We start from the raw sequence: 288,358 nt of genomic DNA on the forward strand, positions 1-288,358 counted from the left end.
TCAGACCGAAATTAAGAACATCGACCGGAGCTTCTCCTCTCGATGGCTGCGAGATCCTAATTTTACATGATTTATTTTTTATTTAAGGGAGAGATAATGCATCATAAACATGGAATAAAGCACGGAGCAGGCTTACGATAAAACACAATTTGCATCTCTTTCTCCTTCCCCCCTTCCCCCCCAGCCCCCCTTATTTTTTAAAGGGAGGGCTGCCAATAATGTTCAATTTTTCTCCCCGCCCCGTTGCTGAATAAATACATGGAGAGCAAAAAAAAAATCGATAAGATTTCTGCTAACAGTCTCTCCCCTCTCTCTCCCTCTGTGTCTCTGCCTCCTTTTCTTTTTTCTTTTTTTCTTTCTTTCTTTCTTTTTTTTTTTTTTTTTTAAGGCATTTCTCATAAACTGGAGAAACTCCGAAGGTTGCTTTGTATGCAAATGAACGCTGCGCTGTATTTCTGGCTGCAGAAATGGAAAAGGAGGGGGGGGCGTGCGGGGCATTCACCTGAAATTATTGATATTCCCGTGCCTGAGGAGGGGAAGATGTGTTGATATTTTGCTGGATTTGAATGGATTCGTTTGAGTCCTGGAAGGGAAGCAGCGGCCGAGCTCTCCCTCCTCACCTGCCCAGGAAAAAAAAAAAAAGCATTTCAAACAGTTCCTGTGGCAAATAACCCTCTTTATTCCACTCTAAGGGATGGGGGGGAAGGGGTGGGGAGGGGGAGAGAGATTCCTATAGCAATAACAACCGAGCCCAGAAGTTCATCTCGATTGAACCACAGCGTGGGTTAAATCCTGTAATGGCTTAAGCCATCCCGCAAAAACCTGGACAAGGGGCTGGGAGATGCTCCTGCCCCGTGTTTGACTATCCCTCCACTTCATGTCTTGGACAGCACCGGAGAGAAACCGGTGCCTAAACCCCTCGTCGTGGCCAATTTGCTGCGTCTAGTTTGCTGGGTGTTTTCAGGGTCTTTTTAAAAATTACTATTATTATTCAAATTTCCCCCCTCAGCCTTTTTTTTTTTTTCTTAATTTCTTTTTGCAAAGGCATTCCTGCCCCTAACATTTCTGGGTACGGGTACTGGCAGCCGTGTTCTCTCTTGGTTTAAGTTTCCCTGGCTCCCTCACATCCTTTCTTGGTTCTCACAACACAGGGACGGTGTTTAATCATTAACCAGGTCTAGCACGGTCCTTTTTTTCCAGGAAGCGGGAGACGCTGCTGAAAAGAGGTTGAAAAATAACTTGTTCTTTCCCCTTTGCCTAAAGGGAAAGGCTTCTACCTGGGGTCCTGGATGGGGGTTATCTTCCCCCACAACTGCCCACCCGTGTGCATGTTGCAAATGCCCGTCTTCTTGATTTGGGTTCATCATTTTATGTGCAGTGGTTTATAAATCCCATCCAAACGGTAATCTCGGCTTCCTTATTCTTCCTCCACCCTATATTCCGTGCAATATTTGTCAAGGAATTTCAAGTATCAATTATAACCGCGATTTTTGATCCCCTCAATTTGAAGTGTAGATGATTTGATAGGAATATGCATGTATATATATATAGTACTGCTTCTCCCTCAGATGAATTTATTGGACCACGTCCCACCCTCAGCTGAACATTCAATATTCCAGCATTATCTCCGCACTTAAACTCTCTTTCTCCATTTCTGTGCCAAGATAAATTTGCATAATATTTGCAGTTGTAATTAGCTGATGAACATCTCCCAGCCTTCCCCTTTGTTTTCCGCGCGTTTGGTCTTCAATTGATGCCACTTTTGATCTTTAATATTACAGTATCCCGATGGAGTATTTTATATCTTATCTGCAGCGCATGAAAGTCATACAGAAAGGGAGCGGGGGGGGGGGGCGGAGGGGGGGAAACAACAAAAATAGGGAGAAAGGAGACGGAGGAAAAGGCTCCGAACAGAGCTGAACTAATCAGAGTTTCCAAAGGTTGCTTCAGATGCCTGAATCTGCAGTTACGGGGCAAACGAATAGGAATTAAAGCCATTTAAAAGAATAAGGGGCTTGCTCAGGTGAGGTACCGCCAGCATCTCTGCAGCATCCGACAAGGGTAGTGGGGTCTCCGGGGCTGGGGACAAGGGATACCCGGGAGTGTGTCCTCCATCTCCGAGCTTGGGGACCTCGCGGGGAGGCACGGACTTTTAGGGATTAGAACACCAAAGTTAGTTGGATTTTGTTTGTTTGTTTATGGAGTTTGATTTGTTTGGTGTTTGTTTTGTTTTGTTTTTCCAAGATGCTTTTCTTGAGTCAGGAGCAGCCCGTTCTGGCTGCCCGGTGCACCCAAGCCCCCCCCCCCCCCCCCCATCCTGGAGCATCTCGAATGAGCAGCCCACTTCCCCTCTCCTCCCCCCCCCCCAGGGTCACCTCCGCTCGCAGAGCCAGGAGTAAAGGATGTTATCACGTCGGGAGGGTTATTAAACCGCTAATGAATGAGTGTCTGTGAGACTCTGGACGGGCTGGAGAGACTGTGGGAGGGGGGCCTGGGGGGAGAGGAGGCAGAAAGGCTCGATCTTCATGCCAATCTCTGGAACAAATAGCTAACATTTAACGTTTACACCCTGCTTGGCGACGAACTGGCGCTCCACGGACCCCTGATCCAGGCTAAAATGTCCAGAAAGCCTTTGGAGAGAACAAGTTCCTAGCTATCAGGTTCTTCTGATCTCTCTCCTCCTTTCATAGGGCTTTGGTTTCAGGCTGGACTTGTCCAATGTCTGCTTTACCGCTGTGCGCTCCTAAATGAGTGTCAAGGAGGAGAATATCAAATAGCAGAGAGGTCAAGGCGATTTGGTTAACCGTTGGCTGGGCTGATGGCTTTAAACTTGTGTGGGAGGCTGGGGACATGGCAGGGGGGAGGGAAGGAAAAAGGGGAAGGAGTGGCAGTGGAGGGGAAATAAACTTGAGAGAAAGGAAATCAAGGAGGGGGAGGAAGGAAGAGGATAGGGGTATGGAGATGGTGAGCCCCAAAAAGCAAGGTAAAGGGTTTCATGATGATGGAGGGCTATGGAAATCTTCAATGAAGGGTTTACTCATGGATAGGCTGGGGGTGTCCCTGTCCACCGTGGGTGGGGAGAATTTGGGCAATGTGTGTATTTTGGTGGCATCTATGTTTGCTTACTCCTGGGTGCTTTAGCTGGGAAGCTTCAGGGTGAGGGCGGGTGCAGCCCCAGGGTTTTGAAGACACAAGGGGGGGATTTTGTTGCATGTGGGTGGAAGGGCCCCATGGTGTTTGTGTGCAGGGAAAACCCCAAAATGCATCTGAGAAGGTGTGTTTGTGCAAAGGGAGCACGAGGGCAGGGCTGAGGAGATGAGCTCCTGAATATCTGTGGTCCTGGGGGTGATGCAGGGCATGGGTGTGTTGTCACAAGGGCTGTAAGGGTGGTTAGGGAGAGGCTATATGTATGGGTCTGTGCATTAGGATGAGAGAAGGATGTATGGGAGTGTTTCCCTGTGGTGATGGAGAAATGTCAGGATGAGGGCAGGTGAAGAGCCTGTGCATGTATGGAACGTATAAGTGGGGTTGTAAAGCAACTGTAGCTGTAGGTGAAGTGTGAGATGTTAATCCAGTGTGGGTGCAGGATGAGCTATGCAGGGCTATTTTACTGTGAGTGTAAGGGGCTTGTGCTGTGGCAAGGAGCAGGTGGGAGTTGGATGTGCTGGGTGCTGAACACAGGGAGGAACGTTGGGCTGTGGAGAGATGGTTGATCCAGTAATGCTTTGGGGGGCAAATCCCATCTTCAAGTGCTCTTGCACTTCCTGGAATGAGGTGGGCTGGGTGGCTCAGCAGGCAGCAAAGAAACCAGAAAGACATTTTACTTCCCCTGTAATAATCATCTGCTTTAAAGAAAAAAAATAAAAAAAAAGAGAGAGAATTTCCTGGAAGAGAAAGTTTTCTATTACTGAAGTGGCCAATGAACAGAACAAATACTCGAGGCCTTTGCCAGCCACACTCCTCAGCTCCAAAACTGCACAAGCCCTCCTTTCCCAGCAATCGCTTTTTGCTCCTGACATTAGCAGAAAACTCACTCTAGTCCCAGGTAATGTAAAGCTCCTCAGCTGAATCAAGGCAAACAATTGCCATAGGAAATGTGTGCACAGCTACACACGGCTGAGCAGCACTGGGGGCTGTAACTACCAGGGAGTTTGCAATAGCTAAAACCAAGAGGGAGTTAATTGTGATTTTAGTTCCCATACCCTTGACCTACAAGTTGCAGAGCTGAGAAGTGCAACGTTGACAGGAGCTATTCAGGTGAAGCCACTGAAGCCCTCATTCTAAAGCTATAGTGTCCATATTGCCCTGGCTTTTGGGGGAGTCATTTCCTTCTGCTCTCCATTTTGGAGGTGCATGAAGGACTTCAGGGGGTTCACCCACTAGGCAGTCTTGAAGGAAGAAGGGATGCCATCGGGGAGAGCTAAATAAAGCCTGGTGAGGATGAGAGAGAGGACAAGCAAATTTCAGGATCAAATATGCATTTTTTGATTATTTTGAGATTTTTCTTTTTATTCATATGGGTTTCATTTGCTTGGCTGGTTGGGGCAGCATGGAGCCCAGTGAGCATGTGGCCATGAATCATATGGGCATCACAGAGGTGTGTCCCCATGGAGAGGTGCCTCCTGTGTGTGTTTGGACCTGAACATAGATGTTGTGTGTGTGCAGGGGGTGCCTGCACATGTCCGCACTAGTTCTCACAGATATCTTGCACTATATATATATATAAAAATATATATATTCTATATGCTGTTTATATATATATATATATATATATATTCCATATAAGGCTCAAAGCTATACATCTCTCCATCACGCCTGCATACATCCACATACATACACCCACTGAGGTTGCGTTTCCGGAGACATTCTCAAATAGAGCAGTGTAATTTCTCCGCTGATTTTGATTGACATGCTGTCCCTGGGATCATGTGTTAATCCCTTCTTCACTCAAGCCTTTTCATAACTCATTTCTCTCTGCTAGATGGAGACTCTGATGGTTACCGAGGCAACGATGATAGCACTAAGCCATTTCCCTCTCTGCACGGAGACCATTATTCCGCATGCATAGGCCATTTGCAACAAAGGTCGCCACAAAGTCATCCACAACACAGCACACGTTTATTAAACTTTTATTCTTTTTTTTTCCCCCTCCCCCTAACAGAGAAACTAGCTGGCACGTGTGCAATCTCTCCCCCCATCCCCTTTTCTTTTTTTCTCTGAGATCTTTGTAATATAGGTAATAATAACCATAGCAGATATTATTGTACCCAAACTGTATATCACACAGATCTGTGGCTTAGAGTTCCTAGTCCAAAAAGATCATGCTTAGATGGTCAGGTTTTGCACCAATGATTTCTACTTGTCTTTTGTTCTCCTATCAAATAGTAACTTTAATAGCAGTTGCAGGAAAAAAACAGCCAACAGCAACCATATGAGAGCGATGTGAGGTGAATGGCCCACATAGAGATTTGCTTTGCAAGACCAAGCACCTCCCCAAACCCAATAAGTAAATAACCATCGGCAGTGACCACCCCCTCCCCAGAGTGATTTTAAATTCAGTTCAGTTTCTACCTGGTTCCTTACCTGGGCTTCCTGGCTCTGGATGTAAGGGGCTCGTTCTTGTGGTGTTAGGAGCTGGCTCAAGGGTGTTAAAAGCTCCAGTTGTAAGAGGACAAAGGGTTAATGCAATACTGGCAAGGGTCTCACAAACCTGAGGTGCTCATTCCCCACCAGCCAGTCTTTGCCCATATGGGGCCACGCTGCTGGATTTGATTTCAGCCCCATCCTTTGCCTCTGGAGACCAAATGTGATGCGCCGCTATGGGATGGCTTTTAGCAAGCAGCCCTTTCCCACCGTATGTCTTTTTGTGGATTTGTGAATTTAGCACTGAAGCCAACCTCAACAAATGTATGCATTCGGTATCTGCTGGCCACCAGCCCCACAACCACTCAGTGCCTGGGATCGTGAGTCCTTGGCCTGAAGATTTTTATCACCTCTTTCTGGCTCTGTTTTAATCCAGCTAAACATCTCTGGAGGTCTACATTTCCAACTGTGTCAGGACAGAGACCCCCACCTTGGTGCAATGGGTTTTGCAGCTGTGATGTCTGATGGCAGCAGAGTTGGGTGAGGGCTGGGTGGCTGGTCGGACAGTCCTGCGGCACCAGGGTTGCTGCAGATGTGAAAGAAGAGGAGAAGATGGCCCACAGTGATAAGCTCCCAGGAAATTTCTATGGTGCCTCCTACTCTTCTCTGTCCAGACAGCTCCAGCACTGCTCTAGGATCTTATCTCTCTCTATTGCATCCCTCCTACAGTGTCCTGCTCAGCTTGGTGCAAAACATGCTCCTAATTGTACTGGCCTGGCCCAAAGCTCTGATCCCATCTGCGCTCTCCAACTCCCATCACTGGCTTCACTGGTTTTATCACCTATATTGTTTAAATGCTTGATGTTGTCTCTTCAAAACCAGGCAGAGGTCAGACCAGCCCTACCTCCTTTGCTGTTTCTCCCTTTATTGTATTTTGGGAATTAAAAAATAAAATAATTGACAACCTGTAAACATTCAGCTTCTTCTCTTGGGTACACAAAGCCACTGAAATGACTGGGAAGTCCATGTGAGTCCAGCCTCTGAAAGTGCATGATGGAAGTCTTGAGCTTGAAGATCCACCTAGAGGAAAACATCTCCCAAGAGCAAGCCATCACTTGGAGACAGCCGCAATGGTTTCCAAACCAGGCTGTGTGCTTGTTTACAAAGTTTCTGTTTTGCAAGATATTAAAATAATTGGAGGCAAACAGGAATTGGGGTTAAACCTCCCAATCTGCCACTTATCAGAAGAATCACTTTCTCACTGCAATGCAACCACTGTGGAGGAGGGTGAAACACCCTCTGTCCACCTGACACATAGGAGCATGGTTTATCGTGCTGATTTGGCAGAGGTGTTTGAAGAAAGTACTTGCCCTGCATCTTTGGTGCTTGTTGTCCAAGACCTGTCACATCCACCCTTTTGAACTGATGGAGAGCAAGAGTGAGGCATGCTCTGCTACTGTGACAATACAGCAGGGGAACCCAAGGGGAACTGAATCTGCAGGCAAGGTCTTGCTGTCAGGAGGAGGCAATGTCTCATGGCACTTTTCATTCTATTCCCAAACCACATCCAGTCTTTCCCAATAAAACCCCATTTCCTTTTCCCCCATTGCCTGTACCATCCAGCCCCCTGGCTGCTCTTGCACTGCTCCTTCTGTGGAAAGTCTCCAGCCTGACTGGTTTGAGATTAAAAAAAAAAAAAAAGAAGAGTGGGAAAAGGTGTCTATCATTATTTCTGCTCATAACAAGCTCCTTCAGCTCTTGCAGGGATGCGTGAGGCTGGGAAACCTACAGGGATATTTACTTGTGATGCAGCCCTGGGATGGTGCAGGGACTTTTGAGTGAAGTGTGGCAGGTATTTCCAAGCCCCCTGCACTAATTGATGGGCTCTCTATATACCATGCCAGATAAAGGGCTCTTGTGCAGTAAATGCTGATGTTTAGAACATCCTGATAGTGTTTTGTTAACAAGAAGATAACGGGAGAGCAAGATACGTTTGTTTAGCTGCCTATAGATAAACCCAATACAGTCTTTGTTAAGTTTTCATGACTGATGGCAGGTTCTAAATGCGATAAATAATACCCCAGGTCCTGATTTGAGCTACTGTAGCACAAATTATAACCCACAGCACTGACCTGTGAGGGTGATGGAGGGGTCAAAGGCTACAGGAGTGAAGATCTGGGATTATTTGGGGGCAATGATCCCTTGTTTCTTAACCAAAAGGAGTCTGCTAAGGCTTTCCCAATATTGCTGCAAAGTTGTACCCATCAGAAAAGCAAGGGATGAAAAAGATGTTGTCAATAAGGATTTTGTGGCAGCAGAAAGACAAAGAGGCTGCAAAAATTCATGGGGAGAGGGTGGCAGCCCAGTCTAAAATCAGCAGTGACCTTTTCTCTAGGGCTCTTCACCAGAATGGAGTGCCTCATACAACGCTACAGGCTTGACGAGGAGTGGCTGGAAAGCAGCCTGATGGAAAAGAACCTTGGGATACTGGCTGATAGTCATCTGAATATGAGCCAGCCTATGCCCAGGTGGCCAAGAAAGCCAACAGCATCCTGGCCTGTATCAACAACAGTGTGGCCAGCAGGACTAGAGAAGTGATTGTCCCCCTGTACTTGAAACTAGTGAGGCTATGCCTTGAGTACCATGTTCACTTTTTGGCTCCTCACTACAAGAAGGACATTGAGGTGTGGGAGAACTTCCAAGAAGAGAAATAAAGCTGGTGAAGGGTCTGGAAAACAAGTGTTATGAGTCTCACAAAAGGGAACTGGGATTGTTTAACCTAGAGAAAAGGAGGCTCAGGGAAGATCTTGCTCTCTACAGCTACCTGAAAGGAAGCTATAGTGAGGTGGGAGTTGGTCTCTTCTCCTTGGTAGCAAGTGACAGGACAAGAGAAAATGGCCTCAACTTGCACCAGGGAAGGCTTAGGCTGGACATTAGGAAAGATTTCTTCCACCAAAGGGCTGTCAAGCCCTGGAACAGGCTCCCCAGGGAAGTGGTGGAGTCACTGTTCCAGAAGGGATTTAAAAGACATATAGATGTAGTGATGAGGAACATGATTTATTAGTGGACCTGGCAGTGCTGGGTTAATGCCTGGATTTGATGATCTTCCAAGATGTCTTCCAACCTACAAAGATTCTATGATTCTGAGAGTCTTTGGAAATGGAGAGTGAGCAAGGCTCCATCGTAAAATCAATGTCTTGCAAATCTCGAGCATCCTTCTTCCCTCCACCCTAGGAAGACGTTGAGTCAAGGCAGCATCCTGCTCCCTCCCAGGTTTGCTTTCTTCAAGGTGCTTATTAACATCTCTTCCCAAACAACCTGCTAATTGCAAGGTGAGTTACTGTCAGCCCTCTTACAAAAGCACAGAATTGTTATTGAGAGGTGATGTGGTGGCCCTGGCCCTGAGTCATGGAAGGAGAAGTGGGTCCGTGAGGTCTGGCCACGATGCTTTCTGGTGATGTCCCAAGGGTGTCCCCACAGATGTGCCAGCCTGTGAGGCCTGGGTTTATGTTAGGCTGCTAACAAATTAGCAGCAGGGGTAGAGTTGCTCAGCAGAGGCTCTCCAAAACTTACAGCTGCTATACCTGTCATGCTTTAGAAGTTAGGCCATGAAACAATCCAACTTCTCTCAGTTGCTGAAAAGAATTATAATTACATGATCTTCAGCACCATCTTCCCTGAAAAGGCACTAATTTTCTCCCACTTTTTCTGTTCTCAAGTCACTTTTTACTTGATTCTTTTGGGAGAGGAGGCTGCAGGAGCAGCACTAGTATCCATGACCTTTCAGTGACTTCTTGGTGTGTCTCACCAAGCAAGGGGATGAAGAGCTTGGCTTGGTTCTCTGGTCTAAAGCCTCTGGGATGCTGGGAGTCTCAGATCCTTTTCTGATGGAGGTGAAACCATAAAGCAGCCATGGCACCCATAAACTGGTGCTGGATTTTTGCATGAGAGCCTGATGCCTGGCTCAACATTAAGTTTTGGCTCCCTAGGAACTAGAAATGAGGAGCAGCTGAATCCAAGTCCTGGTTCCCATTTAAGAAAATTGTCACTGAGAGATGAAATAGGTCATTGGAGAGGTTGTGCAGGTTGTTTTTGGTTTTGGTTTTTTCCTATCCCAACTCTTCATATGTGCATTTATTTGAGGAGATTTTTAATACTTTCAAGGAGATACAAAAGGCTGGAAAAGAAAGCACTGATCTGGGGTAGTGTAATGTCAAAAATTATTTACCTTAACACCTGCAATGGTTCCACTTCTGCCCAAGTTGATATCAAGAACTCCTTATTTCTACTCCCACTTCATGCACATCCCCAATCCAGAGTTGGGGACATGCCAAACCCCCCAAGCAAGAATGATCTAATATTCACCCAGCATTTTGCATCCCAAGGGTTCCTCACAAACACTGCACATGGGGACTCCCACATGGAGGACAAATAGTGTTGATGCAATGCTGCTCTGGTTGAGCAATCCAGCCTGCAGGAGATGACCAGGCTGGAAACAATGTTGGAAGAAAGAAGTGGGTGATTAAGCAAATTTTGGAGTTTTTCCCCCCTCTTTAGTTTTTCTGGTCATCAATATCAATAGCTAGACCATATCCATTCCCATCCTCTGACCATATCCATTTCAGCAAGGGCAGAAGTAGGATTTCACTGTAGGTCATGCAACCATGGAATGGTTTGGAGTGGAAGGGATTGTCTAGTCCAACCCCCTTGCAATGAGCAGGGACATTGTCAACCGCATCAGGTTGCTCAGAGCTTCATTCAAACTAACCTTGAATGTTTCCATGTATGGAGCATTTGCCACATTTCTGGGTATCCTGTACTTGTGTCTCACCAGTTTCACTGAAAAAATTTCTTCCTTAGATTTCATCTAAATCTCCCCTCTTTTAGTTTAAAACCATCACCCTTTGTTCTGTTGCAAGAGGCCCTGCTAAAAAGATTGTCCCCATCATCCCTGTACACCCCTTTAAGCAGTTGGCAGCAAAAGGTCTAGTCAGAGCCTCTTCTCCAGGCTGAACAACCACAAGTCTCTCAGTCCTTCCACATAGGAGAGATGCCCCAGCTCCCTGGAACTCCTGGAGCATATGCTCTTAAACCAGATTAATTTCTAGCTATTGGTCCTCCCCAAACAGAAAAACTGAAAGAGGAGGGAGGCTTTGTACCCAAGGCTGGACTCTACACACTTAAACACTCAAAGCTTGAAAATTTATGAGTGGGGCAGCAACTCTTTTCAATAATTATGTGGGAAGATCCCAAATCTCCATTTCACAGCCATCTGCATTGCAGGACTTACACTGGGCTCCTGAGGGAGCACTTGGTCCCAACCTCAGAGCTGGCTAAGAGCGGTGAAGAGTTATGAATGCAAAACTAGTGGGTCTTCCTGAGAAAACTTTGGACAGGCATCCAAAAATTGAATGTGTTCTTTTCTAATTAGGAGTGTTTGTTATATCTCATGCTGATCTACAAAACAAGCCACATGCCAGTTATTGTTGGTACAAGCACAACAATTCTGTCTGTGGAAAAAAAAAAAAGTATTTCCAGGCATGTAGGACACAAAAAGTACTAAAGGCATTTTAATGACACTTTATTAATCTCTAGGCATAGGTTAAACACAGAATATCTAAAAAGGTGTGTATGTGTGTAGGGGGGTGGTGGTGGTGGTAATAACAAAAGTTAGGACTCAAATCAAAAGGTGCTTCAGTACCTTGCAAAAGCTATTAAACATAATTATATTAAAATATCGCTACACACCAAAAAATGGCAAAACAGGGACAAAGGTTGTGAGCAATTCTCAGTAAATCAAGGCTTACAAAAAAGTATATCAAAATAATGAGCAAAACCAAATCCAAATAAATTCATAGTTAAGGTAAGACTTAGACAAAGAAATCCAAAGAAGCTGGGTGTGGAAAATTGTGGTGGAGGCAGCTGAACCACCTCCACTTGAAGGTGTCATGCAATAACCTAAAGAAAAAAACAAGTGAAGATTTAGAAACACGTTATCCTGACCTGGGACCACAGAAATGGAAATGCTTAGCTCAGATGTCTCTTGGCTTACAGAGCTATCACAACCAGTTAGGAGACTCATTTCCAGTTTGCTTACCAGACTACAGTCCTGCCTATGTGTACACCTGTGACAGAGCAACTGGGCTTTCTGGAGAGAAGTGTGTTTTGGTTCAAGAAGAAATGAACCTGATTTTATGCACTTTCTGCCAATTCTTCTAAGTGCTTTGTTGAAGTTACCTTGGTTTGTACACCAGTTGTGGCTAGGAGGTGCATCAAACAGTCTTGAGGGGACCACACATAGACATCTCACCATGCCTTTGGTTTGGAAGGACCGTGCAGAGGGATGCATTCTTCTGCATGTCTATTACATGAAGATCTTGGCAGCTGAGGTCCACTTTCAGAATAAAACCTCACTATAAGCTGGTGTCTCCAGTGATAGGTTCATATAAAGGTGCCTGGAAAAGTACCTGGAGAGGTCTCAAGGATAAAGGAGACTCAAAGGTGTATTTTGCAACAAATGTCTCTATTAGAGCAAAGATTAGCTGTTCGAGGAGACCTCTAGCCTGGTAAGCAGAAGAAAGTTTCCCTTGTATTGTCAGGAAATTTTTTTCTGCAGATAGTGACTCTCTTGGTCTCAGGTGGCTCCACACCAGCCTCTTCATCTTGGAGGCAAGGGGAGCTGGGAGCTCAGCAGTGCCCATTCGCATCTTGGCTTTGCCCCTGACGTGCTCTGTGACCTGGCACAAATCGCTTCACCGCCCTGCTTCGGTTTCGCTGTTTGTAATGCCAACAGAAAACAGACCAGTCCTTGTTCACAGAAAGTGAGTGACGTTAGCCTGGCCCCATGATTTCTCCAAGCACATCTGATGGGAACTGCCACAGCTTTTGAGTCCTTAAGCCAATAAACTAATGCCCACATTGAATAGTGATCTGGTTTTGCTACCCTCTCCCAAGAGATTGTTGAGGACATCTACTCACCTTGCCCAAACTCATACAAGTGTAGGAATGGCATGGTGGGATGTGTTATATCATGATGGCAAAATCTGAGTAGATGTCTCAGGAGGTCCCATTAAACTCACATAAATATTGATCAATAGTGTTCCCTATCTGTGGAGTCTGTTGCCAGTAGAGAAGAGGCAGGTTGTTGTCTGCAGAAGCTTCTATGTTCCTGGATATCAGAAGTGTGGAAAGTGTTTCTCCAGGAGATGATAAGAGGCTTGGTCTTGCACAAAGAGGAAACATGCAGTGTCAGCCAAGTAAAAGTGAGGGACCATTGCAAGCAGCAGGCCACTTCTGTTTGAGATAAGAGTTACTCAAAAAGGTGATAAACAGTTAAATTCCTAAGTCATTGCAGAAAACTGGAGTAACTTGGAGGAGGCAATGCCAAGAGCACACTCAGCTCTGAAACTATTTTGCAATGTCTGCATCCAAGGCTGGATTCATACCAGAATTCTCAGTAATATTATTTGGTAAGTGTTAACTCCATGACCAACAGACGTGGTCTAGAGGAGAGAAGAAAAACAAAGATATGATGCAGCTCTGCAGCCATTTAAGCTTGGCTTTGGTAAACAGAGCTGGTATAATACTCACTAGAGCCTCAGGCACAGGCTAAGGCACTACCTCCTCCCTCCACCCACCTGCACACTGGATGACTGGTACAGCTTGGCCTAGTGGGAGCCTGGCAATTAATCTGGTTCCCCTTGTGTCTGCCCATGACCTTCCTTCCCCAACACCAAACCAGTATGCTTGGTTTTGCTCATAAGCACAACCGGACCATCAACCCAGGCCAACTGAAATGAGGATTTGGGTGGGAATCTTCAGATCTGTAGCCTGTTAAAAAGCCCAGGGAACATTTTCCAGCAAGCTGGTGGAGAGTAGCTTTGCCAACATAGGCACCTGGGTGTGGGAAGAATGCTGGCAGGGCGATGAACTCATTAAGGTGGAGCTCTGTCACCACCTCTTGAAGGAATCTGAGATGAGTCCATCATACCACTGTACCCTTGTGCAAGCGAGTGTAGGAAGGATCAGTCACTGGAGCTCCACACTCGCCTGCTCTACACACTGAAGTCAATGCCACCTGGAGAAATAGGAGCCCTTTCCATGTAAGCAAACTGATCCTGCTGCTATCAGGTGACTCATTAGCACCTTACAAAACTTAAGTAGACCATAGTGTTGCTCTCTAGTAGTGGGAGATTCTTGGCTTGAAAGGAGGATTTGATACCTGCCAAAAGCTCACCTTGAACCTCACCATCATTAGGAATAGCAGATCTGTCCAAGAAGCTGCAAAGTTATATCCTTGAAGAATTATGTTTTCCAAAGGCCCTGGGCACACAGTTGAGCTGGACCTGCACTGGGTAAATGGCAAACTCCAAAGCCTGCATGGCAGATGATGAGGAGAAAAGGTAGAATCAAGTTGTTCTTGTAATGGGCAAATGTAGCTGCTAAAACTGTATGTGTTCTTAGTAGTTTGTAACTTTCCACCCTCATCCCTTTCCCATAAAAGCCCATCAGAAGAATGAAAATATCCCATGATGACTAAATTCATTAGAGAAGAATAAATCTCATTTTCTATATTCACAGAAGCCATGCTAAGGAAAATGAGTCCTTGCCCATAGTGCTATGGAAGAATCTGTGTTTGGCTGGACATGGAGAAGAGACTCAAACCACTGGAGAGATTACTGCCATGTATACAGAGGTCAGCTGAAACTTTTCCAACAGCAATAAGGACCATGTAGGAAATACCTGTTTCTCCTGAACTTTTATTACCACAATAATGAAGAGGAAAAGGCACCATGAGGTCCTGAGTGTTGGTTTCATCCTGCAGCCACTGTGTGCTGTGGGTGGAAGAACCAAATGCACTTCACATTTACTCCTTTCAAGGCATATATGTTTTAGCAGCTGCTAATCTAGAGGCTACACAGAAAGGACAAATTTGACATCACTTGCCTTCAGTGTGCTGCTCCTGATTATATTTCTGTTGACTGTGGCCCAGGTGCATTATTGCTTGAAGGAGAAGGCACATACGTTGTCTTCAAAATAGCTACATAGCCATTTTAAACACATCTGAATTGGAATCACTGTAACTTGGGAGCACAGGGCAAAAATTGTCCATCCTTCTAGCCCTCATGGGCCACATAGACAGACACAGAGAGCCAAATGGAGCAGGATCAGCCTCCAAAGGAGTTGGTAGGCAGGACATATTTTTCTGAACTCTAAGGGACACAAGGGTTTTGCAAAGTAGAGATCCCTTGTGGTCTGAGTAAAATCAGTAAAAAGATTGTGCATAAAGGTCAAGCAGAGGTACTACAATGGTTGCTTGAACTCATGGCTTTGCCGTGTTTGCTATGAAAGCCCCAGGAAGTCTTACAACCCACCACAGACAGGACATATGTATGACACCTGAAGTTCAGGTTCACTCAGTCTGAAAGACATTTCTCCATTGTAAGCTATCCACCAAGCCAGAGCATCTTCAAGGGACTGCTGCTGACTCAGCTCAATATTTTGTCATGGTTATCTTTCCTAAGCATCACCTCGTGTTAGATAGCTATGACACCTTCAGAAGGATTCTCAGAGCATCCTTGTTCTGGGAATTTTTATTTTTTTTTGGCCAGGCCAAAGCAATCCTGAAACCAAACAAATGAAGCATTTAACCAGTGGCAACTGAGAGAGCTGAAAGGAAGTGCTCCCTCCCAAGAACTGCAAATCCAGCTTTTTAGAAAGTAGGTGGCACAAAAAGTCAATGGTTGGGCTGGGTTATTAGATACTGAGGCCAAGCCTGGATTTTGGGCTTGACTGAGCATCTGTCTTAGCTGAAAGCACAGAGAGCAACTGCATCACTTCATCCTCAGCATCTCAACGCATGCAAGCTCCAAGCACTACCTTGGATATTTCACACCCCACAAAGCCCAGAGAAGGTAGCTATTGTACAAATTCTGAGAGGCAAATTTTGATGTCCCTGAAGTAATATTAAGTAAGAAGCTGTTTCTCAGACACACCTCACCAATTATCACTGGAAGCATAAAAGTTCTAGTAGCAAAATAAGGTCTCAGTGTCAGCCCAGATAGGCTCCTTCCACAGAAAAACTCAAAATCAGCCAGTGAAATTCATGAAATCCAACACAGATTTGTGTTGGCAAACTTATTGGAAGAGAGTCAACTAAAATCTGCATAGCTAAAAGGTCTGCTTGATTCAAAAGTGCAGTAAATGGTTCCCAGCTCCTAATATGAGAACACAAGTGCAGAAGTGTAGAGAAATGTTCATTTGAGGAGCAGGTTCAAGGACAGCCCCAGCACCAGGGAAGCCTCTCATGGCTCTGCAGTTTTATCCACCTCATTTGAAGGGTATTGTTCAAGTTATTGAACTTGTGGGAAGGGCTGGGCTTTACAAGCTTCACATCACCTGAGTCGGAGGCTGAAGCAGAGCTGCCGGGGCAGGAAATGTTATCCTCCCTCCTGCTAATGGAAACTGGGACACGGACGAGTCCTGCCCCCAAATGCACCAGTAAAGCCACCACAGAACTGAGAGCTATGGCCAGCTTTCCCGATAACACAATGGTTTTTCTCCCTTTGAATGCATGCAATGGTTACTATGTGGATGGCAGGATTAACCAACTGCACACTATTCCTCTAATTGCACACTCTGATTCCTAATTTGTTTCTGTATAAGAGGAAAAACAACCCAATCCAAAACAAAAACCAAGCAACCACAAAAAAGTGTCATTAGTAAAATTTGAATGCCAAATTAAAAGGAAAAAAAAAAATCCACAGCAAATAGTGCCCAGCTCCACACTTGGGGAGGAATCAGCTTGAAGGAAGATGACTGAAGGTCTCCTGCACATAGCTGAGCAGCAGCAGCACTGGAGGCCCCAGGTGACACCAGCGTGTTGGGCTGGTGACACTCCATCACACTTGTCATTAGTCCCACAGTAAGCAAATGACAGGCACAGTAAGTTGTCAAACTCACACTGGCTTAGGGAGGAACTGACAGGCAAGACTTTCTAATTTATAACCCAAATTCCCACAGCTGACAGGTGATGAAACCTACATTTTTGGAAATGTGTTTAAGTCTTACTCTCCCTCACTCTCTTCTTTTAGGCACTAAAATCATCTGATTATTTTCTGTTTACTTTTACAAATCTGTTTCAAAGCCTTTATGGGAATGCTCGCATTAAGAGGACTTTTTCTTCATGTTGCAAAAAATGCATGGAAGATCTTCCACCTATCTTGGGTTTACTGCAGTTTGCTTTTCAAAAATATTGGCCTCTGTGATCATAGCTCCAGGCAGCAACATTCCACCAAATCTCAGCTATCTGCACATGCTTAGTGCTACCATGTTTGAAAGCCAGTCTCCATCTGTGCAAGGCAGCCAATAGCTGCTGAGCTGCTGTGGTTTCAGAACTGACAGCTAGAAGCCAGAGTTAGTGGTCAGGGAACAAACGAGAACTGGAAGGAAACTTATGGGGAGAATGTCCTGGGGGAGCAGGCAAAGTGGGCATGGCAGTCCTATAGACTCTAGGTCTCTATTCTCTCCCTTTGGAGAACATCAAAGGATTTAATCAAAAGGACACTCCGTAAGATTGAAGGGCTGTTGGAATGGACCTTTAAAGATCATTTAGCCTAATCCACCTGCAGCCAGAGGGGACATCAACTTTATCAGGTTGCTCAGATCCCGACCTGAAATGTTTCCAGGGATGGGGCTTCTACCACCTCTCTGGGAAACCTGTGCAGTGTTTCATCATAGAATCACAGAATCACAGAATGTTAGGGGCTGGAAGGGACCTTGAGAGATTTAGTCCAACCCCCGCCTAGTGTAAAAACATATCTTCCTTAGCTTGAATCTAAATACCCTCTCAGTTTGAAACCATCAACCCTTGTTCTGTTGCAATGGGCCCTACTTTATAGGACAAGAGGAAATAGCTTTGAATCATACTAGGGGAGGTTTAGGTTGGACACTGTAAAAAATTTCTTCTGTGAAAGCGTTGTGAAGCCCTGGAACAGGTTGCCCAGGGAAGTGGTGGAGTCCCCATCCCTGGGGGGGACATGTAGAAGTAGTGCTGAGAGACATTTCAGTGGTGGACTTGGCAGTGCCAGATTAATGGTTGGATTCAATGATCTTACTGTTTTTTTTTCCAACCTAAACAATTGAGATTCTATACAAAATCTATCCTCCCATCACCCAATACAAATCTTACTGAGGTTGAAACATCACACAGTGCCATCAGCTGCCATAGCTCATGTTTAAAGGCTTCTGCTCACATCAGCCAGGTATGAGCTGTTTGCTGGCCATAAATCTCTCGTTACAGCCTCCTCTGCCATACAGCACACACAGATTAATAGTAGCTTTCTACTTTTTAGGTTACAGCTGATCCAAAAGTCCCCAGAAGAAAGGGAGTTTCCTAAGTAGCATGACTGACAAGTCTGCAAAGAGGGAGTTTATTCAGAGCATTATCTAATTCATTCCCCAGCAAAGGAAACTCATCTACTTTTGAGACTTAAAACTTCTAAAGAAAACTGCTATGATCTAAAGAGATTGGCCATAAAACTATTTGTATTGAAAACTTAGCCAGCATGCCTTTAGTGAACTTCATTCATTAACATTCTTCCTGGCAAGGTTTCCATATCTCAGCATTCATTTTATACTTTAATTTGGTTAGTAGGTCTTTGTTTAATCGTCCTATTGAAAGGAGAACAAAGAAGGTTTAGGTGATACAGTGAAGTAATACACTATATTTTATCTCTGGAAAGCCCAGACAAAGTCAGCAGGCTCTGATACCCTCCGATTCAGGGTTTTTTTTTCTTATTCCCTTTCTCTTCCAGGACATTTGGAATCACAAATCAGTTGCAGAGCATAAAGATCTTCACTGTATTTAACTGCGGACACCTTCAGCAGAGAAACACCTTGTCAAGCAGAGAAATGATGCTTTGAGCATGACATACAGCCCCAAAGGAAGATTATCTCAGGAAAAGTGCATCCTCATTACTCCAGGGATGGATGCTCTGCATTTATATCTCTGCCCTCTACCAAAAACCAGTAGCCAAGATAGTTTTTTCTAGTTCTGAGCTTTCTGCTTACCACCTCACTATTAACATTATAGATTTTTCTGGGTGCAAAACTCATTAACAAGTTGTAACTTTGCCTAATAACTAGCATGAGTGCAGTGAGCACCCAGCACTGTCAATTTGTCCAGCAACCTGCAGGCACAGGCTGCCCTGGAGGAGGAATTACAAGATGAAACAGATGAAAAAACCCTCCTTGTTTCACAATAAATGAGCTGCTCCCCAGCTCCAATGTTGGCCACGCAAGTGGGCAGCTCCTGGGCTGGTGTAAATTGACACAGCTCCAACTGACTCCCAACTGACTCCAGATAATCATCTGGTCCCAGAGTAAAGTCAGGATTCAACAAGCTTTTCTCACGGAATAGCTTTTAAGCTTTTTTCTTGAATACTTGCTACCAATACTGGCTGCACTGCTTAGATCCACTGCATGCGGTGCATCAGTGAAGGGGGGAAATTGTATCTGTCTTCTCTTTATACCATGGGTGGATGGCAAGGTGACTTCTCCTCAGGGAAAAATCTTTATTTCTTTACTTTCTAAACTTTTAACCAGTTCTACTCAAACAACCCATGGAAATAGATGTTTTCCAGAGGTAGTGCCCACCACTGACTTTATTCTTGGATGGTGCTGCCCTCTGAGGTAGGAAAACCATTCAGAGATATCGATGCCCAACAAGCCAACCAACCTGCAACCCACCCTCCACGCCCTCTTCCCCTGTCCAAACCCCAAACCTTAGAATTTAGAATAAACCAGGTTGGAAGAGACCTTCAAGATCATCGCGTCCAACCTATCAACCGGTCCAACCCACCTAAACACCTTAAATCCACCTTAAATGGATTCAGAGGAATACAAATGCCCAACCATAAAAATGAGCAGTGAATCAAGGGTACAGCCCTAACTCTGTCAGAGTTTATGGAGAAGAAACACAACCTATGAAGCTGGGTTGCAAAAACAAACATCTGGGGAAGCAGCTGGGCTTGCTCAGCATTGGGTGGTACAAGGAAGGTCCACGCTGTTAGTGGGGTAACTATTTTTGGAAGCCAATTATTCTTTTATACCCAATTCCTGATACACAGCAGCATCACTGATTCTGATACACGGCAGCATAAGTGAAAGGGGGGTCAGGCTCTGCACGGCTACAGACCAAGGCTGGCTTCAAACCGATGACCTGGAGGTGAAGGGCCCCTTCTCCCGTTACTAATCCCGTCAGCCACACAAGCCTCCTGAAAATGATGCTTTGGTTTTACTGCCACAGGGGTCATTTATAAAATCATAAAACCCAGGCTAGGAAACCAACCCGGCAGCAGCCAGGCACAAGCATGCATAGAAATAGCTGAGCAGCCATCGAAATGGCAAAGTTCAGCCCTCCCCATGGCATCTTGAATAATTTAGTTGATTAAATGTGAGAAGTTCTGATTAAGGGAGGGGATGAGGAAATGGATAAACAACTTACCAAAAGCTATTTCTTTATTATTGCAACCAGAAATGACCAAAGACTCTGTAGTTTGCATGTCTGCACATTACACGTGGAGGAAAAAACAAGAATCAGATTTGCAACATCCAACAATTTCAAATAAAACTAAACAAACAAAAAAAAAAGACCAGACCCGAGAACTTTCCCAACTGGCAATTAGCAGGGACAGAATATAAATGAGGTGGCATTGAACAAAGAAGGTAACAGTGCAGTTTTAATAAACCAATTTCATCCATATCTCCACTGATTTGCAATTTAACAGTTCTATCAGCAAAGCTTCACTTCCCTAACGAGACTGGCGCTTTTAAAAACATGACTAATTAATTCTCATTAATATCAATTTGGATGCATTTGAGAAATAATTCTTAATATCTGTGCAACAGGTGAAAGGGCCATATCCTCCAACACCAGATGTTTCCTACTGTACGGTTTAAAATAGAAATATCCCCAAATTAGCCATCGAAGTCTAAATCTGTTTTGGAAACAAAAGGTGTCAATTATTTTCCAGATTTATTCTTGTATTTTCTTTAGCTCTGAGACCCATTGCACTACAATATCTAACACTGACTTGCTTGGGTTTATTTATTCTACAATTTCCCTCCTCATTTTCAACAGGGAATACAACTTGCATGCACTTTATTGGTCGTTCCAAGAGGGATACACAAAGCTGAGTAATGCATCTTCTGGCCTCAATGCCATTCTGCATCTCCTCCATCGAAATGTGAGCCCTATGGATTTGGCAAACTCACCACCACTTCTAAAAAAAAAATGGAAAAAAGAAAAGAAGAAAAAAAATTTAAAAAGCTCATTTCCAGCTACAGATTAACACACTGTAGCTGCCATTAAAATTGCAGAGCCCCCCTGGCCTAAGCTCTCAATTCATAAGGCATTTAAGCACATGTATAACAAAGTGTGGGAACAGGCTCCTTGAAGGCAATAGGATTACTCACTTCTTAAGAAGTTACCACGTTTAAGTATCTGAATCGAGGCCTAATTATGGTGCTGGCCAACTTCTCGTGCATGCACCAGTGGGGCAGATCTCACCAATCCCTTAAAGCCATAGGGGACAGGCGTATGTCGTGTGTGGGCTTCTTAGTAGCTGCTAGGTTTATATTCTCAGGCTAACAAAAATAAAAAGCCTCGAGCCCTAAAGAAAAAAAACAAAACCAAAACACAACCAGTAAAAAACAAAAAAAAAAAAGAAAGAAAAAAAGAAAAGGTACTTTATAAATATCAGGTATTTACATGTGTGAAAATTGTTTAATGGGAAGTGTTTTTACACACTAATGAAATGTACAAGCAATGAAAAGGTACATTGACAAAGACTAAAAAAAAAAAAAAAACCCAAACCAACAACAACAACAAAAAAACAAAACCAAAAAACACCAAAGTATAAAATATATTACAGGTCCACCGAAATAAATTCACACGGAAGAAAAAAATCGACACAATAGAAACCTTTTTGTTTTGTTTTGTTTAAAAATAGAAGATATATCACAAAAGCTTGAACGTGTTTATTTTATGTTAGTACTAAAAATCAAGGAAAAAAGCTTCATATATTCTCGTCACAAAAATATTTACCAGCCACTTTTTTATTTCCACGTTATGATTATCTGGCTCAGCAGGAGTAGAGGCTGAACTGCATCCAGACTAGAGAAATCGTTCCAGAAGGTCTCCTCAGTTTACAACTTACTGCAATTTACATTTTGCCCTCCTCCTTGCACCTTACTGCAAAGGTTCGAGAGGGATTAATAATAAATTGAGAAAGAATAGGACAGGTATCTGTATTTACAACATTCATCTTAGTTGCTGCCAAGTCAGAGGAGTGGGAGCGGTACCACAAACTACCGAAGTCTTCATACCGCTCTGTGCAAATTTCCCTCAGTAGGTAAAAGACAGCATTCAGCATGTACCAAAATCCACCCCCCTGTGCTCAGATGGTCTGTAGAACGCAACAGCCCCTGACAGAGAGCATTTTCTTGCCCCTGTTTCACTCCAGAGCCAAAACCCCAACAGCCGGTGACGGAGGGTGCGACGTGAGCAGGCTGGATCTCCCCTGCGACCGAGTCAGGGCAGAAAGTGCCACGGCAGCTGCACGACTTCAGTCTGCTGCAAAGCCCTCAGTGTGCCCTGTGCTTCCTCTTCTTGTGTTTTTTATCCTTCTTTTTGTTGGCACACTTGGAGCAGAACCACTGTATTTCTTCAGGTGGTGCAGTCGTAATCCCAACGCAAGGCCTGTGAAGGACAGGAAAATATCATTGGCATCTCAGTGGAGTCACTTTTGTTTCTTACCCGACAAAATGAAACTTTTCAGTGGGAGAAAGGATCTGGCTTTCATATTAATACAGCAATTATCTTAATAAATATGGTAATCAAACAGAAATCTACAAAAAACTTTGAATAAAAAAAAAATTATCAGACACTCAGATAAGAACTGTTATTTGAATAGAAAATACCAGTGCACTTTCAGGTATAAAGAGCCAGATTCAAAATGGTTTCAAACACTTCTTCGGCACATCTACATAACCCGCCCCCCCCAACTGAAAAACAAAAGACCTTCCGATTTTAAGTAGTTGTTTTCTAAAACAACTAAAAAGTGATTAATTCCCTCCAGCCCTTTTACAAGAGCTGACATTTATATTACAGTTCACACAATGCTTCATAATTTGAACTGTCAGTCTGTGTACACTATGCTCATAATCCTGTAGTTCTCACAAAGTTACCGGCGTCAGCAATATTTCCCAGCAGTTTCAAAAACAACTCTTATCACCAGTGCCCATTAATTAAAAAGTAACTCTCCCTCACAGCTTAAAATCTGCTTTTTCAAATTCCAGGGAAACAGATAAAAATATCTTCCAGATCATTAAATTTGGCAGAGAAAGCTATTCCAATATTCCCAGCATCACGAGCCATAAACAAATAAGAAAGGTTTTAATTATAGAGCCCAAATCTTCCAGGGAAGGACAGAATGGGATGGATGAGAGCAACTTACCAGTGATACCAATCATCGCAGTCATCACAACCTATCATTGGACTGCCATCATCTGGCTTGTTACAGCCAGGACAGATCCAGATCTGGTTACCCCACTCGTCTCGGATCTGGTGCAAAGAAAAAAGGGAAGTTAGCTGGTTTTCAGTGCTAAGCAGGAAGCAAAACTGACAGTTAAAAAGTTTCTTGCTTATCCAACAAAGCTATTTGGTGGTCATGGTGGTTATTTAGGGATTCTCTGATGAGAAGATCTTGGTGTTATGTCTTCATTGACTGCCCTACTCTGTACATGATGACAAAAGCATGCATTTTTCTGTATTGTCCTGTAAACCAGTACAGCCAGTTACACCACCTGACCCAAGTGCAGGCATTCACATATAGAAGCCAGGGCTTAAGGACACAATTCCTTCTCTGTCTGCACTATCACAGCTTTTTAAATCCTACCCTGTTAATAGCAAGAAGGAACAGCAGCAGCCTCCTGTGTATGATAACAGCCTTATATGTATGTAAAATATACAGGGCCGTATGTGTATACGTTGCTGTATTACTTATTAGCCAAAGTCTTCAACTTCAACAAGCTGATAAGATCAGGATATAAAAAAAGTTGTTACTCAGTAACTTTCCATTCCCCTTATGACATTTCTGTCACAGTACCATTTACTAAAGGGTAAAGGAAAACAAGAGAGGCAGTTCATTTAGAGTGCTAGGCAGCTGCTTACTGCATTTATAATATTCAGAGCTTTATGAATTTCTTTTTTCTGTTTATATCATGCTGGACCCATTATTTATATTTTAAAATCTCAAGTGGTTTCTTCAACAGTTCTTTGGTAAAAACATACAAGCAAAATGTGACCAAATCCACCCGAAGAAGGGCAGCTAACAACGGAGAGTACAAATTGTCCAGCGTATTACCCTGATTTCATCATTCCTGTATGAAAACTTGCACATTATCGCAGACCCTCAAAAACATCAACTGGTTTGTTCTCAACTGGGTTGTTCTCAGCTTTTGGGCATTTCCACATACCTACGGCAGTAACTTTTTGCTATCTGTACAGCTTACAAACATGATATTAAAAAAGTAGATGAAAACCCCCCAAATGCTCTTAGGTAAAAAAAAACCCAAAACCAACAAACAAAACAAACACTACATGGTGGTCTGTACATCTCTCACCACTTTCTGAGAAATCAATAGGAATGTACCAGAGCTGCAACCAACACATCATTCTTGACTGAGTCCTCTTAAAGCCCTGATTTTTTTTTTTTTCACATTTTTTTGTGTGGCTTAAAACTAGAAAATAGAAAAACCAGGAATAGTAAAGTGGGAACAACTCCCTCCCCAGTGATATGGAGTAGTCAACATCATACAATGAATGTGATTTTAAAGCTGAATGATTGCAATAATCATTTCTACCTATACATCTAATCTTGCATCTGGAGAGCCATTTTAAGTTGGTAGAGAAGCATCTGGTCCACAGGTGCCTAGTGTGAAAAGGGCTGCTGCAATTCCTGTGGGGTAATGGAGATGCTGTGCCACGGCGCTGCAGAGAAGCGATGCTGCAGGCTATTGCACTGACAGCTATAGCCCTTTACAACTTGTTTGAGCAACGTGGCTGCACTCAGACCATCCTGCAGCACAGCCCTGGCACTTGGCAGGCACCCCAGGCACTCTAACTAGGCTGCTGCCTGCTTTAGGCAGTGCCAGGTGTAGGTAGCACTGCCTCATGTTGTCCCATTAGAAGATAAAGACCCTAACTCTTCCAAACCCTAAGTTTTCAGGGGGTGTCTATCTGCAGCATACCTGTCTTAGGCTTTCTGGGGCTTGGAGAGGGTGGTCTGTATGCACTGAAACCTCTGCCTGCTTGTTAAACAAGAGCTTGGGCTGCTGAATGAGAAAGTTAAAAATATTGCATAACTCCTCATTCCTTAATGAGCCAAGGGTCGTGGAAGCAGGGACAGCATGTGATTACTGGATGCTATTTTTGTACAGACCTGCGGGAGTTAATGATCGGAGCACGCTCAGTGATGTGAGATGCTATCCTACAGGGAGACCCCACACTGTATCTTTTATTCTTAAACTAGAACGTCCTTCTGTCCTCCTCTGCAGATGGGAGTTGACCACCTCTGCCACACTGGCTCCAATCTTATCTCCAGAAGAGCTTTCCCGTGCGACTCGGGGAAAGCCATTTCATCACTGTGTCCTGGATTCCCTTCATGCAAGAGGATAATAATTATTCCCTTCCTCCTTAACCGCTCTCTCAGTTTTTTTGATTTATAAATGTCTCCCTCCCTGTTGGATCTTAGTGCAGTAAAGTTCTGGTTTCAACTACAATGTTGTAAAGAAAGAAATAACCTGAAGCCTACATGTCCTCTGAATTAGGTGCTAAGAGTCTTACCACTAGAAGTATCTGGGCAAAGTCCTGGGTCTTCCTTCTTTAAATGAACAAAATCTCTAAATTATCTGCTTTTAATGCTAACTGAAGAAAATGGGATGTAGTACAGTATTTTGGAAATGTTTTTCTCTTAGACTGAATTTCCAAGCTTCTGGACACTGATATGCAGGAATGACTCTGCATTTACACCTGCAACACAGAAGGTGAGGATGTGCATCCTGCACCCCAAAGATATGCAGAGCTCGGTGAGGTTGTCTGGTGCTGTCACTAACTCAGGAGTGAAATGCAGCAGCTGTTTAAATAGAGACCAGTAACATGATCCAACAGTTTAGGTCCAGCAGGGAAGAGCATCTTTTCCATTAGAAACAGCAGGGTAGATTTACATGAGGAATCATGATAAAAACAGGAATTAAAAAAAAAAGGAGGAAAATCATGCAAACATTGCAATTAAAGCAGGAAACTCTGCAATAAAAGCAAGCTTTAGGTGTTTAAAATGGATTTTTGAACTGCTATCCACTATAGATAAGCAAGGCGTCACCAACCAAACTGGAATTCAGCCAGGACAGGGAAGGAAACAACATTGCTGCCATTGTTAATGGTATCTGCTGCTTGCTCTTCAACGAGAAACTGAAATTAACCAGAAATGGTCAGGAGTTCCATTTTACATTGCATCTAAAGCAGAAATTTCCAGTAGCACAGCAATCCTACCCTCAGGTATGTCCCAGTTTTTCAGATGGGAGACTTTTCTAATAGAAGGAAGATAGGACAAGAGGCAATGGATTTAAAATCAAAGCAGGTAAATTTAGATTACATAGAGGGAAGAAGTTCTTTGCTGTGAGGGTGGTGAGACACTGGCACAGACTACCCAGAGATGTTGTGGATGCTCCATCCCTGAAAGTGTTCTAGGCCAGTCTGGATGGGTCTTTAAGCAACCTGGTCTGGGGGAAGGTGCCCTTGCTTGTGCTAGGGACGTTGGAACTAGAGGATCTTTAAGACCCCTTCCAACCCAACCTATTCTATGATTCTAAGTCTTAATGTTACCAGACAAAGGCCAAGTTCAGGGCACGTGTCAAACAGACAAACGAACCGAAGACTTAGTGAACTATTTATGCACTTTCTGAGATGCAGTAACATTTGCCATTTCTGTATGCTGAGGAACTCAGAAAAGAGATTAGTGGCCTCTACACATTTCAAATGAGGGCTAAGTCAAATTCTTGATGTTGTATGAGGGTTTTGTACTTTACCTGAGTGACAGCAAAATCTATGGTGAGTTTGACATTTGAGGTTTCAATTCAGATGCTTAAGAAAGCATCTATAAAAACATTTTCACCTCCAAAAATAAATGCTCTTGTTCAGTTAGCAGAAAACACCAACTGGGATATAGCAGGACTTGATAGATGAAACTTCAACATTTAATTGGGAACAAAGAAAATATTCAAAGTAGTATAATGATCTGATTAAATTATTAACCCCCTCAAAACATGTGCGTGGAAACAAGGGCTGGATAAAGTCACTTAATAGAGAGCAGCATCACGAGGGCAGGTACCATTACTTTGAGATGAGGAGCCACCCAGGGGCTTGACGATCCAACAGATGAATGTCACTGGCACTGGGACAAAACAGCAGTGTGTGACTTACCACGTAAGTACTGACGGTCTCGGTCACCACGCTCCTCACTGGAGCTTTGGAGCCTCCTGCTGCAGAGACAGCTGGAGAGGGTGGTGGGATCAGGACTGGTGAGACGGTAGCCTGTGGAGGAGGAGGAGCTGGAGCTGGAGGAGGGGTGACATGAACAGGAGCTGGTACTGGTGATGGTACAGGAGGAGGTGTTTTGGGCCGGCTCACAGGAGTAGCAGGTTTGGCCTCTGGAGCTGGCACCACTTTGCTGATGACTCTGTAGGACCAAAAATAAGGATCATCAGAGGTGATGGGAAAGAAAGCAACGATCAGTCATTGACTAGACACAAAGAAAATACAGTGCAGCTAATTCACCTCACCTTTGAGTCAGCAAAGGGGCTGTTTCAACCCCACACAAGGACTGTTGTCATTGCTACACCCATCCACTGGGCAGGATAAAGCAGAGAGCCATTACAAAGTGAACACTGGGACAGCCTGAACTGCTCTATAGCTCGCTGTCATGTAAATATTCTCTGTGGCTTTACTAAACCTTGTTTCATTAAGTTTTATTACATTAACTCAATTTGTGGGTAATATTAGAAAGGAAAGTTAATCAGCTGTGAACAGCACTGATTTTAATCTTCAAGCCGAGAAACGATATCATCCTCTTAAGATCCTGCATTAGGGGGTTCTCCAAATATTTGCTAGTTTGGTATTTCTTTCCCCAAATGTTTATGAAATCAGCAGTGGATCTAGTCAGGACAAATAAATGACTCAGACTATATACTCAGCAGTTAAAACATTGCTACTTACTCGAGTAGCTGAAGTAGACAGGATGTAGCTCTAGTAAATACACAGTATAGAATAATCTTGCCCAGGAAGGGGTATACATAGAGGACCCAACGTTTACTAAGGAATGTTGACACACAGTGTTATTGATGTGCATGCAATTTAACAGACAAGGCAGAAAAAACCCTTACTGTAAGGCTCTGGATTAGAAACAGAGAGAGAAGGAAAAGGATGTTTTAGAAAACAAAATGAAAACCCCTCAAACAAAACACAGGCTAGGTCTATTTGTTTTACCACATTTTGGTAAATCATTTAACTAACTTATTTATGTTTGAACGGTAACTGTGGGAGTGCAGTTGATTTGTGATGGGGCTGTAGGAAGAAGGTGTTTTAAAGAAAGGTTAGACATTCCAGAGAGGAAGATATCTTAAGAAAAGTGAAAAATGGAAACATAAATAAGAAAACCAGGAAGGAAACCAAATTCCAACAATTCCTGAGAACCAGGTAAGCCTGGCTCTACCATCAAAGTGAATTTTACACTCAACTTTAGAGTTTACAGCAATTCTATTATGGTATTCAAAAGGCAGTACCACTATGATAGGAGACATTATCTGCCATAGGTTTGCTATTCCTGCCTAACCTGCCAACTGCAGTGCCACACCTACCTTCTACTGTGAGAGACTAGGGGATGAGCAGAGCAGGATCTAGAAGGTGTTAGATGACTTTCCATAAGACATTTCACATCACTTGATGTCCTAGTGATTGCTTCAGGTACCTAATCTGGTTGCTCAGGCTTTGTATGTGTGTCAGAAAGGTGCTAGACTGTAAGTCAAAGTACAGGACTCCTGATTTGTGCTGTCTATAACTTGTTGAAAGAAGGAAGTCCTATTATCAGGCTATCCTGGGAGCAAAACACACATCATCACATCCCCCCTTCTTTCTCCTATTACTCAGCTATAACCAAAAACCTCACTAAGAAAGTTTTCTCTTTGGCTCTGGAATGTCTATGATGTGTTTCTGGTTCAACAAAAGTCTTAGCTTGTGGCTCCCTGGGGCTTGTGGCTCTTCCCAGGCTGGCCACCCCAGCTCAGGTGCTCCATCTCTGTATTCCTCCTTTCACTTCTCTCACAGAGAGCCCTGGCTCCCAGTGCTTGATGCCAAAGTCCTTGGCTGGTGACAACAGTTCCATGGTTTGCACAGTCACTCTCATAACTTGAGAGACATTTCTCAACAAGAAAAATCTTTGCAAGAATAAAATCTGAGCCGCAATAAACATGAGGAGAGTAACAAACAGCAAAATATTTGGCACAGCAAAAGTGATTTGGGTGGTTTAAAACATCATTACCCCTTCCCTCTTCTGTCCCCTGCAAGTAAATGAAGTCCTGCTATGAGTTCTTCAGTGAGTCAGCCCTCCCCTAGTGCAGACTAGGAAATTTAACAGCAAATAGGATTTTAAACACAACTCTGCACATAGTATAAACAGTTTTGAAGAAGTATTAGCTAGTACAATGTGAATAAGACTGATCATGCTCAGCTAACATATGACATTAAAACACAATTTCTTGGTCTAGATAAAGTCAGCTTCTCCTCCTTGAATAGGGTCTTCAAGCCACTCTTGCTAATAACTGAAGAAGCTATGTGGAACATCACATACAAAATCTTCCAAAACTACAAATATGCATTAGCAGGCAACACACACTCATTGATTGGCTGGTTTGCTCCAAGTGTGCAATTAGGACATGTTCAGTATATAGGGCAGGTTGTTTATCTTGATTTTAAAGCTCAGTTATCAAAGCAGGAGATCAGCATTTCAGAGCACGCTTGGGCCTACCACTCCCTTGGGCTAATAAAGTTCAGAGACTTTAGACTCCAGAGTGGAGAAATGTATGGCTTTGTGCTACACCATTAGAGGTGATGGAGTAATCTCAGCGAGGGTGGTTTAGCCTGTCCTCTGTACCGAAGAAGGGGCTGCATACATGGCAATATGGAGGTGGGGAGATATCAAAGAGAACCAGCAGTCCCACGACTAATAATTAATGTTACTTCAGACTTGGAGAGAAGCCTCATATCAAAACACTATGTAAATGATGCCAAGATTTATGAGCTATGTTTTATAGACAGCGAGGCACAGAGCACACTGCAAGTAGGCTGTACTCACCATAGCAAAGCTTCCACCCTCCTGGTACCTAGGTCCCTGCTAGGATGTAAACTCTACATTGGAAATTTCATTTCTTCTCCACCCCAATCCAAAAACACTACAGTTGAGGATGGATTGATATTTTCTGAAGTGATCAAACACAAATGAACATCAACCACCACAAACAGACTCAGAGTCCTGAGACAAGAATGACATTTCTCTGCAGACTACTTGCCTGGCAACTTATCACAAAACACACTCTACACTGAAAGGTAAAAAAGCCAGTTAAAAGTTGTTTTTGAATCAAAATCATTCCTCCAGAATGAAGTGGTGTGAGGAAACCCCAGGAATAGATGCTGTATTAAGAGCTTCCATAAATCATAACTAAAGGTTACCACTCCCTTTAAAACAAAACAGAATTAATGTATACACTTTGGATTTAATTGTGTCCAACCTAAATTCTCTTTGCATTTCTTTTTAAATGATAGCAGGAATTGCATTTATCACAAAATCTTGGTGCATTTATAATTGAATGCATGTATTGATGCAACTCTTTATAGGTAGAATAAATGAAGTCCCATTTTCATCATGACACCAGGGCAAACACCTTGTTCACACCTACAGATCCAAACCCAAAGAGGATGAAAATGAAGTGTCATCTTGCAGGCAAAGTGCAAATTCTACCAAGATTTTAAGTGTCATGGCAGGTCACTTGGTTTATAATTGGCTCTACATGGTGTGAGCTACATGCTACATCTGGAGCAAAATGAGGCTCCAAGGTGTGAAATGGCTTCCTATCTTTGGAACTAATTCATTTGATTTCATTCTGATGCTTGTGGCTGAAAACCCCATTGACTGGTTCATATAAACACAGGGAAAAGACAAGTGCATTGAAAGGAAATGGCTTTCAAAAATAGGATATGAGCTACAGGGCTGAATGATTACTACAGCTGACGAACTCCAAAAAAATGCTGTATCGGTACTTTGAAAGGCCTAGTAAAAAAATCACAGCAATCTGTGTTTCGCAGAGGCAGAGCTCCCATGAAGTAGTTTCTCTGCCCAAAGGAAAAACATTTGAAAAGTTCTACATCTTTTCTGAACCCATGACCCATTTTTTAAGCAAGGAACAGGAGCTAAAGGGCTCTTTGTAGGTAGGAAAATGACACCATCAACTTCACTGACATACTTAAAACTAGTGCAACTCACAAGGATTATTAGAGTGATATATTTTATCTATTAGTATTGATATTCTGTTCTTATATAGGCTACTCAATGCTAGAAAATTAGGCGGTGTAACTGTTTTATTACAGAAAAATCTCACACCTGGAACTGAGAATCATGCATCAAAGAACCCCCACCCAAAACAGTATAGTCTAGGGTCTATGGGTATGAGCATCAAAAACACCTAGGGGAATTAGGCAGATTTTCACATGGTTTAGATTCTTCACAGATTAGAGGTGATTCTGAACATTTTATTCCATCCCTGGAGGAGAATCAGTGAAGTTTAAGCTCCATAATGTAGGTTAATTCCCATATTGCTTTTAGAAAGGGAAATTTAGTTTTTATCTTTTATGCCCTGATGAATATTTTATTCTGCGCAAACAAATCACATTGGCAACACAAGCTCCACAAATACCTGCTAAAACCAATTTGTGTGTTTACAGAGTACCAAAATGTATCAAACCTCCAGTGGAGCTCCCAGTCATTTTGCAAGACTTCAGAACTTAAACTTGAAATTAAAATATAGAAACATTTTCACAGGATAAATTGTCTGCAAGGTAGTAAGTCTTCTCTATCAAGGGAAATTATCTCTGAACACCTATTGCAAGAGATTGTCCATTTTTGTGGACAATACAAATGGCACAATCACCATGGAAGTCTGTTGATTTTCAATGGTGCACATAAAATCATAGAATCACAGAATTGTTTTGGTTGGAAAAGACCTCCAAGATCATTGAGTCAACCGTCAGCATAAGACCACCATGGCCATTAGACCATGTTCCGAACTGCCATGTCCACATGTTTCTTGAACACCTGCAGGGATGGTGGCTCCACCGCTTCCCTGTGCAGTCTATTCCAGTGCCTGACCAATCTTTCAGAAAAGAAAACTTTCCTAGTATCAAATCGAAACCTCCCCTGGCACAACTTCAGGCCATTTCCTCTAGCTCTATAATTCTGTGATCAACTACTGATTCATTACCCACTCAATGAACCTACTATACTGATACCTACCCTACTGATACACCTAAGATCAGCTCTATAGTTCTGGCTGAAGTTTCTATTGATACACTTCAAATGCAAATCTTTAACTGCAGTTTTTCATTTACTGAATTAAATACTATTTCCCCCTTCCACTCAAGGGTATCCAGCTCTTTCCAGACAATCATCAGATCCTTATTTGTACTGACTTCAACCTTACTGCCAAGAAAAGACATCCATGTTCTACTTCCTTCTGTGACAAAATTTTATATAAAATTATTAAATCAAACCAGTCCTGAAATAGATCCTTGAGTATGTTCACTAATAAGCTCCTCCCTGGTTAGATCAGCTCTCACACAACTCTCAGTTGCTATCTTTCTCTGAACTAGATCCTTAATGCTGAGCATCTCCTCTGCTATCCTCACCTTTGTCAGCTTCCCTATGAATGTCCTGTGCGATTGTATTAAACATAAAAACTACTTTAACTGAGTCTTGCAAATTCAGGACCCAATTCTTCTAGACCTTTGAAGGAAGATTATTCCACCTTTGACTTGAGAGTGTAGAGGCCTCTGTATTTTGCATCCCAATTCATTATGGTGATTTCCACTGCCATCAACCTGCTGCTGTTATCTATCTTGTTCTCAGGAAAGGAGAGAATGAACATAGGACTAGAAGGAAGGTATTCTTTGTTCTTGGCTCATACCTACATTATGTTTCAGCTTCTCCTTGTCTCAATTTCCATGGTCCTCCTTTTTCACTTATTTTTCTATTTGCTCAGTATCCTTCACAACATTTAATACAGTTCGACTTCTGCCGAGCCTGACTTTACCTCCACAGTCTTTTCCCTTGAAGATGCAACTTTTTGGCTAACAGCCCTTTTCTGATCGAGATGATGCCTATTCTCAAGGTCCTTCTGGAAGGACTTATTCATACAAGGTACTCTGTAGTAATTTTGCTACAAATGCCCCTTTCCCACAGGCAGAAATCATAATTTTTGAATCCACCACTTTTGGTCTTCAGTCCAGATGACATTTCTAGATAACTCCTTTGGTTTACAGACATTTGCACTCTTGAATTTCAATTAGAGGCTTTCTACTGTTTATTTCTTCATTATTTGAAATGAAACAGATTCTGCCCTTGGAATTCTCCCTCTGTATCTGCTACACTAGGGGATTTCTCCCAACAGCCACAAACACCTTTCTGCTGACGATTCCTGAATCTCCCTCTCATTCTTTCTCACCATTCTGACTTACATCTCTGCATGGCTCATCACCAGTCTGACAAAACAGGACTGAGCTGGAAGAGTGGCGTCGTGGTATCCTTCATCTTATTTTCTCTTTTATCATCAATAACAAGCTGTTCAGAGCTTCAATGTAAAAACCATCTGGCATTATCCCCTTTCTGCTGAGCTCTAAACAGCAAACCCAAAAGCTGGTGAAACATGTTTATGCCAATGAACTCTTTGCAAAGTTTCTCTTATGTGTTCCTTGTTTTGGGAAACATTATGGGATGCATGATCTAGAACCTTGACCATAAACCAGTCCTACATCTGTCCTCCTGAATTTTGTTAACTGCCAGAAAATTATGCCAGTATGGGTTTGAAAACCTCAACAGCTGTATTTTCCAGCTTGTTACTGAGACATGCTTTTGAAAGAACCAAGTGAGCTTGTCAGTCCTGAACTTGGAGGCTCCGTATAGACAATGATCACTTGCTCACAGGACAACTTTACTTTAGGACCATCTTATTCTTTTGTGCCTATGGATGGCTACTTCTCTACAGCCCTCTTGTCTACATCCAGCTCCTTGGGTCTACAGATTTAGACCGGATGTTAGGAAAAAGTTTTTTTACCATGAGGGTGGTGGAACACTGGAACAGGTTGCCCACAGAGGTAGTTGAGGCCCCACCCCTGGAGATATTCAAGGTCAGACTCAACAAGGCTCTGGATAACTTGATCTAGTGAAGGATGTCCCTGCTGACTGCAGGGAGGTTGGACTATATGACCTTTGGAGGTCCCTTCTAAAACAAACTCTTCTATGATTCTATATAGTCTCCTCACTTTTGTTTAGAAGCTTCAATAAAAGACTGAATAAAAAAGAAGCACCTCTGTCAAAGACCAGAACAAATCAGCACCTTTCTCTTGCAGTCATCTTCTGCAGAGACAAAGTCTATTTTTCAAACAAATATCCACCTGCCTTTCCAATCTTTCACACATATTTGATCAGTTTCTGTTGTGCTTCATAAGGGCAGCTGCTCATGTTCATTTAAACAAGCAATTCACTTATGTGTCTACCTGCCTGGAGTATTTATTTATTTTTTTTTTACTGTGGTATGCAGTATATGACTTTTTAGTTTGTTTTTTTTTTTTTTTTTACTCTTGAGCAATAAGCAGCAAAATCAAAGAATCTCGCAGCAAGCTGTTTTGTTTTCTAATGACTCAAGCCTTTTTATGGATTCACTTTTGGAGTCATCATCCAATGTGCCCAGCAGCAAAATGAAAATAGTTTGCCACAGCCTACCACCTACCATAAACAGGATGAATAATTAATCAGAGTGGATTCAGTAATAACAAAAAAAAAAAAAAGGAAGAAGGAAACAAGCTAAGGACCATACAGGGAAATACAACTCATGCTCAAGGAACTAAAAATTCTTCTAAATTACCTCTAGAAATATAAACAAAAATTATCATTTACTTGTTTTGGTAAAAGAGATATGGTATTCTTCACTTTTTTCTTGTTTTTTTTTTCATGTAAAACCCACTATCCTGCAGCAAGGGAGAGGCTCGGGAACCTCCAATGAAGTGAACAAGACTCTTGGATGGATGCAAGACCACACATGGGGATTTTACTGCAGGATCACGGCCAATATGTTCCATTTAAAAGGAACAATCGGGAAAGGGATATGAATCATACCTGAGACAATATCTTCATTAAAATACATTCAACATTTAAAAAGACATTGAAAATCAGTCCTCCAGCTCTTTAATTAAAAAAGCCCTACAGAACAGAAAAATGCAGGTAGGTAAATACACACACACACACAAAGATTTATGAAAGCTGTAAAGATCACTGGAATTCCTTAAGCACACCTCTGCAGCCTTGGAGAGGAGCAAGATCATTTTTCATTACTCTGCTTGCTCACTTAGGTGGTCCTATTGATCATATAAAAAATGATTTCACCATTACATGCTCTTTTCCACCTTACAGCAAAAGCTGGATTGACACCTAGAGCATTCATTCTGTTCACGCACAGTTAGCGCTGTCTTGCTCTGCTAAGTGCTACACTGGAAAATAATTGGGATACCCATTAGTCCTGCAATAAACACAGACTTTCACTGCCTGGACTCTATTGTTTAATTCTCCCAAGCAGTGGTTTGCCCATCTACATTTTTCTCCCTGAAGTATCACTTTTTCTCTCCTCTTCAATTCCACCAGAAGTTCTCCTCCAGAGCTTTCTGTTGAATAAGCAACGTCTCACAGGGTAACCCACACCGCCCACAGCTGTGTCCCACAATAGCCCCATGCTACTTGCATTACGTCTTTTGGAGGATTTGGTCACGGTGCCTTAACTGCTCCAAACACTGCTCTTATTCATAAAAACAGAAGGAGGGGCTTCCAGAAGGATTCCTTTACCTGTTTCCCCACCACAAAACAGTGAAATAAATGGAACGGGTCAGGAGCTACTTGGCTGGCAATGCAAACCTATGGCTTGACAAGTCAATAAAAAGCCCATCCTTTCCTCCCCAGCCACATGGAGGAAGCCAAGGCTAGAGGCTCATGAAGAGCTCATGATGAGCCTGGAGCACATGATCTACAAGGAGCGTCTCAGGGAGCAGAGGTTGTTCAGTCTGAAGAACAGGAGGCCGAGGGGAGCCCTCATTGCTCTCTACAACTACTTGAAGGGAGGTTGGACCAAGGAGGGAGCCAGCCTCTTCTTGATGACAAACAACAGGACTAGAGAATATTGTTTCAAGCAGTGCTAGGGAAAGTTTAGGAAATATTTCTTCACAGAAAGGGTTATCAAACATTGGAATGGTCTGCTCAGGGCAGCAGTGGAGTCACTGTCCCTGGAGGTGTTTAAGCGGTATGTGGACCTGGTGCTTAGGGACATGGTTTAGTGTTGACCCCTCAGGTTTGGATTGAGGATTGGGCTGGATGATCTTTGAGGTCTCATCCAACCAGCTATATTCCATGATTCTATGATCTGGATATGCCTATACAGGAGGTTAATGAACCTTATTATTCAGCTACTGTGGGCAAACACTACATAATCTAAATTATCAAAGTCTGAGTAGCACTCCACTAAATAGCACCCAAAGTTCAAAAGCTTCTTTATACTGTCTGATTTACCCATACAAGAACAATTATATTAAATACTAAAGCTATCACAGTCATAGAATGTTTTGGGTTGGAAGAAACCTTCAAAGGTCATTTAGTCCATCTCTTCTGCAGTCAGCAGGGACATCTTCAATTAGAATAGATTTCTCAGAGTCCAGTCCAACCTGGATGCCATTTAGGTATCTGGTTTTTGAAGAACGATACCCTATAATAAACTTGGCAGTATTCCACATGCAGCAGCTTAGATAAAGGTGGTACAGAACTTCAAAAATATGAATCACAGAATATTAGGGGTTGAAAGGGACCTCTAGAAACCATTTAGTCCACATCCCCTGACAAAGAAGGATCACACAGGGCAAGCCACACAGGAATGCATTCAGGTGGGTTTTGAATGTCTGCAGAGAAGACAACTCCACAACCTCTGTGGGCAGCCTGTTCCAGTGCTGCATCTCCCTTATAGTAAAGAAGTTTCTTTTCGTGTTGAGGTGGAATTTCCTGTGTTCCATCTTATACCTATTATTCCTTATCCTATTAATGGGCAGCTCCAAAAAGAGACTGTCACCTTCGTCTTGACACTCACCCCTCAGATATTTACAGACATTGGTAAGTTTCTCTCTCAGCCTTCTCAAGACTAAACAGCCCCCAGTTCTCTCAAGTCTTTCTTCGTAAGACAGATACTTGAGTAGTCCCTTAATCACCCTTGTAGATCTCTGTTGGACTCTCTCCAATTGGGGAGCTCAAAACTGGACACAGTATTCCAGGTGTGGTCTCACAAGGACAGAGAACCTCCCTAGACCTTCTGGACACACTTTTCTTGATGCACCCCAGGATATCATTGTCCCTCATGGCTACAAGGGCACATTGCTGTCCAGCGGATAACTTGCTGTCCACTAGGACTTCCATGCAGCTGCTTTCCAGCAGGACGACCCCTAGTCTGTACTGGTGCCTGGTGTTACTCCTCCCCAGATGCAGGACTCTACACCTGTCCTTCATGAGGATTGCCTTTGCCCAGCTCTTCAGCCTGTCCAGATCTCATTGGATGGCAACACAGCCTTCTGGTGTACTAGCCACCCCTCCCAGATGAGTAACAAACTGCTTTACTGAAATTCTGTTGCCCAACTGTGGTTGCAGTGAAAATGATGAATTCTTATGCAGGCAGCAGTGATGAGCTAAACCACGTAAATTTATGGAAAATAAACTTCTCATAGAGTCCAGCTGTGGTGGGGTCGTAGCTTCACAAAGGAGCTGCATTTCTTATGTGCTATGAACACTTTATTGTGATAGAAGTTCTTAGATGGAGGATGACAGTCAGTGTAATCATAGAATCATAGAATTGTTTAGGTTGAAAAAAACCTTTAAGGTCATAGAGTCCTCAGAATTAAACCAGAAAGTGACAGGACAGATTCCCCTGCGCTTTTAGTCTGAAAAGTATGCTTCTGGGTAACAAATATTACACAGAGAGGTCACATCTACTGGTCACAAATTAATTCTGTCTACATTACCACTTGGTTTTGGGATACTTGACAAAGGATGTCGGTTAGCTATGCTGGTGGCTTGTGTCATCACAGAACATCAGGGGTTGGAAGGCATCTTAAAGGGTCATCTAGTCCAACCCTCCTCCCAGAGCAGGATCACCTAGCATAGGTCACAAAGGAACATGTCAATGCAGGTTTTGAAAGTCTCCAAAGAAGGAGACCACACAACTTATCTGGGCAGCCCATTCCAGTGTTTTGTCACCCTCACAGTGGAAAAGTTTTTCCTTAGGTTCACATGGAACCTCCTTTGCACCAGCTTGCATCCACTGCCCCTTGTCCTAACACTGGACATCACTGAGAAGAGCCTGGCTCCATCTTCCTCGCTCTTCACATATTTATAAACATTAATGGGGTCACCCTGCAGTCTCTTCGAAGCTAAAGAGATCCAGCTCCCTCAGCCTTTCCTCATAAGGGAGATATTCCACTCCCTTCATCATCTCTGTAGCTCTGTGGATAACATGCAATTAAGTGAGCTTCCAAATGAATATAAGTTGGGTTTTGGACTAGTAACAACCTACCAAATGACAGAAATCTCAGTCAAATATCTGGGTAACAAATATATTTCTATCCCTTGATAGTTTGGGATTTCAACTTACAATTCACAGGGCCTTTGATATACATTGACTACAAACACACAGACATACATATCTGAGTGTGAGTGCAATTTGGTTTTGGATAAAGTCACCTATCTGCTCACTTAAAAAATATGTAAGACAAAGGGCAACATCATTAGAGTGGCAGCTCTACAAGTTAAACACCCTTAAAATACATTTCTTTCCCTTTCTCATGTCTGGTTTTCCAGGATCCCTGTTGATGGCAGAGCTATGATATGATGCAGTAGGAGTCTGGAGCAAACGCCTGAAATTTTAGGTAAATCTGGAGACCTGATTTCACAAAAACTATATATCCTGCTTCTAAGTCACAGGAGCACTGAAACAACAACCAGCAACTGGCTCTTTGCTTTGTGGTCTGGCACTAGTGTTAGAAGCCATGTGTTTTTCTCTTAAAAGAGATACTTAAATGTATGATACATTTCTCTGAAATATCAAAAATTACAGCACCTACCTTTGCTGAAGTTTATGTCAACTGTGGTGGTAGCTGAAAGGTCAACACCCCATCCAAAAATTTGCTTTTTAAAAATGTATGTGTATGAAAAACAATTGTGCTTAAGAAAATTAACTAGACAAAAAGAAACCATGATGCAGATGAATAGAAGTATTAAACCCTACTTATCATTTGCAGTTGATTTTAAATGTAGAAGTGTATACTAGCTGTGGGGTTTGTTTTGTTTTGTTTTGTTTTGTTTTGTTTTTACAAGAAGATAGCATCTCTAGTTCCTTCCTATACTAACTTAGTTAGCAATCTACCTTGATAACCCTGGAGTGGAAAAAGAACCCAGAGAAAAATCCTCCCAACATATCATTTGAATCATATCTAAAAAGGTGGTCATAAATATTTTAGAACCCAAGCAAACCAATAAGAGCTAGGCCCATTAAGGATAAGATCTTTTACAACAAATTAAATAAAACAATTTATTGAAGCATGGACTTGAGATAAACTAGATTTACTAGCTGACCTTTTATTCATTTAAAGAACAAAATTAGCTCTAATTGCATTAGAATGGAATCCAGTAAATTTCTTCTAATGTGGCATCTATGCAAGTATTGCTGTAATTGTTTACAACTAAGATGGAAATGCTTTGATTAGAATCTACTTTCTTCTTGTTTTACTGTGCAGTTAAAAGACTTGCAAAAAAAAAAAACCCAAAAACTGAAGTAAAGCAGTTTTGCCAACATTGATTTATCCATCCTTCAGTAACAGTACATTTTCATGTCCATTAACCTAAAATTATTAATAGGTGTCTCTTAGCTAAGTTTGTGGAGAATTGTGTTTTGTGAGACTCCAAGCTTCAGCAGGGGAAGAATGGGAGGAATCTTCCCCATGAAGAACAAGATGCAGCAGAAACAACATGTGATGAACTGACCACAACCTCCATTCTCTGTCCCCTTGTGCTGCTCATTGGGCAGGAGGTAGAGAATTTGGGAGTTGAGAATGGGAAGAAGAGAAGAGCAAAGGGAAGATGTTCTAACATTTAATGTTACTTCGCATTATGCTACTCTGATTTGATTTGCAATAAATTAAAACTAATTTCTCCAAGATGACTCTGTTTTACCCATGACAGTAATTGCTGAGTGATCTCTCCCTGTCCTTATCTTGACTCATGAGCCTTTCATTATTTTTTCTCTCCCCTGTCCAGCTGAGAAGGGGAGTGACAGAGCAGCTTTGGTGGACACCTGGCATATAGCCAGAGTCAACCCACCACAACTGGTGACGCATGACATTCTCAAACAATCCCATGTGAATAAACTCCAGAGACACGGTAATTGAGATGTATTATGTCTGTATGATAATTAGCAGATATCCAGAACTTCATTACCAACAAAATGAAATACAAATTTAACTTTCTCTTACCATAACACATCACAAAATCTTTTCTTTCTACTTGTTATGAGCTACTTAAAAGGTTGATGATATTACTACAGTCTTTTCAACTAATAGCTTTAAATGAAGACTCCGGAGGTCCAGGTCATGTACACAAGTATGAAATGCATTGCCTCAGAGCCACACCAGTCCTTTTCATAATGATCACAGCACGTGAAAATGAAACTATGCTCTGAGTTCAGGCTGAATATTAATTGTTGAGGAGGAATGCCAAAGTATTATTAGAGTAGGACAGCTCTAGTGCAAGTCCTGCTGCATTAGACTCTGGGTTGACACACAATACAGAACAGCTCCCAGAGTCATGTCGTTCAAATTTCCTCCTGGCCTATCCAAGGCAAAATTCTTCCTGGATTTTGCCTTGGAAAGCTATGAGAAATCCTAAAAGTTATTACAAAGCTCCCTAAACTCTTGTTTGCCATCATCCAGAAGGTGCAGCTGGGTGATGCAGCCATTACACTGGGGCAACTTTAGGGTGCAGATATGGTGGGCAATGAGAAGATGTTTAAGGTAGAAGAGAGAAACCAACAAGCAAACAGAGATGGAATGTTAATGATTCAAATCTTGTTTGGTTATGCATCCTAAAGCAATCTCAAGGATGAATGTCACTTGGAGGAGATGAAGTTCACTTCCTAGGCTCAGTACAGATGCTGCAGAGAGGTGCAACACAACCACCTTTTAGTATTTCCTAACAGCTGCCTCCAGAACTCTCCCACCCTTGAAGATCTCAATCTTGGTGTTTAATTCTATAATTTGTCTAGAAACTTTGAACTAAGTCAACTTTGAGTATCTCCCATCCTGGTGTTAGGGTTTAAACTCTAGGTTCTGCCCTCAGGTTCTCAGTTGGAGGTCAGGGTGCTACTAAAGATGCAGAAAGGAAACTGAGATAGAACTGCATTTCCCAAAAGCCTGTGAACCAAGATGACAGTATCTCTAACCCTCTATAAGCTGGCAGTGATGTATCCATATGATTTGCAAAAAGCAGTGAGACTCTGAAGTCCTTTCTCAAAATCTATGTGGGTATGGGAATGACTGTAGTGAGACAAGACTGAAAGCAAGGCCAACTCTTTGGTGACAAAATATGGCTTCAGAACTTTAATTTATAATTTCTGCCTTGAAAATATTACTTATTTTTTCTCCATATAAATACTTGTACTCTCCTTAAAAAAGAGGAATTTAAAAGTATCCTTAGCTCCTCAAGGAGAAAAATAGATTTGTGGGCTTTAAAAAGAGACAATCTGTCCACTTGTGCCCATTTAAATCTGCGCAGCAAGACAGAAAACTGTTCTGAGAAAGGTGGAGCACAGAAATTTTAGATCACCCTCAAATATTGTGAAAGGAAGAAAACAGAAATGGCTGAAGAGTGAGAAAGAGTCCTAATATTTCAGCAACTTCGAACCAGTAAATGTGACAGATACATACTGAGGAGTAGGACAGCACAGAAAAAGAGAATAATCATCAAAATGTCATTTAACTGAGAAAGGAGAAAACTTGGTAACTAGGAGGTTTAGTTCAGAATGGGTACAGAAGAGAAACAACAACATTGTTCTGTAGTTGTATTGCAACATTTAACATGATGAACAGAAAGAAAAAAATTCTGTCCTGGTGCTCGCGTTTACCACCAGACGTGGAAGTGTGTTCCGTGTCATCGATAGCATGATTAAAACCTGATTAAAAGAAATCCTTCACACACAACACAGGAGCAGCCTAAAAAGCCCAGTGACACATGGTTTCCCCAGCCTCTCCAGCCACCTGTTCATGCTGTGTGATCTCAGGATAGTGATCATCCTATTTATGTTCACACAGTACAAAGTAACTATTATTTGTACAGCAGCACCCAGTAATTAGAGAGCTAATGAACCAGCACTTAAAATGCGTTAGGTACACTCATGAATAATCATCAACAGTTATAATAAAAACAGATGTGTATAAAGGAATTTCAACTGTTATGCTTTAAAACACAAAACAACTGTCAGCTAGAGGGTGTTATGAAACTTAGCTGTAGGTTACACTAGGGATAACCATCCATTATGGAAACCTCACTAAATGTCACTGGAGGCATCACATGAGTCTAGACAGAGTCTTGTACTCCACACCTCTGAAAGGCATGGAATGAGAAACACAGTGGAATGGATAGAAGATGATAGGTCCCGCTTGGAAAGTAGAAGAAAAAGGACAAATGTCCAAAACATTTTTGCTACTAAATGTGCTGCTTGATTTTTCATTACAGTGGTCAGAAGGTGTCATAGCTGCATGGATGCCATTTGTCACTAATCTTTAAGCACTTCCCACCAAAAAAAAGAAAAAAAAAAGGAGCAATCACAAGCAACAGAGGATGAACTGTGGTCAGTATACACCTTACAGATGGATTTATTGGTACTTACATTTTGTCTTGGCCTGCGCCCACTCTTAATGTCAGCCGAGGAATAACCGGCGATGGAGCTGGAACAACTGGTTCTACCTTTATCTGCACAAGGGAACACAATCATCAGTCAAACAGTCTCCCAAAATATATTAATTACATGAAAGCATTAATGCAGTTAACCAAACAAAGTATATTGGCTTCATGACGTAGACCTATGACAGAGTGATCTCTGCTCTCTCACACTTTGTGTTGTGGTATGGACAGACAGAGTTTGCTGGGAGCTCCCAGATACAGCAACTCACAAAAATGTATTCTATACTAAGAAATCAAATTGAAATTTCATTGTATTTGTACTTGCTCATACACTTTGTTAACAAATCTTCCAGATTTAGTATGTTTCTCAGAGATACAAAACTCCCCAGTACGTTTCTGAGCAATGACATGAAATGCTCTGACTACAGTACTCAAACTTGATAGGTAACCATTGGTGTTTGTATTTTTTGTATTTTGTATATTTTGCATTTTAAATTCAATTATTTCCCAGATTCATCACATAAATGTACTGTGACCTTCTCAAATACAAATTAGACATAGAGGAAGCAAATAAACCCCAAGCACCACCACTGAATACTTTATGGAAGTGCTTATCCACACAGGTATAACAACCACTTTTTTTTAATGCAATTAGGCTGAGGTTTCTAAAGGCTATTTTTCAAATGGCCTAGTTTCCAACCTTAGTATCTGGTGGCATTTAGACCACGCTCTTTGAACTGATATCTGCTAGAACTACCAACACCTGCTGAGCTAATAATGCTTTGCAAGACTTGCACAGGATCATCTTGGATTTTATATAAGCCATTGTAATGAGTGTCCATACATCAAGTTACTCAACTTACATCCCTATATACCAGAACCGTATATACATTATATATATGTATATATGGAAAGAAAGAGATCGAGACGGATCTCGTTTTAAGAAAGTGCATCACCACATTTAATAAAACAACCACCTAGCTGAATCTGGTCCAGCAACTTGAAGAGACAAAAATGTGTACACTAAATGGAAACCTAAGCAACTCTCAGTGGGAGAAATCCATTTTAAAAAGCTTCCATGAATAAAGGGAGGGCAAACAATCAATTCAAAGCACAGAAAGCAGCTAAGGAGACAGCAGGCCAAAGTGGGAGGACTTACATTGAGGAATGGTAATGACAAAGTCCTGTGCCATGCACCTTGCCCAAAGAATGGAAGCTGCTCATTAGGAGATGTCTGCTCCAGAGACAGAAGGGCTGCAGCCTGAGGAGTATTTGTGTTTTGACACAGTTAACCATGCTTTTCACTAAAGCTCTCCATGGATATGTCTTAGCCTACTTCATAGGCCTCCCTCTAAGCTTTTGTTTATATAGCACAATTTTTATGTTGTGTCATTTCCCTGGAGTATTGCAAGAGCTTTTCTCCTCTGGAGCTCCTAATGACTGCAATGATTTCACTGTCACTTTCTACAGGTAAGTCTCTTAACTGCTTTCCTGGCTTCCTAACCTGTAGCATTGTGCACTAGATAGACACAGAATTGAACCCTGGGTGCAGGAAACTCAGTAACATGGCTTTGCACAGACTATTTTGCTTCTTTTCTTGATGGTTTCTCCTCCTTCCTAGTGCCTCTTTTGAATTCAAAGCCTCCCAGGACAAGCACTGCTACTTAGCTTCCAGCACACAGCACAGGAATACACCCATGTCATCTGTCCTTTGTATATAGGTTCTTTGTGCTATTATTTGTATAATACAAAGATGTTCCAAACAATGGTGGTGTAGGCTCACATGGTGGAACAAAAGCACATAAACCATTTCTTTACGCTCAGATATCAACATTGCAGTCTGCTGTGAGAGGAGAACTGGGCTCTGCAACAATCCTAAATCTTATCCCTTGGTACAGAGAAGTATCTTTCTATATTACGGGTTTGTATGTAGGGTTTGAATGACTGGAGCAGAAAGAAAATTAAGGAACATTCACAGTTATATCCTAGTCTTCCTCTGCATCGATGACAGGATTTTAGTTCATGAGTGAGAGCAGTTTACTTTGGGGCAGGTCTGGTAAGCCCTGCCCTGATGCGAGGATGGCTCCATTTCTCATGAAGCAGTTCCTCAACTACTTTAGTTTACAGCTCAGCGTATTAAGGTTAGCTGAAACTGGGTCAGCAGCTGCTCAGTGAGCTGCTCAGTCACTCCTCCAGCATGCCCAGTAATCTCCATAGTAGAGGTGGGGTGTAACTGCTTTAACGGTTTGCTTTTAATTAGGTACCGCATGCAAGGCAGCACCCCAGCTCACTGTCTCCCGTTCTGGCTCTGAAGGCAGCACCTCAACACTTACTTCAAAACACAGAGATACAGGCAAGCCATGTGAAAAAGCTTCTCATCCTCAGTGTCACCACTAAATGCAGCACACAGCCTTTAGCTTCTGCTTTCTGCCACTGATGCAGAGCACTGGTTGCTGTTCTGTGTTTTCTAGCTGAATGTTTTGGGTTGGAAGGGACCTTTAAAGGTCATCTAGTCCACTCCTGCCCCTGCAGTGAACAAGGACGTCTTTAACTACATCAGGTTGTTCAGATTATAGGGAAAACTTGATAAAAAGCTTCAACTCCCCAACACGATGGGATGCAAGCTTAGGTAATAACCAAACAATACTAAAACAATGGAAACATAAACAAAAGAGTGACTCAATGGTAAAATACAGCAGTACTAGAAATAGAAATCTGGTATTTTCTATGGGCATGAGAGGCTGAAACTGCATTCAGCCCACCAAGGCATCTTTCAGGTTGTGCTCATGCCTCTGAAGTGGCTGTGCTGCGGAAGGTTAAAGCATCCAAGCAGTAACTTGATCATTTGCTCTCAGAGCACAACTGCTGGCTAAATAAGTAATTGTGTGATCTAAAAGCTAAATTAAGGAAACATGTACTTTTAGGGGTTAAAATGAAAGAGCAGCATTCTGGAGTAATACTGGGAATTGGGGCCAGCAGAAGAGCATTTACAGTGGATTACTAAGCTTCCCAAATCACCAAAGAGGTAAAGTCCAGCAATATAAGACTCCTTTGTAGCTAACTAAAAATACATTGTCAGTGGATTTGTCCAGTTTTATGTATAAGCAATACTTCTTTCACCTGAACTAATACTAGTAGTCATATAAGCCCCTTATTGCCATGTGCTGCATTTTTTTTGCTAATCTTCAAGGATTTAGCTTCTTTGCCACATACCTCAGGGCACCAACTGATAAAGCTCTAACTCTCCATTTTTCCAGGACACCAGCAGTGCGGCCTTGCAAAAAATGAAAATCGCTCAAGAGATTTAAAGGAGAAATTTATTTTTAAAATCCTGACTTGCAGCAAAGAGGTGGATTTAAAAAAAGCTTATCTATCAGGAATCAGTTTAAATTTTAATTCTATCTGGGGACTCTTTCATGCATTCTAGCTTTAAAGTTTATCTTTTGACAGGGACTTTTTGCCAAGGTAATGGGCAGCTTTGTCAATTTAATTTGTCCCAAGTTTTTCTTACAGCTGAACTCCTTCTCCTAATGTATATGTTCAGTCTATACCAAAGCTTTACCAGTTGTATTTGTTTGTGCACCTGTTATATCTCTCTAGAGCAAACTATATAGACAGATTTGCAGAAGAAATGCAAAATCTGATGAAAAAAACCCACAAATAACTCATCTTTATTTTATGTTCATATGTATTTATCTTAAAAATAAATCCCTGTGGAAATGCTGACAACACATCTCAGTCATGAGGGGCAGACACAAAATGGGAAATCTATGAAAGTGTTGCTGCAGTTTAAAACCAGACTTTAATTTAACAGGGACAACTGGACCACTACCCTCCTGAACTCATCCACAGCAGATGAATGTTAGTTCTCCAGATCATCCTGATTCTGCACTGGAAACCACTACAGTATTACGGAATCATTCAGGTTGGAAAAGACCCTTGGGATCATCAAGTCCAACCATTAACCCTACTCTGCAAAGTTCACTCCTAAAACATATCCCCAAGCAGCATATATAAATGCCCTTAAAATACATCCAGGGTTGGTGACTTGACCACCTCCCTGGGTAGCCTGTTCCAATGTCTGACTACTCTTTCTGTGAAAAAAAATTTCCTAATGTCCAGTCTAAACCTACCCTGCTGCAGTTAAACATTTGTCAACTTAAAAAAAGCAATCAGCTTTTGAAATCAGCAGTTTGTCTCATGTCCAGCAGGTAGCACAACGGGGTACAGTAGAAAAAGGAAAGTGAGGAATGTCTCAAATCTGAGCTTGTATGAACTGCGTATTACACTCCAAGCAGGATGTAAAGAGCATCTTGGTAAAACCAGAATTTAGACAGTGCTTCCTAATGCTAAGGATAGAGATTTAGGAAATCCTGTATCCAAGGTTATCATACATGGAGACAATCTCTTTCTTTTCTTCTTTCCTCTTCCTTTTTTTTTTTTTTTTTTAATATTAACAATTTAATGCGTATTATAAGGTGAAGTGACAAAAAAAGAGAGCACGCCCTGAATTAGGGGAGCTGTTTCTAATGGGATTTCAAATCTGATAACATGCAAATATGCTGGTTTCATTTCTTAAATAGGAAATATATTCTCAAGATTAGGTGATATTGGAAAGAAGAAATTATCTTTGGCTGATGGAAATCACTATGAGCTGCAGGACTGGAAAGAGCTTGAACCCACTTGAAAACTAGCTCTTCTGCCTCTTGGGCATAGCACTCAAAAAGAAAGGTGACATTTGAACATTTAGACCATCATTTGAAAACCATTTTCTGACTTTAAACAAATTGTAACAAGACAGGGGTAGTTGTTCTAAGAGAACAGCTCTTCTGAACATCTGAGATAACTGGTGAGCCTGTTCATTTGAAGGCAGTCTGCTCCTCATTTCTGTCTGCTTGGTAATTTACAGGCTTCTACAGGGTTTGGAACAGCAGACTTTTAAAGATGAAATGTGAAGTTTTTATGAAAGGTATGGGTTTGCTGGCCCTACTAGTGGAAGTATACAGAACAAAATTGGTTCATTGCAATACTTCTTCTCTGGAGACTCAAAACCCACCTGGATGTGTTCCTGTGTGGCCTGCCCTAGGTGTTCCTGCTTCAGCAGCGGTTTGGGCTAGATAATCTCTAGAGATCCCTTCCAACCCCTAATACTCTATGATTCTAAGTATTTGCTCTGTGTGTGCTGTTGTTGACCCTGTGCCTCAGGTTTTCAAGTAAAAAGTGAGCTGAGGAATACCAAAAGGATGATTTCACATTTCAAATTCATAGAACTCAACTTCCATTGCCTTGTATTCCAAAGAGGTGGAACAACCCCTGAAACTCTTGGGGGGTATCCTCCTTGGAGCTATTATTGTTAAAAAACACGAGAATTCATGTTCATGTTTCAAGCAAGTATGCCACCTCAACACATCCAAACAGCCTACCTTCTCATGTTTGTGTTTCTCTTTTTCTTTCTCTTTCTTTTCTCTTTCTTTCCTCTCCTTTTCCTTCTCCTTCTTCTCCTTTTCTTTGTCCTTCTCCCTTTCTTTCTTTTTCTTCTTCTCTTTTTTGTCTTTCTTTTTCTCTTTTGGTTTCTCTTTGTCCTCAAACAGTTTTTCAGGAAGCATTGGAGACAAGGAAGGTAACATGCTGGGAAGCCTCATGGCAGCTGGTGTACTGAACAAGGGCAAAGGCATTTCTTTGGGAGGTAACACAAGAGGTGCTGATGGAGCCTTTATCTTATCTTCTTTACTCTTATCTTTAAGTTTCTCTTTGTCTTTCTTATCCTTGTCTTTTTTGCCTTTTTCTTTCTCTTTCTTTTTATCTTTATGTTTTTCTTTCTCTTTTTTGGTATTGCCATCTTTCAACTTAACTTTTGTGTCAGCATCCTCAAAGTCCTTTAGTTTGAATTTATAGGGATCGAGATCATCATCTTTGAGTAGTTCCTTCCACTGAAACTTTGCTTCCTTGTTCCCTTCCTTGTCTTTATCCTTCTCCTTGTTCTTTTCCTTCTCCTTATTCTTCTCTTTGTTTTTCTCTTTATCTTTTTCCTTTTGTTTTTCCTTCTTCTTCATTTTTGTCTTTAGCTCTTTTTTCAATTTCTTTTTCACATCTACCGATGAGGCCAACTTGGTTTTCTCCTCATAAACCTTGATAAGAGGTTCTGGAGTTGGTGGTGAAGCGGAAGGAGAGGAGAAATACGTGAAATTTGTGGGCGGATTGGAGGGTGTCCCCATGTTTGCCTTTCGAATTACCTCATCAATTGAGTCATCCATTGTCCATGAAATGTCTGAACTTGAAGTCCCACCTGAGGGAGGTATTGGAGTTGCTCCTGCCTTATTTGTATTATTGGCAGAAACAGAAGGTTTAGGAGTTGCAGTCTCTGAAATAGAAAGTCTTTTAGGACTGGTAAAAATTTCCCCTTCTGACTCAGAACCAGAGGAAAACTCAAAGGGATCTGGTTCTCGTTCTGCACATGCGCGAGCAATCACAGCATCGATTGAATCATCAATGGTCTTGTCCATTACTGGTACTTTCTTAGTCTGGTTTTCAATATTTGGCTTGGTGACAGGCTCAGGTGGCATCTGTCCTTGCTTTACTTGAATGTTTTCCTTTCCTATCTTGTCACTTAATGCAGCCAGAGGGGTTCTGCTTGGCATTTCAGGCTTGACAGGTGGTGGCTGTGGAACATGAACAGGAACCTTTGGACTTTTGGGACTTTTAGGGCTCTTGGCGCGACCTGGTGACTTTTTTTCTTTGGATCCAGTTTTTGGTGAACGTATGGGACTTCCAGTTACCACTGGTGAGGGTGCAGTTTTAGGTGATTTTGTCTTTTGTCCTGGAGAACTTGTTTTGGACTTTGTTTTAGGTACAAACGGCTTTGATTCTAAAGATTTGGGAGCTGGCACTTGCGATTTTGCAATGGGAGCCAACATTGGTGGTTCTGGTGAAGGAGGGGCTAAGTCTGTACTGTCCTGAACATGAACTGGAGAAAGCATTGGTGGGACTTTTTGAGTATTTATTGAGCTAAGAGGCTCACGTGGTTCCAAAGCTCCGTCCAAGGTGTCTCCTTTGGAAACACATAGTTTTGGCCGTTTCACAGGTGGAAATTCCTCAACATCAGGACTTTCTAATGGTCTCTTGCTCAAGTAGTTCTCATCGTTAATTGCCTCATCCTCTTCCATCTCTCCCTCTTCTTCCAGTGGCACTTGCATGGCCTCTGCAGATGTACCTCCATCAGTAGGCACCTGTTCCTCTTCCTCTTCTGTAACAAAGAATATTTTAAAAAAGCATTAGGATAATTAAAAATGTGTTTTACAGAAACAAACAAGCACCAGAGCAAATGTTCACACACATCTCAGGCCATCACTGACACCTGGCCTAACAGTAGACCAGACAACTGGCCTACTTGGAATGAAAGTGTGGCATCTCCTCTGTTACATATCAGCCAGCATTGCAACTTGCCACTGGCTGGTGCCCTCATTGCAGTGTAATCAAATCCATGAGCAAAGGTGCCAATGGTGGCAGACCTTGTGGAGCAGGTCCAAAGTGCCAGTTCTACCTAAAAAAATCTTGATCATTTCTTACTGTAGCTGTTGGGATTATGGTAACACAAACCAGCTTCATTCATTTTAAAAGGAGACAGGTTGAAGCATTTTTTGGCATAACAAAGTAGACTGCAAAGCATATGTGGAAGTAAAAGTCACTGGATTTAGGTGTCTTTCCTAAATATCACACATTTTTGACCGCAGTTTAACTAGTGGGAAACCGTCTTCTCAGACTTCGTTTGTTTTTCCTGAAGGAACACAGTCTGAAGGTTAAAGCAGAGGACTAAGCTCCATTCAACCTGCCAGGTTGTCTCTGATAGCATCTTAAGAGCTTGCTGCACATGGATGTTATCTGCTATGAATATATGGGAACACCCCAGCACTGTGTGTATGCATGTTGGTTTGGATCAGGAACATGCCTTTGAAATGTATCCCCCCACCATCCCCACTCACTGTTGTTTTATTTACATCACGAAAGAATCCTGTGCTGGCTTCCTGCTGTAGTGAAACCAAAACAGAAGATGTGTTGCCAGAGTACTACATCTAACATGCTACGCTGGTGAGTGGGCATTTGGGCTATGACCAACAAACAGCTTCTGAAAGTAAGATAAACCTTGAACACGCACAGTGTCAACATGAGGCACCAAGTGTTTCAAGCTAGAGTAGACACCACCTGTGTGATTGCTCCTTTTTTTTCATGTAATAGCAATTATTTCCTTTTTCCTACATATAATTTTCAGTCCTACACATGTAACATTACAATGCAGAGAAAGGAGAAAAATCACTTGAGATCTCCCAGCAAATCCACAGTAGGTTTGAGAAGAGAACCTCTGATTTCCCCAACCACAGCCAAGCACTTTATCCTCTTGGATACACTTCCTCACTTTCAAAATGGAATTATCCAAGCAGGAAAAAGGATTCTTAGACTGGAATAAGAACGTCCACAGCGGTGTTAACCTGACACATTTATATTTGCTGTAATTACATCATTACACCTCTGTCTGTTCACATTCCTGTGTAGACAACCCCATGTCTCTGTTTACCCACCTGCAAAAACGCATGACATTTTGTCTAGCAGGGTTTCTGTGGACAGATATCAAGTGCCCTCAGATTCTCACATGAAATATGTAGTAAAAAACATTTATTATGTCAGTGGATAAAACCCAACTTTTTAATGAGCAGGTGGCTTCAAAGAAGCAAGCACTGAGACTTAACACCGTTGCACCATTTTAAGCTTTGTAAGACAGCATTTTTCTGAAATACCTCTTTTTGAGGCGTTTATTTTCAGGTTTTCTGTGAGGGTGTTTCTCTACTGTAATGTGTCAATGCTCTGATTTAGGAGAGTTGAGTCAAGAGCCCTGGGCTGCAGCACAAATCTTGCCAGCATCACAAATTAAGTAAAATGAGCTAGCAACTCTGGCTTTTGCCAGGGCCCAGAGGATTTACAGCAGGCAGCCCAGAGAGGAGACTTTGCCTGAGGATAAAGTCTTAGCCTTCCGTGAAAAACAGAAATGTTAGGTTTTGCCTGGCTGGGCACTGACATTAAATTTTTTAAACTGCAAAGTTAGAGTATAACTGAGAAATCACTGTGGGCTGAGCCTGCACCTGCTACAGGGGAAAAAAAATCTGCTTCCAGATCATGGAAGTCATTTCAATCTCTCTTTAAGCTGCTGCAGCAATCAGCTGCCTTCATCTGCTCAAAACTGTTTTGGGGGTGAAGAATTAACATTCATCAGACGTCACACAGCACTGGTTGCTACTGAGCAATTCCTTCCCAGATCCCTTTAACCTAGTTTGCCACTGAGAATTTATTTTCATTTACAGTTTTAAAGATAACATTTAAAACAAACACCATACTTTAAAATCAGGATTTAGAGAAGTCTTCTGCTTCGGCTGTGAGAAGAAAAGTGTATCCAAATTCAAAGATGAGGACAGACAGGGTTTGACCATGCAGACTTTAGAGATGGCAACATAAACCATTTTAATACAAAAAAACATAGAGATAAAAAGAGTCAATAAAGCGGAAGAGAAACTACAGCAACAGTAAAAAAAAATACACAGAACAGTCATTTGCAAAAGATTTCTGCCCAGTGTCTACTTAAATAGCCTCCCTGTGATACTGTATCTCATGGAATAACACTGCAATATTTCATATTTTTGTAACTCCTTCCCATCCCAAGGTGCTTCTCATGTTTTACCTGCATGGGACTGCAGAATACCAGCAGCTGCTGGATCAAAGGCAAAAAAACAATTTCAGAAGAGGTTTGGAGAACAGGGGCTGGAGTTTTGTACACTAAAAAAAAGAGCAATGATTATTTTTTTTTTAATAAGGCCAAGCAAAGTTTGCAGCGGGTTCACAAAGTTTCTGTGATCTTGTGTGGAGATGCCTGGGAAGGGCAGAAAAGGTTAAAGTGCAGTTTGTAGAGGTGAGACTAGAAATCGGGGTGTCTTGGCTCCAGCTTTCATGCACATTCCTGCAAGCCACAAAGACAACTTAGTGGGGAAACAGAAGCATTACCTTCCCTTTTATATAGACTTGGATTCCCCAAAACATCTGGAAAAAATTGCCTGGGTCAGTCCTGAACAATCCAGGGCCTAAGGAAGTTCACGAACACTTAACTACTGACACACATTCACCACTTTTCAGACATGCTCAGATGACAATCTGGAATCCTATCGTGGTCAAATGAAACCCAAATTTCTCTTGGAAAAAGGCCATGGTCTGAGCCTTGGTGAGCACTGGTTTTCTGCCAGGCAGTGGCTTTCAAAACAGCCCCCACAGCTGTGGCCATGGTAGAAAATAATAAAGCACTTTTTTGTAGGGGTTTTAATTTAAGAAAGTGAAATCTCTGTCTTGCATTCAGGAGTTACAGGCTGGATTGCCTCCCAAAGGATTCATACCAGAGCAGATCAAAATATAGGAAAAAAAAAAAATCACATTTTAAGGGCTATCTTCTCAATTTTGCAATGAGCATTTAAAACCTTGTGGCCACTTTTTCACCTTTGTCCATCTCATTTGCTCCCTGGCACCTCTCGATGTGCAATACTTTGTGCTCACGATTGCTTTTTAACTCTCTTTACTGCCATCCCTCCCTATCTCCAGCCACCTTATTAATGATCCCACTCTTGAGTTAGCATCTATAGGTCAAATGGGTATCACCTCAGCCATCTGCCCTAATAACTCTCTCTTGCAATGAAAGGAGACAAAGCTGTTTAGGAGGTTGCTTAAGATAACCGATACATTTTTTGGGGGTGGTTGTTAAGAGAAGTCTGTGATGGATCAATATTAATGCTCACATTGCTAAAGCCATGCAGGGCAACTGTTTATTATGTCAGCCAGGCCCCATGTGCAGAGTCTAGGTTCAGATGATGCTCAGGTTACAGGAGGGACGAGCTCAGCTGCTGCAGCCCCAAAGGTGATTCTGTCCATGTCTGAAATAAATCCAGCTGATAGCTATTAGCATGCTGCTTATGAGAAAACTGTTGGTTAACACAGCTTTCCTCACAGGAGTGTTTTAGGATGTGTATGCCTACTTAACAAGGCAAGTTCTTTGCTTTCTTGAAAGGTTGATTTTGAAGTTAAGGAAGGAATCCACTTCTCTTTTGATGTGGGTCTGAAGTGTGATTTGGCGCAGGCCACACTGTGCTGTGTTGTGTGCATGGCCACAAAAATGGTGAGAGGGCTGGAACACCTCTCCTATAAAGATGGGCTAAGATAGATGGGTCTCTTCCACTTGAAGGAGAGAAGGCTCCAGGAAGACCTTATTGCAGTCTTTCAGTACTTAGACCTACAAGGGCAGTATGAGGGTAGTATTTCTAGAAAGGCCTGTTGCAACAGGATGAGGAGTGATGGCTTTGAACTGAAAGAGGAAAGTTTTGGACTAGATCTAGGGAAGAATTTTTTTTACCATACAGGTTGTGAAAAACTGGCACAGGTTGCCCAGAGAGGTGGTAGATGCCCCATCCCTGGAAACATTCAAGGTCAGGTTGGATGAGGCTCTGACCAATATGATCTAGTTGAAGATCTCTCTGCTAACTGCAGGAGGAGTGGACTAGATGACCTTTAAAGGTCCCTTCCAATCCAAAACATTCTGTGATTCCATAATTCCTTTCTGAAAAGTGATGATAATTTCATCCCACAGAGGTGCTGTAAAAGCTGCACTTGGTAAGTACAAGGATCCCTATGTAAGACCAGGCTGGATGAGGCTCTGGCCAGCCTGACCTAGTGTGGGGTGTCCCTGCCCATGGCAGGGGGGTTTGAACTAGCTGATCCTTGTGGTCCCTTCCAACCCTGACTGATACTATGATACTATGATACTCCTTAGGATCTCTGGAAAGAAAGCATCAGGAACCCAAACACGAGTGATGGGGATCTGTCACCACTTCAAATGCTGTATAATTTCTTAATCTGAACAGTTCAGGCAAGAAACTGAAACACCTACATCTTTTTAAGGAAAAACTATTAAAGAAGCACAAATTTTTTTTCTTGGTACATCATGCCCCTGTAGCACAGCAGAGACTCCAAACCAAAGGCTTATTGAACATATACCCTCTTAATTTGGCAACTGCTCAGTTTCAGGACAGCAGTACTCAACACTTCAGTTATGAACTTCCAAGTTCACAATGATTCAGGGACTATTTGTCCTTAAAACTGACACAGGGGTACAAAGGAACAGGAATCCTGCCTTTATTACAGAAAAAGAAGTGCAATCACCCGTACCATGCTACCATGCTCTCCTGGTTGCTTCATTAGAGAAGGCTGCACGCGTTGCTCCTTCAACAACAGGTCAGGTGAAAGTGAAGGCAAGAAAAAAAGAGAGGCTGAACTATTCTGACTGAAGTGAAAGACATCTATGTACAGGCATTCTTCGAGCAAGAGAGCCTGCAATTTTTTATATACATATATAAAAACACATACATAAAATTAAATTTGTCATCATCTTGGTCATTACCAGACTTTTTAATTGGTAGCTTCAGAGACAGATGATGTCCTAGACAACATGGCACAGATGAGTCAGACAAGATCTCTGTTCACCACCTGGGTCTGCCAAAAACTTACCCTCCCTGTTGGTTGGTATTTAATTTAAGCAAAGTTCCAATCTCTCCTCTGGACACTGGGCTAATATTCCCCTATGTCACAGGGTGGCAATAGGATAAAAAACATCTAAAGGCTATAGACCTGGAGATCTAAGAACAAGCCAGTATTTCTTAGGTACAAGACAAAGCAGAGTCAAAACACACTTGCCTAAAACTGGACACCACCTGCTGAAGAAAGTATAACATGATGCTCCCCAAGTAGAAACAATCACAAATTACTATCTGAGAGATCATGATATTTCTGTGAACTGTAATTGGAAAATGTCAACCTCAGTGGTACCCCAGAGATTTTCTTTCTCAACTGGAGAGAGGAGGGAAAGAGGGGAGACCCATGAGGGGCAAGGATATTCTTGCTGTGTAGAGAGTGGAGAGAAAGAGGGAGTAGAGAGGGACACATGGTGGCATATAAGGAAGACACAACAAAGAAACTTTTTGTGATGAGGGTGATGAAACACGAGCACAAGTTGCCCAGAGTTGTGGCAGAAGCCTCATCTCTGGAAATATTCAAGGTCAGGCTGCACAGGGCTCTGAGCAACCCCATCTAGCAAAACATGTCGCTACTCTCTGCAGGGTGGTTGTACTAAATGACTTTTAAGAGTCCCTTCTAACCCAAATGATTCTGATTCTATAATGTTAGTAATAGAAGCCTCTTACCTCCAGTTCAATGGCTAATGTATTAAATGCACAAAGCTCTGGGAGGAAACAGCTCCTGTGCAAGATTTTGGCATTTGGTATTTGACATTAACGTTAGAACAGCATATAAACAGTTACCAGCTATCAGAGCAAACCCATTAAAGACACAGTTCTGAATGAGTAGATGTTTCCATGAAACTTATACATGCCTATTTTTAACAATTAAATTTCCACAACCATTTTTAACCAGAATTTGAACTTTTTTTTGTTTTTTAGATGGAATTCAAAATGGCCAAATAAAGATCTATCAGTAGATCATGCATTTCTTTCATGCCCAGTTCCACTCATATCAGATCTTTCTGCACCTTTGCACTGTATGGTACCCAGCAATTAAATATGGAATTTGAAAGCATCAGGGATTTTAAAGAAAATTAGGCCTCATGAGAGGAAATAATGTGGCAGTGCCAGCACTGAAATCTTCAACACATCTTTCTTTCTAAGCATAAGCTCCTTGGGACCAAATTGATATTGAGCTGAAGGTTTTATACACAATGTCTCAAACACAAGAAAGGAAGCAATCCTTCCCACTCAACACAAGAAATCATTTAGTTAAAAACAAAGATACCAGAAAACTTCATGCAGACTTGCAGCATACTTTTTCTACTGTCTAGATAAAGCATGAGATTAAGACAAAGATGTATTTTGGGAAATGTTAGGTCACTATTTCAACAACTTAACTTCCCCATCATATCCTAATAAGTAGGGGCTTTTGACTTGTGTTAAAAGTGAAAAGATTTCTTCTTATGTCATGATAGGCTTTATGGCTTTACCTTGTAATAACATAACAAACAGAAAATGTTCTTGTAGTCCATAAAGGAAATTAGTGGAAGAGTGACAAAATTCAATCCTGATATCCAACAGGCCAATATGCTGGTAGTCTAATGCCAAATGAACATACTAAGGTACCTGGCAATACATTTTGAGCTTAAAATGCCAGATTTTATACAGATACATGTGTGTGCCCGTATGCTATATACATAATAATAAAGATTTCTTTGCCATATGAACACACTGATCACCAATGCAACTTGTTCACCAGACAGACAATACATCAACAGATTTCTCTTTCACTGTACTGAGGAGCTCAACCAGCCTATTACCAGACACTGACATCTTCCAACTGACACTTTCTATGGGAAGAAAGCTGGTAAGAGAGCACCATCAAGGAGCTCATCTTCCACAGGTCTCAAATTTTTCCACTGATGCTGCCAGCGAGTTCATTCCAGCACCTTCTCAGTTATGTTCTAAAATGCAGAAACCACAAACACGTTAAAAAACACACAACAACCAAAGAGCTTTCAGGTGTGGCCAGCAATTTTGCATAAATAACTGGAACTTTGTAAAGAGAATCATAAAGATGCCTGAAGTTAAGCATGCAGGCTCATTAGTCACATTGGAAAAATTTGGCCCAAACAGCTGGGTGGTGACTTTAACCATCAGTATTAGCAATGAATGAATTTAGAGGTGTTCATCAGGACTGAGAGACTTGGTGTACACATTTACCAGTCATTCCAGAACCAGTTATTAACCTAAAAGCTACAAGTCATTGGCACCCCTTCCCTCCATCCATTCATTTTGAAATAGGGAAGATAGCAATAATCTAGTTCAGGACTCACAAATTTCCAGACCAATTCAGTTACCTCTCCATTCTGCTACACACTTTCGATTAGGCATTTCTTGGTATGAAAGCAATGAAGAACATCTGAACACCAGTGTGAGAATAAGATATCAATAGTTTGCCAGAAACAAACCACAACTACTAAAGCTGCAGTTATACTGAACAGTGTTGCTTTAAAAAGAAACAGCCCCATCTTTACTTTTGTGTTGGTTCAAATATTTGTGCTGGAGAATGGGGAACTAATTGAGGCTAAAATAGGAAACAATATCTGTTAGTTTGAGCTCAATTCACCAGTCTGGTCTGTCATGATATGACAATCTTTTGGGATAGAACAAGCCAGAGCAAAGTCCTGCATCCCTTTCCTATATCATCACCTTGATCCTTCTCCACAGTCAAGTGACTTAACAGGTTAATTCAGATGGAAATACATCTGAGAGTAGAATTAAAAAAAAAAGAAAAAGAAAAAGAAAGTATTCTGTCCAGTTGGCAAAGTAAAAAGCTCACCTCAGGCTCATGCAAGCCTAAGAGTGTGGGGAAAAAATGAGGACAAGATGCATTACTCTCTGAGCAACAGATCTTGGCTGAGGGTATAATGCGCAACTTTGGCTTCCCATGCTTTTTTAGGATACTGGATTAACACTTTCAAATACTTACTAGTGGTGGTCCTCACTATGATACTTTTTAGCATATGCAATGTTTATGAAGCCCAGATACCTGGGATTCTTAAAATGACACACCCAGCTTCCTGCTGACAGAAAAACAGCATTGGGAGATTGTTATCAGCTACACTCACTACCTCTCTCTCTGACTTGACAAAATATCGGTCCTGCATTTGAGCTGTATACACCAAACAAAAGTCTGTTTCTGTCTAAATACAAAAAGGAAGACATTATCTTGGGTTTGACTTTTTAATAGTGGCTCAACAGTTTTTGCAGGAGACATAAATCCATGAATAAATGCATGTGCAGAGCGATTTGATGCTAATGTACCTGGAGCTGTTATGCAGACTGTGGATGGAGAGTAAAAACAACCACAGAAGCATTTTTAGGAAGTGATCAAGGAAGCAGGTGTGTGAGAACCAGACAACTTCATATGAGCAGGGCTGTCTTGGTTCACACACTTTGGTGTTGCTCTGAATTGTCTGTGATTGAGCCCCTTCCCTGAAACCTGCAGACCAGAGTGTGACATGAAAATCACCACCGTTTGATCAAAATGTACACCGAGGAACAGAAAACCTCCCTAACAAAATTTGGACAAACCTACCTTCTTTTTTTGTTTTCCTTTTTATTCCCTCTGGGTTGTACAGTCTGCAACAGAATTGGGAACTAGCCTCTAAGTATGTGCGCAAGTGAAGAGTTTTTCTCTTTAAAAGCACAATTTTTACTTCTAAAAAATGAAATTATTAGCAAAGACAAGGTAATTAGGCAGTGACAATTCATAGAGTACAACCAATCAATAACAGAGTACATTAGCAAGACTGACAGAGGTGTGAAGCTGATGGGTTATAAATGGCTCTATACTGACCTGTAAAAATGCAGCATTTCCCTAACATTCGGCACAATAAAAAACTAAAATGCTATATAAGCAAGCCAACCTGAAATGACACCTAGTATTATAAATGGCCTAATCTATATGTTAATACTGTTGTATCACATAACTGCAGCAAGACTAAGATAACAATATGACTTTGGGGTTTCTATGGCTACATCCTGGGCTAACGTGCCTGAAAGGGCTTGCTGCTGACACCACACAAGCTTTCTGAGTGCTTCTCTTTGGTTATTTATGATATGATTTATGATAACGACAACATCTCCTATTTTCTCCCCTCGTCAGATACAATAAATTGCCATCGTTAATCACCGTTCTTGCTTCAGCTATGATTACAGTAGTATAATAGGGCCTAGCTATGGTAATACTGTATTTTAAGGTGGTTTCCCCCACACACCTTTAAAGAAATATGCACAAGTAGATCTTTCTAGCTGATGTCAGTACCTGCAGTATTTTTAATAATCTTCCTGGGAATATTTCTGGATGAGAATTCCTGTTACAACTAAGATTTGGCACCGCTCCTCTTTGCACAGATCAAATTTACGGTCTAAAGACTTAAAATCCACACGGTATTAGCTGCATCGTACAATTCTCCAGTATTATATGAGGGGTTTCTATGTATTTTTCTTCACAAAAGGAAAGCAGTCTTTCCACCTCCATAGCTAATATTCTGGGCTGAGCTTTCCAAACCAAGAAATCACAAATCTTACTGAAAACAAAACCACCGAACCTATATAAACACTTGGAAGGGTTTTACAGTGCCTTTCCTTTTACATGCTACAGTCTTGTATAAGAAAATATACTGATGTACCTGCAATAAAATCCTGTGCTAGAAAACCCATACTTCTACAAACACTTTAGGAAGCAACAGTTTCAAGGTCCAGCCTGACAGCATGCTGGGTCATCTCATTTAAACAATATTCTTACCCTGAAAGGTTGGACTAGAGGATCCTTGAGGTCCCTTCCAATGAATCTCCTAGCAGAAGAACAAACACTGAGGTACCTGTAGTTCTGCCATACTAGTAACTTTTACCTGGCATTGCAGAATTTGAGTCCTTCACAGATTTGCAGCATATATGCATTTGGATATATGGATTCAGAAGTGAGAAAATACAGTGATTAATTAATATCTTATTTTGCAACTGAGCTCAAAACTCTCTGCAATATGTCACAATTGTCCCATAGACATCACATATTTCTTTTATTATGTTACTCCAGCCCTTGCCTTTTCTTCTTAAAAGTTCAAAATTTAAACTCCAAAAGCTTTGTTTTTGGTGTAATACACCCATGGCAGCAGCACTGTGGTTTAGGGCATTGGTACAAGATTTCAGAGTTGTATTTCTTCTCCTCAAGAGTCTGAGACAGCAGGTAAGAGCCAGACACGATGGCACAATGGGGTATTTTGAATTGTATTGGTAAGTGTGTTTCCATTTATTTTGTTGCTATAAATAAGAGAATATGCCCTTCAACCCAGTGATCATTTGTGACCTGACTCATTACTGGTTTTGTGGCAAACGTAGAAGAGATGGGAGGGGAAACGGAGGCACAGGGATGATGTTTGATGTGTAAGTGGTAGAAATGGGAACATTAAGACAGTGATCTCTTATCAAGTGATTAGCTCATCTCAAAGTTCAGAGGATAAACATAGACACTGCTCTACTAGGTGTGGTACAAAATCCACTTGGAGAGAGATCATCTCTACCAGACAAGGTCTGCAATCAGCCACAATTACCTGTGTCTGCCTGCAACTCGCTTTACTCTCTCAAAAGCAAACCTGTGCTATTTTGGGTGTTAATCTGTTATGTACATGCTCACATGATGGAGCTTCTGCAAAAATGCATTACCAGAAGGAAACTTTGGCTCAACACAACTTAAAGGCTGTCATCACAGGCTTTACAGTGGCCTTCCAGTACCTGAAAGGGTCCTACAAGAAAACTGGGGAGGGACTTCTTGCAAAGGCTTGTAGTAACAGCATATGAGGGAATGGCTTTAAGCTGGATGAAGGTAGATTTAGACTGGATATTAAGGACAGACTCTTTACAGTGAGTGAGGTGAGACACTGGAACAGGTTACCCAAGGAAGTTGCGGATGTTCCCTTCCTGAAGGTGTTCAGGGCTAGGTTGCACAGAGCCTTGAGCAACCTGATCTAGTGGAAAGTGTTCCTGCCCATGGCAGGGAAAAGGGGTTGGAACTAGATGACCTGTATGGTCTCTTCCAATCCAAACCATTCTATGATTACTCCTGCTATGTAGGACAAAGGTGCAACTCTGTCATTGTAAAAAGGCTGTGAGTGTTTATGCCACCTTCAAATAATTCCTGAATTCAACAGCTCATCTGGCCATTAAGTGCCTTTCCTCTTCTCTTCCTACTGCATGTTACTTGCGATTGCAAGGGCACATTCAAAACCAAATGATAAGCTGCTGAGGGCAAGAGCCCTATCTGTATTTTACAAAGTGCTTCGGTTACTTCTGGGCACTACAAAAAAAAGCAACGTTAGAGACTTTTCCACCCACTTGATTGTCTTCACTGGATAAGGAAGAGAAATGAAGTATTTTCTCTGCAATAAAAAATGTTTTTTATAGAAGTGAAAAACTTATTTTCAAGATGTGAATTGCAAAGTACAAAAATCCCAACCAGATCCTGTGCTCTAGAATAAATTGAGAAAATTCTGTCTATGCTGTTAGACAAACCCCTGATCTGTGCTATCATCCACATTGGCACAAATGAATTAATTAAATAATAATTTAAAAAAAAAAAAAACAAAAGTCCTGCCATTGACTGGAAACTCCCACTAATGAAAACTGAATTACTACATCTTCAAAGTGAAACCCCCCCGCCATGTGTTCACCCTCTCTCTTAATATATGTATACACACCATACCCAGAACAGTTTGCCAGCTATTCCAGCTGTTGGGACCAGGTATATCAGCTCAATTCTTTAAGGATACCTGCAGTAATAGGAATGCTTTTGCCATCCAGAGCAAACGATTGCTAACACAGAAACACAAGCACAGTTCCAGCTTAGGACTTTTGTCTGGACATCATCCAAAGCCCTCACAAATATGTGCTGACACGGCACACCCTGGGACTTCTGTGCTCTGTGTTGTCTTGGTACATACGTGAAACCCCACATTTGCTGGGAAGAATTCTGAGTTACAATATGAAACCCATAACAAATATAATCTTCTTGATCTAGCAGAGAAGGAAATCACTGATGATAAGGTTTTAATAAAGCTTGACAAGCCTCAAAATTAAATTTGCTGAGAAGGGTTCACCCCTGAAACAGATACTTTCCAGTGGTCTTCACAAAAAAAAAGGCCAAGGAAAGACTTAAAGAGAGGAAAATGTTGACTTTAAGAGGTTTGGTTTTTTTTTTCTTACAGCTACAAATCCAATTAGTGATTCTCTTTGTTTTTCAGCCTTTCTGCTTTATTTTGTACGGGAGCACATGCGTGTCCCTGGCTCTCACTGTAACCCTGCTCCACAAAAAGGTGCCCATAGGCAGAGAGAAACTAATCAGGGCAGTGATCACCTACACAGCAGCACTTTGCTCAGCAGCCACTTGAAACCGGATCGGACAGCCCCATGCTACGGTGGGTTTAAAATGCTGCTGTCAGCACTGCTGGAAAAAAAAGTGCTATGAGAGCAGAGGGTGACTGTGCTGAGTAATAATTCTGTGGGCAGCTTCCCACTCCTGCAAGGTGCCCAGCACAGGAGGCTGCAGGAAAATTTAAACCACATCCAATTTAGAACCTCTGCTTTTTTTTTTTTTCTTTTCTTTTTTTTTTTTTTTTTTTTTTTTCCCCAGCAACCTTATAATTTTTCAGGGACAGCTGCTAAAATCTATTGCTTCTTTTCATAGGACCTCGTAGATCACAGTAACATCTTCAAATAAATCTTACTTCCAAGGGAATTCAGAGGCTAAAAGCAGACCTAAAGGACTCTGTTAGATGCTCTCACCATACAAGAGCCTTTTTTTTTTTCCTTTGGGACAACTAGAAAGGCCTTTTTCAAAGCCATAGCCACAACACCAACTGTGCTTATGCAGTTGCTGCAAGCCCTGTAGGACGATTAAGCTAAGCAAAAAAACACAGAGAAAAATAATAAATGAGAGATTCAATATACTAGGGCCCTGCATAGACTAGGAAAGTCTGCATGGACATGTATGTCCTGCATGTACACTAGGAGAGCTGAGCATGAAGGTGAAATGTGCCTCTCACCACAAGAAGGACACTGAGGTGCTGAAGTGTGTTCAAAGAAGGGCAAGGAAGCTGGGTAAAGGTCTAGGGAACAAGCTTTGTGAGGAGCAGCTGAGGGAACTGAGATTGTGTAGCCTGGAAAAAAGGAGGCTTGGGGGAGACCTTCTGGTTCTCTACAACTACCTGAAAAGAAGTTGTACTGAGGTGGGGGTGGGTCTCTTCTCCCAAGTAACAAGTGTTAGAACAAGAATAAACAGCTCCAAGTTGTTCCAAGGGAGGGTGCCCAGGGAAACAGTAGAGTCACATCTCTGGAAGTATTTATAAAGATATATACATGTGGCACTTTTGGACATGGTTTAGCGGTGGACTTGGCAGTGCTAGATTAATGGCTGGACTTGATCTCAAAAGTCTTTTCCAACCTAAATGATTCTATAATTTGTGATACACTCCTTATGGTATCCCTTGCAACTGACAGAAAATAACAGAGGATGTTTTTGTGGGAATATTAGAGAGGTTGTCTCTGTTTAGAAACATTCCAACCCATTTTTCTAAATAAATATTTCAAGTCCACCAATGCCGTGCAATGCTGCACTTTACACTCAACTCATTCTTGAGTATGCAGCAGCCTTCATTTTGATGCAAGGTCTGCCCCAGTGCGCCCAATGACCTTGGCAGAATTCTTACAACACAACAAAAATGGAACCAAAACCATACAAAAACCCCCAGTCAGGACCTCAGGCTCTAAAGCTATTTTAGAATTAGCTTTGAATAATTGTCCCACAATAGGAGTTTTCTTGATTAATTGTTTCAGATAAGGCCTCCTTTTCCTTGCTGGCCTCCAGTGACTCCTTCTACTTCCCATAATGACTTTTGTCTCAGTCTCCTGTTCACTGGGAACTGCTGTGAGAAAAATCAGAGATACACCAACTCCGTTACCTGAGGATTAGCAGGGAGATAACCCTATGTATTCCACTGCTGACCATTATTTGAGTAATTATTCAATCAAGTTTAGGCCATGTGAAAGATGCACTAATTGTTTTGCAAAGCCTGCCCGAGCTGTGTATCTCAGGGATGCAACTCAAGTCCTTTAACAAACCAAAAACGCTGTGCTGATTGCAAAGGAAAATGAGAAGCGGGTTTGTATCGAACTCTGCTTTAAAAAGCAAAAAAAACCCCCAAACCTTAATTAGGCTTAACTAGGAGTTAAGGATCTATTTTGGTCAAGTTTTTGCACACGCTGGATTCTATCCATGCCTGATTACAGAAATATTGCAGGATATTGCTTTTCCATCTGAATTATTTTTAAAAATGGTGCTTGGCTGCTAGTTTTCTATCAGTTTGAGATAAGCATCCTGAATATAGGGAAAACAGGGATAGTGTAGAAACAAAGAGCCAGGAACCAGCAGACTTAATTTAAACAAGAAACTTGTGCACACACATCAGTCCTAGACTCAGAGGGCTTGATACTCTGATTTAAACTGAATTAATGTCTTTTAGCCAAGTAATATTTTTCTTGGGCACAAGGGAGTAATGAAAAAAACCTAAGAAAACAAATTTAGTGAAGGAATTGGCTTCAGCAGGCACTTTTACATAACATTAACTTTCCACTCTGACATTTTAAAAAAAACAAAAATCCTTCATTTTAGAGTTGTCAGATTCCCATGTAATCTCCATGTAGTTTTGTGGACTTGAGACTGGTAAACTACCAGGTGACTTCCTGCTGAGAGAGAACTGAAATTCTCAGGGACAACACTTGATGCTCTGCAAAGACCTCCAAAGAAGCTACAAACTAAAGGCAACTTCTTCATCTCCATGCATAAAGCATTTGCAGCTGATGCAAGACGAGCTATTTATTTCACAGAATCATAGAATCATTAACGTTGGAAAATACCTCTAAGATCATCAAGTCAAACCTCTACCCAACACCTCCATGACCTCTAACCATGTCCCAAAGTGCCACATCTACTCATTTTTTGAATGTCTCCAGGAATGGTGACTCCACCACCTCCCTTGATCTTCTTCTTGTTATGCTTTCTAAATTGGTGTCCTTGAAACAGCCAAGCAAAATCTACAGCCTTTTAAAGGCCCATTGAACTTTCAGCTCCAGTAGATCACAGAGATTATTTTCTAGATGTAGTTTCCTCACAATTCTAAGTGCCACTCTGGTAGATGGATATAACCAGCCTTCACTGGCATCTGGAGAGGTAGTTTGACAATTTTTAACCTAGGTGGTCTGATTGTCTTCCAGCTCTTGGTTAATGAAGATAAAGCTTCCACATGGCTTTCCATAAACTCAGACCCTTACCACCTCAGCCTTCATGAGTTTTGGGGGGGTGGAGGGGAGATTTATCTGTGGGAGTGCGCACAAACTGTTGGTGTTCTCAGGATTTAGGCAGAATGAAGTGTGCTCAGCTGTGGTGAGGGAGCTCCTTCCAAGCTAGGATTAAAGGCAGTGGTAGGAAAGCTTAGGTTTTAATGGATAAATAGTTGCAGAGTACGCTCAGCCAAACACCTTTGCTGATGAACAGGACTTGAAATTTGGTGAGGAGGGGATTATCTTCCTGCCATAGCATGTAATTTTTAAGAACACCTCCCTATTAATCTAGTTACGTGCCAAATAGAAATCATCAGTTTGACCCAAATCCTATTAGCAACAACAACCTGTCATTACCTCCTCTCCCCAAAACGAAATAAGCTCTGGGATGTGTTACAGAGAAACAAACTGAAATGTGGGAGGTTATTCTGCATTAATTTCTCCTACCTCCCAATTCAAATTGCAAATTCATGGGGCAGGGACCTGAATTCTGTTTGTAAAGCACTGCCTTCAAACACACTGCTGCACAAATAAATCAGGAACATACACAATACTGAAGATTTTCTTTCCCATTTCATTTTGTTCTTTTTATTCTAATTTGCTGTTTCCTCTCATCCTTGTACTTTCCTCCTATTGTTTGATCTTCACTGCCTGTCCCTTTCAAACCCAGAAAATGGTAGTTTTTCTGTATGACAGTTAGTCTACCTTTTCCTGTCTCTCAGTCTAAGCTTTCTGTTTTGGTAGCAGTTAACAAAAAGTTAAAAACTAGAAGAAGGAAGAACATATTTACTTTTCATGTCACTTGGGATATTTTAAAAGTAAGAACTGGAAGAGGGAAGTGCCCATTTTTCTTTTCATGTCCCTTGGGATATGTTCATGAAGGAGACTGGTGGCTAAAGACAAGACTGAATCAAAGGGTAAAGGACAAAAACTATCCAGGAAGTGCATGAAACATGAGACTGTAAGAAGCAGTAAGAAGGAGGAGATAGAGGAGTTACACTAAAAAAGCATTTCAGGGGAAATGTCAAAAAGGGATGTTTGGACACATAGTTAAAGTGGCTATGGAACAAGCCAGAATGTTGAATAGGCAGCAGTTGCTTGCTGGTTTGGTTTCTCCATCTGACAGCGCTACATCCTTCAAGTTTTGGTCCTCAAACACCTGTTTAGAGAGACTGTTGTCACTTTTGAGTTCCTCCATCTCACATCTGTCCCTGCAGATACTGTGGCTTGATTTCTTATGCACATCCAGAAAAAGAAAAAATGCCCAAGGATGCTCTCAGATAGGAAGCTCTTCAGATGTGATGTATGTCAGCAACTATTAAAAACAATTATGCCTCATATTCTCCTGAAGCATTCATTACTTTCAGAAGGGATTTAGATATTTAACTTCTAGATACATAACTTTTGTAGATCCTGCTTTATTATTCATGCTATAGTAGAAACTAGAAATAGCTGAAGAAAACCAGTGTGGTCACTATGTTATAGATTGTTTTGCTTGAAATGGTGAATTCACTGTCACCATGCCAAGCCACAAGAATACATCTGTCTAGCACACTATAACCAGGTTGATTTAACTTAGAATCTCTTGGGATTTTCTGATTTCTAGTACAATGCTCAAGAAGATGGCATAGCTTACAGTGATCAGGAGCTTGGGACATGGGGTACTGACACCATCTAATGCAGACTATTTTAGAGTGTGGTTGCATGTTACCCTTGCTTCAAGCACAGTCTTGCTCTGACATTTGTTCCACAGCATCCAGTGGCTGTGCAGCCTCGGGGTAGACCAGTTCAGTGAGCTGAAGAGAAAGCCAAATCCTCTTTTCCCTCCTCCCTGACAAGAGCAACTTTTAGCCTAACCAACTTGTTTATCTAACTCAAAGGAAAGGGGGAGAAATGACCAGCCAGAGATGAGAGCTCCTCTTGGCAGCCTCCCACAGCTACATCTGATAAACCTTCTACCCAGCACACAGTAGCATTATTTCTTTTTCCTCAATGGGATCTTGACTCAGCAGAGATCACTCCTTTATTTATCTTCTAAATTTTGTTTTGTTTCCCTCTCTTTATACCACATTGTTCTCCAATAAAGTGGAAGAAAGAGAACCCTTTCTCTTCCTCTCACCAAGAACTGTCACTGCTCTGAGCTGAAAGATAGCAGAAGAATATCCCATAGTCTCTAGAAGTCTCTCTCAAAGACGAAATACCAATGTAATATACAAAAAGGACCTGCCAACACTTTTTTTTTTTCTTTCAGGAAGCTAAAGAACCTTTAACAAAGAATTTCAGATCCACAAATACTAGAGTTTGTTTCAAGTGCTCCATAAGACCCTGGCAGACATCACACTCTTGTTTTATTTCTGAAATTCTCCCTCTCCTCCATAATTTCTGAACTAGAGATACAAACAAAAAATGCTGATGTACTTTGTGTACACCCGGGAACCCATTAGGTGCAGTCAGAATGACCTCCAGAACTGTGGGTGAAGTAACAAGAAAAATAAAGCTTTGGGATTTTTAATACAGTAACTACTCGCTTCCCTTTGCCATAAATTTTTTATGGGTCTCCAAGATTCATCTGCTGCTGTGGGATAAGTATCTTGTGCTCTGGCTGTTAAAGGTCTCCTACAAAAATCCAAGATTTACTCAGCTATCTGCACAGAAAGCTGTTTATAAAATCCAGGTGCCTTACACAGAGAAAGAAATCCAACCATAAAATTTGTGAGCAAGAACAAGGACACCTTCCTAATCCTCAGAGCAAGAAAGGTGTTGTTGAGACTTGCAGCTATACCTTCTGCAAATTAGAAAAAAAAAGGGGAGGGGGGAGGGGGGGGCAAAAAAAAATAAATCCAACCCCCCCCCCCCCAAAAAAAAGTCAGATATAGTCAAAATATAAGGAATGAGGAGGAGAAAAGTCAGCTAATAATTTTATTCAAGACACCTGAAAACACACTACACCACCATGAGACACTATTACCCTTATATATCCTAGCTGTACTGAATGACAAAGGGCCAAAAAAATACAATTTATCATAAGGTATATGATTAATAAGCTCTATGACTGCTCAAGAGTAGCAGATATTTAGAGACATAAGATACTTGATACAGGATAAGAGTCTAAATTAATTCTTGATCCGGAACAGTATTTTTGCCGAGCCACTGTTTTGGGAACTTTGTACTACTAAGACTAGGTATTTCAGGACAAGCTGCTCATGGGACAGACACAGAAATGTACAAATTTGTCATTCATAAATGGCAAAGAATTTGCACAGACAAACAAAATCCGGAGTCTCACTTTACAGAGGAAAAAAAAAGGGGGGGGGTGTGTGTTCAGAAAGGACAAACGATTTCTGCATGACCACTGGTGGCAGAGCTGGAAATCAGAAGTGTAGAATAAGCCTGGAAAACTAACACCTACCAGTTCACCTTCTGCTTAAGAGAAGGTGTAATCTGGCTAATCAGATATTTTTATACTGTCAGAAAGAAAAAGAATCTGTCACTCCTTGGATTAGGTGAGGTGTCTTAATAAAAAAGGAAGCGGTGTTTGTTTATCTGCAGTATGATCCTGTATCTCCTCCTGGGTAGGCGTGAGCTTCTGCTACTGAAACCATTACTAGTTTCTTCCGGCAGAAATAATACTTTAATTCTTTAAAATTAATTAGCTACTTTGGTCACTGGTTTGGGAATGACCATCCTGATATCCCTTTCAGAAAAGACAGTTCTTAATCTGAAAAGAAATCACAGAAGGGCTGTGAGATTTTAACATCCACTTTTGCTATCACATTCTTCTCTCTGCCTCCACCCCCTGCCCAGTGAGGATTAGGATGGGGAGAGGGTTGAATTATCTCTGGAGAACTATAAAAGATAGAATTGATTTTTGGTAAGAACTCCAAGGAAGTTCTTAATACCACCTTATCTTTGGGAGTAATACAGCAATGTTCCTCCGCTGAGTAAGCGTCTATCTTGGAAGCTATCCATGCCAATGTTATCTCTACAGAAAAGCAGCTCTGAAGGATAGAAAATAATGTATGTTCCCCATTGGCTGGAACAGAGTGGTGTCAAAACTTGTAATACAGAGTTTAAGCTCAACACTAGGTATTTCCATAACTTAAGGGAATTCAACAAGTTCACAGCTGTGACGCCAACGTGAGGCCAAGATAAGATTTGCCCATCTCGTGTAATGAAATATAGTAACTGTGATGCTCTTCAGAGCACCTGCACAAACCTGATGATGTAACAGCATCAGCCTTGCATGTTAATATTTTTCTTGCAGCGTGAATTTGTGAAGCTTCTTTAAATAAATTTTTAAAATCCATCATCTTTAAGTATTTGTTGATGAAAGGCAGCAAAGTCTAGGTCTAGAGTGCTGGTCGACAGCTGGTCAGACATGAGCCAGCAGTGTGCTCACGTGGCCAAGAAGGCCAAAAGCTTTCTAGAACAGTGTGCCAGAAAGAGTAAGGCAGTGACCATGCCCTTGTGAACCTGCACCCTGATTATTGGGTTCAGTTTTGGGCCCATCACTACAAGAATAACATTGAGGTGCTGGAGCATGTCCAGAGAAGGGCAACAAAGCTGGTGAAGGGCGTAGAGAATAAGTCTTATGAAGAGTAGCTGAAGAAGCTGGGATTGTTTAGTCTGAAGAAGAGGAGACGTCATTACTCTCTACAACTAAAAGGAGGATATAGTGAGGTGGGGGTCAGTCTCTTCACCCTAGTATCAAGTGAAAGAATGAGAGGAAATGGTCTCAAGTTACACCAGTGGAGGTTTAGATTGGATATTAGGAAAAATGTCTTTACTGAAAGAGTAGGTCAGGCATTGGAACAGGCCGCCAAGGAGGTGGTGAAGTCACTGTCTCTGGAGGTGTCTACAACACATGTAGACATGGCACTTTGGGACATGGTTTAATAGCCATGGTGGTGTTAGGTCAGGGGTTGAACTTAATGATCTTAAAGACCTTTTCCAACCAAAACAATATAAGGGGGAGTCATCTCTTATTAGACTAGTAAAAAGAGAAGGAAAAAGTAGATAGTTTTGGATGCATCAGCTATTTGTCAGAACAGAGGCTTGTGTGCTTCTAAGTTTTTTGGTCTAAAAGGGGATACTTCCTCCTACCAACCATCTGATCCTGGCAGCAACATTATCAACACAAATATTGGACGGTCCCACCCCTAATAACTTAGGTCAGTCCTCCTACCCAGCTTCTGAAGCTTGTGATTCAAAAGTTTGTGTTTCTAAGCCAGGCTTATTTAAATATGCAGGAATCTCTGAATGTTAATTTCTTGCTAGTCCAGGTTTATGCCTCTGTGTATATAATACTTTCCTCTTGATTTTCAGCCCTCGACAACTTGCAAGGAGAATACAGACAGAAAGCATCTTGCCGTTCCTCTAAAGACAATCCTCTACAGCAGCCGAGCAGTCTCTCCCAAGCAAAGGAAATTTTTGGTCATTTGCCGAAGCCAGTAATTCTGTTCCTTGGACTCCCAGGATTTCTGCTATCTGATGGAATATTTAAGCAGAGACTTCATTCTCCCGTCAGAGTGCCGACAGCTCAGCCACTCCACTCTGGTGTTCAATGAGCTCTTGTGTTCTATTACAGAAGAAATGCGATTTTCTGCCCAGCTGGAAAATGATACTTCTTCCTAGTGCAGAGATTTGTACCCCACTCTAACCCCTCTAAATAGGTCACAGTCACATTTTCATGATACTACCAATATATCCTTTCAGAAAATGCAAAAGCTCATTGCACCCAGGGCAAAGACTATCTAGTGCAGAATACTGCAGACTGTCTCCTTAGCAAGGGAAAATAAATAAATCAAACTAAGGAACACATTACATCTCTCTATAAAACCTCTTCCTCTGATCTGGTGTGTTGGAATAGCCCTCTTGTATCTCTTCCACTCATCAGCTTTCCTATTTCAAGCAGGTTTGAAGGCTCCGCTCTACCAGTGACCAGCTTGATGGTGCTTGACAAGACACAGCCCTGTGCCTTACTCCCATCCTCTATCAAATGAGGGATTATCGGTATTTTTCCTCAAGTGTTTTGAGCTCTCTGAGTGTACTGGGAAGCCTTATTTATTCCTTTGCCTGCCCCAAATGAAACAAGCTCTGTTGATCCCACTGGGCAGGATGTTTAAGTGTTGCTGTTCTATATGGTGCAAGCCTGCCCAAAAAGTGGAGATGTTCCAAAATATTAGGAGTTGAAGTCTAGTAAGAAGTCTTGAGGAAACAAAATGCATGATACGTTGTTTAATTTCTTCAGATGTCTTCTGTGCATGCATTTCTTACACCGTCAAATACAGTAATTAATCACTGGTTAAGGAGCCCTTCAAAAGCACATGCTGTTCCCAGCTACCCTGGTGTAAATCTGGACTAAGATTAAAAGAGCCATGACAGTTAAACCCTCCAAGTGAGCAGACTGAAACTTTCAGTGTCAAAATACATTTGAGGCAAAATGAATCAAAACGTGGAGAAAGGGGATGCTCAGAATTGATTTTTCCAACAAGGCATTTACAGGCACTCCAAACACGATCTCCACTTCAAACATAAAATAGTCATTGTGCTGATTTGTTACAGTACAACTTGCTAACGTATTTGATTCCACATTATCGCAAACCCCTACTTATCCGAGGTCTCATCTTCTTAATGGAAGGGAATGTACAAAAGCAGAGTACTCACTTTAACACACAATATATTATCTATACAAATTGGTACTCATTCAACAGACAAACTTAAAAACCAATTAAAAATAAATTATGGTTGACTATCAATTTGATACTCTGCAGCAGAAAACACCACTTAAAACCTGATAGCTTATAAAGCCTCTCAACAACATTTCTTGGCATTATAAAATACCAGAGCTTGACTACGTGCTAGAACTCAGTAGAAAGCTCCCACGAGAAGAAACTTTTTGCTAGTTGGTTGTGACAGCTGAGACCTTACCAAATGGAAAACAAATACAGTACTGTAGGCTAGGATATCAATATTATAAAAACGTTTCTTGGCATAGTACCCTGCTGCTGTGTCAAAAGTAGAGATTTCTGCTGAAGCAACATGCTGGGAATCTCAAAGTAAATGGTTTGGAAGCAAATTTCACAGGCAACCCTGCACTTAAGACACCAATCTGGCAGTCAGTGAGTTTCAACTTTTATCTTTGCTTCACCACAGCTGCCTATAAGCTAAGTTGCTCACAAAATAAATTCAGACCATTGCCTCAGTTTCCACAATTTTAGAGACTGCAGAATCTACCTGAGAAGAGTAAATAAAGTTCAATTACGAACAAAATTTGCCAAACACACATAGATGTGCAGAAGTGCAACAATGCAAAGGGCTTTTCCACTCTTAGGCTGTCTGCATTTAACACACATGCTAGAGGCATTTCTATTTATTTAGCTATTTCATGGAATCATAGAATTGTTTCAGTTGGAAAAGACCTCTGAGATGGTGCCTAACACCACCATAGCCATTAAACCATTTCTAGGTGGTAGGTGGTTATAAATAATACTTTCTAAAGCATGTGGGGTTTGCCTTCATAGTTTTAAAGTCAGGGTCATATTCTCAAGAGCACTTCAGTAATTTAAGAATCCCCATAGCCTTCAGCAGAAATAGTAATTTCTATTTCTCATCCATTCAGAAGAACCTATCTTAATTTGCCACGTCCTGTAATTAAAACCTATCAGGAGTTCTATCTTGCAATCAGAATTCTGCAACAAAATGGTAAACCCCACATCTCATTCTACAGCTTTTCATCAGGTTATTTGCCAGATCCTAGTCGTATAGCACCAGACATGCCATTAACAACACAGCACACAGAACAGTTTACTGAATAAAAATTCAGGTCCATGGTACAGTGACAGATACTTGGATACTACTGGGCAGTTCATTTTATAAACAGAGGCATTTCTCTTGAAAGTTCAATAAGGTTGAAAGCCAAAACAGTGATACGGCATCAGGGATTTATCATCTAATAATAAAAGAGTGTTTGTTCCTCTGGATCTGCTCCTAACAAGTGGAGTCTCATGCTGAAAGAGCAGGTTCAGTTGGCATGCAGCTTTTCAATTGTATGCTTTATATTAAAAGAAGCAATTTAACTTTTGAGGACAAGAAAATTATCTTGAAACTGAAGTCCTGCCTAAGCTCAAGGCCCAGCTAGAAAAGAACATATAAAATTATTAAAAGGCCTTCAATTATTACTATAGCTGCAACAGTCACAACAGCTTTAACTCAGGGTGCCTATACATTTTAATTACAACCTCCATTTTCAGCAGGTTATAGCCTTCCCTATCATGCCAAAATTTATCAGGTCTGGTCTTTCATAGCCTTTAAAAAAGTGTTTAGGACATATTGCTCCCTCCAGCTCAAATCATGGGAAAGAACAAAACGAAAGGCAACTGCTGTTCTGCTGCCCCATGGTTGACATGGAAGCCACTTGAGCAACCTCTCCAACCTCTGCTGGAGTTTTTTTGGAGTGAAAACTAGATATAATATCATTGAACTCAAAGTACAAAATAATGAAAGTAAGACTGTTCATGGCTGTAAAAGCATTATGAAACAGAGGGACATCATCCTCCAAGAGCTGCGTCATGCACACATGTAAATTAATTCGCCCTGCTTCCAAAACAACAAATGACATTTCCTTCTTAAACAAATCAAGGCTGTAAGATCTTTAAACAACTCCTTAGAAAGTAAAAGTGAACAGAACTGGATTCTGCAGAAATGGTCTAGGACAGCATTTTCTGAACCTCAATTTTCTACTCATGTACTTCCCCTACAGCTGCAAATCCCCTTCCACATACATGCAAGCTTTGATGCAAGGCACAACTCTGGCCATGTACAGAATAATCCATTATGATAGTCCGCAGCCAAAATTAATCTTATGTATGCATTTTGTTTCCCTTTTATATATCCAACAAATTTCACATAAATCCATCTTGAGACAATGACAGAGATGCCTGCTAACTCTCAAAAGACTGGAAGCACTTTGAGTCAAGTTATATATCTTTGGGTATGAGCCCAAGCTGATGATCTGTTGGTTGTGGATGCCCTTGCCAGAAGAGAAAAACTAATCTGTTGTCCACTGGTTTACAGCAGCATGCCTGGGGAACGCTTGGAAAATCAGAGCAGGCTGAATGACTTGATGATGGCCAAGGCATCTCACTCCCATTATTTTCTTTTCCTGGGTCTGCCCACAAACAAGCAGAGATATCCTCTGTACACAGGACAGGCTGCAAATGCATAGTCAGCTTTAAAGTGGAAAGCACTGGAAAACTGGGCACACTTGTACTGATTACTTGTACTGCTTCAGCAGTAGGTTCATTCACGTGACACACACTGACTAAATTATTTCTGTGCTTTTACAATGCTCCTCTGGACTCTGAAAGATTCAATGAAAATTAGTAAAATTAAAGGAGAAAGGAATCAATGTGAGGAGAACCTACAAAACTATGCGTTAGTGACTAAATTAGATAGTAGGTGGCTGGATGCAAATGTCAATTAAAATTTCTACCTTGTATTTTTGTAGATTTAGATTTGCCAAATCAAGCTCCAGCAAATCACTGCTCAGACAGCACAACCTCACAGGATCAAAGAACCACTTTTGGTTGGAACAGACTTCTAAGATCTTTTCCTGTTTACAGAATTCTGGTAAGTTAAATTTCAATGGTATTGTTCACTTGAAAAGTAAGCTGGGAGTGCAACATGCTCGTGCAATGGCATGTTAAGATTCCATGTCCGAGTTCATCATTGGTATTTCCTGATTTTTTGAACGTAACAAGTATAACCTCATACATCTCAATATTTAACATAAGAGCAGCTTTGAATTTATGATTGTTTTAATAACGAAACAGCCTGAAGACCCCAGATACCAACTGAACTGCATTGCGGTAGATGCTATCCAGACTTAACCTGGAAAGCCCTCAGTCAGAACAGTTTACAGATCAAATACGGAAGACATACCTAAGATGAAGGACAGGAAGTATTACTGTAATAACACTGATTTATGGAGGAAGTGACCTACCTAGGGTCATAAAGCAAGTTTGACCCTGATCTGCCCAATCCCACTCCACTGCACTAATTGCAAACGTGTTCTTTGCCTTTGTCCTGAGATGAGGAACTGGCACAAGCAGGGCTGATGCTGCACCACAAGAAATTAGGGTTGCAGTCAGGCAAGGCAACAAAATAGATTTACAGCTGTGGCCAACAATGATAATTTTAAGGATGGGAAAGAGAAAACTTTTGACTGCCTTCTCCCTTTGCCAATTTGCCTCAGTTTTTGTTGTTTTATTTGGAAAATATAGTTCCAATAGTCTGTGGGTGGGATCTCAAAGGGCTTTTGAAACGAAGCACAAGACTTTCCTTGGTTTTATTCTTATTCAGTACTCAAACCCCACAACTGTACTGTCCTTTCTACACCCTCTCTCCAAAAAATTTAGCATACAGCATTGTCCTACCACCCAGCTGCAAGTTCTGTACATGTAATACCCTATTTATTTGCAGGATATGCTGGTGTATAAAGTATGTTTTTTAAGCATTACATCACACCAAGCTGTTAAAACACCCATTTCACAGGTGAAAAAATGGGAGATTGAATGATAGAAGAAGCATGCTTGCTGGATCTGCTGAAGGCTTGACACAAATTCAAAAACTCTTGAAGTGAGACTCTTCATTCATGATAATGAACTTGCAAGATGTGCAGAGAAACCTCTTAAAAATGCTTTTAGGAGGATCCACAACACAGAAAACAGTCACTGCTAAGATAAGTGGTCCAAAAAGTGGCTGAAAAAGATGAAGCTGAAGAACAGCAAAATGGGTCACATTTAGGCTAGTGCAGAGGTAGCCATCCTTCCTTTAACTCTTACTTAACTCTCCTGGATGCTGATAGGGCATTTGTATTTAAAATGCTCAGTCCTAGGGAATTTAATACAGGCTTAGCTCTCATTTCATTGGGAAGACTGATATATTTACGCTGCTAATGTAAATTATCGTTATGATGATTAAACCGTAAGTGCCACAATGCCCTTTCAGCAGACACCCACAGTTTGGAAGCTGACAGGTGCCCTTGTTAGTTTATTTTTGTCTCCATCTCCCTGAAAGATAGCAAAAAGCTCTCACTTTGGGTCAGCACAGGATCAATTAAGAGCCTGTTTGAATTGAGTGGAAGCCAAGCTTTCCGCCAGAGTTACATGGGCTGTGTATTGGCCGATCAGACAAATTTCTCCCTTGTGTGACTCTTCAGGAAAGTTTCTCTATGTGTACACAGGAGCTGGAGAGACTCAGACCTCAAAGTTTAATTGCTGGGCCAAGTTTTTCTTTCAGGTCATTTTCAGGTACCTTTAAACCTTCAATTTAAAACACTAAAACCAAATAAGAGGTCAAGCCTTCAAATGCAGTACATGTTAAACAGGAGCATCTATAGGGTTAGAACTGCAAAACCCAAGCACATTTATATAGGGCTGCAAGAGAAAAGCAACTTGAGCTGAAAGAGGTGGGTAGGCTGAGAAGGGACCATAAAGGCAGTTTTTCGCATCACGCGCATATTGTGACTTCTGATTTTTCTGCCTATCAAATGGTAGCAGGCACAGACCTGACAAGTAAAGCTCATCAGGGATTGAAATCATCACAGAAAAACAAACCTGAAAATACAGGCTTTTTATTCTCTGTTGGAGTGGTGCAATTAGAAGCTGCTGGCATGGGGGAGAAGAAAGGCCCACTGAAAGGACCATGCTTAGGAGCTCAGGGCAAGCAATGCATCTCACTAAACCAGAAAAGCACCAGGACATCCTTCCCATTACCTGAACTAAACCCCATTTCATCCCGGGCTGTCGGAGAACAAAACAAGATTAAAAAAAAATAAATAAAATCACACAGTGCAAAATCCACAAAGTTTTGCTCTTCCTTTCCTCCTCTCCCACGCCTCTCCCTGCAGCCTGGTGCCAGGCTCTGCCCAGAGAACAAAACCCAGGTTCTAATGACTGGTATTTTCAGAGGTGGACCCAGCGAAGGCATGCAGCCACGAATACCTTCTGTTGCAAATCAAGAGCAGGTGGCTGCCATTATTGTTTTCACCCAGTTACATCCTCCAGCCTGTCATCAGCTATAGAAGAAGCCTTTATGCTGCAGTTGTACTGTCCCATTTCCTGGCTTCTGTCAAGCTTAACAAAACCCAAGTACTAAACACATTTTATGCCTTGGAGTATCAAATGTTCTTTGCTATCACTCGAAATGGAGCTCTGTTCGTTTTCATTATTGCTTCATATGAAAATGTTAGCTCTATTCATATTCCATATTCAAGATGTTTAACCTGGGTTCACTGTATGAAAAGTCAATCATGTGTGCATAAATTCAATATATTTTCCCCATTTATTGCAGCACAATGAATATCTCACAGGGAGCAATGTTTGTGTACTGATTCAAAAATATTATCGCTTTCTTTTGCCCAATTTATTTTGTATTTATTTGAGGTGAGGCAGGTATAGTTGGGTTAAATAAGCTTTATCATTGCTCTGGGTTTATTATGTTTAGCAGAAGAAAGAAAGGCAGCGTGAGCGAAGGAAATAAAAAAATCCATCTCCGAAATCATGCCAGCAAGTGGGAAGAAACACTTTTGCTGATAAACAGGAAATATTTTATTTCTAAAGTTAACATTCTTAAGTAAAAAAACAAACACTTCAGCTGAATTTGTGGGTTTTAAAACAAACTGTGGAAAACACTAAGGGAACTAAATAGAAACCATCTTTCAAGATGGTAAAACTAGGACAACTGCAGACACTAAGGTATTAAACAAGCCACGACAACCAACACACTCAACAGCCAATTTTAACACTAATTAAACATATCTGTGATCAACACATGAAAAAAAAAACAATAGTTTGAGAAATGTCAGTCAAATGATTGTGCAACACCATAAACCCTTTACATTACTATTTCTATTTCACAAAGTCACACATGCTCCAACTAGCGTCCAGTGTGCTCAAAGCATCCTACTACCTACTAAAAAGCTAAATAACAGGAATTCTTGCTCCAGAAAATGAGCAGCACAGTCAGTGACTAGAGAAAGCTGGGGTAGAAGGGCAGGAGAATGATTACTTGATGAAACTCATGTCAGAAATCCAGTAAATGTTGGTAACATCCTGCCTGGGTTCAGCCCTAACTCTGCAAATGCATCAGTTTTGTGCTGGTCATGGGAGTTTTGATTGAGACACTGGTGGGAGATACTGCTGATAATAAAATAAAAAAACATAATCAGAAAACATCAGTCTCTGGCCTTTTCCCCACCTCTCCTTTCTGCTAGTTTACTCACTAATTTAAATGAAAGCCCTAAAGGGAGTTTTCCATCTCTGCTACTCTATGCTGGAAGTGAAAACTGGGTTTCAGACACCTTTTAATATACAAATCGTAAGGTTTCCTTCTGAACAGAAAAAGCAATTTTCCTTTATTTTTTGCACCAAAAAAATTATAAACAACTACACATAGAGTTTCATTCCATCCATCTTGCCCATTTTATACTTTTTTTTCCACCTAAGGGATAAATTGAGCCCAAGTTTGGAAGTACATATTAACCTGCAACATGCAGGGACAGCAATCAACAGCCTGTAACAGGCGCAGGTTTCTTAAACATGCTTTCTTGTGCAAGTAAAATTAAGATTGTTATAGGCAGTGTAAAACAACACAGAGCATGTGCTAGGGTATAAAGAGCACAAGTGACTTTGAAGCTGAAAAGTAAGTGCTAGGTACTGTATCCCATTTCAGCATGTCATTTCAACAGCTGCTCAGCATAATGATAAACACAAAATACCTTGAAAAAGGGGCACACAGGTAAGGAAAAGTCAGATGTTCAGCCCCCAACTTCTACCTGCAAAACACTTGATGTGATCAGGCAACACATAGCCTTTGTAACCAATTCATATTGTAGGGAATGGCCACATGTCCTGGAAGTGCCAACAAACACTCAAAAAGCACAAAATTGTCCTTTAAAACACAGGGGTTGAGTCGGCAGTCACGCATTTTGCTTAAGTGTGGAGCATTAATGGAACTTAATATTCTTGCAAAGAGAGGTGATCTGGAGAAAGCTCTGCTCTAACTTTTCTCTTCTGTTTAGATTCTTACACCAACACCAAGATGCTGACTAAATCAACACAAACATTATGCCATCATACTATTTACCGATGGGAGGTGGGGACTGAATCTTAACGGGGTAAAAGCAAGTAAGGAAAACTCCACTTCAAAGCAAAAACTAATTATGTGTTTTACTAATTACATTTTAAAAAGATACACAGGGCATTACCAACGAACCCTGCAAAACTGAAAACACAACTGTGTCTCAGGCTGCCTTGGCCTGGAAAAGAGCTCCTGAGAATTACCAAGGGATTCCTGCTTCCCGCAAACACAGCACACTAATATTCTCCAGATTTGCTGGCCCTGCTACGAACCATCTCAAGAAAATGTTTACATTAAAGTCGGGTTCAGCTAGGAGGTCAGCTAACTTTAAGGCTTTAAGAAATCAGCAGCCGTCTTGTCTCCCTGGCAGTGCAGGGGGATGGGGAAAGGGTGGTTTGTTGTTTTTTATTTTAAAGAAAAAACCCCGAATCATTAACTTGCTACACAGACAAAAACTCAGTTTTTCACTGTTTCATTCACTGACAGTGATGTGAAACTTTTGGGGCTGATTTAGTGTTTCTTTTTTATCCCTGTTTTCAGGTACTCATCAATAAATTGTCAGCCCATTGCCAAAGTTGCTGCATTCTTCCAAGGTGCTTTTAGACTAAGACACGACGTCTCACATTTTAAACCTATAATGAAAATACCAGGCACTCTCTCACACAATTAGCTGTGATTTTTATCAGGTTTCTGAGTTTGGAACTGCGTGCATATATCAAGTAAACAAGATAAGGAATTTATATTGTACATATGGAGCCTTTACTTCTTAAAAATTGCTTCTATGAACGCTGAGTGGACACCGGATGATTTTCTGTTTCATTCTGTTCCACACAAGGATCAATACAATATGGTTTCATTCGAGCCAAGCTCCTAAGCTTACGTCTTATTTACATCTCGTAACTGATAAATGATAGCAATAAAAGTGTGGCATTCCACAGGAAGAAAGTGAGATTATACTTCACCTAATTGTTTAAAGTAGGAGAAACAGTATTCCCACTTGGAAATAAATGCCTTAAAGGTTTCCACTGGTATAATTGTATTGCAAAGGTCTAACAACTCTATGCTGAGCAAGAGCAGCTGCAAATACAATGATAAAAAGTCACCTTCTTACCTTCTTTCCTTTATTTGTTTTTTTTATAGCTATGTATACATGCAAACGTCAGAAAAACACAACCTTTGTTCAAAGTTTGTAGAAAGAACCTAAAAACTCCTATGGAAGTGTCTGTGTCAGATACTGGTCTTGTGGGCTCTCAATGAAATCAGATGCATGTCAGCAAAGAGCACGAAGGCAACTGTTAGTATTTGCTTCTACCACAAAATGCCTTCAGCAGATCCAGGGTTAGACACAGCGTACAACGTGAGATACAGGGTTGCATTGTGGCTGACTGAATTTTTATTATTGTTTTTTTAATATGCCAGAACCAGTTTCTAACAGCACACAAACTGAGGAAAAGGAAATACCTGTACCGTGTTCTCGTTCTGTCTCATTAACTTTAAGTTATCTCTGTGCTAAATGCAACTATTTTACCAAGGAAAAAAACAGGAGCACACATGCGTGAGCTACACGGGAGAAAAGAGAGGTAGAAACAGACAAGTGAAAGCCATCTTAGAAATAATTTGTGTACAGAAATAATCTGAGTAAGAGACTCATTAAGAGACTGAGGTAGCACAAGGAATGGATGCAAAAAACTTCTGGAAAGAAATTCTTACTATCCATTTATAACTACTCAAGTTAGCCCTTCTACAGGCTCTGACTCCTTCAAGCAGCTCCTTTTCCTGCTCACTGAATCCCAAAATGATTTCCCAAGCTTTCACTCACTTTGACACAAAGGATACAGGAGACTGTTTAGACTCCTAATAAGTCAGGAGCCATTAGAGCTGCACAGTATTCTTAAACACTGGATGGCGGCAGCCAAGAAAACAATTCCTTGGAGAGGAAAACAACCAGCATGTGCCCTTATGTAGGAATCACATACTAGAGGAAAAGAACTTTTATGGGCTGGTGTGTGACATGACTGTAAGATGCTCATTGTGCACAGAGGAGGTCCATTTCTCTGGAAAAGGGGCTTTTATTTCAGCCACCCAACCTCACCATCACCTGCTGAAGAACTCAGTGCTTGGCAAGTGCTGATATTGCTGTCAACTGGTGATGACTAAGAAATGTTAGTGACATGTTAACTTTGAATCATCTGAAAGTTATGCAGCGTTTTTTAAATTCCATTAGAAATGTTCCTTTTCTTTTCTCCCCCTTCTACCAGGAAAAGTTGGGCATCCCTTAGGAGTTCCTTAGATGAGCACTATTTTACATGCACCTCTAAAGTCCAGTAATCTATAACTATACAATAACAAGGGAGAGAGCACAGCACAGTAATTAACACATCACTACCATATTTCTTCCAATTCCGCAAATTTACAGCAGAAAACAATTCCACGTAACCCAATTTAATTACATTAAAAATTATGCAACTTATTTTATTAAAACAGGATTGATTGCTCTACAAAGAATTTAGATCCAACAATGACCTTCTGTGGTACTGTAAAAGGTGTTCAGAACCCAGGGAACACACAGTGGAGGCTCTAAACCAGAAACTAATTAGCTCACACACAAAATATTAAATCTGTTTCACAAATTATGTAAATCATATAAAAAATGAGGTGTAATACCAATGGCAAACTTTATTGTGCCAAAATGGAATAAGCTGTATGTATACCTGCCTTCAAATTAACTAAAGCAATTATACTGTAAAATCATTAGCCCAAGACATAGTTTCAAGTCAAGCTTTAATAACTTAATGCTACATGTATTTTCTAACCACAGAAAAAGCATTACGTACATTTACACTTCCCACTAAATTTCAAGGAGGTTATGCTGCATTAAACCAAGGAGAACAAAATACTAAAAAAAGAAAAAAAAAAAAAAGAAAAAGAAAGAAACAAAAAAAAAGGAAGAAAACAAGAGGAATGCCAAAAACGTTTACTGCAGAAAACACAAAGAAAATCAAGCCATCATTTCCTCTGGAGTTCTGTTGTCCCATAAAAAACAACATGTTACTAAGCTTTTGGAAACATTAGGATGTTTATTCTAACTTCCACCACCAAAAAAACATTAAACAACTCTCCTGAATGATGAGAAAATACAGCACAAATCTGCGCAATCCGGGCAATATTTGTAAATGCCAGTTACGAGGTCTTACGGCTCTCAGTGTCCTGTGGCCTATATTTCTTGGTACGTCACATCAGGGTAGGTGGAAGAAACAGCAGCTCATGGTACAAGTGTCTCTATACCACAAGGCGCAGGGCTATTCTCGAGATCCTACAGAATGGATTTAAATGTTTAGCTTTTTGCACACATGATCAGAGACCCTGGTGCAGAATCCCAGCAGGATTTCTAGCTTGCTTTTCATCCTTATAGCTTCTGTGGAGATTGATGCATCTATGTAGGAGTGAAGGGAGTACAACTAAGGCAAGAATAAACAAGTTTTCTTACTCCACTCAGATGTAAACTTGTTATCGCAATTTTCAAAGCACCAGGGTGTGTAAGACAAAGTCCTCCGTGCCATTGTGTGGGAGGACAAAGTCTGGGGCTGTGAAACATCCACCTGTTGGCTTTCACAGGAGATGGCTCTACTGTATCTTCATGTAGCCTCATGCAGGTGTGACTTTTCAGCTCCTTTGGGATTCCCCCAGCATAAACATGAGCTATTGAGTGATTTACATCTGAAAATGAGCACATATAAAATACCCATGTAACACTTTTCCTGGTTTGATTTAAGATGACTACGGATTTTTTAGTGGTGAAGCTAAAGCCATAAGTACTACTGTGATACATATGCATGTGCATGTACTTAAAGATTACAGTTTAGCTTCAACAAAGAACAATTCAGACATTCTAAAATTTCTTCTAGCTGTTCACAGCCGAGGGGTTACTGTCAAGCACTTTTTGGATTGCTACAGGATTTTTTTAATGTAAAAGAAAACAGCCTTTTGTACATCAACATTAAAGCTTTATATCTCATGAACTAGATGAGCTAAAAATTTGGTGCTCCACAGCCCTTCTGAATATTTGCTGGGGTAATGTACACAGAACCTAAACACTGCTCTAGGAAGGCATGTGGCTTTGCTCTCCTATAGGGGAGAAACTGCAGAGGATCTTTCAAAAGTTGAGTAGGAAAGGCAACAATTTTTCCTCTGTTTCCAGAATACCCATTAATAAAAAAAAAGTGATTTTCTGAATTTGTTACAGAGCTTTAAATACTGGAAATCCAATGTGAGACTGAATAGCAGTGAGGTCAACTGGCCAAAGAGGTACAGTAACTACTTTTGTGTGTATACTTATCTATGATCACTAATTCCATGTAACCAATACACACAGAATTAATATTTAGTAGGGACTTCGATAATACCAGTTCAGTAACATCTTCCAACAAAGAAGAGTACAAAAATGATGAGCATATGCTGGGAAGAAGTACTTGGAATGAGGGAGAGAAAGGAAAGTATTACAGAAGGAAGAAACTAGGAAAATGTGAGCCATATCTGGGTTCACCTGCAGTGCAAATTAATGATGCCCACACAGTCAACTCAGAAAGGAGGACTGCAAGGCAGGATTGACGATTGAATCTTCTAATAAAATGCAGTTGATTGGAAAAAGTATTTCCTTGCCTCAAATTATTCTCACAGTAGTCACACTATGATAAAAGTTGTCTACTAAATATCAACTGGCACTTGATGTTGCATGACCACCTCCCTCTCTGCAAACAGAATATATATACTGTCGTAATTACAGTGACTGATGGCATGTAAATATTTAATACTGTTTAGTTTTTGTCTTTAAGATGTGTTTTAGAAAGGAAAGTAAATTAAGTTTCTGGACCTGACTCTGGAACTTAGTTATGGAGAAGAAGTATGGAAAAGGAGATAGTCAAGGCAAGTCATTTTGTCTGCCTGACACTCTAAATTTAAGAGAAAAATACTCGTGGGTGTAAAATGCTTTTCTAATTTGTCAACATAATTCAAAATTAGATCTTTGTCATCAGAAGAGCTGTGACAAAGCCAGTTCCCTGACTATATTTTATCTGTGCCTTTCTGACTTAGTGCTTGAATCTGAGCATGGGCCAAATGTCACAGTACTTGCTAACCGCTTAATCTGTTTCCTTTGAAAGTCATCATCAAATGCTCATTTCTGTACAGTTAACGGCACAGTCTTTGTAATGTGTTTTCTTTTTAAAATGTAAATCCAGTGTCTTGGGAAGGTGGGTTTTCATTTAAAAAAAACAACCCCACAAACCTATGAAGTTTCATTCCATGCCTTTAAACAGCAGTGTTAAATATAACACATGAAAGGAAAAAGATGTCACCTGATTTGAAAATTCCTCGGAGTGTCCTATTTCTCCTTCTACAAACTTCTAAGACACTATGAAATATTTCCTGAAAGAATTTAAATTTTAACCTTTATATCTGTGGTTTCAGCAGCCCATAGCCCCTCTTAACTTTATCGCTGAGAAATTAATATTTTTCAGGGAAAAGAAAGAGAATGAATCAATAGGTCATGAAATACCCTAAAAATAAACAGCAAGAAAAACATCATTTCAGCTGTATCACAGCTCCAATTACTACTTACACCCCATTTTCCTGTGTTAGACTGTATCTTGATCAGTGATATTCCAGCTGGTTTTAGTTGAAAAAGTTTCCATTTCTATCTCTGCTAATGGTGCCACTGATAAAGAGGGAGAAATCCATCGTATCTGCAGCAGAACTGAAACTCCATCGAGGGATATGTACTCATATACGTGTGCATGCACTGAAACCGTCAAGGAACATATATATTTATGAACCCTTGTCCACACACATAACATCTAGAAATACAGGAATCTGAAGGGGAAAGTAGAGTGCAAGAAGCATACAAGTATTAAAAAATATGTCAGGAAAAGGACTGTAAATCTTACGTCTCAAAATGCTGAATGGAAAGTAGGACGCTCCTGCAAAGTTAAAGGAGAAACCTCTAGCTTTGCTGTGACACAATATTTAATTCCCACTTCAAATTTTTCTAAGAGCACACTGCCTGCAGATACACATGCAACAGCTAGACAAAAAGAAAAGAATATATGCAAGGTTAAGCACCCTCAAGAAGTGACTGCTATGGTTCAGCTAATCCTACACTGTCCCTCTCCCTTGTTTTCTTGCTCTTCCAATTTACAGTGAAGTGCAGGTATAAAAGTGCCTCCAGAGAGGTGGCAGGAGGCTATTTCTGCATCTGTACAACTTTGGCAGAGGAGCAAGACATGACAAAAATGTGGTAGCCTATTTGAAACAACCACTATCCCCTTACTAGGCAAGCTGAAAGAGTGATCAAATTGGTGCTGATCTCTGCTGCATCCAGGGACTGAGAGCAGCTGGGGACCTGCAGCCAGACACCATGAGATACACCCATGACTCTCAGCATTCCCATTCCAAATAGTGATCCCACCAGGGAGCTCAGCACACCTTCCCTACAGTCACAACCTGCGCCATCTATAAATTCTCAACATCAGTGTAGAGAAAAAACCCAAAACTGAGGGTTTGCTTCGCTCTGCTTATATTGAGGTTTTGGGGTGCTTGCTTCCTTCTTTTTGGGGCCAGTGTTTAGAAATGGTACATAAACTATAAACTTTTTTTTTCTTTTCATACATTGCTACTACATTTGTAGAAGACAAAACAGGAGCATGAAGCAAAGGCTTGGCTAATAGGAGTAAGCTGGAAAGCCCAATTACTTTGACAGGGTCTTTTTCAAATTCACATTCATCTTCCTAGCAAAGCCTGTCTGGCATTTGAGGATTCAACAAGTTGTAGTGTAACTGGGTACTTGTGTGTTCTTAAAATAAACATTTCTTCTCTTTGTGTGGAAATGTCATATCTTTCAATTTACATCTTTGGAAACAAAAGCCCCTGGAAAGGTATACAGAAAAAGCTGGGAAAAGCCCATCCTAGTTTGCAAACCTTAAGTAAGATATACAAAGGAAATGAACCTGTGATACTATTGCTGTAACACAAACATTCTCTGTCCAGCTCCACATTTAATTCACATTAGGTGCTTTTTTTTAATCCCAGGTTCTTCAATTTAGTGATGACAAGCAACATTAAAAATGAAAACTTAAATAGCTGCAGTGCTCTACACTGTGTTGAGTTTATGGCCAAAACAGTCTGTGAGATAAAGAAAGGAACAGTTTTGGGTTGGTTGGTTTTGGTGTCCCCCCGTGATTAGTATAACTCTTTGTTGTTGGAACAAAAGGGTAGGGAGGAAAATTGGGGAGAATTTGTGGTATTTATATAATTTTCTTTAGATATGAAGTTGTGATAGACAGTACTTTGAATCATCTTCCTGGATGTGTCTATCTCTCTGCCCTTTACAGGGATCTTTGATTCCTATTTGCAATCACTTGCCAAACAATTTCTATGTCTATGTTAGCCTGTATTATCCAGTATGAATACTCTATATGTTTAAAGTGGATCCTGAACCAAATCCCTCAACAGAAGCAATTTTTATTTGATTTGTAAAAAAAGAAACAATTAGGGCTAAATTTCAGAGCTTATGCCTGCCTTTTTATCCAATTAAAATAAAAGTTAGTGAAGTTATAGTCAAGCAACCTTATGAAGGCCTGAGAATACACTTTGTAGCTGAAAATACTTTGTTCTGGGTTTATTTTTGAGAATGTATTTCAACAGAAACTCTCCTGTACATGCAGCACATCCCCATCTATCCATCCCAAATGTTTTGTTCTCTTCCACAGGCAAAACCAGATTTCCCAAGCCTGCAGAGTTTGGTGTGCCAAAATCCATATTCATGTTACCAAAGCACATAATTTAATTTGTGGACATTTTATGAACACTGTGGCCAAGGTAAAGCAGCTCCCAAAGCCTCCAGCCTGCTCCCCTGCCTTTTCTGTCCTTGTATTTCTACTGCATTGTGTTAATAATAACATTTTCCATTGGATTTCCTCCTGACCAAGGAAAGGACTGACCTTCTATTGATCAGCTGTCCAGTTTATTTGAAAGATAAATGAGGGATTTGAATGAAGGCCCTGGCTACACCTGAACATCTTCACTCACGTACAAGATCACACACTGCTGGGGTAATTTTTGCTGTGCTGAGTGGAAGTGAAGATCTGGAGGGCTACAGCTTACTACATGAAAAGTTATCATTTAGTGAGGGGGAAAATGCACACCAGAAGCAGCCTGTAAACACACAATTTAGAATTAGTGAAAAACAACTTGCCAGAACCTGGGAAAAGCCACTATTCACAGCCAGGAAAAAGAAGCCATCCCATGCCATAAAAATGCTCATGGAGTTTGAGGTTAAGAACAAGGAAGCACATTCCAAGAGTTCTGCTTCTGCCCTTCAAATACAGTTTGACAGTCTTAAAAATACATTCTGCAATGATATCTATCCAACATAGCTATACAACTGTGTTGCTCTAGCACTAGCCAGACCAAACACAGGGATACTTCTCTTGGAGTCAGACTTCTTGGAATTGATTAATGGTTTGTACTGCTAGAGAAAAAAACAACAAAAAACAAACCCAACCAACCAAACAAAACCCCCAACCAACAAAAGAAAAACCCAACAAAAAGCCAAACTCACAGGCTCTTACTATTCCTACACATAGCTAAGATGTTTTTGCCATCTTTGTTACCAGAGAGGATGCACCTCTGATCTGACTGATGTGGTGAGCAACCACATGTCAGAACCATTATATGGGAATTTGTAGCACCCTATTGCTATAGCAACTGCCAATAACTAAGAACATCAACAAAACTGTTTATCCGTCTATTATAACCCTGATTTTGCTTGTTTGGGCTAAGACCTCTGAACAGATGACTGCCAAAATGAAAAATATGTAAATGTTTGGGTTTTTCATTAAAAATCCTAACAAAACATCAATTATTTCAAAACGATCATGCTCTTTAAGGTCAGGTAAGAGGCCAGGAATCAAGACATTTTATGTGCTAATACTCATTTGGCCACTGCTTTGCTACAAAAATTGACCTAAGCTGCTCCAGCAGTGTCTGGGAATGATGCCTGGTACTGCAGAGACAAGTATGACGAATGATACCTGGTATTGAAGTGACAAACATTTATAGGGTGATCTGAAGAGACCTGTCATTATATTAATGAAGTACCTTCTGACACTGTTTTGCTTTAAGACAAGTAAGTGCTAATCTTGTACATATGTTCAAGGCAGCTTAACAGGCAAGCACACAATTTAGCAAACACTAAGTGCTGCTATAAAGAGTTACTGGACTACAAGGTTGGGTTTTGTCTAAAAGATGAAAACTCAGTGTAGCTTTCTAGAGCCACCATCATGGGCACTGCAGTTCAGTGCCTTTTTTTTCTCCCCCTCCTTGCTGCTCTCTATAAACACAGCTTTCCAATCAGGCTGTTTTCTCTAGTTTATCAGCACAGCTATGAAAAGGCACAATGAAGAAACTAAAGTCCACTCAGGAAACCTGAGCTAAGAAGAGAAGGCTGACCTAGGAACAACTTCTGTGCAGCATTACAGCATCATTTCCAAATGAAAACTCTAGTTTCTCCTCCCTTGAAAAGTTTTTTGTGTATCAAAGTCTGGTGAAAATGTCACATTTTCCAGGAAAAAGCCACTGTGACCCCGTCCTGCTACCCCTCCTATCGTCCCACACATTTTTAAACATTTCAGGCTGCTGCCATCGCAATTGGGACCCAAAAGCACAGTTTCAGAGAAGAGAAAACAGGAAAGCACTGAAACAGCTAAAGCTCTCAATAACAACTTTGGGTGCAAAAAAATACCCTGGTGTTTATATCCTATTTTATTTTCTCCCTCTTCTGGGATACATGAAAAGGATAAAAAACCAAGGACCTTTCTTGCCTTCAGTAAACCTCACATAATGTTGGTAGTTTTAGCATTTAGTTTCCTCAGGAGTGATGAGAAAAACTGTAACAGGTCTTTGCTATCTCTGTATTTTAAAGTTGGTCAGAAAATGGTTTCCTGTGAACAACTCTTCCCTGCAAGAAAAAAAAGTTTTCTGGTTTACCACAAAAAGGCAGTTTTCTACAGAAAGTAAAATCCCTCTCAAGGAAAGTATCAGTGCAATTCAGAACCTCATTTTCTTCTAAAGAATAGCTTGCAAAATTTTTTAGCCAGCTGTTACAGCTAAAACTGTACAGAATTGATCATCATCTACTGCTTCCTGCATTATCAAATCTTGCATCTGATGCCCCAAGATTGAGCTTTTCAGGGCAAAAAATGCTCCTTTGTATGCATACAAAGAACTCAGAAAAGGCTGTTTGAGTGCTAAGTAAGTTAGGGCACTAATGAAGTTATGGAAATATGAAGATCATGAACTATTTCATTTTTTTTTTTTGCCACACAGGCCATCTATTTATGTTCTAAAACCATACCAACTATAACTCTAAAGCAAAATATTAAGCTGTTAATATTTTCTCTACAATAGAAGTAGGCTTTCTGACCTGGAACATACACAGAACAGTCGCATTTACACTAACAGTCTTTAAATCCTCTCTTTAAGTCCTCTGAAGAAACATCTTCTGAAAGGCCAATATAGAATATTAATTTCTATTTTACTGACATGCCATGAAAAATAACCACACAGTGTAATCTGATGCATTATCACCTCAGAAGCTAAATGTGGTGTCAAATTTACTGAGCCAATTTAAATCTGTAGGAAGCTGGAACTCTTTTATTATTATTGTTAAGACAGCTCCATTTTGGTGCAAGTTTCAAGCTCTGCAGTGTATTTGAGGCTCCTCTGCACTGGCCAACAGCAAATCCTTTGGAAGGGAGTCAAGAGCAGAGAGAAAATAGTGTTTCAGAGGCACCAGTTCCCAGGATAAGCAAAGAGAAATGGTTTAAACCCAATGGTGTGCTGCTTTCTTTGCAGAAACATTTCTGCTTCTCTCTCCCTACACTTTTCCCCCAACATTTAGCTAACTCTGTTGTCTGGGCAAAACAAGGGACATGCCAACATGGATCATCCTGTTAGTGGCAGCATTAATTTTTCACATGGATATTCACACATGGATGAAGGCAATCACAGAATCACAGAATAGATCTGGTTGAAAGAGACCAATGAGATCATCCAGTCCAACTCTTGACCCAGCACTGAAGGATCAACACTAAACCATGTCCCTAAGTGCCAGGTCCAGACACTGCTTAAACACCCCTAGGGATGGTCACTCTACCATTGCCCTGGGCAGACCATTCCAATGTTTGAAAACCTTTTCAGTATACCAAACTACTGATACCATCTTTTATAACCCAGCAAAGTCCCTGATCTCCTCTCTGCCTCTTAAAGTAGCAAAGCAGAAGACCCCATGTCCAAGCTTAGGTCACTCCTTCAAAAAATCATCTGCAAAATTAACAGTTATTAAACACAACTCCAAAACATCTCAAGCCGAGAAAATAATTAGTTCATGATACAATTGTTACAAAAATGAAGAGGGACTAAATAACTGAATATAACTCTGCACATGCACTGCTACAACAACTGCAATCATGACTGGTTATGCTGTCAGCCCATGTGAGGCAAAACCCAGTTCTAGTCACTCAAACTTCAAAAGTCATGGTAACACAGCTACCCTGCAGACACAGTGGAGCACAGTGAGGCCTCATCCCTGCCTGCAGCTGCTGGGCACTGCTCTCCTGTTATATTTTAGGAAAATAAAACAACTGGAAAGATGTGAATTCTCTTTCAGCTCAATTGTTTGACACCCATGAGGTCAAAGGCCCCTAAAAAGTAATGCATAAGGCAAAGTCAACAGGAGTTGGACTCAGACTCCTGTAGACTTCTCAATCAAGAAAACATCCGAGAGTGGTTTAGCCATGGCAGTGAGAAGCCCCATGATACCACACCAGAGGCGGTTTGAGCAGCTTGGGATCTGCTTCACGACTTATCTGGGAATGAGATACACACTTGAATCCCAAGTGCAGATCCAAACAGTGGAACTATGGATGGAACAGAGAGCAGCTCTGACGCTCGTGTCTTCCTCTTACCTAGGTAAAAATGTGCTGTGTTATGCAGATCAGCTTTTTGGAGCTATTGACAGCAAAGTTAAAGACCAAATTTTGAGCCAAAATGCAACTATCGAAGAACAAGGGAACTAAGAACGCTGTGTATCTGTAAGGGGGAAGTGCAGGACCTAATGTATTTCGGCAAACGGCCACCACTTCCAAGGAATGGTGCTGACAAACAGCTTCTGATCGGCTCTAACCTTTGAAAGAGCCCTGGCATAACCTCCAGGCTTGCAGCAGGGTCACAACACAGTGGTGGAAAGGAACGGGAGAGGGAGTCTTCAAGTTAGAGGAATCAAGCAAAGGAGAAAAAGCCCAAAACAGACGTAAGGAGTAATTGACGGAGTCACTGAAGTGGTTTCAGTGAAAGGTGATCACCACCTTCTCCCAGCAGCACTTTTAATCATCCTTGATGCAATTTCACTAAAGCAAATTCTATTTAATTTCATTGTGCCTGACCAAGCAATGCAATTCCTACTAGCTGGACACTTTCTAGCCTTCACATCAGGCTTTTGCAATAGCACTCATTCCCTCAAATTTATCAATGCATTTATCACAGCAGTTCCAAAAGCGCCAGCTCCATGAGGCAGAACCTGGTGCTCAATACTTTATTTGTATTCAGCAGATCGACCTTTGCATTCTGTCCTGGTACGCTGATAATTTCCCCTGTTTCCAGGAGAACTCCAACTGCCCTGCCACGCAATCACTCCCCTGTCTGACGAGCAGAGCACTTTCCTTCACATCAGCTCTGATGCCTTGCATATTTATACAGCTTTTAGCAGTCCAACCAGCCTCAAGTTTAACCCATAGACAGTTAATTTTGTTCTGGTACAAAAAGCCAACAAAACTCAGCTATTTAGATTACTGGATTTAACATCAAATGTCACAATTTTAGTGATTCTTTTCATGAGAAAAACCCACAACAATTCACAAAAGACAATCGATGATGGATTTGAGAATCTCCAGATACAGGACGCACCTAAAAACCCCAAGATGTATCTTGTAGCAGTGAGATTTTTGCTACCAATCTAAAGGCCATCAGACACTCAACAAAAAAATCCTCCCTGAGAATCATTCCCTTGCAATTGTTGGAGTACTTAATCACTTTTTACTGAAGCAGCATTAATGATGGAAGGAGATAGTAAATTATATTGGTGTATATCAATATAGGTAAATAGTATATAGGCAAATGTCTAAAAAAAATTTAATAATGATTCAAGTTCCTCTGATGCATCACTCAAAATATATCAGTCATCATGTCAATCCACCTTTCCAAAGCCAACATTTCTTAAAATTTGGGGTTTACACTTGTACCCTTTGCCACCTTCAGAGTAGAAAATGCGACCTACGTGGCATAATTCATCTTTAGCTTGGATTGGATCCAGGTCAAAGAGCTCTGTATTTTCAGCCCATTAGTCATGGGAATTAGAAGTATTATACAGTTGCTTTTAATTGGTAGTTCATGCTCAACCACTGCAATCCAGTCTATGATTGCAAAACTAACTAAATTATATTCTCAATAAAACATCATCCAGCCAACAAAAAACCTGTCCCAAAGCAAACTACATCTCACATGCATAAGTAAAACATAACTAGCTCCACACTCAACGATCATGGGAAAAATGTTGATGACCAGCCACAACTGGCCACTGGAGCAAAGCCCCAGCTCAGTGCCACGTTCCACCCCAGCTCCCTTTCAAAGGAAAGTCGTTCTCAATGCTCGACTGGTCAAACACAACATTAAGTAGCAAGCACTAAAAAGTTAATTGAATGTTTGCCAGGAGAAGTATGCCCCATTTTTATACGGGATAATTAATTTCTTTGTTTTTATAAGAATTTTAAAGAGTGACCAACATGCACCCTAGGGGTAATTATCTTCATTCAAGGGAGACTTCTGACTTTTTGTGACACAGACCTTGTACTGGGAAACATTCCAAGATTATGCTCATGTAGGTGCTTGCTTTAACATTACACAAACTGTTGGATCTATTTTAATTTAGGCATCCAGTATCATTGTACACCCCTCTTAAAAGAAGACTATTTCAGTTCAAGGATCTCAAAAATTCATTTGTTCTTAGGGATATTTTACAAACAAGGTGACAGAGGTGCTGGTGAAGCACTTTGGGCTGGGGGCACACTGGAACACTATGGATGGCTGTGGAGAAGGGGCTACCTCTACTTCTAGTCCTGTACTTCCAAAACTACAAGACCTGTCATTTCTCATCTCTCTAAGCCCTATTACACACAATAATGGGGCTTTGCTGTTGACAGTGTGAGCTACTGATGAAGATAAAACTGCAGAATTGGGGTTTTAATTTTTTTTTTCCTTAGGTTACTATCAACCCTGTCAGGACTAATCGTTTTAAAGTATACTCAAACTGTCAAAACAGTGCCATATTTAGAGCCAGAAAGGAAATACAGACTATTAGCACCCTGCAACACAGGCCAAAGCTTCAATGCACCCAGACTTCTGGTCTACTTTTTTTGGAATAAAAATCCAGAATTATCTTTATACCATGACTATGCCTTTGCTGCTTAGGATGAACATTGATCTAATTTAAAACCTTAACTGTTCCTAGAACGCTGCAAACTGTGAGTGATTTTCATTGCTTCTACAAACAAGTACTTCAAACAGTCAAGCCCCTGTACGAAAGAAAATACTGGTAAGCAAACAAGCAATATCGTGCCCCTTTCTTTAGACTCTCCTGTGATTACTGCGGGAACTACTGCTGATTACAGCTGTGATGAAAATACACTGGCTATCTACACAGCATTTAAGTTCTTTAGGCTTTGCCATTAGAAATGACCAACTATGAGAATAACCACAGTAACACCAGCTCTAAAATTTCTTTAAGCTTTCATCTCTTCTGTTTAGAAGTTTGTGGAATTTTTGCACTCTGATTTTTGATTGTCATCCCAACTGCTATGTCACCTAAAACTATCCCAGTTGTTATAATCATCAAAAATAGAACCAAGAGAGGAGACTGAAAGATAAACAGGATGATGACAAGAGTTTAGCTGCTAACCTGAACTAGCTCCTGCATGTCTCAACGTATCTCCACTCCAAAACAATCAACAAGCACTTGTTTGGCATTGGCACCTCCAGTATTCTTACTGTTAGCACTAGCTAGAAGATGTTACATGTCATCCTGGACAAAAAGATGTCAACCTGAACAGGGTGGAGAAGTGGGCTCAGGCTCTGCAGAGGGACCTCGACTGACTGGACAGATGGGCAGAATCCAATGGGATGGCATTTAACAAGTCCAAGTGCCGAGTGCTGCACTTTGGCTACGGCAATCCCATGCAGAGCTACAGGCTGGGGTCGGAGTGGCTGGAGAGCTCCCAAACAGAGAGGGACCTGGGGGTGCTGATTGACAGCCACCTGAATATGAGCCAGCAGTGTGCCCAGGTGGCCAAGAGGGCCAATGGCATCCTGGCCTGCATTGGGAATAGTGTGGCCAGCAGGAGCAGGGAAGTCATTGTGCCCCTGTACTCTGCTTTGGTTAGGCAGCACCTTGAGTCCTGTGTCCAGTTCTGGGCCCCTCAGTTTAAGAAGGACATCGAAACACTTGAATGTGTCCAGAGAAGGGCAACAAGGCTGGGGAGAGGCCTTGAACACAAGCCCTATGAGGAGAGGCTGAGGGAGCTGGGATTGTTTAGCCTGGAGAAGAGGAGGCTCAGGGGTGACCTCATTGCCCTCTACAACTACCTGAAGGGTGGTTGTAGCTGGGAAGGGGTTGGTCTCTTCTCCCAGGCAACCAGCACCAGAACAAGGGGACACAGTCTCAAGCTGCACCAGGGGAGATTTAGACTCGAGGTGAGGAGGAAGTTCTTCACCGAGCGAGTCATTCGTCATTGGAACGGGTTGCCCAGGGAGGTGGTGGAGTCACCATCCCTGGAGGTGTTCGAGAGGGAATGGGACGTGGCACTTGGTGCCATGGTCTAGTCATGGGTCTGTGTTGATAGGTTGGACTCAATGATCCTCGAGGTCCTTTCCAACCTTAGTTATACTGTGATACTGTGAACCACATGAGGTTCAATAAGGCCAAGTAGAAGATCATTATGAATACAGGCTGGAGGATGATGTGATGGACAGCAGCCCTGCGGAAAAAGACTCGGAAGTACCGGTGGACAAAAAGCTGAATATAAAACAAAAGTGCACACTTGCAGCCTGGAAGGCAAATTGCATCCTGGGTCACATAAAAAGAAGTGTGGCCAGCAGACTGGGAGGTGATTCTGCCACTCTACTGTGGTGAGACCCCACCTGGAGTTCTGTGTCCAGCTCTGGACCCCTCAATACAAGACGGCCATGAACCTGAGGGAGTAGGTCCAGTAAAGGGCAAAAAAATTATCAGAGGACTGGAGCACTTCTCCTATAAAGACAGGATGAGAGAGTTGGGGTTGTTCAGCTTGGACAAGAGAAGGCTCCAGGGAGACCTTGTAGTGGCCATGCAGTACCCGAAGGGTGCTTACAAGATATCTGGGGAGGTTTCCAAGGGCATGCAGTACTAGGACAAGGGGCAATGGTTTTAAACTAGAGAACAGTAGATTTAGATTGGATATTAGGAAGAAGTTCTTTACTGTGAGGGTAGTGAAACATCAGAGCAGGTTGCCCAGGGAAATGGTGGAGGCCCCAATCTGGAGACATTCAAGGTTAGGCTTGATGGAGTTCTAAGCAACCTCATCTAGTTGAAGATGTCCCTGCTTACTGCAAGGGTGTTGGACTAGATGGCCTTTAAAGGTCCTTTTCATCGCAGTGCATGTTATAATTCTGTGTTTAAAAAGGTTTTTCTTCACTGTCTGAGTACTTGTATCAAAGAAAATTTTAGCTCTCCACATCATAAAAGGCCAACTGGTATAAAGGTGTCTGTCAACAAAGCATCTTACTCCTGCTAGCTGGACTTTCTTCTAACTCTCAGCTGGAATTTTGTTGTGCACACACATACACAAATATCTGAGAGCAGACAAAGCTGTTGTGGTGCTGAGGGGCTCACAGTGTCCCATCAACAGCCCACATAAAGAATTAACTTTGTTCTGAAGGACCTACTGGTGGCATCTGATGTCTGAGGTCAGAGTAAGCTCAGGTTTATGTGCCGTCTTCTGTTGTAAAATAAAGCATGTGCACCTATTGATCAAGTATGAATTACTTAAACGCAAAAACTTTCAGAGCTGTAGTCATTCCAGACACACTTATATCATGCTACTGCACCATAGTTGAGTTTCAGTTGATATTCCACTCTCACTGGCAATTTTCCACTAACAACAAAACCAAGTCTAGTAGATGCAACATTTCAAAACGCATGTAAACTATTTAGATGAATTCTTTTTATTGACAATCCCAGGGGAATGGAGAGAAAATGATTTGTTTTACCCTCAGAGCTCAAAGCTCTCGAGGGAGGTAATTCAATTGAAATTTCACATTCAGTCTAGCCAGGCAGCGATAAACAGATGCTTAAATTAGCTGCATTACACCATCATCAAATATCTTAAGAGGGGGAAAAAGTTTCCAATAAACAATGGGGGTGGAGGGAGCTTCCCAGTATTTTCAGAAGGAATGTTTTTCATACCTTTGTAAGGCTCCTGCAGTAGCTAGCACTCCTTCAGACACAGAAGCATCTGACAATGTGGGGAGCACACACACAAACACAAACCCCACCGGCATTTCAGAGAGATCTCTCACAGATTAGACTACCTGCAGCCCCAGCACTTGCTTTATCTACTACACTTAAAAGGCAATTTGTCTTATGGTGTCTGTCACACCATGCTACCCCTTCTCCAGTTTTACCAAAACCATTTCTCTTTATTTAAGCAAACTGTTGCATAAAACACTCTCACACAAGGCAAGCAGATGCCACTGGACTGACAAACACCTCCATATGACCCCATCTCCATCCCCTGCTTCAACCTCCTGAGCCACCATGCACTCCCTCTCTCCCTCCTTCTTGGTCCTCCCCCACCCTGCCAAGCAGAAAGGCAGCCTGAGCAAGAAAGCCTGTGCCTTGCTCCTGCTCCAAGTGCTGGGAATGAGAAATTTCACAAAAAATAACTAAATGTTTGTACCAGGGAGGTTCTCCTTTTTACTCCTGAGAAATACCTCAAAGAGCATGAATGGTCCACGAGAATATTAAAAATACAAACCCTATACAGTTCTCCCTACTGTATTTCCTAGTCCAAGAAGCTAAGGGAAATAAAAGGGGGGAGGGGAACAAATTAGCATTTTTCTAAATGTTACCACTTTTAATTTATAATTTTTTAAGAGCTATTTTGTGTTTCTCTCTGAACTTTGTGTGCAGATCCATGCAGGAGTGATCCTGGCTTTCTCTGCAAACCCCTTCTATTTGTCATGGCTGTGATTGTAACATACTTTACAAACATTCAGAGGTTTCAAAAATCAGGAGGAACAAAATAATCAAAATGTTCTAATAATCAAGACTTAATCACAGGATCACATGATGTTTGGGGTTGGAAGGGACCTCTGGAGATCTTTGATCCAACCCCCCTGCCAGAGCAGGACCATATAATCTAAAGTAGGTCACACAGGAATACATCCAGATGAGTCTTGAAAGTCTCCAGAGGAGACTTCACAACCTCTCTGGGGAGCCTGTTCCAGTGCTCTGTGACCCTTAGCACAGTTCCTCCTCATGTTGAGGTGGAACTTCCTGTGCTGTATTTTACATCCATTGCCCTTTGGCCTATTACATGGCACAAGTGAGAAGAGGTTGCCCCTTCCTTCCTCAACCCACGACAAGCCCCCATATAATTATACGCATTTATTAGATCCCCTCTCAGTCTTCTCCTCTCCAGAATAAAAAAAACCAGCTCTCTCAGCCTTTCTTCATGAGGCAGTGCTCCAGTCCCTTAATCATCCTTGTAGCCCTCTATTGGGACTCCTTCAAGAAGATCTCTGCCTCTCTTGAGCTGGGGAGCCCAGAACTGGATGCAATATTCCAGATGGGGCCTCAGTAGGGCAGAGTGGAAAGGGAGAACCTCTGCTAGACACACTTGTCTTAATGCAACCTGGGACACTATTGACCTTCTTGGCCACAAGGGCATATTGCTGTACAATGGAGAACTTACTGTCCACCAGGACTCCCAGGTCCTTCTCCATGCAGCTGCTCTCTAGCAGATCACTTCCTAACCTGTACTGGTGCAGTTTATTATTCCTTCCCAGGTGCAGGACTCGGCACTTATCCTTGGTGAACCTCATTAGCTTCCTCTTTGCCCAGCTCTCCAGCCTTCGCTGAATGGCTGCACAGCCTTCAGGTGTCTCAGCCAGGCTTCCCAGCTTTGTATCAGCAAACTTGCTGAGCAGACACTCTGTCCCCTCATCAATGTCATTGATAAAGATGTTGAGCAGGACTGGACCCAGCACTGATCCCTGAGGGACTCTACCAGTCTCCATCCAGACTTGGTACCATTGAGCACCACTCTTGGGATGCTATTGTATAGTCAGTTCCTAATCCATCTCACTGTCTGTTCTTCTATACCACACCTCCTGAGCTTGCTCACAGGGATGTTATAGGACACTGTGTTACTGAGGAGTTTTCAGTTATGGAGTTTGGTGCTCACTTGCTGTATCTCACAGGCCTGTAGCCAGCCCTTTGCATCCAGTACAAACCAAATGCCCTGAAGCAGAGGGTCAAGTTAGCAGAGGTCAGGCTCTCAAACACTGTGTGCTTTAGGGTTTTTTCTTTGTTTTGCTTCTTTTGAAGTTCACTGTCACTTTTCCTTATCAGTACTGCTCCTCAGGGTGGCCCTGCCAGCTGAAACATTTCTCTGCTGCAACAGGCAATGTTAAAGGGGAGAATGAGAGTTACAATTCCAAATGTCCTGGACTCCACACAAAGCAAGCTGATGAAAAATCTGCTGTCTGTTATACCATATTTACTTCACCTTTAGTAGTGATTCCTGTGTCATAAAAAAACCCATATAAATTAATATATACATTAAACTGATTGGAAATTCAGTCTGGTTGAATCATCTTTTGCATCATCACGACTGTAAAATCCCAACTATAAATGGATATTCCTTGGATAGTACTCCTTGGATAACTTGGAAAGTACTAAATTTTAAGCAAATCCAAATAACAGTGCTAGGGGAAATTCTTAAAAAGGCTGTCCTTCAGGTCAGCTGCCATCTAAGTTTTTAAACCACCTTTTGGACCAAGTATTTAGTATATGAAGGAGCAGTATGGAGCAGCACACTGAAAAACGAGGCTAAGAGCTAGCAGTTACATATGGATAGCTGGATTTTGCTGTTAGTGATTTAAACATTGGGTCAGTATCCACAATGTGTGTGCTGGATCAAATAAAACACAAAACATTGTATATAGTTTTTTAGTCCATAGTAAAAACAAGCTACATGTTAGATGACAACTCCTATCAGAAGATAAAATACTGTACCAAAACATTTCTCCTTAAATCACATTACTTCCCATCACAATAGCTCAGGCAAAGTTCTCAACAGCAAAAGAAGTGGAAAGGTAAAAGCTCCTTCCAAACAGAGGAGGCAAAACCATCAGATTACATGTATTTCTCTTCTCTTTCATGCTAAATACTCCAGGAAGGAGCTGTGTTGGAAACTCTGTGACAGCAGCAATGTGTGAGCCCAAATCAGCAGCACAGAGAGCACCAGATCACAGGAAAACCTTGATAGACATAACGACAGACCTAGTGCTGCAGTTCAAGTTCGCCTGACCCTTAGGTTACCACCACACGGCAGGCGACAGCTGTGGCGTCTTTCTCTGAAACCCAATGCATCAAAGTTGCTGGTTTTTTTAAGCGGTAGCTGAGTTTCAGCTTCATTTACTTATAGGTTTAAAAACATACAGTGATTGCAGCAGATGAAAAAGTAACAAGAAAAGGGTCTTGAATCAATCTTTCCTTTCTATTCTTGTACCTTCCATCTTCTGTTTAAGCTTTCCTAAACTAGGTAGACTCCAGGTTACTCATCTCCTAAAAAAGTAATAATAAACCTCCCCAAACCCACCGTTTTCAGGCACCTAATGCTTTTTAGTGCTAATACTTGAAAACAGAACTTCTGGCTTTAAAGGGCTCCAGGAATTAAAATAATGCCATGAGATCAGTCATTGAAGTAATATTTTAATTGGTTCTGACATTCAGGGACGCTCCTTAGCATTCTGACCTTTCACTCAAGTGTGTTTCATTCCAATGAGGAGAACCAGCTATTTATCACTGTCTTTGAAGTTACAAATGAATAGTAGCAAAACTTGCCCCCAAAGAAATAAGGGGAACATTTCCTACTAATCTTATGGAGAACAATATTCAGCCAGGAGAAGCACAACAAAAATTGCTCAAGAACACTACAGCGCCATAGAGGAATACATCTAGGGAAAGGGCTACAAAACTATTATTGTGGTTTCCTTTTGTAGGAGAGTCTGGAAAAAAAATAATAATAGACAGCTGTTACATGCCAAGCTACATCATATGGCAATAACAGGCTGATGATTAGACCTGCAAGGGCAGAACTTGCTGGCCAAAGTTGTGACACGAGCATCTGGTCATATTACAAGCTTACTTAAAGAAGCCTGGGGGGAGAAGGAAAAAGAAAAAAGGGAGAAAAGAAAACCTGTATAGGTATAGAGAAGGTAAAAGTCGGTTAAGCATTTAATTCCCAAAGACAACATTATAAAAGTGCATCCTTTCCCCACCCTATGCCAAACGTGTTCCATTAAATTCAGGAAATTTATTGCCAAAAGCTTCTAAAGTATATAAAAAACTTGGGAATAATTAGATACAAATGACTAGGACTTGTCTCAGCTCTATTAAGAAAAGTTTGGTTTAAGTCTTTATGATTCAGCACAAGCCTTTCTGGGAGAGGTTTGGGACAATATTTTTTTTTCTTTGGGCTAGAATATTCTACAGCTCTCCTCCAAATGACATTCCATACTTTCTGTGATATACTTGGAATTCACCTATCACCCACAGGATAACAAACCAAATGCTCTATCAGCATACAGACCCAATGGTACCACACCTAGATGTCTGCACTCCTAAAATAAGTTACAGATCTTTTGCCATTCCCGCTCCTGCTGACTCCTATTTTCACTTGTGTTAATTACCAAATTCTGAAGAATTTTGTCAGCTTCTGACTCATCTTTTGGCTACCTTCTCCTCCTCCAACTTCCTCCTCCAACCTTCATGTGACACACTTTCCTTACTGTTGTCAAATGATTTATCATTTTTCTTGTCATCAGCTCCCTGGAAAACACAGAGCTATCTATATTCACACAGAGCAGTATGAATATTTTAATTTAATTTAATTTTAGTAGCCTGTAAATACAATACTCCAACTGATCCACATATATAATACACTACCTCCTTCAGCAGATTACTTCTAGAGCAAATTATCTAACAGATAAATAATGTTTCCATGTTTTCCCAGAGTGAATACATAAATATTTCCTGAGTGCAGTACAGTACCAGAAAATTGAGCAACAGGGGCAAAAATTCAAGCAAAACGTGAGAGCACAAAGTCTGCAAAGGTCTATCTGACAAAAGTATGAATGCAAATGCACATGTGAAATGTAAGAAGGTATGTGCAGAGCTTTACATTTTCCCTTTAGCACTCATTTAAAAGTAAAGGTTGTGCTGAAAACTTTTGGTTCCTGTGCTATCTGCTGTTTGTGAAGCCAATTTTTTAAGCAACAGCAAGTTATAATCCTAAATCGTTTATCTGCAGTCATAAAAGTATTACTAAAAACTTATTATTTCCAGTTTTACTTGGTTTTTCTAAACTTTATTTTTTTGAAGGTGTGCAATTCACTTTTTCAATGAAGCACACCTAGTTTCACATCAATTAAATACAAGCAGTACTGAAATTAATAACTGAGCATACAAACCCCTTTACTTCTACACTATAACTGACGTAACCAGTCTTGAATGAAGAGATGAAAGTTCTCCCCACTCACATTTCTACCTCATTTCGCCCTGCTTTTTGAGTATCACAAGTTGTCCTAGCTATTGAAGCAATACCAAGACATTCATTTCACAAATGCGGGATCCATACAGACACTTTAATGATCTTACTTTATACTTCTTTTACCTGCAGCTGCGCCTAGCATGCTTTGGAAACACAAGATTAAAATCAACCGTGAAAGAGAAAAAAATACAATGCAATTTATTTGTATATCCCATCCACATGACAACGTACCTCCTTTGTCTAATCGACTCCCGAGGAATAAAAAAAAGAGAAAAAAGGTCAGGAGGTGAGATCTGAAGAGACGATGGCGCTCAGTGGGACGGAGGAGAGCAGAAAGCTCTCCAGACCGGGGCAACACAAGTGAGATACTGTGGAACCACAGGAAGGGGAAAAGGAGAGACTAGAGGTCAGATCCTGGTGGTTTTGCACATCAAACTCACGCCAAGGCTGGTATTTTGCACAACCAGTTTCAGGCTGTAATCCCAGGACACCAAGAGTCGAGGCAAGGATTTTAACAAGGCACGGTGCTGTGTTAGAGGAGCCGAGCATCTCGGGATATGCCCGAGCCTTGCCCTAAAGTGGGACACAGTCAGGCAGGGGAAACGGGGAGCAAAAAATGTGAAAGAAAGCAAACAAGGACGAGAAACGGAGAAAATTAAACAGAAGTGCAGTTTGGCTCTTGCTTTCTGGCCTCATAAATCCTTACTAGCAGAAGAGAAGTCAGATGGAACAAAGCATAAATAAAGTATGAGGTAAGTTTTCACCATTTTTCAGGGCAGGGAGAAGGAAAACTAAACAGACTGCACCTCTCCACCCTCATTGAGATGCAAACCACACGAAAGCGAAAAACTCATCTTGATGCACTGGTAGTTACGCATGTAAATTCCAGTGCAGGGAGCAAGATAAGCCTGAAGAATGCAGTTTCTCTCACCAGAAAGATTCAGCTTTGTGTAGAATGCTGTAGACTAACTACTGTAACCATCAGGACGACTCTGTTTAATATCAACAAAGTGAGCAATGAATTCGCCTCATGCTAAACAAGCAGAAAACCCAGAGCAACCAATTCCCACAACCTAGAAACACCCATACGTGAAACAGCATCCAACTTTGCTTCGCTGCAAAAAAAATCCCTTTCTTTCCACTTCAGGCTCTTCTTTCTTCACTGGAGCGGCAGAGAGGAGTCTGAAATGAGAGCCCACCTGTGCAGCGCAACGTGAACCTCAAGTCTCCTCTCCTAGTGGAAAATAAAGTTTTATTTTAGTAAGACAGGCTCGTGATGTGTCCTTGTCGCAGTCCTGTACAGTAACACTGACAGCACCACTTTGCAACCGCTTTTTCTTCCCTCTGCCTCATCTCTAGCTATAGCTACCTTCTTAAAAAAAATATTTTATTTTGTAGTTATTTTGGCAGCTACAGAGCACAGAAATCTGCAGACAGCAGAACACTAGTTGAGCTATCTAGATGCAAAAATTTTTATTTTAACTATTAACAGCAATTATGAAGCGTTTCTTTTGAAAGGCCATAATTAGGGATGACAGACAAACAGTGGATGTGGCAGAAAAAGATAGTCCCAGTTCTTTGATAGTACAAAGCAACCCACCAAGGCAGTGTGATAGTACTAGTTTTGTTCCTTTTGGAGTTCATCAGTTGTGAGCGATTGAATTCTGCCTCATGACTGATAAATGCATATTTTGATTTGTTTCCCCTTGAAAGCCAAGTACTCTTTTATTGGCAGGCTGATTAAAGTGGAATTAAAATGTTCTCTGAGGAAAGAGGTGAAAACTTGTCACCTTTTCTGCAGTGCTCTTTTTCCCCCCACCCTTAGTAGATAAGGGTTTTTCTGAGTCACAGACACCGGATACTTAGGGGTAAATTAACCAAACTAGTCATGTTTTAAAAGGACAATTGTTCTATTTTTAAAGCTGTCATTTTCTGAATATTTGATTAGGGCTGTGTTACAAAAGATAACTTTTGCAAACAGTCTGCTCTCCACCCTCCCTTATTAATTTTACATTAGATTGCGACTCTCTTCCAGCAAACCCCATGGTGACTCCCTGCTTCACAGAGGCTTCCTGACTACAGTGAGCTCTGCAGGATTTCAGCACGGCAGAGTTCAGCTACATCAGCAAACAGGCAGCCAGAAACCTCAGGCCCCAAGATGAAGTGCAGCTAAGCTTGAAAGAAATACAAATATTTAAAGACAGCACAGAGAACTAATAAAAAGCAGGGGAAAAAAAAAAATCAACAAAGCATTTACATGACATAAAGCTACTAGACTAAAATAAATGTGGCCCTCGTGAATTTGCTATACCAGAAGTTTACGCTTCCCTCAATTTAAAATTTTCAAATAAAGAGACTAAGTACAAAGCCCTGGAGAGAAAAATAGTGGAAAGTAATATAATTATGAGAGCAACATCAGCCATTGCGAGTGATATTGTTATTCTCCATCAAGGAAGCAATAACTTTGATGAATAATCCCCTTAATGAACACCAAGATGGGGTTCTGCCTCCCTAATTAAATTAAATTAAAAGTGTCAGGTATCAAACCTCCTTGGTAAAGATGGAGAGAAGCTACACAGCAGCTTCCCAACATGGTATTATCAATCCTGATTTTGAATTTCCAAGTATTAAAAATACAAAGAAGCAATTTTTGGGTACTCCAGGGCCAGGAGGGCTAGAAAACATACCTACAAAAGACAGTAATGGAGTATTAGTAAAAGACCCAAAATTAGGTGACTTGTGGCAAAGGTGGGAACTTGCTCCTTAACTTAGTCCTTACACTCCCATGGCTGTGTTGCATGATTTGAAAGATCAACTACAGAAAACAGAGAAAGCAAAATGAGTTCAAGCGAGCCATGCAGTCTTATCAACCAATTATCTGTACTGGATATAAGTCAGATCTTCATTATTACTTTAGTAGGATTTTTTGTGGGTTAATTTTCTTACTCTCTATCTGATGCAACAGAAAAATACAAAGCCTGAAGGAAAATAATCCCTATAATTTGCATTTTTAAATGCCCCTACATAAAATACATATTTAAGTAGATGCATCATAATGGCTGGAATTATTAAGTTACATAAGTATTTAGAGAGATTATGAAATACTTATTGATTTAACTGCATAAATATGTACCCAGGGAAATTTATATCACAAATGAAACTGGCCTAAGCCACTGTGCCAAAGCCAAAACAAAGACAATTATCTTGTCAATAAAAAATGGAAGGTAAAAGTCAAAAAACTGCACTAAAAATAGAGGAACTTCATAATTATAACAGGTAACTTGGGGATAAGCCTCATAAATCCCTACACAGACACCCAAGTGAATGGAAAGCAAACAGTGATTTTGATTGTGTCCTAAGAATCTGTGAGGATTTAGGGAAAGAGGAGCACAAAGCTTCATTCCTGTTAAGACCGTAAAGTTGTGTATTTTTTATTTCTCACCTATACCAAACTCTATAACCGCATAGGCCCCGTTACAAACAACCATTCAGGGCATCAACACTACACTGACAGAGTCCTACAAGCTTTAAAAATTCATTAACATCTTGGCAAAAAATATTGCCAATGTATTTTACTGTAACTGTATTGATCCTAATGCACTTGACTTATCTATAGAGATAAAACTTATCTTGACCTTGTCGAATACAAACAGTCTGGACTAAAAACCTGCGATAGCCTCTCATGGGGAAAACATACAACAGATAACAGCTACAGAGATGATACAGGAGCAGTACATCAGTAGTAATGTTTCAGACAAAACAAGAATTTGCTTGTGCATTAGCCTACCAAGCTGACACTAATAAATAGGAAATGACATGAAAGAAAGCTTTAAAGAACAAACCTGTACACTTAATTAGAGTCTTCATGGGCACAATATTAGTCCCCTTAGAAAATGCATACCTCTGGATTGTTACAACCCACTGCACAGCAATATGACTGAGTGTGCTGTGCCTTCTTTTTTCTTTTCCTGAGGCAATCTCTGCTCTTTGTGACAGCAAAAGACAGTTGCATTGCACTGCACTGACAAAAAGCAACCCAAAGAACTTTTGCCGTTGTTATTCCAAATGGCTGTTTCCAGCTGCAATCCCAGCAGCAACTGCAGCCAGCGGCATTGGCCTTGAGATGTGGATCCTGCCGCCTGCTGCTGGGCAGTCTGTGGACAGGCCCTGAAGAACGCAGGGCCCTCAGCTCCTCACAGACTCGCAAGACCACGAAGGCACCAGATCTGCACCAAGATTAGGCTCTGACCCCAGGATCTCCCCTGGAAGCCCCAGAAGCAAAGAGCCGTACTGAGCTGCACCATACACTTTTGTTTCAAACTCTTTGGTGCTCCTTTCCTCCCGACTGCATTTAGCTGACGATAACTTAATTAACATTTTCAACTACCAAAAAGAAACCTAAATAAAATATTCCCCAGTATTTCTAAGGCAACACAGAGTTTTTGAGATGTCTTTTGTGGTTGATTTTTAAAGGAATGTAAGAGTATCCTGCCAGCCAGAGGCATAGCGTATCCCTCGATCTTTAATGCAAACTTCTCCAGGTTGTTCCTGTAACTCAAGCAGTTATGGACAAAGAGTCACTTTCTGAAAGAAAACCAGAACATGTTTTTGTAATTAATCTCTATGTATTTGCCAATTTAAGAGCAAAACACCTCAGAATATTAATAGACTTCTATCTTCCAAATATCTTATCTTTATAAGCAGTAAGAGCATTCTAACGTACTGAAAGCATTACGTCTTAAGATCTCTAGCACCTTGGAAAATTATTTCTTTCTGGCACAATGTTTTCTAGCTGGTCGTCATAAATTATAAAAATATTAAGATGTTTACAGATGTGTGGACAAGCAAACTATTTCTAGGTCACAGTAATTACTTTGTATTTGCAATTAATGAAAAATAACTATGCCTGCTCACTCTGTAATTAATATTTCAATATGCTAAACAGCACCAATGTGGTACAACTTCTTGCAAAGATATGGAGAAAAACAAATGGAAGCGGTGAAAAAAAAATCTGCAAACCAAAATCAATAGGTTTCTCACATTATTTAATATTACAGGCTAGCTTATGTATTTTTAACAACCTGCAAGTACTGACAATCCCCCCAAAAATTATAGTACACATTTAGATGCAAAAGTGAAATTATTACGGTGCATTAATTCTGCTATTTCCCGAGCCGCGAGCAGGAATTTTAAAGGTTTCCTATTTACTCCCAGCAACTAAATGAAACAAACTACACAGTCTTATATTTCCACCTTTAAATATTGCTTAGCTTTGAGAGACGGCAATAAAACTTTCTACATTTTGATAGGCAACAGTATTTTGCATTGACTGAAGGCAAATAGAGACAAAAATAATACAATCCACAGCAGTGGCACAAAGAATAAGGCTCCATTGCTAATTATACAGGGAACTGAATTTAATTACATGGAGAACATTAAACACTTTCCAAAAAAAAAAAAAAAAAAAAAGGCAATGAGACTTTCAAGTGCCTTTAATGCTCCAACAGTGCCCTCTGCTGAGGCATCCAAATAACGACGAATTACTGCATGAACACCGAACAGGACACAAAACCTGGCGTTGGTATTTGGGGATTGTTTCTGCTTAAAACTAGCCACCTTCACCAATCGAGTGAAGCCGGCTTGCTGTGGGCTTAATGGGCCCACGCAGCACTGGGGCAGGCGCCCATTTTTACATGAGATTGCAAGGAATCTTTTCAAAGACAGTCACAGTTCAAAGATGGTTAAAAAAAAACAGCGTCTGAGGTCTGAATTGTTTCGTTCTCACTCACAAAATCCATCCAGTAAGGATATTCCCAAAGATTAATCAGTTTAGGATCCCGTATTAAGGCACTGCTTTCCTTACGATCCAACTTGCTTTGCTTGATGCGTTACAACAGCTACAACACAAGCTAGAAACACCTCTGAGAACAAACGGGCTACAAAATAATCTAAATCAAATGAAAAAAAAAATTGTTCCATTTTTCAATATATTTTAATAAGAAAATATATTTCTTTTTTCTGTATGGCAACGACCCTTGAAATACTGCTGTCTGCCTCCTGACAAAAAGCCAGCAAACTAAACACACTCTTAAACAGCAAGGTATGTATTTTTCAAAAATCCAGTTCCAGGTGGCCAAGTGGAAAAGGGAAAGGGGAATAAGAAATGGAAGGCAAAGGATCTTAACATGACTGTAAAGTGCAGCACATAAATTTCTGAGAGGTTCCACATCATTCCTTTTTTCTAAAGTGAAAAAAAAAGAAAGAAAAGAAAAATAACCCCACAAATGGCACCCATTTCCCCCCTCCTCATCACAACCAGGATTTTAAAAGAATCAAATAAAAATAAACTCCTCCTGCAAGAGCAGATGTTCCTAATCTGGTTTCAGTGCAATCATTCTGATTTTATGTATTTGTCAGCAGCACAATTTCAATGCTAGGAAAAGGGAAGTTCTCATGACTGATATCTTGCACACACAAGGTAGGCAGTAGGCTCTCCTTTACAACCCCTTGGCCTTTCCATCTTAGCCTGGGAGAATAAAATGAGAAAAGAGATACTTGCTTCCATTTTAATGTTTGGGTTTGTTTTTTTTTTCTTTGACCAAAGTTTTAAGAATTTCAACTAATACAAATGAACCACAGTTTGGAGAGCCTGAGCATTGCCTTTTCCTCAAAATCACAAATTATTCAGTAGCTCTCTAGTGATTAACTTGCAAATAGTTTTTGCGCCTGCAAAAAATCTACAGCCACAAGCACTCAGATACCTCAGACTAGACAAACGGCCATGAATTGTGTAAACCTGTTTGCTACCAGCAGCTCCCTGAAACTCAGCTGCTCTCCACAGCCGATGATGTGTGCCCTGCTTACGCAGAAGAGAAGGTGGATCATGTGAAGTTTCAAACCCGCATAGCTCTTAGTGACACCGTTTACAAAACTAAGGAGAAATGCTAATATTCCTACTTTCATTTTAAAAGCAGAAAGTCGAAAAACTACCTGGTTCTTGAGAAATCGTACGTTCATGTGGTTTAAAAAGACACAGAGCATTCAGCATAAAAAAAGCAGGAGGGGAGTTGAAGGGAGGGGTTTTTTTTGCACATGCTGTTGATGACAGTAACTTCTGGAAGACTTCTGAGAGGTGGCAACTTATCAGACACTCGTCTAGATGGCAATGCTAGAGAAGGAGAGTGGGATGCTCGCTCAGGCTTTCATACGGACACCGTCTTTCGTGATCTCTATCAAGCACGAAGGCTTGAAATCAAGATGCTAAAACTAGGTGTGAACCTTTAGGGTTGTGAGAACTTACAGGTGCTGCTAATTTTAAAGGAGTACTTTGCAATCCCGACAGCTTTTTTATGTATGATACACTATTACCACCCGTAGGCATTTTGCATCCAGATCTACCTCTTTTGCCTCTCTTCTACACCAGCAAAGCTGGGATATTTTTGGTTAGCTGTGTCCTGGATTTGCTTAAACACAGCAGTACAGAAAAGGCTGAAATCAAGAGTGGGTCTTTTTGAGGTGTCAGGGAACTGGTCTCACACCCCACTGATTTAAATTTCAATTCTGTGTTGTGATTCTAATTTTCACAAATCTATCCTTTTCCTCCTCTCTGCACGGATCACAGCAGGTAAGGCTCCACAGGATATATATTTGAACTCACGTACACCTAAGGTTAAATGGAAGTGATAAAATTAGTTTAAGCCACATCAGTGCAATAACAACAACCCCCCACATTAATATTACACGTCCTTGATATTGCATTATTACCATAAGTTTAGGCTAGACAAAAACGTTTAACAACTTGCTTAGTCAAAATGCTATGCAAATGATGGAAGATTTACTGTTAGATCCTCAAGGTCCATTTGATGTCTGTTTAAACCTGTAGCCTTACTGCAGGATCCACCTGCTTTTAGGTGGTTGCTTTTTGCCTTTCTGAAAGGAGTACTAGTTTTGTGCAATCTAAAATCTCAATCCATTGTCTTCCAGTTGTTTTAGACAGGTAGTGCCAGGAGAGATTAACTGTATAAAATTATTCCTTTGCATTCCCAAAAGGGAGATGTTTAAATTCAGTGTCCATTTCTAAGTAAACCTAACAGGCTGTGCCTCACAGAAGTTCTCCAGCACAAGCTAATCTCTGTCAATAAAATTTAAAAGATGATCACATAGTTTTCTAAATAATCTCAAAAAAAAAAGAATTGTGAAAAGTTTGACAGTTCAGTGTGCAAAATGCTACAGAGGTCCAGCAAGCAATAATAAGAAGAAAATGCTTTTTGCCTTTAAGTGTTAAATTGAGGCTTTTTTTCAGTGACACAGAAGCTAAAAATGGGAAGATCAGGCCACCTTCTTTTCATATAGAGTGATTAAGCATATATTCAAACCAGTGAGCAAATAATCAAAGAGAATATATATCCCTACTTTAATACAACCCTATCTATTCACTCACCTGAAAATTCAGATTTTCAGGAATTCTCCATTCGGGTGCCACAGAAGGACACATCAGCCACCCAAATGAATTTGCCACCTGGGGTTTAAGCATTGATAACATTCTAGAGTTTCCCTTGATCTACGAGCACCTCAAAAAACACAACGCTCTCACCTCTCTCCCTTCTCCAGTATCTACTCTGCCAGTCACTACAATAAAGAGAAAATGAGGCTTGGAGCACTTGGTCAGGACATGTTTAGCTTTCTGCTCAATGAAAATGACCAAGAATGCCTTAAATTTCTGTGTGCTAAGCTAGCAGCATATACAGCCAGCTGCCAATAGCTAGAATGTACACTGCAGCTTCCTTGATCACTATTTATTATTATAATGAATCTAAGCTAAAATACACAAAGCAGATTTTTTTTTTAAGAGTAAAATTTTTTTAACCATAGATTCATGTACAGGCTCAAACTTAGTTTTCATAGTTACATTTTCCACAATGTGAAAATCAGGGACAGCACTTTAGATCTGATCTTAAAGGCACAGTTTCTACATTCAATAAACAAATACAAGAAGCATCTTCCAAAACATCCTATCTCTAACAAATCACTAAACAGAGAACTTTTTACCTGTAGATTGCTTCTATAAAAGTTAATGGAGTTAGCACACTTAAACTTTGATCAGTGAGAGAAACAAAGCTTTTTGTATGCACATAATGTTAGCCCAAAGAGATGCTTTTAAATTCAGGGATTAAATTATTGAAATGCACTGAAATTTGATCTCTCTCTCCCCTTAAAAAAAAAAAGAAAAGGCATCAAACAAACAAACAAACAAATCTCAACCTAAAATGGGACATCTATAGAAAAGGAACAATAACAGCGTATTATTTACAAGTTAAAATATTAGCCAAATTCAGCAAAGAATACAACCCCAAAAATTCTTATTTCAGAGTATAAATAATTTACATCTATGGGTAGAAGACTCTTGCTAAGTAGTGATGGCTGTCAAACAAATCAAAACTAAATCTTTATCCTCTGAAAGATTTCTAAAAGATGCAGGAAAAAATTCTGAACAGAGAGAGTCCAATCATCAGAAATATAGTTTGAAGAGGGGAAACTAAATCTCACTGTGAAGACTTTGCTAAGGGACTAAGAAAGTGTTTTCTAAGATGTTCTAATGGAACATCTTACTTTTTTGTACATTAATATTAATATTGGATTTTTTCTTTTAGATTTACACACAGTGGTAACAAGTACTGTTAGTAATACAGTCTGCTCATTAGACCAACCTACTCACAGCACTGCTGCTCCCTCTAAGCAATGAAAACAGCAAGACAAGATGCTCAATTTAAGATCATGAGCACCAGTGGTGAGAGCAACCTTTGTCAGTCAGATCCAGGTTTTGTATTCTTGCCCACTGTACTGTCTACACTTCAGTAACCTCATCTAGGATGTGACAGAAATGATGAAACAGGCTGCTTCAGTGGCAACCTTTTCTTCCCTTTTAGACATCTGCATAAAAGTTTGTCTATAAAAAATAAGTTACTCATCAAAAAAAACCAAACCCAAAGCAACCAAAACCAAAACACAGAATAACATACTTCCAGTAACAATGGATTTTAAGCATTTTAAGTAATTTTTCCTTGTTTCTTCTGTTTCTTGGATCCTCAATATCTCTTTAGTTATCAGGAAATGGGTGAAAGCCTTACTAGAAATTAGGATAAGGGGATGTAAGCCAAGACAAGAACATTTAATAGGAAAATCCACATATATATATATATGTAAAATAGTAAATAAATATTTTTATTATATATAAAAATATATATGTATTTTATATATAAGTATATAAAATAGTAAACCCTCTATCTGATTTTTAAAAACATGCAGTTAGCACTGATGTAACAGCAAGATACATTTGGAAATTACTTTCATGTTAAGGAGACATAAACACTGAAACCTCTAACACATACTGAATTTGGACCCCAGCAGCTATGGAGATTGGATATAACATCCACCAAACAAATTAACAGTCAAAGACTCCTACACTGTCCAGCTATGCAAGGAAAGCCATTTATACTTTTTCAGAAGAAGACAAACTAGGGAAATAAAAGAAAACCCCAATGAGAAAAGACTGAATATTATTATAGATTTATCCTTTAGCAAGAACTCTAGGAAAAAAAACCAACCAACATTTCCTGCAAGGGCAGCTGTCAGTTACAGTCACATCTCTGTAACTGCTACCACACACAGCTGGTCCCAAGCCTAAAACTAGGGATGGAGACACAAACTGCAAACATTTTAAGCCTCCCTCTCTCTCTGCACTTTGACTTTTTAAAGCTTGTTTCCATTTTCAACTGCTTCTGCTCACATAGTATCTTCACATTTCTATAATAAAAGCAAGATATTATATTTTTGTTTGGATTTTTTTCATCGTGAGCAGTCTCAGTCTATAACCATCACTGCCAAATTCCAGAATTGTAAGCAGCCACTTGGTACCAACAAGTGTGTACCCCAAACCCACGAAACCTGTACATAGAAGGCAACATTGTTTTGATACTCAGGCAAAGAGCATCTGGAACATTTTGTCTTGCTGCTTGAGAAAATTCTTGTCTCAAACTATTGTGCTGCCTCTATCAGGAGTTCATTAATTGCTAAAGCTGCTTGTTATTACAGTTATCTAATGAATATTATCAGTATGTCCAGATATACATGCACTTCAAAAGAAAGACCCTAACAACTACCACTTCAACCCATAACAGAATTAGGATATATCAAGAAAAAAAAAACCACTACAAGATTAGACAGGAAAAGGGGAAGAAAAAAAAAAGGGGGGGGGGGGGAATATAATTGATCAATTTCCAGATACTTCTCAAAGAATTACAAAAATAATAGATATCTGGAAACTATAATAGAAGCTTTAAAGTTCTATATCTGTCAGTATCACAAAAATCTTACTTGAAAAGTCTTGGACAAAAAATTCAACACACTGAAAGAATGCAGACAAGTGGAGAGAGCTGTCTAGTAAAGGAACCAAAAGAATATAATTTCAGCGTGCTCTTCTTGTGGCATGTTCTAAAAACAAAGATGATCCCATTTAATTAAACTTGACAGAAAAGTACAGCATTGAAAGCGTGGTGTGAATGTTCACGGAAAACAAGAGCTGCATAAATAAATTATTATGCTTAGAACAATATTAGCTGATCTTGGCACACAGGAGGAAAAAAAGTATTCAATGTATTTGAAGAAATCTTCTAATTAGTAAGAGAAGCATGGCATACTTAGCAGTGGTAAGTAGTAGTAAGAGGCAAGTACTGGCAGAGAGAAAAAGCAAGGCACATTTAGGTCAGCCTTACTACTGCATCCACAATACTGCACAGAAACAGTATAGACCTGTTTTGTCACAACCAGGTTCCATTTCCAGCTGGGAAAATGGCACACAAATTAGAAGGAATTTAGGCAAATGAAAAATTCCAAAATGCACGAAAGACTGAGCTTTAAAGGGGAAAAAAAGATTTAAAAATTCCTAAACATGCTAGTTTAGCAAATAATAGGTGTGTAAGACTTTAAATGGGGGAAAAGAGTATATGATATTTGCAAAATCATTAACCAAGAAAACCAGAACTCACTCAGCACCAACAGCACTTTGTCTCTTTAGTCCCTTTTGGTACCATTCAGGGGCACATCTACACCTCCTCTCTTCTGCATTAAGAGTGAAGCACATTTAAATAGAAAGACTGTGAGATACCATCTGATAGCTCTATTGAATCTATTTTATCTCCCTGAATAAACTATAGCAAATTGATAGTGACACAACAGTGAAGGCTACCATGCTACTTCCATTTTAAATCATGCCTCAGACACAATGGGGGAATAACCAGTATCTTTTAGAAATACAACATTTTCCTGCATGGATTCCACTTAGGAGCTGAATTTCTGTGAGAAAGTTGCCCTAAGACTTCAGCTGCTTGAGTTCACAAAAGTATTTCCTTCCGTGTTCCTTTTATCAATTGCAAAATGCAGCTAAGTTATAAAAAAGCTTTCAAATCAAAGTTTATTGAATACATTATGGCACATCATAACTCCAGCTTTTGTTGCATGTGGAGAAGTGTTTAAAAATAGCACAACTTGCAGCTGTCTGAAAACTACACGTTCAATAGCCTTAAGTCATAACTTCTCTCAACTTGAGGCTTGGAACGATGCTGTAAAATTTTTGCACGTGTGGTATCTGAAGGGAAAAGAATGCTACAGACCGTTTGGGCTTTTACACTTTGGGAATTGGTCTTTTCCAGCTAAAACAATTCTATGATTCTATGATTTTCTAGCTTACTGTGCTTTCAGTCTGGAAATTCCTCTGAAAGTAGCGATTGATAAAATATACTGGTAAAAACACATCAGTGCCTTCAGTGCAGAAGTTTGAGCCAACATGATTATTGGATTTGCATTAAGCAGCAAGTGAGATATGATAACTATGGTGAAAACCCACAGCTGTGTTATTGGAAAACATCTGATTGAGTTTTAAGAGCAAAGAGGATATCTAAAGGACTGATGAATTAAAAAGCCAGTGAAATGTGTATTTTCTGTACAATTAGTTTATTAACAGACTCCAAACACTCACTGATCCCCTTGTTTTGCAGGGAGAAAAGACATCTCAGAACCAGTTTAAACTGGAGGTGGTGTAGCTTGCTGAGCTAGCAGAGCTGGTATAGTCCTTTAACACAGCACAGCATCTGGACTGAGGTATTTGCTTCGCAACTGAGATTCCCCCTCTTCCTTGGATATATCCATCCAGGAACATGAAGCAAAAAGACATGAAGTGTCTGAAGAAGGAGTCTTTAAAGCAGACATTATTACACATGTGCTTGGTACAAGGGTATTGCGCAAGTTTTGATCCAAAGCATTCTCCTATATTGATAGGACAAAAATTTAGTTTGCCAAGCACAGCTGGGCTCAGATTCTTCTCAACAGTATGAGCTAACCTGACAAGAGTGTCTTGTTAACATGGCCCTGCTGTTTCTAATACCCATGTTAAGGTGCTTAGCATTATCACCATTCTCTGTCATTGCAACAGACCTTAGGCACACACTTCAAGACAGGGCTTACATCTCTCTCACATCATGCATGAAAATCTGCTGTTACCAAGCTACACACCACCACAAGTTGGTGGGAAAGGTCAGGCTTCCTTCAAGTAATTATGTCTCTTCCCCCAGAATCACCATGTCCTCAGCACCTTGAACTGATGGAGATGCAACTTGAGACAGAGCTGCAACAGGAATGGCAATGATGTGGCTGACAGCTTGGTGTTCCCCAATGGCACTGGTTCAACTCAACTGCAGAAAATGTTATTCACTACCATGGATAGTATTTTACTTATTTTCCCTTCCCCAAACTCTAGCAACTGCTAAAGCCAAACCACTGCAGCATGTATTTCCCCCCCGCCCCATTTCCCAGGACACAGATTGCTAGAAGCAAACCCCTGGACCTCATGCTCCAAATGGTGCTAGGTGTATCACCCACTAAGCTCTTGTCCTCTGGTAGAAATTACTGCACATTAACTACCTATACAACCTCCAACAAATATACCACTACTGTAGTTATATGATCTCCACTGCTCAAATCCACCTGAAACATTTAATTTTCATTGCCTGTGCTCTTCTGGCTCTTCTCAACTTCCCTCATGAAGTTTCCATTCTGAAAGTCAGTGTGTGCTGTACCAGCAACCATGCTCTCTGAAGATAAGCGCCTTTATTTTGGTTTTGAGCAGGAAATAAGCCAGTAAGCAATTTAAAGTAAACTTAGAAATAAACACATTTAATTTTAATTAATGCTATCCTTTTAGGGATGTTATTTTTGTTTTTACTTGCAAATTTTAATGTAATACTTAAAGTATTTCACTTGTGGAATGCATTCTATAACTAGATAACATGTAGTAATATAAGATGCTATGTGGACTCGGATTAGAGAAAGCCTTGATCTTTCCTATTATTTCCTTTGCCACATGTAACCAAGCTATGCTGTTGTAATTTAAAAAACACATATTTTGCTGTGAATGTTGTAAACGAGACATGCACAGGAAAGGCAACATAAAAGCTGGAGAAAAATTACTTGGGTGTTGCAGAATAAAAGTTTCGGCCTTGATACTGCATTAGCAGGTGTGATGTAACTCAAGATATAGATACATGCATATAGCTAACATTAAGGAAGTGTACATCCTAGATGAGTACAGTATGAATATGCTCTCAAACAGAAGTGGTGGAAAATAAAACCTTTACAATCTCCACTTCTATTTATAACTTTCCTTACATTAAATAAGAAGGTGTGACGACAGCACAGTTAAGGTGCCTCATGTTGCAACGAGAGGAAACCAGGCTGAGTATTGCTCTGGATTTTTGCCAGATGTCATTCTTTGTCAGCTCCTGCAATTAGGAATCCAGCTCTCTGCATGAGGAAACAAGACTTTTTCTTTTTTCTTTTCTCCCCCCCTGCTTCATACAGAAATTGAACTGCCTCAAATACATTCATGTACCATGCTACCTATGACCAGGAGAGATTCCTGGTTTAACAAAGCTTTGACTCATTACAATGAAAAGGTTACAGCTGCTGAAAGAGATGACTACTTTTCAGAGTAAGAATGGTACTAACGCAGCTTTGACTGTTCAAAAAGTAACCCCGACCTTTGTGGGACACTGGGACACTAAATGTAGGAAAGGAAACAAAGTCACCTAGTTCTGGAGAAGAGTGTTTAGTGTGTTATCTGATAGCTGGCTGTTCTCTCCCTGTTAACGTGATACTAAGTGGACATGACTTCTTGACGAGATCTCTCACTCTGAAGCTCGTTTGTTCCCCTCATCTCACTGCCCTTTTATAAAAGATTATCTAGGAAAACAAAACTTACACCAATTAACAAAAAGAAACTGCAAAACTGGACATTTAGAGGCTACAGTAATTTTGAGTAGTTTGAACTGTAGTCAACCTGTGGCAACCAGGAAAAAAAAACAAAAACAAAATCCCAAACAACAGGTTTTTAAACCACGTCTGAGCTTTTCTTCATAAACCCAGCTTCTAGAATATCTCCCTCAAGATGCTACCAAACATATTTAGTCTCTTCCAAACAACATTAAAAGGTAATAACAGCTTAATGTGAAGATGTGCTGCACTGAGAAACAGACCTAAGGCAATTAGACTGCAGCAGAAACCTCCTCCACTATTTAACAATACTGAATTAAACCATTTTGATTTATTTTCACATAAAAAGAGAGTCAACGTCCTGTGACTGCATTGATAGGAACGATGTGCACATAATTCTGGGCCTATTGCCTTGAACTAAGGAAAAGGAGCTGGTTCTTTCAGATGCAATGGCAGTACACAGAAGCCTCTGGCTCTGACTTCCTTTGCTCTTGATAAAAGCTTGGAGCAGTGAACTCTCAGGAGATTAGCGTACACGCACACCAGCTCCAAAAACTTTAGGCAGCATACATGTTCCTTTGAGTCTTGTACATGTGTTGTGTATAATGTGGTCTTTTTGATATTAAAAACCATCTAAGTTGTTCTCAAGCTGGAAAGGGTTTTCCATTTAGATAAGGCCAATAGCTACTGCATAGAAGAAGCATATGTGTAACACTGGAGTCTGAAAGCAGCGCAAGTGTCAGTTGGTTTAGCAGGGTCTGATAAGAATGATTCCACTTTACAGAAATCCTACTCTAAGTTATTTAACCTCAACACACATTCTTCTGGTGGCACACACACCACTGCCAGCATCACGTTACTACATCACACTCTTGCACAGCATATTACAACCAGTTGTTCTTCTACCTTGCTATCTGCATCTAGTTACTCTAACAAACCTTTTCTATGCATTGACTGCTAAAAACTGCACAGAAATTATCTACATTGTGTACAAAAGCAGTCCTTACACAGATGAGAAAGGAAGGAAAGTACTTAGAAAGAAAACTGTTTTGAAGGAAATTGTTGAAAGAATCAACATTTCTGTTTGTCTCAGTTTCTCCAGGATATTCACAGCACCTGCAGATCAGATGTGGTTCTCCCTTCTGCAATGCCAGATTTGACACTAAGATGGACTCTACTCCCCGTCCTGAATGCGACAACCTTGCATTTATTTACCCTCGCACACACAGTTCTAACACTAACCTAGAAAACACACAGAGACTTCTGGATTTAGCCTTAAAAACAAGAAGATAGGCTTGCTGCACACATGCAGTTAAAAGCACCTGGCCTCAGCATCACTTTGATTCCTGCTGAAACACAGACATTTTGGTGGGAGGACGTGGCGGCCGCTCGGTGGCACAGAACAGCGCTGCATGGTTTCTACTCCATAAATTCGAAACTGCTCAGGGCATTTAGGCTGGCAGAACTCTATAACCCAACTGGAACCCTGCCAGTGAGGTTAACATGCTCCTCCTGAAAAGTGAGCCACTAAGGCTTTAATCACCACAAGTGGCAAGAGCCTAATTTTTCAACTCATTTGAAATATGCCAGTCTCAATAGCAGACCAAGCTTCTTATAAAACACCATCTACTAATCATCTACGTTTCCTGCTCCATTGGACCTGCTAGGATGCCTGCTGTTGTGAGTCCTGCAGCAATTCTGCATGGCTCTCCCTGTGATCTAGGAAAATCATAGCACACTACAACAGGGCACAGGACAAATGTCCTCCCCCCAGGACATACAAACCACTGAAGAATTCTAACTCTAATTTCTTCTTATATTCTTTACTTCTGATACCAGTAGAAGCATTTTGTCTTTGACCAGGCAGCAGGTCTAGATTTTAACATCCCAGATTTAAACTGGCATCCCAGCTGTATGAAATAAGACATTTCTAGAAGACACCTCAATCAGCTCTCTGCATAGCAGACAGACAAAAAAAAACCCATGCAAAGGGCTCAGCTTAGTGAGCTTAGATGAGAAAGAATGTCTATGTGAAGGAAAAACCTCCTAAATAGATGGGCCATTTATAAAACTGTGGTTAACACTGAGGTTTGAAAGAAATGCAGTATTTCAGTTTGAATCACCTGAAGTTTTAAATAGATATTATGCATAAACTGTACTCGGTGAAAATCAGCTTGTGTAAGTGAAGGCTGCAACTTAAACATTAAGATACTTATAACTTTTTAGTACACAAAGTTTACTTTCCCCAAGAGTCCTAAAAATTACTGAATTGCCAATACATGCAGTATTTTGATAGACTCTTCACATGCTGCTGTTTTTAAGTGTAGCTGAACACAGTAACAATAAAATTCCACCTTGATTTTTTTAACTCATATCAACCAATGTGATTTTATATTCCCCCCCCAAGTCCTTAAAAACAAGTTAAGGTATGGTGCCAAGTGAGGATAAATGGATGGCCAAATACCACCAAAATCTATGTAGATTCACTTGAGCTTCTGAAACTTCTTAAACAAACCATTCCAAATCAGGTTCAAGGATAAGTATTTTTAATTCTAGTTTTTAGAATTAAAACATATATATATATATATATATATATAAAATCAAAATGTATTAATATATGTGCATGTTTTGATCTCATTGCAAGCATTTGTTTGTAGAATGTTTTGTACAAACCCACACACCGAGAAAAGGTAACGATAAAGCCTGTGTTACAGAAAATTAAAACTGTTGTGTGTAAGAATGGTAAAATCCATCAATTCTTTTAAAAATAGAAATGTAAACTAGTTATCTCAGAGATTATAGAGGAGCAATCACGAGTAGCAAAATTGTGATTTCAGAATTGAGAGAAAGCCTCTTTACCGAATGTGTTAAAGTCTCTCATGCAAACCCAAATGCATCCTTGTTTCATATTTAATTTGCAATGGGATACATGGCAGCTGAGCTATGAGAGCTTTTCTGGCTGGTGCCTAGCTGCCTGCTGAGATGGGCTCCATGCTTAGGTTGCACACAGCTGAAGACTAAATCCTCACGCTGCACCTCAGTTCTCTTTAAAGTTAATCTGAACACACTGGACTTGAAAGGAAATGAAAAGTGAGTTTCTCTCCTTTCCTATGGCACCAGGACATCCTGTGTTTTAGTGATTGGTCAAGAACTATTATTTCCTCCATGTTATTCCCAGTTGTGACTGTCAGAGGGAATTAGCCTTGTCCACACACAGAAACAAAATATTTGTTTAAATGCGCTGGAACCAAAATCTCACATGGACAGAAACCTGGAGAAACTTGGAGAATATTAAGATTCAAGTATGCTGTACCTGAACGAACATGCTGCTCTAAACATTCAGAAATGCAAAGTTCATTTGCTGAGATGAATATCCACAAAAATCTATGCAAGATAAGGGGTATTAAAATTATTTGCTCTCCAATTCAGGATGGATTATTTGGCCAATCTGTTAAGCTGTACCTCTCAGACGCACAGAATCAGTACCATCCTCCTCCCCTCAGGGAAAAGAGCTTATAACGTTTGAAGAAAAATATGTTTCTTCCCAACTCTAAGGATACACATGAAACAGAGTCTTCCTTGAACACAACTGTTTGGAATGGGAAAGCAGCAGACATCAACAGGGCAAATGCAGAGGGCAAACAAGTTCACCAAAGAAAATAAATTAAGCAGAACATTGCAAAGTGGCTAGAATAAAGGCCATTTAAGTTGTTATCGGACTGTTTTAAATGCACACATGCAGAGTTGAACTTCAATTTATCTCTCCATATAAAATACCACCTCTGGCAGCGTGGCGTCATCACTTATAACCATGATTGAAACATTAATCTCAAACCAAGTCAGAGAAATTTGTGACTTACTGTGTTACCACCTGAAGACCCTATGTTTTCCAGCCCTGGGCTAAATACAAGCCAGATCCAGCCCTGCTCAAGTTTGACATTGTTTCTCAAAAACACAGGTATGCTATGGTAGCTTTTGCTTAACCCATCTAAACAACAGACATTTATACACAGCATGCAAATGCAATTACATTTTACCTACTCAATGCAACACACAGCTGTTCAGATGCAAACCCCAAACTAAAGAAAAATATAAAAACACTGTCAAGTCATTAGAAAGCCATTAATGCTTCTAATGAGTGCAACTGCAAAAATCAGAGATCCCAAAGACCCCACTCAGTTACAGATGAACTTTAATTATCCAAGAATCTTGCTACATGAACCAGGGTCATGTCTCCAGATGTCTTCTAATTTGAATTCTCCGTGTTACCCATCCAACTTTACATTTCTCAGGCTCTTGCAGAATGAAGTGGAACTGTCTACACACAACCATGAGCTTTCCTTTCCTAATGACTTACCCTTTCACTAATATTCCCTTTAGCAGAGAGTTGGAGAAAACAGGAACACGTACCAAAGGTGAAGACTGGAAGAAGACACTGAAGTTAAAAGCCGTATGGTAAAGTTATAGTGCTTATCTGTGTGTGGCAAAGGACAAATAATTCAAATGAGCTTTCTTAGTCATAATTTTAAAAATCAGAAGGCAGACTTCCTTGGTCTTCACCTGGACTCTACCACATATTTGTCTGCAGCAACTTGTAATGAGTCATTCACCTGATTAATGAGAGAGAGAGATACGGGTCCTGTAATCCACTAGTGATCTCTGTCTAGACAACGGATTGTTCCAATATTAACATCAAGGTTAGGCTCAGCTACACTTGAAAACGTGCATGTAAACACCATGAAATGCCTGTTCCTGAGTAGCTCCAAGCATGGATATTTTTCACAGGAGAAGATATATGTTTCAGACATTTCAAAAGTGTTTAACTGGAAAAAAAAATTACTCTGCAAGTAACTCTTCTCTGGACAGTGAGAAAAACTACCTGAAGTGCCAACTCCTGAACTCCAGGCATGGACTATTCCCCATGTCCACGTAGATACTACTGCTAATTCGCAGCAAGAGGATGCTGGCACGGCTGGAGAAACCTAAGGCCACACACCTCCAAATCAGATATAGTGTAAGCTCTCAAAATATGTGTTCTATCTCCACATCCTTCCCAAACGATTCTCTCAAATACAGGACAAGATTAAGGCTTGCTCAGGTCCAGAGACATTTCTTGGAAAGTTTGACACAAACTCCTGTGCACAGTGGGCGAACAATCAAATTTGTTGTTTTTCTCCCAGTAGCTAAAATATTTTTTATGTACTTCTTAAATGCCAAGAATGGTTAGCAATCACCATCACTTTCATTAAATAAAAACATTTGTGGTGCCAAAAGTCAAAGAGGAAAAAAAAACAAACACCAACATCAAATGAGAAGAAAAATAGGAAAGGTTCCTATTTTTCAGTGCATGAAAGCACTGAAAAATAACAGTTACAGGGTCAGCCTCTGAAACAGGCCAGTTGTGCTTCTTTATTTTCCAGCTTTAAGCAGTGGCCAGACTTTCTATCTCCCACTCCCTCTCCTAGGGTCCCCAAAAATACTCACTGAAGCAAAAGAAAGTCTGAAACGCTTGAGAACAGTAACACACAGCTATCAGGCGATAACCTAATTTGAAACTTATGCTTTCAAAGGCACGAAGGTGTCTGATGATCCAGACGAAATAAAATCCTCAAGTATAGCAGTTGTAGACAGTGCAGGAAGCAATGGGGGCACTAAACAAAGTCATATATTGTCAGAAAAGGGAAAAACTGATCTGACATGATGAGTCAAGACAAGTGACAAAAGTTTTGCTGAAAAAGGATCAGTAGGAAATTAAAATCATGACAGCCTTTCTGTTGAAAATCCACAAGACAATAGAATCCTTTTATCATGGAGTCTCATTTTCTCCTCCAAGTTTTATTATAGTCAGAATGGCAATTTGCACATCACAATGCAGTGAATGACTTTCATTCCCACACAAAGTAAATAATTCACTGCAAAAGGCTGGCTGTTATGAGTCAACTTCTGCCCTGCACCGTATTTATTTTGAATCCTTAAGAATCACTAACAACTTGTAAGTTATCTAAACTTGTATAGCTGAAAAGCAGAAAAAAAACCCCAACAAAACATCTTTGTAGGACCATTTTAAAAGGATGATATCCCCCTTGAAGAAAAGTCACATTAGCTTAATTTCATTTGCTATATGCAACAAATAGATAGCTAAAGAAATCCATTTTCCCAGGGCTGAATTTTTGCAGTTAGTATTACTAACTCCTTGTTATTACTCTTAGAAAGTCTGGAGCCAGCATCTTTATAAAATCTGCTTTCTGGTTTGTTTATCTAGGTATAGCTTTAAAGAATATAGATTAAGACTAGATATGATTAAGAATTTCTGTACAGTAAGGGCAGTGAGACACTGGGACAGGCTGTCCAGGGAGGTTGTGGACACCCTCTCCCTGGAGGTATTCAAGGCCAGCAACCTCAGGGCTAGTGGAAGATGTCCCTGCGAATGCCAGAGGACTTGGAACTAGATGATCTTTAAGGTCCCTTCCAACTCAAACCATTCTATGAATCAGTGAAAAGACCCCAACAAACAGAAACATGAAAACGCATTGCAAGGCTTCTCCTAAAACTAACATGAACATTTCTAATCCATTCCCTCCATTCCCTACTTCCAGCTTTCACTATGCTTCTTACAAAAACAGCAAGAGAGGGTTTTATTTTTCCCCCACAAAGACATGAATTATTAGGAAAACTTCAGTACTAGTCTCCTACAAACTATAAAATAGTGTATGCCTCCATCTCCACAGTCTATGGATCCCAGCTATGTGATTTATTTTCTGCCATGGATAAAGTTTTACTATGGCACTTATTACATTGATTTTTTTTTCTCCCTCCAAATGCTGCAAATTAAATGAAGCCCTTCGATGAAAGGCTATTTAGCTTGACATTTTGAGCTTTTTTAAAAGAAAAAAACCACCTTCTTCATTAAATCCTTTCTTACAGTATTTCACTGGAAATTATGCATTCGATTATGATACAACTTCTCCAGAAAAGGCAAAGATACAGTTGTCTTCCCAATTACAGCTTTATCAGCACGCCTTCCATGAAAGTTATTTTTCTGTCTAATGGCAAGATTTAAACCAGCCACATTTTCTGTACACTTTTTTTGTTCCTGTCTCATATTTTCCTTTTTCTTTGAAACCTGCCTCTCCTATTGGCTCTTTCCCAATGCTTTTCTTCTGTCTGCATCTCAAGCTTGGCTGCCTTTCTCATTTTGTCTGTTTCTCCTGTTGCTTTCTCCTTGCTAGGCTGATGCATACATGAAGACTCATTCTCACAAAAGCAATCAGCTTCTAACACTCAGCAGACTGCACGGACGGCTAAAGGATGCTTGAAAATACTCAGCAAGCAGGCACGGTTAGCAGCCAGGAGCAAAGTGTTTGCAGTCTGGCAGGGGTTTAACTCTTCAAACTGGTTGACTACACAGTACCTGTTTGTTGATGGGTGGTGGTTTCCTAACCAAGTACACTGGAAAAGCTCTTGAAAAGATTATTGTAAGTTTTAAATCATTGCTGCGGCTGCTAGAATGAAGAAGAGCTAGTCTGCGGGGTTAAAATAAATCTGGGAAAGGGCTGAAAGGCTTAAAAACAGCAAGAGAGACGTGTGTTATCAAAATGGTAAAGCTGATACCCAGTATCCATTTTAAAGCCCATCTTGTGCTAATTTAGAAAAGCAGTACTGCCTTTGTTTAACCCTTGAGGAAGCCAGAGATTGAAATGACACTGGTTTGAGATCCAAGACTTGCTACATTCAGTTCTGGACCACTGCCAGAGAAAGCACTGTTGGACTGAGGGGCCACTGACAATTTAAAATTTGATATATCTAGCGACTGGAGTTAAGACACTAATGCTTTATGCCACCATGACGCTTCATGTTTTACACAACTATAATTCTAGCATCACTAGACCCTTGATAATAGATGCAAAAATCATGTTATTTTGATTAGCACTTTGCTTCACTCCCATTTCCAACATTCTCATCAATTCAAATGCGATTTTTAGCAACTAATATTGCATCAAAAAAATAGAAATATTCCTAGCCAATGTCTAACTGGACAGCTGAATTTCTATGCTTCCAAGTGGCTACTAGCACTAGGTTTTGGTGGGTAACAGGTACTAACATCACATGAACAGCAATGAGAGGAAAAGACAAGACCGTAAGAAGATCAACAATTTCATGCTTTGATCTGCCAGGGAAATAAAACACTGACAGAAAAAGCTACAAATAAACTGTAATTTGCTCTGAACTCAACGATCAGAAATACAGTGCCAGTGCTTAACTAGACTTGATGATGCTTGCTTCTAGACCATCTTTAAGGAAAAGGAGCTGAACCTCTATGAAGAGGGAGTGAAGTGGTATGAAACAGAAGTCAGAGGGAAAAAATGTAGCAAAAAATGAGGAGGAAGTTTGAGTCTCTAAGAGCTACCCCTCTCTCCTCACAAAAATTCTCAGCGATGGGGAGAAGACTCCCTCATCTTTCTGATGTACTCCGGCACAATCATAGTGTGAGGAATGAAGGTTTAATGCCAGTGTTAACAGCCTGTGAACAGCATTGCATTAACTAAAGCAACAATTTCTTCGGTCTTCTAGTCTAGACTTCCAAAAAAACCCCAAACCAAGCAACCAACTAAACAAGCCAGAAAAAGAAAACAGCCATAAAGTGGTCTTTCTTTGTTTCAATTTGAGCTTTTTTTGTTGTTGTTGCTTTTGTTCGGTTTTGTTTTTATAACATAGTGTTACTGTTATTACTACTATTGTTATTACTAAAAATGTGGTAACACAAAGAGGCAGCAGGCACCACTAGAAATTCATTCCAGAATGCTTAAAAATAAGGTTACCGCAGCACATGTAGGAATCACACTTCACTTTTCTTTCTTTCAGTTATGGAGACTGATACATGTTCTTAAAGCACCAGGACCCAGGGCTCTCAGCATTATCACAAAATTTAATAGTGATTATTATTAGCTGTGGAAAAGCATCTGGGCTTTCTCAACTGGCCTAGTTTCAGCACAGTACTGTTTTGCTTCAAATGCAATCAACAAATTCTATGACGTTGCTGTATTATTGCATACTCTATGTTCTTTTACATTAAAGCACAAGAAATAAAGCATGACCATCATGTTTTGCAACTAATTTATTTTTTTCTCTTTTTTTAATCTGTCTTACAAGTTTACCATGACATTTTAGTGACAACAGTGCTAAAATAACTCAAAAAACAAAAAGGAGACTAATTAAAAATAGGCAGACAGCGAACATCATGATACATTGGCATAAAATTATCCCTTCAGTGTCCTTTGTAAAAATAATGCTGAAAAACCCCAACATTTGCCACGGCAATACTGAGTCAGATTGTTTTATAAAATAAATATATTTTATATGCAGATTCTCACAGTGCAGGCATTTGGAATCTGTACCAGATGATTTAGTCAGTGCACATTATTGAAATGAGGCACAACATATTTAAGGCAAGAAAAAATTTTCTACTTTCTTAGGACAAAACTTGTACCACTGAACTGAACTTACAACTGATACACATTACAGATCTTGAAACCCTATTTGCCTTCCTCCTTTTCCCCCCCAACTTCAGGAATCATTTAGAGAGCTGTTTCAGCATTTCTTGTTATTGAATACTTAGGAAGGAAGTGGCTCTTCTCAGGCTGGACAGGGCTTTGTGCTCTTATCAAGTCTTTGGGAATGATAACTAACGCATCCCACAAGCTGCAGGGTAGACTGAATACTCTGAATGGCAGTGGTTCTAGAGTAAGTGGAAATAAGAAGTTAGTTATATGTGCAGAACTAGAGGGCTCTGGAGAAGGAGGTTAGCAACACCTACTGGTCATGGTGCATACTGAACACTAGTTTGGTTTGTTTTTCAAATTAACAATAAAAATAAAAAAAGCTTTTTCTTACTGAAGCACCCAGCTAAAATTACCTGTGAAGAGATAATTCTTCTAATGAGATCAACTGATAAAATTTGAAGATATTACCTTGTCCAATAAACCTTATTCTGCTCATCCCCCTAGACTGTCACAGCTACATTACTGCTAAAATACATCAGTACAAGTAATTTCTGAATTCTATCAGTAAATAAATATTCATAAAGTGTGCTGAGCTCTATGCTTCAATACCAAATTGGAAATAACAAGTCATCCTGATGCTTCCTTTAAGTGACTGAAAGATTTATATTATACATTGTAACATGCATGAAACCTCCCTTCATTACTGACTTTAGTGCCTACTCAAAAACACTCAAATATTATGAGCTGCACAATCTTAGCAGCAGCATGGGGTTTTTTCCTACTCTATAAAGATCTGAAAACTACTCAAATAGCTTCTGCAGTTCTTCAATTCTGCAATTCTCACAATGCCTGCCTTTAATCACCAAAACTAAATGCTTTTCTTCCAAATTTGATTTGGAATAATGTACAACAGCTTCTTGAACAACCTCATCTCTTCTAAAAAAGAAAGTAGGATACACAATTTACAAGGAGTATTTTCAGAAAACACCTAACCCAACATTAAAATGGTCTTAGCTGTATTTTAAACTGACTACAACAAACCTGCATTCAGCAGCTTTATTTAATGCTTGCTTTAAATTTCCATTAGAAAAATATATTGTATTCATTTTTTTGAAGTTGTGTCTATAGGTCCTCTGATACACTAGCCTCAGGCATCAGAAGTTTTCCTGGTTCTCATCCAACTTTGGAAATAATATCTTCTTGCTTCGGGTGTTAAAAGGATTCATACATTATTTATAAGGACTGCTAAAATCTAACTCCTGGATCTAAGTAGCAAGAGAAAGAGTATAAAAAGTTACATACAAAAAAAAGCACAACTGTCCCCATTTCAGTTTTTAGCCTCTCTTTCTATGTCATGCCAGGCCGAATCTGCGTGACTCTCATCTCTCATTCCCCCTGTTCAGATACTTTTCCACTGCTGCTTTGAGTCTTGGTGGATTTGATCTTTCTTGCGTATTTTTCATGTATGATTTTTGAAGTTAAAACAAAACCCCAAAGAAACAAACATAAAACCCCAAACAAACAACCCCCCAGAATGTCAGGTAACTTGTTATTCAAAGGTGCAGGATTGCTTTGACAGAATGGTGTTTATTTACCTCCTGAAATACCAATCTAAAGCATTTCAAGAGAGTAGCCAGAACAGGGTAGTTAAAATCCCTATTCACTTCTCCATGTCTTCTTCCTCTAGACTTTTCTCCTATTAATGCTGTCTACATATATGACATTTACATTTTGTGTGTCTCTTCCTGGTTTAAGAGAGTTCATTGTAAGATTTTAAAACAACCCTTTTAACAAACTTCACAAGGGGGATATTTTAGTATCTCCTTATCAATCCAAGAAAATAGCTTTGCTTTGAACAGCAGTTTCACTTCCTGGGTTATATTAAGGCAGGAGACATTAAAACACTGTTGATTTTTAAAATAACAATGCAATTAAAGAAAAAAGTGAAACATAAGGTGTTACAGAGCTTCAAAATACTCACCAGCATGAGCAAGTCCTCACATTGTTTCTGGAAATAGAGTGTTTGTTCTAAACATGCTTAGAATCATTGCATCCGATGGCCCTTCAGACACTTCAGATACTTGTTCCTGACTGCAATTTCACTTAGTTTAAGAGCAGCACATAGTAATTATATCTATCCAGCTGAACACATGCTTACTACAGCTTAGTAAATCATTGAAAAACTGCCCCATGTGACATTTGCAACAGAATAGCAATGGATTTTGCTGACCCATCAAGGTGATGTAATTTATATTCATCTTTACACTGGGCAGAACTTTTTACACACATTTCCATGTTCAGCTTTTGAGATATTAGATCTTAAAAAAAGAGGAATAACAGAGCACAATAACTATGCTGTCCCCATGGGCACTATAAATTAAGTATCTTGTGAAGACTGCACATGTTCATTACACTCTTTTGGAAAATAAGTTTTGTCTGAGATTTTTGTATGTGGTCCACAAACTTAAATACGTTTATTCCCCCAGAAGATATGGCTGCGTGATGTTCACTGTTTAAAGGGAAGTTAGTCTAGGTCATGTTTCTTGAAGGTCTCACACAGCTAAAGATTAAAAAAACCCCACCAACTATATTGCTTTTTCCACTCTCACAGTTAACATTTGCAGGCTAACTGCAGCTTGTACAGTTGGTTTCACTGTTACAGTGATCATCAACCCCCTACTATCCACTGAACTTTTACACAAGAAAGGGAAGGAAAGCAGAAATGTAATAAAGAAATTCTAATCAATGTTAGCAAAGACGATTAAAAGCAAGTGCTGTGCCTCTAAATGACTCTTACTTCCTTATTTTTAATCTGAATTAATTTTAATTTGAAGAGTTTTGTGTTCTTGGGTTGGATTTTTTTTTGTGTTAAATTTGTTTAAAGGAAGAAGCAGCAGCTGTTAGGAGCTGGGAATGCTGTGTCAGTCTTTTCAGCAGTAAAGATCTTTACCATTCTGGCAGTACATATAAAAGGGAGGCTATCACATGAATATAACGTGAAGAATTCATTCTATTGTCATCCAAAAACATAAAGTTTTAATGCATTATAGAAACATGTATTTTGACACCAATTAACCTTTGAGGAAAGTAAAGCAGTGGAAAACCAACTTGCCACAGTACTGCTCCCTGTTTTGAAACTACGCCTGTGTGACACCCAGTAAGTCCTTTCTGAGCGACTGCTACAGGGCAGCTCAACTCAAACTGCTCAAGGATGAGAACAAATATGCAAACACACAGAGACAAAAGCTTAAAGCAAAGGATCAGTTTCGCACCTTCTTGAGAGGACACAATAGGTGGCATATAATCAGGGATGTAGTCCTTCCTTTCTTCTGCATCTTTACTTCCCGGCTGGGGAAACTGCAGGACATTGTTCTTGCTGACAGGAAACGAAGGGATTTGATGTGCGAAAGTGACAGGTTCGATGTTGTGTATGTAATCTTCAAGCTCGTGCAGGTTAACCCCCATAAGCTTGAAGGCATCACCTACATCATCCAAAATTGGATCTGTGCGGCCATCTGCAACAGGAAGAAAACAACAAAAGAACATTTTTGCAAAAACCCAGTTAAAAACAATAAACCTCAGAACCTAGGCTTAGAGATTACGGTGGCACTGCTCACCACTGGTATGGGAGATTCCTGCCCCACAGCTCTGCTGCTGACCAGGTGCTATGGTGTTCTGGGGTGAGAACACACTCTCAATGAAGAGTGTTTTGTTTCCAGCCATATCACTCTGTTTCAATTAATACCATTAAAGAACTGCACCTCAAAAAGCACATCAAGCAAAACCAAGGGAGCAGCAACAAGCAGCTTTAACTTGCAACAGCCAAGAACACCGTGAAACATCACTTTAAAAAGTTTTCAGTTCCTTAACATAAATTCAAATGAATGAAAGAAGCCCTCAATATGCAGAAAATGTCTTTTTATCAGGATGCAACAGACAAAACTTTATTTTTCTATCTGGAGAAAATTTATTTCATTTTGTTGTATTAACTGTAGTTTATGGGTAGCAAAAAAACCAAACCAAACCAACAAAAAAAAAGGTATCTCATGTATCTCTTGATAACAGAAATATTCCACATAGTATCTTTCAAACAGATGAAATCTATGGGCTTGATAAACTATGAGTCACTTTACCTACCGGATAGATATACCTCCCGGATGAAACACTGGAATATTAAGTAGTGGTCTGATGAGAAGGGAATATTTTACACTAAACTTCAGGGGCTGATTTAAGTTTTGACTCTACGGGCAATTTTTTCTTTTCCTGATGAAAAGTATGGTGAAACCTTCCTGGATCTTTATTTAATGTGATTTCCAAGAAAAGAGTCTGAGAGAGGATGCAGTTTGTCCTACACACGTAATTTGGCTGAAAGATTTAAACTGTAGAGCACAGAAGTCTTCCAAGCGACTTGGTTTCCATGACCTGACAAAGGGAAATCCCCCTGAAGGCCTCTGGAGGGACAACTAGGCACCTGGCTTTGATAGTTAAAGCACCACTTGGATTCTCATCTTATCTTTTCATAATAATAACACACACAAAAAAGATGCCTTAAACCCCAAACATGATTTTTTTTTTAAAAATTCAATAAACCTATACTGAATTATTAAAACTCTGTACAGTTGGCTTATGAAGATATTATATCCCTACATGATGATAAGCTGTGATTTACTTTAAAAAGTCATTACAGAAAACCAGCCCGTGCCTATTGAAGGAACACAATCGCTATTGTGAAGTCCCAGCTTTGGAGGACGGGGCGGGGGGGGGTATCTTTTGTTTGTCCTTTAACCTAATCTCTTCTCGGTTTATCTCGAAGCCGGCGCAGTCGAGCGGGCTGGTTCTCACATCACTGGATGAATTCAAACCCCCGGCCAACTTATGCCTGCAGGTACATTTAGAAAATAAGAATTTTGTTCTAGAATTTCTTTTCTTAGTCTCGCAGTGAAGATAAGGATAATACTCAGATTATGGTTTTGATTCTCAGCTCTGCAACACTGGCCTCTTGTTTAACTCTGGGCATGTTGCTCATGTTTTAATTCTCCGCAGCTAAAAGGAGATCAGGCCAAGTTAGCGCCTCTTTTGCCCATCTGCATTTAGAACGTGAACCCCATACGACAGGAACTATCTCAGATTTTGTGCCTGTATATCTAGGACCAGTACAACACCAGTTTCTTCTGCAAGCACTAGGGATAGAAACGTGGAGACTTGTACAAACATAACTGAAGGAGGATATCACCAATCTGCTGTAGTTATGAGATCCCTGTAGTTATTAGGCAGATAGAAGAGTGCTTTCTCCTTAAAATCAAATCAAATTTAGATAACTGACATAGCTAAGAAATTTTGCATTGTCATTTCTAGTTGCTCTTCAGACTACGAACTTGTGGAACCATTTTCTAAGGCATCAACACTTAACAGGTACAAGTTGGACAGGCGTTTAAAAAGAAAACTTGGGGAAAACTTTTCAACAAGGCCAGCAGTAGAGAGCATTTATTCCCCAGACACTCCTGGAATCACTGGCTGTGCTGTCCCTAGGATGATGGGATTCATACTACTTATTCCCAGGTAGGCATTGCCTAGACCTGGAAAATATCCAGATAGGCATGGATACACACTACTCGTATCCAGATTCCCTTGGAAGAAAACCCATGTGCACAGGCAGGAAAAAGGCTGCAAAAGGTTTCCCAGCTTGACAACACAGGGCACAGGACTGAAAGATACACCACATCCATCCCATTACTAGGGCTGCACAAATGTGTTTTGAGTACCTTGCTCATCATGTGCCTCTTGACACCAGCACCATTATGTACTCAGGGTGAAAGTTTAATCCAGTTTATCACTATGACAGGAAAAGACCTTTTCCTAGAGCTGCACATGATCTTTTTAACCTCCAAGAAAGTGTACCAATGTGATTAGCCAGTGATAAATGCTAAAAAGGACTTTGTCCTGCAGGTGCCTACCAAGAACACAAGGCAGAGAAGCAACTACGGCATGTAACTGAAGTGTGAAAATATTTAAGCAACCATATAATAAAAATCCAAAAACAATTCTGTGTGTTAGAAAGCCAAGTTCAACAGGTAATCAAAAAAACCCCTGAAGAAGATTCAATTTCTCTGTATTTGTGACATTTGCCTCTAAAGAGACACTGCCAAGTTAGAAGACTATTTGAAGCTACAAAAATTTAAACCTGCAACTGTCAGAGTGATTGGTTAACCTCTTCATTTCAAGAGAGAGAGTCCACAGTGGTAAAAGTGTACCAAAAAATTCAGGTCTGCATTCCTATCTGTGTTTAAATCAAAACAGTTATCAACTGGAAATAAACACAGCACAGAAACGCATTAAATATTTCAGACAATTCATCAAATAAAGGCCTTATGCCTTTTTTTTTCCTTCCCCTTTTAAACAGGTTTTTCTCTGATTTAATAAAAATTTACTAAAAGAGCAGAAGTCAGACACATGAAAGAGAATGCTGACAAACACACAGCACAGGTCTCCCGGTCTTTCATTTAGTTTCAGGCTTTTTTCTATGACTATACTATGTAAGAAGAAGAAAAAAATAAACTAATTTGTACATATTGACCTTGTCTCAACATTCTTCAGATAGCTGTGCTACCCTCAGTTGAAAAATTCAGATGCTGAAGCCTCGTGGTGAAATAATTAATCCAATGTCACACAGCACATCAGTGCCAGATCACAAACAGCTTTGGTGCTTTTGGATTCCAGCTTCTTGCTGTTTTCTGTGCCACAACACTTCAAATACCATCTTCTGTCCAGGATGGGAAAGAGATAGAAGGAGATGGGAATAGTTCATCCAGCAAATTACAACTCTTCTCTTTACCCCACAAATAGTGAACTAAGAAAACACCTTTCTCATGAGGTTTTAAGCTGTACTATCTCCCTGTATGGAAACTGTGCTCTGAAGCCAATATAACCACAGCAACCAGCAGAGGTAAATTAAGACAATTCCATGTCAAACCAGCTCACCAGAAACCTATGAGAATGGCCCTGCAGTTATGATACTCTCAACTTCCCTAATTCATGAGGATGAATGCTGGGTGAGGAGAAATTTGCACACAGAAATGGATCCCCAAAAAAAGTACAGCACTGAAATGATGGGGAAATCCACAGAGAGCTGGGTTCTTGGGTGGAAAGTTGTCCAGCCCTCCACCCTGCTGCTCAGCATCACCAGCAGGTAGAGTTAGCTGCACAGGAGGAAAATCTAATCAGATGGGAAAAAGAAAAAAAGGGATAGAGTGGGTGGAAGTTAGGAAAAAAGTATCTTACTTTCCTCAGATCAGTTGCAGGAATAACCCATTTACTTTTTTCAAATTCATGCCCACCAGCTCCTCCTTCCTGGCCTAAAGCTGATGTGAATCAGTGAAAATGTAACAAGTGAGTAAGTACAGAACAGAAAAAGATATTTTAGTTTCATGTCAGTTTTTTTCAAAGGGAGCAACTGCAGCTCTGCAATAAATATATTGAGAAAAATTAATGAGTCACTACCCCTGCAACACATACAGTTTGTTATAAATAGTTCAGCATTCACCCCCAGGTCCGCTATAAAAGAGATTTTATTTAAATTTTCTTTTTAACCAGAAAATTATCAGGTAGAGCTCGTCTATGTTTTTATCACAGACTCTGTCATGGATTCCTTGTGCTCCAGCACAAAACACAACCCTGTCACACATTAAATACCCATGTATCTACACTGACCAGTTATTCCAGGATAACTCTGTCAAGGAGACAATACACTGTCTCCACCCAGCATCACCAACAACAGTCAGAAGCGCACACAGAAGATTATTTAGTAAGCATATATGCCTTACTTGAGGGCACTTAAGTGGGGAAAAAGGGTCCTAATATAGTTACCAGGCAGGCAAATCTGCTGATCTGATAGAGGGTAGAGAGGCTTTGCAGAGAGACCTTGACAGGCTGGACAGATGGGCAGAGTCCAAAGGCATGAGATTTAACACATCCAAGTGCTGGGTTCTGCACATTGGCCACAACAACCCCATGCAGTGCTACAGGCTGGGGTCAGAGTGGCTGGAGAGCAGCCAGGCAGAGAGGGACCTGGGGGTGCTGGTTGATGGTAGGATGAACATGAGCCTGCAGTGTGCCCAGGCAGCCAGGAGGGCCAATGGCATCCTGGCCTGCATCAAGAACAGTGTGGCCAGCAGGAGCAGGGAGGTCATTCTGCCCCTCTACACTGCACTGGTTAGGCCACACCTCGAGTACTGTGTCCAGTTCTGGGCCCCTCAGTTTAGGAAGGATGTTGACTTGCTGGAACGAGTCCAGAGAAGAGCAACAAAGTTAGTGAGGGGCTTGGAACACAAGCCCTATGAGGAGAGACTGAGGGAGCTGGGGCTGCTTAGCCTGGAGAGGAGGAGACTCAGGGGTGACCTTATTGCTCTCTACAACTACCTGAAGGGGGGTTGTAAACAGGCAGAGGTTGGTCTCTTCTCCCAGGCAGCCAGCACCAGAACAAGAGGACACAGTCTCAGGCTGCACCAGGGGAAGTTCAGGCTGGAAGTCAGGAGGAAATTTTACACAGAGAGAGTGATTGCCCATTGGAATGGACTGCCCGGGGAGGTGGTGGAGTCGCCGTCACTGGAGGTGTTCAGGAGGAGACTTGACAGGGTGCTTGGTTGCATGGGTTAGTTGATTAGGTGGTGTTGGGTGATAGGTTGGACGCGATGATCTTGAAGGTCTCTTCCAACCTGATTTACTCTATTCTATTCTATTCTATTCAAATGCTTTGTTTAGAATCATAGAATCAAGAAGGTTGGAAAAGACCTCAAAGATCATCAAGTCCAACCTGTCACCCAACACCTCATGCCTACTAGACCATGGCATCAAGTGCCACATCCAGTCCCCTCTTGAACACCTCCAGGGATGGTGACTCCACCACCTCCCTGGGTAGCACATTCCAATGGCGAACGACTCTCTCAGTGAAGAACTTTCTCCTCACCTCAAGCCTAAACTTCCCCTGGCACAGCTTGAGACTGTGTCCTCTCGTTCTGGTGCTGGTTGCCTGGGAGAAGAGACCAACCCCTTCCTGGCTAAACCATCCTTCAGGTAGCTGTAGACAGCAATAAGGTCTCCCTTGAGCCTCCTCTTCTCCAGGCTAAACAATCCCAGCTCCCTCAGCCTCTCCTCATAGGGCTTGTGCTTGAGGCCTCTCATCAGCCTCGTTCCCCTTCTCTGAACACGTTCAAGTATCTTGATGTCTTTCTTAAATTGAGGGGCCCAGAACTGGACACAGTATTCAAGGTGTGGCCTGACCAGTGCTGAGTACAGGGGCACAATGACTTCCCTGCTCCTGCTGGCCACACTATTCTTGATGCAGGCCAGGATGCCATTGGCTTTCTTGGCCATCTGGGCACACTGCTGGCTCATGTTTAGCCAGCTGTCAATCAGTACCCCCAGGTCCCTTTCTGTTTGGCAGCTCTCCAGCTACTCCAACCCCAGGCTGCAGCACTGTTACTGGTGCTCAGCGTCTGCTTCTTTTACTGGTAACCTCATAAATGTCAAGTAAAAAACCAAACTGCCCTTCTTTATTGGTAGCCAGCAAGAAGTTAATTAGCTTGAAAACATCAACATTTAAGGTTATCAGGATATAAAGAAGCACAGTTCTTATAACAAATGTTATGGGCTCTGGATAGGTACTTGTTACAAGAGTCATTCAGCATCAGTACAGGAAATCAGCTCATTTAAATTGATCAAAATCTAACACTTTGATAGAGATAATTATTATATACTTGTAAGAGTGAAGTAGCCAAAAAAATAAAAATGAAGAACACATACAAAGTAAATTTCACATTTAATTAGAAAAACAAAAACTTGGTTGATGTCAGATGAATTGTCTCCTGTGGTAATTATGTGGCACTTGATGTCATGGTTTAGTAGTCATGAGGTCTTGGGTGACAGGTTGGACTTGATCCATGAGGTCTCTTCCAACCTTATTGATTCTATGAAAACATTGGTCTGCTGTTTGCATTCTCCAAAGCAGAGATTTGCTACAAAGAAATTAAACTTTCCTTTACAGGAGATACTGCAGTTACACTGGAGCAGATTCTGAGCCAGGTCTCTCTTGGCAAAACATTCTGCAAGACCTGTCATTCTTCCTCCTAGTTATAATCTGGTGCTCAATAGATCAGAACATGCCTTTTTAATAGAAATGCAGTTGCATTATTAACATAAAATGTAATATATTATTTATATTTAAGATGTTGTATATATATATATATGTATATGATGTATATACACACACACACACATATATGTGTGTTGTGTGTGTATATAGATTTAGGCAGTCCTAGTGAGGGGCAGGGAGTTGGACTTGATTATCCAGCAATGTGCCCATGGCCAAGAATGCAAATGGTATCCAGGGGTGCATTAAAGAGAGTGTGACTTGCAGGTTAAGGGAGGTTCTTTACCCCTCTGCCCCAGTGAGGCCACACCTGGAGTACTGTGCCCAGTTTTGGGCTCCCCAGTTAAAGAAAGAGATATACTGGAGAGAGTCCAGCAGAGGGCTACCAAGATGATGAAGAGACTGGAGCAGTTCTCTGGTGAGGAAAGGCTGACAGACCGGGAACTGTTTAGACTGGAGAAGAGCAGACTGAGAGGGGATCTTATCAATGCTATCAATATCTAAAGGGCCAGCCTCAAGAGGATAGGGACAGACCCTTTTCAGCGGTACCAGTGACAGGACAAGGGGCAACAAGCACTAATATGTGAAGCTGCATTTGAACAGGAGGGTAATGAAACACTGGAAGAGACTGCTCAGAGAAGCTGTAGCATCTCCTTCCCTAGAGACTTTCAAGATCCACCTGGGTGCACTCCTGTGCAACTTCCTATAGATGGTCCTGCTTTAGCAAGAGGCTGGACTAGATGGTCCCCAGAGATCCCTCCCAACCTCTACCATGCTGTGATTCTGCAATTTTTATGGGTTCTTTCCAACTTCAGATACTCTATGTATCTCTTTACATTAAAATAATCTTCAAACCAATAGTCACACAATATGAAACTACAAGTGTTAAACTGCACTTCCTCACTGTACAGAAATTTAAGCAGAAAAAAATAAGGTCACAGTACATCCAAGCATATGCTCAACACTGAAAATTTGAGGAGTGACGGAAAACCCCCTCCAAGATCCAATACACCTCAAAAGTTAATTGTCTAGTTTATTACGCTTCAGTTTTAGCAGAAGATAATCGGATTTTGTCTACCTAGGTGCCCTTAGTGATTACAGTTAGGTAGTTTCTACCTGGTTGCTTTTTAAAGCAATGCAATAGAGAAATCAGGCTTTTGGGAGCATAAATCATAACTGCTTCTCATCCTTCCCATGAATTCACAGAATCACAGAATGGCTTGGGTTGGAAGGGACTTTAGAGATCATTTAGTTCCAACTCCCCTGTCATGGGCAGGGACACCTACTAGACAAAAGGTTGCCTAGGCCTCATCCAACCTGGCCTTGAAGGGGACATCCATGACCTCCCTGGGCAACCTGTACCAGGTGTCTCACCACCCCTATTGTAAAGAATTGTACCATCTACATAAATATACTGGGAACTGAACTTTCTCACGGGATGTGCAAAGTCAGGACGTAAAGCATAATGTATCCTGCACACCGATAATCAACCCTCCCAGCAGATACTGGTCTGCCTTCACTGGACAGTTCCCCAGTGTCAAAAAACCCAAGACATATAAGAGAATCTGGAGCAGTTAAGCCAAAACACCAGCTGTGTTACCACCTCTATGCAGCCATGTGAAATGTGAGTGCAAAACAAGGGGGCACATAAGAGAACAGTAGAACTCTGCTCTCAGAAACCATGCAGTCAATCTGTTTTGTAGTTCAGTACCTTAATCATATATTCCACCAGTGTTTTTCAAATACTTTATTTAAATTCTAGGATAAAAACCTCTGTGAAGTGTAAAGCATACTGAATAGACTTCCTCTTAGAAGCTGTCCACAAATTCAAACAGCATAATGTGCTGCACTTTAACAGGAAAACCTTATTTTCTCCCCTGTAAGTTCACTCTCTCCTCCACCCACAACACTGCGTTCAGAAGCATTTCACAGCATCAAAAACATCTCAAGCCTGCTTTGCAAATCCTTTTGCCTTCTCTTTGCAGCCACAGAAGCTTCCATCAACTACAGCTACCGCAAATGCAAAGAAACAACAGCAGAAAAGTAATGAAAATCTTAAATGTAGCTCTCCTAATGGGATGTAACAGCTGGAACAAAGATCTAACACAGCTGGGAAAGCCATAATTTTCTTTTGCAACTGAGAAAAATAACTGAGCAGCAATACCATGCTTTTCAGAGCAATACCACACTGTCTCAGTTACGTCAGAATAAATCTATTCAGTTTTGAATACAAAGATTATGTCCCTCCAGCTGACAACCCTGCTAACTCAAACCCCACTGGTTTGACTCTGAGATAACACACTGACAATAAAGATGCTACAATTGGAATTTAATTAATTCTGCTTATGCAAAACCATGGCAAAATTCAGCTCATTCATCCAGAACTGGGTTTGTGCAGTAACTTATTTTAGGAGCAAAAGGAAACAATTCTGAGAAAGCAGGGAGACAGAAGCAGAGTATTAAGATGTCTTTTACAAACCTTTTACAGAAATAAATGCAGGAATCATTTTAAGAGAGGTAATACAAGAAATACCGTATCACTGGCATGAAAACAACATATTTTCCTTCTCCTTTACAAAAGGAAAAGAATTTTTAAAAAACCCAAACTGTGATAATTCCTTCTCCACTCAATGAGGGAGAATGAAGCAAGAGAGGGATACCTTAGTTCTATGCACTTCCAGTTCCTCAAGCACCAAAAGGAAAAGGTTATATTTTCACTATGTCTGAGTCTTTTCCTTACAAACATTGCTGTACCTGTGGCAGAGTTGAACTCAAAGAGCAACGCTGCTCAACAATTCATCTCTTGCACAGGCAATGATCCAGTTACAAAAGCACCTCTCAGAATTTTGTATTGACCTTTGTATTGAAGGACAGCTCCAAGCCAGCCTACATTAGCCTCTTTTCCACCCCATAATCCAGTTCTCCCTCACTATTTTATCTTCTTGAATATCTTTACAGATCACTTCTGGTTGGACTGACATACAGACTTGAGAGATGCAGCAGCTGCACTGGTGCTGCTGGTTTAATATTGCACAGTTCCATTTCCAGAGTGACCATACACAGCTTCATGTCCAAATCTGCTCAAAGATTTTATGAGTAAACCTATTTCACCCAGAACTCCAAGAGTTTGCGGCAGTATCTCCAAGTGTTCCCTAAGCTCACCTTTTCCTCAATCAGCACTTCTGGCAAGCAGTCACATTTATCCACCCCAGCTTCAATGACTGCTTCCTCCAAATGCCTTCCCTGATGCCAGACTCAACAGTAGCAGCTCTGACCTCTGCCCCAGGGGCTCTCCAGGACTTCCTCCTCCACAAGCATATGCAGACATGCAGAGCAGGAGCAACTTACAACCCCACAACTCCCCATCTTGCCAAAGGAAGGGAGAACATGTGCCTCTCAGCACAGGAGGCACAAGAAGCCTACACTCATTCCTACAGGGCACTCTCACTACTGCTAGCCTCTCCACTATGTACAACTCTGTCGCCCCTTCATCATGTACACATGCATCAGCAGCAGGGGCAGCCCCATCTCTGCACACATATCACTGCTGTGCTCCCCAGCATGTTACACCCTCCCTGACTCTCACAGAAACACAGCATAGTAGCAGCTGGAAGGGACCTCTGGAGATTATCTAGTCCAACCCCCTTGCTGAAGAAGGGTCACATAGAGCAAGTTACCCAGAATTGCAATGCCTAGGTGAGTTTGGAATCTCTTCATAGGAGATTCCACAACCCTCCAGGCTCTTCCAGTGCTCTGTTACCCTTACAGTAAAGAAGCTTTTCCTCCTGTTCAGATGGAGCTTTCTGTATTCCAGTTTGTGCCTGTTGCCCCTTGTTCTGTCACTGGGCACCACTGAAAGAAGTCTGCCCCGTCTTCTTGACACACACCCAGTAGTTATTGATCAGCATTGATAAGATCCCTTCTCAGTCTTCTCCAGGACAGATAGTGACAGATCTCTCAGCCTTTCCCTAACAGAGAGATGTTCCAGCCCCCTCATCATCTTCATAGCCCTCCGCTGAACTCTCTCCAGTAGTTCCTTGGCTTTCTTGAACTGGAGAAGCCAGAACAAGGCACAGTGCTCCTGAAGTGGCCTCACTAGGGGAGAATAGAGGGAGAGACAATCTTTCCTCAACCTGTTGGTAACACTCTTTTAATGCACCCCAAGACAGCAAAGGCCTCTGCACACACACAGAGATTCACAACCTTCCAACCATACCAGCAGCCTGAGCTACACATCCACCCCAGTGCTCCACATGTTCAGGCCTTGCAACAATCCTGACAGCTTCATTCTCCCCACGTGCCACTAACTCCATTCCCTTCCTGACCCAAGACATTTTTACCCTCTTCTTGACATTCCCACACACAGTAGGCCCCTACCACCCTGTTATCCCTCCCAGCCAGCAGTACTGACTCAGGGAGCAATCTGTCATCCCACTCTCCTATACCCCATATTCTGCAGGTGACCAGCAGGTCATCTGCTCCTCTCAGTACCTCCACTGAAGGCTCTGCAGGGACACAGACAACCCTGAGGGACACAAGACTTTACCCTCTGTTTCACTCCCAGACCCAGCAGTGATACTTATTGCCCCTTCTCCATCCTGTCCACACACTCCATGACCCAGCCAGCAACCCTCATATTTGCACTCAGACCTCACTTCTCTTTTCTCCTAACTGAGCTAAACTCACTTCTTCCATGCTCCCAGCACAGCCTCACCCCAAATTCAGCAAGGCCCTGGACATCCTGCCTCCCACCATCACTCCCAGCTCCTTCTTCAATTACCACTGTAATGGCAACTGTGGCGAAGTCCAGTCCCTCACACATCCAGCCAAACCTCTTCCACTGTATCCACACAAGGACACTCACACCTCATGACACATGCACTAAAACTATTCCCAGCCCCATCCTTCCTGTTCTTCACATACATACTCCACACTTCCCACATGCAGCCCCATCATCCTCCCATGTCCTGTGTGCCACAGCTCCATCTCCCCCAAAAAACACTCTAGTGCATCCCTGTCTTCACATGCTGCAGCCCCACTTCCCCAAACACATTCCCAGCCCCACAGTACCATCACTTTCTTCTCTAGACACACAGCTCAGCCTCATGCACAAGGCCCCATACATATTCCCAGCCTCACATACATGGTCCCATGCTGCCGCCAGGCACCACAGCTGCACATCATCCCTATACACATACATCTCTGACCCCAGCACCTCCAGATATATACTAAACCCAGAACACTCCAAACCCAAGATAGCATTTCTAGTCACATCTCTTCCTCCCCACACAGATGACTTCACTCCCCTCAGGCACACCTCTCAGACCCCATGTACAGCAGCTCCATCTCTTCACTACTTCCATGCACTTCAAACACACACATTACACCCCAGCTGTGGGGTTAACACCACCCACTTCCCCATCCCATACACCTAGACCAAATCTTGGGTACTACTGCTTCAGCACTTCCCCTTGTACCCACATTCTGGACCCCCACATATACATCTCCACCCCCCAAGCTCTTTAGCATTCCCTGAGATGGGATGGCCCAGAGATGAGTCAGGACAACAGAGCAGCATCTCACCCAGCAAGAGAGCTGGCTGCTCCTTCTTCTCTACCAGCACACCCTAATTCCCAGACTTAGAACACTACAGCCCCAGCAACAGGGTGAACAGTCTCATCTCCACTCCTGTACACACAACTTACCAGCCTGCATGCTATAGCCAGAGAAACGGGGGCAACAGCCACATCTCCCCACACTCTAGACACACTGCCTTAGAGTCCATTTCCCTCAAGTCCACAGCCCCAGGTCCTCACCCATGGCCACAGGCCAAACCTGCTTTCCCACAGCTCACCACCTCTCCTTCACACTAGGGCCCCTGCGCACCAGTAATGCCCCACAGCTTGCACTCTCATCCTCTCAGTCCCTACACTGCCCCACTGCCCAGCTCCCCTTGATCTTCCCCTAGATGTAGTACCCCACAGCACCTACCACTGCCCCACAGCCTGACCACCCCTACGCCCCTTCAGGCCCTCACAGACCACTTCTCAAAGCTCTCTCACCACAGAGCTGCCCCACAGACCACCTCCTTATGCCTCCACAACACTGCCCCATAGCCTATGGTCTTCCTCGTGCTCACACCTCGCACCCACTGCCCAAAGCCGATTTCCCTAAGCTCTCCAGCACCGCCCCAGAGCCCACGTCTCCATGACAACCCCCTGCAAAGCACCTTCAGTCCCCTGCACTGCCCTCCCCGTATCTCCACAGTCTTCCTCCCCACAGACTCTCCTTCCCACGGCCTACAACATTGCCTCACAGCTTCCCCTCATAGAATGGCCGAGGCTAACACGGTCTTATGGAGGTCACTTGGTCCAGACCCCTGATCAAGCAGAGCCACCCATTGCCGGCATCCCAGGACCGTGTCCAAACGGCAATGACTGCGTCTTTTCCCACAGCCCTCCTCCCCACAGCACTGCTCCCAAACCCCTGCCCGGCTTGCACTCACAGAGCTCGCAGTAGCGGTGGCAGCCCCGGCCCAGCCCCTGCAGATACCGCTGCAGCACGTCGGTGAGGAGGTCGCAGGCCGAGACCTGTACGGAGTCCCAACCCAGCGCCTGGCAAATCTGCGCCACCGACACCCGCAGCAGCCACCGCGAGTAGGTCTCGCACATGCCGGCTCGGCTCGGCGCAGTGCCGCCCGGGCCCGCCGCCCGCCCTGGGCCGGGAGGGCCGAGGGAGACTCACGCACAGCCCGCCGCCGCCGCCATCTTGGCGCCGCGCCGCCACACCTCCCCTCCGCCCGCGCCAGGCAGCGCCGCTCCAGCACTGAGCGTATCGAGCGGCGCCCTTCACAAACGCATCGAGCGCTCGGCCGTCGGCAGGGCGGCCGGGGCGGAGGGGTTATGGCGGCCGGCGGGTTTTGGCGCCGAGTTCAAATTCTCTCACAACCCCCAAAATCGGGGTTATTTACAGGAAAAGCTGGGGTCACGACTCGCTCAGAGCGCTGGAGGTTGGCAGGCTCCAGCCTGGGCTTCCCCAGAGGCGAGGGACCGCGGCTGCTCCCTCACCTCCTCCGCAGGCCCAAAGTAGTCGAGCAGGGGCCGTGCCCGTGAGGGGCTGAAACAGGACCCCGGCCCGTTATTTAAAGAATCAGCAATGCCGTGTGTTAGCAATAATTCTTGGACAAAACAGTTTACTATTTGATGATTTTTGTTTTTTTTTAACCTCGTCAGCCCTCCGCAGACATTGCTGACGCTGGGTTTTCCCTCCACTGCAATACCTAGCAGCTGGTACTCACAGACCTCAAATGTTTGCAGTGTCAGACCTTGACATAAAATCTTTAGTTTTGGGTGAAGCCCTTCAGTTACTCTTTGTGGTAATCTTGGCAGCTGGTCACTTTTTGGTTTGGAGATAGCAACTTCGGGGTGTCAGGCTCCACTTTGTCATTCCATTCCATGGCCATACCAGGTCACGCACGGACAACACTGCATCGGCAACCTCCTGCGCTCAGGTGGAAGCTGCAGGGTCAGGCCCGTGCTTTGAGGAATAGGAATCGAAGAAACGGGAGAGGAAATTTAAGTGTAGCAGAATCCTTTGACTGTGAAGAGTCTCCTCAAGGACGCAGAAAATGGCCTGGTTTAAGAGGCTTTAAACCAAAATCAACTGAAATGCCAGACAACTTACAAAGGATTTTTATTCTTTGCAGAAAAAAAAAAAAAAAAAAGGTACTTTGCTGCATTTTCCTCCTTTATAATTTCAACAGTTCCTCCAGAGCTAAGGAAAAGACTTGTAAATCTCTTTTGCAACTGCAGGGTTTTTGCATGTGTTGGAACCACAAAAGAAAAAACCATTTTTAAGGACCAGCGTAAGCCAAATAGAATTTTTGGATATTTTGAGGAGTACAATCTTGCAAGGTCACCGGTGTAAACAGGTGAGTAATTACATATAAAGCCAAGATTGGGTGGGCAATAGAAACATCAGTTTTGGGAACAGATGGAGCAAAACTGGCAACAATGAAGAAACAGTGTTTATATTTTTTTTTTTTTGGGGGGGGAACCCCCAACAAGCAGGGACAGGATTAAACTGGGGACAAAAAGGCAGATCCAGAAACAAAAAATAATGGTTCCTGAGCGGTGTAGGAGCAACAGAGTTCTTGTGAGTCAGCAGATAGCTGGATGGCCATACCAAAAGAGTGGTGGTGAATGGAGTTAGATCCAGTTGGTAACCAGACACAGAGCAGTATGTGGACATGTTCTTAATATCTTTACCAATGATCTGGACTGAGCGGATCGAGTGCAGTCTCAGTAAGTTTGTGAATTAGGCAGGAGTGTTGATCTGCTTGAGGACAGGGAGGCTCTGCAGATGGATATGGACAGTCTGGATCAATGGAATGAGGCCAATGGCACAAGATTTAACAAAGCCAATTGCCAGGTCCTGGACTTGGGTCACAACAACCCTATGCAATATTCCATGCTTGGGGAATGGCTGGAAAGCTGCCCGTCAGAAAAAGACCTGGAGGTGCTGCTTGATAGCTGAAGCTGATCCTGCAGTGTAGTCAGGTGGCTAACAGCATCCTTGCCTGTTATCAGGAATAGTGCTTCCAGCAGGACTAGGAAAATGATTGTCCCCCTGTACCCTGCTGGGGCTGCACCTCAAATACTGCATCCAGCTTGGGATACCTTACTACAAGGACACTGAGGTGCCGGGGCATGTCAAGAGAGCAAGTCCTGTGAGGAGCATCTGAGGGCACTGGGGTCATTTAGCCAGGAGAAAAGGAGGCTCAGGGGAGACCTTGCTCTCTACAATTTCCTGAAAGGTTGTAGTGAGGTAGGTGTGGGTCTCTTTTCCCAAGTAACAGGATGAGAGGAAACAGACTCCAATTGCACTAGGGGAGTTTTAGGCTAGACACTAGGAACATTTTCTTCCTTGAACAGGTTGTCAAGCCCTGGAACACACTGCCTGGGGAAGTGTTTGAACCATCATCCCTGAAGGTATTCAAAAGCTGTGTAGATGTAGTGCTTAGCAACCTGTCTTAGTGGCAACGTGCTTGGACATGATGATCTCTGAGGTCTTTTCTAACTTCAGTGATTCTCTAAGAAGGGAGGACTGCAAGTTTGCCAGTTGCAGAAAAGATTTCCTTGCTTACCCAAAAGGAATTGAAGGATATATTGTGTAGGAGCCAAGGAAGGAATAGTCAGATGTCCTGAGGACAGCAGGCAAGTTTCTGATGGACCTCACTGGCCTCGCACAAAACCTCAAAACACTGTGGAAAAGCGTTGGCAGGAGGGGAATGCACCTTGGCTTACAGGTCCTCTGGTCAGGAACCTGGTGGGAACTGCAACAGCAAGCCAGCAGTAGCCCTAAATTGCTCCTTAATGGGGATGTAATTTCACGTGGGAGGGAACAGAGAGCAGGTACACTAACAGACAAAAACGGGAACACTCATCTTCAGAACTGCCTCAAAAGATGGGAGTTGCATAAGCCAAGGGGCTCTCAACTTTAATTGTGAGTGAATTACAATCTACTATCTTTTTGGGCTTGCACTTTCAAAGCAATGTTTCTCACATTAGGGTACGAAAGAAAACCAGACAAAACACGATTTTAAAGGGGTTCTAAATGAAATGATGCTTGAAGAATCACAGGCTCCAGATTATGAGAACTGAACTGCGTAGATCAAGGACTGCTACAGTCACAACATCCAATAGCTTGTTTGTCTTCCCATTTCTTAGCACTCCTTGAACTCACCCATTCCAACCAGTGTGCCACCGTGTGAACAGCAGCAGCATCAGAACCATAGTTCCTTAAAAGTAATCAGAAGCACTTTCTACCCATATAACAGATTTGTTCCAGGACAGTCTCTCATTTCCCTGATTCAGCCTTAGGTTGTGAAACTGCTTCCTTTATCCCTGTGTATATCTCAATGTACATACACAGTTGTACAGACCAGGGTACCTCAACACCTCACTTTGTTACCCAGTTTACCTCTAAGGAATCACTAGTTCAAGCTCAGCACTTGGTTTCTAGACCATTTCACTTAGGTTCATCTCAGCTGGAGAGGGTGGCTGCTTATACCTGTGCCCATGTCATACTCATAGATGCCTTGAAGTTCAAGGCCATTTACAGTCTTCTCAGCTTTCTTCTGCAAACCCTTTGTCTGTTCCCACCATGTACATCACTGAGCTCTTCATGGCTCTTGTTTTGTCTGCTGGAGTGGCAGCTACTCCCATGCTTACACCACACCACTAACTTTTCTTCCTTACACTTCTGTTATACTTTTTTTTTTTTTTTTAATGTTTTATCCTTTCTCACTTTCTTGAGCACTTACAAGGTGAAGGCAGCCAACCTCTTCTACTCTTCAAATGAAGCAGCTCCCCCTGGTATGTTCTTGTGTGCCAAATAAAATACAAAATACACAGCACAGCCTTGAAAAAGGATGTTTTGAAGACTAACAAAGTCACATCCAGACACTTAAGAGACCAAGAGCTCCATGGAACTACCAAGAACATTTGTTTCATGTTGGTGGTTTATTGTTAAGAATTTATAGATTTTGGGGGCTTTACCACTTCTTCAAAAAATAACAGAGTGGCCTTGTTAACACAGACACAGGCAGGTTAAACCACATGCTCAGCAGAGCTCCTCTTCATCTGTAAGGAAAATTGAAGAAAATTAAAACCCTTTTAATTATTTATTTAAAACTTTTGTCTCCTCCAATTTAAATACTTCAAGTCACAAATATTCCTTATCCCCTCCCTCCAAAATATTTTTTCCTTTAAGGTTTGAATTTGGATATACTTATTTATCTACAGAAACCTCTCTAGGTAGAAGATCTTATACAAAGACATTTTAAAGTCATTGCATAAGGTCAGGTCACTATAAAAATGTAAAGAGTAACTCCAAATGAATCCAATAACCCATAAAAAAACCCAGAAAACCCTGTCAAATGTGGATGGACACTCTCATAGATGTATTTTGATTACAATTACTGAAGAACTTTTTGTTCAGACAAATTCAAACTAGCACTGGGCAGTTTCCCAGCTCTTTGGGAAGGGATGTTTGATCAACGACACTCAATTGTGACTTCCTCACTTGAGGTTGAGATTCTCTGTGTTAATTCCCTTAAAAACACAATCTAGTTTCTATTTTGCAACTTTACCTCTCTTGGATTTGGCTGAAGCGCTTTTTCCGATTAATCCCTGGTTATGGTATTATGAGAAAAAACAGAACAAGCAGGTTAGGAAGCAACTCATGCAAAAAGGCAAAACAATGAACGTATTTATGACCATGGATGTATTGTGAGGAGCACAATACAGCATCTTCTTGCCATACAGTTGGTCTTCTAGGCCTTATGTAACCACACAGGATATTAACACATGTATTTGCATATGAAAACAGCACAGATCTTAACTGTTAGACACAACTTGCATCAGACACATGCAGTTACAAACTGTGGTCTAAACCCACACATTTGTAACCTGCAGGGCACACCTTCACTATATTTCTCATAGAAATAAGCAAAATACTCAACTTACAAGCAAAATACACATTTGATAGCAGCAGTCTGAAATTCTTTCCTCTTTCTGACCACATCCCCAAATTCTCAGCTTCTGAATACCACCACCAGGCTGCTTGACCCAAAAGCATGCCAGTCACCTGAGAGGCCCTCCCCCACCCAACACTACTGGGCTTTCAGCAGACTAGGAGGAACCCAGGTAGAAAGGAAGAAGGGGGAAACCCTCTCAGAATACAAAAAGGAGGAAAACCAGGCAAGGGTGTGTGTTGAGGCTAAAGATCCATTTTAGCAGCTTTTTAACTTTATCTGGCCAAGAAAGACCCCCCAAATTTCATGCTTGTTAGTAGAATTGTGCAAACTCATAAGCTTGGGAGTCACGCCACAGATTGTCCCAACCTTTCCTGCTAACTTGGCTGAAGCAGGATGCACAAGCATTACACCACTTTGCAACAACTCCTGTTTTGCATCTGAGCAGGTACTCACAGAGCAGCAGCACCAGAGATGATCTCAATAAGCTCCTTGGTGATGACGGCTTGACGGGTACGGTTGAATGTCAAGGTCAATTTGTCAATCATTTCAGCTAGGAAAAAAAAAGAAGGTTGTAATTTAAATATATATAAGCACTCAAATACAGACAAAGTATTCACCAAGCTGTGTTGTGCAGCTGATACACTGGAGTGAGGGGATGCCATCCACGGGGACCTTCAGTGGTTCAAGAGGTGGGACAATGCCAGCCTCATGAAATTCAACAAAGCCAAGTGCAAGGTCCTGCACCTAGGCAATCCCAAGCATGAATACAGGCTGGGTGGAGAATGGGTGGAGAGCAGCCCTGAGGAGAAGGACTTGGGGTGCTGGTGGATGAGAAGCTCAATATGAGCTGGCAATGTGTGCTTACAGCCCAGAGGGCAAACTAAATCCTGGGCTGCATCAAAAGCAGTGTGGCCAGCAAGTTCTGGGAGGTAATTCTGCCCTGACACTCTCATGCGACTGCACCTGGAGTACTGTGTCCAGCTGTGGGGCCCCCAACACAAAAATTATATGGATCTGTTAGACTGGGTCCAGAGGAGAGCCACAAAAATTATAAAAGGGCTGGAGCACTTCTCCTATAAAGACAGGCTGAGAGTGTTGGTGCTGTTCAGCCCGGAGAAGGCTCAGGGAAGACTTTACTTCAACCTTCTGGTATTAGAAGGGACGCTGAAGGGGGACTTTTTACAAAGGCATGTAATGACAGGACAAGAGGTAAAGGCTTCCAACTGGGAGAAACTAGATTTGGATTAGACATTAGGAATAAATGTTTCACTATGAGGGTGGTGAGGCACTGGAACAGGTTGCCCAGAGAAGGCTCCAACCAAGGAAGCATTCAAAGCAAAGTGGCATGGGGTTTTATGTAACCTGGTCTAGTCCCATAGCAGGGAGCTTGGAGATAGATGATCTTTAAGATCTTTTCCAACCCAAACCATTCTATGATTCTATGAAAGAGAAGCTATATCAACAGAATACCAAGTAGTTTTTCACCCCCCTACAGATAACACTACTAGTAGACACTCTAAAAACCAGATAATTTGAAATATCAGCATTAGACATCTGAAAAACAGCTGACCAGTAAATACCATGGTATGACATAGCTTATTTTAACTCAATGCAAGCATGATTTGCTTTTAAACACAGAGGGAATCACCTCTTTCTCTAAATGGAATTAAGAGAGAAACCAGCTCATTTTTCACAATTTTGGACACAAAGAACTACACAGAGAAGTCAGTACTTTCATGCTAAGCTACCAAAGCCCCAGGAAGCTCACAGTGCACACTTACAAGCATTCTTGCTAGCGTTGTCCATAGCAGTCATCCTAGCACTCTGCTCGCTGGTGGTGGATTCTTTCAGGGAGTAGTACAAAATATTTGCTAATGTGAATTCCTGGTAGTTTCTCAGCACATCAGCATCAATATCATCATAGATGCTCAGGCTTTCTGTAAAACAGGAGAGTGTGGACTTGGAGAGGACCTGCTTCTCTGCTTAAGGCAGTGCAGAGGAATTTTCTCTGTGCATGTACTTCCACAATAAAATTTTAAGTAGCAGAGAGCTTAAATATTTTATATCTTTTCATTCAATTTTAACAACAGGCAAATCAGATTCTGACCAATGTCAAACACATTATTGGTGTGTTAAGTTTGACCTTCCCATATAGTGCTGTAGGGACCTTCCCATACAGTGTTGTTCTGGAGGGTTTTCACTAAGTAGTGCAAAATGACTCAATACACAGGCTGAAAACACTAACTGATGGAGTTTTGCAAATGCTTAATTCTTGTTTGAGAGACAATCTCAAACCAGGATCAGTTCAACTGTTCTTTTTAACCTCCTTGCCCCACAGCACCTTGATAGGGCAGCCTTGGACTGAAAAGATAAAACAATCCATTAAATTTACACTACACACAAGATGCCCCCACATTCAGAGCTCTTATTATGGGATTTATCACTTAACTACTGGTTGCTAATTCACAGCTTACCAGATCCAGCAACTGTTTCAAGGGAGAAGATGGGTTTCTCATCAGTCTTGTAAGAGATGACAGACCTGTATAAGAACAGTGTATCAGATTTAGTTGAACTAAAAGAGTTTAAATTGAGTGCTTAAGATAAAATTAGAATAGACAAGTTGTGGCATTCCAACTCCACAAAAGAAATCCATGTTTTCTTGTAATCCTGATGATAATATTTCAGACACCATATGCATATAAACATGTACTGAGTAAATACACATGCATCCACTCAAGTCTAAAGAGAATTCCATTCACAGTTATTACAAAAGGCCACAAAAACCATCTGAGGGCTGGAGCACCTCTCTTACAAGGACAGGCTGAGAGAGTTGGGGTTGTGCAGCCTGGAGAAGAGAAGGCTCCAGGGAGAGTTTACTGCATCCTTTCAGTACTTAAAGAGAAACATAGAACAACTGTTTTAGCAGGGCCTGTTGCAACAGGGCAAGAGGTGATGGTTTTAAACTAAAAGAGGGCAGATTCAGACTATATCTAAGCAAGAAACTTTCCACATTGAGGGTGGTGAAACACTGCCCCAGGTTGCCCAGACAGGTCTTAGGAGCCCCAACCCTGTAAACATTCCAGATCAGGTTGGACAGGGCTCTGAGCAACCTCATCAAGTTGAAAGTGTCCCTGCTGACTACAGGGGCATTGGCCTAGATGAGCTTTCCAAATCTCTTCCAATCCAAAGCATTCTATGATTCTAGCAAGAAAAACCTCAAATGACTCTTCACACCCTCATGCCCTCATTCCTCATGAAATGAAGTAAATGGTGACAATTCAGTTTTCATATTCATTTACATTTCATATACATTTCATATTTCATTGGGCCAACATGTTCCTTGAAGCCTCCTACCCAGTATTTTCCCAGTGCAGTTTCAGCTGACTCTTACCTGAACCGATTGTAGATGACAGAGCCTTCATCAAATTCATATCCAGAGTTTAACAACTCTAAGGCAATAACCGAAGCATCTCCAAAGCTTGGAGGTCTCCGGCCCACTTCTTTGAATGTCAGCAGGAAATAATTGCCATGTGTCCTGCAGTAATATCAAAACTCTGTTAGAACAAGTAGATGCTCTAAAGCACAACTATGTGACACCAAGAGGCAAAAAGTTCAGTAAGTTATGAGGGTTCAGAGCCAAGCATTTTGCTGAATTGGATTCTGACATATATTTCGACTTTTGTTTCAAATGAAATCATTATGATAGCTACATGATACACACAGACTTGTAGCAGTACCAGTGGTGTTAGCTTTAAAACTTTTATTCAAAAAAATGGTATGCAGTGGTTTCACTAATGTCCAGATGATCAAAAGCTATCTTAGCATGATCACAGGTTTGGGATTTGTTTGTATTTTTTTTAAGGGAACACAAAAATGCAATTGCCTGTGAAGCCCATGTAGATTTGCAAGAAATCTTGAAATGTATACCACAGAAACCAGCCAAACCCACCAAACCAAACCCTTCTCCTGTTTACCTCTGAAGCAGGCCTCTGATCTTGTCACCTACTCCAACCACCATAACTTCTTTTCCTGCATTTGTGAGGTTGGTAATCTCATTCTTCAAGGTCTTAGCAACAGATGTATGGATAGCACCACACAGACCTCGGTCAGAGGACACACCAATAAGGAGATGCTTCTTCTTATCCTCAGGTGCCTTTATTTCTGCTTTCTCATACAGAGCTAAAAAAAAAAAAAATTAAAAAATTGGAGTAGTTATTCAAGGGTGCCAGGAAGCAAATCACAGAATGTCTTGGGTTGGAAGGGACCTTTAAAGCTCATCTAGTCCAATGTCCCCTACAGTTAGCAAGGACATCTTCAAGTGGATCATGTTCCTCAGAGCCTCACCCAACCTGACCTGAAATGCTTCCAGGGATGGGGCTTCTACCACCTCTCTGGGCAACCTAGGCCAGTGTCTCACTAGCCTTGCTGTAAAAAAATTTCTTCCATAGATCCAGTCTAAATCTCCCCTCTTCCAGTTTAAAACCACCACCCCTCTTCCTGTCACAAGAGGGCCAAATAAAGGATCCCTCCTTGGAGCCTTCTCTTCTCTAGTCTAAACAACCCCAACTCTCAGCCTATCCTCAGCAGCAGAGGTATTCCATCCTTCTTTATTATCTTTGTGGCCATCCTCTGGACCCACTCCAACAGGTTCATGTCCTTCTTGTGCTGAGCACTCCAGAGCAGGACAAAATACTACAGGTAAAGGATTTCACCAGAGGGGAAGAATCACCACCCTCAACCTGCTGCCAATGCTCCTTTTGATGCAGCCCCAGACACAGCTGAATTCTTGTGTCCAGCTTCTCAAGCACCGTCACTACATCCTCTACAGGGCTGCTTTCAATCCCTTCACCCCCTAACTTTTATTGACTCTGGGAATTGCTCCAACCCAAGTAAGTGCAGGACCTTGCCCTTGCTGAACCTGAGGTTCACATGTGCCTGCTTCTCAAGGTCATACTAAATAGGACATATCAAAATACCTTTGAAGTATTCTAACTGAAGTAATTCCTAAAGGGGTTCCAAATCACAGCCAGTTTGCACGTGATCTGACCAGAGACAATGAAGAAACAGTTCAAGGCCAGACGCACCTCTGATCAGGTATCACACAGTCAGTGTTTTTACTTAGTTAAGTTCACTCTTCCAGGTCCACTGCCTCAAGAGCATGTGCGGCCAAGCATTAACAATGACAGTATCTGGCAGTAGCTGTAGGTGCTACTGAGAAAGGAGCCAACTCCACTGATAGAAGCAGGCCAGAAATTCTGAGTTATTATGCTTTTATGGCTGAAACCCCCCCAAAGTTGAAGAAGTAATCAGAAACGATGACTTCCACACTAGAACTCTTAACAATCATCATCTATAAACTACTTACAAGGAACAATCAAGCTGGTCTAGAGATGCAGATTTGTTTGGAATAAAACTACCAAAAGGTTAAAAAAGTCTAGGCATCTTATGACCACTATGAAAGCCCTCCTCTTCTGTTCCCTGTGCATCACACAGCATAAGATCCTTCTCTCACCCAGTGCTCCTGTTCCATAGATTCTTGCAGGTTTCAGCTCCCTCTCAGCTCTAGCATATTTTGCTGCAGAAACCATCTTCATGGACTTGGTAATCTTCTGGATGTTCTTGATGGACTTCAAGCGCCTGGTAACTACAAGGTTAACAGTTGAAGGTCATGTGCTTTACTGAGCATAAAGACATTAAAACAAGCAATAAAATGCTATCAAAAGTCATGCAAAAATATCTTGCCACGTTCCTCAAAGAAGGAAATAAACAAACAAATAATGCACAAATAAACCTCCTGAAAGATGTTAGCATTTGTAGTAGGATGGCAGTAAGTGTAACAATCTGACTAAGCCAAATGCCTCTTTACAATAGATGTGTTTTTTCCTTCAGACATAACATTTATTTAATGTTTAGCCCAACATAATATATTTCTACCGTTCTCTTCCCTTCTGCTTCTACCTGTTTCACAAGTATATAATTTGAGGCATATTGTCATCTCTTCCCAGATAACAAGGAGAGGAAACAAAAGAAAGAATTCATAGTATGAAGAGACAGAATAAACTTCCTCCTCTATTTAGACTGTGTTAAAAAAGAGATTTATGCAAATACTAATGGGAAAAGAAAAAACCGGTGCTCCACAAACACAACTCCAAGGCAATATCCCTGTAGAAGAACCTGCAAGGAATGGCTTAAAGAAGCATTACCAAAGTGGTACCATTCAGTCAACCTTTTTTTCCACCAACACTGGATAAATACACAGAGAATAAACATAACAGAACATAGATTAATTCTTAAAGGTGATAAAAAAAAAGTCTTTTTAGCATTTATGATAGTTATTTTGAAGATAGGAGTAAGACCACAGTGGACTGCTGAAATGACATCTGAATTAGTGCTAAAATCATTTTAAGCAAAGCCTTTTCTGAAAGACACTTGTTCAATACAAGAAATGCTAGAGTCTCATACAGCAGTGTCATGCTATATTGTGATCAGTTTACTCAACGGTGGCTAACTGAAATTGTATTTTAACATATGGTTTCCCTGCAACACTTTCCCTCTCTCAAAGGCAAACAAAACCAGTACTTACTGTCTTTTAGAGTTGCCATATTCCTGACTTGGCCCCTAAAAATCGAATGCAGGAGAAATTAGACTAGTTCACCCGTTGTCTAGCAGACCAACACCTATCAAGGACAGGTCCATTTCAGAGGGATGAAAAGTGAATTGCTGTTTCTGAAAAATCTGTGTCTGAGACAAGCCACTCTAAAACATGCCTTGTATCAAGATCTTTCTCTGTTCTCCTATGACACCGTGTATCATTTAATACATTACTCGCTGCCTTAGATAATGACACAGTGCAAACGCAGGCTAGACAGCAGGGCATCAGAAGGTTCCAATTCCAATGAAAACGTAGCTGTTCTATAAAGCTGACTGAAAAGACGCAGAGGTGGCCACACCGTCTCCTGACAAGAGCAGAGTCTCCTTGCAAGGTCTGTCGCCTGCGAAGCCGTCCTTTGTCACTTCTCCTGCCTCGCCCATTCATCCCACCGGCCTTTTCCCAATAAGCTCACATCTCCCCCTCATCCCCCATTCACAGAACGGCTGCTGAAAAGACAGGGCCTCCGTCCCCAGCAGGTCACCGCCGAGGGCAGGAGCCCCGTGGAGGCCGCTTGCCCTCAACCTTAAGGTCACCGCTCCTGCGGCCACACCGCAGCCCACAGCACCTCGGGGTCTGACTCGAGCAACGGCCCCGCCACCCACGGGCGAGGGGAGCGTCACCCCTGCAGCCTCGAGGGGCTGGCCCCCGCCGCCCCGCGGGGCCGCCCCACCGCGTGTCCCCCAGCATCGGGACGCGTCCCCTCGTCCCTACAGGACTCTTCTCGGCCCACGTCCCCGCCCGTTACCATTGCGGCTGGTAAAGCGCGACAGCAGCCCCCCGGGCGAACATGGCGGCGCCTCCACCACAGCCCCGCTGAAGGTCAGCGCGCCCGCAGCGCGCTTGCGCGCAGTCGGGAATGACGGTGGCGGGAAGGGGTTCCGGGGCGCGGGCATCGGTTCCGGGGCGCGGGCGGGCACATCCGGAGGGCAGGCACAGGGACCGGAGCAGGGGAAGGGGCCGCACTAGGGCTGGAGGGGCAACGCCGCTGCCATGGGGAAGTCAGATTTCCTCAGTCCCAAGGCCATCGCCAACCGCATCAAGTCCAAGGGACTGCAGAAGCTGCGCTGGTACTGCCAGATGTGCCAGAAGCAGTGCCGCGATGAGGTGAGACCGGCCAGGGGGTGACCGGGCCTGTGGCGGGGGAGCGCGGCGGGCCCCGACCCATCAGCGGGGCTAGCAATCCTCCATGGGGGACACGGAGGGATCCGTCCCCTTGCTGGGGAATCCCAGAGCCCTTAAGGAGGTCAGTACTTTTGGGAATACGCAGAGGGCGTCAGATCTCCTAGGTTAGGGTTCCCAATGCCCTTATGGGATCTCCGAACCCCCTTGTGAACGTCCCCAGTGCCGCTGAAGGTGACACGAAAGGGCTTATATCGCCCTTGGGGAGAACTGCCATCACCACAGAGGGAATGTGGCCTCATAACCTGCTAGAGGTCCCCAGTTCCCTTGGGGGTTCAGGTACAGGACTGGCTCAGATTCCCTTTGAAGGTGTCCCCAGTCGCCTTAGCAGGGTTCTAATAGCACCTGTGCGATGCGATCTCACTAGGGACCATCCACACCTCACTTGCCTGGAGCACAAAAAGCTCCATCTCTTTAGAGGAATATTGGAGAGGGTCCTTATTTTCCTGAGGGGGGCTGCAGTCCCTCTTGTATGGACTGTGGTCCTTCTGGGAGCAGATCGATGGGACCTGGAGAGTCCCCTGTTGTGAGGAGATCCTGTTGACATCCCTGATCCTTCATGGGAGAAATTGTCATCCGCTTTGGAGAAAGTGTGCTGGTGCTGATAACTCTTTGTGGGTGTTCAAATTGACCGATCAGCCCGGGGTGAGAGGGAGCACAGGGTGGCCCCAAAATCACTGGAAGGTTCAGTCCCTCAGATACACCTTGAAAGGCTGATGGGGTTAAAAATTAGGTGGGTCCCATCCACCTTACAGGAGAGTTGAGAGCAACCTTGATTTATGATTTCTCTTGGGAGCAGGGTGGTTGCAGCAACATGCCTAAGGTGGTACACACCTGGACACTGTGAAATCTCTTTTTATAACGTCATAGAATGGCTTAAGTTGAAAAGGACCTTTAAAGCTCATCTATTTCAATACCCCTACAGTCACCAAGGACATCTTCAACTGGATTGGGTTGCTTGGAGTTTCATCCAACCTGTGCTGGAATGTTTCTAGGGATGGGATATCTACCACATATCTGGGCAACTTGTGCTGATGTTTCCACACTGTGAAAAAGAAAACCTTCCATACATTTAGTCTAAATGTGTTTAAGTTTAAAACCATCACTCCTTGTCCTGTCGCAGCAGGCCCTGCTAAAAACACTGTCCCCACAAGGCTTCTTCTCCAGGCTGAACAACCCCAGCTCTCTTAGCCTGTCCAGATAGCAGAAGTGTTCTAGGCCTCTGATAATTTTTGTGGCTTCCTCTGGACCCACTCCAACAGGTCCACATCTTTCTTATATTGAGATCTCCTTTCTGATTCTGGTTCAGTTTCTTCCCTTCTTGTTCGTCTTATGAAAGCATATATTTTCTCTGAAGCCTCCCCCTTTTTTACACTTGTCTATTCACTTCGACCCAGATGCCTGTGGGATGTTACTGTCCTCTTCCTGGTTTCCGTCAGAGCTGTGCTGTAAAAGTACCTTCCCTTGGCTTAAGTGTGCTTTTAGTTTTTCATTCTCTGAAAATAGCCTCTTTAATATACTTCAGAGAAGTAAAGCATCCTGTGCATTTTTAATTGTATCATTCTCCAGCCATTGCTGTCTCACTCTTCCTCTCACCCAGGAAGTTCAAATCCTGTTCTCTTCCCAGTGGCTACAAGCGAAAAAAGCTCCATTCCTTTGCAGCTTTTGTAAGGGGGATGTGATTTCTTTGGAATGAAATTTGCTGTAGATCTCATTGTATTGTGATGAAAAAGCATGCATTATATTAGATAAAGAAATGTCAGAGGGCTTTTTTTGAGAAGCTCTGATGACTTCAACCCCATGCAAGAGCTGGACAAAGAAAGGGTCACATCTTGAACAGTTCAAGGACACCATCCCTTTCTTACATGTTTGGTGTCAGTGTTGGTCAGGTAGGGAAGCAGCAGATATTTCCAGTGCTGTTGCACAAGCACATGGTGGTTTCTTGGTGGACCTGAGTGGTGCCATATCTATCCTGTTTGATGAGTGTGGTGGTTTGGTGGTTCAAACGGTCACAATGAGGGACAAAGACGACTGCTGGAATGTCCTGTCTCATAACCCCTTTCACAATTTCTGTGGAGGCTTTTGGCTTCAGGGAGAGTTTTTCTTCTGGCTTGTCTCATCAGGAGGAACAACCACCCCTGTAGGCTATAGCTGAGTTAAGGTGTTTTCTGTGGAGCCTCCCAGAGAGTTCACTTGTAATATGTTATTTCTAATACTCTTCATCTCAGTGATTTTTTGCAAATTGAGACAGGGTCAGACAAAGTATTTATTTTTATTTTATAGAATGGCTTCAAATGTCATTGCATGTCTGAGTCCCACCAGAGGCAATTGCTGCTGGCTTCTGAAAACCCTCAGCAGTTCATGGATTATTTTTCTGAGTAAGTTTGCTGTATATTCTCACTGAGCTCTTAATTCCTGTGTCGGCAGGACCCCTAAGGCCCAGTCATGTCCCACTGAAGACACTTTATTCTGATACATTTTAGTTAGCACTTCTTCTGATAGCAGTTTGAAAATTTAGGTGATAGCACTTTCGAATGTATGTAAGAGGTTTCAGAGAGTCATGATATTTAATCAAACCTGGCAGTTTTATTCCATGTCTGAGACCTGTTTTAGGTAGATCTGTGTTACAAAGTATGTCACCCTTCCACCTTTGTCCAGTGACTGCCACACATGCAGAGTAACAAAGAGCAAAAAGACCCATTACAGAGAGATGTCAGGGATGTGACTAAACTTCCCAAGTTACCCTTAGCCTTTTGTCCAGCTGACCTGCATGACAGCTGGGTTGATTGGAGCTGTCTTCAGCATGAGTCTGAAGTGAAGCTTTGTACTCAAGCCCGTAAATTAGCAGTGAGATGAGTGATCAACCTACCCCATCTACCACAGCTGCCCTTTGTCCTGCCCTGGGCTTTGAGTCTGTCAGACTGGGAAGAGACCTGGTAATGAAATACCAGCAATTAGTGGGAAGTGTTTAGATTTCATTCTTTCCATTTTTCCCCTTTGAAGGGGCATTATCCTTGCAAAGACTTAACTTGTGTGTGCATGTGTATTACTGTGGTTCTTTGTGCCTGACTACTGCATTTAATGCTGCTGTGCTGAAAAAGGGAAATGAGTGTCTGAATTCTGTCCTGCTCAGTTCCAAATAATACTCATGTTTACATGGCAGATATTTAATTGCTAGTGACAGTAGAAAAATGACTTTGTAATAGGTGAAGTGTTACTAAAATATTTTTTGTCCCCTAAGGGAATTCCGAAATGATTTCCTGGAACTGCTCAGGAGGCGATTTGGTAAATATTTTACTGCTCGTTTGTTTATTTTTAATCATAGAATCATGGAGTGGTTTAGGTTGGAAAAGACCTTTAAGATCATTGAGTCCAACCATTGATCTAACGCTACCAAGTCTACTACTAAACCATGTCTGTAAGCACCACAGCTACACAGCTTTTAAATGCTTTTGGGGATGGTGGTTCAACCACTTCCCTGAGCAGCCTGTTCCAGGGCTTGACAACCCTTTCAGGGAACAAATTGTTCCTAATGTCCAACCTAAACCTCCCCTAGCATAACCTGAAGCTGTTTCCTATTATCCTATCATTGGTTACTTGGGAGTAGAGACCAACACCCACATCACTACAACCTTCTTTCATGTAGTTCTAGAGAGCAAGAAGGTTTCCTCTGAGCCTCCTTTTCTCCAGGTTAAACAAGCCCAGTTCCCACAGCCACTTCTTGTAGGACCCTTCATTGCCCTTCTCTGGACCCACTCCAGCAGCTCAATGTCCATCTTGTAGTGGGTGGCTCAAAACTGAACCTAGTATCCAAGGTGTGACCTCACCAATGCCATGTAGTGGGGGACAATCTCTGTCCTGTTCCTGCTCGTCACTCTATTCCTGATACAGGCCAGGATGCTCCTGGCCTTATTGGCCACCTTAGCACATTGCTAGCTTGTATTCGGCTGGCAATATGCCCAAGTTTCTTTTACGCCAGGTAGCTTTTAATGTCTTCTGTAAGTTCAGTGCAAGAAGTTTGGGTTGCTTTCTCCTAGATCCCATGTTGTTCTGTTTTTCAGGAACCAAGAGAGTGCACAATAATATCGTGTACAATGAGTATATCAGTCATCGTGAACACATCCACATGAATGCTACACAGTGGGAGACGCTGACTGATTTCACTAAATGGCTGGGGAGAGAAGGTAAACATGGTTGCTCAGAGTTGGGAAGTTTTAAAATCATTGGCTAATTGCATTGCTGATAAGTGATCAGTAAACATTTATGTTACTTATCCCATCTCCATTTTCTTTCTCCACCCCTTCTCCCCATATATTATGTTAACAGATGCCCCCACATATTTTTGTGCTAACCCTTAGGAATTTGCTTATGAAAAATGTCAGAAATCTGAGATAAAAGCGTCAGTCCTGAACCTTTCCTTCTTTCAACTATTGGTCTGTATTTACTGGAGGAGTTGCAAAATTCTAAATTGACTTCCAACGGTTGCCATTTAAAAATCAAACCTGATGATAGAACATTTCTTATGGTTACAGAATCCCCCTGTATTTAAGGTGACCACAAGCAAGCAGTTGTGTTCATCCTCGCCTAGTGAAAGGGTTAAAGCTTGACATCTGTAGTGTTGTGTTCAGTGGGAGGAAGAGAGATTAAACTGGGCTGTGGTATGACAGAAAGTTTACTTTGGCTCTGATTGCCTGTGCCTTACAGGATACATTTGTGAGTCACCTAGTGTTTAAAAAATCACTTTAGTGAGAGTTAGTAACAATAATGTAGCATAGTATAAGTTTCCTTTAGTGTGATGCTATTAGTGTGTGTTGTTTGTATATGTTAGATTTCTGTGCTTTATCTTGTGAAAACAGTGGGAAGGAAACTTTTTTTTCAATAAGGGAAGTATTTTAAAACACTCTGTCTGCTTTATTACATACTCTGGCCTGTTTCCAAGTAGGAACCTGTTAGCTGAAGGGCAGGAAAAGATATTAAGGACACTACTGACTAAAATCAATTTTGCCACATCAGTAAGGGGTACATTGCCTCTGGTAAAATATCTGTGGTGTGATAGTGAATATGAACTGTGAAAATTATATTTTCTTTATTCATTGCTTGCTTTTGTGAGTATTAATCTTTGTCTTGCACCAACTTTGTAGGTCTTTGCAAGGTTGATGAGACTCCCAAGGGCTGGTATATTCAGTACATTGATAGAGACCCAGAGACTATCCGCAGGCAACAAGAACAAGAGAGGAAGAAGAAACAAGATCTGGATGATGAAGAAAAAACTGCTAAATTCATTGAACAGCAAGTTAGAAGAGGTTTGGAGGGGAAAGAACTGGTGAGGAAAATCACCTTCTGCTCAGAACTCCTCTGGATTAAGTTAATGGCAAATTTGATGCTGCTGGTACCCTTGCACTGGTAGTTCCTTTGCACTCAGAAGGTGATGAGTAAGCTTCATGCTTCAGGTTACAAGCTCATCTGATTCAGGCTGGGGAGCAATGGGCATATATGGCTCCATTGCTGTTCTCTAAGCCAAAAGGAATAATCTCCTCCAGATAACTTAACTACCTTGTTTCTCTTGAAATTGCAGCCTGTTACATTTCCTTGACTTGTTGATGTTTTCTACAACTAATGGATATGAAAATCCTCTACAATTTCAAATGCAGAATAAATAAAAGAAAGCACAGGCTTCAGCTCATTTTAGATTTGATGTGATTTTGAAATAGTGGAATTGTGCCCTGTGGCCCTAGTGTCTGATCTTGGACATTTCAGACTTTGATTCAGCCTGCCTTCTTCTATACATGAATCACTGCAGCAGTTCACTTATGTTCTGAATTTTCTGTTGCACAGTTAATTTAGATTATATCCTGTTCTGGAGGAAAGCTTAGAGTTATCTTGTACCCAGCTGAAGTACTGAAGGAGTAATAACTACTGCTTTTCAAGTGATTAGTGGTTTAAAAATCACTTTTGAATTTAGGAATGCAGAGTGAACTACAGTAACCAGCATGGCACGCCTTCATTTGTAGTATTTCACAACTTCTAGGGCTGCAAATACCAAGTGCTTTGTGCAGTGGGGAGGCCGAGATAACCAGGGGTGGGCTGACATAATCAAATTCATATAGTGAAAAGTTTTATTTGGCTGGTGCTGGTATGTGATTTGGGATCTGTTTATCTGAAGTCACTCCATGGCTTCCATACATGTTGCCTGAACTGGAACCTCCCATTTGATCCCAGGTATTGATAGGTAACAGTTAAATGCTGTAGTAAACAGTTCCATTTTTTCTTAATTTAAAACTAATTGAAATTTAAATGGTCTGAGCTTTCAGTGCTAAAAATTTGGAAAGATTCCAGAATTTCCATCTTTGGTTATCAGTCTTTCCAGAAACCAGTCTGATAATGCTGGTTCAATTGGAAGGCCACTTTCATGCTGGAATCAAGCAAGTTTAGACATCATCTCTGTAGAGACTGTTAATTAGAGAATTTTACACAGGAGCCTGTAATGAGATAATGTTTTCAATTCATAATCCTCTTACAAATCAAGCCAGGTAGAATATTGCAGTTAGTTGTGGTAATCTCACAGTGGTCTGTAAAACTGAGCTAATCAATGATCACCAAAATATGATACCTTGGCTCAGTTTGCCATCTGACTCATGAAATGTGTTTTGTGTTCTTTTTGCAGGAGCAGCCAGTCTATACTGAACTGAACAGAGAAAATGAAGAAGAAAAAGGTAACCAGGTTTTGATACGTGTCATTTTCTAGCACCTATTGAAGCTGATTTTGTGATTAAAATGAGATGAGCACCGAGGCCTGCTCAGTGCCTCCTGAAGTGCTTTGAGACCAGTGATAAAGAGCTGTGGGATATGGAAATACAGAATATGCTTGCTTATAATGTTTAATGTAATTTATTTTAAAAGCTGAACCACACCATAGGTTGGTAAAGTTTCACATTTATGACCTTGTTCCATTTGCAGATTAAAAAAATTGTAACATCCTTCCATGCAGTTTGGTTTAAAGATAGCAATAGAGTAATGTCTTTTTATTTTTTAGTTGCATTTAATTTAAACAAAGGAGCAAGTACTTCAATAGCAGCATCTTCCAAAACAAGGTGAGAAAAGAATTTAAGGGCAACCCTTACTGTTGCAAAGCACTTGAATGACAATAGTGTTTGTGTGGGTAGGAAGGTGTGTCTTGTATTTGTAGTCTAATATCTCATCTTGTCATGTTATTCAAGAGGGGATACTGAGTAACTTCATGGTTTCTTTTGTATTTAAAATGAATGAATGGGACTATCTTAAATAAGTGCTGTGAAGAGCCTTGCTGAACTCACTGTGATTTGTGGCACATGCCCATAATGTAACAGGCAGTTACAGGTTCCTCTGAGTAGATTCTGTTATGTGAAAAGGTGGAGAAGGGATCCAACCAAAGCATTTGAAGTGAATGCCATTTAGTCCCATCTGCCTTCAATGAATGAATATCATGACTTGTTAAATTTGGTTCCTAAAAGGTTTGATTGCCTTGTCTAATTGCTGATCATTGTTTAAGAAGCTAAATCCATCTGATGTCAATATTTCTAAAGCTCCCAAATTAAACTGTCATCATGTAGCAGGACAAAAGGGATCAATAATGCAAACAGTACTGAGTATAGCAGCCTGTGAAGCTGTTGATGAGCAGTACGTCTTTTCATGGGGGGCAATGTTGTAATTAAATTTGTTGCAGGTAAAATGAAAGCTTTCCTCTCATCACAAGCTTAGCTCTCAGATAAGGTATCTGATGGGAGATATGCCAGGTAGAAAATGAGACAATAAAGTAGTTCTTTGCAATAATAGATACTGATTTCAGGCTTTGAGGAAAACTTGTAAATTATCCCCAAGCATTGAGCTGTGCTTAAGATGAGTCTGAAACTTAATTCAAACCCTCACTTGAGTAGTTTTGGTGAGGAGTACTTAAGGTGCTTACTAAAATTTGGCTGAATGTGAAATCTTGTATCAAGTAGTCTAATTTTTCCATAGCACCTGAGATAGACTTGTCTGTAAGCTTTGTAGTGGTTGTGTAGATGCAAAATTATTTCAGAGTTGTACATGGAAACTGCTTCCATCTGTCGGTGCATAGATGTGTTCTGCAGCTGGTGGCCATTACTGGGTATCAGTTGAGTTCAACTTGCTGCTCAGCACTCCAGTGTTAGCGATACTGTGATACTGTGTGCAGCAGGACTTTATGGTTTTCCATCTTCAGTGATCACAGCACAAGCTACAGAAACCTGGCACTTGTATCTCCTGAGTGGAGTTCAGAAATAGGACCAGGAGATTGTAGGTGGCAGAGTTCTGAGGGCATAAGTATTCTGCTAGTTGGGTGCAGAGATGGAGTTGGAGCCTTACCGAGAAGGGGAGTGAGAGGACAGGTGTGAGGGGTGAGGTGTGCTTCCCTTGAACATCTGTGTGGCTGACATAAAACTGAGATATGAGCCCAGAATCTGATGCTGACTGACCTTGAGCAGACTAGGAACTCTGGGCTTACTTTTTTCTCTCAAGAATTTAAATCTTCAAATCCCTGCTTAACTCACTCAGTGGACAAGATGAGAATTACTTCTAATTAAGGAGTGAGCAGAATCTGCAATCAAGGTCACTGCCTCTTGTCTGCAGTACTGCAAATGTACCAGCGTAAAGTCTCGTCCACACACTGATCAGCCCCCATCATGCACTGTTATATATAGTTTGAGTCTCCCCAGCCTTATAGTCCCAAAGGAAGATCCTCCAAAACTTGTTTGCTCTGATGGTTAGGATCTTGTCTATAATTTCACAGATAAATACAGTTATAGCCAGTTTAGCCCAGTTGCTTTCATGTTGGTACAGGTGTTTGACATAAATAGTTCTTTTTCCCCCTGGTGTTTGCTTTCTCGGACAGTGTATTTGTAGAGGACTCTCAACCTGGACCGTGCTGTATCAGAGGCCTGCACAGTGCTGGGCTCATCTTCCCATTCCCCTTATCTGCTGAATAGCCCTTCCCTGTCCTTGCTCCAGTTTGAGCTAATCTTGAACAGAGAAGCTGATGGAATTTGTGTATGCTGCAAGTGAAATGTCACCATACAAGGCATATAGAAGGTGTTAGTGCTTGTCTGTCTTGCTTCCAAGGATTGCTTTTGACTCTTTCATGACTGAGCCATAGGTAGCTGTCATCTGTGATTATAGCCTGTCCCCTTTCTGCTTTTGTTGTTCTTAAACAACTTTCAGTAGACAGAAGCTAATCAGAGTAAACTTTTAAAAGCGTGTGAGCTTGCTGTTGAATTTTGTGGGTCTTAAAACATGGTTTTCAAGATAACCCTGTTCTGTTTCCATGGCTGTTTCCTTCTTGTGTGTGGTGGTGAGAGAAGGTTCAGTTCTCCCTCCCCCACAAAGAAAAGAAACCACAGCTAGCTCAGTTGGAGGAGCAAAGGATATGCTATATTTACAAGCAGGATGAAATGCAGAGGGATATATACACAATATATACAGTATCTACAATATATACAGAAATATACAGCAAGGAAAGTAATGCAGAACAAAACTCCCTCCTCCGGACAGAGGAGGGTTCCCCCCCTGTATCCCCCTCTCTTCCCCCACCTCCCTTTTTTCCCAAAAAGGGTTAGAGAGAGAGAAAAGGATAATTATTAAGGAGGAAATTCTTGTTAGGCCCCAAAGCGCATGCAGGGATTAGTTTTCTTATCTCAAGGTCAGCTCCAGCTAGTTGCTCAGAAGCAGACAGGCTGGAAAGGCAGAACAGACTGGAACAGAGACAGATTCCAGCTGAACTAAAACGTAAAGTTGCATTTTACCTATCTACCAAGGAAATTAGTTTAGAATATCTGAATGTTTTCAAAATACTCATCCAGAGTGTTCCAGCACTGTCCCTTTCTTAAAGGCACAGCCTAGAACGGTCACATTGTGTCTTCCATACCAATGGCATACCTGAACAGTGTTGGTGGTCTCTCAATCTTTTCTCCCATGGTCTCTCAATCTTTTCTCCCAGGGTCTTTAATGAATATGTTAAATAAGAATTCTTTTAGTATTGACACCCAGGAATCCTTTAGTACCCTCACAGCTAGGTATTTACTGCCTAAATATAGGCACTGCAGTTCTCATGTTTTAATTACATGTTGGTCTTTATGAAATGCTATTTGAAGTACTGGCTATTTGATTTATGATTTAAGTGCTATTTTTGCTAGAACTCTGCTATGCAGATTATTCAGACTTCCTCTGAAATACAGTTTTTCTCTCAGTTTTGCTTCTGCCATTTCTATATCTTCATTCTTGTTACATATCTTCCCTGTGCTGGTATATCCAACATCCTCACCACAGGAAGAACATGGGATTTGTTGTAAGGCCATATTAATATTGCCTTGCTGTCCAGCTCACAGCATCCTCCTTCATCTTACTGGATGAGATAACACCTGTTTTTTTCTTTATACTGCATTGCAATATCTTTTATAAAAATGGTTTCACTCAAGTGGCCTTCTGGCAGTTCTTGCTTTCCCTAGGTGTTCCCTGATCCCCAAGATGTAACTTTTTGTGCTGATTGTTCTTTTTCTGTCATAGCTTGTAGGCTGTTGGCCTGTTTTGAATATGATTGTGAAGATGGTGTTTATCTGCAGCATGTGAAGCCATTTTGTGCAGATTCCCATGTATTTTTTTCCCTTAGATGGACAGGTTTAAGTATCTTTGTCTGGGAGGAGTTCTAGATGTCTATCACGTTTGAGAGTTGCTCTATTCAGATGGCTTCTCTAAAGCTGCCAGTTTGTCCTTTCACATTTAAAAACCTTATTTGCAGATTCTCCATTGAACTCAAGTCTCTTTGCTTTTGCTCTGGTGAGCTGATCATTAGGTTGTTTTCATTCTGCTGGACTGCTTGCAGCAAACCTCACTGGGCATGCTGCCAAATGCAATTCTAGAGAAGGAGGGAGGGCCTGCAAGGTGACTTGCACAACTGAAATTAATAGAGCAGCAGCAGGCCTTTCTGCATAACCAGCTCTTCAGATGCAGCTTGGTAGAGGAAACAATGTAAGATCTGCTGTGGAAACACCATCTTACTTTTCCAGCAGTGTCCTTGGACCAAATGCACTGAAGATGGTGGAAGGGGCAGTTAAAAGAAAAGAATCATCAGCTCATAGCTCTGGTCAGTCCAAAGAGAAAAAGAAGAAATCTGCACTGGATGAGATTATGGAGGTAATAAGTATGCAGAATGCATGTCTTTGTAACCCCATGTCCACTTTACCAGGGTATCCCTTTGAAGTGACCTCAGATCTTCAGTTCATATGGAATTCAGACTTTTATATCTTATCAGGCAAAATTTTTTCTTACTCATTAAAACTGGTTTCTACTGCTCATCTGTGCCTGTTCCCCAGACCACTGAGATGTTGGGAGTAAAGGCAAATGACAGATTTTGTAACCTAAGAAAATATCTAGAAACACTCAACAAAGCCCAAATATAAATCTCCATCATGAATTCATGAATCTCATCAGATTGATTTTTATGCAGGAAGCACACTCTGACTCAACCTTGTTTATGTAGAGGGGTTTTGTTGTTTTGTTCCTTACTTGATGCAGGGAGAATGGGTTCAGCTTACAAAGTTGTGGGAAAGCTGCAGTGAAAGGTGGAAGTAAATGTTAGTGTTATTTATTGTTGTTCTGTAGCTTGAAGAGGAGAAGAAAAGAACATCTCGAAGAGACTACTGGTTGCAGCCTGTAAGTGTCTTAAAAATGTTACTATTGTTACAGATGCAGGCAGTTTTGTATCTCTAAAGCTCCTGTTGTATTGTGCAAAGATCCAAAAGCAGATTCTAAACTAAATACGCTCTTATTTTCCAAACTGCCGAATGTGACATATTGCTGTGTCTGGGAGGAATTACTCCTCTGGTTGAGCATCATCTACAGCCTGAAGCACCTTACCTCAGATGGGATGGAAATCTTTAAAGAGGTGATACTGTGAGTCTTGACAGGTCATGTTTAAATCATGGTATCAGCTCTCCACATAGAGGTTAACTGACACAGAGATGTCTAAATCAACAGCAGCCTTTGAGCTGGGAGCGCTCCCCTCAACTTTTACTTTTTGACTGGACTTCCAGATCAAGACATCCTGCCCGTGACCCATTGTGAGCTGACACATCATGACCTGAATTCAAGTGTAACTGTATTTGTAAACAACAAAAAAAGTCTGGAGAGGTGCTACATTGAAGCAATAATTTGAGGATAAAGATGAATTCTTGAAAGCTGAGTCTTTTCTCTGTGCTTCATTCATTCCTTCCCTGTGCTGTACAGCCTGGGGCTGCAGGCAGAGTGACCTGAGTGTACATTTAGTTTAGCCTCTGTTGCTCTTTGTGTATTTTGGCATTTTATGTTTGTGTTTTTTCCCCTAATCTTCCAGGAAATCGTTGTAAAAATTGTAACAAAAAAACTTGGGGAGAAGTATCACAAGAAGAAAGGAGTTGTTAAGGTAAAGTGTGCAGCAGGAAGCATGTGGCATTGGTTGGGCTTTTCTGCTGTCAGATGACTTCTGAAGTTCTATTTCATTGTATGATCTATTCAGCCTTATTCAGTCAACGCTGGCAGGACCTGAAACACCACCTTAACTGTACTAGGACTTCATATGGGCTGGAGGTGAATCTCTGATTTGGTTTGATGTCATTTACTTGGTGATCCTTTCTTAAGCGCTGTTTTGTCATGCATATTGTGTTCCTGTTAATGCGTCCATCTTGGAGGGCAGTCACTTTGTCAACGTGATGTAACTGAGAGCTGTGCGAACAGGTTTTAATCTCAGACTGGTCAGTTTTGCACTGATATTTAAGGAGGCTTGGGGGATACCTTCTCACACTCTACAACTCCCTGAAAGGATGTTGGAGTGAGGTGGGGGAATTGTTCTCTCCTCCCAAGTAACAAGTGACAGGATCAGGAAATGGCATCAAGTTGCATCAGTGGAGGTTTTGATTGAACATTATGAAAAATTTCTTTACTGAAAGGGTTGTCCAGCACTGTAACAGGCTGCCCAGGTAAGTGGAGTCACCATCCCTGGAGGTGTTTAAAAGATCTGTAGATGTGGTGCAGAGGGATGCGGTTAGCAGCAGACTTGGTAGTGTTAGGTTACTCATTGGACATAATAATCTTAAAGGTCTTTTCCAGCCTAGACGATTCTATGATTTAAGCAGCGTTTGAACAAGGTCCCATTTGCATGTGAAATTTTCAGGCTGTTAGCCTTGCTCTGTTGTTTGGAAGTGCTTTCTTTTATCCACTGCCAGGGGAATGATGTACCAGGTAGTCCAGGGTTGAATAGTCTGGCAAGAGTGCCAAAGACAACACCCAAATGTGTTTTGAATAATTGACAAGAGTGCATAGGGCTCAAAATCACAGCTTTTTTGGTTGATGTGTGGAAGGTTTATGAGTCTCAATGGATGCCTTCCACTGAGCTCTGAATATGACAGGTGGAATATGGTTTATGCTAGGTGCATAAACTCAGTCACCTCACTGAGAGGTAGTATTGCAGTTATCACCAGGTGGTTTCCAGCCAGCTTATTTAGACTCCTGTGAGGGAAAGAAACCTCTAATTTACTCTCCATCTCTGAAAAGTAGCTGAAGTAGCTGACCTGAAGGTTGACAAAGCCTTCAAAAAAGGCTGAGACACTTGAGGCTGGAGAAGAGAAGGCTCCAGGGAGACCTTGTGGCCTTTCAGTACCTAAAAGGAGCCTATAAGAAAGATGGGGTAGAAGTGTTGATCAGGGACTGTAGTGATTTCAAACAGAAAAAAAAGTAGATTTAAGTTAGATATTAGGGAGAAATACAGAAGTACTGCGAGGGATGTGAAACACAGGTTGCCCAGGGAGGCATTAGGTAGCCTGGGCCTGGAAACATTTCACGTCAGGTTGTTTGGGACCCTGAGCAGCCTGACCTAGATGCCCCTGCTGACTGCAGTGGTGTTAGACTAGATTACCTTTAAAGGTCCCTTCCAACCCAAATCATTCTATGATTCTATGAAAATTAGTGGTCTCATAGACCAGTCATTGATGTTGAAGAGGGGCTCTTTATATCTAGCCTGGATGTCAGGGTGTGGCCAGTCAGCAGTTTGTGGAAGCTGGATGCTTTTAGGACATCTCCAAAGTCCTTGCTGCTTTTGAAAGTGTAGAAGGACCCATTGTTACGAGTTTGTTAATGTAAAAGTAGAGAAGTAAACACAAATGCAGAGAAATACTTTATTTTTCTGCTTGACCTCTCCCTTTCACAACAGGAAGTGATTGACAAATATACAGCAGTGGTGAAGATGATTGATTCTGGGGACAAACTGAAGCTTGATCAGACGCACCTGGAAACTGTAATACCCGCTCCAGGTAGGGTGGTTTGGTTCATTTTCAGCTTAGGTTGTCACCGCAAAACTTACGTTTCAGTTCTTTTAAACTGAAAGTATCCTAAGAGCCATCTTGCCCTTGGGACAGCCTTTCCTAAGCTTCTCTGATCATTTACCAAATATCTCTGGTTACTTTCTAGGGAATTTTTACATTGATTGTGCTTTCAGTCTTCACAGTCCCTTCTTCTCATATGAATTGGTTCTTTTCTGTAAAGACACAAGTGCTTTAGGAATCAGTTCATTTGACAAGATGAAAGCATCTCTCTTCAGCTGCCAGGAAGCATTTCAGAGCCCTACAGATCTCTTGGTCATATTTATGCTGTATCTTCCTTCCAAAGTTGTGCCTTGAATAGCTGTGGGCACTTGGCAAAGCTTACTTTATCTCCTGTTCGGTTCTTTGGCTGATGGTGCACACTAATGTGTATGTGCAGCATCTCACCAGCAGTTCAGGAAACAGGGTAGTAGTAAGCAGAACAATGTCAGTGTGGAGGGAAACAGGATGTAGGATTTGGGGGTTCACTTTTAATTTTTTTTTTTCAGTAAACCTGATGCATTCTGCATTTCTGAGCTGGTGAAGAGCTAGCTGATGGTGTTTGTGAGTGCTCTTTGGTATTTGTAGGTGACCTCTGCCCATGCTTGCACTGGGATTAATGTCCTAAGGAACTGCCTGTGTGAGACAAAAGGCAAAATCAAAGTGCACTGAGCCATTGGCACAAGGAATGGGATGTGGAAGAAATAGCTTTGGCCTCTTTTTGCCCCTCTACTCTGCTCTGGACCTGTTGGAATGGGTCCAGAGGCTGCCACAAAAATGGTCAGAGGGCTGGAACCCCTCTACCATGAGGACAGGCTGAGAGAGTTGGGGCTGTTGAGCCTGGAGTAGAGAAGGCTCTGGGGAGACAGCCTTCTAGTACATAAAGAGGACCTATAAGGGAGATGGGCATAGTCTTTTTAACAGGACCTGTTGTGGCAAGACAATGAGTGATGGTTTTAAACTAAAAGAGGGGGAATTTAGACTAGATCTAAGGAAAATACTTTTTACAGTGAGGGTGGTGAAACACTAGCTTGGATTGACCAGTAAGGTGGTAGAAGCCCCATCCCTGAAAACATTCCAGGTCAGGTTGGATAGGGCTCTGTGCAACAGGGTCTAGTTGCACAGAGATGTCATTGCTCACTGTGGGGAGGTTGTACTAGATGACCATTAGAAGTCCCTTCCAATGCAAGCCATTCTGTGACCCTGTGAATCTATGATTCTTTCCCTGATGCTATGTCATTGGTGTCTGTTTTCTTGTTTCTCATTTCAGGCAAGAAAGTGATGGTATTAAATGGTGGGTACAGGGGAAATGAAGGCATCTTGGAATCTATCAATGAGAAGAAGTTTTCAGCAACCATAACCATCGACTCTGTAAGTATCAGACACTGCAGGATCTCATTTGTGTGGAGTGCTTTTCATCAGTGCTTTGGAGAGCTTTCACAGAGACAGATTGTGTCATTAATCTTACAGGTGGGATTTAGGGCAAGCAAAATGTGTGGTCACCCCACACCTATTCCCAACCAGCCACATATTCCCCGTTGCTGACTAAGGCTTTGCTGTCTACCTTTAAAAAGATGCCAGGATGCTGAATTTAGCAAGTTTTGAACTTGAAAGAGACCTGCAGAATGTTTTGTGTGTTTGTTTTGATGGTGGCTGTTGTACTGTTTTATGGGAAGGTAAAAATGTGAAGTATGCAAGGAGGTGAATTTTCTCCTGCTTTTTCCAGTCTGAATGTGAGGCTTTATGTGCTTATTTGTTGTCTTGTTCATGGTTAACAATTCTGTTTGGGTTTCTGTTTGGGGGTTTGTTTGGGTTTTACTTTTCTTTGGGCTAAAGTCAGGCCACATCATTGTGTCTGTGTAGTTTCTTGCTGCTTTGTTCTCCTCTGCAAAACCAATCTTTAAACACATTGGTACAGCAGAGAGGATGCTGGCTCAGAGTCAGATTTCTTAAACATAGCTTGTAGGAGAGAGACCCTGTTAGGATCCCATTCAAAGAAGGGCTGCAGAAACTCAGCCAGTATTTGATTCTGGAGAACTACTTCTTAGTTCACAGTGAATTCATTAAAACCATCTATTTATGTTTGACCCCAAATTGCAAGGAGTTTAACCCAAAAAGTACTACAGTGACAAGATTCCTGGAACAGTGTTGAGGCACTGTCATAGCTGGAAAATAGTGAAACAGAAAATACTGTGTTGTGAGCAACTCCCAGACCTGCAGTTTTTGGGATGCATTCTGCTGTGCATCTCCTGTACGATTCCATGTGTGGCTTTTAGACAGAGGACTTGAAGAGAAAAGCAGTTGGTGTGCTCTTAATGTTTCCAGCACTGGGTAAAAATGCAACTGCAATTTCCAGTGGAGTTCACTTTGGCTGTGCTTCGGGAAAGGTGTCCAAGTGTGGTGAGATTTCATACAGCCCCTTTAGGTACCTTACTTTGAGCTCCCAATTAGGAATTCAACAAACAAACAAGTTTGTATTTTGATCTTCTTCTACCATGTTATTCTCCAGGGGCCTTTAAAAGGACGCCGAGTTGAAGATATCCAGTATGAAGACATTTCCAAACTTGCCTGAGGCACTGATTGTGGATCAGAGAAGATTTTGGTTCCCCAAAACACCTTTCTGGCATCTTGCAAGCAGACACACGACTCTACTATGTCAGAGTTTTAATTGTGTGTGCGTATGTTTATAATGTATATAGAAATTAACCACAAGCAAACTGGGTTTATTTAAAAATCACTGTGGATTTGTTACATAAAATGTTTGTGGAAGTTTTATCCGTGGAGATATTTCATCTGATTATATATCAAAGCCATCTTTTATAATATTTGGTTCATTTGCCTTTTGTAAAACACAGAGGATAGCTGGAAGCTGGAGTATTTTACTTAATGAAGTACTGTAGCAGGTCCTTAAGAGAGAGAATTGGCTACAAAGAAGTGCTTCAGGCAGGCAGCCTGCGCTGGAGCCAGTGGAGCCTAAATAACACACTTCTCAGTCTGCAGGCAAAATTGAGTTCTGGCTGCAAGAACAAGGGAATGGATTAAGAGGATAGCAGGGAGGTAACAATGCTGCAAGGGTTTATCCTAGGTGTTGTGGGGCTGGTCTTGTTTATTAAGTGCTGTCACCAACTTGTTCTTGGTTAGCACACTGGCAATAGTAGAATGCAGGTCATCACTCCTCCACCTTCTTATTTGTCAGGATTCCTCATAATGCTGATATGCAATTTGTATTCATATGGAGTTCAAGATGGGTGTTACCTCAGGGTTTTTTTAGGGTGCCAGCCATGGCACATGCAGGTACAAGTTGCTCTTTGGATTTATAGAGCCTTTTCTTTTGTTCATGCTTCCATGTTTGCTCTGTCACAAGAAATAACATTGCTCATGCAAAGTGATGTAGCATTGCTCTTCCGTTTGCTAAAGAATGTCACATTTTGTACAGTGTTTAATTTCTAAAGCAGTTCAGGAATAAACCTGAAGCTTTCTTAGGTTGGTGTCTTTCTTCTCAGGCTTGATGGGGCTCTGAGTAACCTGATCTGCTTGGGGGTGTCCCTGCTCACTGCAGGGGAGTTGGACTTGATGACCTTTAGACATTCTTTCCAACCCAAACCATTCTATAATTTGATCATTCTATGATTCTCAGCATTTTAAACACACGGGGGTCTGTTGGGTTATATCCACCAGAGCACAGCAGTGCCCAGCTGCTGTGCTGCCTCATTTGTGTAAAGGAACCATAGAAGTTGTCCTAGGCAATGCAAACCATCCCTTGATGGTCCAGTCTGTACCTGGCCAGGTTGTGTGTCTCTGGAGAAAAGAAAACCAATAGCCCACATACCGTTCAGAGAAGATCTCAGCTGAGAGTTGAAGAGGACAGAATGTTCTTGTGATTTGCACCAGTTACATTGCAGTTTAAAAATGCAAGGTCACTGGAAGCAAAAGTTGGTGTTTGTTGTCCTTTTGCTTCAAAGGTTCCCTGTCATGGTGATTTGTGGTTTCCAGGGGACCCCTGCAGGAAAACTGAAAGACTGCAGAGATTTAGTGAACCCTCTGTATTTCAGCAGCCTGGAATAACCTCACACAGGATGTCAAACATCTTTCTGGGCATCCCAGCTGTAAATGGGTCACGTAAACAGCTCTGCCCTTTCCCAAAGAACAGGTACTGAGTTAGAAGAGGTATGTAGGAGATTCATGAGCATAAGTGAAAGAACAGCTTCTGTATCACGACATAATTATACCTAATATTCTGGAGCCTGAAAGAGTGGATATAATAGTTCTGTTAAATAACAAATTTGCAGAGAAGACCTGAGAATGATTATTTGCTGCGTGTATTCACCCACAAGCTAAGAAACAGTCAGTGGGGTTACTGGATTAGGGGATTTAAAGACCCATCCTGCAGGTTTTTCCTCCCCAGGCAGAGCCTTGTTAAACTGGAGAAAGTGCTGCAGGATGTTGTGGAGGCCAAAGCTAATCAATGAGAACAAAGAAGCACTGAATGGTTTATAGGAAAGTTGCTTTTGTGTTTCTGAGAGTTAATTTGAACAGATACTTAAAACAGATTGATCCTCTCACTTCTGACATCATGGCTGCAGGGAAGATCATGTGCCAACCTTTAGTTTGTAAGTGATGGAGACAAGTTCAGAATGGCAAATAGCTTACTTTGAGCCCCCTTCCTAAATTAGGTCTGCTGAGAAGAGCCTGGCTAACATTTTTTTCTAAAGTTGCTGGAAAGTAGAGTTTTAAATCACAGAATGGTAGGGATTAGAAGAAACTTCTGTAGATCATCTAGTCCAACCACTCTGCTGAAGCATGGTCACAGATTCATCTCCAGGTGGGTTTTGAATGTCTATAGAGAAGGGGACTCTACAGCCTCTCTTGGCAGCCTCTTCCAGTATTCTGTCACCCTCACAGGAAAGAAGTTTTTTCTCATGTCCAGATGGAACTTCCTGTGTTCTAGTTTGTGCCCATTACTCCTTATCCTGTCACTGAGCATCATTGAAGAGAGTCTGGCCCCAGCCTCTTAGCTCCTGCCCTTTAGATATTGATAAGATCCCCTCTAAATTTTGTCTTGTCCAGGCTGAACAGCCCCAGGTCTCTCAGCCTCTCCTGCAGAGATAGATACTCTGTAGGTACCTACACAGACATACTTGTTTCACAAGTGATCTCATTAATAGCTGAACACTGTTCAAGAGTGTGGCATCTTTTGGGAGCTATTCCTTGGAAGGGAAGTTTTCATAATGGTGATCTCTGTATAGTCTGAATGCTTCTGACTTTCCAAGATTTGTATCTGTGTAAATTCCACTGTGTTGACATCCCAAAAATCAGGCTGGAGGCTGTCTTGGACTCAGGTAAGTAATTTTCCTGCCCTACTGCAGTATCACCTATTTCAAGGACATTCCTCACCACTAATTAACTCATCCTTAAAAACTGGAGACTCTTTGTGGTGCCCATTGTGAAGCCAATATTCCACTTCTGTTAAATTTCCGTTATGTAGAATTACAGAAATGTTGAGGTTGGAAGAGACCTTTGTGATCATCAAGTCCAACTGCTTGCCTGGAGCTCACAATCCCACCTCTACTACTACTATCACTAAACCACATCCCTCAGCACCACATCCGTGCATCTTTTAACTGCCTCTAGGGATGGTGACTCCACCACCTCCTTGGGCAGCCTGTTCCAGTGTTTGATAAATCTTTCTATGAATAAACTTTTCCTAATATCCAACCTGAACCTCCCCTGACACAACTTGATGCCATTTCCCTTTGCCCATGCGTGTGAGAAGAGACCAACTTCCACCTCACTCCAGCCACCTTTGAGCTTGTTGCAGAAATTGATAAGGTCTCCCTTGAGTGTCCTTTTCTCCAGGATAAACAACCCCTGTTCCCTCAGCTGTTTCTTGTATTCAAGGCCCTTCACCAGCTTAGTTGCTCTTTGACCTTCTTACAGTGAGGAGCCTCACAGTATATGAGGTGTGGCCTCACGAGGGACTCTATGCACACCATATGTTCAACCAGACACGGGAAGTGCTAGATACCTGCTACAGTCCAGTATGTCACTTTATTACAGATTTCTTTTAACAGAAAAAGCAAATCCCTAGGAACATTATTTTGGCCAGAAAGGGAACATTGCTTTGAAACACCGGTCCTTTATATGCAAGTGGTGATTAGGTCATCTTCAGCTTACTTGGCTTGATAACCTGGCAGACACCCTTTGAAAGAGTTGTTTGGGGGGGAAGGAGCAGATAATTATTTTTTTTTGGTCATAAAATGGCTTCATGTTGGAGCATTCAGGGTTTCTTCAGAAAGCTGTAGAGGTGGGGAACAAGGTAATCTTTGTAGTGGCCATCTATGAAACCTTTCCCACTGTTGTGCACAAACCAGCATGGCACATCAGTCCCAAGCTGACGGTCTGTCCTGTAGTCCTTCTGCAATCCCCTGTGAGGAAAAGGCCATCCAAAATGAAGGTCATGGCATGACAGATAGACAAGGCATCAATAATCATAGAATCACAGAATGCTTTGGGTTGGAAGGAACCTGAAAGATAATCTAGTTCCAGCCTCACTGTGATGGGTGGTGACACTTTCCAGCAGACCAGGCTGTTCAAAGCCACATCCAACCTGACCATGAACATTTCCAGGGATGGGGCATCCACAGCTTCTCTGGCTTCAGTGCCTCTCTACCCTCACAGTGAGGTTGTTCCTAACCCAAGTCTACCCTCTTTTAGTTTAAAACCAACACCCCTTGGCCCATTGCTACAGTCTCCAATAAAGCATCCCTCCCCATCTTTCCTACAGGCCCCCTCTAAAACTGAAAAGCTGCTATAAGGTCTCCCAGAGACTTCTTTTCTCCAGGCTAAACAATCTCAGTTCTCTCAACTTGTCCTTACAGGGGAGGTGCTCCAGCCCTCTGATTATCTTTGTGGTTTCCTCTGGACTCATTTTAAGAGGTCCATGTCCTTCTCATGTTGGTGGCCCCAGAACTGAACACAGTACTCTAGGTAGGGTGTCATGGGAGGAGTAGAGAGGCAGAATCATCTCCCTCAACCTGATGGTCACTCTTCTTTTGATCTTGCTCATTCATGGTGCTGCTCTGCTTAAGCTATAAGGACAGAACTGTTCACCCACAAACAAGAGAACCCAACCTGTCCCTAGTGTTTTATCAACAGCTAAAGCCAGTTTATTAGTAGCAAGCCAATAGAAATATACCCCCTTCCCCTTCCTGAGATCCTTGAGAGTTAATAAGCTCAGTCATTGACATCATCAAAAAGAAGTCAGATGTAGAAAGAGAGCCAAAAGAGCTCATTATTCTTACTTGGTAACAGTAAGTTTGTTGCCTTTCACTTCCATAGTGGCTTGTGGTTTCTCTGGAGCTTGCCCAGGTCTTTGGTGGTGGATATACACTTCTGGTTCAGATGTGAACTGACCTGATCAAAGAGAGGTTTAAAGCTCTTTGGATGTTCTAACTTTTGGGGTAAGCTGCTCCTGGGCACTTTAAGAAACAAAATCAAACTGGCTACAGCAGGCAAACCCCTCCTTCATGGATCACAGGGCACTGCATCTCCAGCTCTATCAACTCACCCACACTGGGAGAGTAAAAAGCTCTGCTCTTGAGCCAGGAAACTTCTTCTAAGCAAGCAGGCTGGAGCTGCAAAGATTATTTGGGAAAACAACCTCTGCTGCTTAGGATTCCCACATCTTGAAAGGGTGGGTCCAGGGCTTGGAAGGCTGGTTTTCCCTTGCCTTTGTTTTATAACATTGCCAGAGAAGGGCCAGAAGTCTTCTCAGAAAGAAGGTTTGAAGGGTTCATTCCAGTAATTTATTTTCAGCCCACAGTGGATTAGCCCTGTCACAGTGTCACCGAGTCTAGTCAGGCCTGCTTTGAAACTACTCTCCATGAAGAATAATCTCCTGGTCCTTGATGTTCCACAGTGTCCTCGTGGCTTCCAGGACATCACAGGCATCTCCCCTATTTTCTATTTGAATCATTTTCACACTTTGCCCACCAGGACACAGACAACTAGCAATTCAGTCAAAGATCTAGCAAAACTCCTTTCCAACGCTCCACCATTCCCACCACCCAACCCACAGCCCTTACCTATCAGCCCGTGGGCTGCAGGAGAGAACTGGTTCTCAGGGGGAATGTAGATTCCCAGGAAGTCAACATTAACTGGGTGATTCTTCCACACACGGTGCAGCAAAACCATGAAGGACATCTGCTCAGAAACGGTGATAGTAACATTGTTTTCCTTCTTCACAGATATGAGAAGCCTAGCAGAGGTGAACCAAAGAAGGGCTAAGTTCAGCTGCACACTCAAACTCTCATGCCCTTTGAAACACTCTCAGGCTTTCAAAACAACTGGATGGGGCTGGCAGATATATGACAGAGGTTCCATCAGGAACCCACAGCCCTGGGAGTGGTGACCAGAAGTCTGGCAGGACAGTGCCTAATAGGACAGACATTGCTGCTAGCTGTTTATCTGCATGATTGTCTCCTGGATGTTGTGTCATGTCTGCTATCATGTTAAAAGCCCTGAAGGTGTCTCAAATAACATTAAGTGCTTCTGTTTAGGCAACTGAATCCTGATGTTGGCTAATGCAGTCAGCAGTAGGGAGGGGAATTCTGCTCTTCCTACTTGTGTCTGGCCAGCTGCAACCTGGATCCCAACCAGAGCTGGAGCAGTCCAATGCAAATGTGTTTCCATAGGGCAGATAACAAATGCTCAGCAACTTACTGCTTCCGAATGATGTGGCCCGTGTCAGACCAGGTCAGTGTGATGCTGTAGGATCCGTCTTTCAGTGTTATAGTTTCTGTGGTAATCTCCACTTTCAGACCTTTGCTTTTGAAATAAAACCCAATTCTGCCAAAGTATGTGTTGAGTTTCTTATTCTCAGCTTTCTTGCCCCCAACAAGCTGCCCATTAACCACAACTCCTGCAAAGAGCAGAGAAGCAGATGTTACACACATCTTGGAGCACAGCCTAGACACTTGGAGTTCTGACCTCAGTAGGGAGTACCACGGGATCTGCAGAAACAGGGACTCCTCTGACCCCCTGTTTTACTCATTTTGTTAGCCAAAAGAAGATAACAAGTTTTTTAGTCACCTCTGTATGCTACTGTCCACCCCTCAACGTACTGATCTGGTGGGAACTGATGATGGGTCTTGCTGGTAGCATGAGCTGCTTCACAAGCCATTTTGTGCCTTGCTCTTTGTGAAAGGCCTGAGGTGGATGGGTGGCAGTGAAATGATACCATGATTACAGGCCAGTTTAACCTTAACTCCAAATACTCATTGCTTCTCACATATATTCCAGAAGTTAAAGAGATGCTGCTAGGTAAAAACCTTTGAGAAGTGGCTAATTTCCTCTGATTCCTTGGAGAGCACAGCTACAGAGTTTTAATGCCTGCCACCAGGGATGTCTCCAGTTTAAATTATCCTTGTCTCTATCCTCCACTTTGTTCTTTAAAAGTACAGATGAAAGAGGGGAATCCTCACCTATCATGGAGATTTACTCATCTGTCTTTGCTCATCCTCACTGTGTAAGTTATTCCTAATAGCTCAGTACTATTCCGAATTTCACCTCATGCCATCTTTCTTACAGGCCCCATTAAAGTGCTGAAAGGCTCCAAGAAGGTCTCCCTGTATCCTTCTGTTCCCCATGGTGAACAACCTCAACTATCTCATTCTTTCCTCATAGCAGAGATGGTGCTGCAGTAATTTTTGTGGCCCTTTTCTGGACCTTCTCCAATATGTTCATTTCTTGGAGATGTGTCAGACTCCATCTTTACCTTCTGTTGATTGTAGGCAGCAGTAAGATTCACTGAAGATATTCTTAAGATTGACCAAACACAGCTCACAGCTGCTTCTTGTATGCCCTGTGCTCCAGCCCCACCTTGGGGACCACCACTGAATTTAATCCAGTTTGTCACTACTTTTCTTACACTGACAAGCCTCAAACTGAACACAGTACTCCAGATGGGAAGGGAACTAAGCAGTTCTGTCAACCTTCTCCCTATAAGAGATTTCCCTGCTCCCTCTAAGCACCTTTTGGACCTGAGAGAAGAAAAGTTTGCTCTACAGTAAATCATATTTTATTCCCTTACCAGTGCCAGGATCAGAAACCAAGCTTAGGATCTTTCCAGGGTCTGAGTTGATATTGAAGCAGATGTTCCTTTGGCTCTTGGGTAGGTGTATGATGAAATGTGGGTCATTGTCAACTGGAACATAGAAAAGAAACAGCTCTGTGAAGCAGGCCAGTACTTGCCCTAGAGGTAAGCGACACAGACTGAGACACTTTCTTCAGAGGATTTTGAAGCACATTTTGGGCCTCCTCATAGTAGGACAAGGGCCCTTTCCACTCCTGCAGTACCTAAGGTAGTTCTTAGATGCTGCTTAAAAAAGCACTCTCTCCTCATATGCTTCCTCTGTTTAAGGAAAGGATGTCTCACTATTAGCTTGAGGAGCTCTGCTAAGAAGAGTTAACTACTGATTTAACTGGTCAGCTGCTCATTAAGGTGTCATAGGTTCAACCTGGAGTTCTAGAAGCTAAGATTTATTCTTTGCGATGGAAGCTAGCCTCTGGTAAGACCAAGGACCTATCTGGACACCACACAGAGGGCGTATCTTTAAGACCTAGATCTAGGAAAGGATGCAAGGCATGGAAAGCAGGACATGGATGAAATCTCTGTTCATAATTAATATCTACTCTGGCTGTTGCCTGTTCTTAAAAGTGACAGGCTCCCAAGGCATCAGTCTCTCAGACACGTTACAAGTCCATACCACCATACTGATGTTAGGTAAAGATACATCCTGCCTTCCAATTCCCCTGAGGAATATAATCCAGGACTTTCCTCACAGTGTTTAACACCCTGGTGGGATTTGGCCTCTTTGAAAGTCATATGTTCCTTAAGATTTGCCTCAAATGAGACAAACACCTGCACCTGTCACTGAAGACAGCTACCTCCATCATTAAGTGCAAAGCACTGCTCACCTCTTGCTGGTTTGGTGGTGGTTGGCATCTCCCTGTCAACATTGAGAGTCATGCCCATATTCAGTATTGCCCATGGGGACAGCCAGACCACTTTGCATTCATTCCCTGGTGTACTTCATCTTTTGGAATTAACTCTTTCCACACACAACACAAAGCCCAGACCCTTAATCAGGAATGTCTTCACAGGAAATGGTAGGGTAGGTACCTTCCAAAATGGAGAAGGAGCTTTTGAATGTGTTGAATTTTTTGAATGTCTTGATTCTCTGGATTACAGCCATTAATAGTTTTTCCTTAGTCTAATCAGCTGCTTGAGATTCCTCAATTTTATGCCAGTGCCTGTTCTGATCAACATTTCCAGGAACAAAACGGTGGACAGCTAACTTTGCCTTGCTCACTTTCTTTTCCCAGAAGTTTCTTAACTAGCCAAAGTCTTAGATTCACCCTTGAGCTATTCTGAGAAGGAGTTTGATAGCTCTTTGTTTGATAGCTACATAAATACACACACCCACACGCAGGCAGACTCCCAGAGTTATTGTAGTTCCACCAGTTTTATAGGTGATGGTTCTCACAGCTGGTTTGTTTAAGTAGGCACTAAACTGTGGCAGAGGCCTGAGCATTAACTGGATCCATCAGTCATCAAAGCAGTCAGAGATTTTTATCTAACACAGAGCATTCATCTGTAATTTGCACTGGCAGTAACTTTACATTAACTTTGCTGCTGCAGAGAAGCTGAATATAAACTCAGTGAGTAACCACAGGGATGCACACAGCTGAAGATGGGGTCACTGAGATCCTCTTAGAATCCTAGAACATTTGGGGTTGGAAAGGACCCTCAAAGGTCAATTAGCCCAACCCCCCCGCCCCCTGCAGTGAACAGGGGCATCTACAACTGTATCACACTTAGCTCATTTCTGGAGCTAAACTACAGCAGTTACTCTATCACTTGATGAACCCTCCCCATCAGTGAAGGGGGAAGCAGGAAAAGGAGAGAAGATTTGCAGGTTGAAATGAAAACAAGTCAATGAAATAGCCAAATTAATACCAATGTCAATACAAGATACATAAAGTTATACTCTGCTCAGCAAAAGTGCAGCAGTCACAATATCCAGGAGGGTTTTCCTCAACAGCAGGAAGAGAAGCAACATGAGGAACTGCCAGAAGCTCTAGCAGAAGGCTCTAGCACACACCTGGACACATTCCTGTGCAACCCAACAAAGACAAACCTGCTTTAGCAGGAGGATTGGACCAGATGATCTCTAGCAGTCCCAACAATTCTGATTCCATGAGATTCCTCTTCCTTCAGCAAACTTCCTCCTTTACACTAAGTGTGATGCTCATGGTCTGGGATACACCTGTAGCCAGCTCCAGTCAGCTGTCCTGGCTGATTCAGAATTGTTAATGGCCTGCAACCCATGGCTGGTCCGGGATTCTGTCTCAGCAAAACCAGGACAATGACGTTGCACAGGGCCCTGTGCAATCTTCCAGGGATGGTACATCTACCACCACTGTGGGCAACCTGTACCTGTTTATCATCACCCTCGGGCTAAAAAATACCTTCCTTAGACGTAGTCTAAATCTCCCCTTTTTTCAGTTTAAAGCCATCACCCCTTGTTATGACAGGCCCTGCTAAAAAGTCTATCACCATTTTGCTTACAGACCCACTTTAGCATCTTGTCACAGAAGCTGAAATTCCCACAGTGCCTAATAACTTTATGTGTTTATTAGGTGATTAGTGTTGCTGCCTGGTGTTTCTTTGTAAAGAAATATCGTAGCTTTTACCTCTGTTGATGCTCAGAGATGACACAGGAGGACTCCTTTGCTCAGGCATGTAGCTGACTGGTACAGCTGTGACATTGGCCCAGGCTGGGATACCTTTTTTATTATTAGGTGCATTTGGAGTTAATCCCAGAGTACCTGTTAAATGACAGTCAGCATTATGTTTTTGTTAGTGCTGGCATATTTAATGGTGTAATTGTTAAAGCGATGCAGTAGATGAGAGCCTGATGTCTTTATACCAATGTAGAGCAGTCACAGCAAAGTTTAAACCAGACAGATTTGTGTAATGAAGCTAGGATGGATTTACTCCAACATCTTTGCCAGAGAAATATGACTTACCAAGGCAGTTGGTGATGAAAAATGGAGCCTGACTTTTAAACTCTTATCCACGTGAACAAGCCCACTTTAGGAAAGCCCCCAGTGCAAGGGCTGAAGTGTTTTGCCTAATAAACCCCCCTGAATATTAAAAATTTAGTACATGGTGAAAAGTTTGCTGACTTGGATCCTGAGTTTGAGGCACCTGAGAAAAGGTAGAACTCTTTCTGCATGCCCTAAGATGACTCACGTGGATAAAGGTTGCAAATTAGTGAAACTATTTAGCGTAACAGCCCTTAATGTGTTCTCTTCTGCTAGAGGTCTTTCTGCTATGGCAAAGGCAAGAGAAAATAATGAGTCCTGTCTCTCCCACTTAGATTATAAAGCAAAACAATCTTAAATAAAACGTGCACATTGGTTTGCTTTAATGTGTTGGCCTGAAAATGACAAGAGCTGGAGCAGGACACATATTCATATCTGCTGGCCCTGCTCTGAATAGGGCTAAGGGGGGAAAAAAGGAGCTGGACAGAAAATATCACACCCACAGCTTCCAAATCTCTACCAGCATCTTTTTTCTTGAACTTCTAATTATGATCGTTGGCTGTTATTACTCAGGCAGCGTAATTTCTTTTGACACGGTGATGTGTGAATGCCACACAGATAGTGCAGGAATTAGAAACTAGACAGAGACCTCTGAATTTCTGAGTCATATTAATGTCGCAGTCATGCATGAAGAAGCTCTCCCATGCACAGTCCAGTTTAGCAGTAAGTGTCAGAGAGAAGGACAACTAGACAAGCCTTTGACAAGTGAGTGATTTCAGTGGCAGAGACAGTCTCTGTCTATGAAGACAGGACTGCGTGGCTCTGACAGGAGCTGCGCAAGGACAGACAGAAACATCTATTTCAGGTTACTCTTTCCAAACCTTGTACATGCAAAGTTTTGGTACGGACCATGTGTTGCACAATCCTAAGCACAGATTTACTCTGATATTATTTTCACAAGCCCTGTCCTTTGCTGAGGTTCAAGAGTTGTGTCCCACTGTCCCAGAAATTCACAATGCCTTTACTTCAGTTTCAGTGCTGTGATGTTTTGACTATTTCATCAAACTCAAAGACACAAGAACCTATATCAAAATAACTTAAATTCTCTGCATCATCTAAATCAATATAATTATGGTCTGAATTAGTTGGCTAGTGCCCTGTAGAGTACACTTGAATGCTATAGATGTTATTTCTGCGCTGGACTTCTTTGCAGTTGTGAGTTGTGGTATGCAGTATGAATAACAGTTATTTAATTTCTCTTTAGTACTCAGCTGCAGACTTTATAGTTGAGAAGAGGAACAAATGAATCTAGAGATATTAATTGTTAGACACAGGAACCTCATTTCATTGAGTCAGCATCAGGGCATGTGCATAGATATCCAGAGGCATGAGAACTGGGCATGTTGGATGTGCTGTGAGGATCAGTGAAGTCACAATTACTTCCCATGTGAAATGGCAGGTAGACGATGTTGTCTGTTGATGTCAGGTAGGTTGCGTTTTTCCTTCACAACCAATTGGAAAATGTCCCATTTATTAGTAGGTTTTAAATCACCAGCTTCAATTCAAGAAGCTGATCTTTTACTTCAAGTGCTTCCATTACATTGCAGTGACAGTGTTTCCCTGAGAGCAAGAGTTGTGTTTTTCCTGCTTGCTGGCCGAGGAAGGTGCAAAAAAGCTCCTGTTAAGTTTGAACAGAAGCACATACAGTTGCTTTGAGTTGGAAGAGACCTTTAGAGGTTTGGTGCCACAGCCAGCTGGCAGCCTGTCACTAGGGGTGTCCCCCAGGGATCAGTACAGGGCCGCATGCTCTTTAATATCTTTATTGATGATCTGGATGAGGGTATTGAGTCCATCATCAGTAAGTTTGCAGATAACACCAAGATGTGGGCAGGTGTTGATCTGTTAGAAGGTAGGAGAGCTCTGCAGAGGGACCTTGACAGGCTGGACAGATGGGCAGAGTCCAACGGCATGAGATTGAACACATCTAAGTGCTGGATTCTGCACATTGGCCACAGCAGCCCCATGCAGAGCTACAGGCTGGGGCCAGAGTGGCTGGAGAGCAGCCAGGCAGAAAGGGACCTGGGGGTACTGGTTGATAGTAAGCTGAACATGAGCCAGCAGTGTGCCCAGGTGACCAAGAAGGTCAATGGCATCCTGGCCTGTATCAGGAACAGTGTGGCCAGCAGGAGCAGGGAGTTGCCGTCACAAGGACTTTAGAACATGTACTGAAGTAATGGGTTTAAATCTGAATGATGGACTCTGTAGTTACAAGTCAGATTCCATGTGGGCTTGTGGCTGATTGATGACAATTTTAGGAATCTTCCAAGGCTTAAAAGTGGTGATAAAATATGATTTAGTCAATTCTACAGCTCCAGTGCAGGGAACTAGACATATCTGTCCCAGTAGTCATGGAATCATAGAATCATGGAATGGTTTGGGTTGGAAGGGACCTTAAAGGTCATCTAGTTCCAACCCCACCTTTCTCTAGACCGGATTGCTCAAGGCCCTGCCCAACCTGGCTGAAGAAGATGTTCAATCTGTGACTTTGTAGACTCATTGGTGTTACAGTTTGAGCTGGGTGCCCCCCTGCAATGTTTACTTCCTGTGTCCAGAAGTCCAGCCCAGGGGTGGACACAGGAAATTATGTAGTATTTCATACCACAATCCTTTGCACCACTATAAGATGCAGTGTGGAGTCTAGCACTATCTTTTTTCTTCCTCCTCCGTCAGCCGGTAACTGGGGGAGATGTCTCCTGGCTTTGGGCCTGGCTAGGCCCAAGGCCATGGGGGGGACGGGCAGTCTCAGATCTGGCCAGCTGAGACTAGCCTAGCAGTGGGAGGGGGAAGAAGGAGCCCTGGGGGTCTCGGGTGTACCCTCAGGTACGGATGGGATCTCTCTGGGTCTGTTTTGGGATCTTTCTTTGTCACTATGCTTTTGCTTTTCTGTAAATGTTCACTGCTTTCTATTTAAACTTTCCATCACTTTTGCAATCTGTTTGTCTGAGTGTTCATTGTTGCCAGGGGTGGGGAAGGGGGCTGCCTCAACCCAGCACAATTGGAAACTTCATCCTTGCAATGTTGGCACATTCATTCAGTCCTCACTGAAACCAATGGCTCCAAAGAGCACTTATGTTAACAGGATGCTCTCAAACTGCCCTGGGGGTACTGGTCTATGGTAGGCTGAACATGAGCCTGCAGTGTGCCCAGGTAGCCAGGAGGGCCAATGGCATCCTGGCCTGCATTAAGAACAGTGTGGCCAGCAGGAGCAGGGAGGTCATTCTGCCCCTGTACACTGCACTGATCAGGTTGCACCTCGAGTACTGTGTCCAGTTCTGGGCCCCTCAGTTTAGGAAGGATGTTGACTTGCTGGAACAAGTCCAGAGAAGGGCAACAAAGTTGGTGAGGGGTTTGGAACACAAGCCCTATGAGGAGAGACTGAGGGAGCTGGGGTTGCTTAGCCTGGAGAGGAGGAGACTCAGGGGTGACCTTATCACTCTCTACAACTACCTGAAGGGAGGTTGTAGACAGGTGGATGATGGTCTCTTCTCCCAGGCAGCCAGCACCAGAACAAGAGGACACAGTCTCAGGCTGCACCAGGGGAGGTTTAGGCTGGATGTTAGGAAGAAGTTCTATACAGAAAGAGTGATTGCCCATTGGAATGGGCTGCCTGGGGAGGTGGTGGAATCACCATCATTGGAGATGTTCAGGAGGAGACTTGATGGGGTGCTTGGTGCCATGGGTTAGTTGTTTGGTTGGGTTGGATTGGTTGATAGGTTGGACACGATGATCTTGAAGGTCTCTTCCAACCTGGTTTATTATTCTAAGATAGTTTGATCTTACTGAGATTTGGTCAGCTTTCACTGAAAATACAGCCTTGTCCTGTACGTACCAACTCCTGGAGTGAACAATGAATGGAGCTGTTCTTCCAACAAGCAGAACAAAGCCAAAATGAGAGGTAGAGCAAGGGACAGAAGCACTGACCTGAGCAGCAGCCCTTTCTGGGGTCTTTGGGCTGGTCTGCCAGCATTATCTCATCCTTTTCAGCATTTTCTATCAGCATGGCTGTGAAGGGGGTAACAATATGATGGTCAAGAGACATCTGTAGGATGGATTTAGTGATGTTTCTCTTCAAAGCTGCAGTGGGAGCTGTGTTTCTGGGTGGAAAATGAAACAGAAGACATGATTAGCAGCTCTACAGGGCAACTGGAATGACAATGCCTCCAAAGAGTGATTGAATAGCCAAAGTAGGAGGTGTTGCAAGAAGGAAAGGCTAAGGGCATGTGGGAATGTACTCTCCATAAGACAGACTATTTTTGGCTTCTGGGGACTTTGACCTGGACCCAAAGGAACTCAGTCCATCTTCTGGTTTCAGCAGAAGACCTCTTTCTTCTTCAGAGGGGATTCATCCTGAACCACTCCATAGCTTTTATTGATGCTCCATAAAGGAAATATGTTTCATCCCTATTCCTTTGATTAACTGCTCCCAAACTCTATTAGCTGATATCTGAGTGCTAAAAATAGGAGAAATGTGGCTGAAGAGACCACCTACCTTTATTTTATTTGTTTACCATTTGAAACTGTGAGGGCAGCCTCATGGTTGTGGTCTCAGAGAGAACCAGATTGCTCTCTAGTTTCTTCCTTCCCCTTCCACATCACATTTCTTCTCACCTTTCTGCCAGCATTTGGTTGACAGTCAAATAGGCCCACAGCTTCCTTGTGAATTCAGGATCTGCATATCTATCTTTCTTCATGAAGCCATCCAGTTCTTCAACATCTCGCAGGGTTTCCATTACAAGCTCTGCATTTGCCTATGGGATAAAGATAATGGACATCAAGAGATAAAGATAATGAAGGATGAGCCAAGAGAAGGGGCTGTTTTTGACTTCTCTTCTTAGTATGGTTAGCATTAAGCCTTTGTAGCTCTGCCCACGGTCGCTTCTAGCTTAGAAAGTCCCAGCACTGTTGGCCTAACTGCCATGGGGAGGAGAGCTGTAGCAAGAAGGTCTTCCTTTAAAGATACTTTTGTGACAGTAGATTAAAATAGGTAAAGGAGCTGCCAGCAGTTGCTAAAGAGGCTCCACATGCCAAAGGAATGGGGTCTTAACAGACCTCTCCTGTTCTCCCCTTGGGCTTTTTCACTGAGGAAATTCCAACTTCTGCAGATGAACAGGAACCAAATTCTAATTTCTCCCAAAGACCCTTGGGCTGCAGTGTTTTGGCAGGAAAGAATATTAAACATGTTTGATGTTTTTCCAGTGACCAATAAATGGCAATTCCTAAGCCCTGTAAGAGGGCAGATATTTATTTCCTCCTCAGAAAGAATAATCTGGGTGTACTATTCCCACCCCATCCCACTCCACCTGAAAAAGCAGCTGTGAAAACACAGGGAAAGTGTCATCACACATACCACAAGGCAAAGGATAAAAGAACTGTACTAGGACTTGACACACAGTAGACCCGTCAGCTTGAGCTTCCCAGCAGTAGGAAGTTCAGCCATAAAAGGAGCTACTTTAGAGAATCTCCCCTGTACTTTGCATGGCACATTTATTAGAAAGAAGTTCCTCTGGCAATCTACAGTGTGCAGGTAGTGACTATTTGTGTCTGTACTTGAAGCTGGTGTGAAACACTGTTTATCAAAGTCCACTATGACTTTTCTCATGCTCCCACTGAGAACCCGAGTGGATAAAATACTCTGCTGGCAACAACCTCCAGCAAGGAAATTGTACTCACAAGTGAATGAACCAGCCCAAACCCCAGGAGCAGGTATCCTAGGGACACCTTCACTCACTGCTGTCGCTGTGACAATGCTTTCCAAGTGCTGCAGGTTTTCTGTGTCGACCTTCCCAGCCACTACTATCTCTGAGCCACCAAAGTAGTTGTGGAAGCTGCTCTGTGTGACATCTGACACTGACTCCTGTGGGTAGTTGAACTGAATCTTCTTCAATAGTGGTGTGGAGACCTGGTTGTAGAAATTCTGAGATGGAAGGAGACAGAGAAGTGAGTCTGTTGCACCTGAATCAAACTCACCTACATGTGCCACTTTTACTGAAAAGACAGCAGATGACAAAACCTGGAGCCCTAATGGGCAAGTGGGACTTTCCTTGTTCCAGCGAATGCAGACTTCTTTATACTTAGGCCTTAGTACACTTATAAAGGGATACAGCAAGAAGACCTTGTTCAAGTCCTGTAGAAGTCGAAGAATAGCTGGCTTCTGACTGTTGGTTTCTATCCTTTGAGTGCAATGGAGGCTGTGCTCTTCCTAGATCTAAAGGCTTGAGCACGAGTGTTTATGGGCCTGAATTTGTTATCAGGTTGGTCAGCTCTTGGCTACTCTGTCAGACACACAGCTGCTTCCCACCCAGTTCTTGGTAAGACCCTGACCTTATCTCACTTGTATTTGCTTTTGTCCTTTTCTGACCTTCTTGTACCAGGCTGATGAGAACTGGGATGTGTGCACAGCTGGGCTTAACATATGGGACCAGAGAGAAAATAAGTACCCATATGGTGCTATGGATGGAGGCTATCTAATACTGATGGGGTGCACTCTTGTAGCTGCTCTGCTTGGCACAACACCACGTGGTGTGTCCTGGCATATCTCTGTGTTCTATCACATACCTGTGTTAGGAAAGAGTAAGTGTGAGAAGTCCGCATAGGTGATCATAGAATCATAGAGCATTTTGAGTTGGAAGGGACCCTCAGAAGTCATCTAGTCCAACTTCCCTACAGTGAGCAGGGGCATCTTCAGCCAGATCAGGTTGTTCAGATCACCAAACTGACGCTGAATGTTTCCAAGGATGGGGCGTTTACCACCTCTCTGCACAATCTGTATCAGGGTCTCACCATCCTCATTGTAAAAAATTTCTTCCTTAGATCTAGTCTAAACTTCCCTTTTTTGTTTTAAACTTTCACCCTTGTCTTGTTGCTAAAGGTCTGTCCCCATCTTTCTTATAGACCCCTTTTAAGTACTGAAAGGACAAAATAAGGTCTCTCTGTGGTGGTCACACTCTCTGGAGACTTCTCTTCTCCAGGCTGAACTGGTCACGAAACCAGTAAATAGAAAGAGAAGAGTTTGTTCATGAGCAATGGCTGCTCACATATTTGGACTCAGAATCTCTTAGAATTCTACTTTTCTTTACCCTGGCAATGTGTGCATTACTATATAGCATTTATATCTAACTAGGACTTTTGTTAGCACTTAAGGGGCCTAAGGTAAAATCCAGACCTTAATTCAGAAAATCTTTTATGGTTAGGAATGTTTTACAGAAGATTAATTCTACACAGAGCAGTAAAGTATGTATTATATATACCACAAAAATTGTTACTAGGAGCACTTAATCTAATACATTTGTCATCTTGAAAGACTTTTCAGAAGAAAAAGTGCTTTTTGTGACACATAACCCCATCTCCCCCACCTCCCACTATTTACCTACAGTAACTCTGTTCTTGGTAGTGGCATTACCCAGTGCCACAGCTGTAAACTGAACAGGACATTTTCAGAGGCAACGGGCCAGAAACACACCTTCATTTGGGCAGAAGTTTCCTGATTTCCAAAAATCCTCTGGGCCATGCCACGGTTGTCAGCTGCGATTCTCTGCAGGAAATCGTAGTCGACATCAAACCCAATCCCAAGGCAGAAGAGTGAGAATTCGTCCTTTATGGCCTGCTTCACATTCTTCTGGATTGTCGTCAGCTTGAGCTCACCTTGGAGACACACAAAGGGTGACATCCATCTGAGCAACAGAGGAATTCTCCATCAGGATAAGTACATCTGATTCTCTCTTAATACAAGAGGAATGTAGACAACTAGCTCAGAGGCCGCATCTCCACTTTGCAGTGCCTACAGCGACATTGAGCTTCACCTGGGTGGAGATTAACAATGTGTTTCCAATGAAGATGATTCCTTTGAACTCTTTTTTTCTTTTTTTTTTGGTAGCTGACACACATTCACAGTGTACCCAGGGCTATCATTAACTTCCCAGGGAGCTTGTTATTATAACACATCTAGACTTCTCCTGGAACTGTGGCTTCAAGCTCCTTGCAGAGTAAGACATCCCCATAAAGATTTTGCTGTGCTTTTCATGCTTAAGGTGTTCCCTGCAACCACTGCGACTGACTTTCTGTTGGGATTTATTTGTAATGGCAGCCTCTTCTGGGCTGGTATCTTGCAGTAAAAGATTGCTTTTGACCTGTACCAAACCCAATCCAAATACAATCCAAATATTGGTTTTCTACTTTGTTTTTCTGCTTTTGGTGTTACACTTGGGACTGCATAGATCTGTGTGGATTAAGGTAATTGGAAAAGGAAATTTTTTTCTAAGATTGTTGCGATTACCTCACCTACAGGACTTGTGCAACTCAGTAATTACAAGAAGCATTCAACTTGAGTAGCATAATCTGCTCATCTTTTGAAAGCTTCTGTGCAAAGCTTCATGGCACCTACAGGATTTGACAAAAGAGGAGCCCAGGTGTTGGAAGGGAACAGAATATTTTTAACTTACTTTCAAAAAACGTCCATGTGTTGCATGCTTTTTTCAGGCTAATCCCTTTGGCCTTTCTCCCCTAAAGCAGGTTCCTTACCTACTGTTGGGTCTCCATCAGACACAAATATGATCATGGAAACTGAGTTAGGGTCCAACATGCCTAAGTTTTGGGCTTCGTTCAGGATGAATGTGGCTCGGAGAAGAGCTTCATTGATATTTGTGCCTGTCAAACACAATGAAGAAAGCAAATTTGATTCTTGTTGAGTCTCTGTAGAATCCAGATCAGTTCTGAGATACTAGTAGAATTAAGCATGGACAAGAGCTAAGATCAAGGAAACAAAATCCCTCCTCTCTGATGCTTACAGTACATCTGCTCGCATTCTGCTTCCACTTCTCATCCCAGGTTATCACCTTCATGTGGCCTCCCCATCCTCCTTCACTAAATCCGGTGGGACCATTTGTGGTGTTGGGAACTACTCGCTGTGGGGAGAGGCAGTGGCTTTGCAGACAGATGACTGAATGAGAACATGAAGAAACTTTGTTTTCTGGAATTGCCTGTTCCTTGTTCATTCGGGTTAGAAAAGAAGAGGTGTATGTTGACTGAGCAAGTCTAAATGTGTAGTTTGTGGCACAGAAAGGACAGAGTAAGGAATTAGTATGAGAGGAACAGGAGAAGTCAGTAAATAGGTATTTTCTTTGTCAAGAAAGGAAAAAAAATAATTGTTTGCTCCAGAGACCGGATAATAAAATGCTGCATTGCAAACTGTCCTTGCGGACTGGAAGCAGGTCTGTCTGGATGGGGGCTTTATCTGTCAATTCTTTTGCAGTAACAAAATCAGGCTTATGAGGCACTTAGGTCCAGCATGATTTCCTAATCCTAGCACACTGATGATCTTGGATAAACCTCTAGCTTCATGTTCATTCTACTTTACATGTTGCTAGTGAAAGCTTCTGTAAATAAAGGTGCTACAGCATCAGAACACTCACATGCTGGGGAAAGCATCTACCCACTATCAGCATACAAATAACTGAAGAGCTGAACCAGAGCAGAACTTCAGAAAGCCATAGATCATGAACCCCTTCTGTACAAATAGCTTAGACACAAACATTTGAAGCACCCAAAGTGCTGTAAGACTGAAAAAGGTAACTGTTCTTGTAAACAGACAGGGAGTGAAGGCAGAAAAGGGATAAAGAATTTTGCCAAAGTTGGCATTTAGTAGATCATAGGATCATAGAATGCATTGGGTTGGAAGTGACTCTTGAACTGCTGTTGTCCAAGCTCCCTCAAGCGAGCAGGGACACCTTTGTCTAGATCAGATTTCTTAGAGCCTCCTCATTTGTCCTTGAATGTCTCCAGGTATGGGGACTCCACCATCTCTTTAGGCAACCTGTTCCAGTATCTCACTACCCTTATTGTAACAGTGATTGTGATGTAGTCTGCAATCTACAGCCAGAGGAGACCCTGGAGTTGGGCTGCTTATGATCTGTTAGGCAAAGGAATGAGGCAGCCTTGGTCTTTCAAGGATATTTGGGATCTGAGAGGCTGGAGGGCCTATAGATTAAAGGTATCTGTTATATGGCCTGTGTTCTACCTGTTATACCATATCCAGTAGAAGGAAATCCATTCCATCTTCTAACACAATAAACTAGAATCCTTGCTCTCCTTTAGCCCTAGAGCATGCTTTTCCCATCTTGGGAATCAAACATTTTGTTAAGCATACCCTGCCAATTTAAAGGTTGTCTGAAGTACCCTTGTGGTAGGTTGAAAGAAGGCCTAGCTCTCCCTCCCCCACAAAGAAAGCAAACCACAGCTAGCCCAGTCGGAGAAGCAAAGGGTAGAGCTGCATTCACAAGCAATATGGAATGCAGGTTATATATACACAATATGTACAGTATTTACAATATATACAGAAATATACAGCAAAGAAAAAATAATACAGGAACAAAACTAACTCCCTCCTCCAGACAGAGGAGGGTCCCCCCCTGCACCCCCCTCTCTCCCCCTACCTCCCTTTTTTTCCCAAAAAGGGTTAGAGAGAGAAAAGGCAGTTATTAAGGAAGAGAATTCTTATTAGGCCGCCAAGCGCATGCAGGGATTAGTTTTGCTTATCTGTTACTCAAGGTCATTCTGGCTAGTTGCTCAGAAGCAGACAGGCTGGAAAGGGAAAACAGAGAGGAACTGAAAAAAAATTCCAACTGAACTAAAACGTAAAGTTGCATTCTACCAATCTACCAATGAAATTCGTTTAGAATATCATGTTTTCATTTTGATACCAAAACATTCAGCCAGAGTGTTCCAGCACTGTCCCTTTCTTAAAGGCACAGCCTCAAACGGTCACAACCCTTTCTTGTGATATCGCACTTCCATGAGCACCTTACAATCAAAACATCATACCCCCATTGGGATGGATTGCCTGGATGTACTTCTTAGCATCTTCAATCTGCGCTGGGGTGGCTGACACTAGATTATCTCTCCAGCATCGAACATTGTGGTTGAAGTCAATAAGGGAGAACTGATCAGCAGCACGGAGCTCACTCAATATCGCCTTCATGGCCTCAATAGTCTGAGAAGAAGAAAAGAATTTATGCTTCCTTTTGCTGCAAACATCCTCTTAACTTGTGACTATGGGCAAACAGATGCCTCCAATGAATAACAATGTTATCACTGCAATCCAAAATAGCACCTGCTATCCAGATTGCTCCTTTCTTCCATTTCTTGAGAGAAATTGAACTTTTCACCAATGAAACAGAAAAAATGCAATCAGGAAGGACAAACCATGTGATTCAACCCATCCTTGCTTAACTCCTGCTAACACAAAGTGAACAGAGAGAGAAGCAGTTTGTGAGACATTGTGGTTTAGGAGAGAGAAATTACTCATAGCAGCTCAGGAGACAGCTCTGTCATATCAGGCTGGGCAATATCTGTTTGAAGGTGAATGATCCATGCCTGTGACAATTAGCTTGTATTCTGTTTTTGCAGCAGTGAATTCACAGAATCATAGAACATTTTGAGTTGGAAGGGACCTTTAAAGTTCAGGTAGTTCAACATTACTGCAGTAAGAAGGGACATCAGTTCACTCAGAGCCTGTGCAACCTGACCTGGAACATTTCCTGTGATCTGCCACCTCTCTAGGCAACCTGTCATCACCCTCATTCTTCCTGCTCACTGCAGGGGGATTGAACAAAATGACCCTTAAGGATCCCTTTCAACCTGATGCATTTTATGATTCTGTGATTGTAAGCAATTCTTTCTTATATCTAATCTGAATCTCCCCTCTTTTAATTTAAAACCCTCAGTCCTTGTCTTGTCACAAGAGGTCCTGCTAAAAAGTCTGTCCCCATCTTTCTTAGAAGACCCCTCTAAGTACTGATAGGCCAAAATAAGGTCTCCCTGGAGCTTTCTCTTTTTCCAGGCTGAACAACCCCAACTCTCTCAGCCTGTCCTCACAACAGAGGGGTTCCAGCCCTTGTATCATTTTTTGTGGCCACACTTCAGACCTGTGCTCCAAAGTCCTCAGCACATGTTTTTCCTGTGCTGAGGACTCCAGAGATGGCCACAGCACTGCAAGTGGGGTCCCAACAGGGTGGAGCTCAGGTATAGAATCCCCTCCCTTGACCTGCTGGCCATACTTTTCCCGAGGGAAAAATCTGACAAGCCTTACTATTTATATTGCTCTGAAGCAAATTCAAAATACCCAGATCATCCTTGACTAGTGTTTATCTAGCCAGTTCTTAAAACCCTTCAGTGACACATGATCTGTAGCCTCCTGAACACCTCTCCCAGCATTTCAAAGTTTTTCCTAATATATAATATAGATATGTCCTGTAAAACCATCTGATTCCATCTTAGTCTACCCTGGGTGGTCATGAATGTCAGTTGATGAGTTTCCTTTATAGAGCAATTGTTCACATATTTGGAGGCTGCTTATATCTCTCCAAGTGTTTTCTTCTGCGGAATATTGGTTTATTACATATTTTTCACCCCATGGGTTATGCTGTCTAAACAATTCTTACTGCTCTTTGTTGAGTTGTCAACAATTTGTCCCCAGCTTTTTGACAGCAGGGATGTATTATCCCCACTGAGACTTTCCCATGAGTCAACAGAGGAGAAGAGAGAAAAAGGAGATCAGAGCCTTTGCAAAGTGTTTTGTGATCTGTCAATTAAAATTTTATGTTAGAGTTATAATCCATATTCTGATGGAATCACCTCTCCCTTACAACATGGAAAGTGCGTTGTAAGTAAAGAGTAAAGTCTTTAAGTCTCTGATTCATCAAATATTCCCCTAAATTCAATGAGACTGTTGATGGAGTAAAGTGTAAAGATCTAGGTTCATAATTTTGAGTGCCAGCCTGCTGCAGAATTGGCACATGTCAATAGTTGGCAGGAGGTTCATTTTGCAAGAGGTCAAAAACACTTACTTGTTTCATTTTCAGTCCCCACATTGAGCCGCTGACATCTATAACAAATAAAATGTTTTTGGGCAGAGGATCAAGATTTTCTGGAGCAAAGAAGTGAATAAAATAGCCATTAAAAATCTGTAAGAGAAAAGAAAAAAAATCTCAATAAGGTGAGCTGTAGAGAAGACGTCAGAAAACTCAAGACAATAGCAGAACAGAAAATGTTACTCTTCTTTATGGGCCAGTCCTAACTCTCAGTCCTGCACATATCTGTAGCTTTACACCATTTATACTCCATAGTCTTTACTTTTTATCAGGGAAAGCAGATCCTGGTTCTCAGACAACTGCCATGCACTAGCAGAAGGAGGAATGAAAAACGTTTTTAAAAGGGACTGCTTTGCCTGTAATAATTCAACCCCATAACTCTGCTTCATGTTAACATAAAAATAGTGATGTTCTGGGTGTCTCATTCTGATGTATTGGTACAACGTCCAATCACTCTGTCCTCTGATTCCACATTAAATCACCAGACTGCTGTAAGGTATAAAAGACATTGTATTTTGGACAAGACAGGATTCTACTCCTGACTATATGTAGGACCATGTCTTAGTCATAAATTAAGTAAATCCATTCTGGCCACTTGAAATCTCTCTGTTCTTTCAATTGGATACAGAGCTCTTTCTCATGCTTATTCTCCTGAATGATAAAGTTTATTTAGCACAGTTTGGTTAATTACAGTAATTCTTGTATTCACCAATCTCTTGTCCCAGTTAAGCAGCAACCTTTACCTCCAATTCTCCACCAGTGGTTTCTCTGTTCACGTCATATTGCACCACGAAATTTCCATCCACTGCTGTAGAGGAGCACTTGGGGCACTTTCGTTGTTGAGTCATCGTTGGCTTAAAAGAAATATGAGCCTTGAAATGAGAAGTGAGCATCAGATCAGATGTGTGAAAGGTGGATCACTGAAACAAAGAGAGTTCATCTGTTCATGATATATCTTATTTCACTGAACACATTTCTTCTTTCTTCATTTGTACTCTTACTTTAAGCTGAAAATGAACATTGTCACTTCAAAAGAAGAACAGCACTAAGGTCTGCCTGGATATGTTGGTTCAGCAGTAACAATTGTGACACAAATAAGATGACCTATCTACAACACAAAATATTTCAATGAGAGCTGTGCAAGTCATTTCTAGCAAATAATATGTTGGCTTTTAAAACCATTTTCCTGGGTGGAATTGTCCATTATTTTATCAACATTTTTTATAGCTTTTTGACTTATGTTTTTTCCCCCAAAAAAGGAGACCTCAGCATTTGGCTGTAAATTGAGTACTAGGAGCCACTTCCATTAGTCACGTGATGGGTTTTGCAGTCTTAATGATATTATTTCTGTACTTTGAGTGGATACCTTGACATTTCCTGAGAAGGTAAGACATCATATGTACAGTCACACACTACCCCTGAAATCACAGAATACTGAGGATTGAAAGGGAGCTCTGGGGAGGTCAATTGCCCTGCTAAAACAGGTTCACCTAGAGTAGGTTGCACAGGAGCATGTCTGGGCATGTTTTAAATCTCTCCAGAGAAGGAGACTCCACAATCTCTCCGGACAGAAAGTTCCAATGTTCTGTTACCCCGGGAAAGTTTCTTCCTCATGTTCAGATGGAACCTCTAGTGTTCTAGTTTGTGCCCATTACTCCTTGTCCTGTCACTGGGCACCACTGATAAAGGTATGGCCCCATCCTCTTGACACCTGCTCTTTAGATATTGATAAACATTGATAAGATCCCTTCTCAGTCTTGTCTTCTCCAGGCTAAACAACCTCAGGTCTCTCAACCTTTCCTTGTAAGAGAGGTGGTCCCGTCCCCTCATCATCTTTGTAGCCCTCCACTGGACTCTCTTCAGTAGTTGCTTGTGTCTCTTGAACTAAAGGGCCCAGAACTGGACACAATACTCCAGATTAAGATGGAGAAGGGTAGAATTAGGTTAGATATAAGGGAGTTCTTCTTTACAATGAGATGTGACCTCACTAGAGCAGAATAAAGGGGGAGAACCTCCCCTGACATGCTGGCCATTCTCTTCTAATTTGTTAAACTAAGAATGTGGGTGAATGAGATATAAAATTTAGCCTATCAACAAAACAATACCTATATGACTTGTCTATGTAAGAGTGAGAAAAGCTGTATCTTCCCTGACTCACTGCTGTCAGAGTGTTTGACAGCACCCAAGAGATATGCTGGAGAAAGCTGGTGTCAAGGAAAAGAACAGTCTTAAAATGGTCTGTGGTAACAGGTTGGACTTGATGATCTTTGAGGTCTCTTCCAACCTTAGTGATACTGAATACTGATACTGAAAATGAGTCCCTGTGAAGATGCTCTCAGTAGAAACGGAGACTGTGAAGTTACTCCAGAATGGTTATTCTACTTGGTATTCATCACTTGCCTTTTTCACATCAACAACTATCTCCATGAATTGCTCTTCTAGTATTTCAAATTAAGAGCTTTGTGCAAAGATGGATGGACAACACCCTGTGTCTGAGCTGCTGTTACTGTAGTAGGTGAGCACCTTGTGCATACATTTAGGTATCAATAATGAAGACATGATAATATTTTTATTTTTCCATGTTTTTGCATGCTTCCAGCTAGTATGAAAATCCTGCCATGACTGCATGGCAACAAGTGTGAAAATTGAAGCTTTCATGCTATTTCCACTCTGTGACTGTTACCTTTTTCTCTCCCTTGGAGATTGTGGTGATTCCATCAAAGTGATCTCCAAGTGAATTGGGAACATGCACATAGCGAAGTCCTTGTGGCTCAATAATGCGGACATCCACCTAAAGGCAAGAAGGGAGGACACTTAGTATGGCACAGTGACAGTGTTGGACCAGGAATTTATGAACCTCCACAGGCAAACTTCACTTAGTGGATGGGCTGCCCTTGAGAATGCTCCAGCAGAGCTAGTCTCGTTTGCATGGAGATCCATGCAATGTTGAAAGCAGACCACAGTGAAAAGGAAAAAGAAAAAAAAAACAAAAAAAAGAGAGAGAACTGGGTGGATGTAATTGTTCTTCCTCTCTCACTCTCACCTCCTGGGGCTCATGGTAGGGTTGGAGTCAAAGGTGATACCAACATTTGTGTTGAAAGCGATATGAAGTGATTCTGCTTCAGCACTGCATCAGATTAGGAGGCCTGGAGGAGCACCTGGTGATGAGTTCTATCCCTCTCTACTTATGCTTTGGACAGCAGAGAGTAGTTTTTTGTTTGGCTTTATAAAACAAAGGGGTTTATCCTGTCATCCTGAGACGAGGCCTTTTCCTGGTTATGTTTCTCGATATTCAATAAATCTACCAAGGGCAGGACATGGTGCCCTTTTCAGTAGTACTAGCTTGGGCCTCTGGAAGCCTGCACCAAGGAAATGTGAGCAGCAAACATTCATATTCAACTTGTGCTGAAGCCGTGGAAAGCTGAAGAAGACATTTATGAAACAGGAATATAAGAATGGCCAGATAGAAATGTCCAGCTAGCCCTGTATCTTGTGTTTGTTGACAGATGAAGGAGGACATCTTTGGATGAGTGTAAGAAAGAGAATAAGACAAATCTTTGGGCAGATGTTGTGAAGGGACTGTCATTCAGAGAACATCTGTTCTCATAGGATAGTATCTCATGAAGCTGGGATTGTTGTTTCAAAATAAACCACCAACATTGTATATTTTCCCTTAGCCAAGGGAAGTTTACACAAGGATACATACAGGACCAAGTGGTTTCGATGCAAGTCAGTCATGATTAGGGAGATGCTCAACTGTGTTAGTATGAGAAGAGGCAGGACACATTTTCTCCTCACTCATGTAGCTACCTAACTCCTGGTTCAAAGTGTTTCATGCTGACCTACACAGTGACTTTGAGGCTATTTGTATCAGGGTCATATGAAAGGAAGGATCTGTAGATGAAGTGTCCTGCTGTGGGGACTTGCAGGAAACTCATCTAGTTTCTGAGGATTCACCTGTGGGATGCTGCCTACACACTGCAGCTTTGCTTTACCTCCAGGTGTTTTGCCAAGCGTCCTGGCTTCACCGAAATAAGGTGCTCATAGGAGCTCAGTTTCCTTCGAATCATTTCATGGTAGTGAAGTTCAAACTGGATCCTCATCCCTGGGGGCACGTTCACTTCTGTTTTGAAGTTTTCCATATCCAAAGCATTGCTCCTGAAAAGGGGTTATTTTGAGAAAATACAAGGAATAAGTCCGAGTGTGTGTGTGTGGTGTCTGCATTTTGATTTAAAGTAATGTATTTGTTGGGTCTGATTCTAACCCTGGTCTACATCAGGGAATTGCAGTTGTCTGTTAGCACAGGATGTTTTATCAAGCTGAAATCGGAAATACAATTAAGTCCTTGATAATCAAGTATCAGACCTCCTGTAAGCAAGCAATCCTCTTTTCTTCCTAGGCATGCCTCCTCATCTGTCTCCTCTTGGGATGGGCCACTTCAGTTCTCCTGTGAATACTTAGGTAATACCCACATGCCAAAATCTTGGTACCTTACTATTCCAGCAGCTTTGCCTTTGGCTTTTGCTTGAGAGTACATTTTTCTGGCTTCAGATTTTTCCCGAATTTGGCTTGTAAATGTTATCCCATTGATATCCCTAGGAAAGAGAAGCCCAGTCAGTTTGTAAAAGAAACAGCCTCACAGTCAAAGACTGTTTCTTCACTTTAGAAAAACATCAGTGAAATGTAAGCTGGTGGAAAATGGAATAAAAAGGCTCTTGTTGAACCCAAAAGTAATGAAGTCTGGTTTCCAGTAGATCTGTATCTTTTTTCCCCTACCTGCTTTTTTATTTCAGATAAACACCACTTGTACTCTGAGGAGGATCTGCTGTCCTCCACATCCTTCACACTTTCCCCATTCTGGGCAGGCAATTACTGCTGTCATGGCTGTTTTGGAACATGCATCAGGACATGTATTCTAGCCAGCAAGCTGCCTGCTGCCACTCTAAATGGATATTGAACCATACTACTTTCTTTCTGTTCAGTAAGAGCTCTAATTTGGGTCTCTCTGTGTCCTTTGATCTGGTGCCAACCTGCACAAGACAGGTAGAAGCTTAGTTTATTTGAATCTTCTGTCCTTTTGTCAAATTGTGTTGATGTTGGCCAGTGGCCCAATTGGAGAGGAAGAGAGGGACAGACAGTATGATGACATTAGTTTTTTTCCTTTGAGGAGGCCTGTCAAAATTAACCTGAACCTGAGAAACAGTAAGAGGAGTTTTACTTTTACATATACTTCCCTCCCACCAGACTGAATCCTGCCAGAGCACAAGGTTGATGCCGGCCCACTACTTACATGGTAAAGTTGTCAATAAAAGCTCCTTTGGGGACCTGCACATCAAACACTATATGTTGAGGTCTGTTTGCGTTATTCACCATTTTGGCCTGGATCATTGTGTTGGCCAACCTTGATGTTATAGTGGATTGAACTTTGTAGCTGTAAAGACCTATCTTGTCATCATCCTCCACCTGTAATTGACAAAATTGCAAATTTAGGTCACAGCTAGAAAATGTGCAGCATCAATCCCTTTTATAGTCTCAGGCAGCTAGATGGAACATGAACTCAAGTCCAGGACACCTCCATATTTTACCTGGCAATTTTGCCAGCATATTCATGTATTCATGTCTATATAGTTCACTGTAACACTTCAGCTGAAGGTGGGGATTTGTTAAGCTGGAATGCTTTCCTTGCTTTTGACCATGCAACCAGTCCTTGGAATGACTTTGTGGTGCAATCCAGAATAGAAGGAAGGGTCAACAGTAATCCTCAACATCACATACTGAGGAAAGAGGTTACATTTTCAATAAAAACCCTAAACAAAGGAGACCTGAAGCACGGGTATGGATCTAAATTTGTAAATGGTTAAAGCACAGCAATAGGAGAAGAGTATTAAGCTGGTGTATTAAAACATTGGCTCTGTCTAGTCACTTTTGATGCTTATTTCTTCATATTTACCATACTCTTCTCCCTCCAAGAGCTGCTGTATAAACTGCATTGTGCAAACAGCGCCCTGTTTAAAGAAAATGGGCAATACCCAACCAGCATAAAAACAAGAAACTGAACAAACAAAAGGATTGATTTTTTAAAAAAATGGTTAACTAGAAATCATTTGGTTCAGTATTATTTTCCACAGAGGGAGAAAAATACTCACCAGGTCTCCAACATATCCCCAGTCAGATGTGCTTCGCTGGAAAAGAATAAAAGGATAATGTATTTCAGCAAAGCTAAAAACACAGAGTGTGGCTGTTTACAGACAGGGATCAGAGAGCAGTAACATCCAAAAGCTGCTTTCCAAGATGATGAGAAATGGTTTGAGTTCTTATGCATAGTGTGCATATTGATTTTGTCTTATTTTTTTATACATGAGATGTTGGAGCACACAATCTCCCAGCGGTGGCTTAGAGGCTATCAGAAATAGAAGGACAGCAATCTTCCTGTGTTTTTAATTTCTTACGGAAGACATTCTCCTCTGTCCAGCCTGATCTAGTGTGGGGTGTCCCTGCCCATGGCAGGGGGGTTGGAACTAGATGATCCTTGTGGTCCCTTCCAACCCTGAATGAAACTATGAAACTATGAAACTATGAAACAAAACCCTTCCTCCTGAAAGCAAAACATGTTGGCAAAAAGTCATGCTCAGAAACCCTAGATTTTAACAGAAAAAAAATCATCATGTTGCTTTTTCTGGGAAAACTTCAATCCCCAGACCATTTTAGCTCTTTTAGGTTTCATTTACACTATAGAATTTGTGTGTGTTATTGTGCTATATGCAAATGCACGTATAAAACCCCTTTTTGGTGTAATGGCTATTAGATTTATACACACAAGTGAAGTCATTTAGGTATGCACTGCTTACAGGAGTTGAAGCTGCTCAGAAATTGTTGGAGTTCCCCCCTGCCCCTGTCCTACGAATATTCCATTTGGAAATTTCTATGAAGAAGTGGTGACATCTTGTGGCCATATGAATACTTCTGTTTAATTCCCTGTATTCCCTGGCTCACCTAGTTCCAGGGGAAGATGCAACTGTTTAATGCTTTGGTGTTATCATTGCAGCCAGGTAAGCTCAGCTTTTGACAATCAATGGAATTATGCCTTTCATCTGAAAATAGATCTCCTCATTTGGTTGAATGACTCTAGTCCTAAATGGAATTGGTTGATTATAGCAGTGAGTACTCAGTGCTACTGGCAGTGCCCAAGGGTACCACCCTGACATTCATAGGGGTCTCCAGGGGTTCATGAGACTCTTCTCATACATGTATGATCCATACATGTAGGCAACTGAACTCACTGAACTCAACTCCACTGTTGATGAGCAGGAACTTAGGAAGACTACTTCAGATCACAAAACCATGAAATTACTTGGTTTGGAAGAGATCTTAAAGGTCATCTAGTTCCAACACCCCTGCCATGAGCAGGGCAGCTTCAACTAGATGAAGTTGCTCAAAGCTGCATCCAACCTGGCCTTGAGCACTTCCAGGAATGAAGCATCCACAACCTCTTTAGATAACCTGTTCCAGTGCCTCACCACTGATGACTAAATTAAAAAATGTACCAAAACATCTCATCTCAGGTTTCAGTAGCACATGAATCCAAGAGGATCCAAAGCCACAGAAGATTCTCATGAAAACTGTATTAGTCATATGGTGCATATAAGGCTTGCTCCATAGTTACTGTTAATCTGAAGACAATTGATACTAGGAAAATCTTGGGCTGCATAAGAGATGAAACATGTCCTAGCAAGATCATGTTAATGTGATTATTTTAAGGATCCTTTAAAGCCAAGGGGAGACTGCAGGATTTCTGCCTGCCTGAGAACAAGTGTGGGTTTTTATTTACTATCTATACAGGCTCAGACCAGAATTTCGGGATGTGAATGTTTACAGCTCTCCAGAGACCCTCTGCAAAGCTGGATGGACTGATCCTTCTTCAGTCCATCCTGACATCCCACAAACATCACTGTACAGTGAACTGGATCCTTTACATCTGGTAAAGAACGGGACCATGAAGAATAACTGTTGTCCTCACATGTATGCTTGGCATAAGAAGTACCACCAGAATGAATAAAAATTAAGATTAAATCATCTTCAACTGAGATTAATTTAATTTTGAAAAGATGAAGATTAAGACCTTAGTACAGACAAGATTTTTTTTGTTATGGTACTTTTCTGGCTCTCAGTTCCCAACTCACATTAGAAATGGAGCTTAAAGCTCTTAAGATGCCCAGGTTTTCTTCCTGTTTGTTTTTGTAAGTGGGAGAAGAAGGGAGAAGCCCTGATGGAAATGTGAGCTTATCACTTGCACATGTAGTGACTCACACTACATAGAGGTCAGACATAGAGTGGGCCAACCACTCTCCTAGGATCCCAAAGATTGCAGAGGGCAGCCACTCCAACAGGTCAGAAGGACAGAGTTGTAGATAGCTATCCTTCAGGTTTGAGCACTGCTGTGGTTACTGAGAACATGGGGTTTGTAGCAACTCCTGTGGCACATGAGACTTGTGTTATTTCTGGCATGAGGGCTCATGGCTCATCCTTGCCTCTAAACCACATCCAGATCTGGTGATGACTGCACCGCATAGAAAAAGTAACTTGTGAAACATCTAACGTGTGGCAGATTGTTAGTTAGGGTGGAGACCACATGTGCCTCAGGAAATGTTTAAAGATCTGGTCTTGACAGATTCTGGGCCCTATCTTCAGGTACTGTGATCCATCTCCTCACATCTGGGCAAGCATCTCCCCATAATCATAATTGTTCAAATCACTGTGTATGAATGTTGCAAATACTATGCAATTTACCATGAAGAAAATATTGAGTACTTCAAGCTAACTTATCCTGACTCCTCCTGTCCCATCCGTGGAGGAGGGACACCTTAATCCTTATAAGAGATTGAACGTTTTACATCATCTGTGGAATGCCTCCCTTGCCTTTGCTTTCAAGTTGCATTTCTGAGGTGTGAATTAATAAAACAAGAAAAGCAGATTCAGATAGGTTATATCTAATACAAAGGAAATTACTATTCACCAGGGCACAGAAAAGGCTGAAAAGCAGATGCCCAGCATGAGAGACAAGAACATGAGATCTACCTGACATGTCCTTCAGTTGTTTGAGGTGCTGTTTCCTTATAGATTCACGTGTATTCACGGAAGCAATTTCCTAAGCAGATTTTAACACACTGTAGTTTCATTGCAACCTCTTCAGACACCTTACGCTGAGGTGCAAGAAGAGCAACTTGAGACCTAAGGCTTGGCAGATTTTTTCTTCATAGTGCTGTAGATGGATCCTGGCCTTTCTGATTTATACCCTGGCAACTTGAGGGTCCTCCAGGCAGCTCATCCCACCCTCTCTCTCTTTCCATATTTCTTTTCTGTACTGGTACATAGGCAGAGCAATAAGGAAAAGGTCTGATCTCACCTGGCTCTGGAGACCCAGATATCAGGACCAGGACTGGGGGACATGCTGTAGGACATCCTGCCCCATAGTCTAAACAGAAGCTCCGTTATCTCCAAAACAGAGATAACAGCAGTGCACCACTATATAGAGGTTTACAAGGTTACCTGCATTCCAGCCCATGGGGCCCCCTGTTTCTGTGGTCACAAGGACCATTACATATCTGAGACACAGTATTTTTGGAATTACTCAGGAGAGGGTGTTTTCCACCAGAAAAAAACCAAGAAAAAGACCTAGAAAACAATTATTCCTATTTAGAGATAACCAGTAGGGTCTGCAGAGGAGCTCTGTTGTCTTGTTGCCAGTGGGCTAGTGATCTTACTGTAGAAAAATCTAATGCTAAAACAGTAGCTTGGAAGACAGCCTTCCTCTAGTGATCCATGGTCAGTGACTTCATGCCTGCTGTGGGCCAAGAGCTACTGTCTCAATATGTTTCAGCTACTTCAGTTTATGTCCTTTATTAATATTTTACTGTGACTCAACTACATAAAAGTAGCTCATCCTGTAGCTGAGATCTCTGTTCTACTGATTTGCCAACACTCATTTGGTAGGTAAAAGATGGGAGATAATATAAGGGAATACAAGGAATAACTGGCATAATTAAACCACTAGTAGAGCTGTACATTACTACATGTGCACATCTATTTCACTCTGTATCCAGAAAGTCGGGGAACTGAGACAACATAATACATATGGCACCAATACAGAGATGTTGGAAGGAAATGATGGCCTGAAGGAGTGCAGCTAGAGAAGATTTCTGGTTAGATCACGATGAAATTATTTAGATATGTGGACATGGCACCTTGGAACATGGTTTAATGGCCATGGTGGTGTTAGAGTTCTTTTCCAACCAAAACGGTTCTATGATTCTATGAAATACTGCTCTGGTAAATGTGAGTTCTCTTGAGTCTCATTTATGCTAAAATCTTCTCTTTTTTTTTCCCTGTCAGTAAAATGGGTGCTCTAGGCCACAGTAAGTTACATTTACATTCTGTCTGAGGCCCCTTTCAAAAAGGCTTGGGATAAAGAATAATGTTTGCTTGTGCTTAACTTCCAAGATGCTGGGAAAGCCAACTTTATTCAAGAGGATCTTTTGCTTTCACTATATTTAAGAAGCTGAAGAAAGGCAGCACAAGAGCTTTGTGAAGGACAAGATCCGCTCTGATCATCCCTGAGGTTCAATAAGGTTGACTATGGACTTCTGCACTTGGGTTACAACAACCCCATACAAAGCTACAGGACTGGGGAAGAGTAGCTGGAAAACTGCCCAATGGGAAAGGGGCTGGAAGTGTTTGTTGAGGGCTGGCTGAACACGAGCTCAGGTGCTCAGGTGGCCAGGAAGGCAAACAGGATCCTGGCTTGTACCAGAAACAGTGTAGCCAGCAGGACTAGAGAAGTGATTGCCCCCTTTTCACAGTATCACAGTATAACCAAGGTTGGAAGAGACCTCGAGGATCATCGAGTCCAACCTATCAACACAGACCCCATGACTAGACCATGGCACCAAGTGCCACGTCCAATCCCCTCTTGAACGCCTCCAGGGATGGTGACTTAACCACCTCTCTGGGCAGCCCATTCTAATGACAAATGACTCGCTCGGTGAAGAACTTCCTCCTCACCTCGAGTCTAAACCTCCCCTGGTGCCGCTTGAGACTTTTACTTGACATGGAGTTCAGTTTTGAGCCCCTCACTACAAGAAGGATATTCTGGTGCTGAAATATGTCTAGAGAAGGGCAAAGAAGCTGGTGAAAGGTCCAGAACACAAGTCTTATGAGAAGGAAACTGGGGTTATTTATTCTGGAGAAAAGGGTGCTCAGAGGAGACCTTCCCACTCTCTACAGCTACCTGAAAGGTGTTTGTACCAAGCTGAGGTTGGTCTCTTCTCCCAAGGATAGGGAGGACAAGAGGAAACAACCTCAGGCTGCACCAGGGGAGGTTTAACTTGGACATTAGTTAAAATTTCTTTACCAACAGTTGTCAGCGTCTGGAACAGGCTGCCCAGGGAAGTGGTGGAGTCACCACCACTGAGAGATTTAAAAGAAGTGTAAATGTGGTGCTTAGAGATATGGTTTAGTGGTGATCTTGTTAGTGCTGCATTAAATGTTGGATCTTAAAGTTCTCTTCCAACCTAAATGATTCTGTGATTTCATAATTTCTTCATGCAGTGTAATAAAAGTTAGTATATTCAAACAACAGATTTCATGATGGTTATTGTTAATTGCTACTCTGTAAAACGTAAGAAAATTCCTACAATGTTTTTCTGAATGTTCCTGTTTCAGAATCCAACAGACCTGCAAACCAACAGCTTCATTCCATTCATTTAATGGAATGAAGCTGGAGGTGGGGAGATTCAGGCTGGATGTGAGGAGGAGGTTCTTCACCATGAGAGTGGTGAAACCCTGGAATGGGTTGTCCAGGGAGGTGGTCGAGGCCCCGTCCCTGGGGGTGTTTAAGAGCAGGCTGGATGAGGCTCTGTCCAGCCTGATCTAGTGTGGGGTGTCCCTGCCCATGGCAGGGGGGTTGGAACTAGATGATCCTTGTGGTCCCTTCCAACCCTGAATGAAACTATGAAACTATGAAACTATAAGTACATCTTCTTCCCTGGTTTCAGACTCCACCAGTTCATTGCCTGTGTGATGCTTTGCCACACTCTTTTTATTTAAATATGAATGAATGGACCAAACGGTGTCAGCCTACACTGGCAGTGTCTGAAGTCCTTTCCCATTTTCTCATGGCAAAGCCTCACCAGTATCAATGGGATTTTTCTCACACATGATGTTAGACAGACAAGTATCTCCATTGTTTGTCATCTACATTATGGCACTTCAGGAGAACAGATACAGAACAAAATCTTGTTGTGACAGGTACTGCATAAAGGATAGTAGCAGTTTTTATCCTGACCAAAGACATGAAAAACTTAATGCATAAAATGACCTGCTGGTCCCACCTGCTTGCACACTCATTACCCTTGACATGGAGCAAGCCACCTGGAGATGTGTGTGTGTGTGATGCATTTCTGAGTACTGTACCTGGTGCCTACTATTTCTCGTCTTGGAGCTTGAAGGGAATCCATCAATTTCTAGGTCAATCAGGTCTTGCACATCCTAGAGGAGAAAGGACAAAAGAAATAGGTGTTGCTGCTGCCTGTTTGATTTATAGTTTGATTATTGATTAGCACTCTGACAGAGTTTCAAAGGGAATTTACCTCCTCTTGGTGTGAATGAGGAGTAGAGGCACAAACCATCTCAAATGAAAATGTTGCATCTTCACACCTTCAGTTTTCCTCTGTGGTCAGCTACCTCTAAGTACTCTTATAAGATCGTGACCTTTACCACCATTTTACAACCTTTCCTTCTCAAACAAGGAGTAATATTTAACACACTGCAATGACCATAAAGAGCGAGAGGCAGATTATCATCAGGATGGGTTTAGCCATGGTAACTACAGCACTACAGAGAGCTATCTCACTTAAACCAGAAATTCAGAGAACTTCTTCTCAAACCAGTAGAAATTACATCTGGTTTCTACTAATACACTGGAGAATTAAGCTTGTCCCATTGGCAGCAAAGGAACAGCAGATCTTTTTCAGGTGCAAAGCTGCTGTGATACAATTAGAGGTGTGGTTCTTACAACACAGCAATGCTCTGAATTAAATTTTGTCCAAAGTTAAATTTATGGCAATAAAGGTGTTAAGTACATGAGCTGCTTTCCAACTGACACAGAACCATTGAACGATTTGGGCTGGAAAGGACTTCCAAAGGTCATTTAGTCCAATCACACAGAAAAAAAATGTTACATAAAATGAACTTAAATTGTTTCAGCCCTGGAATATCTTTCCTGGAAATTACAATACCAGTGTAAAAATCTCACTGTGTCATGATATGTGCTGTAAGAAGAAAGAACAGAAGGCTATCCCTATTTACTTACTCTTTTTGTTCATTTTGCAAAGGAAAAGAAAGCTTCACACTATCCCTGTTGACTTCAGAGAAATATTGCAGTATAGCAGTATGGGAATGGGTATGGGCATCCAAATCTATGTTCACCTGAGTCTAGGGGTTTAAATTAGGACTCAGATTCAGAGTCAGAGCTAAACCTATACTTGATTTCACCACTGTGTTATCCTAAAAAATAATCAACTCTTCTATAAATTATCTTATCCCTCTGCTGAGGAATGTACAGCCAATGGAATCTTAACTCCATACTTGAATTCTTCTTAACAAAACCCTGAGTCCATATGAAGCTTTGCTGAAGTTCATAGTGGTCCATACAGAAGACCCCATGCACAAAAATATCCAGGTGCTGTTTCTGATTATTCCAGGCAAAGAGGATATAAAATACACTGAAGGTCTGAACACAGAAGCCCACTTAACCAAAAAAAAGTAAGGTTGAGGTGAAAATATGAATCCTGCTGGAAAGGAAACTTGGAATTATGCCCATACTATCCCAAGTTTAATAAAATTAAGAAAGCAACAATACAAATGAGAGGTGAAAAACAATTATTACAACAATCTCATTTACAGCTAAAAGTAGAAGAGAATTCATGAGATAGAAGCAATGACCCAGTACTGCTCCCAACAAAGCCAGCTGCAGCTTTGCTGTTGACTTCAGCAAGGAAGGGATATCTAGGCCTGCCTTGAAATACTCACATCTGGGATTTCATCGATAACAAGATCAAAGCTTCCTACTCCAGAAATGAGGAACAAAATCAGGAAGCAGGTCAGATGCTTCATTTTCTTCCTGCTTGTCTCCTGAGAACAGCCCACATAGGTACTAGACACAAGATCTTGTCTTCTCTGAGACAAGTTCAAGGAAACAGCTCAGGTTTATGCAGTATTTTGAACGAAGTTTTGAAACACTGACTTTGTTTAGGGCATAGATAAATATTTGCCTTGTAACGTAAGTCTGAGCTGTGGTGCCTGAGCAAGGGTTATCCAAATAGTGTCTTCACTCACCTCTGCCCTTGATAACATCTCAGGCTTGGATAGGCTCTCTGCTTGCTTTTGTAGCTTCTCATGATGTTTGACTAATTTCCTGCTAGGCACAGACCTTGGAGTATCCAAAACTACAAACGATCAAAGCAAGAACTCACTCCTAGCTTGTTTGTTTATAGTAAACGAGATGAAGACTGGTTCTCAGAGGGATGGAGGCAGCAGCACTGTTTCTCCAAGAGCACTCCCATCCAGCCATTGCACAGGGCTTGGTAGGGACCTTTGGGATGGATCCTGACCCACAGAAATACCATGGGTTTTTTTCAGTCTGGTTGGGAAAGGATCATAGCTGGGTGACATTGTTAAACGTTTTCAGTTAGTTGTGTAAAAACATCTAATGATACTTTAAGGCACATGTTGTACACCAGCTTTTGAAACTGTTTTGGTCTTCCTGTCTTGTTGGGTACTTCAAGAGGTGAGATGAAGTAAGCTAGCAAAGAAAAATGGGAGAAATAGAGGAAAAAGCAGGGTTTTGGCAAATGGAGATGGTGTCCCTATCACTCTCCTGGGAAGAAGAAAAAAAGCAAATATGTGAGCAACCTGAATGGAAAAGACTGAACTATGTGAACCTAGGGACGAAAGAGCAGACAAGATTTGATTTGATTTGATTTGATTCCATTCCTTACTATATTAAATACATTGTCTTATCTTACTCTATGCCATGTTACATTTTGATGTTTTAACAAGAGATTTCTGCAGCACTAGTTTGATGCTGCATATCCTTCCTCCATCTTTTCAACAGATTGTTTCTTAGACTGGGACTTGAAACTACATTCAGAGGTCCACAAGGAACACAAGCAGAATTGCTACCTTTTGGCTCACTGCTGGGTAAGGTTCTTAGAAGAGGACATAAGAATTCTAACCAGCACATCATGTATTTTCTAAAGACCCTCCTAGTCTCCAGCCACATGCAGCTATGGTACATCCTGATCAGGAGATGGTTTCCATTTATTTAGCAGACTTCAGTTAATTTATTTTCCAAATGCCTATCATCACCTCTGAAGAAACTGGATTTAAAAAAATCAGCATTCATAGCATGATGTGAGAAGTGGCACACCTTAACTATACACAAAAGAAACCATGTCCATTTGATCACTTTGAACCAGTCACTTGATAGTTCCATACACTATTTCACAGATGTTATGATGGAAGAAGTGTTGAATAATCAGTCCTGATTTGCTGTCTCTTACAATCTTTTGGGCAGTCTTGGATCCTGAACGTGGACATGACATAGCTTCAGATTTGCTAGAAAGCTTAGGAGTCTGCAAGCTGTATCCAAACTAGCACACAGCCTTCACAGCACTCCAGGTCATTCTCTGTGTTGCATATCCCCATGCAGGTGTGACAAAGTGATGAACACAGAAGAAAGGAGAAGAAAAAAAAGGAGAATGATAAGGTTGGGAGCAGGGTTTTTAAACAATCATAGAATCGAAGAATCACTTAGATTGGAGAGGACCCTTAAGATCAAATCCAACCATAAACCTAGCACTAGCAAGTCTACCACTACACCAAGTCACTAAGTGCCACATTTACACATCTTTTAAATACCTACACGGAGAGTGGTTCCACCACTTTCCTGGGCAGTCTCTTCTAATGCTTGATAAGCCTTTGGTGAAGAATTTTTTCCTGATATTTATTCTAAATCTCCCTGACACATCTTGAGGACATTTCCTCTTGTCCTGTGGTTTGTTACTTGGGAGAACTGACTGGCCGCCACCTTGCTACAGCCTCCTTTTGGGTAGTTCTAGAGTGTTAAGGTCTCATCTCAGCCTGCTCATAAGACATGTGCTTTAGATCCTTCACCAGCTTTCCTGCTTTCCTTTGAGCATGCTTCAGCACCCCGATCTCTTTCTTGTAGTAAGTGCCCCAAAACTGAACCCAATATTCAAGATGCGGCTTCATCAGTGTCAAGTGCAAGGGGATGATCCCTGCTCTAGTCCTGCTGGCCACAAGTTCTGATGCAACCCACAATGTTGTTGGCCTTCTTGGCCACCTGGGCACACTGCTGGCTCATATTCAGCCAGCTATCAAGTGAAGTATCATAATGATGGGTAGGATTGCCCTTCCTTACATTTATGTCTCTCCTTTTAGTCCATAGAAATAAATCATGTGGCACCTGACACTGATTACCTGCCACACTACAGAATGGAATGAATTCTGACCTTGTTTGGTCCAGTTTGTGCCATATGCAATATAAGGATTCCAGTCAGAGAGCTGAGAGGAGGACATGAACTCTGGTGAGATCTATGCTTCATCAAAAGAATCCTACACCCTGGAGTAAGCTGCTCTGCATTTATCACCATTGTAAACTATTTCAGTAGAGAAGAATCTCAGCATTAAGATTCTCAGCATGCTGCTTCAAACAGGAGGCTGGCTGAGAGCTCTGTGCTACATAAAACATCCAGGCTGTTTTTAAAGCATGTAGTAAAGGGACTGACAATCTAACCATATAGAATAATAGAATTGTTAGGGTTGGAAAGGACCTCAAGGATCATGTAGTTCCACCCCCCCTGCTATGGGCAGGGACCCCTCACTCCCCTCAGGTTGCTCAGAGCCACATCCAGCCTGGCCTTAAAAACCTCCAGGGATGAGGCTTCCACCACCTCCCTGGGCAACCTGTTCCAGTGTCTCACCACCCTCACGGTGAAGAATTTCTTCCTAACATCCAATCTGGATCTACCCATTTGTATTTTTTTCCCATTCCCCCCAGTCCTATCATTACCTGACACCCTAAAAAGTCCCTCCCCAGCTTTCTTGTAGGCCCCCTTCAGATACTGGAAGGCCACAATTAGGTCTCCTCGGCGCCTTCTTTTCTCCAGACTGAATATACCTTGGACTCTGTATTTACTCAGCCTCTTTGGTGGATTTTGCTCAGTGCCATGTGCCTGTAGCCCTAGAAGTATTTAAGTTAGCTATACCTCCATGAGTGAGGGCAGAGCTATGGCTGTTGCAGGGTTTCATCCAGGACTACAGGAAGAGCAGACATGGCGCTCTCAGTCTCTCCTTTTGATGGTATCTGCTATAGGTTGCATTTTCTGTTCAAGCTGAGTTCTGTTCACACACATTCCCCTAGTTCAATACGACCAGCCCTTTCTCCTCAGAAATGTAAAGCTTAAGGTATGTGGGTCTCTAGACTGGGAAGCTATCGCTGCTTCTCTGAATGCATGAAAATGTCTCTTTAGAAAATAATTTAATTTAAAAATTAACTGCTCATGCCAGTCCTCCTATGATCACCTTATTGTGTTCTCACAAAAACAACGAGATTGGGAAATCAGTGTGACCACTAGATGGCACAAACTACTCAACCATGCTGTGCAAAAGAGTTTAAAAATGATGAAATTTCACAAGGAGAAGGTACAGAAAATACACGGGAGGAAGAAGGGCTGGGGATGCCCAGAGCCCTACCATTTGCTATCAGGTTATGTGAACTTCCCCAGAATTTCATGAAGAGGACAGGCTTTCTGGTATGTGGCCATTGGGCTGTTTCATGAGCTGTGCTCTCATGGCTGAGATTTCTCTGAAAGGAAGTTTTCATGCACTGTCTTCCCCAAAGCACTTGGAGTTATTTCTGGACAGAGTCTGTCCCTCTTAATAATCAAATTGTGCTAACTTGGTTTTCAGCTGGGGAGAAATACTCACACATCTGTGTTTTATGGGACAGACATCTTTCCCCTTCCCATATTAAATTTCTTACCTGAAAATAGAGATAGAGGCAGATATCCACAGCACCAAGGCCATTTGGCAGAGACTTTGGGCATATTTCATCATAGCAATATCAGATTTTTAAGTTCCAAAATGCTCTGCTGGACCATGGTGAACACAGCCAAAAGCAACAGTTTGATCAGCAGCCCCTGGGACCACAGAAAAGACCTTTCAGGAACACAGGAACCTCCCAGATAGTGTCAGAACTGGCTACCATCAGATCCCATCCAGATGTTTCAGGGGAGAATGATTAGGTTAAGAAAATACTTAATGTAATTCCTGATCTTCGCTGTAATTAATGAACCTCTGGACATTTATCTATGTCTATGTAACCCTTTGAGACTCTTGCCAATTTCTTGATCAAATTGCTGGCTTTGAATGCCAGAAAGTTCTACTCTTTGCAGTCCCTCTGCTTTTGATCTAGAAAGTGCCAACATTTTTTTCAACATCAACACTTCCTACAGGGTTTATTTAGGTGTTATGGTGAAAATGAGGAAGATTAGTCCTACCCATGAGCCTTCCGTAGAAAAAGAGGGATGCAGATGTGTGAAGGCAGAGCACCACCGAGGAGCATATGTTTGTGTCAGCACAGAGATTGCTTGATACAACATGATCTGTTCCATGCAAAACGTGTGTGGAAGCTCAGCTGTCAGATCATGCCTCCCTCCAATGTTTCTGCTCATGCTGGCTGCAGGCATGTCAGGCAGTTTTATTTGCTGAGCTTCCACCCAGAGAACAGCTGCTCATCTTGCTAAGTCAGCAAAAGTCATCACCAAACATGTCTAATGTGAACACACCTGAGTAACTGCTTATCTTGCTCCCCAATGGCATACCCAGAATAGTGTCTGAAAATAGGAAATCATATTCCAAGGAGAAGAAAGAGGAGATAATGTGTGCAATTAAGACCTCAGGCTGAATTATCACTCACCACACTTAACTACTCCTGAACCACGTTCAAAAACACCTTGGTCTCATTTAGCTATGTGCTGTGTCCTTATGTTCCCATGCTGAGGAAAGTGTGAGCAGAAATGTTTGGTCTTAATCACACTGAGAAGGACAGCACTTTTCCCAGCTCATTCTCTCATGTCTGTTGGTTATACTGAACCTGTTCTAGGCTCCTGCTTTGTTTTGAATATATTTCTTTTGCCAGATGTGCTTAGGATCAGCTTTATTGGAATATCTCTGCACTGTCTCACTGTTTTGATTTGCTCTGGCCCTCATCTTCTCACCTGTGCAATGGGAGAAGCAGAGTGGCTGAAGAAACAAGCTGAATACTGATCAGGAGGCAAAGACTGATAGCCAATGAGATCTGGATATTTTTCCAAATACCTTCTGATTGTCCAGGGCTTATTTCAAATTCACAAACATCTCCCCTTCCTACCAAAGAACAACCATTACCTCTAGGGTTAGCAGAGTAGTTCTGACTTGTTTTTACAGGGATGTCTCAGTCTCCTCTAGATTTTCCAAAACAATAGAAAAATCATCCCATATGTATTGGTTTAAATGTGCATTGATTGCATTTCTAAGCATATGCTGCAGGTCTTTTATTAATCTGTGCTCCCTGATTAGTGAAATACAGATTGGGCAGGTTGAGGAGCAGTCCACCCTAATGTGGAGGCTGCACAGGGGGCTGCAGCCCTATTTCTTATTCTACTCCAGCGCACTTTTGTGTCTGAACTATACAAGACATGCAGAAGCTGAAACAAACTGGATCCTGATGAAAAATACTTCAAATTTTCTGTGTATCCTTAAAACAGCTCTCAGCCTGAACCATTGCTTTGAAGTCTTTTTTGATTCCCACCTGAGTCATTGTAGCATCTTCCATTTCCCTTTGAAATGGTGAGGAGATGGAAATTAATTATCTTCTAGCAGGGGTCAGATCAGCAAAGCAACCATTTGGGATGTTTCTGGGGCCCTAAAGCATTCTGTTCCAGCTTCACTCCATCTTTCTCCCACCATCGTCTCATTTCCAGCCCTTTGTCCTTCCATCTGGGACATGGTCATCACAGAGGGGTTCTGGCTGGGTATTCGATTCTTTCCCTCTTGCTGCCAATGCCAGAAATGGCATGTGTGTGAACATAATGTGGACTTATACTAAGCCTCTGCCATCAGTTTGCTAAAGAGGAGTTCCAAAGATGTTCACCTTGCTATCCCTTTCATTTATTCCAGCTCCCCTTATCCCTTCTGAATTGGGAGTAAGCACGCTCCCTGCTGCTCTGTCACACATGCTAGATTTGGAGGACATAATGCTTCCAGGGTATATGCTCTTAGTGAACATATGCTTTCAGTTGGATTCACTTCTGCCTGTCCAGAAAAAGAAACTCCAGCTACCCAAGTATGTGTTTGTACCTCCCAGCAAGGCTGTAGAGACATTGAGCCACTCACTGCCATGGACTGGAGCTGAAGCAAACCACCTTCAGTCCCTGATGACCCAGACCTAGAAAAAGAAATAGAAAGCAGTGGTTTGAATCCTGACAGGTTTGTATGTGCAACATCTAACACCTGCAAAAAAGTCCCTCCCCACCCCCACCACCCCCAAAAAAAGAAAAATATTGGAAATTTAGGTCTGATGCATTTCAGAAATTACCGCTGGCACAGAAAATTTAAGTCATAAATGCATCTCAATTGAGGTTAGGTGAGGGCTGCAGATGCAAGTTCCTGAATGCCTGGGGATGAGATGTGCTTGATCTACGCCAGCTGGCACAGCCCTGGCTGGAGGAACATTCCTAGCAGCTGAGCCATGGGGACCCAGCATGCCCAGCCGGTGTCCGCCTTCACCCTGGAGCTGTTCAGGGAGGAGAGGGCTCTGCCCCTGGGAAATGGAGAAAAGAGCAGGAGGCTCACCCCAGCTTTGCCCAGCTGAAAATCAGAGTCCAGGTGGTAAGAGAGAGGGGTGAAAGTATGTATCTTGGCTGTCTTTGCCATTGGGGAAGCACCTGGCCCCCGGCAGGGTGCCAAGGCAAGGGTGTGGAGGGAGCCCTGCCCCACTCTGTGATGGTGGGCCCTGGGGCAGCTTTCATGAACAAACCAGGGTTCTCCAGATATGGTAGCAGGAGAAGCTGTCCTTTCAGAGAGGGTGAAACCAGAGGTTTTACTCCAAAGGTTCTATCCCTCCTGAGTGTATCCAAGGCGGGAATGATGAAACTATAGTTATCTTTGTTTTCCCGAAAACCCTGCCCCCAAATTATGTACAAACTAGTTAGATTTTATTTACAGGTTCTATTTGGCTGTGAATTCTACAAGGATGCTTATGGGCAACTTTAATACAATTTAGAGAATTCAGGAAATGGAAAAGGCTAAGCCACAAAATAGTTTTACCCCACTTGTAAAGCAGAGGCAAGCCAGGACCTTACGGAAAGCTGATGAGAACGCTGGTTTTACTCACGGGACGGAACATGAATTTGGAGATGGTCCCTAGGGTCTGTCTTCTGTGGCAGGCTCCAGGACTGCAAGTTTGCAATCAAATGTGTGGATAATGCGGCACAAATCCAAAGCAAAAGGGACCCGCCAAAATCAAAGTGTCCTGAGGCACAGCTGCCGCGAGGCGAGACTCGCACAGCACACTGTCTGAGCAGTGCAAGGGAAGCCGGCCTGTGCCAGCCAACAGCCGCAGTGTTACGGCAGGTAGGGTCCCTCCAGTGCGAGGCAGGGAGCAGGACCCCAGGGTAGGCAGTTCTGGGGCGAAGACAGTGCTGATCTCTCCAATTCTGCCACGAATCCAGAGCGAGAGCAGAGCCAGTCCAAAATGAGCGCCAATACTGATCCAAAATGAGAGGCAAAATGGGGGAGATGACTGCTTTCTGGTCACTCTATTTAAACCTTTCCTAGACACTGTGTCCAGTGCCAGTATATACTGGGTGCAAAGACCCCAGCCACAGTTCCAAATCCCAGCGCGGGCTTCCCCCACGGGTGAATACACGTGAGGGGCTTCGGCTGCCGGCGGGAAGAATGGGCGCATGCTTTACCTGTCCCCCAAGGGGAAGGGAAGGCAATTTTGTGCCTTTGTCTTCCCCCATCAAACCTCCGCTGATGGAGGTGGGGTAAAGGGGGTTTGGAGCACCTTGTAACACATGAACAAACCAGGGTTTTCCAGATATGCTAGCAGGAGAAGCTGTCCCTTCAGAGAGGGTGAAACCAGACATTTTACTCCAGAGGTTTTACCCTTCCTGTGTAAAGCCCTATCACTGAAGAGTGTCCTTGGATTGTGCTCCCAAAGGTGGTGGGCAGGAGGGAGCTTCTTAGCATGGACTGTGATGTAAAGCTGTCCAGGCTGACCCCATGAGGAGACATCCCAGAAGCTCAACACATTCTTCAGACTCCCACTGGCATTGGGCACCCTTCAGGTGGGCAGCATGTACCAGTGGCTGTCTTAGATCCTGCCTCAGCACCCACCCAGGTGGAGGAAATGTCTCCTCAGCCTTTTCTTTCATGGGTGAGGGCCAGCACGGAGCTGGGGTTCTGCTGGTGGCAAAGCAATGGGCAGCAGCACCTCAGGGACCCCCAGTGTCACCTATCTCTGCTGCATGAGGCTAGATGAAAGCTGAGGGCAGTGTTGACAGGGGCATGGTTGTAGGTCGTGTCCAGTGGTCCACGGGACCCCCAGCCGAAGGGATTACCTGTGGGATAGAAACCCTGCAAAGATCCCCTGCAGCCCAGGCAGCACGGGAAGCCTCCCAGAGTGGAAAAGGGGCTGGTCCTGAACTGAGAAGGAGGAGAGGAGGGTGGGTTGTCTCCTGTCAGCCTCCTCACAACTCGTCGAGCAGAGCAGGCAGCAGCTGAAGGCAAGTCGGGCTTTCCTCTCACCTGTGGGGCAGGAGCCCCCGGCCCCTCCATCATGATCCTTTGGCTGTGGCTCTGCTTGGGCTTCTCCATCTCGGCGGCGCAGCCCGACTCTGAGCTGATGGCAAGGTACCTGGAAGAGAAGCTGTTGGCAGACTACAGCATCATGGAGCAAGTAAGTTTTAAGGTGGTCATCATTCGGGAGCATCTGGTGGTCTTGGCTGGCTTGTCCTGTATTTAACCATCGTTATGGGCACGGAGGGCAGTCTGCTAAAGCCGCATTTATTTCACCTGTCCTTGCAGCGTGTCCATGGCTGCAGCAGCAGCTCAGATCCCGGGGGGTGGGGTGGTGGGGGCTCCAACAAGTAAGGCTGTTGTTTGAGGTGCTAATCCAGGAGAGCACCAGCACCCTTCTGTGATGAGTGCTACTGCCAGGGGATGGGTTCGAAGCTGACACCCCCATGGCTCTGCTAACGAGGCATTTTGCGGGGACAAGGGAGTTAACGCAGTGTCCTGGCCCCTTGCCAGTCTGAGTAATTCAGAGTATTTCAGACTCGGAGGAAAGTTTTTCTGCCTATGGTCTCTGTGTTACCGTGCCTCATTTTTAACCCATGCTGGATGAAATGAACCACATGAGTTTCAGCTTGTAGAATGCTTCTTGACCAGGAGAGAGTAAAAAAAAATGTGCAAAGGAGGGCTGTTAAATTGTCTGGGTGAGATTTGCTAGGGAAATGGGGCTGAAAGGGCAATGAACTTTTGGCAAGTTATCAAGAGAGTTTGGGTGATGGTTAGGGAAGTTGTGGTTAAAAAGGCTGAGATTCAGACCTATGCTCACATCCTTCAGGTCCATACAAGTACCATGTGTGGGTCACTTAAGCCGTCAAACAGTTTTCTGAATTTGATCATGTATGAGTGGCTCTGTACTATCTGAGACATCTCTCAGGGACTGGTGCATATAATGCAGGACCTATGGAATATGTGTGCCTTGCTGGAGACTAGGTGAGATACCTAAGTGGGTAGAGTGAGATTCTTCATATGTACCTGTCTCAGGGCAGGTCATTCAGTCACTCATCCCACCTAGAATGGGAAGAGTCTCTCTCCAGAAGTGCTCATGCCTCTTCCTTATGAGGACCTCAGGAACTTTGTGGTCAATCCTGATTCCTTGTTGAGAAATTCAGCCACGAGAAACCGTTGTTGTTCAGACCATTCTGTCCAAATGATGTATAAATAGAGGTGGTGTCCTAGTCCCCTGGGGCAACCAAATATAGAAGACATCTCCCTGTCTTTAATGAACGCATAAGGTAGGTTAAGAACAGACAGGCACTTCCTTAAATCACAATACTACAGTAAAAGCCCACCTCTAACAGATTCAGGAGAGTGTGGTGTCTGTAGTAACTGTGGATTACTTGTTGACTTATGCCATGAGTGGCCACTCTACTAAGGTAATTGACAAGGCTACAGGTTATTCCTGTTGCACTAGAGATAGCTCTTCTGGATGGCACTCTGGAGGCAGTTGGGTTGCTACAGCCTGGGTTATTCTCTGTACGCTATGCAAAGACTAGCATATGGCAACAGGTGTGGGGTCAGTACTAGCAATTAGCAGGCTTTAATGAGGGTTTTGGAAAACTTAAAAGTTGATGGTAACCTGAAAATTGTTCCATTAGATTGTGAGTGAAGCTGGCTGACTTAAAAACCACTTGATGGACCAATCAGTATCATAAACCCTGCAGCAATTCTTTGGCAGTAGTCATGAAGTCCTAGCTAACAGAGTACAGTTATCTGGTGATCTTAGCTATTCATCAATGTCTACTCATTATCCTCAAGACATTGAAAGGTAGCTCTTGAAAGAACCAAGCCATACAGAACCTTCTTATGCAGATGAGCAAACAAATAAAATAAGTTCTTCACCGAGCGAGTCATTCGGCATTGGAATGGGTTGCCCAGGGAGGTGGTTGAGTCATCGACCCTGGAAGCGTTCAAGGGGAGATTGGACGTGGCACTTGGTGCCATGGTCTAGTCATGGGGTCTGCGGTGTCAGGTTGGACTCGATGATCCTCGAGGTCCTTTCCAACCTAAGTGATACTGTGATACTGTGTGATACTGTATGGTGTAGGAGGAAAGGTATAACCAGTAGCCACATTTCCAACTTCACCAAGCAGTCAGTAAAAACCATTTTGACCATTCTATATGGGTCCATACAGTAGATTTGTTCTAAAGAGTAATACTAAAGTAATAAAAAATACCAAGGAGGACTTGATCACTCATCTGTACCTCTGCTCCAAGCAAGACTAGCTTCACAGACGTTTGTCTGGCTTGTTCTGCACAATCTACAGTGATGGAGACTCTGCAGCCTCTCACAGTAGGCTTCTGAAGTGCTTTACTTGCCTGAGAGAACAGACCCAAACATTCTTCCAAAATGTAAACTGCAGAGAATATCCTCTCCCTCTCCTCCCTTTGCCCTCTCCTCCTCTTGCCCTCAGGGACCTCCAAAGAGAGCAGTTTTCCCTTGTTTTACAAGGTGTTGAATAAAATATTGCAGAAGCACATAATCAAGATTCTAGCAGAGGAGACTTCAACTTCTCCATTGGGCTTTCCTGAGCTTGTCAATGCATGATATAAACAGACATCCAATCATCTCTTTGGCAAGGACTGTTGTTATTCCAGTGTAAATCAACAGAAAGGGCAAATCAGGTAAAAAAATATCACTGCATTCCTCTGTTCTCTGGAGTTTCACCAACATTTGGAGAAGTCACTTGGCTTCCCTCATTGACATGAGATTTGTATTCTCTGTTTTGGGGAGGGATTTGACTGGGGATGTTGCTATGCTGAGACACCATGTGCAGGGAAGAAGTTGGAGGAGTTGTTGTGAAGGGTGATACAATGAGTATGATTGCATTGTCATAGGTGAGGCACTTGGTTTCATAACAAAATCTATGGCTGCATTAAAATGTCTTTCTTCTCATTTTGAAACCTAAATAGTGTTTCTCTGTTGCTGCTCAATAAATCCACTGTACATGTGGAGAGTTTTTGGGCAATGGATCTGCTGCTGAGGAAATATCAGTGAATCTGAAGATATAACATCACTTCAAACAAGTCCTCCCTTGAAACAGGTCCACACATGCAGCAGAATGCTAAGCCCCACCACATGGGTGCTGGGTGTGAAGCTGGTCACCATGCAGGCTTGAAGCAGCCACACTGTGCTGAGCTGAAGCCATCAGGTGACTGAGCTTGTCATGCCCTCAGCCCTCTCTCTGCCCAATGGCTGTAACCCACAATGTGTGCTGAGTGCTCTTGCACGAATGAAGACCAAATCCAGACTGGAGAATGGGCTTTGTCTTTTACTTACAAAAGGATGTAGATGGGCCCTGTGTGACATTTGTCAAGCATTGTGGACCATTTAGCAGCCCTTCTCATTGTATGCTGTAAATCACAAAGAGGGCTGGAGCACCTATCCAGGGAGACCTTATTGTGACTTTTCAATAGAGGCAGCCTATAAGAAAGTTAGACAATCTCTTCAGCAGGGTCTGTTGCTATAGGATAGGATAGGATAGGATAGGATAGGATAGGATAGGATAGGATAGGATAGGATAGGATAGGATAGGATAGGATAGGATAGACCAGGTTGGAAGAGACCTTCAAGATCATCGTGTCCAACCTATCAACCAATCCAGCCCACCTAATCGACTAAACCATGAAACCAAGCACCCCATCAAGTCTCCTCCTGAACACCTCCAATGATGATGACTCCACCACCTCCCAGGCAGCTCATTCCAATGGGCAATCACTCTCTGTATAGAACTTCTTCCTAACATCCAGCCTAAACCTCCCCTGGTGCAGCTTGAGACTGTGTCCTCTTGTTCTGGTGCTGGCTGCCTGGGAGAAGAGACCAAACTCTGCCTGTCTACAACCTCCCTTCAGGTAGTTGTAGAGAGCAATAAGGTCACCCCTGAGTCTCCTCCTCTCCAGGCTAAGCAACCCCAGCTCCCTCAGCCTCTTCTCAAAGGGCTCGTATTCCAAACTCCTCACCAACTTCGTTGCCCTTCTCTGGAGATGTTCCAGCAAGTCAACATCATAGTATCATCGTATCAGTCAGGGTTGGAAGGGACCACAAGGATCATCTAGTTCCAACCCCCCTGCCATGGGCAGGGACACCCCACACTAGATCAGTCTGGCCAGAGCCTCATCCAGCCTCGTCTTAAACACCTCCAGGGATAGGGCCTCAACCACCTCCCTGGACAACCCATTCCAGGGCTTCACCACTCTCATGGTGAAGAACCTCCTCCTCACATCCAGCCTGAATCTCCCCACCTCCAGCTTCATTCCATTCCCCCTAGTCCTATCACTACCTGAGATCCTGAGGTCTCAGGTCATCCTTCCTAAACTGAGGGGCCCAGAACTGGACACAGTACTCGAGGTGTGGCCTAACCAGTGCAGAGTACAGGGGCAGAATGACCTCCCTGCTCCTGCTGGCCACACTGTTCCTGATGCAGACCAGGATGCCATTGGCCCTCCTGGCCACCTGGGCACACTGCAGGCTCGTGTTCAGCCTACCATTGACCAGCACCCCCAGGTCCCTCTCTGCCTGGCTGCTCTCCAGCCACTCTGACCCCAGCCTGTAGCTCTGCATGGGGTTGTTGTGGCCAATGTGCAGAACCCAGCACTTGGATGTGTTAAATCTCATGCCATTGGACTCTGCCCATCTGTCCAACCTGTTGAGGTCCCTCTGTAAAGCCTCTCTACCATCCAGTAGATCAACTCCTGCCCCCAGCTTGGTGTCGTCAGCAAATTTACTGATGATGGACTCAATGCCCTCACCCAGATCATCAATAAAGATGTTAAAGAGCACAGGGCCCAGCACTGATCCTTGGGGCACACCACTAGTGACTGGCCGCCAGCTGGATGTGGCACCATTCACCACCACTCTCTGAGCTCGGCCATCCAGCCAGTTCCTAACCCAACGCAGTGTGCTCCCATCCAAGCCATGGGCTGACAGCTTTGCAAGGAGTTTGCTATGGGGGACGGTGTCAAAGGCCTTGCTGAAGTCCAGGTAGACTACATGCACAGGCCTCCCCACATCCACCAGGTGGGTTGCCTGATCATAGAAGGAGATCAGGTTGGTGAGACAGGACCTGCCCTTCCTAAATCCATGCTGGCTGGGCCTGAGCCCTTGGCCATCCTGTAAGTGCTGTGTGATTGATAACTAGGATGAGGGTTAATGGTTTTAAATTAAAAGAGGGGAGATTTAGACTAGATCTATGGAAGAATTTAATTTTTTTTATGTTGAGGATGGTGAAGCACCTTGCACAGTTTTTCCAGAAAGATACTCCATCCCTCGAAACATTCCAGGTCAGGATGTTTGCGATTCTGGGCAACTGGATCTAATTGAAGATTCCCCTGCTTACTGCAGGTGGGTTGGCCTAGATGACTGTTAAATGTCCCTTTCAACACAAAACACTCTATGATTCTACCTTGCAGTGAGGCAATGATGGTGACAGAGAACCTTTGTGCGACTTTGTAGGAAGCTATAAGGCAATATACTGCCAACACCAGGACACAGCACCCACAGCTAGGGCTAAAGACTTCACAAAATCTCTGGGCAAACAATGTTTTCAAAATACACAGTATCTCCTTGCCTGTGGGAGCTACATTCCACTACTGAGCTTTGATCAATGGATCTGTTAATATAGAAGAGATTTAGGTTTTAATTTTAACCAGAGGAACATTTGAACCTGGCTATGGGTGACCAGGTACATAAACCCATGTCTGGATTTAAACAAGAGACGTGTCTCCTCTAAGGTGACTAGGCTTCATTAACTCCTTTAACTCTTTGCAGGTTGCACGCCGTGTTCCAAGGCAGGCCAAATTTTTGCAGAGGCTGGTATGTATCACACTGTCTTTATTTCACCTCATGGGAATGACCCCTGATTTATGTATATATGTGTGTGTGTGTGCATCTCTGCTCAGAAATGAACTATATCAGTGGGTGATGGTATGGTGGAGATTCTAGGTTAAAAAACATTAAATCTTCATTTTGATCAATGCAACAGGTACAGGTTCTTCTAACACTTCCCAATCCATCTTCTCAAGCCCAGATTGGGAGAAAGAACATCCGATGTTACACATCTTAACACTGATGAAATCTCATTGCTTTTAAAGAGAAAGGGAGAGTTTGCTTGGAATTTGAAGGTCTCTGTTGTTCTCTGTCTGAAATTTACTGAAGAAAGGAAGAAAGCATGAAAACCAATGTCCATCTTTCTGCACAGGAACCTCAGCTTTACACATACAGCAAATCTGTGAGATCTGGCTGTGATGCTGCACTGAGAGCTGCATGGCTTAGATCAAACATTTGGCTAAAGTGGCAGCCAGTGAAATTAATGTTCAAGGCCAGTTATTTCTCTGGCTTTTCTGAGGGATGGGAGCATCCCATTTGAGAACTGGAGGAACTCATTTCACACAGTGAGCAGCCGTTACACGTTAATAGCTTCTGGTCCCTTTGATCTTTGATGGATTTGAATCAGCAGCCTAGAGGAGAGAAACTTGCAGTTTTATGACCGGTTTATTACTTCTCATCTGAGACATGGTCCATTTGTTTTGATGAAAGCAACTGATAAAGATAAAAACACAGAGTGTATTTAATTTATCTTCATCTCTCTTCCATCTTTCTAAACATTTGAGGTAAACAAGCATAAAATAATTTGCTTGGCAATTTCAGCTCCCAGTTCATCATAACAAATCAGGACACCTTCATAAAGCATCCAGCCAACCTGCCTCACAGCAGTGTGCTAATCTGCCATCCTAGCTTTATTTTTTTAATAGGGATAATAAATTACAGCAATAATAATATGAAACTTTTTTTTTTTGTTGTTCTCTCCCTTTATGCTGCCTCTCAACTTCTGAAGGCCTTAATAAAAAGTGGCAAAAACAAATAGTCATTTGCACAGCTGTTAAGTCAGAGCATCAGGCACTGATGGATTGTGCAAGAGCTCCAGGGAACACACAGGAATTGTGGACTGGAACTTGGGCTGCCCGCCAAGCCTGACCTAGCAACCTGTTTGGAAACTGCTTCTACCCTCATTGTTTATATTTTCTGTACACAGGGAATGGCAGATCCCTTCCAGGGATGGGAAGATGAATCAGTTCTTTCGTCCTTAGTTGCATGTGATGCTTTTATTCAGTGCTTGGTTTCTCCAACCAGCAGAAAGAGGGAGAAGTGCTGAATACCTTTTAAAATCTATCTGTGAGGATGTCATAGCTGGAGCTTTTTCAGTGAGATAGAGAGGTATGACAGAACACCTGAAGACACCAAGTAGCAGAGTTGGCAACAACCCCAAACCAATATGGTTCTTTATATAAAATATTAGTAAGCTGTGGAACTCCTTACTGCAAGATGCTGTGGACCCTAAAAAATCTACAGTGCATTCAAAAAGCAGCTGTGCAAAGTCATAGAAGAAAAATCCATAGTTTTACTAAGCAAAAAAATACCATCCTTGGCTCAAGTGTTCTTTCAGACTTGATGATTTTTGAGGTCTCTTCCAACCTTGGTGATTCTGTGATTCAGCCACAAATTACTGAAGACAGAAGGACTATTTCTGGTTAGGATCAGCACAGGTTGGACTGCTTCTAAGCACATGCTATTGGTCTCTGTCAGCAATACTCTCCAGAGTTAAAAGTGCTTTTGTTCTCACCCAATACAACCATTCTGATTTTCTTGTTACAACAAGTCCATGCCCTGTGTCATATTCTAAAGTTTATTACTTCAGGAGAATCCATCACTGCATCCCTGGTGTTAGTCTCAGTGTCAAATCTGTCACTGCAGGGCCACTTGTATCTCAAGTAAAAGGCAAAGGGCTTGGTTCTCTATAACTGTTGAACTGTCAAGTAACCTTGAATCCTGATCTTAGGATGAAACGTAGAAAACATGGGAGTGGATGCAGGAGATCTGGAACCAAAGAATTTTTTGTAGATTCAGATTCTTTCTTTAACTTTTGTTATTAAATCCTCAATATCTCTTGCTCTGACACAGGCAATTAATGATACAGAAGCCTTAATGAACCATCAGCTCATTATATCTGGAAATGTTCTTCCAACACTGCTTGCAATCAAAACGCCCCATCCTCTCCACCTTCAGAATAATACTAATGGCCTAAGAAGTGGACTTTAGAGCTGACCAGGTGTGTTCTAGTCTAGATCCATCACACAGAGAGCCATCTGAAATCTGTGACGTGAATCACACTCTAGAAATGCTGATGTCTTGCCATTGCGCTCCGTGTGAGCTGAGCATGTGCAAGATGTACATGAACACAGAACACATCACATTCCTCAGCTGTTAAAGATATTTATCATGATTAGGTTAATTTGAGACACATTTATCAGAGCCTTTCCAACCTTCAAAAGCATAGCCAGGAGGGGCTTTATTCCAAGCCTATTGACAGCTTTGTATTTGTTTCCAGTGGATCCCCATACTTCTGTCTGCCTGAAACTCACTAGCCCAGCGTCTTGGTTAGTTGGATGCTCACTTATTACTGCTTTTGATGTCATCAGCTACTGCAGAAATGTTCCTGTTTGATACTTGTTCATGCAAACATTTGCTCCCTTTGTCAAAACTATTTTTGTTCAGAATAAAAAAAAAAATCCTGGAAGTGCAGCAGAAGATCATGTTCTTGTCTTCACAAGTCTAATGGGACTGACTTTTTTATCAGCTCCAGTAAGAGGATTCTCAGCATATTTGGCTTACTGAAGTTGCTCTGTACTTGCAATGTATCTCACTCTTTAGCTTCCTTCTGCTTTTGAGGATTTGATCTTTGGCAGTTTAAGCCAACATACAGATATTATTTTTTCCCCACACGGGCTCTTTATAGTTAAATACACTGAAGTCTTCCAGGAAGAAAACTGTTGAGCTCCATGGAGATGTTGCTGTCAAAAAACACATTAGACTGGAGAAACGCTCCAGCTCAGGACTTGTACACAAAAACACATTGCCAAGAAATAGAAATTGGCTTTTAGCTTCCATTGCTACATCATGTGTCATTCATTGCAGTGTCTGCTGCTTCTCTGTTGGAAAGAGTCCAAGGTGGGCTAAAAGGCTTAAAATATTTCACTTTAGACATCACAGTGTCAATGTTTCTTATTAAATATTTTCCATCTGTTGCCTGAGACCTTCAGGATGGATTTTCAGAAGGGGAGGACTGAGTTGACTCCATTGACAGCATTTTTTCTGTTGATGTAACCTATGGATCTGATTATATGAATTTGAAGACGCTGCTTCATGCAACAGCGATTTCAGACTTTCAAGAACTCTTATGTGTGCTCTTGTGCACAGACTGTGAGGCAGTTCCTCTGGCATCAGTTCTGGATCCGATGGGGACACATTTCATGCTTCTCTTCCTGGGCTATAGTCTTAATCCTGGTCTTTGCAGGATTGAAGGATGCAGTTTAGGGTATAGGTGGATTTTGTCAGTGTGTTTCACAACATAAAGGCTGACATACTCAGCTCTCATCCTTCCTCATAAATGAATGCTTTCAATATATATGCTTATAATAGAAAAAATTCATATAAAAGCTTGTCAATATATAAAGGGCAGATGTCAAGATGTCACGAGGATGGGGACAGACAGTTTTCAGTGACACACAGCAACAGAAAAAGGAGCAACAGGTACAAACTGGGAAAGCTTCTTCACTTGGAGGGTGACAGAACACTGGAACAGCCTGTGGAGTTTTTATCTGTCGAGATATTCTAATGCCACCTAGACATGATCCTGTGCAATGTGTTCTGGGTGAACCTGATTTGGCAGGGTGGTTGAACTAGATGATCTTCAGAGTTCCCTTACAGCCTCTACAGCTCTGTAATTCTGTGGTTCCTGGACGCAATGCTAAGCACTGAAGAATGACCATGGCCTTTGCTCTTCTGTGAACAAAGGCAGTCCTACATCTCTGGTTTACCATTTGCATCTTATCTGAAATTTTGAGGGCAAGTCCACTTTGCCTGCTGCTGACTGTTTTATGGGGGAGCGTAATACTCATACGGGGTGATTTGCTTGAGCACATTAAGTATTAAAGCCACTGAAACAGTGAGTGGGTAGTTATCTAGGTGTCAGCATTAACCTTTTGATACCTACAGGAAACTAGACCTCGGATGTCTGAATTCACTGTGAAATCAACGATCATTTCTCGGTATGCTTTCACCACGGTGTCATGCACAATGGTGAACAGTGGATCTGAGGCTCGTGAAGCTGTGTTTGAGATGCAGATTCCAGCTGCAGCCTTCATCTCCAACTTTACCATGTAAGTAAGTAATGCTGACAATGGTTCTGCCATCCCACAGTTTGTTCACTGAGATCTCAAGTACTAGCTGGTCTGCAGTAGGGCTGTATCAAGATCTTCTGCATTTCTCTGGGAAAAATAAAACCACACACATGCGATACTCCACCAAAGACTGGTCATAGCCCCAAAGCACAGAGCAAGTCTTTGAATGATGGGCTGCTAAAATTCAAGCCCTCAATATACATTTTAGTGCCTTTTAACAACTTTGTTTTCCTCCTCTCTGATTTGGACAAAAAAAATTAAAATCTCCCAGTCCTCAGAAACCTTTCTAATTAAAGTTTCAGCAACTGGCACATGGTAGTTATCTTGCCAACTGACCATGGTGCCTAAAAAGCCCCTTGTTCCAGATACTGAAAATGGAGGAGGAGGAGAGTCAGCTCCAACTAGCAGATAGGTTGACACTGCTGGAGGTGCCAGCCATTTTCTGTATTTGACAGAATAAGCTGAGGGTAACCAAGGTCATCCTGAAATGACTCACTAAGGAATAAATTAAGCTTTTAGTTTCAAAACCATGTTTGCTTTGGTTATGCTCAGATCCACCCTATGGGTGGATATTGGGGCCACAACTTTGAACCGGACCATAGCAAAGAGAAGACCAGTTCTTTTAGAAGACCTTCTATTTCTACTGAATAAGAGGAAAAATAGCCTTTTGCCATTGGCCAGACAAAATATATGTTAAGAGCAGTTTCCTCATGGAATCCATGGTCCTAAACTCATTCTGAGGGAGAAGCATTTTACTTAAGGAGGCAGCTAACTGAGAGCAGTCATCCTGAATGTTACGGTGTACATTGACACTGATGGTAGAACCAAAACCAGACACAAAAAGGTACTTGTTGGGATTCTTGACAATTGATTTGCTTTCTGATTTGCATCCTTTTGCTTTGGAGATTGCCTACTGGACTGGCATTTTAGAAAGGTAAGCTCCTGGACTAAAACCTTACTCTGCTAGTATGATCACCTGGCGAACTTCTGTCTCAGTAATTTGAGAGGACTCTAGAAGAGTTGCACCAGCAGCACACTTATCTTGTCTGTGGATGCAGAGTGGTCATGCTGACATCTCTGGTCTCTCCAGGAGCATTGGCAACAAGACTTACTATGGAGAGGTCACAGGGAAAGAAAAGAAAAATAGCAGTGATGACCAAGCAAGGAACAAGAAACCTCCAAGCCCCACAGATGTGAGGTAAGTGCTGTATATTTCACTGTGCTGTCAGAAGTGATATACTCTCCTCCTGTCTTTATTTCAATTGCTTTGGTATAGCCCTCCATGGATTTACAGGAAGAAGGGACTAAACAGAGTGATTTTCACGCTGCCAGGTGCCATTTCCATACTCCAAGCCATGTAAAATTGCATGTGGCCTTTTCTAGCCTGGTTACACAAGATTTTCTCTTTCAAGATGCTCCAGCATATTCTTGAGAAGGAAAGAAACTTGGTTACTTCCTGAATAGGAAGCAGGGAAATTAAGATACTCAGAAATTTAGTGAGTTGCAACTTCAGGACTACAAAGTTAGTGGTAGAACCACAATCAGCCTTTACCAGTGATGTTTACTTGCCTTATTCTCAGTGCTTTTGGCCAAGCACTGGTAGAAAATCTCGTCCCTTTAATGATCTAAACATCTGAATATTCATCTGAATGCACTTCTTCAGCAGTCTCTCATTTCACAGGTGCCTCAAGTCCCTCAAATAGCTTTCAAAGATAGGCACTATTGGATAGATTCTGCAGCTCTGGAAAATCCTGCACTATTTTCAGTTATCTGAGATAGCAACACTGTTCCAAATGAACATATGATCATAAACAGCTAACTAAATGCTTATTTTCATACCAGAGAAATGAAGAGCTGTGGGGAAGGAGAGGTCTGTCAGAGCACTGAACTTGTGAATGATATGTAAAAAGAGAAGAAGGATTTTTTATTTTCTGTCATTAGTAAAAACAGAGAAAATTGAACTGGTCAGATGTGAGGTTCAAAATGGTCACATAATGCATACACACTGCATATTGTGTATGCTAAATTTAATGTGGGTTCAAAAACTGACTTGATGAATTCATGGTAAGAAAAATCCACCAAGAGCCTTTAGCAAGGGGTACTGTGTCAGGATCCAGACACAGACTGGCAGAACCTGAAAGTTTTCTATACTTCTTTTGAAGCACTGAATTTCTCTTTTTCACACTCTGTTGCATCCTTTTCTGTAGGTGACTGCCATCTGTCCTTGTTAGACCTCCCGTAGGACCCAGAGATGTCATTCCAACTATCTTAAAGGCTAAGATTAAAAAAAGTCCTCTGTGTAAGAAATCAAGAGACAACCTCTCCTCTGTCTCTGCTCCATGTTATACTTCTTGTATTCCTCTCCTGTAGTGGGTTGAGAGAGAAGGCCTAGCTTTCTCTCCCCCAAAAAGAGGGAAAAAACCACAGCTAACTCAGTCGGAGAAGCAGAAGGAATGCTATGTTTTACAAGCAATGTGGAAAGGCAGGTTAGATACACAATATATACAGTATTTACAATATATGTACAGAAATATACAGCAAGGGAAAAAAAGAATATAGGAACGAAATTTCCTCCTCCAGACAGAGGAGGGTTCCTCCCCCGTACCCCCCTCTCTACCCCTACCTCCCTTTTTTTTCCCAAAGAGGGTTAGAGAGACAAAAATGTAGTTATTAAGAAAGAAGAATTTTAGTAGGCCTATTAATGCAGAATTAGTGCTTGTCTTTATCCAAGGTCAGAACTCCGGCTGCTCAGAAGCAGACAGGCTGGAAAAGCAGGACAAAGAGAAACTGAGCAAAATTCCAACTGAACTCAAAACTTTAAGTTGCATTCTACCAATCTACCAATGAAATTCTTTTAGAATATCTGATTGTTTTCGTTATTATTCCAAAACATTCAGCCAGAGTGTCCCAGCACTGTCCCTTTCTTAAAGGCACAGCCTCAAACGGTCACACTCTCCATAAGAACTCAACTCATCTTTTAAGACTTTTCCTACAGTGGAATCCACTCCTAGGTGCCCAGTGCTTTGTGAAGCATTACAGTGTTTTCTTTCTTGCTGATTTCACATATTCAGTGTCAGGGAATACTTTCATCAAACCAACAAAATCCAGATTCATTATTCACTATGTGTGATGTGGATGGGGTGTGAAGGTATCTTTGGATTTTCCTTCCAGGGATAATGGCTATGAGACATTCAAAGCCTCTGTCTTCATTCCTCGCAAGATGCAGGCCAAGTTCCTACTGCATTATGAAGAGCTGTTGCAAAGGCGACTGGGAAAATACGAGTATGCGGTCAGTATTCGGCCCCAGCAACTGGTGGGGAGGCTACGAGTAGAGGTGAACATCCTGGAGAACTCAGGCATAGTTTCACTGGAAGTGCCTCCCCTTCGAAACAGCAAGCATAAAGGCAATGGAAAAACTGAAGGTAAGGAGAAGTTTTGTGACCCATGGTTCTGTTACTTGTTGGGCCTTAATCACTTCTCAAGAACTGGACTGACAGTGTTGGGAGTTTTCCAAGACAGTCCTGGATGATTGTGCAGAATGGGGTTTCATTCACATTCCCCCTGCATTAAAGAAAACCCCAAAATTGTATTGTCTACAATCAAAACTATATTAGAAAGTGGAGGACACATTTCATGAAGGCATCAAGAAAAATGAATGGTAGCAGCTCATTAGGCATAAATTATTCTGGGAAATTCCAACTATAACTTTATTTAGAAAGACAGATTTAAAAATTTTCCTTCTCAGCTCTTGCTGCATTCACTGTATGACAGATACATTCCCCACCAGACATAACTGCATTTGATGAAAAGCAAGTCTCTAAGCATCGCAGGCTGCCAGCAATTCCCCTTTAGAGGTCCCTCATTCACTGGCAGGGCAATCTTCAGGTTCATGAAAGCTGGTATTATGGCTGCAACATGAAAGGCCAAGTTGGATGGGACTTTGAAGTGTCCCTGTCCATTGTAGAGGGTTGGAACTAGATGACTGTAGAGTGGTTTGGGTTGTAAAAGACCTCTAATGGCCATCTAATTCACCCCTATGGCAGTCAGCAGGAACATCTGCAAGTAGAGCAAATTGCTCTGAGCCCCATCCAATGTGACCCTGAATGTTTCCAGAAATGGGGGCATTTACCACCTATCTGGGCAACCTGGTTCAGTGTCTCACCACCCTCAGGGTAAGGGATCTTTAAGGTCCCTTCCAAGCCAAGCCATTCTATAAAAGGGATTTCAGAATTATAAGCTCTGTGAGGTTCAGTGGTGGGAATTTAGCCTTATCACGAATGGCTTTTGTTCTATTTTCTGTAGATGACTGTGTCCATGTGGTATCTGTGCATAACTGTGTGAGAACTTTGAAGCTTCATGAATATAGGGCTGATCCTACTCAACAAAATGGGAATTATTATTTTTGTTGTTTCTATTGTTTTTATGAGCTTTCAGCTGAGCCTTCAGGCCTTGTGCTTAGCATTTGAGCAGGCTCTTCCCTGGCTCCATATCTCCTGGGAAGTGTTTATTTTAAGTGAATTGTTTTTTCCATCCATCCATGCCAAGGCCGATAGGAAATCCTGCATTTTAGAACATGGGAAATTCCAAGAGGAAAACCCATGTTTTGCCAAAGCACTAAGTGTTCCACTTACCCCCAGCTATCCTCACTCACTGTTCAGACAATGTAAAGGTATTTTTTCTAGTGTAAACTAACAGTGGGGTGCACAGAATAATGTGATGGCTGCATGTTGATAAAAAACCCTCACCAAAAGAAGAGCATGAGTCTGACCTGGAAGCAGGATGTAAAGTCCTGTGGGACTTGATCCTCAATTACTCTAGGTGACATAATGCCAACAAAGTTAGTAGAGCTGCTCATGTCTGCCAAGCAAAGACCCTAAAGCATGTTAACATGGAATCAGACTGGTTGCTCAGTGTGATCCTACTCATGTAATCCAAATCAAAACTCTCAGCAACTTGGACTAGCTTCAGGTCAAGCATCATGCAGCTAATTACTTTCTCTGCTGTACATCCACACACTGTGTGATAAATGTGCTATGCCCTTCATCAGGAAAGTCAGAAGCCTTTTTCACCTATCAGGGAGTATCACAGTGCATTGTGGCATACAGTTTCTGCAAAACATCTGGCACTGATCAAGGTTAGAGACAGACCAAGCAGAGCAGACTCAGGGTTGGTCTAATGCAGTATGGAAATTCCTGTATGTAAATGATACACAGGGAAGACTCTCATAACTTGCTCTCCAAGCACTGATCATACTTGGCATTGTGCTTCGGATTCCAAACAGATCATATAAAAATGGGCTCAAGCTCTAGGATTCCATAATCCTCCCTAGACAGTAAAATGTATATAAAATAGGTGTCCCATTGCTGGGTGGGTAATGAAAACAAAGCTCAGTTTCCCTGTGCTTTATCCTTGTTCAGAACTCAATAACAGACCTTCTCTATCTGGAATTGCCCTATACAGTTGGTGAAAACTGTTGGCTGTGATGGAATTACTGCTGTGGAAGCCATTGAGATGCCAATCACACTTTCAGGGTCCATCAAGGGCAGTCAGGAGTGGGTTCTGATTCTGCCAGGTCAAATCTTTATTGGTACTCAGGTGAATGCCACTCAGATGAGTCTATAATGTTGATGAATTCAGGAGGCTTGCTGAGCTTCCTTCTGATCTAAAGCAAGATGAAGAGATTAGGACATTCCCAGCAGCCAAATCAAAAGAAAAGAAAAAGAATTGGCAGATGGTCTCAGAAGACTCCTAAGATAGGTCTTTGAGAAGGACTGCTTGTTTTGGATAGGAAGGATTTATTGCTTATGACCTCTTCTGGCAAACAAGATCAGTCGCACTCAGAGCAGACAACAGGAACTTCCTGCCTTCCTAAACACAAATGGAAACCACAAGAAAACTCCTAGGGAGGGCAAGGCCAAGGCAAGGAGCATTTCACTTGGAAATCCGTTGTACTTCAGTTAGCTGTCCTCTCTCAAGCATGATACTGAAGGCAAAACATCTGCACCATTAGATCCTCCCTGCAAAGCCATCTTGCTCATATGACACCCAAATACTAGAGAAATCTGCATGTGAAGTGAGACCTCCAGGGAAGGCTATAGGGTTTTGAAGTGAAAGACACGTCAGTTGTGTGCTAGGTCAGAGTGGCTGCAAACTGGGAGCATCTGGTCTCTTGGTCTCTTCTCTGGTCTCTTGGTAGCAATCTAGTAAGTAGATGGCCAGTAAAGGATGCCAGACCAGACACTCCCATACTGTGTTGTGTATGGTGCCTCAAATGAGAGATCATAACTTTTTAAAAATGACCAAATAAGGAATAGAGGCTTGCACTTTGGGAAATGATACTGCCTGAGTACTGCCCGACTGCCATGTTCTGTATCTACAAAGGTGCTCATAGTGTCTCACAATTAATGATAAAATGTGAGATTTTGAGTATTAATGAATTACCTAGAGAGTATTGGGAGAAAAACATACTGTGAAATCAAGTCAGCAGTTAAATGGTAGTCTGAGTAATGTGTCCAAAACACCACCAACCTGAAACCATTGTTGAGGCTGGGATGTAGCTTCACAAGTACTTTTGCCTCTGACTGACCTGGATAAGAAACTGCCTTCTTTTTCTGAGTACTGGTGCTGAAGGTCCAGTGCAGGATTAAAAAAAAATTAAAAATCAAGTATGTTTGGCCTTGGAGTCACCCACAGCTCTAGACAATGAGAACCAGCAGCAACTGAAGTTCATAGCTGAAATGGAAACCTGTTGTAGCAATAAATGCTGTTAGTAAAACTCATTTAAAAAATGATAACAATAATTCAGAAGGTCAAAAGTGGAGGAGTGGATGATCTACCTTTATTTTATGGACCAGTCTTCTTACATTTCTAGTGTTTTCTACATGCTGTCCATAGTCAATGCACCATGCAGGAGCCATGGTAGAAAAAAATATGTCCCTATTTAATGGTCGTTCAGGATTTGCACTTTTGCAGCCAAACTGCTAGCATCCATACAGTCTGTGATGAACAGAAGACATAAAACTTGAAGACCTGTCTATAGACAGAAGGTGTCCTTTGATGAGGAAGAGTGAAGGACACTCCCCCCCCCCCCCCCCCCCCTTTCCTCCATTTGTGAAATAATGCAGAAATCACAGCAATAATAATGGAAGCAGTTAAGGAATTCAATTTTGCCTGGTTTTGGCTGCAGTGGAACAAGTTTCAAAGACAGGATTTGGTTCCACAAACTTCCAGTGATTTATGAAAAGTCAAGCTGTGCTTTGTGATAGACAGGCTCTTGGAAAGTCCTGCATACATCCTCTGTGAATACGAAGCAGAGACAATGTGATGACGGGTCTTTCCAGGATATTTCCTTTGTCAGCAACTCCTGTGCACACCATTCCATCTGGGACCTATATTTTTCCCAAAGGAAGATATTAGGCATGTGAGTTTTGGAAAGTAATCTTTTGGCATGTGCAGGTGACGTCTTCTCTCAGATACAAACCCCCAAACAGGAGACACTGATGTCAATGGCACTAATCTTTTCTGGTGACCTCAGAAGGGAGCCATTTTCTACATCAGAATAGAATCATTGAATCAGAGAATACTTTTGGTTGGAGGAGACCAACTATTAACACTGACAATTCCACTACTACATCATGTCCCTAAACACCACATCTACACATCATTTAAATACCTCTAGGGGTGATGACTCAACCACTTCCCTGGGCAGCCTGTTCCAGGGCTTGACAACTCTTTTAGTAAAGATATTTTCACTAATGTCCAATTTAAACCTCCCCTGGCACAATTTGAGGCTGTTTCATCTTGTTCTGTTAGTTGGGAGAAGAAACCAACACCCATCTCACTCCTACCTCTCATCAGGTAGTTGTAGAGAGTCATAAGATCTCCCCCGAGCCTCCTTTTCTCCAGGCTAAGCAAACTCAGTTCCCTCATCTTCTGCTCATAACTCTTGTGCTCTAGGACTTTCACCAGTTTAGCTCCCCTTCTTTGGATGCCCTTCAGGACCTTAGTGTCCTTGTAGTGAGAAGCCCAAAACTGAGCCAAGTATTTGAGGTGTGGCCTCACCACTGTTGAGTACAGGGGGCAATCCCTTCCCTCCTCCATTCTAATACAATGTCCTACACAGCATCCTGAGGTATGATTGCCCTCATCCTTTTTGCTCCCGTGCAGCAGTGTGAGAATTAGTCATGGATTTGGGTAGGGAGACACTAGGCTGCTTGGGAATGATGATTTCTCTTCAAAGTCACAACTTTCAGAAAGGTTTTGATTTCTTAGCACAGTTGTCTAGACATTTCCATGTGTTAGTGGAGGACGAACTTTGCACGCTGTCAGTGTGCAAACGAATTTGGGTTTAACTGTTCATTGTGTGAGGACTACAGTTTCATTTCTTCTCTGTTTATTTCTTTAGCTGCATTTGGCAGAAAGTTTTTCTAAAGGCCCTGTTAACTACCTCAGTGTTATCATAGACCAGCTGAAGTCTTTGGAGCTCATCCATGCTCCTCACTCTGCAATCACTCATAGATTTTCCTTTCTCAGCCACTTGTTTGAGAAGAACTGGGCCAAGAGAGCAATTGAGTTCCAGATATCAAGTGTTGCCTAAAGAAGAAACGTGGGGGAAGACAGAGAAATTGTATTCAAGTAAATAAAGGCCTGCTGCAAGGAGGAAAAGAATATTGTGCTTTCTGGGTCAATCACAGAAAGAACAAGAAGTCATGGTCTTATAAACCAGAAAGGAAAAATGTAAACCAGACACTGAAAATGTCTAGCAGTGAATAAGTGAAGCTCTGGAAAGGACTGGCAAGGCCAGGTACTGAGTTTCCATTACTGGACATTCAGAGTGTCTCCAGGCCATGTCATAAACCAAGTAGGAAGGTATTTGGTCTGGGAACAAGGGATAATCTGTCTTCCAGACCTGATGTCTATTATTCCAGAGGAAAAGAAAAAAAAAAGTTATTTTGGACCTTTTCTGTTAGAATATTATTTGGTTTTTCAGCTCTGTCCTAGAAATAGGAGATGAGTGGCTATGAAGAAAATGGCAGAGCTCCCCCAACTAGTCACTGATAATGGCTATGTGAAGCAGCCCTTAGAAACCTCCTCTCCAAGAGTTTCTAAAGAATCATAGAACAGTAGGGAATGGAAGTGACCTCTGGAGATCATCTAGTCCCTCCTCACTGCTATTGCAGCTACACCTCTATCAGGTTGTTTCTGTTACAGAGGATGACAATTCTCACCTGTTTTGAGGAGTAATAGAGGAATGCAATGGGATCCATGTGATTCCATCTGGATTCCACAGTGCTTAACAAAAGTGCACACATTTGACAGGTGGGGAAACTGGGGCATGGAGTGGTTGCCTAACTCATCTATCTTCAGATAGTCAGAAACCATGGAAACCCCAGGGTAGGAACTCATGCCGTTGTGGTGCAGAGTGTATTGTGCTCACCCATCAACACCCTTGCGGCACAGAAACAAAGAAGGGAAATCTCAAGGCCACAAGCACAGATGTGTATGTGCAGTAAGTATAAGGGAAGAGCTTCGGTTTCCAGTGTGGGACTGACTTTCAACAACCCTGGTGTGATGTGGTCAGGCAGTCTGACAACATCACTTAGTTTTCAGCAGTTGAGAAGTAATGTGAAGCCCTCAAACAGATCAGAAAATATAAACAAACTGTTGAGCCTTTTCTATGAGTTCTGGGCATTTTCCACAAACTGACAGTTAAATGGGATCTTGGAAGTGATAGAAGACAGATGGAAAATCTAGGAAGGCCAATACAAGTAAATCTGATGCATTGTGTATTAGAAACATCTTACATTTGTTGATGCATCATATCAGGGGCCAGCTATAACAGTAAAAGCAAATCAAGATGGAGATAAAAATCTCATAAACTTATTGATTTATGGCTTTTCTTCTTCTTCAGGGGAAATCTGAAAAGTACACAGATTTTAGAAGAAATGTCAAAGCTCTGGGTAACTATTTTGTAAGCCCCTTTTAAATCTGACACCAGTGTCCTTAAGTGATTTCAGTGTATTGGCAAAGGCCTTCTCTTCCTGTTTCTGTCACGATGTGTGGAATGGAACTGGAATAGTCAGAGAAGCCACAAAGCAGAGTCACTTTCCTAAAATTGAGTAGTTCCTATCATTCAAACTCCTTTGGTCAAGACTTTCTGATGATCTTGTTTCATATTCCAGGTCCTCCAATTAATTTTTTCTTGGTGTAGAAATTTAACTGATGGGGAAACTCTCCCCTGTCTTGACAATATGATCTTGAGCCTTGTCTATTCAAATGGACCCACAGAACAGCTGTAAACATAAAGCCAAATCAACATGGAAGTAATGCCCTAGAGTGCTGTTGATTAACGACTTACTTTAATTTCTTTGCCAAAAGGAATCTAGATTATACATAACATTTTAAATGTCATAGCTTAAGCTAATAATTTTATATACTCACAAGAGCCCTAATTCTGGCATTTCTCTGGACTTTGACCTGTGAGAAGTCAAGTGAGTTTGGTAACCACTTCATACCTCTGTTTTCCTACTTATTAAATGGAGGTAATTATATGTATCTGACTATGTACTTCACTGTAGGACTTGGAAGTGAGGTGGATTTTGTTTGGTGTTGTATATGCATGTCATGCTGCATTACTATACTGCCTCTGAAGGCTCTTCACAAAGGTGGAGAAGTGCCACTCTTCTGGAGATAGTGTTGTAGAAACTGATGGAGAGGAGCTTTCCAAGGCTGCCTGCACCTTGTCACTATGATCAATATTGTTCATGGGCTATAGCATATAACTGAAATCATCCTAGAGCAGATGTCTGTATCTGGCCAACTGTATCACACCCTAATCTCCCCTGACACTCTTGACTTGATCTTCACTGAGCATATAAATTTTCTAGGAGATGTAGGTACTTATGCTGTGAACACCTATATCCGAACTGAGTTTCACACATTTGTAAGTCTCTTCTCCCAAGGAACAAGTGATAGGACAAGAGAAACAGCCTTAAGTTGCACCTGGAAGGTTTAGGTTGGACATTAGGAAGAATTTATTCACAGAAAGCATTGTAAAACCCTAAAACAGGCTGCCCAGATAAGTGGTTGAATTATCATCCCTGGAAGTTATTAAAAGCTGTGTAGATGTGGTGCTTAGGGACACAGTTTAGTGGTGGACTTGGCAGTTCTGGGTTAAAAATTATAGTTAATGATCCTAAAGGTCTTTTCCAGATTAAACTATTCTATGATTCTATGATAGTTTCTTTTCCCTGCCATGCCACAGACATCTTGGGCCATCTTTGAGAAAGGCAGCTCATTTCCACCAATTTTAACCAGCACATGAGGGGACATAATGGAATGTGCTGGAATAATCACTGTGAGAGTACTCAAGAAGAACATCAACTGAGAATCTATTCTGATATTTCCAATAGCTAGTTAGGACAAGCAGGAAAGCCCTCAAAATTTGGGAAGTTCAAACCAAAACTGACTTTTGGTCAGTCTTACATAAAGGTCCTTATGGAGTTCAGAGGGACTGAGCAGTTGGCACAGCAAAAGAGAGTAAGGTGGGATTTTGTCCACACAGAGAGACAACAAGAAATCTCCATATCCTTCAATTTCATCAGATGATCACAGCTATCAAGACAAGCAGAGGTTCCTTCAGGGTGACTCGATGCCTAAGTTTGCTTTCTCTGAGATGCCCTCTGAAAGGCACATCTCTCTTCATTGACTCAAATAGTAGTGGAAGGTTAGGGTGAGATACATCTCAGGGATGCAGTTTGCATGACTGCACCAGTAAGCATTGGATTTTGTCTCAGTAAGACTGAAATTCCAGCAACTACACTGATAAACCTTTGTTGAACACAAAGGCAGCTATGCTGACTTGTTCTGATATAGATATTACCTGGTAACACTTGTGATTCCAAGTGATCAAATAGTGAGATCGGTTTGACCTCACATGCCTACAGTATATCTGAATGAGCCACATCCAGAACTCTTTAGAATCAGTAGGGAGAAATAGAACTATAGAATACACTGGGTTGGAAGGGACCTTTAAAGGTCATCTAGCCCAACACCCCCTGAAGTCATCAGGGGCATCCCTAACTAGATTAGACTGCTCAGAGTCCCATCAAGCCTCACCTTGAATATCTTCATGGATGGGCTCTCTACAACATTCCTGGGCAACTTGTTCCAATATTCTACCATCCTCATAGTAAAGAAATTCTTCCTAATGTCCAATCTAAATCTATCCTTCTGTAGCTTAAAACCATATTACATGCCCTTAGAAACAGTCCCTCCCCAGCTTCAGGTCCCCTTCAGGTACTGGAAAGCTGTTACAAGGTCTCCCTGGAGCCTTCTTTTCTCCAGGCTGAATAACCCAAACTCTCTCAGCCTATAATCTCAGGAGAGATGGTCCAGTCTCCTGGTAATTTTTGTGGCCCTCCTCTGGATCTTCTTCATGAGGTCCATGTTCTTCTCATGTGGAGGACCCCAGAGCTGGACACAGTACTCCAGGTGCAGTCTCACCAGGGCAGAGTAGAGTGGCAGAATCACCTCTCAATCTGCTGGCCACACTTCTTTCAACACATCCCAGAAAGTGATTTGCCTTCTGTAGTATGATTCATCTAATCCTAGAGGAAAGGCAACAATTCAAGTGAAACATACTTGAACTCATTGGTGGGATCTGAGGTATAGGATCTGCATTCTCAATGTCTAGAGCTGGCTGGTATGAGTATTACAGACATGTCTGAAGCTGTGTGTTCATTATATACAGAAAGTAATCAAGTCACGTGAAGAATATCTGGCCTTCAAGTTCTCTGACCTCCAAACAGAAGCAAGAACAGAAATATTGCCAATTTCTATCCCTGATAACTTAGCAACATTGGCTTCAGTTTAGAATTAGAGGGGAGGGGTTATTAAGGTGTTATGTTTTCGTTGGTGAGCTGACCCTTTCATCTCAGTATGTAACTATGCTAGTAGATATGACTCCATGGTCATACTCTGTGTGCTCTGCTCAGACATCTGTAAGACAATGGGGAAAACCTGTGCTATTGTGGTTCTATCTCAACAGGTGATGTTTCTCCTCCTCCTTCCACTGTAATTGGACATACCAAAACCTTAGCCAAAGTTACCTTCAATCCCAGTGTTGTTGAGCAAACCAGGATTGCCCGAAATGGCATTTTGGGAGACTTCATAATTAGATATGATGTCAACAGGGAGCTGAGTATTGGGGATGTCCAGGTATCGTATACACAGCTCATCTTTTCTGTTTCCTTAACTCTACCTGAGATGGTTCAGTTCTGTTGCATGCTCCCAATGTCCCAGAAAACATTTTCCAAGTGAAGCCTACTTTTCCATACTGTAAGAACTATCCAGAACAAATCCAGCTGATTGGCATCCCTAAGATGGACTTAAAAACTACTGATACTGGCTCTGCTGAGTTTCTTTTTTGTATCTGCTTTTGAGTTCCTCAATATACAGTATATGTCTGGATACAAGGCCAGTTCCCCAAATGCATGTTGCAGTTCTCATCCCTGGGTACATTCACTATAACTTTACTGCATTTGGAAAGGAATCCCAATGTCCACCATGGAAGGAGATATGGGGAGCTTCAGTAGGTTTCTCTAGTCTGGATAAACAGAGTTCCTGGACTAAGAGAGATACCAAGGAGCACTCATATCCTCCAGTGTAGGCACAGACATTGAAAGCAGGATTAGGTATACCCAACCAAAAATCCTGTAATGATGTGTGAGTTACCTTTGATTCCTGACTTCATTGCTCTCCCACAGATCCTTAATGGGTATTTCGTGCACTACTTCGCCCCTATAGATCTTCCTCCACTGCCAAAGAATGTTGTATTTGTGCTTGACAGCAGTGCTTCCATGGTGGGAACAAAACTGAAACAGGTGAGGTCCTTGCATTTATTATGGACTGGTTGGCTTTAAAATTGTAAAGAGCTTGGTTCAAACTTCATCTTACCAGATGGGCTCTTCTGCCAAATGTTTGCTATCTCAAGGTGAGATGATTTACCTGCAATCAGAAACTGTCATGTTAGTGGGAATAGGATGGGAACATAAGTGCAGAGGACTTCACTGCTCTGTGATGTCCTGGTCAGCGATGTCAAAACTGAGCCAAGATGCAATTCTTTTCTGGGCAGTATCAAGGGAAGAAGAATAGGAAGAATTCCTTGCAAAGTGTACTCAGAAGACCATTGTATGCAGCTTAATAGCAGAGAGAAGATGCAGCTTCTCTCTTTAAATTACCTTGACAAGCCCCTTAGCAATATATAATTCAGTGGGTTCTGTTGAAAAAAACCATTCAGCTTACCCTGTTTGAGAATCTTTCAGCACAAATCTCAGACATTTTTGCAGGGCACAGTGGATCTCAACGTAAGCCAACATGCCAAGCTGAAGGGCACATGCTTAAAACTTTGACAGGCAGTGTTCAGGCTATTGCCAAAACATTTGTGTTTCTTCAGTTCTCTGAGCTGGACAGATGGAAACTATCTCCAGTTCAGGAATCAAGTAGTTGGCTTGGAAGGGCACCATACCTGGGGCAATATGCTCTTTCTTTCATCACAGTGTTACTAGATTAAACTAGGAGTAGAGATTAATTAAGACTTCAGTTCTGTTCTGAATTATTTGGCAGATATATCTCAGGTCTTCATTCATACTGGACAGGTAAGTCTAGTTTCCATCTTGTGCAGAAAAGGAGAAAAATTCTGATAAGCTTAGTACTGTTTTCTTTCTTTAGGAGGCTTGCCCCACAGGCTTGAGAAGTTAGTTGTCTTCTCTCTATGGATGGTTATGTCTTTACCTTCCACTTGCCTACCATGGCTAACCTTTCCACATAGGTTGACCCTAATAGAGAGCTGCCAAACAGAAAGGGATCTGGGGGTGCTAATTGACAGCTGGCTGAACATGAGCCAGCAGTGTGCCCAGGTGGCCAAGAAGGCCAATGGCATCCTGGCATGCATCAAGAATAGTGTGGCCAGCAGGAGCAGGGAAGTCATTGTGCCCCTGTACTCAGCTCTGGTTAGGCCACACCTTGAGTACTGTGTCCAGTTCTGGGCCCCTCAGTTTAAGAAGGACATCGAAACACTTGAAGATGTCCAGAGAAGGGTAACGAGGCTGGTGAGAGGCCTTGAGCACAAGTCCTTGAAAACACAGACCATGGTCATTCTTTGACAGTTCATTGTCTTTGAACAAGGACATTGGGGGCATACTTCCCTTCCCCTCTCTGCTAAAAACTTTACTATGTGGTTTCATTGGTGATCATAAATCTTAATTTATAAGCTATGTCCCCTATTAAATCAAATTATTTCCACTGTGAGCTAAAATGAAGTATGACGTAAGGTTCCCAATTATCTTCCCCAGTGATAGAGGTAGCAGACAGAGAGTTAATGAACATACTTAGTGCTGTGCTGAACAAGGTCTTGAATGAAGATACCTTTTTATCTTTACAAATTCTTATGGACAGAGTCTGGCTCTTTGCATTCTGTTATCCTTCTGCTGAGAAAATTCCTGCCTTGCCTCACCAAATCCTCAGATATTGGACAAACAGACCCAGTCCTGCATGCTGAAAGCAGAAGGCAGCAATACAGGGCTGAACCAGGGAGATTAAGAGTCAGAAGGGCTTTGGTGCTAGGGCGAATGGTGCAAGTAGCTCCTTGGGTCAGCAGATTAACCTTGTACTGTGAAGCTTTTATTCTCCTCCTGAACATATTAGTGTTTCTTTTTCATACACTTGCTAGAAACAACATGGCCAGAGATTAACCCTTGAAGGTCTACTTCAGAGCCTGGTTGTCTCCTCCTGCTAAACATACATGAATCTGAGGCTAATTTATTACAAAGAGGTGCCTCTTGAGCCCAAGTGACACAAGTGTTTAGTCAGAACCTTTATCAAAGGTAAACCCATTTTTTTTGCTCTGTTACCTACTTCCTTTGGAAGATTATTCCAGTTAGACATTGGAATAATCTCCCAAGGGAAGTAGTGGATTCCCCTACATTGGACAGTTTTAAGACTCATCTGGACAGGGTGCTGGGCCATCTCATTTAAACTATACTGTTACCTAGAAAGGTTGGACCAGATGGTCCTTGAATCACAGAATCACAGAATCACCAAGGTTGGAAGAGACCTCAAAGATCATCAAGTCCAACTTGTCACCACAGACCTCATGACTAAACAGAGGCACCAAGTGCTACGTCCAATCCCCCCTTCAGATTCCTTCCAACCTGGCATTCTATGGTTCTGGGAGCTACTCATTCTTTGGACAGTCATTGGTATGGTATGGAGGAGTTCTATGCGCAGGAAGAATTTATCTTTCTCTGCTTTCAACTACTCCAGAAAATAGAACTTCATGGAATCATGACCTAAATCATAAAAAAAAAAAAAGACTTTACACACCTCAGTCCAGGAAAGACTAAAATCTAGGACTGGCTGAATGGCTTTTTTGGTACACTAAGAAAGTATGATCAGTTACAGCCATGACCCATGTTTCCTCAGTGGTCTTCTTACCCAACTGGTTTTGTAATTAAGATGTTTGTTAAATTACAAATATGTCCTCTGGTGGCAGGATACCTCTGAGCAGAGGAAAGGTCTCCTTGTTGTCTTTTTCCTTGGACTTTTACAGCTGTGGTGATCTATGGTGGTGTGTGGAGGGCTAGGAATTCCCATGGGACTGCCTTTCCTCATTTCTCTCCACTGAGTCACATGCAAGATCAGTTAAAATATGGCCAGCACTTGTAAAGAGAGCTCTGGCAGGTCAATTGTGGAAACTATGACAAAGGACAGTTTTAAGGGTTGTATAAGCAAGGATGAGAGACATCAGCTGTGCACCCTTTTCTAGAGTAACTCAAGGAGATTTAGTACTCTTCTATTAACTGCTTTCATGATGTTGATGGTAAAATGACTCAAGGTCAGGATTTCATGCATCCTGCAGTTCCCACAATCTAATTGTGGGTCATATCTTCTTTTCCTCTCCCAAGATTTTCTTGTTCCTACATGAATTTATGTCCTTTTGCACCATCCCTTTCTTCCTAAGATATCTTCTAAAAAACAAGATGTCCAGACCCAGTTGCAAATGTATAAAGTGAGACCAGTTGATGAGCTTCATTCAAATTATTAAGACCTTTGAGACATTCCCTTCACTTCACAAAGACATATATGAACTTTGTGGAGAAGACTGACTATTGTGCATATTCCTCCTGCAGTTTCCATAGCCTCTAGGCTCTAGTATTATCTAGCAGACTCAACTGTGTTACAGCAGTCCACCTCCACTGTACCATTCACCTTCTAACATTGTCAGGGAGAGAAAGGTCAGGAACAGCAAAAATGAGCATCATCATAAAAAATTTTCCATGTGTTAAAGACTTAGCAGGTCATTACTGCTGTCCCACTGGCAAGGAAAATACTGGTTTTGCCTTCATGAACTTTGTTCCTTCATTTGCAAAGAGGCAGTAAGCTCTGTGTGGAAAAGCTGCCATTACCAGGAACCAGAAGAGCCTGGAGAACATGTTTTATCTGCAAGGTTTACTTGGAATCAAAATGATATGCCCTTAGAGCTGTCTGACCTGATTTATATGGTACCTTTGGCCAGGTAGAGGGGTTCAAGCAGAATTACATCAGTATAACTATGAGAAGGAAGGGTCATTTATAGGTTCACCACCTTGTGATTGGCATGATTATCCCCAGCTTCACTGAACATACTGAAAAATTACCTGTATCAACCTGTAACCCTGTGTTAAAGAAAAAGCATGTTCCAGCCTATGAATGTGTCCACAAGAGGATGGATTTGCAGATATTTTGCAGAAATGCAATAAAATGTAGTGTTTCAACCACAGATTCATTTCACATTATCTCTCCTACATGAGTTAAACAGTTGGCTACACCGCAAGCCTGGCAACTTGTCAATGGTAGTGTGCCAGACCATAATTTTCTTTGAGGTTAATTGCATTACGAGAAACAGCTGAAGCCGAGACCTGCTGCATATTTGCAAGAACTTTATTTGCCTGCATCCATCCAAAGGATGTTGTTGGTACGCTTGATCTGTGACCCAAACTGTCTGATCTCTTCTGAGGGCCTGAATATTTCTTATACACATAGAATCATAGAATAGTTCAGGTTGGAAGAGGCTCAGTACGCAGACTCCGAGTAGTTTCAGAGTGGTGAGAGAGAGCAAACATAAGCCTGAACACTGAATGTTCTCACTCCAAACTCCACTGACTTCTGTTGGTTTCTGCAGAGCTGCCTGTGGGCTTGTTGACCACTAGTCTAAATAATGGCTGCTCCCCAGGAGAGCTACCTTAAATCACTGGGGGACTTTGGAAAAAATGCTAATTCTAATTACAGCTTTAATGAGTTTAAAGCTACTGTGAAGAGGAAAGATTTGTCACTTTTTCCATTTCTGCTGGAAAACAACAGCCTAAGTGAAGGAAGAACCAGCTTCAGGCAGCTGCCTCCTACTTGAGGATATACAAGAACAATGTCATCTCAGTCCTCTCTGTAGATGTGAATATGGAATATAAAAACTACTGCAGTAAATAAGATATCAGATCCATACAGACTTTAACTGTCCAGCTTCCAAGAAAGATGCAAGTACTTATAATGCAGCAAAATAATCTGCCTTCCCTAGGCCCTAAAACTTATACATAATGAAAAGGCCATACAAAGTAACAAGTAACCTTCAGAGTAAGATATCTTCAGCTGCACAGGACAGGGAGCATCTGCTTCTGGTCTCAGGACTAACAACCAACATGTCCCTAGTTGATTCATTTTGTGATGAGGCAGTAGAAGTAGAGAAAAATCTTCCCAGTAGAAATGGGAGGTTCTTTAATTGGATTCAGAGTAAATAGGATGCAGAGGCAAGTGCAGAGTTTGGCTTGGAAATGCCATTGAGGCTTGAACTGAAACCCCTCTCCATCAAAGAATGAACTGAAAACAGGTGTTACTGAAGGGAGGCCACAGCCCACTGATCACCAGATAAGTGCATAGTGAAAAGGAAGGGAATAAATCAAGCTTGGAAAGTCAGAACTGAGTCAGAGTCATTCAGATTTATGACTATGCATAGCTGTGACAGAGCTAAAGACAACTACAAGTCTAGCTTTTGGTGTGAGACTCAGACTAGGACTGAGAGCCCAATAGGTTACCCAACTTAGGCTGGAGCTTAAATTGGTTTAAATGGGCAGGAATGTGGGTGGAGGCCCCAGGTGAGGCTGGTAAGAGCCATTAAAGCCTATTAATAGGTTCAAGGCCTTGGCACACATATGCAAGTCTGTGGAGCTATAGATCTGGGTTTCTTTAATAGTCCTTTCCAAGCCTGAATGTTGTGTTTCTGGAGCAATATATGGAAGCTAGACCTGGTTCCTGATAATTTACTGTGTGAAGTTATGAAACTGTTCACAGGCAGTTCTGGCTCAGATGTCCTCATGATGTAATTTGTGGTCTCCTAGGAATGAAGGATATGATACTACCTGTTTCATGAGCTGAGAGATTTTGTTTGGATACCCCTGATGTAGCAGCTTCATCTTCTCTAAAACATCTGTTTTCTTCTCTGCAGAGTTTAGGGCAAAGACTTGGCCTGTGCTCATGTCTGAGACAGTGGCTTGGGGTGGAAGTGGGCAAGAGAAAGGGCTGCAGGCAGAGATGTATAGGATGGAGTTGGGATCCTGGAGCTGGAAATGCTGAGGGGATTTAGAAATATGGAAAATGTGAAGGGGACCAGGTGTTGGAGGGTTGTGAGAGGCTTGTGGCAGGCTCTCAGGTGAGAAAAGAGGCAAGTTTGCTTTTAAAGATAATTTAGTGCTCTTGTATTGCTTAGCACCCTGAGCAAAAGTGCTGGGTCTTTGCAACCCTCATCATCATCCATCACTCACTGGAGGTGTAAATGGCAAGTTCATGTCTAAAAGTAAGAGGTATGGCAGTTCAAGGGAAAAGGTCCAGGGCTTTCTCTTAGCAGATTACCTGAACAGATAGGATGTTCTGAAAATAGTTTAGAAAGCTTCAAAGCTGACAGGCTTTTGACAGCTGAGGCACACTGTGAGCGAGTGGGTACATGGTGAAGAGTGGAGGATAAGCACCATAAAAGCATAATGACCAGTGTCTCAGCTATGCTACGCAGCATAGCAGATAATGGTTGCTGAAATCCAGGGGATGTGTTGTGGACAGCCTCTCGGGCATGTTAGCTCTTCCCAGCACTGTGCCAGCAGTTAATCTGTGTCACAGAGAATGAAAGTCCTGACTTGTTTCAAAAGTTTTCATGTGCTGGAACTAGCTCCATCTTCTGAGGATGGCCAGAGGGAGAGATGTCAAACTCTACAGTGAGGACAAGGGCCTTTTCCCCCTTTTTGTTGACTTTTTGCTTCTGGCTCCATGGAAATTGCTTGTCATGCTGACAGGGTTGGGGTCTGAGTGTCTGACTGGCATATTATAGGATGTGATGCCACTTAAAATGAGCTAAGCACCAGACAAGAATGTGGCCTTCATGCACTGCTGTGCCAATCTGGCTGTCTGCCTAGTTCGCCCCATTGTATCCAGTGGGGTTATTTCAGCATGGCACTATGAACCAGCCTTTACAGTTTGACTTATTGCACAGAAATGTTTTCTGCTCCAGATCTAATCCATAGGGCACTGCTGATAAATGCTCAGAGTAATGACGCTTGGTGCTGATAAGAGTTTGCCTCCTTAAATCCTTGTCTGGCATTTATTTATACCCTCAATGCTGCAATGAGATTGCAAAGGCTGAGCATCTATCCTGACCTCTGGGAATGTGAAACTCCATGAAACTCCAGTTCCTGAGGCACCAGATAATCTTGCAATTTTTTATGGATTTAACGTCACCATCCTGTTGGATGCTAGAGAAGTGAGTTACCCCAACTAAAGGTTACACTTGTCCATATCCTTGAAGAAAATTTTATTTTCCACTGAGCAGAAATCCAGTGCTTAAATGCCCTGGACTAGTGTGGAGCTGAGCCATTTATTCCATGTCAAGCGGAAAATCTCCCTCGTAAGAGGCAATGAAAACAGTTGCTCTAAGTGTTGAAGTATTTCTTTTGCAGATGGAGAAACTACAAAGCAACTTTTCCTCAGGCAATACTGGGAATCGGCAATGTTCAAGTTGCTAGCAAGGGATCTGTGATGTTCAGGCATGGGAGGCTGGACCACAGACTAGAGATAGACCTTCATTGTCCAACCAAACTCCCTCCAGTGTAAAACAAAATGCTTGTTGTCCAGAATTGTGCAGGAGTTTTCCTTGGGTTACACGGCCAGTGTCTACTGGGGGAAAGAACAAAGATACATTGACAGGGAAAGAGTTAGCTGCAGTCCCTGAACTGCATAATGCCCCCAGTAGAGGAAGAAAGGGAAGATTGTCCTCCCCAAAAGGGGAATGGAAGAAGAAGGAAAAAGCAAAAAAAAAAGTCCAGGAATGAACTTCAGGATTAACCCCCCTTTTTGATACAAAAGTCCCTGTTACTGGCATGTGGTCTGCGTTACGTGGGCAGAAAGGAAACTGGGGCACAGAGGGAAGCAGAATTTGTAAGATGCTTCAGACCTCAACAGGGATGACACTGCCCAAACCTTTGCTCTTTCTGTGCCTCTCCTCCCTATAATGTGCCAGTAGTGCTCACACTGCCTTTTCCATGGCTGCTGGTTTCCAAACCAAGCCTATGGCAGCATTTAATCTGATCCTGACAGCACTTAAGTGTGACTTTGATGCCAGCCTGCCCTTTAAGTGTTAATCCCTCTGACAGACTATGGGCAGATTTAACCAGACATGGCTGTTGTTGATTGGAAAACTCACCTCTGGGCCTTTTTATTAGCTTCCTGTGCAAGTTTGCAAAAGGGAAACATATGAACCAAAGCATAGAGGATACTGAGGGGGAGAGAGGAGTTGTTGTTTGATTCTATTTTCTTTTTTGGGGGGTGGTGGTGTGTGTGTCTGTTGTTTTTTGGTGTTTTGTTTGTTTGAGTTGTTTTGTTTGGTTGTTTTGGGTTTTTTGTTTGGGTTTTTTTTTTGGTGTTCTGTTTTTTCCCTGTGCTTCCTTTCAGTGTTTTGCCAAACAACATATTTACTTGTACTCCTCCTCACTGTAGGAGATCTAGTTTCTCAGCCCTTCTCTGCACTGTTGCACTCTTGTACTCTCAGACAAGTTACTGAACAGAGCTATGGGTTCCTAATTCCCTTTGAGCTTATGCTTAGTGCCTTCAGCTCCTTTCTGGTCAAATATGGTTTCTCACATGACATCTGGAAAGTCAACATAAAGATTACTAGAAGTTGTGACATCTTTTCAGCATGTGGTTGCATGTAGTCCCATGCCTGCTGTCTGCAGGGACTGTTCTTGTGCATCTCTTTCAGCTGATGGGTACTGCCTTCCAAAGGCTTTGGTTGTGAATGCTTTCCCCTCTGCTAGCCATGCTCTTTAGACTGACTGATTTCAAGCCCACGCTGTACTCTGGCGCTGGCTGAAGCTGGAAAGGGGCTGTGTCACCGGTGTCAATGTCTCGCTGCCCAGCTGTTGCAAGGGCAGATGGCAGCTGTGTTTGGGTGCAGCCAAGGACTGCCAAGTGACCTCAGAGCACTGGTGGGGTGGGTGCTAGGAAAGCTCTCTGTTTCGGCAGTGACCTGCTATCCATATAGCAATGCATTCAGCATGAACTGAGAGGGTTTTTTGACTCCTCTTTTTATGGTCTGTCATGGAGCTTGCACAGAAGACGTGGGCCTAGGATGAAGCACTTACAAGTGTTTCTAGGCAATGGAAAGTGTGAATATGTGGGTTTGGGACACGCATTATAATGAGGTGTTTGAATTCGTCTGTTGATTCATAGCAGGGCCAATGTTTGGCAATGCCACAGCATCTAACAACTACACATTGTCTCCCTTTGAACTGCACAATTTTCAGGGTAGCCAGGCTTTGCTCTCACTCTGCTCCTCAAACAACCCAGAGACTGTGGGAGAAATGTCATCAAGACTTAAATTCCTCCTAATAGGTACCCAAATGGTCTGACATCATCCCAGATGTTTCTGAGGCAACTCTTTGACCCAAGAAAAGGCTGAAGCCTCTCAGCTTTCCCCTGGGAGTATCTTTTCCCATGCCTTTCTCCATCAGTGTTTAAGCAAAGTGAGGTCTGTCAGAGCTAGACCCAAGGGCCAAGTACAGAGGTGATAATTCCCAGGCAAAGAGCAGTAGAGCTGAGGGAGCTCTTCTCTTTCCACTGTTGCTTGTGATCATACAGCCCCAAATCATCTCATCTGTGATGCATGGCCCTCAGCAAGCAAGAACTAGAAAAGCAGCAGTTATATTGCATGTCCAGGTATTAGTATGGAGAAGCCAGTGAAGAAGACCAGAGTGGTGCTTAGGAGCTCTGAACTTGTAAATATCAGAAGACACTGCAGATTGATCATTTAGACAGTGCAAGCAAATCTTAGCTTCCCACCATTTCTGATGTATAGATAAAAACTTTGGCAGTTTCACGACACCTGTGGTCATCCAACTTGTGCTTAGCTGTAGACCATGACGATCCTGCTCCAGATTTGGGGAGTGATATTTTGTAACCCTGGAGGTGACCTTTGGAAGCCCTAGGTTGCAGCTGTGCTGACAGCGCATTCACCAGCTCAACTTCCGGACTCAAATGCACTGGAGTGGCAATTCGGTCTTCACATTTCAGTTTACTTTCATGCCTGCCAATCTGGGGGAAATAGAGGAATCTCCCTCCAGTGAGTTATCGTCTTTTAAATCATGATGTAAAACTTGCCTCCGACAGCTACAAACTATTCCCAGCACACAAAAATGGATTTTACCTTCCCCCCCGCCAGATATTCTGTATTACCATTTGCTGATATCCTCTCCTTTAATCCTTGTTCCACCCTCCACATAAAAATACATTTACCAAGGCAAGCATGTTGAGAGAAGTGTTACACCTCAGAGCACCTGGGTGATGGACACTTAAACTGGTTTTCCTCAGTGTGAGTGGGTTAGATTTGTGCCCCGCTTAGCCACAAAATGAAACGGTGTTATATGCAGACTTGTGGAGGAATGATCTTGGCACTCACCAGGGAAAAAATGGTTAATATTCTGCCTCACAGAGAATGCCTTTGGCATGAGTTTCAGTGCAATGAGTCACTGAGGCCAGGCAGGAGTGGAAGTGCAAAGACCCCATCTTCATCAGCAGAGCAGCTTGGGAATCCTTAGCTCTTGGCTCCTCTAAAAACAAGGAGAAATTCCAGCTGCAGCCTTACAAGGCTGGAAAGAGAAGCCTGCTGCCCTGTTTTGTCTGAAGCTCCTGCTAGGCACCCTCTGAACAAAGAGCTCTGCAGATCCTTGTGCAGGGTCTGGAGGAGACTGGAGGAGAAGTCTGGGCACCCATAGCTCTGTTCATAGATGCATTCCTAAGGATTTCAAGCAGTCCACTTTTACCGAGATGTTCTTCTTTCTTAAAGTCACTTTTGCTTGCCAGCTCCTGAAACATATCCGGCCCTCCAAAGGCAAGTCACATCTCTCTTATAGCCTCTTTATGAGTGAGGAATATTGGTAGCAAAGCATTTGTTGCCCCCTCGTGAGGACTGCAATCTTTAGGATAAACCTGGAGGTTCTTTTGGGGTGGGAGAAGAGATGGAAACATGTTCAGATGAGCCATGCAACACAGAGCACTCAGGGAAAGCTGGAGAGCCAGTTCATCTCCTTTTGGCTTCAGTAAGCACTATAATGTTCAGGACTGGGCAGGATAAAGTTTTGAGGTGCATCCCACCTTCTCTCTGGTTGAGCTACTCAGTCTTTTGAAGGCAATACTGGGAGACAGTGTCTTCCAGACAGTGACTCAACCTATGGTAAAACCCACCCAAAACAGATGGGATGGATTACTCTCTGGAGGTATCTTCCCCTGGCTAGAGAGGGATTAGATGCAAGCCCAGCTTTTTGATGACTGAGTTGGGAAAGCTGAATCCCACCCTTCATTTTTGCTGGCGATGAGGTAAAAGCTACAGAAGAATGAACCATATGGCCTCCTTTATATTTGCTTTGGAGCAAAACCATGTGCATACATGAATACTTGTCCAAGTGTTTGTGTGTATGTATATATGTTACATAAATTAACAGGGGTTTTTATTGAATTTGCAGAGGCAAGCACATGGTAGAGATTCCAGAATCCAGGCTGTCTGTGCATGTTCATTAAATTATGACAGAACATTTTCCTGGGGAAAATAATTACTTCACTGTGACAAAAATAAGACAAAAAGGAAAGAGTGGTTGAAAAAAAGGGGAGTGAGAGTGTTGTATTTTCTAGGAAAGTCTGTGTCAGTTTCCTCCTGACTCTTTTTGCAGTTCTAGCTTGGATGCTGTGTTGGCATGTTGCTGGAAAAACAACTTGCCTGGGCAGAACTGACAAGCAGGGAGACACTGCAGTGACTAGTCAGGGCTTCTTTTTATATCTTGTATATTTGAACATAGTACCTTAAACATTTCTGGATTGCTGGAAATATTAATTAGATTCTGTATATACCAGTAAGTGTCCTGCACAAGCTTGACCTGGATAAGCTGAAGAAGTGACCCTGTGTGGACCTCATGAAGTCCGACAAGGCCAAATGAAACATCCTGCACCTGAGTAGAGGCAGTCTTCAGTATCAATACAGGCTGGGGTATGTGATTTACAGCAGCCTGGTGGATAAGGACTTGAGGATACTGGTAGATGAAAAGCTGGATATGAGCTCCCAAGAAAGCCAGTCACATCCTGGGCTGCATCAAATGAAGCATGACTAGCAGATTGAGACAGGTGATTCTGCTGCCCTGCTCTGGTGGGACCACACCAGAGTACTAATGCTAGCTGTGGAGTCCTCATCACAAGAAGAGCATGAACCATTTGGAGCAGGTCCAGAGGAGGCCACAAAAATTATGAAAGGGCTGGAACACCTCTGCTGTGAGGACAGGCTGAGGAAGAAGGGATTGTTCAGCCTGGAGAAGAGAAGGCTCCAAGGAGACTTTCTTGTCACCATTCAGTACTTAAAGGGGGCCTATAAGAAAGATGGGAACAGTCTTTGTAGCAGGGCCTGCTGTGACAAGACAAGGGCTATTAATTTAAAACAAAGAGGGGAGATTCATCCTAAATCTAAAGAAAAAGTACTTTACAGTGAAGGTGGTGAAACACTGCCCCAGGGTGACCAGAGAGGTGGTGGGAGCCCCATACCTGAAAACATTCCAGGTGAGATTGGATAAGGCTTTGAGCAACCTGATCTACTTGAAGATGTCCCTGCTGATTGCAGGTGGGTTGCAGGAATGCCCCTCTCCACTAGATGTTGTTGCCCAAGGCCTCACCCAATTTGTCTTTAAACACCTTCAGGAAGTCATTCACTGGACTTGCCCCAACAGTTCTATGTCCTTTATGATGGGGACACCAGATCAGGATGCAGTATTCAAGATCAGCAAACATCTTAAGAATTAAATTCTTGCCTACTAAAGCAGTGACTGTTCTGCCTACTGCTTTCTTTTTTCCCCTCTTTCTAGACCAAAGAAGCTCTCTTCACAATTCTCCAGGACCTCAGACCTGAAGACCACTTCAATATCATTGGCTTTTCCAACCGAATAAAGGTCTGGCAGAAGGACCGGCTGGTGCCAGTCACTCCAAATAATATAAGAGATGCCAAAAAGTACATCCATAACATGTCACCTACTGGAGGTATGATCTAGAGTTGTGAACAGGATTCATTTTGCTGTCCAATTAATTACACCAGAATGGAGAGTGGTGAATGTGGTCCTGTAGCATGTAGAAGTAAAAAGACATTGGGACTTGGGTTATGGGACAAAGGGACCCTTTTGTCACCTTCACTCAGGTTTATATGACACAAGGATATATATCCTTTATCAGAATTCATGATGGGAAGGTGTCCACAGATCCAGTTGTATGACCTGATATATTTACTACAGCCAAATTGGGCAGATTCTCGTATTTATCTGGTGAGACCCTCAGAGTGGGAAAATTGCCCAGGTTATTTCTTGAGGACACAGGAAAAAATACCATAACCTGGTGAAAGTCAAATAGGGCCAGCATTTGTGCAGTGTATGAAAGCTCATGTGTAAACAGGCACATGGTTTTGTCTGGGTAGGAATTCCACACACGGACTAATCCAGTGTTGGCTATGGGATTGCCTTCTTCATGAGCTGGATCTCTGTCTGTTACTGTTGCCTTCTTGTCTCTGTTGAGTTGCAGCCAGAATGACATTTAACGATTTCTTGTCTTCTTATTCACTTGTGCCTTGTTGCCAGGAGAGAAAAGGAGGGAGGAGGAGACCCCAGAACAGTGGTAGAGTGCAGGCATGATTTGGAGTTTTGTTTGATTGTCTCCTGTGAGGCTCTGGACACTAAAGTTAGTGAGGTTTGTAATCAAACATACTTTGTCCAGAGTGCCCATCCTAGCTGAGCACTCCCCAGGAAAGCAGAGAGGTGCAGAATGACCTATGCAAGCAGTCACAGCTGGTAGAAGCTCAAACAGGGCCTTCCCCTGGTTGACCCTGAGCAGTGGCCACACCTAACTAAGGAAACCCTCTGATGGCAAACCACAGCAAACAGGATGGTTTGCTGTACTGTTTGCATTCTGAGAGGAAGATTTTAGGAAGTGGTCAAGAGACCTGCCCAGTTAAACAACTACCAATAGCGGGACTAAACTCTGAGTACAAAGCTTTTAACTTCTGGAATTCCAAGAGTTGTGCAGGAACCAGCTGAGTTTGCTCACGAGCCTGCCAGAGAATAAAAGTAGAAGGAAATGATTAACACAGGTTCAACAGGAAGGTGCAGTGAGTACCACTACAGGCCAGCAGTACTTTAGTTTTGGCTGACTGCATTATCCCTGTACAGATGCTGGCACTTGAATATCTTCCAGTGAACGTGAATGCACTCAGGCTCACAGCTCCCACACATGTAGAATGTGCTGTGCTTAAACTACTATGTCATAGACATGCCTGGTTGGAAAAGACCGTAAGATCATCATGTCCAAACATAAGCTAACATCACCCTGTACACAACTGTTAGATCATGTCTCTAAGCACCTCATCCAAATGTTTTTTAAACACCTCCAGCTTCCCTGGGCAGCTTGTTCCAGTGTCCGATGACCTTTAGGTGAAGAAATTTTCCCAACTCTCTAATCTAAATCTCACCTGGTGCAGTTTGAGGCCACTTCCCCTCATCCTATTGTTCAGTGGGAGAAGAGGCTGGCCCCCTCCTAGCTATGACCTCTTTTCAGGTAGTTGTAAAGAGCAATGAGGTCTCCCCTCAGCCTCCTCTTCTGCAGGCTGAACAACCCCAGCTCCCTCAGCCATTCCTCAGGGGCCTTGTGTTCAAGATCCCTCAGCTACCTTGTTGGCCTTCTCTGGATACTCTCCAGGACCTGAATGTCTTTCCTGTAGTGAGTGGCTCAAAACTGAACACAGTACTCGACCCATGCACCAAAGAAATGAGAACAAAATATCAGTGCTAAATACTTGTGTGTGTGGCAAGAGGCAGTTTTTAATGTTTGTTATCTGTGACTGGTATGGCTGTGTTTGAAATGACACTATCTGCTCTGTCAGATGGTTCTTTTTTGCTTCTGAGGAAAACAAATCTTTATAAAATACTGAATTTGGATGGAGACAGTATTTAGGTGTAGGGTTTTGGTATGAAACCATGTTGGAAGAACCACAGTGTAGTTTTTGAGGACTTTTCAGAAGCCTTAGCACCTTTCCTGCTTGTTGCAGTCACTGGGGCAGCACACACTAAGTTGCTAGGTACATGACACATGGTTGGAGCTGCTAGCACATCCTTTCCAATAAACTCCCTGAATCTTTCCTTCTGGACATCCAGGAGGTTGCTGTGTATGGCTGTTAATTCATTTCACTTGCTTTTCTCTGGGAGCTGTTTTTAACCCAGACATACTAATCTTGCAAAGGTTCCACAACCTGTCCCACTTTGCTCTGACTAGCACAAAACATACATAAATACGTGGAGCAAGGAGACACCTCTACTCATTTGCCTACTTATTTTTCAGAACATGCAGTAGGTTTGAATCCTTCCTCATGACCATTCTTCTAAAGTACATCCATTCCCTCATTTGTTTTCTGTTTTGTACCTCTTTTCACTTCAGGCAGCCTCATTCTTTGTGAGCTAGTTGTTTTGTGAAAACACACTCCTTGGCTAAGAAAGCCGTTTCTCTTCCCTTTAAACTTTGTTAGCCCCTGGGGTTCAAAAAACAAACCCCACCACTTGTTTTCCCATTTGAAGACATTTTTCCTCTCCTCAAATCTTATGCCCTTCAGACAAAGTGAGTAGAACTTGTTTTCCCAGTTCAGGTGCCATCTGGGAGAGTCCCTAATTAACTTTAACTGTTGTGTTTAACTTGTGGGGATTTTTTATATATGGGCAGGGCATGGTGTGTGTTGTGACTCTGCTTACCACTGCACATTGAGACATTCAAGGATACTGCAATTACACATAGTAAAGTGTGATTTATAATTCAATTCATAGGACTATAAGGGAATGTGAAAGGGAGTTAGATACGTGGGAGCAGGCTTTACAGACCTCCCCTGTTGAGGGAGGTGTCCCTGGATACAAGGGGGGATGGGTACAGGTCCCTGTTAGGAGAACCATGGGGAATCCATCCTGGCCGTCTTTGCTTCTCCCGTTGCCCTTGCACAATAAGTATGAGGCCCTGCAGGTTGAGGGCAATGTGGCTGAGAAGGCAGAAGAGGAACCATCTGAGGGGATGCCTAGAGCAAATCAGTCCCCACCAACCATCAGGACTAATGCCATAAAGAAAAAGAGGAGAGTAATTGTTGCTGGTGACTCTCTCCTGAGAGGAACACAGGGTCCTATATGTTGTCCTGACCCATCTCACAGGGAAGTCTGCTGTCTGCCTGGGTAAGGGACTTCACCAGGAGACTACCAAAGCTAATCCAGCCCTCTGACTATTACCCATTGCTGGTAATCCACAGCGAACTACTGTCTAAGCTGTCAGCTCGAGGCTTGGACTGCAACACTCTGTGCTGGGTTAGGAACTGGCTGGAGGGCCGGGCCCAGAGAGTGGTGGTGAATGGTGCCACATCCAGCTGGCGGCCTGTCACCAGTGGTGTCCCCCAGGGATCAGTGCTGGGCCCCATCCTCTTTAACATCTTCATTGATAATCTGGATGAGGGGATTGAGTCAGTCATCAGCAAATTTGCAGACGACACCAAGTTAGGGGCAGATGTTAGTCAGTTAGAGGGTGGAAGGGCTCTGCAGAGGGACCTTGGCCAACTAGACAGATGAGTGGAGTCCAATGGGATGTCATTCAACAAATCCAAGTGCTGGGTGTTGCACTTTGTACCTGGCAACCCCATACAGAGCTACAGGATGGGGTCGGAGTGGCTGGAGAGCTGCCAAACGGAGAGGGACCTGGGGGTGCTGATAGACAGCCACCTAAACATGAGCCAGCAGTGTGCCCAGGTGGCCAAGAAGGCCAATGGCATCCTGGCCTGTATTAGGAATAGTGTGGCCAGCAGGAGCAGGGAGGTCATTGTGCCCCTGTACTCTGCATTGGTTAGGCCACACCTTGAGTACTGTGTCCAGTTCTGGGCCCCTCAGTTTAAGAAGGACATTGAGACACTTGAATGTGTCCAGAGAAGGGCAACAAGGCTGGGGAGAGGCCTTGAGCACAAGCCCTATGAGGAGCGGCTAAGGGAGCTGGGATTGTTTAGCCTGGAGAAGAGGAGGCTCAGGGGTGACCTCATTGCCCTCTACAACTACCTGAAGGGTGGTTGTAGCCAGGTGGGGGTTGGTCTCTTCTCCCAGGCAACCAGCGCCAGAACAAGGGGACACAGTCTCAAGCTGTGCCAGGGGAAGTTTAGGCTTGAGGTGAGGAGAAAGTTCTTCACCAAGAGAGTCATTAGCCATTGGAATGGGCTGCCCAGGGAAGTGGTGGAGTCCCCATCCCTGGAGGTGTTCAAGAGGAGATTGGACATGGCACTTGGTGCCATGGTCTGGTCATGGGTCTATGGTGACAGGTTGGACTCGATGATCCTTGAGGTCTCTTCCAACCTTGGTGATACTGTGATACTGTGATCTGTGGTCTCTTAGAAGGAGAAATGAGCTAATAATTTTTGTACCTTCCCAGGGACTAATATTAATGGTGCTCTCCAGACTGGTGCAAAGCTGCTAAATGATTACATTGCTCAGAATGACATTGATGCCAGGAGTGTCTCTCTGATCATCTTCCTTACGGATGGGAGGCCCACTGTTGGTGAAACACAGTCGTCCAAAATCCTCAGCAACACCAAGGATGCTATCCATGATAAATTCTGCCTCTTCACCATTGGCATTGGCAATGATGTGGACCAAAAGCTGCTGGAGAGGATGGCACTGGAGAACTGTGGCATGACAAGACATTTCCAGGAGGATGAGGATGCAGCTAGCCAACTCAAAGGGTTGGTTTGCTTTTCTTGTGCCTATATCTGCATTGAGTTGCCTGGGCAAGGGTTTTGAGAGGGAAAAATCTTTCAGGGAGATATCACAAGAGACTGGAGTTTCTCTCAGGCTGAACACTGGTTGAGAGGCACAAATTATGTTCCAATACTGAGGATACTGCCCAGAAATAGTCTCCTTCCTAGCAGACCATCTGCACTGGAACCTTCCCAGCCCCTCAGAATGAGGCATTTGTTTTCCTAATCCAGACAGTTGTTTTCGGAATGTAAACCTGGAGAGATGAGAGGCATGAGTGATAGAGGGAGGAAAGAACGCATTACTTGGTTCAAATTGACATCATGAGTATCATGGAATGGCTCAGGAATGGAGATGCCAGCTTGGGGCAGAAAATTATGTCTTTGTGTTTTAAAAAAGGTAACTTTATGCCCAAGCTGCAAAATATTTGACTTTGAAAAGTACACAAAGGTCTTTTTTGCATGACCATGTAGTTGCATCCCTCCCTGATTCTTCATGACTCAAAATCCTAATGAGTTTTCTGTCATCCTCATTATTCAGTATGACCAGACAGAAATTGTTCCTTTTCTGTGATGGGGAAGCTGTAACCCAAGGCAGACACTAGAGGGGAACAGTAAAATGATATCTGAACCATAGCTCTGTCTAAAGTGTCAGGCAGAAATGTTTGGCTTTCACTCCCAAAATGTTAGTGTTTTGAACTTCAGAATCCAAAAAGAGCTCTCACTTAGCTAGTGTCGAATTCATCTGGAGCAATGAAACTTCCTTTCACTAGAGCTTTTCTTTTTGTGGTGGTTATGCACGAAGGTAAGTATGTTTCTTTCAAACTGGATTTTGTAGATCCATCTGCCACTCCAGACGTGTAATTTTCTTCTCAGGACGTGCATTTTGGGTAGCAAGTGGCATTCCCTGGTAAATGAAGGATGTGCCGACTGTTTGGAAAACAGGAAGCCAGCGCTACAAGTGTTTGTACTTTTATCTGATAAAGAGTTCAGTTGATCTAGCTCAGCGATGGCAAACCCATTTGGCATCTGGTGCCAAATTTATATGGAAAGGCACAATGACTTGCTGGAGGCCAATCCAAATCATTGTTGGAAGGAAAATCCCCATGAGTGCCAATGCTGTTTCTGAGTTTCGTGATCTGTGGGTTATATTTTTACCCTGATATTTCCTCGTTTTGTACTCCAAGAGAGGTTGTATCCATCTGCTATTTGCGTGGTATTATTTCACAGCAGTTATTCCACAGAAAGCTCTCAGGTTGAATTCACTCATGTTTTAAAATACATCGAGGTCTCTGCATCAAAGACACTGAGTGCCCAGAAAGGCTTTAAAATAAAGCCAACAAGTTCAGGGTTTGAGTTTCCTTGGAGAGACAATAAAGCAGAAAGTGTGACTAGCTTCCAGACAATCTGTTTAAGCAGTAGTGAAAAATAGATGCAGCCTGGACTAAAAAAGGGTTGAGGCCAGTTCTTTGTTTATTTATCAAATTAGACTTGCCAAAGGATGAGGTGTCTGGCATTTAAATGGCATTCTTGGAGCAGCTTGGCACATCACTGCAGGAAAAACACAGTACTGTAAACTTAGGCCTTGAGCACTTGTAAAGGCTTTTGTGGCTTGTCCAGTGAAAAGTTTTCTCATAAGTACTCTAGGTCACATTAATAAAGCATTACAGGGTTAAACTCTCTGCTTCACAGAAGTCATTGCTTGCTTCAACAAAGTCAGCAACAAGGTAGTAGGGAGTATCATCTGCCAATCCTGTACTTACCAGTTAGTAATACTCCAGTCCTTGGAAATGTACACATTTATGGTGGCATAGCAAGCTTCCTTCTTGATTTGCTTTCTCCTCTGACCATATTTCTGCCTTTTCCACACTGACCATCTCAACCTGCTTTATCTAGGTTTCTTCTACAGATACTCTCCAGCTTTGGGGAGCCCAGAGTCTCAGTCACAGCTTCTGTCTCTGGAATATCTTGCAAAATGACACTAGAAAACTCTGGGTAGTGGTGTCTCTTCAAAGTACGTTCTGATATAATTGAGGTGTTTTCTGTGAGCCTGAGAAGCCAAGGAATTAGTTTTGATGAGCAGGCCCTCTTAAGCAAATTTAAGTGGTCACCAATACCTCTTTGCACAGTGGAAGGTAGGTGGCTGCCAGACCATTCTGGGATGCTTCTGAATATACTCTAGAGACTCAGTTTAGATGCCAAAAACCCACTGAAAACTAATATGAGGCAGAGAATAATTCTGGTTGAAAGGAACTTCTGGAGGTCATGTAATCCAGCCTACTGCTTGGAAAAAAGCTAACTTCAAATTTACATGGGCTTCTCACGGTCTTGTCCACTCTAGTTTTGAAAATCTCTAAAGGTAGAGTTTCCTTTATCTCTCTGGGCCTGGTTATAGTGGATGTAGTAGTTAAATCTGGGGTCTGGTGGCTCTAACATCTCCTGAATATCTTAGGAGCCATATTGGATAGTCAGACTGGATCCTTGGCCATGAGTAAGTGCAAGACTGCATGCATACCCTTGGATGAACAGCACTAATGGTGAGAAATGTTTTTGTTTAAGGTTCTATGATGAAATAGGAACACCCCTTCTCTCTGACATCCGTGTTGATTATCCTGAAGACAATGTGGAGCAAGTCACTCAGAACTTCTTCCCCAACTACTTCAATGGCTCTGAAATCATAATAGCTGGAAAACTCATCAATCGCACCTCAGATAGTCTCCACGTGGAGGTGACTGCTAGCAACTCCAAGAAGTACATCCTCCTCAAAACAGATGTGGCTATTGACCTGCCAAGCAGGAATGACATTAGAGGAGTCCCTGGCCTGGAAGATGGTAAAGGTGATAACAATTACATTGAGAGAGCATGGAGTTATCTCACCATCAAGGAATTACTTAACTCCAGGTTAAAGAGTGATGACAAACAGGAAAAAGAGTATTTGAAGGAGAAAGCCAAATCAATGGCCCTGGCTTATAATTTTGTTACTCCCTTCACTGTTCTGAAGATGAAAGAGGCTGGGCTCCATTCAGAACCTCCTCAAGAAGAGTTTATCAGCCCTTCTACTGATGGCATTGGTGAGAAGTTGCAGAGCTTACAGGGACATAAAGCACCATCAGGTATGAGGGAAAAATAAACATGTTGGTAAAAATCTCTTTGCGTAGGTCATTTCTCATGGCTGATTTTGGCAAAAGGGATGATCTAGCCAATGAACCACCAGTGAGTGTTAAAGAGAAAGCTGTGACTTTCATATTAATGTCTGGCTGATCTTGAACAAACTGTTTAGGCACTTGACTCACTAGCTGGAAGCACTTAACTGCCTTGTAGAAACCATTATAGAAAATATTTTTTTCTTCTTCTTTTTTTCTTTAATTTTATTCTAAATGATGTTTAAAGTGGCTGCAGGAAGATGTCTCAATCTCACTGAATAATATTTAGGGAACATGATTATACCATGTCTTTTTCTGTTGCTCAAAAAATAATTGTAACTACTTTCCTTCCCTGCTTCTAGGTACACGGCAACAGCAGAATAAACACAGAATTAAAATCTCCAAAACTTCAGGTCAGTGCCTGTTTTCATGCCTTTAATAATCCAAAATAATAATGGGATTCTGGATTTATTTGATAATGAATTTATGGAAATCTTAGTTGCATGGCACTGTGGTATGACCACCTTGGCAGATCAGTCCAAATCCCATTTACTAGACCTGCAGAGTAGGGAGGAATGTGAAAACAAATACAAAATAGAGGATCCATAGCTCCAAGAAGTGTGAGGACACAGCAAGGCAGATGATTTACAACACTTGATCCTCATGGTTGAGACTTCTGTGGCTTAGGGGGAAACAGGAAGTATATTCTCTGTGTACTAAAATTATTCAAAAACATTTCATAAAGTCACGTTGCTGAAGGGGGAAAAGAAAGAAGAAAACTCTATAGTATTTTGCTATTTCCCTCTTGGTTCTGTATCTCTGCTTATCTTCCTTTTTATACATTAAACCCTGAAGAAAAAGCTCAGATCAATAATTTAGACTTAAATTTCACTGGGTAATGTCAAATTTACCTTAAAAACTGAGGATTTGTCTTGTCTTATTATGACAGTGATCTAGTAGTTGATAAATTGAGGATTGTTGAAAAATTAAGGTCATGCGATTGTTTAAAATCTCCTGTTGACTGCTAGATCTGATATTGAGGGCCGGGAAGGTTCAGTGTGAGGTTTGCCCATGCAGTAGCCCTTGGTTAGAGGACACATTTTTCTGTGCTGTGGGGGATGGGGGATGTAGCTTTCCAACAGAGCACAGGGAAGAGAATTATAAAACACTTTTGTGACAATTCCCATAAATTACTGAAATTATATTCTGGGAAGGAAAATATTGTGACTTTTTACCTGTAGTGTTTGGAGTTGTATTGAAAACTCAGCCTCCTCTGTGAGAAATCCGTAACAAAACAAAACAATCACTGTGTAAAACAAAACAAGACTTGGCATTTCCTGGCAAACTCCATTCAACCTTCTGAAAACAACAAACTGGGAAGTCTTAGAAAACACAGGGAAAAACACACTTTGAAAATCATTTTTGTTACATTCTTTGACACTGCAGTTTTGTGTAAGTCTCTCAATTTTGTCTCTTTTTTCATGTCTTCTCAGCGGATGGAGACCCTCACTTTGTCGTTGATTTTCCCTCCAGCAAGCTCACGGTCTGCTTCAATATTGACGGCGAACCAGGGGACATTCTCCGACTGGTCTCTGATCATAAGGAATCTGGTAAGTAGCCAAGCAAAGCAGATGATTATGCAGGAAAGCTGAAGTGCAGGGCAAGCTCTATAGCAATAAGACTAAGCACCAAAGTGCCTCATAGGCAAGAAAGTAGAAGGAAATTGGAAAAGTGCTTTTCTGGCCAGTCAATGGAAAATCAATGCACATTAATTTCCTGGCTCTAATCACCTGGATTACAAGGGGAGGTGAACTGTTCACTTGCATTTATTGTTCTCCTGGTTTATCACAGATTATGGGTAAATTTACAGCAAGCCTAAGCAAGGAGGAGACCTGACCACTGTTATACATGCAACTCATCTACATAAGTGTTTGCCAACAGAGTATCACAGAATCATAGAATTGAATGGGTTGAAAGGAACCTCTGGAGTCCATTCTCCCTGCTAAAGCAGATTCACCCAGAGGTGGCTGCACAGGATCACAATATCCAGGAGGGTTTTGAATATCTCCATAGAAGGAGATTCTATGACCTCTCTGAGCAGCCTATTCCAGTGCTCAGTCATCCTCAAAGAAAAGAAGTTTTACCTTATGTTTAGGTGGAACTTCCTGTATTTGTGCCTATTGCCCCATGTCCTGTCACTGAGCACCACCAAAGAGGGCCTGGACTAAAAAACATATAATTACAAAAAATAAAATATTGAAAAGAGTAGGCATAGCCACAGAAAGAACTGGCCTTTATATCTGTCCAAGCTTTTCCTGGTTCAGGTTTTCATTGAGTGGAATCATAGAATGGTCTGGGTTGGAAGGGACCTCCAAAGGACATCTAGCCCAAACCCCTCTGCAGTAAGTAGGGACATCCTCAACTAGATCAGGTTGCCCAGAGCCCTGTTGAGACTCATCTTGAATATCTCCAGGGATGGGGCCTCAACCACAGGATGACAGGATGTTAGGGGTTGGAAAACACCTCTGGAGATCCAATGCCCACACCAGAGCAGGACCATATAATCTAGTGTAGGTGGCACAGGAACACATCTAGACAGGTCCTGAAAGCCTCCAGAGAAGGAGACTCCACAACCTTTCTGGGGAGCCTATTCCAGTGCTCTGTGACCTTTGTAGTGAAGTTCTTTCTCATGTTGAGGTGGAACTTCCTGTGCAGCATTTTACATCTATTGCCCCTTGTCCTGTTACGGGGTGCAAGTGAGAAGAGGCTGTCCCTTCGTTATTGACACCCAGACCTCATATATGTCTATACATTTATTAGACCCCCTCTCAGTCTTCTCTCCAGATTAAAGAGCCTCAGCTCTCAGCCTTTCTTCATGAGGCAATGCTCCAGTCCCTTAATCATCCTTGTAGCCCTCCACTGGACTCTCCAAAGTACATTCCTGCCCATCTTGAACTGTGGAGCCCAGAACTGGATGCAGTATTCCAGGTGGGGCCTCACTAGGACAGAGCAGAGGGGGAGTAATAATTGCATGTTAACACCACTTGAGTGCGTGAGGACCACCCTTTGGTCCAGCTATACTGGAGAGCTCAGTTCCTGATCATTAAATCCAGAATGGTCTGGGGATTGCACTTGACCAGTGCTACTTCATTCCAGGACAAAGCAAAGCATCCAAACCAAGCACTGAGACTACTTCAGCCTTGAGAAAATCCACACAATTCTGTTTTGCCCAATCCGGTCTGATCCTAAGGGGCTCAAACTGTGGTCTGATCTGATCTGGAATTCTAAGCAGGGCAGCTAATAATCTGCTTATGCCCTGAGCAGAAAAACAGTGGAAGGAAGGGGTAGCAAAACCAGAGACAATGCATAGGCTTGTTTTACAAAGAAGATAAACCCACAACAAAGTTATAAGAATTCTGTTCTGTGTGGCAATGGTCTAGCCCCCATATTTCTGTGTTCATGCCTGACTCAGTGAATCCAGCTTCTGGCAACGTTTCCTTTAAACTTCTTTCACAAAGTGTCTTTGTGCTACTGCTTGAATGGTTCTGTGGCTCAGTTGCAGAATGAGTTTGAGGAAAACAGACTCTGCAGCCCTAGCAAGTTGAGTCTATGAAGATAGAGATGAGAGACCTTGAGAATGATGGAGTATGGAGATATTTCACCTCAGTTTTGCTTAGGTCTTGTTTGGGTTAGCAACAAGCTTCTTCTGTTAATATTGTCTTGTAACTCACTGTTCAGAGGCCTGAGGGAAGTGAGACATTCATTGCTTTAAGGACAGCATGTCACAAAAAAAATCAGAATGATTGGAAATTTTACTGTGGACATCTAGACTTTGACCCAGTGGGATCTGCACCTGTTTAAAAATCATTTGTTTGGGGGCAAAACTGAGGGAAGTGGAAAAGGCACTAGCAGTGAAGCAGGAAATAACAGAATGGGAGTGCATGGTTCAGGGTCTCCTTCTACAGTGGCACAAATAGTATGCAAATTTCTTACACTGCCATCTGAAGATGTTCAGGACTTCACCTTAGACTGCTAGAAGTTAGGCTATCCCCTTTGCAGGTCCTTTTCAGTCTTCAGGGTGTTGGCCAATGTAGTTGGCTCTGTGGTTTCCCAGGCTAATTCACTTCTTAGGCAGACTGGAACATCAAAGCACAATTGTCTACTACCCTCAGATGCTTTGAGACTGCAGCATTCAGATAACATCAGGGTCCTCTTCCTAGAAGTTCAGTCTCTAGGCCAGGTGGCGATATGAGGAAAAGCAAGGCCTGCCAGCAGCTTTTCTTAGTCCTCCAAGATCTGCTGTGCTTGCCTAGATTTGAGTTATGAGTCAATAAATGGGTGATCTAGGTAGATCATACTACAGCTAGTCAGGTTACAGCAGACAGGAAGAGAAACATTTGTTTTACATGGCTCAAAATCCCTGCACATCATTGTTTTGATCATAGGTAGGTCTAAGGGTGGATGGACCTTAGGAAGTGGCTGTGCTGAGGAGCAGCTGATCCTCTCCTGTAGCATTGTGTATGCAATGTTAGGACTGATGGGCTGGGAAGGCCAGTATTTCTGAGCCTGTGTGCTTTCTATAAGATAATTTTATAACAAACTGGTTATATTCTTTTGAATACTGTTATGTTGAAATAATTGAACATGATGTGATGAATCAATAGACATATTCTCAGTTCTTTTTTCACCTATGGATTATTTTCCTGCAAGGTATAACTGTGAATGGGCAGTTAATTGGAGCTCCTGCACCACCCAATGGCCACAAGAAACATCGGACTTACTTCAGCACCATCACTATCCTCAGCAATAAGCCAGAAAGATCTTACCTAGAGATCACACCCAAAAGAATCATCATGGATGATGGGGAAAGACTTCTTCTGTCCTGTGGTCGGAGTGCTGTTGTGCGAAGCAACAGCCTCGAGGTGTCCATCTCTGCCAATTCTAACATCACGGTGACGATAAGAGACACAATCAGCTTTGTCATCCTCATCCACCATTACAAGAAGCCAGCCCCATATCAGAGGAATCACCTAGGGTTCTACATCTCCAACAGTAAAGGCCTTTCCTCTGACTCCCATGGGCTACTGGGTAGGTAACAAGTTCTCAGGTAAACCAGACAAAAATGATCCTTCCATACAGTTTTAATGGACAGAGACAGAAGGTAATGGAGAGGTGGGGATTACTTCTAAATCCCTCTCAACTTCTCTATTGCTAATATCCCCAAGTCTTCTTCCATCTTTTTCTGGACTGTGTACAGGTCCAGACCTCGTAAGACCAAAACCATAGTTTCCATGACATGGAGGTACCTCCAAGTTAAGCAGGAGATGATCCCTCAAGAGCAGTTTTGGATTTAGGCCACTTGCGTGCACAAACCTTTATGACTGCATACTCAGATTTGGCCTGAAAGAGTTTGCTCCCAAGAAGGCAAGGAAAGAGAATTTAGAGCTTTAGAACTAGATCTTCTGTTTCCTGATAGCCATTGTATGGGCTGTTATCCTCCAACTGGAGCCCACAGGAGGGAACTTACTACTTATAGCTTAAAAAAACTCTTTAGCTCAGCCAATGTATCTTTGCAAATGAAATAAATAAAAAAATAGGGGTCTATTCCAGCCTTTGTTTGTGAGATTTCAAAAAGAATGACAGGACCTAGATTAATCCTGATATTGCAGAGAAGTCCTTTATCCCATACACTAAGAATCTTCAAAACACAGCATATTTAAAGAAAAAAACCCAACCAAACCCAGCCAACTTATAATCAGGCACAAACCAGCCAGTCATGGGCTCCATTTTATTTTGCCTTGCAGGTCAGTTCTTGAACAACGAAGTTAAACTTCTTCAGGAATCCCTAAACACAAGTCATCAGCATGTTGGTCAGAACCAAACAGAAGCATTAAATCCAAACCCTACAAACATCCTGAATGTGAAGGGCCGGCTTGTTCCTGTGGTGTGGAAGCAGAGGAGGATCTACAATGGCCAGAAGGAGGTTGACTGCTGGTTTGCCAAAAACAACGCAGACAAACTGATTGATGGGAGCTATAAAGACTATTTGGCTTCTCATCCTTTTGACACAGGGACCAGCTTTGGGACAACTGACAGCCTTTAAGGCTGATCATAGCAATGCATTACAGCGGCATGTGACAGTGGTTCCCTTCTGAAGCCTCTAGAGCTAGGCTACTTCTGAATATTTCTTTATTTTTTGGTGCCAAAGAAACCAAGGCTTTCTGCCCTTGGAAATCAGCTCTCTCTCTTCCATGCTGGATGAATATTGTTCATCAAATTCCTGGAGACAAGGAGGTTGGGGAGGGAAGGATTGAGGGTGTGTTTGAAGTGCTCTCCCAGTGGGAAGGGAGGGAGAAATGGGCCAACACTAACATCAAATGGGGCAGAGACATGCTGGCCTTAAAAATAAACCCATGAAGGGCTCTGTGCAGTAGACCTAGGGGCTGGTGAGTCACCCAGGAAAAGGTGCAGATCATACAGCACTGTGCCTAGCTAGAGACACAGCCTTGGGAGACATGCCTTGCCAAAAAATGACTAGGAACATCTGCTTCAACCTTGGTCCCTGGAGAAGGAAGAGAGAGAGAGAGAAGTGAGTAGATCTTCATCTTCAGTGACCTGTTAGCATTAAAGAGGTAACAAATCAAGACCTTTAGTCAATGGGCCCACAACAAGGGATTGCTTTCTTGTTTGTTGAGCTGGGATCTGGATTTGCAGCTAAATAAGATGTTCCTTGAATCTCTATGGACCCTTAAAACAATGGTGAACACCTGCATGTGGTTTATTGCTGTCTCTCTGTGCACAGGCTGCACCTCTGGTCTTGAGCAGCAAGAGGAGTGGTGTAGGCTCCCATTGCAGGTTTAGTCATTTCTTTAGTCTTGACTCCATCTGAGAAAATTCAATTCCTGCTGTGAGCTTCCAAAAGACCTGTCACCTCCTTCAGCAGAGCATAACTTCTGCTTAACAGAGATCTAGTTCTCCATATGGTGATGATGAACCAGCACCCTCAGCTTTTATGACCCTGCAAAGCAGCATCTTGAAAGTAGACTAGACATTTCTAGCTGCTTTTCTAGTCATGGAAAAATCTTTATTTACTCCAAATTGTCAAAATTTTTTCATCCCAGTTTCCCCTGGCTCCTTCTGTTTCCTTACACTACAGGAATTTATATGCAGTAGGAATTTGGCTGCAGGAGGTTACAGAAGGGCCTGCCAGCCACCCCCACTGCAGGTGGTGCTGCTCTGCAAAGAAACCTCCTAAGACAAACTGCAAGGCTGAGGTCTACTTTAAAGTGAAGCATCACTGACTAATGCTATAGATCAGTCACAAGGGAGTTTGCTTAGTAGACAACTTGGCCAAAGAGGACTGCAACAATGACAAAGACGTTTACATGGCAAGGCCAAGTTGAGCTCATGTATACACTGCCTTTCCAGAACTGGAAGGAGGGTGGGTGTGGAAGCATGTCCAGGAGCTAAATGATAGCCATCTGTTAGGGGAAAATAGAGTTGCTACAGAAATAAGTTCAATCATGACTGATTTTTTGCATATTTAATTAAATTGTATTGTTGCTGTAGGAGATCCAGCTGCTGTGGGTGGTGTGGTGGTTTTCCAGTTGCTTGATCATCTGGTTAGTACTGCTAGCACTGTGGCAGCAGAGTGGGTAACAAGCATTGTTGCTTATTCACACCCATGTACTGTGGTGAAGAAGGAAACAGCCAAAAGCAATCAGCTAGATTTAACTGCACTCTGGAAGATCCAAAAAGAGAGCTAAGGCTCACACTTTGGAACAAAGAGAAAACAACTGCTTTAAGCCCAGAGAGCTTGAGAGAATAAAAGGCAAAACTGTCAGCACAATCCTAAGTAGGCAGTTACCAAAAAGGTTAATGCTCTGCAGCACGGTCATGGGCCAGAGGAGAAAAAGCATCTGGAAAGTTGTCTTCTCTGCTCAAGAAGAGAATGGGAAGATTTCAGCCCATTTATAAATAACCTCCACTTTTAGGAGCAAAGGGTGAACAAGATTGTGGCAGCAAACTTCTAGACAGTCCAGGGTTTAGCAAGTGTCTTCTTTGTACTACCCTTACTAAAAACATTTCTTTGACATCTTCGCTGTCCTCCACCTTTTGTTGTTCAAGTGTATTGTAGGGGGAGCAAATGGCTTCAGCTCTCATTTCTCCTGTAAACAGGTATGTGTGTGCATATATATGTGTATATATATATATATATAATGTACACACACACACATTGATGATGGTTCAGGTGCATCATCACTCCTCTTCCTCCAGCCAAGGAAATACACTTCTTTCAGGATCTGAAAAGAATAATGGTCAAGCTCAAGCCCAATTTCCAAGCCATACAAAGCACCTGGAGCAATATACTCAAGTTCTCATTAAAGCTCCAGTTACCCATTTCACAATAAATATTTTACAGTTAACACTGTGGTGAAGATTTCATTTGGTGAAGATAAAATGAGCTTTGAAGTGAAGGTTATGTATGTTTCATGCTGCTGGACAAGCTCTTGTTACCAGATGGCCTAAAGTACCACTCACAAGTATACAAAAGGTTGGAAACCAAAGTAATTTGGAGCAGTCAACATAGTTTTACCAAGGGGAAGTCATGTTTGACCAATCTCATCAATAGCCTTTAATGAGGTCATGACCAGGTGGATAGATGATAGTAGAGCAGTAGATGTGGTTTATCTTGATTTCAATAAAGCATTTGACTCTGTCTCCCACAGCATCCTTGCAGTTAAACTGAGGCAGTGTGGACGATCACATGGTGAGCTGGATTGTGAACTGGTTGAAGGAAAGAAGTCAGAGAGTTGTGGTCAATGGGACAGAGTCTAGTTGGAGGCCCGTATCTAGTGGAGTCCCTCAGGGGTCAGTACTGGGACCAGTGCCGTTCAATATATTCATCAACAACCTGGATGGGTACACAGATTGCTGATGACACAAAACTAGGAGGAGAGGATGACACACTGGAAGGCTGTGGTCTCCTTCTCTGGAGCTATTCAAAACCTGCCTAGTTGTGTTCCTGTGTGATCCATTGCCACAAAAGCAGTGAGAGCAAACACAATGACTATAAACTTCAGCTTTACCCCTTCTATAAAGGGGACATTACAGCACTTTGCTCTCTGGAGAATGTGTCCAGGTTTGGCCCTCATACCCCTTTGTCATAGCACAGAGATCCCAGGAAGAGAACTGTGACAAATGCACATACAGGCACAAGTTTGTTCTCATCTCCAAGAGGGTCACAGAGCACTTTGTTTTGCTGTGATTCATTTAAATATTGCAAGCTGCTCGGATAGCTCAGGAATGAGGGCTGAGCAATCACTTTGGAGTGCAGTGGAAATAATTGTACATGGCTGTTTCAGACAAGGGTTGCTGAAACTGCACTGGCTACACAATGCTTGAGAGGGACAACCTTCCCCCACATCATACTTGCCTTGCTGCTGTCTATTTTGAGCCTTCTCAGCCAGTCTCAACTCAGAGCTAAGATAAGGACCATGTAAAATACCTTTTAATTTAGGACAAGGACACTTCTGTACCTGAATTTCCAATCTTCACATAATGCTATAGAACTACATGGTGCAGTGCTGCAAGAACAAACCCCCAAATACCAGTACACTTCAAAAAAGGGAGCAAGTTTCTAATAGGAAAGCTCTTTTCATCTATTTTCAATCAAGACTTTAAATAACACAGGAGTTACTCTAGCCCTTACCACCACAGGACTCCACCAGATGAGCAGAAGTTGCATTGTGAAACCGATTTCAGTAAGCAATATAAATGACCTACACAGAGAGCTGTGTGCCATATGTCCCAAAAGCCATTTGATGTGCCAGCACAAGCAGGATTTTGACCCTTCGTTAAGAAACAAAAAAGGACTTAATTTCCAGAAATACAGTATAAGACTGCACAGCTGTAAGTGTAGCCAACTGTGTCTGGTTCACCAAGGGGCATGGAGAACTTTGGCATCTAGTGCTTCTACAGTACTTTGAAGTTGGAAAAACACCCAGCAACAGAAAACTTCACATGCTCTCAGCTTGGGTTTTAAAAAGTCTAAAGCTATTCATGAGAGAAAAATCCAAATCCTTTGTTGTTTTTTTTACTCCTTAATAAGACATGTTTTCTTCATAAAAACACAAGGGAAGGGGAAAAAAATAGAAGAGACAACTCATGCCCAACCTCTGGAGACTGTCATGCAATAAGCAGCCTTTACATGCCTTAAGCAGGTCTATCTTTTCTCTTCAGTGGATCCTGGATCAGGCCCTGCCCTGGGATCTACCCATCATCTGAACTATGTACAGGTCTCCTCCCAGCTGTGTATCTGCACCCAGCCTGGGAGTTCCTTATTGCAGCTGCTGTGTGCTCACTTCCCAGAAGAGCTGCAGGGTGTTTTGCGGTTTTGTGTGTTTATAGATGAACACACAAGATGTCAACAAGAGAGCAAGGGCAAAGCCCTGCACCTCACACTTAGAGCCCAAAGTGCCAGATCTGGGATGACCCAGTCATCTTGTGCTGCAGCAATCCTACCTGAGATCATTTCCTTATTCTCAGATGATCATGGCTGGTTAATAGGGCTTCAGCTGACTCTTCAGATCTAGGTTTTTAATCAGGTCCTGCAGAGATTTTTATGTATTCATTTTAAAGTAGGTAAGAGGAAAGTAGTCAGCTCCTTCCCAGTAAACACTCATCTGTACGATGATAGTCAGGACTGACCTCCAGGTCTGCTCCAGTCTAGAATCCAGCACAGGCTGACATTGCAGCACAAGGTTTTTGCAGTGGAGTGGCTCATACAACCCACATGCAGAAACTAGGCACTGTGGCTCAGCTTTTCTGTGGGCTTCCCAGGATAGCCCTGCTGCAGAAAGCATTTGCCATGTGGGGAACTCAGCAGGAAAGATTTTGACATCTCCTTCCTCCCCTTTACAGTGTTAGGGATTTGCAAAACATTAAGCACGTGAAGGCATTTAATTTATGAATCAGTTCTAGACCAAATATTTATTGCATTCATTATAAAACAGTAAAAAGCACCAAAGACAACATTCCCAATTAAAGAAATTTAAATACACATTGCAAACCAATTCTTCTGAGTATTCTGAATGTAAAAGTGTTGCATCTCGGGTGTTAAAAAAAAAAACAAACCCCAAACCAAAACAGACACTCCTTTGATTTCAGTCTCTAACCCTGACAAAAAGTTACACCCAGCTGCCCAGCCAGGGGAAGCACCCATCCACACCCCAACCTCAACGTGCCTGCATGTGTACAGGTTAGGGTCAGACAAGTAAAGCAGATACTGCTCAAGCCTGTACAGGACGCACAGACACCATCCCAAAAAAAGAGACAACTGCAGACAGATAGATCTAGATGAGACAGGGAAAAAGGATCTCTGCAGATCCATGGGCATCAGTTATCATTCCCCAGTCTGCCCATCCTTGGCCAGCTCAAGGATCACAGTGCTGCTTCCCTTTCCTCCACTTGCTTTGTCTCAGTGTTGTCAGATGACTACTTGATAGCTGGGCTGCTTCATCTTCTGGCTTGCTCCCAGGGCTCCTGAAACATCCTGGTCACTTTCTGACTGATCAAAATCCACATCTGGAGATATTAATGCCTAGAAAGGAGAACAGACAGATGCTGATGGAGTGAAAAGTTCTCAGCTCTTCTTGATACTTCTTGCAGAAGAGGTCAAGCAGCCCTAGAGGAGTCTGATGCAAGATCTAATCCTCTCTGGAAAGTGCAAAAGGTCACCTTGACCATCACTTCAACAACAGCAGATACCATGACGATCTGGTGTTCCAACCACTCTTCCCTCTCCTTGAAAGGAGAAGCAGCGGCTAAAAGCTCTGCTCACCATGGGACTGGAGACACAGTCATGCATATTCAGGCCAGGCTGCAGCCTCAGCAGAGATGTACAAAAACTAGGCCATATATCTTTAACAGCTGTTCCAAATATAGACCTTTTCTGAAGTCCCCAGCTACTTGCCTTCTCCAGAGCTCAGCCAGGAGAGCAAGTGGAGCTACAGCACTAGCTTGAGCTTTGGCCAGCAGGCTCAGGTGTCCTAGCCTGGTAACATTTTATTTCTACTTGACACAGCAGCTCCTGGCTTGGTTTGCAGTGTGGGAACCAAACTAGAGCACTGACACCTCTCACTAGTACCTCTCCAGGTAAGAAAGCCCATTGGTTTGCTGCATGATCAAAAGGATGCCCATTGTCACCAGGAACACCTATGCTCTCGGTAGCTAATTTCAGACTTGAAGCTACCAAAAGGCTGTTTTGAGCTAACTGGCTGCCACCAGCCTGGAGCATTTGCACAATGCAGAAATGCAGACAGAGCTACGTGTGGGACATCCTCCAGCCGTATCAGCTGGAAGAAGGAGACCACATTTCCCTCAGACTCTGGCTACACTGACTGCAGAAGAGTTGAAACCCAATGTCAGCTGGTCAGCAGGCTCCATGGATGAGCATAGGTAATAGGCACAGTTTGACAGATTGGTTTCCCAACCCCATACTACTCCTCCTTAGCTAGCTATAGGTGCAACTGCAGTGCAGTCAACCTTTGTGCTGTAGCTTGTATCACATGCAGAACTTCGGAGCTCAGTCAAGTCATGGAATTTCTGGTCAACACTAGTCATGATATCAGAAGTGTGGCCACATCCTTGGCACCTGTGCATCTGACTGTACACAAAGGCAAGAGGGTAAGATCACAATCAAGGGCCTCCAGTGATATTTTGCTAGAGGAGCAACACTGGGAACCATTTCCTCTTCTTCCACTTGTTTATCACAGACCTGAACAGAATCATTAGTTCATGGCTACTGCAGGGACAAGGGGCAGGTACCACAACCACACCCAGAAACAGCTTTCTCCAGCAATACAGTGTGGACCTCCTACCCAAACCTCAGCCTTGTCTGGCCCCACTTTGCTCCAAGGACTGAACCAACATACTACCAAGCCTTGTTGTGCCTGACCCTGAGCAGCCTTCCAGCTCAAAGACACAAGTCAAAGGATGGAATATGGGGTTTTCAGCCACTCATGTTCACCCAGACAGTGCCACCAACAGTTTGGCCAGTCCCAGAGCTTGGGCAAAACCAGGAGTATGGGAGAATTAATCTCATCCATAGTGCCCTCATCTCAGTGCACAGTTGTGAATGAACATGCCCTCCACTTGTCAGCACTCAGCAACACGACAGGGCCAGTCACCACAGCAACAAAATGACTAAACAGGAAAAACAAACCACAATGACTCAGAGACTTCAAAGGAGCAGAAGAGCTGCAAGGGAAGATTTCCTCCCCACCCTCACGCACACTCCAGCTCCTCCATATGATGTTATCTTTACAGCAGCATGTCAGACACTTGAAGGACAGCAGTAGATCAGATTAAGCTCTCATGTCCCTCCAGCATTGGTTAAGGAATACTTTTTGGTTCAACACACAACAGAAAATTTGGTTTTTTCTAAGAGAGGATTTCCTCTGTTTATCATTAATATTGTGACACTATTGAACCTGAAAAATTGGGTGGGCAATTTGTCACGTGCAGCATTATAAACTCACTGAACTCTGACAAGCTGCAGTAGGCTAGTTTGGGGGCCTAAGGAACTGTTAGTTTCAGTGAAGTTTCAGCTGCAAACTCAAATCCCCTTGCAGCTAAGCACAACTGACTGAGTAGGCATCAAGCATTGTTCATCCAAGCCTACTTCGGTTGCTATCTGCCCACCACACAACTTGTATGAAGCTGCTCAAGCTAACAATTCCTGCAGTAACCTTTCCACAGTTCCTCAGGGAACTTCATCACAAGACAGTACCATACCCTCAGATGTGGTTTTCAAGCCAAAGTCCAGCGTGGGAGTTTCCAACACAACTTGGACAAGGTACCTCCCCTACAGATGCATCCAGGTCAGGATCACAGCAGGTCCGTGGCACAGCTGGAAATGGACCGTAATTTCCCAGTCCCAGGACAATGTGCTACTGTCTCACTCAGCAGTGCTCAAATACTTCACGCATTCCTCCCTGCACAATGAGGCCAGCAGTTTGCTAAACAAAATGGGTCATGCTACCAGAACAGGGATGCCCACGTGCTCTGCTACCTCTTCCTGTCTGGGCAAAAAGGCAGCCTACTGGTTTGGTACTTTGTCCAAGCAGACTCAAGCCATCTCAGTGGCAGAGAAAGAGATTGCACAGAGCTGTGACACAGGCTGTAAACCAAAGCAGCTCTGGAACTATCTCCCTGCTAGCAGTGGAAATATTTGCCTGGAGCTCCACCAGCTTGGTGTAAAGGTATAAACCATCCCACTGTCCTCCTGCACCTGAGCTTAGATGAGTTCCCATGAGTCAGTAGGGCTACAGGTGGGCATCTCTTACCAGAGGCACCTCTATTACCCATTTTCATTGCCATAAAGTACCTTAGTTCACCTTGAGCTATTTAAAAATCAGCTCAGTTAAGTGACCAGCAAATCAAACTCACTCTTGGAATAGTCTTCAATACTTAAAAGCAAACAACATAGGTACTGGCATTCATCAGCATCTTCAGTATAGGGGTCCACCAAAAGTCACAGCTTCCACAAAGCGAATTGGGTCAGGTGCTGATCTCCATGCTGACCAAAGGCATCTGGTATATATACAATATATACCACTACTCCATATATATAAATATATATGGAAGCTATACTGGCTTCCCTCCAAACTGAAAACTAACCTCTAGTTTCACCCTAATGAATCTCACAAGTACCACTGTCATTAGACTGATTTTTGCTATCAGATCACAGTATCACAGTATCGCCAAGGTTGGAAGAGACCTCAAAGATCATCAAGTCCAACCTGTCACCACAGACCCATGACTAGACCATGGCATCAAGTGCCACATCCAATCTCCTCTTGAACACCTCCAAGGATGGTGACTCCACCACCTCCCTGGGCAGCCCATTCCAATGACTAATGACTCTCTCGGTGAAGAACTTTCTCCTCACCTCAAGCCTAAACTTCCCCTGGCACAGCTTGAGACTGTGTCCCCTTGTTCTGGTGCTGGTTGCCTGGGAGAAGAGGCCAACCCCCTCCCGGCTACAACCACCTTTCAGGTAGTTGTAGAGGGCAATGAGGTCACCCCTGAGCCTCCTCTTCTCCAGGCTAAACAATCCCAGCTCCCTCAGCCTCTCCTCATAGGGCTTGTGCTCAAGGCCTCTCACCAGCCTCGTTGCCCTTCTCTGGACACCTTCAAGTGTCTCAAGATTCATCTCTGAAAACTTAATCCATCAGAAAAGGAGCAGAAACTCAAACACCACTCTTGAGGGGAAAAAAACAAAAACAAACAAGTTTAAAAAAAAAAGAAATAAAACGTTATGAAAACAGTGTTGTTTTCCTGAGCAGAGAAAACAAAGAAATCAGTGATAAGATCTAAAGTTTATTGGCACTTGCAGGTCAAGGACAGGACACACAAATGAGAAATAAGGGCCATGCAAATGAACACATTTTCCCAGCCTCAGCAGCACTGGACTCAGACTGGTGCTCTTTGAGAGATCTCTTTCCATTCCATGGGAAGGCAAAACACTCCCAACTGTATGAAGATTTATCAAGTCTCAGACAATGGAAAACTTTACAACTGACTTGGAAGGAATGGTGAAATTATTCCAGACATAAGAATTGGGCCTGTTCAGCCTGGAGAAAAGCAGGCTCTGCAGAGATATCATAGTGGCCTTCCAGTACCTGAAGGGGGCCTACAAGAAAGCTGGGAAGGGACTTTTTAAAAGGGCTTGTAGTGATAGGACGAGAGGGACTGAATTGAATCTTGAAGAGGGTAGATTTAGACTGGATATTAGACAGAAATTCTTTACAGTGAGAGTGGTAAGACACTGGAACAGGTTGCATAGGGAGGTTGTGGATGCCCTGGAGATGTTCAAGGTCAGGTTGGATGAGGCCTTGAGCAATCTGGTCTGGTGGAAGCTGCCCCGGCCAATGGCAATGAAGTTGAAACTAGGTAATCTTTAAGGTCCCTCCCAACCCAAACCATTCTATGAATAACAGTGAGTTTGTTCCTTTCAGAGTAAAAAAGTTCAGCAGCTGCTCCACAACCAAGAGCCCACTGTCACATTTGTGGCTCACCAGAAGAGTTTTAAAGCCAACAAGAGCCTGCCATTTCTTTGGTCTACACTGCAGCCTGTGGAGTCATTAAGTGACAGCAGTGGCAGAAGTGCTCATTGGTGGGTTTCTGGCTTGCTAGACCCAGCTGGGTCTATCAAGCCAAGGACAAAGCGGTATTTTCTATGTGAATAGGAGGAAAATGCAAAGTGTGGGTTTTTAACAGGTTAACTTCAGCCTGCCCCTTTCCATTCTCCTTTTCTAAACAGAAACTGCTAGTTCAAGTGAAAATAATGACACTCTCTGAGGGTGAGATAGGCAGAAGTTTGAAATTCAAGAAGGCAGCATGATGGGGAGCTGTTGGCGCCTGCTGCTAGACAGCCCTGATGAACCTTGATAATCTGCAGCACACATTAGCCTCAGCCAGCTCTGCCCTGTGCAGAGATCCTTCTCAAACTCACTCCCTCTCCATGGGGCAGCAAGAAGGGAAGAAATTGCCCCACTTGAACAGATTATTGGCAGAAATGAGCTCAGCAAATCCTCATTTTCTGCTTCCAAGCTTTAATTCCAACCAATTCAGCTGTAAAGCCCAGTTAAGCCAACATAATCTTTAATTCATAACCTAAAAAGCTGACACATGAAGTGGGAGCCTATGGCTGTGCCTCAAGACCCAGTGACCAGAAACAGTTGTACAAGCAAGTCAGGTCACCCCTTTCTGTATTTCTTCATTACCTGCCTTCTCTGCCAAAACCATTCATTAGGCCAGAGGCACAGGAACATGTCTGAGGAGAAAGGAGACTGTCCTTGTAGACTGCTCCAGGTACAAATCAGTGCCCTTGGCAGCTCTACCATGCTGATGAATCAGAGGGTTTCAAGACAGACAGATGACCTGCACATTGAAGGTCTGCACAAAAGTTTGGCTGAGAAAGAGAATCAGGTACTTGAAAGATGGAAGAAGCTTTTGTCAACAAGAGAAACCAAGGGAATCCATTTTCCACCACTTGAAATGACCTGCCTAGTGGAGCTACCAGAAGAGCCTTTCCTAACTTCTGGAGAGCTTCCTTTCAGATTAGTCAAAACTGAGCTGGGAGCCACAAAACTCTTGCCCCATCTTCAGTGGGGCAAGGCACAAGATCAGTTTCTTTTCCACAGAAAACCATTAGCTGCAATACCATCTGTGTATCCACAGCAGCAAGCCATCTAGAAGACTAAATGCACCAAATTTAGGTTTGTCAATCCCTTTTCCAGCTTTACATCTCAACTGGAGATGCCATCTCCTTACCCTAATTTCTGACCTGTTGTAATTTTAACCCATCTCAAGCTTTCAGCATACCCAGTCAGTAAGGCAGATCTTCACCATCTCTTTTACATTTGGATCCAAGCTAGCTCTTTCAACAAAGTACCACTCCTGAACATCTCTCAACACTAAGAAAATGGGACTGTGCCATAACCAGGAAGATGCTCATGGCCAGAATTAATCCACCTTCATGTCCTAGGTATAGGTTCTTAGCTTCAGTGCCCAAGTATCAAGGCATACTGGTACTGCCCAGCTCAGGCCTCCATCCAAAACAATAAAAGATTTCTTGGGGATACCCTCACCACACAAACCATTCAGGATACTCCCTGAGGCAGACTCTGCATATTCCTAGTGACCTTGCCAAGCTACAGCTGTTTATCTGGAAGCTGGGCCAGGAGGAGTGACTCACTCGTCTCAACAGCTGCTCACATCTGCCTGCCCATCCTGCCAGAGAGAGGGTGCTCCCAGCACTGCATCACCACGAGCAGCGTCTGCTTCTTTGCACCCCTGAGCTGTGGAGGCCATAGTTGCTGTGCACACTGCTAAGCACACTGTTAAACACCATTACCTCTATGTGTGTTGCAATGTCACCAGTAGTTGGCTGTCCTAGCCATCAGCAAAAGAGCAGAGTTACTCTTTAATACAGAGCTCTCAGAAAGCAGAAGTTATTTCTGTTTACCCTAAACTCCTCAGCAGAAGCTACTCCATGAGCCAGCCTGTGACTGCCAGAAGCTATCTTATCCCAGCAGTTTACTGGCAAGACTTGCAGGATATCAGCAGTCATACACAGAGCATTTTGAAACAGCATCTGGGTGCCAGCGGAAGGAAGGGAATTCAACCTAGAAACTCAGGTTGTGGTCTCTGCCCAAAAGCAGATGAGAAGCACAGATACCACCTGTCATTAAGAACAAAGTCTGCTGGGCCTGGAGCACTTCCTCCTCCCCCAAAATTTTAAGCATCAAACTCTGACTACACAAAATACAGCTTCCTTCAGCTAAGAGACCATCATCCAGCTGAAATAAAAAACACCAAAACCTGACAAACCCAGGATTCCCAGCTAGACCTCATACTCTAAATAGGATGCTACTAATTACAATACAGAAAGCAAGCTCTTCTAAGCCAAGATTAATTACAAGTAAAAATGGGAAAGCTGAAAGAGATTGTGGAGAAATACCCACCAGCTTCAGCCTGCCATTCCAACAAGCCCACACAGGTTAGCCCATCCCTCACAATATACTGCCACCATATAAACACTTTGTAGGCTCTAACATTGCTCTTTGTTAGACAGGGACAGACCATCCCAGAAAACATCCCTGTGTTGACCTCAGCTGCAAGCATGGAAAATCAGTTTCACTTAGCATGATCATTGCTCACATGTGAAGCATCACCCTAGGTCCAGGAAATGTGATGGTGCCTTACATGATTGAGAGGAAGCACACAAGCCATGCTAGAAACTCATAGTTTGGTCTCAGACAACAGAACATCCTTGGTCTCACCTGTGATTCCTCAGTCATCTTATCCTGAGGAGTTTTCATAGATCCGTTGATGTTCAGGGTATCCTTCTGCTTGTATTTTCTCATGATCAAGCTGTCCACAGTCCAGAACATAATGGCCTAGGGGAGAAAAGTTGTATAAACAGACTGCAGAGACCAAAACACAAAGTCATTCAATCACAGCTATTTCTTCTCCTTTTGGTTTTTCCAGATGTCCAGACTTGATCAACCTGATTTAATATCTCAATAACTCTGTGTCAAGTGCGTCCATGGGGGATGGACAAGTCAAATTTCTGAGATCCCTTCTTACATAAAATCCTATTGATTCTAAAGATGCAGACCTCAGCTAATGAGTGCCAGCTCTCTTCAAGAGTCAGCCACCCAGCATCTTGGACAGGGGACTAGGAATTAGGAACAGAAACCACAGCAGGGCACTAGTGACATACTAGCGTATTCATGACAACAAATGTATTTGTTTCCACTCCCCCCCAGCCTGTTCCAGCCACTTCAATTACTCAAGCCTGCCCCAAGCCAGTTCCTGTCCACACTCCCCATTTGAGGGCCACACACCATAATTTGCAAACCAACCCAAGATGTGCTTGCAGAGGAATCACTTACATTGACTATAAAAGGCACAACGAACACAACCAGGGTGAGCTTCAGCTCGGTGTTTGATACATAACCCAGGAGGATCTGCTGAAGCTGCAGGAGAAAGCATTTAGAAGCATTATTTGAACAGCTCTGTTTTATGGTATTTGCTTCAAACTGGTTGCCTTCTTATACCAGCAGTCTAACTAGAGCTCTGCTCCTTTAACTCAGCTACCAAACACAGGATTTTGTACAGATCAAGAAATATGTAGTGATGGTCTTTCTGTTTAATCACCTATGACAACTGGTGAGACTTTCCTTGGCCCCTTGGAGCCTGGATGCAAAAGGAGGACATCAGCCATGCACGAATAGGAATGCAGCAACATCTCTGGATCTAGCAGCGTGTGCCGCTTGTGTCCAAATCAACTGTGTAAGCTACTGGGTTAGAAGGACAAGCCTTTAACAGGAACAGACAATTGCTCCCAGATTGCTGTTAATACATCCTCAGTCAAGTCACATCAGCCTGTGAGGTATTAGGCTCTAGTGTAAATGCACTCAATGCTGGGAGGTACCCATCAACACCCAAGAGTGGTTTTTATACCCATCACACCTTCCTGCTGCTACGTGCATGGATAGGTTGGACATGATGATCTTGAAGGTCTCTTCCAACCTGGTTTATTCCATTCTATTCTTTTCTAACTGTCACAAGATTATAGTTTATTTTTTAAAAGAGAAACTCATAATTAACACAATTACTACTGCATGAGCTAGCATACCCAAGGAGTTGTGTGGGGAAGGACAGCAATACTATTGGGACATCTCTTTCCAAATTAAACTCTAAGAGCCCCTCTATCGTAGGCATGGGATCACAAGACATCACAAACTGACTTGACAAGATAATTTAAAAATCCTTGAATCATACCAACCTTGTGGCAGTTTTAGGCTATGCCTTTAAAATTTAGCTGCAGATTTTGAGCAGAAAAGTAGAAAAATATAAATAAATCACTATTGGGTGTAAAAAGGAAAGCAAAAGATTATTATAAATAAATTCATTGGATAAACGTCTGGGATAAGAGGAGCTGTACCATAACAATTCCTCACATTTCCCATTCCTTTTCTCTTCTGATCTTGGCTGTTTTGCTTCACTCAGGAGGGAGATAACATGCTTCTGGCTGCCCTTGGGATGAGTCTAACCCACTGCTTTCTCTCTCCCTTGGGAGGAAGGGAGGTGGGGCAGTGGAACAGCTCTCCCTGGTCCTTTTGACCTGGGGGGTTTTTGTGTTGTTTGCTAATTGTAAATACCAGTATAATACTGTAAATACTGTATATTTTGTACATATTCATTGTATTTCATTGTAGAGTGTAGTTGTTGCTTGTAAATGCAGCTTCATTTGCTTCTGAGTTGGTCTGACTAAAAGCTAATGCTGGGGGAAAACTTCAACCCACCACAGACCTCTCAAGGTCATTTAGGCCAAGTGAGCAGGGACTTCTTCAACAAGATCACACTTTTCAGAGCTTCATCCAGCCCAGCCTTCAAAGTTTCCAGGGATGGGACATAAATCCTCTGGCAGAACTGAAGTAGCCCACCTGCCAGCCCAGCCCATTTCATCCATCCAAGGATGGAAAAGAAAATTAAAGAAGCACCTTATCCACTAGCTTTTGACTAGCAAGAGAATGACCCAACCCCCAAACTGTTCTGAAAGTCACATTTCTCCAAACTTAAGGAATAGCTAATGATTACAGAGAGATGTCAACAAGCCATAAGGATTAAAGATCTGTGATTACAGAGACAACCACCAAGGCAAAGAAACAAGCCACAACTGTGCTTTGAAAAACAGCTCAGGAGCTTACCTTTTCCCAAACAGGAATAAACAGGACAGAGGTAATCACAGCCTTCTCAAAACCCATTATCAGCAAGTAGAGGATACACTGGCAAACCCAGGCAGCAACTTGTGGAGGATCCCCTGAGAAAACAAGACATTAAATGAGACAGAACAGGAGGAGACAGCCTTGAAGGAAAGTTCTCATACTTGATACCTGAATTGGTTAGAGGGACATGGAAGTGGTTCCATAGTGCAAATTTTGCAGTGAGACAAATACTCAAACTTAAAATCAGTTGAGAGAATTGCTGTCTGTAGCTGTGGGAGCACATGACTGGCACAGCAACATTTGGGGTCCTGGGTCTACAAATCATTACTCTATTATAAAGATCAAAACATACTAGCATGTAGGCTCATATCTTTTTTTGAAAGCAGAAAAAGTAAATCTGACTTGTATCAGAAAAAATTTAGCTGACTTGTACCCCTTAATAGTTGCAGTTCATTTCACATCTTTGCAAATTGACATAGAAAAATAAGCACAGAAAAGGAAAACAACCCAACCAACTAACAGAATCCCAAACAAAACCAAAACCAAACCCCACTTCCATTTGTGCAGGCAAACGGAATGTATCAGGACAGCTTCATACTGAAGCTGTGCTTTTGAATTAAACGTGGCTATAATCAAGAGAGCTCTTCTTCACAAGATATACACCATGGCCACCACCATCCTTTTGTTCCAGAAGCCAGTTCTCTTTTCTACTCTGTTTAGGGGTGATTGTGAAGTGGAGATGGCAATTATCTCGACTTCCAGTTAATTTGAAGGGCAAACACAAAGTAATTTCAGTCATGACTCTAAAAAGCCCTCCCTACCTTCCAGATGCTAATGCTACCTATATGAACCTTCCTCCTGCCCTGCTCTCCATTCCATCAACCTACCTCTGAAATTTATCACCAAAATTCTTGCCTTGCATGTCCCTCCCCCATTTCTTGTCCTTTCCAGATCAACTGCTTTGTTGGAGCAAGTCCTACAAGAGTCCTACAAGGTAGGCAGCTTCTGTCAAAGGAGACAAACACTGCTGTGACTCTGCCTGCAGATCTGAAATGCCCTGTTTGTCCCCAGGACTCCTGAGCTCTGAAGGGCTGCAGCTCAACAGCATCACTGAGTGGCTAAGGGAAGGGTCATTCTCAGCAAACTTAAGATGACTAGATCAACCTTCATGAATCTTGGTTTGGATAACAAATACATTCTCCTCTACCTGGGGGAAACAATACACAGAGGCCTCTTCTCCCCCGACCCCCAACTTCTTCAGCCACCGATGAGCGTTCCCAGTATCCATCCCATTGTGCTGAGGTACTTTGAGCTGAATGGAGTCAGGGGGCTGAGGGGAGGAAGCCCTGCTTGTAAGAGTGCATGTATATCTTCTCTTCAGGGTACAGACCACTAAAATCCTTCTTAGGGAAAGCTGCAAAGCTCAGAAACTTTGGCAT

At 42.3% G+C, this 288,358-nt stretch overlaps 6 protein-coding genes across 13 annotated transcripts in view; 2 read left to right on the forward strand and 4 right to left on the reverse strand.

The window, feature by feature from the left end:
- Positions 1 to 20,085: 20,085 nt before the first annotated feature.
- TAF3 (TATA-box binding protein associated factor 3) lies at positions 20,086 to 144,837 on the reverse strand. Of its 2 annotated transcripts, XM_068168684.1 has the most exons (7): positions 144,584 to 144,837; positions 131,207 to 131,449; positions 48,422 to 50,241; positions 42,985 to 43,067; positions 27,128 to 27,383; positions 23,103 to 23,209; positions 20,086 to 22,345 (listed from the first exon to the last, which is right to left on the reverse strand). In XM_068168684.1, the coding sequence occupies exons 1-7, from the start codon at positions 144,747 to 144,749 to the stop codon at positions 22,231 to 22,233; spliced, it is 2,790 nt and encodes a 929-aa protein (XP_068024785.1). In that variant the 5' UTR covers positions 144,750 to 144,837; the 3' UTR covers positions 20,086 to 22,230. The 2 variants fall into 2 exon arrangements, with proteins under 2 accessions (XP_068024785.1, XP_068024794.1); XM_068168693.1 differs by lacking the exons at positions 131,207 to 131,449; positions 144,584 to 144,837 and adding an exon at positions 122,792 to 122,834.
- A 3,745-nt stretch (positions 144,838 to 148,582) lies between these two features.
- ATP5F1C (ATP synthase F1 subunit gamma) lies at positions 148,583 to 157,120 on the reverse strand. 3 transcript variants are annotated; one of them, XM_068168709.1, is made up of 10 exons: positions 157,015 to 157,120; positions 156,201 to 156,235; positions 155,130 to 155,261; positions 153,592 to 153,796; positions 153,009 to 153,152; positions 152,092 to 152,156; positions 151,399 to 151,554; positions 150,071 to 150,167; positions 149,231 to 149,270; positions 148,583 to 148,721 (listed from the first exon to the last, which is right to left on the reverse strand). In XM_068168709.1, exons 1-9 carry the CDS (start codon positions 157,056 to 157,058, stop codon positions 149,264 to 149,266), a joined length of 885 nt encoding a protein of 294 aa, XP_068024810.1. In that variant the 5' UTR covers positions 157,059 to 157,120; the 3' UTR covers positions 148,583 to 148,721; positions 149,231 to 149,263. The 3 variants fall into 3 exon arrangements, with proteins under 3 accessions (XP_068024810.1, XP_068024821.1, XP_068024831.1); XM_068168720.1 differs by lacking the exon at positions 149,231 to 149,270; XM_068168730.1 differs by lacking the exons at positions 148,583 to 148,721; positions 149,231 to 149,270 and having other exon boundaries at positions 150,067 to 150,167.
- An 80-nt stretch (positions 157,121 to 157,200) lies between these two features.
- Positions 157,201 to 178,141, forward strand: KIN (Kin17 DNA and RNA binding protein). 2 transcript variants are annotated; one of them, XM_068168747.1, is made up of 13 exons: positions 157,201 to 157,373; positions 159,732 to 159,826; positions 160,690 to 160,733; positions 161,510 to 161,632; positions 162,590 to 162,771; positions 164,113 to 164,161; positions 164,482 to 164,539; positions 168,503 to 168,629; positions 169,098 to 169,148; positions 169,828 to 169,896; positions 171,679 to 171,778; positions 173,097 to 173,197; positions 174,336 to 178,141. In XM_068168747.1, exons 1-13 carry the CDS (start codon positions 157,260 to 157,262, stop codon positions 174,396 to 174,398), a joined length of 1,176 nt encoding a protein of 391 aa, XP_068024848.1. In that variant the 5' UTR covers positions 157,201 to 157,259; the 3' UTR covers positions 174,399 to 178,141. The 2 variants fall into 2 exon arrangements, with proteins under 2 accessions (XP_068024848.1, XP_068024860.1); XM_068168759.1 differs by having other exon boundaries at positions 168,506 to 168,629.
- ITIH2 (inter-alpha-trypsin inhibitor heavy chain 2) lies at positions 177,856 to 212,080 on the reverse strand. The gene is made up of 21 exons (XM_068168734.1): positions 211,945 to 212,080; positions 210,328 to 210,402; positions 204,006 to 204,041; positions 203,150 to 203,322; positions 202,350 to 202,454; positions 201,855 to 202,017; positions 200,543 to 200,650; positions 198,603 to 198,731; positions 197,836 to 197,952; positions 195,812 to 195,980; positions 193,514 to 193,639; positions 192,456 to 192,637; positions 190,725 to 190,910; positions 189,605 to 189,744; positions 188,918 to 189,090; positions 184,583 to 184,717; positions 181,917 to 182,030; positions 180,548 to 180,746; positions 179,911 to 180,083; positions 179,128 to 179,239; positions 177,856 to 178,251 (listed from the first exon to the last, which is right to left on the reverse strand). The coding sequence occupies exons 1-21, from the start codon at positions 212,026 to 212,028 to the stop codon at positions 178,104 to 178,106; spliced, it is 2,847 nt and encodes a 948-aa protein (XP_068024835.1). The 5' UTR covers positions 212,029 to 212,080; the 3' UTR covers positions 177,856 to 178,103.
- Positions 212,081 to 220,738: 8,658 nt separating this feature from the next.
- On the forward strand, positions 220,739 to 274,040 carry ITIH5 (inter-alpha-trypsin inhibitor heavy chain 5). 3 transcript variants are annotated; one of them, XM_068168771.1, is made up of 14 exons: positions 220,739 to 220,942; positions 226,601 to 226,645; positions 230,885 to 231,048; positions 232,160 to 232,267; positions 234,241 to 234,491; positions 244,118 to 244,287; positions 244,836 to 244,952; positions 257,538 to 257,709; positions 262,150 to 262,459; positions 265,031 to 265,584; positions 265,977 to 266,027; positions 267,108 to 267,224; positions 270,325 to 270,702; positions 271,419 to 274,040. In XM_068168771.1, the coding sequence occupies exons 1-14, from the start codon at positions 220,823 to 220,825 to the stop codon at positions 271,715 to 271,717; spliced, it is 2,856 nt and encodes a 951-aa protein (XP_068024872.1). In that variant the 5' UTR covers positions 220,739 to 220,822; the 3' UTR covers positions 271,718 to 274,040. The 3 variants fall into 3 exon arrangements, with proteins under 3 accessions (XP_068024872.1, XP_068024878.1, XP_068024887.1); XM_068168777.1 differs by lacking the exon at positions 220,739 to 220,942 and having other exon boundaries at positions 226,617 to 226,645; positions 230,862 to 231,048; XM_068168786.1 differs by lacking the exons at positions 220,739 to 220,942; positions 226,601 to 226,645; positions 230,885 to 231,048 and having other exon boundaries at positions 232,191 to 232,267; positions 234,290 to 234,491.
- A 2,551-nt stretch (positions 274,041 to 276,591) lies between these two features.
- The window catches only part of LOC137457032 (store-operated calcium entry regulator STIMATE-like), a 38,923-nt gene continuing 27,156 nt past the window's right edge, over positions 276,592 to 288,358 (reverse strand). For both annotated transcript variants that reach the window (XM_068168810.1, XM_068168800.1), the window contains exons 5-8: positions 286,902 to 287,014; positions 285,081 to 285,164; positions 284,466 to 284,582; positions 276,592 to 277,216 (exon numbers count right to left, since the gene is read on the reverse strand). In XM_068168810.1, the coding sequence (XP_068024911.1) occupies positions 277,103 to 277,216; positions 284,466 to 284,582; positions 285,081 to 285,164; positions 286,902 to 287,014 (428 nt within the window). In that variant the 3' untranslated portion in view covers positions 276,592 to 277,102. The remainder of the gene's footprint in view (positions 277,217 to 284,465; positions 284,583 to 285,080; positions 285,165 to 286,901; positions 287,015 to 288,358) is intronic.

The sequence above is a fragment of the Melanerpes formicivorus genome, unplaced genomic scaffold (genome assembly GCF_026170545.1).
Source record: "Melanerpes formicivorus ecotype bairdi unplaced genomic scaffold, bMelFor1.0.p_v2 SCAF_3, whole genome shotgun sequence".
Lineage (NCBI taxonomy): Eukaryota > Metazoa > Chordata > Aves > Piciformes > Picidae > Melanerpes > Melanerpes formicivorus.

Bases quoted from the DNA above. Each gene is read 5' to 3' on its own strand.
- TAF3 (XM_068168684.1), bottom strand. From the start codon at position 144,749: ATGTGCGAGACCTACTCGCGGTGGCTGCTGCGGGTGTCGGTGGCGCAG. The intron at 50,242-131,206 runs GTGCGAAACTGA...TCTTTGTTACAG, and splicing joins TATTGTGTCCTCTCAAGAAG to AAGAGGAAGAGGAACAGGTG. The intron at 43,068-48,421 runs GTAGGCTGTTTG...TCCCTTGTGCAG, and splicing joins AGAAACACAAACATGAGAAG to ATAAAGGTAGAACCAGTTGT.
- ATP5F1C (XM_068168709.1), bottom strand. From the start codon at position 157,058: ATGTTCGCCCGGGGGGCTGCTGTCGCGCTTTACCAGCCGCAATG. The intron at 153,153-153,591 runs GTAAACAGGAGA...ATATTACTGCAG, and splicing joins ATCAGAGGCCTGCTTCAGAG to GACACATGGCAATTATTTCC. The intron at 150,168-151,398 runs GTAAGTGTGCAC...TTTTTTTCCTAG, and splicing joins CAACGCTAGCAAGAATGCTT to CTGAAATGATTGACAAATTG.
- KIN (XM_068168747.1), top strand. From the start codon at position 157,260: ATGGGGAAGTCAGATTTCCTCAGTCCCAAGGCCATCGCCAACCGCATC. The intron at 159,827-160,689 runs GTAAGTTTGCTG...TTGTCCCCTAAG, and splicing joins TTCATGGATTATTTTTCTGA to GGAATTCCGAAATGATTTCC. The intron at 171,779-173,096 runs GTAGGGTGGTTT...TTCTCATTTCAG, and splicing joins AACTGTAATACCCGCTCCAG to GCAAGAAAGTGATGGTATTA.
- ITIH2 (XM_068168734.1), bottom strand. From the start codon at position 212,028: ATGAAGCATCTGACCTGCTTCCTGATTTTGTTCCTCATTTCTGGAGTA. The intron at 197,953-198,602 runs GTAAAGGTTGCT...TTTCTCTTACAG, and splicing joins CCACTGGTGGAGAATTGGAG to ATTTTTAATGGCTATTTTAT. The intron at 195,981-197,835 runs GTAAGTGTTTTT...TCTTCTTCTCAG, and splicing joins GGGGACTGAAAATGAAACAA to ACTATTGAGGCCATGAAGGC.
- ITIH5 (XM_068168771.1), top strand. From the start codon at position 220,823: ATGATCCTTTGGCTGTGGCTCTGCTTGGGCTTCTCCATCTCGGCGGCG. The intron at 267,225-270,324 runs GTAAGTAGCCAA...TTTTCCTGCAAG, and splicing joins CTCTGATCATAAGGAATCTG to GTATAACTGTGAATGGGCAG. The intron at 270,703-271,418 runs GTAGGTAACAAG...TTTGCCTTGCAG, and splicing joins TGACTCCCATGGGCTACTGG to GTCAGTTCTTGAACAACGAA.